We start from the raw sequence: 288358 nt of genomic DNA on the forward strand, positions 1-288358 counted from the left end.
CTCACATGGTGCGTCTGATATCATACTTAAGTATTCTGACCTTTTTTTCCATTTTCGGACACGTCGATTTTGGGCCATTTTTTTAAGTTTGAGAAAAAAAAATCTGACGAAATAGACCTTTTTTCGAGCCTTCAAAACGCGACATTTTATGCATTTTTGTAACAATCTTTTGCGCTCACATGGTGCGTCTGATATCATACTTAAGTATTCCGATCTTTTTTTCCATTTTCGGACAAGTCGATTTTGGGCCATTTTTTAAAGTTTGAGAAAAAAAAATCGGTCAAAATAGACCTTTTTTCGAGCCTTCAAAAAACGACATTTTACGCATTTTCGTAACAATCTTTTGCGCTCACATGGTGCGTCTGATATAATACTTAAGTATTCCGATCTTTTTTTCCATTTTCGGACACGTCGATTTTGGGCCATTTTTTAAAGTTTGAGAAAAAAAATTAGATCGAAATATACCTTTTTTCGAGCCTTCAAAAAACTACATTTTAAGCATTTTCGTAACAATCTTTTGCGCTCACATGGTGCGTCTGATATCATACTTAAGTATTTGAACCTTTTTTCCCATTTTCAGACATGTCGATTTTGGGCCATTTTTTTAAGTTTGAGAAAAAAAACGGTTGAAATAGACCTTTTTTCGAGCCTTCAAAAAACGACATTTTACGCATTTTCGTAAAGATCTTTTGCGCTCACATGGTGCGTCTGATATCATACTTAAGTATTCCGACCTTTTTTCCCATTTTCGGACACGTCGATTTTGGGCCATTTTTTAAAGTTTGAGAATAAAAAAAAACGGTCGAATTGGACCTTTTTTCGAGCCTTCAAAAAACTAAATTTTACGCATTTTCGTAACAATCTTTTGCGCTCACATGGTGCGTCTGATATCATACTTAAGTATTCCGACCTTTTTTTCCATTTTCGGACACGTTCGATTTTGGGCCATTTTTTAAAGTTTGAGAAAAAAAATCGGTCGAAATAGCCTTTTTTTCGAGCCTTCAAAAACGACATTTTAAGCATTTTCGTAACAATCTTTTGCGCTTACATGGTGCGTCTGATATCATACTTAAGTATTCTGACTTTTTTCCCATTTTCGGACACGTTGATTTTGGGTCATTTTTTAAGGTTTGAGTCAAAAAAATCGGTCAAATTGGACCTTTTTTCGAGCCTTCAAAAAACTACATTTTACGCATTTTCGTAACAATCTTTTGCGCTCACATGGTGCATCTGATATCATACTTAAGTATTCCGACCTTTTTTTCCATTTTCAAACACGTCGATTTTGGGCCATTTTTTTAAGTTTGAGAAAAAAAAATCGGTCGAAATAGACCTTTTTTCGAGCCTTCAAAAAACGACATTTTACGCATTTTCGTAACAATCTTTTGCGCTCACATGGTGCGTCTGATATCGTACTTAAGTATTCCGACCTTTTTTTCCATTTTTGGACACGTCGATTTCGGGCCATTTTTTAAATTTTGAGAAAAAAAAAACGGTCGAAATAGACCTTTTTTCGAGCCTTCAAAAAACGACATTTTAAGCATTTTCGTAACAATCTTTTGCGCTCACATGGTGCGTCTGATATCATACTTAAGTATTCCGACCTTTTTTTCCATTTTTGGACACGTCGATTTTGGGCCATTTTTTAAATTTTGAGAAAAAAAATCGGTCGAAATAGACCTTTTTTCGAGCCTTCAAAAAACTACATTTTATGCATTTTCGTAACGATCTTTTGCGCTCACATGGTGCGTCTGATATCATACTTAAGTATTCCGACCTTTTTTTCCATTTTCGGACACGTCGATTTTGGGCCATTTTTTAAAGTTTGAGAAAAAAAATCGGTTGAAATAGACCTTTTTTCGAGCCTTCAAAAACGACATTTTAAGCATTTTCGTAACAATCTTTTGCGCACACATGGTGCGTCTGATATCATACTTAAGTATTCCGACCTTTTTTTCCATTTTCGGACACGTCGATTTTGGGCCATTTTTTAAAGTTTGAGAAAAAAAATCGGTTGAAATAGACCTTTTTTCGAGCCATCAAAAAACAACATTTTACGCATTTTCGTAACAATCTTTTGTGCTCACATGGTGCGTCTGATATCATACTTAAGTATTCCGACCTTTTTTTCCATTTTCGGACACGTCGATTTTGGGCCATTTTTTAAAGTTTGAGAAAAAAAAATCGGTCGAAATAGACCTTTTTTCGAGCCTTCAAAAAACGACATTTTAAGCATTTTCGTAACAATCTTTTGCGCTCACATGGTGCGTCTGATATCATACTTAAGTATTCCGACCTTTTTTTCCATTTTCGGACATGTCGATTTTGGGCAATTTTTTTGAGTTTGAGAAAAAAAAATCGGTAGAAGTAGACCTTTTTTCGAGCCTTCAAAAAACGAAATTTTACGCATTTTCGTAACAATCTTTTGCGCTCACATGGTGCGTCTGATATCATACTTAAGTATTCCGACCTTTTTTTCCATTTTCGGATACGTCGATTTTTGGCCATTTTTTAGAGTTTGAGAAAAAAAAATTGGTTGAAGTAGACCTTTTTTCGAGCCTTCAAAAAACGCCATTTTACGCATTTTCGTAACAATCTTTTGCGCTCACATGGTGCGTCTGATATCATACTTAAGTATTCCGACCTTTTTTTCCGTTTTCGGACACGTCGATTTTTGGGCAGTTTTTAAAGTTTGAGAAAAAAAAATCGGTCGAAATAGACCTTTTTTCGAGCCTTCAAAAACGACATTTTAAGCATTTTCGTAACAATCTTTTGCGCTCACATGGTGCGTCTGATATCATACTTAAGTATTCCGACCTTTTTTTCCATTTTCGGACACGTCGATTTTGGGCCATTTTTTAAAGTTTGAGAAAAAAAAATCGGTCGAAATAGACCTTTTTCGAGCCTTCAAAAAACGACATTTTAAGCATTTTCGTAACAATCTTTTGCGCTCACATGGTGCGTCTGATATCATACTTAAGTATTCCGACCTTTTTTTCCATTTTCGGATACGTCGATTTTTGGCCATTTTTTAGAGTTTGAGAAAAAAAAATCGGTTGAAGAAGACCTTTTTTCGAGCCTTCAAAAAACGCCATTTTACGCATTTTCGTAACAATCTTTTGCGCTCACATGGTGCGTCTGATATCATACTTAAGTATTCCAACCTTTTTTTCCATTTTCGGACATGTCAATTTTGGGCCATATTTTAAAGTTTGAGAAAAAAAATCAGTCGAAATAGACCTTTTTTCGAGCCTTCAAAAAACGACATTTTACGCGTTTTCGTAACAATCTTTTGCGCTCACATGGTGCGTCTGATATCATACTTAAGTATTCCGATCTTTTTTTCCATTTTCGGACACGTCGATTTTGGGCCATTTTTTAAAGTTTGAGAAAAAAAAATCGGTCAAAATAGACCTTTTTTCGAGCCTTCAAAAAACGACATTTTACGCATTTTCGTAACAATCTTTTGCGCTCACATGGTGCGTCTGATATAATACTTAAGTATTCCGATCTTCTTTTCCATTTTCGGACACGTCGATTTTGGGCCATTTTTTAAAGTTTGAGAAAAAAAATTAGATCGAAATATACCTTTTTTCGAGCCTTCAAAAAACTACATTTTAAGCATTTTCGTAACAATCTTTTGTGCTCACATGGTGCGTCTGATATCATACTTAAGTATTCCGACCTTTATTTCCATTTTCGGACACGTCGATTTTGGGCCATATTTTAAAGTTTGATAAAAAAAATCGGTCGAAATAGACCTTTTTTCGAGCCTTCAAAAAACGACATTTTAAGCATTTTCGTAACAATCTTTTGTGCTCACATGGTGCGTCTGATATCATACTTAAGTATTCCGACCTTTTTTTCCATTTTCGGCCACGTCAATTTTGGGCCATATTTTAAAGTTTGATAAAAAAAATCAGTCGGAATAGACCTTTTTTCGAGCCTTCAAAAAACGACATTTTACGCGTTTTCGTAACAATCTTTTGCGCTCACATGGTGCGTCTGATATCATACTTAAGTATTCCGACCTTTTTTTTCACATTTTCGGACACGTCGATTTTGGGCCATTTTTTAAAGTTTAAGAAAAAAAATCGGTCGAAATAGACCTTTTTTCGAGCCTTCAAAAAACGACATTTTCAGCATTTTCGTAACAATCTTTTGCGCTCACATGATGCGTCTGATATCATACTTAAGTATTCCGACCTTTTTTTCCATTTTCGGACATGTCGATTTTGGGCCATTTTTTAAAGTTTGAGAAAAAAAAATCGGTCAAAATAGACCTTTTTTCGAGCCTTCAAAAAACGACATTTTACGCATTTTCGTAACAATCTTTTGCGCTCACATGGTGCGTCTGATATCATACTTAAGTATTCCGACCTTTTTTTCCGTTTTCGGACACGTCGATTTTGGGCCATATTTTAAAGTTTGATAAAAAAAATCGGTCGAAATAGACCTTTTTTCGAGCCTTCAAAAAACGACATTTTAAGCATTTTCGTAACAATCTTTTGTGCTCACATGGTGCGTCTGATATCATACTTAAGTATTCCGACCTTTTTTTCCATTTTCGGACACGTCAATTTTGGGCCATATTTTAAAGTTTGATAAAAAAAATCAGTCGAAATAGACCTTTTTTCGAGCCTTCAAAAAACAACATTTTACGCGTTTTCGTAACAATCTTTTGCGCTCACATGGTGCGTCTGATATCATACTTAAGTATTCAGACCTTTTTTTTCACATTTTCGGACACGTCGATTTTGGGCCATTTTTTAAAGTTTAAGAAAAAAAATCGGTCGAAATAGACCTTTTTTCGAGCCTTCAAAAAACGACATTTTCAGCATTTTCGTAACAATCTTTTGCGCTCACATGATGCGTCTGATATCATACTTAAGTATTCCGACCTTTTTTTCCATTTTCGGACATGTCGATTTTGGGCCATTTTTTAAAGTTTGAGAAAAAAAAATCGGTCAAAATAGACCTTTTTTCGAGCCTTCAAAAAACGACATTTTACGCATTTTCGTAACAATCTTTTGCGCTCACATGGTGCGTCTGATATCATACTTAAGTATTCCGACCTTTTTTTCCGTTTTCGGACACGTCGATTTTGGGCCATTTTTTAAAGTTTGAGAAAAAAAAATCGGTCGAAATAAACCTTTTTTCGAGCCTTCAAAAAACGACATTTTACGCATTTTCGTAACAATCTTTTGCGCTCATATGGTGCGTCTGATATCATACTTAAGTATTCCGACCTTTTTTTCCGTTTTCGGACACGTCGATTTTGGGCCATTTTTTAAAGTTTGAGAAAAAAAAATCGGTCGAAATAGACCTTTTTTCGAGCCTTCAAAAACGACATTTTAAGCATTTTCGTAACAATCTTTTGCGCTCACATGGTGCGTCTGATATCATACTTAAGTATTCTGACCTTTTTTTCCATTTTCGGACACGTCGATTTTGGGCCATTTTTTTAAGTTTGAGAAAAAAAAATCTGTCGAAATAGACCTTTTTTCGAGCCTTCAAAAAACGACATTTTATGCATTTTCGTAACAATCTTTTGCGCTCACATGGTGCGTCTGATATCATACTTAAGTATTCCGATCTTTTTTTCCATTTTCGGACAAGTCGATTTTGGGCCATTTTTTAAAGTTTGAGAAAAAAAAATCGGTCAAAATAGACCTTTTTTCGAGCCTTCAAAAAACGACATTTTACGCATTTTCGTAACAATCTATTGCGCTCACATGGTGCGTCTGATATAATACTTAAGTATTCCGATCTTTTTTTCCATTTTCGGACACGTCGATTTTGGGCCATTTTTTAAAGTTTGAGCAAAAATAATTAGATCGAAATATACCTTTTTTCGAGCCTTCAAAAAACTACATTTTAAGCATTTTCGTAACAATCTTTTGTGCTCACATGGTGTGTCTGATATCATACTTAAGTATTCCGACCTTTATTTCCATTTTCGGACACGTCGATTTTGGGCCATTTTTTAAAGTTTGAGAAAAAAAATTAGATCGAAATAGACCTTTTTTCGAGCCTTCAAAAAACGACATTTTACGCATTTTCGTAACAATCTTTTTCGCTCACATGGTGCGTCTGATATCATACTTAAGTATTCCGACCTTTATTTCCATTTTCGGACACGTCGATTTTGGGCCATTTTTTAAAGTTTGATAAAAAAAATCGGTCGAAATAGACCTTTTTTCGAGCCTTCAAAAAACGACATTTTACGCATTTTCGTAACAATCTTTTTCGCTCACATGGTGCGTCTGATATCATACTTAAGTATTCCGACCTTTTTTTCTTCCCATTTTCGGACACGTCGATTTTGGGCCATTTTTTAAAGTTTGAGAAAAAAAAATCGGTCAAAATAGACCTTTTTTCGAGCCTTCAAAAACGACATTTTAAGCATTTTCGTAACAATCTTTTGCGCTCATATGGTGCGTCTGATATCATACTTAAGTATTCCGACCTTTTTTTCCGTTTTCGGACACGTCGATTTTGGGCCATTTTTTAAAGTTTGAGAAAAAAAAATCGGTCGAAATAGACCTTTTTTCGAGCCTTCAAAAACGACATTTTAAGCATTTTCGTAACAATCTTTTGCGCTCACATGGTGCGTCTGATATCATACTTAAGTATTCTGACCTTTTTTTCCATTTTCGGACACGTCGATTTTGGGCCATTTTTTTAAGTTTGAGAAAAAAAAATCTGACGAAATAGACCTTTTTTCGAGCCTTCAAAAAACGACATTTTACGCATTTTCGTAACAATCTTTTGCGCTCACATGGTGCGTCTGATATAATACTTAAGTATTCCGATCTTTTTTTCCATTTTCGGACACGTCGATTTTGGGCCATTTTTTAAAGTTTGAGAAAAAAAATTAGATCGAAATAGACCTTTTTTCGAGCCTTCAAAAAACGACATTTTACGCATTTTCGTAACAATCTTTTGCGCTCACATGGTGCGTCTGATATAATACTTAAGTATTCCGATCTTTTTTTCCATTTTCGGACACGTCGATTTTGGGCCATTTTTTAAAGTTTGAGAAAAAAAATTAGATCGAAATAGACCTTTTTTCGAGCCTTCAAAAAACGACATTTTACGCATTTTCGTAACAATCTTTTTCGCTCACATGGTGCGTCTGATATCATACTTAAGTATTCCGACCTTTTTTTCTTCCCATTTTCGGACACGTCGATTTTGGGCCATTTTTTAAAGTTTGAGAAAAAAAAATCGGTCAAAATAGACCTTTTTTCGAGCCTTCAAAAACGACATTTTAAGCATTTTCGTAACAATCTTTTGCGCTCATATGGTGCGTCTGATATCATACTTAAGTATTCCGACCTTTTTTTCCGTTTTCGGACACGTCGATTTTGGGCCATTTTTTAAAGTTTGAGAAAAAAAAATCGGTCGAAATAGACCTTTTTTCGAGCCTTCAAAAAACGACATTTTACGCATTTTCGTAACAATCTTTTTCGCTCACATGGTGCGTCTGATATCATACTTAAGTATTCCGACCTTTTTTTCTTCCCATTTTCGGACACGTCGATTTTGGGCCATTTTTTAAAGTTTGAGAAAAAAAAATCGGTCAAAATAGACCTTTTTTCGAGCCTTCAAAAACGACATTTTAAGCATTTTCGTAACAATCTTTTGCGCTCATATGGTGCGTCTGATATCATACTTAAGTATTCCGACCTTTTTTTCCGTTTTCGGACACGTCGATTTTGGGCCATTTTTTAAAGTTTGAGAAAAAAAAATCGGTCGAAATAGACCTTTTTTCGAGCCTTCAAAAACGACATTTTATGCATTTTCGTAACAATCTTTTGCGCTCACATGGTGCGTCTGATATCATACTTAAGTATTCTGACCTTTTTTTCCATTTTCGGACACGTCGATTTTGGGCCATTTTTTTAAGTTTGAGAAAAAAAAATCTGACGAAATAGACCTTTTTTCGAGCCTTCAAAAAACGACATTTTATGCATTTTCGTAACAATCTTTTGCGCTCACATGGTGCGTCTGATATCATACTTAAGTATTCCGATCTTTTTTTCCATTTTCGGACAAGTCGATTTTGGGCCATTTTTTAAAGTTTGAGAAAAAAAAATCGGTCAAAATAGACCTTTTTTCGAGCCTTCAAAAAACGACATTTTACGCATTTTCGTAACAATCTTTTGCGCTCACATGGTGCGTCTGATATAATACTTAAGTATTCCGATCTTTTTTTCCATTTTCGGACACGTCGATTTTGGGCCATTTTTTAAAGTTTGAGAAAAAAAATTAGATCGAAATATACCTTTTTTCGAGCCTTCAAAAAACTACATTTTAAGCATTTTCGTAACAATCTTTTGCGCTCACATGGTGCGTCTGATATCATACTTAAGTATTCCGACCTTTATTTCCATTTTCGGACACGTCGATTTTGGGCCATATTTTAAAGTTTGATAAAAAAAATCGGTCGAAATAGACCTTTTTTCGAGCCTTCAAAAAACTACATTTTAAGCATTTTCGTAACAATCTTTTTCGCTCACATGGTGCGTCTGATATCATACTTAAGTATTCCGACTTTTTTTTCCATTTTCGGACACGTCGATTTCGGGCCATTTTTTTAAGTTTGAGAAAAAAAAATCGGTCGAAATAGACCTTTTTTTTTTAGTCTTCAAAAAACGACATTTTACGCATTTTCGTAACAATCTTTTGCGCTCACATGGTGCGTCTGATATCATACTTAAGTATTCCGACCTTTTTTTCCATTTTCGGACACGTCGATTTTGCGCGATTTTTTAAAGTTTGAGAAAAAAAAAAACTGTCGAAATAGACCTTTTTTTTCGAGCCTTCAAAAAACGACATTTTACGCATTTTCGTAACAATCTTTTGCGCTCACATGGTGCGTCTGATATCATACTTAAGTATTCCGACCTTTTTTTCCATTTTCGGACACGTCGATTTTGGGTGATTTTTTAAAGTTTGAGAAAAAAAAATCGGTCGAAATAGACCTTTTTTCGAGCCTTCAAAAAACGACATTTTACGCATTTGGGAAACAATTTTTTGTAAAAAATGGCCAAAAATCGACGTGTCCGAAAATGGAAAAAAAGTTCGGAATACTTAAGCATGATATCAGACGCACCATGTGAGCACAAAAAATTGTTGCCCAAATGTGTAAAATGTCGTTTTTTGAAGGCTCGAAAAGGTATTATTCGAACTATTTTAAATACAAAAATTAAAATAAAGGAAAAAATGTCATTAATTAATTAATTTGCTATCATCCATAAACTCCCCTTGGCAGAGGTATGTTTGTTCCATCTTCTCTTGTTTGTATTTTTTAACATTTAACAGCTTATTTTATTGTCTAACCTTTTTCTAACCTCATCACTGAACTCAAGTGTATTGTTTGATGTTACGATTCAAATATTTATACTAACTTTCAATGTCATCTATACTGAGGCATAGAAATGTCACTAAAACAAAAATGAAACGTACAGACACTGAGACTCATTCGTTTCTGGCTCCCCCGCTGGTGGAATAGTGTAACTGCAACATTTTCCTGGAAACTGCAGAGTCTCCGTCGCCACAGAAAGGATCTTGTTCTGGTCTTTTTTCTTTTTCCTGTAAGCTTGAAAAAGTCTTCTCTGTTCTTGAAAAGGAATGCAATTGCCATCTCCAACCTGGAAAAGACGTTTGTGGAAAATACTTCATGAAATATGCAGCTGAATTTTAGCAGCTTTTGATTGAGGAAAATATGTTTCCCTTCCTAATACCAAACAAACTGCTTTGCTATTCTATTTCCATAGGAGGCGCTGCTGCTCTCCCACTAGATGTCGCTAGTCCTAACAATCATTTACCTGTCTGTTGAATGGCAGAAGGTCATGGCTGACGTTGAGCAACCTTTCCGCGCGAGAGGTTGTCATGAATCCTCCGACGTTGCTGCTCGCACACATTTTGCAGAATCACATTTCCTCAGCGAATCATATCAGAGTCTCTCACGTCTCACCGTGTTGCGCAACACGTGGCAGCGTTTCAGCAAAGTTCAACAGTGAGTCAACAAAAGATGATTTATCCCCTCTGTTGCCACAAAATGTTCAAACAGATATGAAGCTAGAAAAAACTGCGGAGCGAGTAGCTGCGAAACCGGCTCATGATTTCGTATGTGCCGGAAAGGTCGAAGGTCACGGAGATCCGGTGTCTTGTCGAGTCACGCGGTGGGCGGCGGGAACATTAGCTTGGATTCCTGAGGTCGCACGTGGCTCTTTAGCATAACAAGTGAGCAGCGGGGGAACGTTGAACATACATAACTAGGCGATTACTTCCTCCTGTGTGCTGCATCCAATAATCCTTCGCCCGGCGCACAAGCATGTGTATTGTTGTTGCTCTAATATCTCCATCTAATCCTGGCTCTCACCAGAGCTGCTGGCCTTTGCTGTGCAGCCACGACCACCTCCCTCCTACTGCCCCCCTGCACCCCCTAGATATGGCCCCTGCTGTGCAGCACTGTGCCTGGCCTCGACCTTTAGCTACATACCAGAACACATAGCAGCCGGGACAAAGGGCAAACGCACACGACACATAAACACTCGTCCAGTTCATCACCCACATCCTTATGCAAACGTGTCCTACATGACAGGAAACGCTGGAGATAATCAACCAGACAGTTATCAATGTTTATTATCATTCTCATTTCCTTTAAAGAGTCACACGGAAATTATGCTTTTTCGGAATATATATTTTTTTCATCAAACTTGACTGTGCAGATAATATGAATAAAAAAGTTAAATTAGCGTATTTTCTACACTATAAGGTGTTAAAAGCCTTTAATTTTCTATTTCTATTTTCTAATTTTCTTGCTAACACTTACATGACTCTGCGCCGACTGAGCCGTGGGCGGGATTACGTCATTGCGTGATCACGGGTGGGATTATTGACGTCACATCATGGCGGACGGCTATGGAGTTAGATTACTGCCACCGGTTTGAGCGAGTGTGTCTTGGTTGTTGTACACTCAAAACCACCCTGCTGGCCGCTCAACCAGTCATTCACCTGCGTTCAACATGTCATACACGCGTGCTCTAGCTGTCATACACGCGCTCAACTTCACTGCTGCGTGCTGCGCTAGTGGATGCATAACGCAACCCCAGTCAAACGTTTGACTGTATCCTTTATTCTATGCGCTTTATAATCTGGTGCGCCTAATAGTGCGGAAAATACGGTACTTCTGAGTTTGATATAGTCGACACTCGGACTGCTTTGAAACCACGGACCATAACTCGTCATTCCATCATTGATCAATCAGGATTAATAGTGTAGATTTCTGCAACAGACTGGCGTCCTGTCCAGGGTGTCCCCTGCCTCTAACCCCAAAGAAACTGGGATATCAGTATAGATCAGATATATACACCAACACATTTACAATCATGTACGAACACACGCATGCATGCACACACACAAAAACACGTATGCAAATGCACACACACACGCACTTGAAAATATGACCCATGCAAGTACGCCAAAAAACACACACATATGGGCATGGACAAGCCTGAACACACACACCTACACACGCAAACACATGAACTCATGCATGGTTGTACATGTACTGTATATACATGTATATTTTATCCAGTGATGGTCTGATGAAGCTTTGTGAAGCAGTGCGTTGGTGTTTAGAGGTAAGTAGGGGGCGCCATTTGTTAAAAAATGATGTGATGTTTCAACAGATGTTCAAAACAAAGGTAAACAGTGCAGAGACCGCCATCTAGTGGTCTCTGACAATATTGTGACTGCTTCATGAAGCTTCATCAGACCATCACTAAAATAATGTCACAGAAGTGAAGAGCAGAAAGCTGCTTCTTCATCCAGGTAAGACTCAGAGTGGAACACCTCCTTGTCCATTGATAGACAGTTGAGTCGTCCCTTATGTTCCTAACATCCATCGAGCTTGGTTCCTGGTTAGAACCTGAAGTTTGAAGTTATTGGAAAGGAAATAAAAAGAAAACTTCAGAACAGATGAAGAAGAAAAAATACACAATTTCAACAGTTATTTTCAACATTTTGGAGACATTAGTTGTGGACTTATTCAACTTCTAATGGTGACAGAGTGGTCTCTGGTGTCAGCAGTAATTGACTGTATTGTTTTGATGAGACGCGGCAGAAACAGGCAAATCCTCCCGAGACCCTGCTGTGAGCTAATTGACCTAATAGATCCAGGCAGTCTGTTTGAGCGTAATCCTCCTTTTACTTTCAAGCATAACAACTGAACCTCTCCTGTCACAACGACTCACACGTCCATTGTTTTGTTGAAACATTCGATCATTGACCTGTGGCAGCCTTACCTGCTGACCTTTGACTTTTCATATCCAAACCAGGACAAAAACATAATTTTAAGGGAGATAAGTCAAGCCTTAAAAGACCTTTTGTAACTCGCAAAAGATCCAGTAAATCCTATCAAACTTTGCGGGAACTTGGCTCCTGCAAGGATTTCAGTAACGTCATCTGCTTTCTGTGATATCACTTGAACAAACAGGGTCTTTGTAATAGCTTGTCAGTGGCATGGGGTGGTAAGTAATAAAAGTATGTAATTTCGTACCAAGGGCTTTGAAAATACATGGTTTAGAAATGTTTTATTTTTATGTAATATTTTAAAAGAATTTGTTAGCTTTTTGCAAATGAAGAAAACTTTATTATTATTTCTATTATTGTCTTGTCAGTACTTTCTGTACAACTAAACTTTTTTTTTATATTTATATTATAAGTTTAGTATTTCAATGAATACAATTATGGTTGATTTTTATTTATTTATTATTAATGATTATTATTTAGTAATATTACAAGGACTCTCGCACTTAATGTACTGTATGTAGTTATTTGTACATGGATTTATTGTCAACATTATTTTTATTTCTTAATTGAAAAACATTATATGTATTAGCAAGAGCATATGTTTAGTAATAAAATGTATAAAATAATGGATATAATCTTTTAAAACATATTCTGTATTTTTATATGTCAGGTGCTATTTCGACATAGGATTTTCAGTACAAAGAGGACATTTCTACGTTGTTTTTTTTATTTAAAAATACGACAGGTTTGTTGATAAAATCAATGAAACGTTGGTTAGAACATATTTTAAATATTATTATTTTATATGTCGACGTAGGATTTTCAATACATAGAGAGATTGAAATGAAAACATTCACTGTTTTTAATGATTCGATTAGTCGTATGTCAGTTTCTTATTGATGAAGGACTCACGATACAAGGATAAATTGTTAAAGTTAATATTTCCAAGATAATATCCATATTGAAATATTAGCAGAATACGAATCCCAGAAACCTGATTGGTGCAGAGGAGATGTGGTGGGCGGGGCCAAAGCTCTCCCGAGGTGAGATTGAAGTGCAGCTAATGGAGAGTGACGGGATCAACCCGAGTACTTCCCCCAACAAGCTGCTGTAATTAGTCCGGTGTCCGGGTCGGAGGATTAAAGCATCCGTCCGACCTCGGCCGACAGGCTCGAGAGCGAGAAGTGAAGCTATTATGGTAAATATTGTGTCGCGCAGCAGGCGTGTGTTTCAGAAGCTCAGTGATGCAGTTGTTACTGTTTGGACTGACGTTCACCTCCCGTGTCTCTGCAGTGAGCGATGAGAGTCGTGTGGTGAATTCTCAACTCTTTAAACGCTTGTTGATTCTTGTTCATGATGGATGTTGGAACTGCTGCCTCACTGTTCCGCTCGCCTCGGAGCAGGGCGTGAATAATGCATGTCTTCGCAGTCGTACAGTAGCGCAGGCTTCCCTCCGCATGATGGAACACAAACCCGCTGAACCTGCTCCTCCGAGACAGCACGACCAGGGAGGACGACTCCTTCAAAGACAATGTCATTTCCTGCCGGAGCGAAAATCCTCCGCGACATGAAAATGTTTGATTGAGAAGCCGCTGAAGAGATGGAGATGTAATCAGGACCATGTGGCCTCCGTCTTTTCATTTCTCTGTCGATTCAAGCTGTCTGTTCACCCCGTCGCTCTGAATTCACAAGCTGAATACTCCCCACTTTCTCCATCCATCCATCTGTCTACCCATCCATCCGACTGTCTATCCATCTATCAGCCCCACTATTATCTCCAGCCATCAATTTACATTTTCTTTCTTATGTCTGTCTTATCTGTCTCTCAAGCAGTTCATCTATTCATCCATCCGCCAACACCATTTTCTTCATCCATCCATTCTTGTTATTTTTCCCCTTTCTATACATCCACTCTTCCATCCATCCATCCATCCATCCATCCATCCATCCATCCATCCATCCATCCATCCATCCATCCATCCATCCATCCATCCATCCATCCATCCATCCATCCATCCATCCATCCATCCATCCATCCATCCATCCATCCATCCATCCATCCATCCATCCATCCATCCATCCATCCATCCATCCATCCATCCATCCATCCATCCATCCATCCATCCATCCATCCATCCATCCATCCATCCATCCATCCATCCATCCATCCATCCATCCATCCATCCATCCATCCATCCACCCACCCACCCATCCATCCATTATCCATCATCCATCATCCATCATCCATCATCCATCCACCTACCCATATATCCATCCATCCATCCATCTATCCATCCTTGCAAGTATTCCCTTTTTAACCATTATGAATCCACCTTTTCATCTGTCCATCCACAATTATGCCGATCCATCATCCATCTTTCCACCCAAATTTTTTTTTCCATCTATCCATCATTTTTGATAAGTCAATCATGAATACATGCAAGTCCTTATTGTTATTTATTCACACATTCATTTTTCCATCCATCCATCTGTTTATTTCCTTCTAACCACCTTTTAGCCATCCACACTTTCATCTGTCCTTCAACCATTTTCACTATCCACCATCCATCCGTCCGTCCGTCCATCCATCCATCCATCCATCCATCCATCCATCCATCCGTCCGTCCGTCCGTCCATCCATCCATCCATCCATCCATCCATCCATCCATCCATCCATCCATCCATCCATCCATCCATCCATCCATCCATCCATCCATCCATCCATCCATCCATCCATCCATCCAACTATCTATTGTTTAAAATCCTGTTGCTCCATGTATGAATATGTGTACCTATCTACATATACATGAATCCAACGGTCTTTCGTTCCATCCATCCATCAATCATGAGGTTGAAGGATAAAGCTGTCTGATATATGAAATCATTTGGCAGTAATGATTGATGAGAGTTGCTCAATTTAACTCAAAAATACAAAGTTTGTAAGACATAATCACGCTAAACCTCGACCGAAACCTTAAGAGTTATTCTGCTTCGCTCACTCTCTGCCTCTCACTCTGTCATGAGATTAAGTTGTCAGGTTACATTGAACTCTCTCTGGCCTCAAACCCAGACAAAACCTTCTTAAGGTGTACCTCCAGATATTTATAACTCTTCAGTTTAAAGCTGATGCTCTTTGTTCTTCCTTTTAACTTGGAATGCACACCTGTTTGTCTGCCGCTGCCACCAGGCAAGATTGTTGTGTCACTAAAGGTCAAACTTTTCTAATACATTACATTCCTCCCCTGAAGAAACTGAAGTTCACTCACACTGCACATCTTTCTCACTTTCTCTTTCTTTCGCCTCACGGCCCTTCTCTGTGTAACTCGTGTCTATTTGTGGGAGCTCACCGCCGGCCAACTTTCAGCTACACAGTCCCTCCGAGACAGGATGAGTTCTGCCTTAAGTACCTTGTGAGTAGGCGTAAAACACTTTGTGTAATCTTAAAATCCTGGTGGTTGGTTTTTCTGTCAAATGTGGGGTCTATTTGTGACACTTCTTTCAACGTGAAACACCATTGGAGTCTTTTTTGAGACCTTAGCTTTAGGATGATCCTGTTCAATTCTTGTATTTTACACGTCGAACTCCTTGTATAATTCTTATCTACTTGACTTTATTATTTAAACTCTCATGGTGCTCCGCCAATAAAATAACCCTTTCTTTGTATGGCTCATAGAGGACCCCATACTTACCACTACCACTTTTTTTCATCGTAACAACCAACAACTAGAAATAGTACACCCACAACAAACTATTTCTCGGGCAAATTACAATCCACAAATTTCACTAAGCTCTATCTGAGCGAAGAAAAACTGATGACATTTTGGCTCACAATACACAGTTAATTCATTCATTTTTAAAAGCTCTAAAATGAGTTCAGGACACTTTCCAACACATCATTTAGCTAAAAAAAAAAAATCTGTTGGAAAATTTGACAATTTTCAAGATTATGTCACTTCCTAGGATGGTTCATGAACCATAGTTTAAATAGTGGCCAATATACAATAGATCAGGCGTCACCAACGTGGTGTCCCGGGAACAAGGAAGCCCTTGACCTGCTCAAAACATATTTTTCATATACAGTATCTTGTAAAATGTTGACATCGACTATGGACTAAAGTTCAGCCATTCATCAGTCATGAAAGTAATGATGAGAATCACGTTTATTAATGATGATCTTTTTAATATCAATAAAACAGTTTGTTATATCCGTACGTTGGACACTTACTGTACGTCAGAAACTTCAAACATTGGACATTTTCCGTAAGTTCGACACTTTCTGTACATCTGACACACGACATAGGTCGGACACTTTATACATCAGACATTTTCCACAAGACAGACACTTTATTTTCTATAATTGGTATACTTTCCGTTCACATGACACTTACACCATACGTGCGAGTTTTTTCAGACACTTTCAGAACAGACATTTTCTCAACGTCTGACACTTTCGGTACATCGGACACTTACTGTACATCGGACATTTTTCATGAGTCGAACACTTACGGTATGTCAGGCACTTATCGTACATCATTCATTTTCTATATTTAGTATACTTTCCATTCGTCTGACACTTTCTGTCATTGCATGCTTTGTCGGACAATATCCGAAAAGACATTTTCTGTACGTCTGCCGCTTTCTGTACATTGGACACTTAACATACATCGGACATTTACCGTACATTAGAGACTTACCATACATCGGACACTTAATGTACTTCGGGCACTTCATACATATGATATTTCCGTAACACTTTTTGTACGTCCAGGATTTGTCGGACACTTTCCGAAAAGATATCTTCTGTACGTCTGACATTTTCTGTACATCTGATACTGACTGTACATTGGACATTTACTGTACACTAGAGACTTACTATATGTCGGACACTTACCGTACATCGTACATTTACCGTACATTGGACATTTACCGTATATTAAAAATACATTTTACGTACGTCTTACACTTTCTGTACCTACACTGGAACAGCAGAAAATGCTAAACAGTCCAGAATCGAATTGTCCTGCTGACGAAGTGTTGAGCTCTTGTTTAATTAACTAGAGTCAAAGGTTGATTTTAGATCAAATCTGTTTTCCTAATTGGACACGGTCTGTTTCACGCGGTTCAATAATATGCGCATCATGTTTGACTTCAGTTTTATTTATTATTAAATCCCACTAAAATATTTTTTTTTAGGAAAAAAAAAAACTCCAGCGACTACAAAATGAACAAGCTTCTAAATTATTCAACTGTGTGTGATCTTTTCTCCTTGGCAGCTCCTCGGGGTCTTTACCTGGAAGAGTCTCTTGGTGTGAAGCTGAGAATTTCTCAGTCATATCTTCATATTCAGAAAGTGTTGCCTCAGCGGCAACTTTAATCAGAGCGCTGTGTTCCGTCAGGCGATTGTTCTTATGGGACCTCATTAAAACAAATATTAATGAACAGTTCAGAATTTGGCTGCAAGTGGGCACACACTTCATCTCCTTATATATACTTTCACGCTCGTCAAATTTGCTATCAGCATGAAAGAGTCAAATACCATTTTAACAAAGGAACAAGATAATAAAATATTGATAACCATCAAAAAAACAAAACACCAGATTGCTTTTTTATTATACTTTGATTAACTTTAATTTTTCTTTTTCTTTGAATTCCTTTTTATTTATCGTATTAAATTGCAGTGGCTTGACTTCCTCTCTAAAGCGATCGTGTGTTTCTGTGTCAGCACACGTACTGTAAGACACTTTTCACTGGTGGGCCAAAGGTCAGAGTGGATTGCGGCAGCTCACTGCTACAGGCTGCGGTTGCGTCACCGGCGGTATTGAGTCAGGTGCACTCCCAAGGATCCGACTGCCAGCTGCCGTCGAGGCAGGGATAATCTGTCTAAGAGGCTTTCACATGATTTCACCCACCGGGAAGAATTTAGCAGAGGTTTGAAAAAACCTCTCCAGACCTGGCCTTGAGACGTCTTCAAGATTAAAAATAAAGGACTGTAGCAGACAAAACACCAGACAAGGCTTTTATTTTGGAGTTCGTTGACCGACACATTAGTGAACGGAAATTTTTTAAGTGACCACTTAAACACTCTTTGGTCTTAACAGCGCAATAATCATGATGTCATAATACATCATAGCTTAATGTTTCATCAGTATCTTCAGTGATTTATCTTTTCTATTTGTTTTACAAGCCAAAAAAGTCTATCAAACTTTATTTCTGTTGAGATAAAAGATATAATAACTTTTCAAAGTATACAAAGTAAAATCAGTCAAAATAAACAATGACAATAGAAGACACAATTTTATTTTTTATTTTAAAACTTTAAAATGACAGTTGACAATTCATTTTAATTACAGAAATATATTCATAAAGATGAATTTAATGCTTTGATACAATGTTAGTGGAAAGTGACCGCAAAAAAAATTAAGATTAAAAACTTTTCCCAATTCATTGGTACGGACGATTTAAAGTCATTCATTTGAGTTGCCAATTTTCCTAACATTTTTTAAACAGGTTGTACTGAGAGCTAACAGTTAGCTCAAGTAGTTTGTTTATTGTTTTTTTATTGCTGGTTAAAAATGTAAGGATATGCTAGTTATGCACAAATTCACTACTACGTAGTGAAAGCACACGTCCAGTTTCAATAAAATACCTTCGTCTCCACGAGTGCCCTTGAGCCAAACACTCCGAGTCTTTCTTTAAACATTTTACTGAAGAGTTCTCCGAGCAGGCAAAGGAAATAAAACACCTGATTTGATTTTAAATGTGCGATTAGAGGTGAAGAAACACCTCCTCACTACTGAAAAAAAGAAAGGTGATACAAAGACAAGTTCTTAAAATATAACATCTTTTACGACTTCTAGACGACATCTTATCATGAACAGTTGGCCAGGGAGACGGAAGGAAGTTTAAGTTGACTTTTTTTCTGGGATTTCAGTTCATTTACCAGTGGTTGCAGGTCAAAGCTGATGTCTTTACATGCTGTGCTGAGATGTGACTGACATTTTCCAAAGGGCGCCGGCAACTCTATCCCTGGTGGAAAAACTCTACTAGTCTCGTACGTCACTGCACATCTGACCTTTGACATTAACTGGCTTGGTTTGAAATTGAACATATAAAAAAAACTGGTTAAATTCCACACAGTAAAATTATGTTTGCAGGATTACATGAACACGAAAATGCGGTTATTTCTGTTCCTCCGCCTGAATCTCTCCTGCGTTCACAGAGTTCACCCGGCCAGCCAATAGCGGAGCTTCTCGCCCGCTGAGATGTTTGTGCTTTTAAAAGAAGTCAGAGCAGATGCCTGGGTGAGGATGATGAAATGAGCGTGAGACATTTTAGTTGGCTTTCTCGAACAGATGTCTTCACACATCCGAGCATGAAAGAAGCAGGTATAACCAATTATGACGCTCGTAATTAGATCAAACAGCTTGTTTCACATGTTCGGTACGAAGAAAATTAACCCAAAAATACCACTCAGAGAAAAATCTGAGAATCTGAATATGAGTTGTAAAATACAATTGTTATAATGATTATGTTTAGTGGCAAGAATGAATCAGAAAGACCTCCCTTAGCAAAAAGTAGTGAACTTAAAGTTAACTTATATACTTAGGTACAAGTGTAAAAATAGTAAGGATATTAAGGTATATTTACTTGTAGTGTACTCAAAGTATAAAGGGATACTTCTTACGATTAAATTGGAACAATTACAGAAGTATGCTGTCCAAGTATACTCATCTCTATAATATCAGTGTACTAGGTACACACTCTCTGTACTACCACTGACTAGGTACATACTGTATGCTAAAGACATATTTTGGGAAAATGCACTTTATTTTAAAAGACTCACGAGAGACCTGAACCGGCAACCTTTAGTTTCTCAGGCATATTCTCTGATACAATCTGATTGCTATTGCCAAACCCTATGGGAACTTGATCAATAAAAAAATACAACTCAAATGTTTGTATTTTTGTGTGTATATCTTTAATGAACACACATACTCTTTGCTATCAACCTGAACACTCCAGTGCTCTCACTCAAATTGAATACTTCTCAAAGTGCACTGGCGGTTAGTATGCATCAGGATAGTGTACGTACTAACTACTACGCAAATTCTCTACAGATAGTTTGTCTGTGCGATTTGTGACAAAGCTCAGCTCTACTTGAACATGTGGATGTATAGTACTAGTAATACTTCAAATCAAATGTGTGTATCTAACAATAAAATCAAAACTCTGCCACTCATCACCAGCTCCCATAATTTTTTGCTTATTTCTGGATTTACCACAATATTACAATTCTATAAAAAAGTAGCACACTGTTCTTGAAAAAGGTTTCATAAAGTATACTTGAGTACAAATATACACCAGTGTACTATTTTGAAGTATAGTATGTCGGAACTAAACTTCAAGTAGAGCAGTTCAATTTTAATATAAGTATACTTATAGAACACTTAAATATACTTGTTTTTTTGAACTTCAAATATACTACATCATTTTTAAGAAACAACATGGACATACTTGGAAATACTTCTACTTGCTAAGGGTCAGTACAGGATTGAATTTTAATGCAGGCTCTGTGACAGGATGGTCCTAAAAAATCCACCCGCAGGCTCTTGAGAGAGCCTTTGACGGGTTTAGTTTGATGTGTTCAATGTGAAGAGGTTATTGATTTTGTTCTGTGGGAATGTCTGTTATTGTTTGGCAAAGCTTTGAAATCGGAGAGTCCCAATGTTGCATCAATTCCAGCCGCTTGATCGCCTGAAAAAAAGAAAGAAATTTTATCAAACACAACTTAAGACACTTTACTCGTTAAAGTGCAACGTTAAAAGAGGCTGATATTGTTTAAAATATAGTTTTTTTTATTGTTTTATAGACACCAGTATTTACTTGGGTACTGTTTTGTAGAAGATTTATAACCAATCAGGTGTGTTGTGGTCATTGACTGATGTGGTCAATACAAGTCCACAGTCTCTCTTTTCAAGTTTCATCCCATTTTTTTATAATTGCCTCAATTTTAGATAGAAACTAAAATAAATGCTTAAAAAATAACCATATTTAAATAGCATCAATATTAGCAGTTCATGGAGTGAATTATGTATCCTGTTGACAGTGATATAGGTTAGACCTTTTAAATAATATTGGTGTATTCATTTTTTAGTAACATAACATTCATTAGCACACAAATAAATGCTTTTTTAATTTTTCAATTCATCAATTTATTTAGACTCTGTTATTAGTCGAGATCGTCTGAAGATGAAAGGTTAATAGCAATTTTCTCTAGAGTTCCTCCTGAAGGGAGTGAAAATGAGTCTCTAAAAACCAGCCATAATATTGAAAATATTGGTCTTATTTAGTTTAGAGTTCTTTTTCAACTCTCAGTGGACAGTGTGCACAGACATACTGAGTGGCAACTGTGGGTTTATCCATCAATTATTGGCAGCATATTGTTGGTAATCCCAAAAGGAAGTCTGTTTGGATCCTCTTTCCTTGGCCAACAGTCGAGATTGAGCGAGAGCGCAGGAGTCGCTCGCGTTGAAATGTGCCAACAGTAATGATCAATGTTGCTTCCGTGCATGCCAAGAATGACACAATTCATTTTAGATTATTATGTTATGTTCTATCAAGTTTTAAGAATTAAGGATTTCATACATTACTTTTCCGACACTACCAACCTTCTCACCCACACAAGTGCTACAACTTTTATTTCCTGAGGCAACGTCCTAAACTCAAACTGCAGTTTTATTATTCATATTCTAAAATGGGTGAGTGTTGACTCACAGCTGCGAGATCATCTTACACCTTAAGAAGATTTTTTTTTTTCTGTTGACACCATGTAGGACCAAACTCCCTACTGGATATATCTGTGTGTAATGGTTTTGTGTATAAGCCGCCCGACAATACAGGTAATTTATAGCCATGAGCTCCCTCATGTTCACCTTAAGACAATATTTAACTGCAACTGCTTGGAATTAAATATTGACGGCAAAATAAATAAATAAAACAAAGGTACATTTGTTTAAACACGCCTGTTGCCACCTGTTGCGATTAAAGTGGTTTGGAACCATTTAGTTATTACACTTGAATTTAAAATGTTCAAAAAGAACATCAAGCATCAAAATTCTTGTTAATTTTTTACCACAAGAACATGTTAACTTGTGGTTCTAGTTTTGAAATCACCAACCTTTTTACTGTGAACAAGTCCAAGAGCGCTGAGTGACACAAAGGTCTACCATCAGTTTGGTTTACACCTCTCAAGTAACTTGATATAATTATGGATGATAAATGATGTTCAGCTAATAACGGTAATCACATGATTCAACAATAATACCAATGTGGCAATATGAACAAATTCAAACATAATAGGATGTTTATTGTATGAAAAAACGTTTTTCTAACAGGCCTATTTGCAACTCCTTTTGTATCCGGTGACACGTGTTCTAACGTGACTCCATTAACGTTATTTGTTGCACTTTTTTTTTTTTTTACAGTCGTTATCATTTAAAACAGAAGCACATTTTCTTAGGGGCCACGTTTTAAACAGTGACTTTGCCGTCAATCAAAAATTAAAGGAGCAAAAGGTAGGAAATCCTTTTTTCTTTTTTTTTTTTTTAAATGCTCACAACATTTACAAAAGCAGTGGTCAAAAGTCTTATAACAAAAATATTATATACAGTAATTATAGATTTCATACATACACTTTTTTGCTTTTAATATTTGTGGATCCAGATCAACATCTTTTGAATGGAAATGGAAAAAAGGGCAAGGAGATAATTTAAACTTTTGGTTTTATTCAATGAAGTTGTTCAAATAAGATGGAAAAAAGTGAGGCATGAACTGATGTCATTCTCAGTTGCGTCGCAGCTGCTTCCTCAAGACCAGCTGTGGTGGCACACTTTCTTCTCCTGCACACCTAGAACACCGGCTGACACGCACAGGTGCAGCTCACAGGTGACAGAGCTGCATCTGTACTGGGATAAGAAGGGGGGAAAAAAAACATTAAATATGAATGGAAAAAAAGCTCAGACATCCTTCAAACCGATGCATTGATCCGACTGCAGAGCTTTTCCTTAGAGCTTCATGCATCCTGCAATCTCTTAATGCACTCACAGTCCAATTCCCTGCAAGCGGATCAGACAAGTCATTGACCCGTGACACAACTACACAAACACACACAAGGTCGCGGCCTAAAATGTACTCTTATGGTGCATTAATGCAGGGTGCTGGCACTTCCGTCTGAAGAGGATGTACGGGAGAAGCGGTGGATAAATCCTGCGTCACTCCTCTGATGTGCTCCTCGAGGAAAAGGGTTTTCCAGAAGACGGGCAGACAAGACGATAAAGAGATTGGGACACAGACAATGACCTGTGAGCCAGAGAATGCAAAAAAAAAAAAAAAAGGTGATGTACTGCAGACAGGAAGGAGTCCGCCCAGATCTTGGCCCCGACTGTGGCGTTACGAGACGGCAACACAGACCATGTGTGCAGAGACGCATAAGCTGGTGCATCTGGTTTTGTTAAAATCCTAGAACATTCCTTCCCCCGGTCTGACTCTGGCTGGCAGCTATTATAGGGACATGTTTGCACTCATATCCTGGTCTGGGCACTGCACTCTCTTGAAGTCAGATTTATGGGCGCTGAGGGTCACAGGCGAGACGTCCCTCTGCACATTAATAGGTTTGCTCTTCTGCAGGACACTCCGGATTGTTGCACTCGTGACAGACAAGTCGAGGAGAAGCATGTGAAAGACATGGACAACAAACCACAAAAAAATCCTAACAAATTCATAACAAACCCTGTTCATGTTAAAACCATGTAGAAAACAACTGAATATTTGTGTCAATCATTTCTCTATGAATTAACCATAAGTTAAAGTACTTCACATTAACCATTTGTCACTTTAAATGCAATTGACTATGTCAACGAAAAAAGTTGTTTTTCACTTGCATTTCTAAGCTAACATTGAACAGATGAAATACATTTTTCACAAGAACATGGTGTAATATCAGCAGAGAGAATAGTTTTACTAATTTGTGGAACATTTAATCCAGACAGAAGAAGTAAAAACTGAGCTAGCTTGTTTGTAGCTAATGCTAACTTTTTGCTGCAGGTCACCTTAACTCCTAACTAATTTTTAGTTTAGCTTAGACCTTCGGGTAAATTTTAGAAAAACAGGAATGTGAACAGCACACGAAAACTTAAAAAATAAAAGTTTAAATAAAAGTTGAACAGACCCAACTGCAGCAATTGAGCGCCAATTAGCATTAGCTAATAAACAAACACAGAGCTAGGTCAAACTGCATTATTTTTAGCTAAATATGTATTGATTAAACTACACAAATAGGTCTTAAAATACAATTAAAAGTGAAAGTACCATTTCGTACCGGCCTAATATTTTGTTTTATAATTAGAACGGGTGTTTATTTTGTAATCCCCCTTAGTCACTTGAATGTTTATATTGCATTGTACAGTTACAAGTGTGTTACTTAAGTGGAACAAAGTTCAGCCAAGGGGGTGAAAATCACATATGTCATCAGACCAGGAAGTGACAGATGCTTGGAAAATGATCCGACTGACAAAGATGGTCAGATGTTAATACCAATTTTAAATGTGTGCTAGAAAGTTTCCTTCAATCACTCAGATCAAGTTTTGTTCAGGGTGCAGCGTCATCACGTAGGAAGAACCTGGACCTAAATAGTAGGGTGGACTACGCACTGGTACTACACCGGTAATAATAAATCAGGAATAAGCATTAGCATTCCATACAAATATATGCCAAGATAAAGTATGCTAATCAGCTTTAGACACCAATTATATTTAGTTGAACAACGTGCTAGCTAGGATCAGTGCGGAAATTGATCGCCCAGGGTCACGAAGCAAGGCTTTTGTTACATGATACAGCAAGTGTCATGGTGCAAATCTCAACACATGAACATGCCGCATAAGTAACTGAGGTTTCGGTCGGTGACAGGCGGTGATGAATGGTTAACAGACACTTTTACAATCTCCCTCGGTCTTTTTCCCTCACGCACACGAGCCGCCAGTGCAGGAAAGAGCCGACCACAACAGTTCTTCAGCTGGCAGCTTTAGTCAGTACATGAGCACATAAAGCTTGCCAGTGAAGAACTGCTGTGGGTCAGCCAGCAAAATGCCGTCGGCCATCTTTGTGTCGTCGACGCCGTCCTTTTGTCGAGTCTCCTGAAAGTTGTTAGTCATCTTCATCCATGGATGTTGACACGGTGTCAATTAAGTTGTTCAAGTTAATGATATTATAAGAGGTTTTCTTTCCTGTTTCATACAATTGTGAATTGTTTCCACCCAGGTCCACTCTTTCTGGCAGAAACCTCAAAAGAACCCAACTTAAAGTTAGTAATAAAAACACAGTGGTTCAATAAGACCTTATTTAGTTATTCAAACTTCAGTAAGTATTTTTTGAGCTATTTTAATCATCACTTTCATTTATTAATGTAATGGTTCATTGTGCGAGTATTTTGTACCTTAAAATAAAACTGACAATACGTTTCTCGTCGTTCCAGCAGTCTTTCTGCGTAGAAAACTTATCTTGGATTGAAGTTACGTTTGACTTGAGAAAGGAAGGATGGAACAAGAGGAGAAATGAACAAGGAAGTTAGTGACTTCAACAAAATCAATATTTGCTGAATTATCATTTGATGGGAGAAGTAGTTGACGGTACTCTCACGCTCCGAGGATGGGCGTGGTCTAGTGCAAATGTCTTTTCTGTCGTAACACCGCTTAAGCCATTTCTTAACATGTCATTACAGCTTAAAATCTGAATTTATCTGGAGCCACTGAAAGCAACACAAAGTATACATGTTTAAACACAGCAAGGGCAGATCTTTTAAAGCTAGAAAAAGATTCCAGAGGGAGGAAAAATACTTTACAGCATTCTTTTGACATTACATGGGAATGCTGTGGTTAACAGCAGTTTTATGGGTGTTACGTGTGTGTGTGTGTGTGTTTGCATAAACAAACAAGCAGCGATTCCGTGTCATAGAGAGCATTTTCTTTCATCAGTCATGCCTACTGTTGGAGCATTCCACTGTTTTAGTCCATAATTGAACACACCAGTCATGCTAGCGTACGAGTGGCCTCCGGTTACAAAACTAGCTGACGATAGAACACAGCTCTTGCGCCACACGACCGTTGTGCAACAGTGAATATTGAACTTGCCAGCAAGTATGTTGTTGTTCACCTTGACAAACCGCAGCGTTTACATGATGTCCTCCCTCTTAGACAGATTAATCCCTTCAGAAAAATGGTGAAGCCAGTGTTTAACCTTCAAAACAACCAAAAACAAGAGAGAGGGAATTTTGGAAAGTGAAAAGAATCCCCTCTAGATGTTACATCTCATGTCAATGTGCGGATGGATACTACTGATCAGTAGGCCCGGGTCCTGGCGTCTGGTCAGCTGGCTGGACTTGAACAGTTGCAGTGGCCCTGAAAAGTCTCTCCCTCGCAGCATATTCTCCCACAGTTCAAGGACAGGACTTTGGGCGAACCGGCTCCGAGCACCAGCGCGAACCCAGCAACCCCTGGAAACTCAACGAACCCCTCGCTGCTCTGAGCAACAGCAGAAAGCTCTGGACTGCACACTCCCTCTTCCTCAATGTCCAACTGTGACGGAGCGATGACTGGAAATGTGGTCTTGTTCCGATTCTATGTGGATCCATCCGACACTGGAGAGGTGTCCCGGAGAGAAGGAATTTCTCTTGTATTTGTCGAGTAAATGTGTGAAGAGACATCTGATCGCCCCTCTGGCTGTCAGAAGTTTTTTGAAAGAAACCAATTTACGCTGAAGAGGAAATAACAACCGTAGTGAGCCACGGAGTCGGCAAATGAAAAAAAGAAGACTTGAAAGGACGGGAGAAAAACTAATATGTGACTTCAGTATTTCTAATCTGATTTTATGGGTGAGAAATAAACAAAAAACGTTCTCAGACTTGATTCAAAATGGCCGATAAGGCTGCAGCACATGAAGAAAACATCCCAAATCTGATTAGGTGTTTTATTGGAACACAAGTCATACAAAATGACTTGAGTTGGCGGTATGTCTTTGGAAGTACTAAATAAAGAACAAACTCTAGTTCACCTTATAATTGGATTCAAGCTTCACCTTGCAACACCAACCACCTCATTACTCTAGTGTTAACCATTGATACACATCATGAAACAGCTGATCACTATTCTCATGATACAATTCGAGTTAATCGGCTCACGGTGCAATAATTGTCCGTCACACTTGCATAATCTCCATGCCAATTTTAGTGAAAACTCGAAATAATAGAACTCAAAGTGAAAATATGTCCAAACATCAGCTGTAAAAACCAGCTGGAGCCGGCTGGATCCTATCCTCTCGTCCTCAGTCATCGTTGGGATCTCAATGGACTCCATTGTTCCTTTGGCAACGGAGAAGAAAATGACTGCTTGTCTCAAATTTATTTGCAACTCCAAAATGAAGAATTGCTGGGATTCGTGCATGTTAATTGTAAATAAATAAAAAAAATATTTAAAAAAAAAACATTACTACATCTATTGAAAAATAAACCATAAGAGAACCATGATGAAAGTAAAAAATACGGATATACTGTATATACATACACACATAACCTCCACAACTCTATATGCATTTATGAGAGAGAGAACACAAGGGATACCACAAACACATTTATCTCCGGGTCACCTTGACCCCGAGATAACAAGATGGTTAAGACCGTCTCTTGATTGGGTTGAGGTCGAATCTATTGGTCAACCAACTCAACATAACTTAAACATCCTGATTCCGAAGCCGCGGAGCAAGTCAAACCGTATCCTTAACGTCTTGTAAATGTAATTACAGCCCATGCCATTTCGTAACCACGTCCCTTCTCAGCTCATGCTACGTTAAACTCAACACACGTCCATGCACACGGCAGCCATCCCAGAGAGTAGAACACGGTGTACCAGAGGAGTGATTTATTACACAGGGCTGATGATTCCCAGGACAATTACAAGCAACACAAGCAACAGGCTGCAAATGGCCGCAGCTCGTGCGTACGCACAGAGACACACATGAGCGCGAGATTGAGTTGCGCAGCTCATTATCTAGATATGGACAATCTACACTTCCTGATGTGGCGCAGGCATGTGCTGGGTCAGAAGATTTGAGTCACACTGACCTTTTGAACCAACAGATTAATAAAGGTTGAGTTGGGAGTATTATTGATATCATTTTAAAAGACACTTACAATGTTATTTACTAGAAAACAAATGTATAAAAGTATATTAAGCAACAAAAAGATATTAAATAAAAATGTCTCATCTCCTTCAAAAAAAGTTAACTGCGTAAATATGTTAAAAGCTATATAGAAATAAACCAAAATAGATGAATTAAAAACCTAACATTTAATTTGATTTTTTTTTTTTCAAAAAGGACAAGTTGTCTTTGAGCCACTGTGAGTATCTGGATAAAGCATCCAATACAAACCATAAAAAATGCTTTTTGTTTCTTTATTTCAAAACAATTCAATTTTTTTTCCCTCACCAAGACGTGAAATAAATATTTGTTCTCTTGAAAACTAGAAGCTCCTCCACAAGTTCAAAACGGATGTTGGCAAAGAAGTGAATGTCTGACCAGTAATGGATACTTTCATTTGATATAATTTCCCTCTAATTGCCGAATGATGACTGAGGAGAGCCCAAACGTTGAAAGATGGAATAAATCTAAGAATAGGTCCCAATGGTAACATATCTAAGAGAGACAAAACAACAACAAAAAAGGAATGTCCTGTGGATCATTCCAAAGATGCCACTTCATGTCAGAGTTTTTCCATGAGGAGGACAACACAGTATGTTTTCCATAAGAGGAGGATAATCTTAGGTTATGTGTTGAGAGGATAAGAAAAGATTTGCCTCCGAGCACCTTATCTGTCCGTCAGTGGCAACTATAATAACCATTTCACGCAAGTCCTCATCTCTCTGGTATTGCTGCTATCCTAAATATTTTGTCTTACATACCACAGGCCTGGCAGACTAATGTTAGCTTCATAATGACATCCTTATGACACGCCCCGGAATAATTACCTCTGCACCGGCCAAGTTCACTTCCAGTTTCTGACACCGTATTAACATACTAAACACATTTATTTAAGAGGCAAGCTTCCCTTATATCATAGTTGTTACATCTAGATAACGCACTCATGCCTTTCACGAATGCATCATGTTAGCCTGCAACATAAACTCTCGAGCTAATACAATCATAAACGCAGCATGTTAACACCGAGCCTACGAGGGTTCCTATAGCGCAGCATTTATAAAGACAAGATGGAATCAGCCACGTGAAAGTTACACGATGCAATTCCTTCCGTCAGCACAAACGCTCAGCTGACTGGAGCGACGTGCGAAGCGTACAACATCTGTGCTCATCCAAATTAGACACGTGAGCGGCTGCCATGTGTCGTGTCATGTGAAGGCTGCGGCTGTCAGTCAAACCAGACGATCATTTTTAATTACAGGTACTGAACAGGTGACGGCTGAGAAGACGCCTCTCAAGGTGAGAGGAACCCCAGCGTCTCTGCGCCTCCAAATAAGCACCAGAGTTTAAGCAGAAAGAAAATTAAATTCATTTTCACTGCACACAATGTTCCCTTAAGGTTATTTACAGACACATTGAATCAGTCATTGCAAAGCAAATTAAATATGAATTAAAGTTACATGTTTCAGGTTTTATTCCTTCATTTTTTAAGGAAAGTATTCCGTTAATTGTGATCCAAACTCAATACCACGATGGTATTAAAGATATAATATTACACGTTATTATCATGCGTTTATCCATCATTATTGAGTAATAGGAAGTAAGGGAAAGCAGGGTTCCTTATGAGTAAAATGAAATACTTTTACTTCTTTTTAAATGGTCTTAAAAAAAAATCATCTGAAATTGAAAAAAAAAAGAAAAAAAGAGACAATATTATTACATAGTTTTAGAGAGAATTTTACCCAAATGTTTAATTTAACATAAAATAAGAATAACTTTTTAGACAGAGCAAAATGTTTCTTCGACTTCCATCATGCAGATTTAAAAACTTGGTTGAGCAGTCAATTATTATTTATTTTACACACATTGTTCCAAATATAAAATCGTAATCTTAATCATGTTTTCAAATTGTTAAGGGTTTTGAAAAATGTGTTTTGGCCATTTGAATGGCATTTTTGAGGTTCCACTGGTAACCTGGGCTGGCATTTAAGAAAAAAAAAAAGGCGAAGCAAATGAAACCCATTAATCGAAGCTGTAACTTTCTTTCACAGCCAGAAAGCACATTGCTTCCACTCTTCATTCTCACGGGTGTTCCCTGGACCAAACTTCAAACTCAATATATATAATGATGACTCAATTACTGGACCCTGAGAGATGGAAAAAAAGTGTGTCCAAGACAAAAACAAATCTAATATGCGTTTTATGTCCAGTGTGAAGAAAGTGCATTACTTTAGTTTAAGTCTGGAGAAAATTTTGTTAAAGCAGTGAAGGTGTCAGCGTGAAGTCAAAAACAGTAAAGTATCAAATCAAAAAATGTTGTTCAGATGTTGATGAGGACACTAGCAGCATGGTGATTGCTAAATCCAAAGCACAGAGATAACGTAATTATAGTTTTATTGAGGGACAGCCGTCGTCCATTTGTCACCCACCACCCCTGAGGCCAACGGTCCCCCTTTCATCAGGTCTGCACTCAATCATACGTCGACAACCAACTCCCTTGATGCCAAGGCCACAACAAATTGGTTTCAAGTCGGCAACCGATCGATATATTTGCTTGAGCTTTCCACGGAGAGGCCTTATGTCCGTGCATACAAGAAGAAAATCATCGTCTGCCCAATCGTCACCAACAAGAATAGGAGTCAACCGATGTTTTTTAGATAATTCAATTAAATCCATAGGTGCCAAGTTATGTTTACCTTAATATTAACAATTGATTAACAAAGACACCGGTTATGGGTGGAAGTCAAACAGGAACATCTTTTAGCACATTGTATTTGATCAAATCTGCCATTTTTTTTTTACCAAAAAAGCAACCGTTTAGCAAAACAGAAACACATGCTTCAAGTGTTTCACTCAAGTACCTCATTTTTTAATTTTTTTTACGGAAAACGAATGTCTTATAGCGCAATGGTCGGTTTTTTCTTTGTTTTGAAGTGGCCATTTCTTTGTAACCATTTAAATATAGTGAATCCACCAAGTTATAAGTAACTGATCAGATCAAATGTTGACTGGTTTATTGTTAATGTTTCACGGGGGTATAAAAGGAAAGAAATTAGTAGGAAATGCTGTTAAGCAAACCCTAAATTCTAACGTGGCAAAATACTTGTGAGACGCTTCATGAAACAGCTTATGAGGCATCATGATACAGTGTCAGGCCACTAGATGTCACTCTCTGTTTGAAAAATTATGCCAGGTTTCATTTAATTAGTAGATCAGACCCAAAGATTATAAAGACATTGTATCATTAAACCTTCAACGGTTTCATGAGGCCTCATCAAACCATTACTACCAGTTCTATCCAATAATAACAGTATTATTCAGAAAGATGTGAATGCATGCACACACCCTGGACTTTATTACAGCCATGATTGGTGGAATTAGATTGCGACGATGACTTGCTAACAACAGTAAAAATGTCCGTGCACAATAGCGCACAGACCTGAATTTCATAGAACACGATGAATCATTTTTCCTATTCCCGTTTTCATAGATGGCGTCTCCCTGCCCTGAACACGTTCACACCTTCCTCCACAGACCGACCTCTCAGATGCTACATCACTGTTTAATTACATCCCATCAGTTTCTACACTTTTCCATCATCCCCTGTGATCCACCTTCTCTTTCAACCCTCGCTTTATCCAGCTCCACCTTCTCCATCTTCAGGTCAGTCGGTTCAGCAAAGCCCAGCTACATTCCAGAGATGCCTGCTACATATGGTCCACATTCCAACCAGTCTGCAGAGAGGCCCACCGCTCCTCACCACCGGCCCCTTCAGGGACCGAACCTGGAGCAGAATGTGCCGCAGAGCTGCTTCAGTCTTAAAATAATATTAATGTACAGTAGCTCCCGTTCAGATCAGCTGATGCAAGCATGTGACCAACTCTCACAATGCCTCATACATAAGGAGGCGCGTGTTGCTTCATCGAGTTGTTGAATTTATAGGGAAAGAAATCCACATAGAGGACATTTAAATCATCTTGATTTTGCTCGTCAAGCCACTGTGCAAGAGATATTTTGAGAAATTTAATTAAAAATATAATTCTTTAATGTTTTTTGACCAACCAACAACGACAGTAAACGACTAGTTCAAATGAAATCAAGGTAAAACTCCTGTATTATTAGATTTTCTTCTTATCTGTTGGTATATTTTCCTTTCATTTCTGCTCATCAAATTATTGTTTTTTTAACAAGGCCTGAAAGACTATTACTGTTATATTCTTCACCACAAAAACAGAATTTTTACTCATTTAGAATGTTTTAACTTCAGACTTTCCTTATTAACATTTATTAAATAAAAAAAGAATTTCATGGAAATAAAACTAAAAGATAAAAAAGAAAGTAGAGTTAATAATGCTATAGATTATGTTTGGCATCAATTTTGAGTTATTAATTCAATAAACCTTCATGATCATCTCTCGAGTGCTTATCTCTAGCACCCCTCTATCAAGATGAATTGAAAATATGCTTTAGTGAGTAATGAGTGACTTTGCTGGAATCAGTTAAGTACGGTGACAGCTGTTCAAATTTACCAAATGTACATTTATGCAACCATACAGTTGTCAAACCGGCATGTTTCCTTCCCGGTTGTCATGTCGAAATGCTTCGCCAGATTCAATATTGTGCTTAAAAGTGAGTGACACGTCAGGTCCTTTACTTGACGGTCTCCAAACAGAATAGTTGGTGTTGGATAACTAGGTCACCTATTGAAAAAAAAACAACAAACCTGGCAGATATCAGTCGGCGGACACACACATGCTAACACAAAAGTAGATACATCCGTCCAAAGCATAATTCCGAGCAGGATTATTGAAACAGACTGAAGGAATTTGAAGAAATTCACCAATCTGTGATGATTTACTTCAGCCTTGGTTTGAAAAAATGCATGCAGCAAACAGTGTGTTAACCGTTTGTGTAATAGAAAGTCAGCAAATATAGGATATCGGTAGTCCCAGCAGAAATCCCTAAAGACCTTCCAGGGTGTGGTCATGCAAAATGTGCAACCTCACTGCAGCTGCCGCATTTCCACCCCGGATCCTTTAGAGCCTTTGATTGGCTGTCAGCAAGAGTCAAGGTTCACCCCTGTCATGGTGCATCAGATCACTCCGGCGGGTCCGACATTCCCGTGGTGTGACTCAGCAAATGACACGGCGTCATTGGAATATCCCGACTAGTAGGAAAGGGAGTCTGAACCATTTGCATAAACATGAAGAAAAGTCACAATCAAATCACAGGTGGCAGGAACGCCCGTCTATCTCTCTCCCTGTTGCTCGCCCTCCACGTGTCCACCCCCCCCCCGCCTGTGTCTTGGGAGTGGCGTCATGTACGTCGGACGCCGTTATTAAATCACATCTAACCGTGCAGAGATAACCACTCCGCAGACCCACCGCTCACTGGTCATTACGATGTGGTTGAACAATCAAAGCCCACGTTGAAATGGCGGTGAGACGGAGATGCATGGAAATGTAGCCTCGCTCTGAGAGGACAGAGAGTGCTGAACAATTTGTTACAGCGAGTCCAGAGGTGAACAACCACCTGAACGTCCAGTTAAGATGTACTCGACATTAATCTGATTTTCCCTCGAGCTGTGTGGAAATTAAACATCTTTATAGGTCATTAATAGTCTCTAAATTTGACGATAAGGTTATCGTTTTAGGACATTTACATTGGGAGTATTTATTCCAAGTTATATTATAAAGAAAATGGGGGAAAAGTTCCTTTAATATCAGATTTTTATTAAAATACAATAACGTATTTTATGATTTAAGCTTGATTTTATGACTTTATTTTATACTTTTTACTACTTTACATTTTCTTGAAGGTCCCTAACAATCCGACACCATACATAATGTTCCTTAACTTGCCCACCACTGGATTAGTAATTTCTGCTCTTTATAAATGATATCCATGACCGGTCAGAGTTTAACACAAATAACCATTTTAGGGAGTAAGCGAGAAGGAAGACTTGGTATTAATCAAAGACTGTCGGAGGAGACAGAGGGCTCAAGTTTCAACCTGAGCACGGAATAAATTGACATGTCAAGTTGATGGATCATGAGGCTTGACCTCTTGTGAATCATAAATGAATGAAGTGGGAAAAAAAAGAAAAAAGAATTCTAAACCTCCGCCCAAGTAGAAAAGATTCTCGTCCGGTGACTTCCTGGATCCTTGACACCACAAATCGTGATCATCAGTTCCTCATTATGATCAACTTAATATATTCATTACCTTTAAATGTTATAATAAGCAGACAAGATTACCTCCTTGGCTGAGGTGATTAAGCCAAAGATTGTAAAAATAGGAACAAATTAAGGAAGCTCAGGATGTAAATTAATAAAAAAGAATGATTTAAAACATGCCATCACTAGAATGTGCCATTGAAAAATTGTACAAAGGGTTCAAATCCTAACCCTGAGCCAAGTATTTGACGTGTCTATCACAAATGAAGAACTCAAAGCAAATGAGAGTTGGTTCAACCATGCATCGCACCTGGTGCTCCGACCCATCTGCACCAGACATATGTGAAAAGGTGGGAAATCTACTTGTTGCTAAACAGAACAAGTGGGCTTGGCCCACGGCATCGGCCCGTTCCAACTGACTCATAACCCGAGTACGCACCGTCCCCACCAAAGAATTTCAGTTTCTGAGAAAGCATTTGACAAACTTCCCTGGAATAGAGGTTGCATAAATATGAAGAAAAAAAAAACTGGTTGCACAATTTACTAGATTAAATAGTAGCTGGTAGTGAAGTCAGTTTCAAACCTTCAACAGGTCAACCTCGTCTGGAGCCGGACATGGAAGGCTGCTCCTGGTCCCATCACGTAGCACCTGGAGGAAAAAAGGAACAGCATAAGACAAGCTTGAGAGGGGAAGTGAATGACGCTGAGGGAAAGGGGGGGGGGGGAGGGAGGGGGTGGTAACTCCTCACATCCATGTTGCGCTGCAAAGGGTGGGGCCTTAAGGAATTCACTCTATCTGCTTTTCCTCTTTTACTTAAGCTTATCTTAATGAGTCTGAGCAGGGTCACTTTGGCTGGGCACTCAATTAAGGCTGGAGTTCAAGTTGGCCCAAGTAGGTCCCTTGGACTCCATATACAGACAGACAAGTACAGTCAAATGTTTTTTTTATTATTATTATAAATTATAAGTTAAAACCAGACGTCAATTTAATTATTTATTTTTTAAAACACGTGCATGCGAGGCCTTTAGAAACTTTAAAACTTACTTGGGTTTATGGGGATCCACTCGTGCTGGAAGATGGATCACGTCCCTGGAGCTCGGTTGGGATACGAGGACGGTCCCTGTGGACTGTCGCCCCCCCTCCCTCCCCTCACACCCACCCACGCCCTATTCGGTCGGCTACTGTCAACTTGCCACGTCCGTTTTATCCCCCCCTTTAAAAAAAAAAAAAGAAAAAAGAAAAGAGAGAACGCAGCTCGCAGTTAAGAACCAGTAAGAATCTCATTAGATAATAAAGGATCTTAAAAAAAAAGGTGTCCGCATCCAGATGGTGAGGTTATGTAATATTTAATGAACCGGATGTAAAAAAAAAAAAAGCTGTCGATCCTGGACCAGAACGTCACGAATGGAAGTGTGGGAGAGAATCTCAAACGCAAAGACGCCCGTACAGAGAAGCCACACCTTAACTCTCACACTCTCTCTCGACGCTTCAACTTCTGTCCATCTCAAGTCTTTCTAAATACGAGAGAGGGAAGAGGGGAAGAAGAAGAAGAAAAAAAAGAAGACGACGGAGAGTCCGCTCGTTCGGGTCCCACCCTGCGCGGCCAACAACCCGCTGCTCCGGTCCCCCTCCCCGGTCTCTCCCTCTCTCTCCGGTCCAACAACTCATCTCTTCAAACCGGCTTCTCACTCCGATCAGCTGGCAGGACTGTGACGTCAACGTCCACAACCGGCCAATCAGAGGCGAACCGGAAAAGGATCCTGGCTAACGCCCACCAGATTCACGTGTAACGAGCGTGGTGGTGGACCAATGAGAGACGAGTGTTCCGCGAGGAAATAAGGCGGAGCTTGTGTTTGGTGACCAATAGGAGCTCGTCCGCCCAGGGGAGTCTCTATGCTTTGACCTATAAGAAGTTTTTTTTTTGGTAAAATGTGATAAACTAATTTCTTTATTACAGCTACGAATCACAATTTGAAATAACTCAAAGGGTCTTATTGCATGTACATCTTTAATTTACACAAAATGTCTGCGGTAATAAATAAATAGGATAATGATTTATAAAAATAAATGTTTGTCTTTATTATTTTTTATACTGTCAATAAAACCTGGTTAAATGTGTGTGTGTGTGTGTGTATAGTGGGTTTCCTTTTAGACAGGATTTCATAGTGATGACAGTCAATAATAAAATGAATATAATGGATTTAAATGAAATAAAATAAAATACATTTAATAAAAAAGAGAAATTAATTAAATGGGGCATAAGCTTAGATTAAATACTACTCCTACTACTACTACTACTACTACTATTACTACTTCTACTACTACTACTACTACTACTACTACTACTACTATTACTACTACTACTCATTGTAGCTTATTTCCTTTTTGGATAATGCTGAGATCTTCACATAAACTATAGGTGGGAGGTGAGGACACAAGTGTTGGATTTTTTAGGTGTTAGGCTGCAGAACGTTTTTTAGTTTAATACAAAAAAGGATGACAGAATAGAACAAATGATATATTATTAATATTTATAAGGTAAGTAAGTAAGTAATTTATATTTGTAGAGTGCTTTTCCAGACCAGGATCACAAAGCGTTTAAACAATCAAAACAATACCCAATAAAATATATACTTTAAAAGATTAAGACACATAAGACAAACACAGGAAGGTTTGATATTTGCTATGGTTATGTTAATTATTAAATATATACAGTATATATATATTTCTCCAATTAAAGCCAATAATGGTAACCATCAGACATGATTGAAATAATAATAAAAAATAAATTAATAAATGGAAAAATATGTTCTTGGTGGCACCTGGTTACATGAATCTGCTGGTTTATTACATTGTAAAGCTCTGTTGACACTACTATCTGAAAGGCTTGTTTTGAAGGTATCACACAAGACAGAAAAGCTATTCACTATAAAATTACCCATATACTTAGGTAACGGTGCTCATAACAAATACTACTTCTAATATAAAGTAACTTTTGCAACATATACATAAGGTTAAGGAACAACATTTCCCCACACATTGTTCAAAATCTGCAGTTATTCACCATTCTTTACATCTATAGAATGCAGGAAGTCGATCCTTCCTCCTCCCACAGCTGTTGTATAGTTCTGACCCACATCACAAGGCACTGTTTCCTCCAGTTATGTACTGAAATGTTGCTCCTTTGTCGGGCCTTGATTTGAACTCATATCTGGTTACACTATTGACATCTGAGATTGTGTTACAAGCCGGTTCTTTGGTCTATAGATCAGAGGAAGCTATTTTGGAAGTATCAAAAATCGTCAACACAAGAAAATGGATTAGTTGGGCCTGTACAAAGCAATATAGATAGACATAGATAACTGTTATTTGTAGCATGTGTAGATGTGTCATGATATATTATATAGAGCACACATAAAAACATCAGATCCTCTTCTGAGGCACTCACAGGGTTAACCAGTCTTTACGCTCTGCTTCTACTGTGACGCACTAAGATGAATCAGTGGAAATATCACAGCTACTTCCTGTTTCTTTCATAACATGTCACACTCAAACAGCACTGTGCTTTACATTATCCTCCAGTCTCGTCTCTTTTTCTCTGTCTTTCCTAAAAATCTATCACTTTAAAAAAAAAAATCACCTGGAAATCTAAACATAGTCTTCACCCATTATTATGTCACTCTGACACACCTCAGCATTACAAAAGACATCATGGAAAACTAACAAATGTGAGGCTGAGAAACTGTCATGTGGGGCAACAAGTGGCAAACATTAAAACAGATGGAAAGATCAAGCTTCCAAGAATGAAAAGACATTATCCACATCAGACTCATGCTTCCTGTTAGACAGAGTTAGGTAAATATTCATTATGTTCGGCCCACGACTTCAACTGTTAAAGGATTCTTGCCTCCTGTGTGAGTTTGACCAACATACACCTTTGTGACTATGTCTTTTCTAATGGTGCAATACGGTAGCATTCATTTGAAATAAAAATATGTAAACATTTGGTTTGTTAACTGTTTACATATCTGGATACTAACGTCACTAGAAGCCCAACAAGATGAGAACAAACGTATCATTTGTACTTTTCATTTTGCCTTCATGTGTACATTGTACACAAATGATTACTGTGAAGTTTCTGCATTAATATACTGTAGTATATTAAAGAACGTATATTTAGGCATTATAGCAATAGGTTTGTTTGTTTAGATTAAGGACCATTAACAACTTCAGCTTTCTCAGAAAAAAAAAATCAAAACGCTCATCATGACAATGACCCATTTTCAAGTTATTACTTTATAAATTTCTCCCGTGTCTGAAACCTCATCGAACAAGAGGTTACAAGAGTTTTATACAAACAGACACATACTGATGAGTACAATAGAGGTCTAAGATCAATTTAAGACACACTTAAATCTACACATTAGTTTCACTTCAATGGTTAAAGCTCATAAGCTATTACTTATCACTTCTTCTAACTATACTATAAAGATATAGGAGAAGTACTTTAAATGTAATGAGTTCAAAAGGTGAATATGTGTTCAGGCTCTAAAGTATTTTTTGGTACAATGTTCAATTAGATTAAAACTTTATCTATCAGTCACATGGATGTGAAGCCAGAGACTGTCACTTTAAGGAAGTCCTCTTATGAGACTACAACTGGTGAGCGGAGCTGGCAGCCAACCACTGGGAGTGCTGTGTGGAGGCCGAGGCCAATAAGGAGCCCTGCTGGGTGGAGGTTACAAAAGCAGCCTGAACCCAATGAATCAGCAAATTTGGTTGAGTGCGTGATGACACTTTAAAGGTCCAACAGGATGTCACGCAAATGAAACTTTATGGCTTCATGCATGCCGTGGAGATTGTTAAATCCAAGAAGCTACAGAAGTTGAAATAATTGGGACTCTGGGTTTTCGTCCTTCTTCTCCGTTCTGCTTCGTCATGTGACCAACATCACCCTTGTACAGAGATTTACAGCTGCTAATGAGTTGGCACTTTCATCCCTCTTATAGATCGAGCAGACCTATATTAGGAACAGTTCGGCCTCTGTTTCGTCCTCGCCTCGCTGCTGAAACACAAATCTGCAGTCTGAAGAGGTCACGAGTGGAAACTTCCATTAGCCCACAGAAGGAAAACTCTCTCAAGTGTTGTTCTGGTCAGGCCTGGACAATGCAGAGAAGCTCTGGTTGGCAATGCTGCGTCATCTACCCTATCTCACTTTTTTATTAACCAGATTATACATTACTTTTATTTTTATTTTGGGGTTGGAGAAATAAACCACATGAGGCTGCTTGACAGTATTCCCACTGTACATTTCTTGCAAAATAATCTTGTGTTAATGGCAGATCAACCAATATTTGTAAAGTTGAATCAGCATTTATAGACTTAATGAATCAATGCCCTAAGGTATTGGTTTGAATTATTAAAAAAATGTTGGTTTAGATAACTTCAGGCAAGAATTTGACTTGAGTTCTCTCTCATAATGGTTTGACCTCTTCTTAGAACCCAAGTTGCTCTGAAAATATTATTGTTGAACTTACAGAATTTCTTCTAAAAACCGTAATGTTTTTCGAAATATATTATAGTGAGAAAAACCCACAATAAAGGTATATTTATTGTAACATCCACTAACTAATAATCAATCGATGAATACAGTCTCTACAAAACTTTAAACCAGCACCAGCTCGCAAGGCCTAAAAATGATGGAATTCCATAATTGGGAATGACATCAAAGCCGAGTTCCCAGCGTTCCAGCTACCAAAGTCTGAAGTTGGTAGACAAGATGACAAGAACAAACAGTTTTTGTTTATTATAATCATTATTATTATAAAAGTTCTCATCTTGTTTGCTGAAGGACAATCTAAAGTTATTTAATTAATTAATCCAGATTGTAATATATTATATAAACAATGTCAACAGTGTGTCATGATATAAACTAGGTTATTGGTCAGCTGTTGAAGGTTAAAAGCAAAACAAAAATTCTAGTAGAATAGCTTCCCATTCCAGGAAATAATTGCAAGTATTGAAAATAGTGACATCGAGCGACCAATAAGGATTTTTCATTTTAGCTCATATTTGAGAAAATATAGAATTAAACATTACAATTTCACTCATTTTCTAATCACCCTCATGTTGACCACGGATTGGGATTATTCAGTAATTTGTTTTAGTTTTTAGAGTTATAGGCAAAAATGTACGTTTATTTTAATGTAGCGACAACGCACGTTGTCTGTGATCAAGAGGTAGCCTTTTCTTCATCCATGTTCCTCTACAGCTAACTCAAAATCTTTCCACAGTTTTATTTCCAGGTCAAAACAGGATATTTAATTTTGGACCTCTGAAACTATCTGTTCCTATCATATTATCAACATAAACATTAATTTCCATTGATTTGAGGCAACCATCCAGTAGGCTACATAAAAGACATAAAAGGACTGAGCCGGCCAGATTTGGCCTCCGGCCCTTGAGTTTGAGACGTGTATTCTTCAGTTTCACTCGCCTCTTAAACTAAAGTTGTTCCAGGAACACTTCCCTCACAGTCATTTCCTCTTTTTCTTCCTTTCCAAATATATTTTCCAATACATTTATGAACTCTTTTTTTTAATGGTAAATAAAAACAACCTTGTACTTACTTCCATGTAGCTCTTACATAATTCCCCTACTGGTTACCACCCTTCCCTGCAGCGGAAAGGGAACTCTGATCCCTGTGCATGTGAAGACGAAGAGGACACGCGTTGCACAGATTCCCAGAGTGCAGCGTTTCCACAAGGTTTATCTAGGTTGCCACATGCGGGGTCAAAGGTCACTGATATGATTAGCTGCCGGCGGAAAAGGGAACATATAATCCCGCGTGACCTCCGCTTTCTTTTGATGCGTTCTTTGTCTTATGCTTAGATGCGAGAGAAAAGTAACACGCAGCTCTGAGTCAAATTAAAAGTCCACAGCAAGGAATGCTGAGGCTAATTGGTGGCGATGGGCCAGCAGAGCTGTGGCTGCCCAGAGTGGTGACATCACCCTCGCAGCCAGACTTTGAGGAAAAGGCGTCTCGGTGGCAAGTGGAGTGGACAGGGAAGCACTTCCTTCACCAGCTATCACACCGCCAGGCTTCTTCACACCACTCTTCATATTCACTTGTAGGTCAAATCATATGTAGTGCTGGAACGGTGCGGGTCTTTGATTGATCAATAAACTGTAATCTAAAGTCCCGGTCAGGACTGTAGGCGGGATTCCAGTCTACTGGAACATGTGACATAGTTGGACGGTGTTGACCTACATTTTTTTTTTTTCTGTCTATTCCAAGTGCCCCGCTCTTCCACCCTATCCATCTCTTCTTCACACGACATCCTCTTTAAAGAGGCAGTGCAGGCTGGCCGAGCCGGGCCTGGGTTATGTGTTCAGACACGCTCCCACCACAGGTAATGAAAGACGTATATTAGTAATAGTCGGTGTCTGGATCCAAGCGGTGATTTGTGTAAATAGCAAAGGTGGATCCACCGATGCTTTTTTTTTTACGTGTGTGTTACAGCCATTAACAGAAGATCTGCCTGTCACCAATAGAAACATGTTATTTTCCTATAACATTTCACGTTCAAAAAGTACTTTTTATATATTTATTATTTAAATGATACATTTAACTTGTAGTTAAGTCAAAGGAGAAAGCATGGTCCAGCCAGCACTTCACAAACATCCTCGAATGGTTTCATTTTCAATTCTCCACTAGCGTAAATCATCAAACTCTTTTCCTGCCGAGTCATTTCACTTGTTGTTTCAGAGGTGACAACAAAGACAGATACGCACAGGACAAGTATAACCTGTGGACCAAAGACGATTTGTAATAATTGCAGAATGTTGGAGATTTAATCCTGTGCGTAGGCGCCATGTTTGTGATTTGTAATGTAGTAATTCCACCGTAAATGACTTACTGTATTATCACCTAACGCAGGCGTCAGGTGATAATACTAGTCCAGTGCGAATCTGCATATTGTAATGGCGCCCTTTTCCATCTTGCCGCATATATGTTACCTTTCTCTTTCAGTAATTACGTGCCTTATTAGATATGTTGGGGACCATAGATTGGAACATTCATTCGTATCGGTCCTCGACCCATACAGATTTTCAATTGAATTTCTCATCTCGAGTCCAGTGCCTAATTTTGGATTGCTTACGTTTCGGAGCGCGAGGTACAATGGGAGTGCCGTCATCTTGTCATTGCCTGAAGTACAAGCAGATGTGACTCCATATCCGGCCGTCAGTAAAACAGACTATTTTAAAGACGTGGCTTATCTCGTGCGAATGTACCTAAAGTAACACAGAGGTGGGGGTTAACTTACCAATCACCAAAGATCCAAAAGTAAAACTAATCCTGTCAAATAGGGCTCAAGGCAACAATCCGGACACGACCGCCATGATAGTAGCGTGAAAGCAACACATTTGTCTGTGTCGTGCAGTGACCACCACAACTTCTCATGTTTCACCTATTAGGTCTAGACAGGATATCCTAAAATAACGACAAACCTCCTCAACAACAAGGTAAAAGAGGTTGTTCACTACCAGCTTTGTTTAAAAAAGAGCTTGGCAAAGTACGGCCTAGGTTCTGTGTGTTCTTTTTGTTGATCTTTTTTTTGATCTTTTGATTTTTATTTTCATATATTTATCGCTTTCGCTCCCATTTTGCATTTGTTTAAAAGCTTAATCATTTAACGGTTATAAAAAAATTAAAATAATCAACAGAACTTTTCTTTGCCCCAGTTGTCTCTACGCTTCAAGAGCCCTTAGACTGAGTGAGAGAACATAATGTGGCCCCTCGGGAAAATGTCTTTGCCCACGCCTGGCTTAGATCCATCTTGGCAACCCAATGCCAAAAAAACTAAACCATCACCCTCAACCACACACACATATCTGAACAACTACTCAGAATTGAGGAGCTTCAGGCCGACAGCAAGGTTTGTGAAGATGGATTGATGGACTATATCTTAAAGGAGGGGTAGGTGATCTTGGAAAAATGTTTGACTCGCTAATTAAAGTGAAACTAAGTAGACTACAATGGACTCCAGTTGGTAACAGAGCAACCAACTAAGGAGTTGACGTAAATGTATTTTATTTATCTCAAGATATTCGTATCTTATGATATTCATACCTCATGATATTCATATAAATATAATGTACGTAGAGCGTCTTATTCTAATTTAGGAATGACTCATGAAGAGATCACTTACAGCTAAGGCATGAATGGTATTATTTTCAGCTGAGACCTCTTATCAGAATCCTTAAAGCAAAGCAACTTTTCGTTCACATTATTCGACATAGGGTAACGAATTAACTTTATTGATGAGCAGTTAACAGGCCATGGTTCAGATGGATGGGAATGCCTGTTACATGGACCTGATCCTGTGGTCATCCTGTGCGATGGAGGCGGTACTTTAAGTCATTCTGGATCTTCTTCGGATTCTTGTCTCTTAATCATTAACTTGGTGATGGGTTAATTAAATAATATTAAAAAAATACATCTATAAATGTACAGTCACACATGCATACATTCAAAGGGTAGACGAAGTGATAATATTTGTTCTTTCTGTGCTTTTATTAAATATTATTATTATAACTTGCGCCAATGGCTCACGCCGTACAGATTATTAAAAAAAACCAACCGGACCTAGAAACAGACTTGGTCTAGTGTTTGGTAGCTAAAAAGTAATCTGTTGACCAAAACCAAGAGGTAACAACAACAGTCAGATTGAAGCTATATAGAAAAAAGAAAATACATGAATAATTCTCAAACTATATATATATATATATATATATATATATATATATATATATATATATATTGCTGTATACTCTCTCAATATATAAGTGCATTTGTGTAAGGTTAGCCAGGATGGCAGCCGAAGAGCGACTGAGGTAAACCTTTAGCTGGTTTTCTATCATATTGACCTGTCTGACCCTGCATTAGTGTAAGCTGATTACCTCGCAGCAGGTGTTCTATCAAAGTATTTGTTTTGCGCGAAACATTCTCCACACAGGTGCTTGTGATTCCTGCGGATCAGTTTCCTTCTCCTTTCTCTAGTTTTAAACAGACCACAGCCCAATGAAATGTTTCATTTGTGTGGCTAAACCATGCCAAGGTCTGCTCTTTTCGTCTCGCTGTGACTGACACTGAGTCGTATTTGCACAGCAGCCTTTGAGCAAACAAATGAATTGAGATGTTTTTTTTTTGCTTAGCAAAGCAAATCTTGAATGATATTTTCGTTCTTCAGAGAGGAAAAGCGACTCGTCAGAATGTATATCCTGCTTCTATCGATAGACAACAAGCATCCGCACAAGAAGAAATGTAACACAGAGAAACAATGTAATGGATAGCTCTCTGATATATTGATCACCATGCAAGCATTTTCCGAGGCTGCTTTGTAGCTATAGACTCCTGGATCTGGACACAAGCAAACCAGGCCCTGGAGTTGAGTCCTATTGGAGAGTTTTGGATCTTGGAGAGAAAATGACAAGTCCTAATTCCAAATTCTCATCTTTTAGCCAATTTATTTTGTAATTAGAATTATGGCTTTGATACATAAAAAAAGAAGATCTGATTATCTTATTTACACTATATATATTTTTTTACACACGTTCAATTTCTTCTCTCTTTTCTCGGTTCTTTTTGGCTCTTAGAGTTTCAGGGAGAAGGTTCTGTAGCTGGTAATGATGCCGATCTTATCTTCCATCAGTGAGCTTTGACGTCATTGGCCAGTGGACTGACGCAAGAAAAGTAAATGTATCACAAAATCTAGGAACAGTAACAGTCTAGTTTAAGTGACACGAACAGCTAAAAGCAACATCATGGGCATGGTGGCAGACATATATATATTTTGAAGGATCTCTAAAAAAATGAAACTAAAAATGTGTACTTTAAAAGGTAAACTTGAAGTGAAGGTTTACCCAATACAGTGATCCCTGGCTATAACACGGTTCGCTTATTGCGGCCTTGCTGTTTTATGGATTTTCGCGTAATTTTGCATGCTTTTTTTTTACAGCATACAGTATGAACTCACATTGTGTTCTGCATCCTGATTGGCTAAGGGAGTACAGAATGCGTTCGGCTAGCCAGATTTACATAAATGCTAAATTGCTAGTGTGACTGTTAGTTTGTTTTCAGCCAAGTTTTAAGCTTTTAAGACGTTACAATTGAGTGGCACCAGGACAAAGAGGCACCGTCAATAAATCAATAAATTAAATTAAATAATTTGGGCTTGAAAACAGGTTTTGATCTTTGGTTTCATTAACTAATATTGTACTTTTTTTTTTTTTTTAATCTGTGAAATTTTGAACTTTGAGAGTGTTTAAATAAGAGAGAACTGTGAGAAAAGTGTATTAAAGTGTGTGGTTAGTGGTTTTATCGCCTCGCAATCGAGGGACCACTGTATTAGAACTTAAATCATTTCCTACTCGCCATCATGTTGACTAATTGTTAGGATTACTTTTTAAATTAAAGACAAAAATGTAAGTTAATTATAACGTAGAAATTGGAGCTCAGTTGCTGCCATCTTTATCTTCAAAATGATGCGCCTAAAAACATCCTTCGTCCTGCTTGTTATACACTAGATGTTACTCTCAGTTTGAAAATGATGCCAGACTTCATTGAATTAGTAGATCACACCCCTAAATTATAAAGCAGATAGTGCCATCTAGTGGCCTTTTAAAATCAAGACACTGTATCATGATACATCATCAGCTGTGTCATGAAGCCTCATATACAAATCACTACTAAATACACTGTATTAACAAGTTTTCAGAATCTACAGTAAATATATAAATAATAATAATAAAAACACATATTAACAGTAGTTCCACAGAACCAAAACTAAATATCATTGAACCATGTCAGGAGTGTTTCCTAACAGTCTTGTTGTTGAAAAAAACACTTGCAGCTGCTTATTATGTAAGAAGGAGAGGAGGACATAAATGGTGAAGCTGATTTAAACTCGTAGAATATGACAAACAACCAAAAAAGGGAGGGAACACAGAGAGCCACACACACAGAGGGTCCTTGAGAGATAACTCGAATGTTAGGCCACGCTGTACGAGACTGCTGTGCAGTGGATGATGAGGGCAGGAGGGACGCCTGTTGCTTTTCCTGTAGCCCACCCGCTGTTCTCTGGACCTCCAGCGCTGCTGCTCTGTCAGGCCGCACGTTGCACGGCACAAGACCAGGGAGGCTGCTCAAAGCATGTGAATCATAAGAGACCTGAGAGGACGTTTTTAAAAACGACTTACATAAGAAGGAAAAGCCAAGGTTTTTGGAAAAGGCATTTGATGCTGATAGATCAATCTACTTTAATCTTAAATGGATCATTTGATTTATATTTGACATGTACCTAAATATAGTGTTAACAAATACTATTATTGTAAATGTTTATGAAAAATAAATCAAAAGTGTTAAAAAGAGAGGATAAGAATTATGACTAAAGGTCATATTTAGAAGATAAAAAACAACAAATCTTAATTTTTAATAAACATATACATAAATATATATATATATATATATATATATAGTCAAGTGTTTGAAAATATAGAAAACAAACAATGGCTGATTGAAAACACTTTGCAGCTAAATGTGAACAAAACTGACACTCTGGTGATTTCTCCTGATGATAAGGTTCCAGGGTTGAGTCAATACTTGGGTGACTTAGGTCAGTCTGTCAAACTGAGCCTGAGAAACCTGGGTGTTGTATTTGAGAAAGTCATGTCTTTAGTTCAACACTGCAGAAAACTGACCAGAAACTATTTCCTTTAACTGAGAAAAATCTCTAAACTTAGGAAAATGATGTCACAGCATGATCTGGAGTTTATAATCCATGCGTTTGTGACTCCTCGTTTGGGCCTTGTAATAGATTATTTTCATGTCTTAACAAGAAGGATCTGTCTCGCCTGCAATTGATGGAAAACTCTGCAGCAAGAATTCTGACCCGCTCTAGTAGAAGAACTCACATTTCTCTGATCCTTAAAACTCTTCACTGTCAACCTGTAAACTAGTGGAAAAATGTTCTTATATAAAAGTCGGTCCACAAATATAACGCCCACGTCAAACCAGTCAGTAGTGCAAAAAAGGTCAAAGGACCTTTGCGTTAACCCTTGTGTTATCTCAGGGTCAAGGTGAAACAGCGGCCGAAAACAAATGTGTTTGTGGTATCCTTTGGGGTTTTTTATCGTTCAGGTCACCTTGACCCTGAGACAACCCAAGGGTTAAGTCACTGTTAGTGATGGCTTTGAGGCTTTACAATACATTTTTCTTAAAAAAACTTACAGCAGCGTCTATTTTTTTTTAAAGACAAACTGTTGTGGGTCAAATAAATCAATTACGTTTGCATGATCTCTTGCACATGCGCAGGCCTCATATGGGCATAAAGCTCTTGTATCTATAAAGTGCTAAAGCACTCGCGTAACAATTTAATAACAAATCTGATGTACGATTGATGATCTTTCTCCTGTTGTGAAGCCACTGATGAGGTAACAACCTTATAATAATGATTATTCTAACACTTTGTTCGACACAGGTGCAGGAAATGCTCTTGTCTGTGTCGCTGCTTATGCTGTTTGGAATTTGTGCAGAGACCAACAAAGCTTCCTGTCATGTTGCATTAGAGCGACCAGCTGACTCCTACTTAGCCTGCAGGGAAGGTGGTAACCCACCCGAGATAGAACAACACACAGAACACGCAAATACCAGCAGTCATCCATCTCCATCATGACATGTTGAGTGTAACTCTAGTGCAACAAAGCAATCTTGTCTGCAAATCCACCACATATTCCTGCAACGCTTCATCTTTTTTCTCCTCTCAGGATCCATGAGAATGAACTCAGCCAACCCGAATGTTGCCTACACTGCGGTGCACCGGCCCTCGCAACCAGAGAGTGACCACACCCTGTATGTAATGTGACAGTTGAGGAATTTGCTGAAGGCAAGACACGAATATCTGAGCCCAGTTGAAGATACTTGTGCTCACTCGCCGCGAGAGTGGCAGGAAAATTGTGTTGAAGATTATTTTTAAAAGGTACATTAGACGTTCCTTTGCTCTTCAGAATGAACATTTGACAGTTGAGAAGATCATCTGATAGTTCCTTTATATAGGTCACTCGATGAAATTGGTGCCTTTTGTGTGTCTGGTCTATTTCATGAGCTCTTAGATATATTCATTTTTTTAAAATACAAAATGTTTAATACTATGAATCAAATTCATTAATGCCCTTGTAAATATAAATCTACACTTAACAGATATTTTCACTTAATAAATGGACAATTTCTTCATTTATGGAAAGTCCCACGTTAAATTAGAAGCTAAAATGATCTTGTTTTTTCATGGTTGTACTGTTTTAGTGTGCATTGCTGTTTTAAATGTATATCTAAGTACCTGAAAGGCACAAAGGCTCCTTGTAATACAACTCTTTTTTTAAACATTACATTATACATTTTACATATTCTCTATTTTTAGTTATTTATTAAAGCGTTGCCTTTGATACCACAGTGTATATAAATCAAAGGCAAAAACGTTTAAACAAATGTATATACAGTATACTGTATATATACACAGTATTTAATACTTTATTTACTAGTTAAAATGCAGGCAAGCTTGTGACCGGCTCTCAAATTAATCACACATCTGATGCACTGACAATAAAAGTAAGAAGGGAAGACACACATGTGACAAAACGAATCAATTCACACTTCCTAGAAACATTGACTACGAGAGATTCTTTGGATCCTCTGGCTCACCACGACCAGAGAGCTTTCATGATCCAGGGATATTTTGGGTAACTGGACTTTGCTGCTACTCTGAATGAAGCTCAAAGAGTTGAGGTTTTTCTCTGCACCACTGTTCCATGACACAGCCTGGCTGAAAAATTCTTAAAAGTTCCTTTTTGTGAAAGTTTTGTTTGCTCTTTTTGGAAATGAGTTTGCTTCCTCTCAGTCAGTTAGCTGACAAACTAGTTCTTTGGTTATATTTACACTGGAAGAGAAACACTGCTGTTGTTGTTTGCTGAAGCCCACGATTATTCTTATTTATTCAGTTTGATTCGATGTATTTACCTTATCAGCATTTTTTCTTTAAACAAACATCATCACTAAATACATGCAGACCATCTATTTTAATTCCCGTTGTTATCCAGTGATTTCATATCGGAAGCCAACATTGATCTCCTAGATTCTATTTCCTACATTTAAGATACCTGAGGGAATATTTGACATTTATCTACGATGACTCACAGGACTGGGGCGGAATTCTTTACACGCTCTTTTGTGCCGCCGGTGATCGGACTAACTGTGTGTGACAACCTTCACTTCACAAGTTTTTTAGGGAGGTTTTCCAGGCAAGACATCACGTTGACAAATTTAGATTTCTCCGGTGAGTCATTTGGGATAAATCTGTATTTTTTCTGGTCTTTATGTCAAATTAAAAACAAGAAAAGTATGCACCAGTGATATGTTGATGAGGCCTCATGAAAACCTTGAAAGACCACTAGATGGCACTCTCAGTTTGAAAATGATTAATTAAAATACTCGGTCAGAGACGAAGACTATAAATCAGAGTGAGCCATCTAGTGGCCTTTCAAAGTAAAGACACTGTATCATGATACATCATCAGCTGTTTCATGAGGTCTCATCCACCCATCACTAGTGTGAACTCATAGATTACATACCTCTGCCAAGGAGTTTAAATCCTGTGATTACAAGGCTCTAGCATTCTTGTCTAGCAACAGTAAAACAACTATTAATGAACAAGTGCTTTACTTTCCCAATTAACATTTTCCCTTGTTTTGCTTAAAATGATAGTTATTCACTCTACAAAAAAATGTTGCTATATTTGTATGTGCATGAATTTCTGTATGTACCTCCAAAACAGACTGGAATTACTCTGAAAATAATCCCAAACCTTGGTCGACATGAGGGCGAGTAGAAAATGAGTAAAATTCGAATGTTGGGTGAACTATCACTATAACAAAGTAGGCAGTATGGCAGTGGGAGAAGCCATACAAGTCAGCAATGTATCCTTCAAATCATTCCTGGATCCAGATGGATAAGAAGAACACAATCTTAATGTCATACTCTGCTGCTTCTATTCTCAACATGAAAGTATAGTTGAAACGTCCAGGAGTTCAGGAGTTAAAAGAGAAATCAGCAAAACGACTTCCATTAGTAAATGAACACGAACGCTCCACATAAAAATGAGAATTTCAAACAGTCATACAATAAGTGTGACTGTAGTGACTCAGCAGATATGTTTAGCCACCGAATGAAATCAACGCTCCTTAGGCAAGAGCACTCATTTTATTGCAGGTGCCAAATAAACAGAATCCGAGCCAGAAGCAGAAACTGCTGCATCACTGTGTCAGAGGCCCTGGAGGAGCCAGTGAGGAAAACTTGTTGAGGCTTCCATCTAGTGGAGAAGCTGCTGCTGCTGCTGCTGACGATGAGGAGGAGGATGAGGAGGAGGAGGGGATGGTCACCATGGTGACGATTAATAGCATGCTTGGCTAATTTAGAAGTAAAGTAGGTCATGCGATAGAGAAAAATGCACTATTTTGAAACTAGGTCAAGAATTGTGAGGCATTTGAGGCTGTTCCTGCATAATAGAAGAGTGTGGATTCATGGTTTATATACAGTAGATGTGTATTTATTTGACAATGTCCTTTGATCTCTTCACTCAAATTACCTTAAAACAATGAAGCTATGCTTCATAATCTGAGCATCATCATAATAAGCAGCATTTAACATATGTCTATATTTGTACAAATAACCCAAGTACAAATGTATTAATGCTTGTTTCTAATGATCACTGAGAAAATTCAAGTTTCACCAAAAGCCAATTCTGGCGAAACATTCGTATTTTCATGAATTAAATGATGTACTCACAACGTTGACTTGTCCAACCTACTAATTCAATGTGTCAACGGATGTCATTCGCCATACCGGCCACTAGAGCGCGATCTTTTGATGCTCAGTAATCATATTGTATTTATATAGCAATTCAATTCAATTTTATTTAAAGTGTGATATCATCATCATTATCATATCAGCTCAGATAGCAACTTTCAGATATTCATTATCACAAGGTGTTTTACATAAAACAGTGAATGTAACAATGGCACAGTACATTAAAAACGGCACAATAGTAAGAAAAACAATACATATTAAATAATAATAGAATACAAGATACATTCCATTTAGTTAATAAAATAGCACATCAGAGTTAAGATAAGTAAAATGATTAAAAGAAAGTAAAAAAAAATCGTTGATGAATCAGGTTGAGTTTTAAATGACATAAACGCCTATAAAAAAAAAATCTGTTTTCTAACTTTGATCTACTCGGTCAGGCTCATGTTATTGAAAATCATTATGGTGGATACTGGAAAAGATTTTGGTTCAAATTAAATACTGAAAGTATTAATTTGTTTAACTTATGCTTTTGTCTTGACCTTTTAAAGTTTTTAAATTGGTATGTATTTTAACTGTGTATTGTTTTGTCGTTTTAACGCTTTGTGACCCTGGTCTGTGAAAGGAACTTTACAAATATTACTTACTTACCTTATATTCAATGAGTCAATGTCATTTATAAACCGTACACCCACATTTTAATCATTAGTTTTGCTCAACTTTACTAGGTTTGGACCATTTTTTACTTTAAAATTATCTTCGTGTTGTTTTGCAATTCCATTTAAAGTCAAAAGATGGCGACATCGGTATATGATACATTTCAACCGGATTTACGCTTTAAAATCCGGTTGATTTGTTATTATGACTTTAACTTTAACTTTTAAAACCTACATAAAAACCTTCTCAAAATAAATATACCTTAAGCTTATCTTGTTTGTTGCCTTGTGATAATCAAGAAAAAAGGTAAACGGAGATAATTAAAAACGGTATAAATATATACATACATTTTTTGATGACTATCATTCATTTCAAAATATTAATAACATTCTACCTGTGGATCAAGTTACCATGGTGCATGATGTTTGCTGATGATATGGAGATTTGTAGGACAGTTAGCAGGAGAAAAAGGCGAATAAAAAACAAAAGTCAGTAGAATCAAGACAGAATACAAGTAAACACTTTTTAAAGTATTGTTTTTTTGTGTACGTTTATTAAGAAATCATAAGAAAGAGAGGCAAAGACATCAACTGATGTATAACTGTGGACCCATTTTTTTGTGTTAATTTTACCAGCACATCCAGTAGTGTCTCACAAATGTCACCTCTACTCACATCACCTACGGTACTGTTTGTTTACAAAGGTGCAAATTTATGTTGACAATGTCGACTCTGCTGTCAGAAGAGATAAAACTCTGTGGGCGGAAAGAAAACACGGTGAACATCCAGGGACAAAGGTGACACAGATAAGCTAAAATAAGAAACATTTCTGACTTACTCTCGTCATACAATTTAAAGGGGTAATTCACCCAAAATTCAAACTTCACCAATTTTCTACTCACCCTCATGTTGACTAAGGGTTGGGATGTGAGTAATCCATTCCTTTTTAGAGTTAGAGACAAAAATGTTTGTTCATTTTAATGTAGCGACTGCTACAAACATTTAACAACTTAAAATATAAACTTATTGAAGTTTTTCGCTAAATTAAAAATGAACAAACATTTTTGTCTATAACTCTAAAAAGGAACAGATTACTCTGACAATAATTCCAACCCTTAGTCGACATGAGGGTGAGTAGAAAATCAGTGAAGTTTGAATTTTGTGTGATCTATCTGTCTTATATATTTAATTTATTCAATTCATTACATAAAACTCGGGGTGCAGGAGGCTAAAGAACTAAAGAAGTGTCTTATGAGTAAGTTTTGTCAACAAAATCAGTTCATACAACATTATCATCACAAACACAAATGTTCATATATCGTTCACAACAAGTAAAACACAAGTTAAAAAGGGCAACACCACAGTTCAAATGTGAGGAATAGGAAAGTATAGAAAAAAAAATCATGTTTTATTTGAGTTGTTTTTTGTGATTCAGGGTTAGGCCAGTGGGCCACATCCTACATGTCCCAGAATGCACTGCAAACATGGACAAATGTTTTATTCCTGAAAATAAATGTTATGTTGTTTTGCTGTCAAAGGGCCTGATGTGGACCTTGTGAGAACATATACATGTAAATGCATATTTAATTTATATATGTCACTCTGACACACACACATTCTTGTTTGTCTTGTTTTTAGAAAAGGAAAATGTAAGACAAATATTCTTTTTACAACCAATAATTGTGTATATGTCATTGAAAGGGTTTTTTATTACGGAACAAAAACACATGGTAATAAAAATATATATTTCTCCTTCATAATGTCATTATGAATTCACTTCACAGTACCTTGAACACATTGATAGTTAACTTAAAAAGCCATTGGACAAACTCATAATATTTATTTTTGTTTTGACGTTGAATGTATGTAAAACAGTTCTTTAATTTTCGTGCAAGAACCCCTGAAGCGGAAAACGACAACCCTCAGAAGTGCTGCTCTGAAATGACTGTCTGACCTACTTTCTCAGCTTTTGTTTTTTTTTGCCGCTCTCAGCATTTAAATCTTAAATCCCACAGTGAATAAGGAGCTCTTTGATGGAGGTCCCTCATCTGGTGTAGGACCTCTGCCAGTTGTAAATGGCGTGAATGTTATGGGAACACACTGGCATCCTCTTGCATGTACTGACACTGCGGTGCCGGAACACTCTCCCCCCAGCTCCTCCTCCCAGTCCTCTCCTCCTCATCGCCAGCTGTTTGGATCTTTCTTCTGCTGCGAAGAAGTCTGTTGTGGCCCTGAAGAACTCCAGGACGGCCCGGTGGCTCCACCTGACCTCCCGGTGGATCCGCACGCCGTTCGGCGCGCCCACAGGTGCGGCGGTGGTGACGTCGGGGCGGGTGGAAAACCCACAGTGCCCACCACGGTCTGTGAGTAGGAGGAAAAAATGGGGGTTGTTCTCGAAGAGTTCCATCGGTACCGTTGACTGGGTTTCCCCTCGGATCGGGTCGTCCCGAGCGCAGATGTTCAGGACCGGAATAGCGACTTCATCCACGTCTCTTAGAGGCTCGTTGCGTTCCCAGTACGAATCCCAGGTCGTGGAAGAGCAGCCGGCGTGGCAAAACAGCGCCTCCTCCAGGCCCCGCAAGGAACAGCTGCTGAACAGTTTCTCGGCGTTGATGGTCTCTCCGAGGACCGTCTGGTACCTTGTCGGATCAAAGAGATGCGTCAGGACACGAACAAAACATCCAGAGATCATCAGAGGATCGATTCGGGGCTCATGGCTTTCATATTCCCCAATGCGATTGATTGACCAACCTTCACCTGAGTCACAGCATCCCTTCAAAATCGATGACCATCAGAGCCAAGCAGCGGTTGCCACAGCAACCAGCTTTCTAAATGGCTTCTGTCAATCCGTCGGTAATTTTATTTACTCCTTCTTAAAACAGACCCGAGACTGCAACTCAGTCTGGAATTCTCAACAAAATGGATTTGTGAGTTCATGATCGTTCAAATCAATTGCAGAGAAAGAACAAACATTTGTCTTTTACAGGAGCGGCATCTTTCCTGCAGCCCCAGTGCTTCATAGGTTGGAACTGGAAAATAATTTGGGGGTTTGTTCGAGTAAAGAACATGAAATCTTTCACTTTCATTAATTACTTTTAATGTCTTACAGCAACAATTTACAAAATGTTCTATCTTTGAATTACCTCTGCCAGGGAGGTTATGTTTAGTCTGTGCGTATGTGACTCTCTGTCAGCAAAACAAATCACACGTTTCTTCACATGTTTTCTATTGAGATAAGGAACAGATGATCGAATTGGTCGTTCTGGAGTCTGGAGACATCTGGATTCAGGACGTTTTTGAAGTTTTGATCGTTCTCATTCATGACTTCTACAAGCTGATGGATACCCTTGAACAGGCTCAACAAAGACAATCAAATCTCCACAATAAAACAATTTCCATGGAGCTACGTTGACATTATATGTTCATTCAACGTTGTTATAAAGTTGCAGAAGTAACATCAGGGGTTTGAAATAAAGTTAAAGTGAGGATTTTGTTTGCATGACCTAATAAAATTCTTAAATCATGAAATTTGCATTTATTTAATTGAATTCTGTGTAACAAAGTCATATGAATGTCTCCTTCGCAGAGGTATTTGTTAAATTGTATTAGTTTCACTTTTAATTGAATTAATTAAATTTCCTATGATTAAATTGATGTTATTCTTGAATTATTAGCACAAATCCTTTAAAAACTCATCCTATGCCGTTTCATGATGCTATGATTCTAATGCTAATGGCTAGCTAGAGGCTAAAAACAAACACAGCAACTCATCTTGAGAGACAGGAGACGCCTGATTCTTTTCATCACATCGCCAGCAGGATGAACTATTGAGATGTGCCGTGCACGTTTCTCTGTGATCCAATTATGTCAGCCGCGAAGCCAAGGGGCGCGATGAAGCTTCAAATCTTTGTGATATCGAGCTCAGCCGGGAAAGAAGCACCAGGGTGCTGCTCTTCGCAAACAATATCAAACTCTCGCTCAATCCAGGAGCTGCTCTTTGAAATGCAGGAACAAATGCTGCAACCTTTAGTGCACCTTTGTATGTACAAATTGGATTTAGATTAACATTTATTCATATAAAAATTAACACATTAAAAAAGGAACATAAACCTAATGTAATTTCCATAAACTTTTGAAAAATAAATCAAATTTGTTAAAAAAAAATCTGTGAAAATCTAAACTACTTTTGCGTTTTAAGAGAATAATGTTTCTTCTTAGTGAATATTTTTGCTTTGAACCATATTTCATTATTATTTATTAACAACTTCTATCTCAATAGTACTTTTATGAATTTCTCTCTACAGCAGTGGTGGAATTTTTTTATTTCCTCAGGGGCCACATTTTATACAGTGACTGTTGTGAGGGAGTTTGAAGCCTAAATATTTTGGAAAAACTCGGAAAAATGTACCAAGAAGTTTAATAAAGTTCAAGATCAAGCTAAATATTCTAAAAAATGTTATGTAAAGAAAAAAATCTGATTCTATTATTGTTTATTGATTATTCCCTTAACCCTTATGTTATCCCTAGGTCAAAGCGACCCCATGAACCGAAAACACACACCTTTTCAGGCAATAAAACAAGGGTTTTAATTTGTTTGAAAGGTAATAAATACTTGTGAAATGGAGAACAAAGTTCCTAAAACAAAAATCCCTTTAGTTCATATTAGGAGTTGAACTTGTAAAAAATTGTAAATGAAAAAGATTTTATGTGACATGACGTCCTGGGGGCCACATAAATACAGTCAAAGCATGTGGGCTGCACTTTTCCCAGGTCTGCTCTACAGACACAGTTGATTTTATAGGTAGTTTTTTCTGCTGGATAGTTGTGTAGTAGCCCAACAAACATAACAAAATGTTTTATCAATAAATGTAATATTAACCCAGAAGCTAAAGAATGCAAAGAACTTTGATTTAGTTGTTCTTCCTGGATTGGTTCCTCGCTCACCTGTTGAGACTCATCTTCTGGTACAGCACCAGCATCCACTGCAGAGGCCAGCCCAGCCCATTCTCGAACCAGCTCTGGCAGCGGAACACGGGCGACAGGCAGACGGCCGCCGTCACGTCGCTGGACGATCCGCACTCGCCCAGATACGACAGCAGGAGGCCCGACCCCGTGCCCTCGCTCACGGCGTACAGCTTCCCCGCGGGCTGGCGGTAGCGGATGTAGCGCACGGCCTCTCGTAGATCCGAGGGGTCCCCGAACTGCTGCAGTTTGACGGTGGTCAGCGGGGTGCCGTTGTGACTGCGGCGGTTAAAGACGACGGGGAGGTAGCCGTGAGAGAGCGCCGTGTGACACAACTGCAGGAGGGAGAAGAAAACATCTTAGACGGGAGCAGAACAATGTTTCTGTTGAACATTCGGATCGTTAAAAGGACCAGAGGCTACTGGACTGTGACAATGTCTCCTTTTAGAATGTTCCACTTCAATCTATGCCAGCTGTTTCTTGCACACCTCCACACACATGGTGCCACTTTACCTTGTATGGAAAAACAATCAAGCAACTAATAGAGGAGTGAGAGCCGAGGAACTGCAACCTTCCACTCACTGAAGGCCTCCTCGAGTGTGGAGTAACGAAGAGGTCGGTTGTTCATGGTCTGTTTCGATAAACTCATTGAAACTAGTTTTATTATTAAATTGCAACTAATGTGTTGATTTAAGTGTGTCTTAAATAGATCTTGTTCCTCTATTGTACTCATCAGTATGTGTCTGTTTGTACAAAACTCTCTTCTCATTTAAATATTTACATTAGAAAATGTGCTTAAGCCCCGCCCACTGAAAACACTTTCTTTTCTAGAGATTAAATCTTGTTTACCATAACCATCCGCACTCCGCTGTGATTGGTCAAACATCAATGTTTGTCACCGTATGTCATCAACCCTGGAAGTCTTTACCTCGAAAGGGTTCATTGTATAAACAAGGTGGCGCGTAATTCGCTGCTGGAGGAGAAGTGAAGCCTATTATAACGTCATCATGGAATCAGCTCTCGTAACCTCTCGTTTGCTAAGATTTCAGACGGAGGAGAACTTTATAAAGTAATAGGTTCAAAACATTGTCATGATGAGAGACTTACTGAGTCTTTGAGAGGAAGATTCAACATTTAAAACATGTCAATCAGGAAAGTAAGAGTTTACATTAATTGCCTTTTAAAGCAAAAATACATAACATATATTTCACAATGTAACTGTTTCTGGATGACTCGCCCAGAGAATCTGTGAGTGTCATGTGACCACCAAACAGCATTGCTGCTAAAAAGTACTTTTTGAAGAAATGTCGTAAAAAAATAGACTTTTTGAAGAAGCCAGCAAGATAAAATAAAAAATCTGACACAAAAAGGAAACATTATCTTGTTGTATTAACAAATGAGGAAATGGATAAACAAAGAATTTACGACAAAGAAGTAATTCTGACAGGAACCAGAAACTGACTGTTAAAATCAACTTGTTAAGGCAGATCTAAACCATCGTGGTCACGATTATAAACTCACAGAACTGCTCAAACCTAATTTCCATTTATCTTTGTTGCAATACAACAGATCTCTTATTCACAGTGGATTTGCAAGGCTTTTATCCATCATAGTATTAACGATGAATGAATTATTAAGAAAGTAATAAAGATTTTTTTAGCTTTTCATGTACACATTGTGGTTTGTGATCAAATTTTATCTCTGGATTTTCTAAACTTCGTACAGTCGATGGAATGTCAACAGAGAGTTGAATAACAAGATCATTGTGGAAACAAGTAATTATTTAACTTGAAATTATATTCTTTTTTCTCTCTTAATTTTCAGTATTAACGCAAAAAAAAACAACCTGCAAAAAAGGGTTAGGGTTATTCAAGGGTTTATCAGTGAAAGTCTGAATAGAAAACAGCAAAAATGAAAGTTGTATGTAAGATACATATATTAACTTATTTTGACTTCTGACTACTGAAGGAAGGTAATGGTAAAAAATTACTACTTAGACAAATTCTGAACACTCTAATCTGGCTTGTATAAAATGACTCTCTCTGAAGGAGAAATTCCAGTTTAATTAATGCAATTAAACTAAGTCTGTTTATTCCTTATTGTCTAAACAAGGTTGTACCAGGACTTAAGTCAACCACTCAAACCTATGGACACTTCAGTGTGTGAAGGAAACCAATGGAAGCCAATTAAAAAAGTACAAACTCCCCCAAGAAAGAAACCAGATTTTCTCAAAACCCAAAGTTGACCTATGACTCACCCTATGCTGCTCTAATATCACAAGCTAAAAAAAACTGTATGTGAGTTTTTAAAAACGTTAGAAACCACCCCAAAGATTACTGAAGATCTGCTCTTTTTCTTGCTCTTCTGACAGCTCAGTGACAAATTCCTGTTGCCACCATTCCACACTCAGACATTTGCTCTCCCATGCAAGCCACAAACACATCAGTATGAATTCTCACACTGTCAATCAAAACCCTGTGGAAGCCAGACTGAAGAATCTTAGCCTCATTATTTCTATTATCGAACATAAATGAAAGCCTGAATACACTGAAGTAACAGATTCATTGTTGACAGTGTTAACAATGAACTGTAATAACCAATGACAGAGTTGATATAACAGTGGAAGACAAACTAAAAACATGGCAGTGGAATTATATTTTTGGCAGGTTTATGTTTCATAAACAGCCAATTTTGAGCTACTTAAAGCAAGTTTGTAAACATAATGGATTATTGTGGAATAACAGGGAGCCTAAAGGATTTATTACAATGGAATAAAACTCATGTGACACAAGCGAATCAACAAAAAGATAGATACTCATATGTAGAAAAGTCAAAGTCAAAAATGTTCTTGATTTAGTTAAAGAAACGGGACTACTTGTAATCAGTTGGCAGCGAAGTTTAACTCAAAATCTTTCAGATAAATCTGAAAATACATCTTCAATAAGAGTTGCCTAAAAGCTAGTCTTAGTTTGAAGTTCCCAGCATGAAACTACTTACAACTGAGTAACATCTGATCAAATATTTAAGAGAAAGAGAATTATAAATTAATGACATCCTAATATAGGCTTTTTAAAAACAGAAGAGCCTCATGCGTTCATCGTTTCAAACAGAATTGCACGACATCATCACAAATGAGGTGAAGTTAAAACTCCCCACATGTGAAAAAACAAAGGGATCGACAGGTGCAGGAGGCTGTGGCGCCGGAGAGCTCGGATGAGCTGCCGGGCTCTTCCCGGAGCTGCTCCAGTCAAGTGACACTTTGTAATGCTTCACTCAATTAGAGCAGTCAGAGCTTTGAAAGATCCCGGCATCTGCTCTTTTCTCTGCTTTTCATTGGAACGCAGCTCTCAGGGATTTGAGCTCCAGATGCATTCAGATGCATGTGCTTGTTTTTTTATATGCCATGTTTTAATTAGAGGATAATTTTCTGGGAGATGTTGTAAACCTTGCTTACGTCTCATTTGCTTATCATTAGGGTCAACAGTGAGGACACCCTGGACAGCTGGCTGTCACTAACCAACACAGTCAACCATTCAAACAACACTGAATGTTGTGAAATGAGGGATTGAGGAAAAAGGCAAGCAGGAACATAATAACGCAGTCTTGGCGGAGAGATAAAAACAACTGAGCAGAAACACGTTTGTGGAGAGAGGGAAATGACTCACTCAAACATTTGAACTTTGACTTTGCAAGTGTGACGACTGCGGTTGTGCTGCTTATGACTCAAATATCAGGCAGACTCGTACTGTAATTTGTTGTTCATAAACTGTGTCATGAAGTTGTACAAGTAAGTTTAAGCTTGACCTATTAAAGCATGTCTCGTCTAGAAAACTATGAAAATGACTGTTTCCAGTCTGACATACTTTCTTTCTGACAGAGCAAGAAAGTGCAAAAAATTCTGCCACAGTATTCATTTTAAGAACTGAACTAATATAGTTTATCTGTTAGTTGATGTAATTAAAAATACATTTTTATTGTCATATTATCTGTGAAGGTTTACCCATGAAACCATTCTATCAATGAGAAAGCACTGTGGTTGTTCTAAAGAAGCTACTGTGTTTTTTTGATGGTATATCAAACATGTCAAAAGATATTTAAAAGAAATAAAAACATTTAAACAAAGCATTGTGAATTGCAAAATCCATGTTTGAATCCTATTACTATAATGCATGTTTAGTAAAGGTTTTGTTTTGTATTACAATAAAAATGTGATTTTTCAGCAAAAACGCTTTTGGATTACTATAGTCTCTTTTAAATGACAAGGTCTCAGGCAAGAACGTTACAAGATGTTTTTTCTTTTTGTAGTTAGATGGGCCCCTTCATGTTAAAAAAACGAGTGTTAAATGTTGATTTTTTTTCTGACTTTAACATGAAATAACAGAACTGCTAAGCTAGCTAGCTTAGCTATGATAACATGACAAATAAAGGGGTGGGGGGCATCTTTTCTCAGGTTTACTTCTACACATATTTGTTATAAATTTGATTTATAATTAGTTGTTTAATGTTTTTGTATTTTTGTGAGGTTTCACTGTGAATTTGGGCCATTTTATGTGGTATTCTCTATTGAAAATCGCTTCAATCTTAACTTGATGCTACATAAATGATAACAATTCATCAGATGATCTCTATTGTTTAACCATTTGACATTGAACATAAATAGAGTTCCTTATTTTTATTTTTCAATAAATTAAGTGTCACAGAATATCATGTCAGAGGGCTGCAATTGGCCCCCATTCCAGAAGTTTGAAACCCCTGATCTAAAGAGATATTTGCGACCCTTACACTTTGTATCTTTGGTATTTTTAGACCATAATAAGTATGATTCTGTTAATCTCCAATTAAAAATATATATATTATAATTTACAATATCAAACTAAGGAATTAAAAAATAACAGGAAAACGAACATGTTTTTGTCATAAATTGAATACATAGCAGGAACAAAACCGGTTTCGTAGGATTCAAAATGTCATAAAAATAATCTTTAAAAATTACCTCTTGCACATTTCTTGTGATCTTCCCAAAAGAGTTGGGGATGATGAGCAGGACGGGACTGGTGGAGTGACTCGAGGTCCTGCGTCGCTTCTGGAAGGACGGGACTGCCCAGTCCAGGGCCACCAGCCCATCATCGCTCAGCTGCAGGTGGTCCCTCACGAACTGGACCGGGCTGTCGTGGGGCCACAGCGCCTCGTAGAGACTCTGCAGGGTCGCGCTGGATCTCCACGACCACCCCACGCACGGGTGGAAGTGGGAGAAGGTCCTGCAGTGCTTGAGCAGGTAGTTGGCCAGAGCCGACGGTTTACAGACCAGATCCGCGCACATCTTCTCCTGCTTCTCCTCGCACGTTCCGGGGATGTTCAGCTCCTCTCGCCCGAGGAAAAGTTTGGATCCCGGCCAGATCACGACCACCAGGGTCACGATGAACACAGCCACCAGGCATTCCAGCATCGGTGCAGTGTTCTGAGCGATGGTGACGCATTAAAACGATCCAAAAATATAAAATATTTGCGTGGACTCTTCTTCGTGTTGAGTCCCGCGTCAGGGCGCACCGGTCCACTTCACGGGTCTTCCTCAGCGCCGCACCGAGGGACTCCCATTACACTGAAATATTTCCCCCTCATTTCCTCCACGTCTTTCCAAAAACTCTCGCAGCTCAAGACCGGTTCGTGCACAGAACAGCTGTGATCTGCAGAGCGTCTTTGTCACGCCCCCACAGAGTCCTGCCCCCCCTTTGAGCCGAACCTCCTGGAGGATGATGAAGCAGCACCGTCCTCCCCCCAAAAAAACCGTTTTAGCTTTCCATTTTTTTTTTTTTTTCATTTTCATAGATGCAAGGTTTACTTGTATTTTAGGCAAACCCTGCATCCTTTCACTGCAGATCAATGTCAAACTCCAAAGTCGGGGTCCACAATTGGTCCACCAAGTCATTATAAGTGGACCAAAAAAGAAACTTGGTCCTAGATGTCAACCATTCAACCCAAAATAAGTCAAAATTCCGTTTTAATTATTGTGTGGGCTTCTTCCCACAGCCCAAATATCTTGATTGACTAGTCAAAATGATCCATATGTGTGAGTGTTTTTTGTCTTTGTGTTCAATTCAATTTTCAATTCAATTTTATTTAAAGTGTCTTTTCATAACAAAGTTATCTCAAGACACTATACAGTTGAAGTAAGACTATAGTTGATAGCAGGGCCGGGTCTAGACAGGCATGTATGAGGGGGCAGCCACAAATCTTGAGGGGGTATTGTGCTGTTACTTACTTACTTACATGAAAGTTTGAGGGGGCACAACATTTATTTGAGGGGGCCAGGCCCCCTCTTGCCCCTGCCTAGACCCGGCCCTGGTTGATAGTCTGAAAAACAGATCCCAGCAATTCAACAAAGAGCAAGAAGCGAAACACTGTGCAGTGAGCTATGGCGAGGAAAAACTTCCTTTTAGAAGGCAGAAACCTCGAGCGGAACCGGACTCATTGTTGACGGCCTCCTGCTTTGACCGGCTGGGAGGAAGGATGGGGGGGGGACAGATGGATAAGGAGAAGAGTGAGGGAGGATATAGTGAGAAAAAAAAAGAGGAGAGTGTAGGAGAGTCCATGGAGGTGCTGGAGAGAACTCGGGATCTGATGGCGTGGTGAAGATCCTGGATCAGCAGCAGCTCTGGAGGTGGAGCCCTGGGGCTCCGGGAAAGAAATAAAAAGGTGTGGATGAATGTAATGCAGAAAAGAAGGATATACAGAGCTCGGCGTCTAAAACTCCTCCAGCATTCTCAGCCTATAGCAGCTAAGATAAACAGTTAAGTTAGTCATAGGCTTTATCGAAAAGTAAGGTTTTAAGATTGTTTTTAAACATAGATAGTTCCCTGAGCCAGGAGACCTTTTCCAAGATAAGTCCAGCTGCAGACCTGTTTTCTCAGTCCTCTCCTGCTTTCTCAAGCCCCTACTTTGTAGACAAGTTATCAGTCCTTATTCCTTCTCGTGTGAAGCAGACACCGAAGTCTTCTCAGGGGGTCCGCAGGCAAATTATGGGGGACATTGAGTGACTGTAGGTGGCGCAGCGATAAATTGGTTTCTCACAGATCTGACCTACATAGAGAAACCATTGAAACTCAACAAATGTGTGTAATCATGAGTAACAAACAGCCTTGATTTGTACTTTAAGGGTGATTTGGTGAAGATCTTGACCCCCTGCTGATGTCGGCTCGGAGGGTTTACTTTACTTCTGTGTTCAGTTTAAGTTTCCTGCTTGTTGTGTATGTTTTTCGTTGACAAACAATTTAAACAAAATCTTTCTCAGTTTTTGAGGGAGTTATATCTTATGTGTGTGTTACGTGAGTGAAAATATAAAATCACGTTATAAAATCAAGCTAAATAAGTTTAATTACTATTTATTATTATTAGTTAATTTTTACTAAAAGTTCTTGTCGTACAAATATTTTTTTACATTCACCCAAACCTTTTTTAATGGCAATAAAAACTTAAAAGCGCGGGCTAGAGTCCTTAAACAAACGCCGCACTAACAACTTTCTACATGATCTTTGACCTCATGAGGGCTACGTGAATACAGTCAAAGGGTTGCACTTTTCCCAGGTCTGGTTTATATTATCATGGCATTGAAGCAGATCCAGATGTGTTGTAGGTGTTAGACCTGTTTGTTGTCACGATATGTTGTTCGTGGGGGTTGTGCTCTGCTTTAATACAATATAGTAATTTTCTGCATCACTTACTATTTAACACTTTTTGTCAAATTTATATGTATGAAAGAAAATTTTATAAAAAAACGTTTATGTTTAGAACTTTAATTAGTCATTGAGGACTATACTAATATATATAGTCTATATATATATATATATATATTGATCTTTTCTATCTGTTGACCCTTTAGTCTTTAATAAAAAGAGGTTCTCCATCCATCCTGCTATTTCTTTTATTTTCCCCGACTTATCCAAGGTCAGGTTAAAGGGAAAATGCCCAGACTTCCTTTCTCCTGGGAATCTCCTCTGCTTCATCTCGTAGAACATCAATGCACTCCAAGGTCAATGGTCAGACATAGTCTCTCTAAACTGACCCTGATCTTCCCAAGGCCCTTTTCCCAGTTACAGTAGATATGCCTGTGTGTCACTAGTCACTAAGGTTGTGTATTTGCAAGAATCTGATGGTGCGATACTGTAGGAACAAGGATATATTTGTAGTATTGTCGAGTACTTGACTCTGGTTTTGCAGAATTTACAGACCACATGACTCTTGATGAAGTCGTAACTGCTTTCATTTGTTTTGAAACCAAAATATTTCTTAACTCCAGCTAAAAAAGTGGCTGGAGGGTGGTCTCGCAGGATCATACTGTTCCTTAACGGCAGAGGACGTAATGACTTCTGCCATCTAGTGGCCGGAAGATGAATTGCAACACAAAAATGAATAAACTGCTGTGAATATTTTAATTTAACTGTTTTAATTTACATGCACTTAATTCACAAAACAAAATGATATTTGAAGGCAAAAGAATAATTGTGGAAAAAAAAAATGTTTAAAAGAAATCCATAAAGTGCTGTTGAATATCCATACAATAAAGTGGGAAATAAAATGTATATATCTGTGTATCAATATTTTGTCACACCCCTATTAGCCAACAAAACGTTCTATTTGTAGCCTCTCACTTATTACCTAGCTCCTCAACTCTCCTCTAAGAGAAACTTGTGGTCGAAGGTACTTATTCCTTCTCGTGTGAAGCAGACAAATGAGTGTCTTCTCAGGGGGTCTGCAGGCAAATTATGGGGAACATTGAGTGACAGTATCGAGACAAAACTTACTTTAGTGATTAAATCATATAACATAACACCGGGACAGACGAGGATCTGTGATGTAGAAAACATCCTCATAATGTGTTATGATGAGGTTAGTTTTCATCACTTCTGTCTGTCTTGGCCAGAAGCAAAAAAAATCCAATAAAAGAAAAATCTAATTTAAGTATAAATGTGAGGTCGTAAAGGTGATGAAGACATGTTGGACCAGCAGTGACAGTCGGGTTCAAACTGAGGAATAGAATCAGAAAAAAACCATTTGCTGTTTGTTTTAAGAGGCAGAATTTTGATTCCTTAGATCAGGTCAGAATTAAACTTTAAAATTGATCATATAGACATATTTCTTGAATACATTTTTACATACGGTTTTTACCTTCAATATTCAATATTATACCAAATAAAACTCATGAAACTACTGAATTTTCCGTTTCTAATTTTTATCTTTGTTACTAAGAATGCACTGAAAGGAAAATCTGAAGACACTGAAAACCGGAAGTCATAAATCATAAACAATCTCATAGTCAACGTAACCCACACTATGATTTGTATACAAGCCCATAATGCACTGGTCCGCTGAAAGATTTGTAAAAATTTCCAATTGTAAAACATTTCCTGCCATAAAAATGAAGTCCATTTATGTATATTTTAACATTTATGTGTAGTAACTAAAAGTGCAACAGCTGAAAGATAAACTAAGCAGTCAAGCTGGTCTTCTGTCTGAAATGTGAGAATGTATTGAGGGATTTTACTTTAAAATGAAAAGTGAATAAATATACATTTTTCAAATATGAAGAACTAACAATTTATAATTAAATATATTATTATACATAAATAATTAAAAATAACCAATATTCTCTATTTGTGTTTGTTCATAGAAGTCAATAGCAATCAGTGTTTTGTATTTGGTTACAAGATATCCTATGTAAAAAAAAGCCATTATGTTTCTTCCAGTGTTTCCATCACATGATGGACATAACCAGTTTTACGTCATCGGAACATTCTGTTTCCATCGTGTTCTTTTGGCTGAAGAATTCCAGTGGCTGAAATGTGCATTGCAAGTTGCATCCCTCTTTGTTACTATTTTCTATGGCTCTCTATTCAAGTCTTCAGATTTTAAAATTTGGTAAGAGACTGAAATATCGTGGATATGGACTCTCTCTTGTAAACAAGGTGAGGACGTAGTTCATTCAGCAGAGACTCAAAGTAGAACTTCTCTTTTATGAAGATAAACCAGTTGAGAATTTGGCTCTTTGCCTTTTTAGGAAGCCTACTGGACGCCTCTCTTGGTAGGTTCTTCCAACTGGGTAGAGTCCTTGGGGCAGACCCAAGGCACATAGGAGAGATCTTTGGATAAGTAAAGACATTAAGCTGGTTTGCTGTTACAGTCAACAGTCAAATGGAGTGCTGCTAGGCAACACTCTTGGCATCAGCTCTGCCCATGTGAGCCCATCTGAAGGAAAACTTGGCTAAATATTTCAGAAACACGATCACAGGCAAAAATGAAAATAACCTTTGTAATTAATGAGCCTGGAGACGGAGGAGCAGCAGAAGGAGGAGATCAAGACGGAAAGGTCAGTGTGGTGTCAAGCGAAAATTTCGGACGCTTCTCAGCGAGCCTCTGGGAAAGTTTGTGGTTTCAAGCGAAAGCAAACCTTGTATGAGGGTAAACATTCATCAACACATGTGATTGATGTGTATCTGAATGATAAGCAGTGATGCTGACGTAAACCACATGTTGACGATGTTCGTCATTAGTGATAGTTTACAGGCCAGCAGGTGAAACCTGTAACTGTGTCACTGGTTTCCTCTCTCTCTCGTGACGAAGTTATCTATTGTTTTTCAGGGCTGTGGTTAGAGCAGCAACGTGCACATGTCGATACGCGACCACTTCCTCTAATGTGCTGCTTCTGGTCGACTGATATTTCCTCTGCTCGGTGACATCTTCATCGGGGACATGAAAGCAGAACATTTTTGAGCTCCAGTGACCACAACTCTGCATAACAGAATCACTTCCTGATCAAAAGCATGAGGTGACATTCTACAAAACATGACACATTTCTGCTTCGAATTTAAAAGACACCCACATTACATTTAATCTTTTTATGAAAACAAAACGTTTTTTAAACTTTCATTGTCATTTTTGTGCGATAGGTTGTAAGAAAGTATGATCCTATACATCATGTGTAACAAGACCCTGTTATATATTGTGTTGGAACTCGTCTGCTTGAGACCTTGGCTCCTGCAACTGCTTGTGTGATGTCATTAAATGTCATCAGTTTTCTTTAAGAGCCTGAAAGTGTAGTTAGTTCTAGTAAAACGTCAATTCAATACAATTGTATTTGAAGTGTCGAATCAACATTGAGTGAATCACAAGTTGGGTAAGAATCCATTTTTATATAAGAAATATACTTATTTTATACGTCTTTCATCTTTTAAGTTCTTAAGCATATGAAATATATGTAACTAACAAATCCTATTTTAATATAAAAACTTCAACAAAATTACATCAAATTGTGTTGGAACACCTGCTTTAAACCTTGGCTCCTGCAAGAGGTTTGAGTGATGTCATTATTTTCTTTAACAGCCAGTAAACCAAAATAAATTAATAAAAGCTCAGGATGTACATGAATCATTTTATAAAATATACTATTTGAAATCGTCCTCACCAAAACAAACTGTAATTTATATTATATATATATTTTTTGTTTTAAAAAGGTTAAAAAAGAAGGAAGAAACATAATTCATATGTTGTCACACATGTGCACAAAGACCTATCAAAGGGTCACCTTGACCCAGAGATAATACAAGAGTTAAATAGCAAGAAAGAAACCTAAATAAACTAGTAAAAAAATGGACAGGTATGAGACATTTTAAGAAATCTAGTATTTACCAAACAAAAAAGTCAGAAAAAAGGATATCTTTTACACATTCTTGCTTCACCCTTGTATTATCTCCGGGTCAAAGTGACCCGAAGCATGAAAACAAATGTGTTTGTGGTCTCCCTTCTGTCGTCAAGGTGGACGTTCTACACCACTGCATATCTATTTATGGAATGGAACTTGCTTGCTTGAGACCTTGGCTCCTGCAAGGGTTTGATGGATGTCATAATGCAATCAGTTTTCTTTAACAGTCGGAACACATGAAACTGGTAAAACGATGGATCATTTTATATAAAATATATATATATATATATATATATATATGTTCATTTTAAAATGTATAAAATATCGGTAATAAAAACTAAATGATCAATGTTTTTGGAAAAATTTCAAATAAAAAATAAACTTGTACTTTGTGTTTTAATTCAATATAAATAATGGTTTTGCTTTTGTTTTTAAACCTTTTAATAGGTTTAGCAGCTAAACATATAGACCAGACCATCCGGTATCCTAGACAGGAAATTCAGGAAAAAAAGGGTGTTGCGTGACTATAATTAAATGTAATTAAAATCGAATTAAGAACAGACAAAACAGACGATCGAGATCTGAAGCAGGAAACAGAAGTGACACTAATGGCAAGAGAAGGAAGAGAAGCTTTTTCAGTTCTGGACAGTTCTTCCTCTCTGCTGCTGGATCCTACTTCTCTACCTTCACTCAGATCTGTTTATCATTCCTAGCATAGCTTCATCTCAGCCTGGGCATCATGATTGCTTTCATCACGGCATCCAATTTCACACATGAACACACCTGAGATGTGATTAGAACGGATCAACTTCACATTCATTTTCTCCACTTTCGTCAAAACAAAGCGATCATGACCGATTTGCTCGTGGCTGCCAGGTCGTGATGCGCTCGTGCAGAATGTGGGTCAAAAGTTAACTATTGCAATGTTTTCTCAATAAAACCAAAACCTGACGTTGTCACTTTGTTGTTGTTTTCAGGGAGCGCAACAAGATACAGAAGGTCACGGCTAATATTTGACTAGCACGAAAGGCTATTTGCTTATCACTGTGTCCTCTTTAGAAAGTGGAACAATTAACTGTTCAATCCGGTTTGTTTACGCTGGAGTTCGTCCAATTACTGAGAGCTCTGTGTTGATTCCTCACTGTTTTGTTTCTCTCTTTCACCCACGGTTCGTCCCGTTCAACCACAGAGATGAACCCTGACACAGTCAACCACCTGTTTTTTCTCCTTTCTCAGTGGGTGAACAAACAAAAATGGAAGATAAACTGTGGCAGTCATGAACTCTATGCTTTGATGGTTCGAGAGGTTGAAGCAGAAATGCTTGGCTCGAGGGTTTCAAACTAGGCCTTTGATCACGTTTGACAGGGACGGTGTGGAAGTAAACGTGTGGCATCAGACTTTGAATATAAATTCATAAGCATCAAAATCAAACTGTGAATTTGAAAAAAACATTACATTTCTACCACAGTTTTTCAATGCATGAATTCAGTGTAAAACTAAATGTGTAAAAAATTCAGTGTAAAAAATTTTAGTGTGAAAACCTGGGCAACGAAGGAGAAGCAATCAGACCCTGTAGTAACGTTATACATTCATTTTTTAACATTTAAACTTTGAACATAACATTACATAATAGTTTTTCTAATATATTTTCATACACATATTTTTACACATATAATTTTGAGCTGAATTCATTGATGTGTTGAGAAATAAAAATGGAGAGAATAAAGCAACAGTATATGAAATTTGATTTGTTCTTTTTTTCAAATTCAAAGCATTATTTTAAAAATTCAGTGATAATAGTAATATATATATTCAAAGTCTAATGGCAAACATCATTCATGTTTTCTGCTTATCAGTTCTTTAAAATTGTGTAAAAATACCATGATTAAATCTACAAGTCGTTTTTTGTACTGTCATGTGAAAAAACTGTCTTGTGAGCTATAAAATGCATGTTTTTATTTAATTTTAAATAGAATATGGACAATTTCTCTATAGAATTGGTATCTCAGATGTTAATATAAAAATATATATTATATACTGTATATTGTCTTTTGTTTTATTACATACAAATATATCCTTTGTATCATAGGTTTTTATTTTATTAAAAAAAAAGTATAATTTACAGTAATGTTTAAAAATCATAATTAATTCCCCACATCACTCTTACATGTGCAGGCTTTTTTTAAAATACACTGTTTCTGTGTGACATCAGAGGCAGCACTTGGCAAACCCATGCAGGAGCCAAGGTCTAAAGTACACTAGGTTTTAAGTAACTACCCAGCAGTAACAGTTATTAGTAGGGGTGTGTATCAACAAGAATCTAGTGATACAATATGAATCACAATACAGGGGATATAATACGATATATTGTGATACTGTAGTAACAAGGATATATTTGTAGTATTGTCGAGTACTTGACTCTGGTGTTGCAGAATTTACAGACCACATGACTTTTGACAAAGTTGTAACTTGATCCATTTATTTTGAATCCAAATAATTATTGGATTTTTCCTAAAAGCATATCTTTTTTGGGTAATGGGTGGAAATGCAGTAAATCATGAACCCGTGTGAATGTTTTTATCCAGCATTTCCCTCCTCTGTGTCCCCCTGGCCTCGCACTGGGACGTAAAACCTTGTTTACTGTGGATCCATGTATTATTCAAAGCAGCCAGATATCTGAGCAAACAGCGAGCCGTGATAACAACATGATGGAAGGAACCAAATATAGCAGCGAGGAAGACGAGAAGCGAGTTCATGTTCGAACGTCAGAGAAAGTAGAATTTCCTCCCGGGGCGTTGCCGCCCAAAATCAGAAGTGATGTTGTCCCAGTGTTTACCGTCCTGCAGACAGTTGAACAATGATGACGGTTTAACATGGGATCCAAAAATAAAGGCAATGACATCAGCACTGAATAACAGGAAGGAAATTCAAGCTAAGAACGAATGTTGACCTTCTAAATCCACAGTGGAACAGAACAAAGGCAGCGTTTAAATGAGAATTCACACCGGGCCAACAATATGGACCTGATACTATCGAACCTATTATGCTTTAGAGTAACTGAATAAAATGTCATTTAAACAAATGAGCTTTTCTTTAGAGATCCAATCTGTGCCACATGTCTTCGTTCATTCGCCAGGAAAGTCATTTGATGAATCTGCCAAAGGGAAACAATTTCTGAGTAATTTAATTGTAGATAACATTTTCGTCTTGAGCTCAGCGTCGTTGTATATTCTCGGATAATCGAGCAGAATTGGATTATCTTAAAAGATGCGACAGAGTTGTTATACACGGAAAAAGTGATCGTCTTTTCGACCTTAAATGATCCCAGAGCCTTGAATTCAAACCATGACTATGTCAATTTTCCTTCCTCACATGCTTTTATGTAGTTACCCTGTCATTATGCTTCGCTTAACAATATCCTACAGCTGTCCCCATGACAACATCCATTGAAGCCAAGTCCGTCCGACAAACTTCAGTACATTTGTGGAAATAATACCAAATTCATATTTTTGTCATGATGTCAACGATAATGAGTTCCACCAAATATATTTCTCATTTGTCCATCAATGGGATTTGAGCTTAAAGTGACAGTTCACCCGTAATTCAAACTTCACAAATTTTCTACTCACCACCAAAAATGTTTGTTCATTTTAATGTAGCGACGAGAGCGAATTTGTCTTTGCCCTCATCGTCGTCCAAAAAGACAAATTTAAAAAATCCAAATACCTCCTTGTTGTTCGTCTGGAACATCCATCTTGTATTGAAGCCTCGACATGAGGAATTGTTCCAAAAAATGAAACAATTAAAATAAACTATACGCTTTATTATAGCAATAGGCTAACATGCTACAAGCACAGGAAATATCGCGAGAGCTTCCAGTGTCTACTGTCTACACTGGGCATAAACATTTACGCACAAAATTTTACTCATGGTGCAAATAAATTAAAAAAATGCTGCTAAAAAGATCACAAGGATTCACCCCTCATGGATATATATAGTCCCACCAACAGTAATAAAACTGACTGCATTACCAATCAAACTTAAAACTTGTGTAAAGTTTGCACAAACAAAAAAATGATCACAAATACTACAAAATATCTTAAATAAATGGCATAAATGCTAACATTTCAACTTGATAAAATAATGTTGACAACATAACATTAATAGTTAGGCAAATTTTCATTCATTTTTTTCAGCCCTAGTTTAGAAGCCCCATAATGCACTACAATAGTCAAACCTTTCCCAATGGTAATTTATTGTGCATTTCTGATTTAAATTCTTCTATCTTCATCGTGTAGAAGTTCAATCTACTCATATTACAAGATTTTTAATTAGAGGTGAAAATGAAGTTAAATCTGCATAACGTTGACATACTTTCTGACTTTGACGATGGAAGAACATGTTCTGAGGTTGGCATTAAGACAGGAAGAAGGATGAAACACAAGAAGTCACGCAGGAGTCACTATGAAAGGCTTGAGGGGAGCAAATGTCACAGATCTGAGCTCCAAGACTTAATAAAAAACGAGCGTTGAAGTGATGAGTTGGCAGGTAGGAATCCCACTGTTAGGCAGGATCATGGTGGAGGAACTGGAGTATGTTTGTTTTTCTTGGACTCGAAGAACATTTATTCACCTGCAGACAAGCTACACTGTCGCGCACGTTCAGCATTTGAAAATAACTTGCTCCATAAATACACACAGGGAAACGTTATCTTCAGATTATGTGGTTTATTTAACTCAAGGGAGGCATATCAACATTTAAACAAACTAAAAATACACAAGTGGTTTAAAACTAGTATCAACATGTGATACGCTGCTAAGATCGTCTTGGTTTTTTCATGACTTAAGAAAGTCTGGTGCTCGAGAAACTTCTAACAAGAGTTTATTTCACGTCAAGGATGTGCATCAATTTACCTTTTTTTAAACTCAGCACTTATATAAATCATGTTTGCACAGTTCTTGATGTACACTTTAACTTTTGTAATCCATTATTGGATGAATCATTTTGTCTTAAAGGCGTTTGAAATATTTATTATAAACTACATCATGTACATACTACGACTGAGTATTAGGGCCACTCAAAAATAAATAACAATTTCTTTTTTCTATGAGATTAAAGTCGTAGGAAAATACTTCATTACTAGGTTAAAGTCGTGGGAAAATACTTTATTACAAGATTAAAGTTGTAAGGAAAATACTTTATTGCGAGATTAAAGTTTGATCAAAATACTTTATTTGGAGATTTAAGTCGTAGAAAAATACTTTATTATGAGATTAAAGTTGTAGGAAAATACTTTATTACGAGATTAAAGTTGTAGGAAAATAATTAATTACGAGATTAAAGTTGTAGGAAAATACTTTATTACGAGTTTAAAGTTGTAGGAAAATAATTAATTACGAGATTAAAGTTGTAGGAAAATAATTTTTTACAAGACTAAAGTCATAGAAAAATACTTTTTTACGAGATTTAAGTGTTAGAAAAATACTTTATTTCAAGAATTAAGTCTTTAAAAGATACTTTATTACAAGATTAAAATTGTAAGGAAAATAATTTATTATGAGATTAAAGTCATAGGAAAATACTTTATTACGAGATTTAAGTTGTAGAAAAATACTTTATTATGAGATTAAAGTTTTAGGAAAATACTTTATTACGAGATTAAAGTTGTAGGAAAATAATTAATTACGAGATTAAAGTTGTAGGAAAATACTTTATTACGAGTTTAAAGTTGTAGGAAAATAATTAATTACGAGATTAAAGTTGTAGGAAAATATTTTTTTACGAGACTTAAGTCATAGAAAAATACTTTTTTACGAGATTTAAGTGTTAGAAAAATACTTTATTTCAAGAATTAAGTCTTTAAAAGATACTTTATTACAAGATTAAAATTGTAAGGAAAATAATTTATTATGAGATTAAAGTCATAGGAAAATACTTAATTACGAGATTTAAGTTGTAGAAAAATACTTTATTATGAGATTAAACTTTTAGGAAAATACTTTATTACGAGAATAAAGTCGTAGGAAAATACTTTTTTTATGAGATTAAAGTTGTAGCAAAATACTTTATTACAAGATGAAATTTGTAGGAAAATACTTTATCACGAGATTTAAGTCATCTAAAAAACTGCGGACCAACTCCACTGCAATCTCGTCGTATGGCCTTGATGAGCAACACAAACATGATTTTTGGCATTTTAATTATCAACTTAAAAAAAAATTAAGTTAAAGAAAAAAAAACATTTTATATCTACTTAGACTCTTCTGGTTAAATACAACTTTACAGCATATTTTTGTTTACACAACCGTGTAGATGATGGGATGCTTGAATATTTTTGAGGAAATGTTTTAGTTTTATATCATTCACATTCACTGTCTTTCTTCTTCGCTGATACATTTTTTTCATCAGTATAGGCAATTATTTCTAAAAAAAACAACTTTAGTTTTAGAAAAAAATATGACAGACCATGTGTGCTAAGAATGACTGGAAAAATATATCATTATAAAAAAGTAAAATAAAATATGTCTAAAGATATAACTATATTTATAAATAAATGTGTAAAAAAAACCACAAAAAAACACATCAAAACAAGTTAATAAATTACCTTTTGCTATTTCTGCGTTTATATTCACATCTGTTTATTTAGACTTTTATTTATTTGTACAATTAATCAAAAATGAATGCCAGCAAAAGGTCTAAATGAGTAACAACAGAAAATAAAAAAGTGGGAATGAATAAAAAAAACCTCTGAATGTATACATAAATTAATAAATATCGAAATAAAGAAAATACATAAACAATGAAATGTAAAAATAAAGAAAAGTTAAAATGTCATGTCTTATATCATAATTTTATTTTGAAACTTGTTTTGCATATCCTTTCTGTTTCCTGAGCTCCACAGCGTCTCTAACCTAATAACCAGCTCTCCTGCAGCAACAGGCGTCAGATTATAATCGCCACTCCCTAGTGTACATTCTCTATTCTCTCACTGTGAATTACATTTTTTCTTGTTCTTATTATGTTTGTCCTTCTTGTGCCAGAGACTACAGTTTGTCGTTTTATCCAGCTTGTGTGTTTTTTCTAATCACCGCTCTCTTGTTTTTTCAGGCACCTTGAGTTTTGTGACTTGTGGTGCGCTTTTAGTTTCCCTTGGACTGTGACATGGAGACTTGAACTTTGTTTTGTGTTTATATTAACTATTGTGATTAAACCCATTTTGATTCTTTACGTTTTTTGTCTGTTGTTTAGTTGTTGGCATCAGCACTTCTTCCACTTGGGTCCATTTCTTGTCCAAACCTCATGTAAAATGTACAAATAAATGTAAATATTAAAAAAAAAAAATAGCACCGTTTTTAACAAAAATATAAAGGGTACATTTTGATTTTGGAAATTTATATATTTATTCACACGTGTTTATATATTGAGTTCTCTATAAAAATAAAATATATTTCCCAATGTTGTAACAGGACTATAGCAGGACTATGGATCTGGGCACTCTTGGGTCAGTTGCGAGGATTTCACTGAACCACGGCGCTACTCTGATTCCAGGAAACACAAGACTCATGTTGTTTATTCTCCTGTTTGGCAGACACTGTCATGAATAATGGCCACTAACAAGTGTAGTGTTGCTGCTGAATGAATTCAAAAATAGATTCTTGTTTATCCTAATTGTTGTATTAGGACCTGAAAGGTGGACGTATCTGTTTCACCATGACACTCAGAACATCTGTTTGCTGATGTAATTTATGTTTTTTAACTTGAATATTTCTCCAGATCAAAAGTGTAAGAGCTAAATGTGACCCAGGTTCCTTGAGTTTGACATCCCTGCTAAGTTAACTCTACGATTGTTACTGTGTAATTCCTATATGCCACGAGATCATAGATCACACAAGCTGTTTATTTAAAATACCTTCAAACAACCGTTTCCCTAAACGATGATCTTGCTACAGAGAAATGTTTAGGTTCTGCTTTGTCGACGAGTGAGACACACGGAGAGGTCGCTCTGCTTTTATCTTAAACATTCACTGGATCATTTCCCCCTTTTTTCAACCCAAAGAGAAAAACCTGCACTGGCTTTGACCTGGATTCAAGCTCAACTGTTATTGCTGCTGGACGACAGATCAGGTCCAGAGTCAAGAATACTTGAATCACGTGAAGGAGTCTTGAAGGTCTGACCTGGACTCAACAATCTGTTCAAGGACACTTGTGCACAATCATGACCTTCATCAGACATGATGGAAACATATTCACTAGAGCAACATCAACCTTCGCCAACGTCAACAGATAAAAACGCTTAAACTCTAGTAGTGCATTATGGGACTTATAAAGTAGAAGTCGAAGTTGAAGTATTAAAAAAAAAACAATGACAATATAATAAAGTTAGATTCAATTTGATTCAGGAAGCTACACACTAGCTATGTGTTTATGAGACAACATGAAAACACTGCTGAGGTATCATGATACAGTGTCTACAGTGTCCAAGGATATGGACAAGTAATCATAGAATTGACACCTCACATGTTAATATAAAGAAAGTGCAAGATGACACAATCTAAATATAAAGATAGAGAACATAGATCAAGTGGTGTTTCAAAATGAAGATACTGTATCATGATACTTCATCAGCTGTTTCATGAAGCCTTTTTACTGCAATTTAGGGACCTAGTCAGATCAAAGGTCCAAATTAAAAGGGTTAAAATTACAGAAAAATTATACTTTTAATGAAAAAAAGATCAATTTTAAAACATTTATTGTCTACCATTTCACAAATTAAAACCATTACATATTTTGTTTACAACTGCTGTATACAAACAAAAATGTGCATGATTTTATTTATATTATAAGACCAGAAACTGTTTCCTTCAACTGAGAAAAATCTCTAAATTTAGGAAAATGATGTAACAACACGATCTGGAGTTTATAATCCATGTGTCTTCTCGTTTTGACTATTGTAACAGTTTATTTTGGTGTCTAAACAAGAAGGATCTGTCTCGCGTGCAGTTGATGCAAAACTCTGCAGCGAGAATTCTGACCTCACATTTCTCCGATCCTTAAAACTCTTCACTGGCTTCAAATTTCTTTCAGGATCAACCTTAAAATTCTGGTTCTTACTTTCAAAACTATTCATGGTCAGGCTCCTCCTTACATCAGTGATCTGATCCAGCCTTACACCCCAGCTCGGGGTCTGAGGTCTGTGGATCAGAATCTACTGATGGTTCCTGAACACGGTTCAGGACCAGAGAGAGAAATCCTTCCAGGCTGTTGCTCCTAAGCTTTGGAACGATCTTCCTCTCCCTCTGTGTTTGATGATCTACTGACTCCTTCAAGAAACCTCTAAAGACATTTTTATTTGTGCAGACTCTTTCCTGATTTTCTTGGACTCCTGTGTTTGTCTTATTTGTCTTGGCCTTTTAAAGTATATATTTTAGCTGTGTATTGTTTTTGATAGTTAAAGCGCTTTGTGACCCTGGTCTAGAAAGGTGCTTTACAATTAACCTTTACTTTACTTACTAACTTTACATACTCACTATAAGAGGAATAGAACCAAAACTGACTGCGTTTATGACCTAGACCTGAGATTTAAAATACAGAATATGGTTGAACAAATGATGCATCCATGAGCAGCTGTTTTCTTCCAGACTATGCGTCAAATGCTCATTATTTCACGTCTCTAAGTGCAGAACTTTACCAATGAACCAACCGCTGACTCAACAAAACCTGTTCCAGCAGGTCGTTGAAGCATCGTAGTGGTGAAGTTAATGAGGTGGAAAAAAAGCTATACGTGCTCGAACCTCCGTCAGTAAAAGCACCAGTGGTCAGTCGTCCACACATCCTGCCGCTTGATAAGACCCCCGTGAAGCCAGAGACCGACGGCCCACCGTCATGTCAGACGTAAAGGCTGAAGGAAGGAGTGGAGAGTGAGAAGATGGATCATTGATCATCGTCCTTGCAAGCATCTGTTGATAAATGATGACGCTAACGTTAGCATTTTGTTCATTAAAATGAAACTAAATCAGAGCATCATCCTGAATATATACTTATTTCTTAACAAATATAAAGTTTTTTATTAATGTTTTAATCATTATAATGTTTACTTTATGTTATTGTTTTTTTCATTTTATTTTTATTTCTTATTATTATTATGAATGTTTGTACTTTAGTCCTGGTATAGTATAATGTAATATAATGCATGTTAAATCGTATAATTGTTTGGATTGTTTCTAATATTTATTACAGATTTCATACAATAGATTTCTCCCCAAAGGAACAGTTTTTTCTGCCTTGCTTTACTCCTTTTTCACGAACCATGATGGCCGAGCATGTTCAGAAATGTGTATTTCACCATCAGGGTTCAGCATCTCAAGTGGGGTTTGCCCTTAATTACACAGAGATTAACCTTATTATCATCACTGGCATAGAATTTAAAAAGTGAAGCAGAGCCTCAAAAGCAGAGTGTTATACAGACAGAAGACACAAAGAATATTGAATAAAATCCTTGTTAAATATATAGCTAGAGTAATATTATTTGTAATTTACATTAAAATGTTTTTCAAAAGAAACTCTGTTCTAAATCAAGTAAAAAACATTATGTGAATTAAAAACAAAACAAAGCTAAAGAAACAGTTACCCTTTTCTTTGGTAACATCTTTGTCAATAACTTTATTTAAACAACCATAACAAAATAAATTGTCACTCTTAATTTTCCTCTTTATCCAAAAATGTATTTAAAATAACGTATACAAGTAAAACAAGTATCTAGGAACGCAAAAAGAAAAATTATCATAATGCAATAATAATAATTGTTTAAAAGAGGAATACATGATGACAGTCATCCTGAACACTGTCATCAGTGAGCCGAGAAGAAGATGGAGCACGAATGCTTCTCCCATGATGCAACACTAATAGACTCAAGGACTCATTCATTCCTTGTGATATTAGTTTGTTTAATTCTGAGTTTGGGAGCAAGAGCAGAGTGAAAAGATGATATTCCATGTATATAAGATTGTGTCATCTTGCACTTTCTTTTTATTTCTCTTTGTTCTTGTTCTTGTTTCATGAACCTATCGTCCGTGTTGCTGTGTGCTGGATCAATAAAGTTTATCCATCTGTCTACATCAGTATCTCATCGTGAATTTGACATAAATAAATATTTTCTTTATTCTTTTAGCTTTAACTTCTACAATTAACCTGATAACTTTTAATACAATAAGTGGTTGAATAATAGACAATGGTGTGATGAAACAGATGAATCTTTAACAATGTAAACGCTACATTAATATAAATAATTATAATTATTATAAAAGAAAATCGGTTGCAACATTGTCACAAACTTAATACTTGAATTGATCTGTTGTCTTTTAGTTTTTCGGTAAATAAACTAGCCGTCAATTTGCAGCGAAGGTCGGTTGAAAACAAAGGAGATACTAATTCTGAAGTCCCTTTAATGGTGTTTGTCAAGGCAGGGGAGGGCAAAGGTAAAGCAAAGCAGAGCACTTTGCTGTGCTATCAGGATGCTGCTGCAGCTTTAAGTGGCTAAATGAGGGAAGGTAGAACTTAATCAGCGTCCCTGAGTGGAAGACAGCCGAGCTGAGGGACTCCAGGGAGCTGAACTGCATCTTTAGTCTCTGCCTGAAATGACAGATAAAAGATGGTGGAGCAATTACAGCGACGGTTTTCATCCATACAACCATGAGCTGCTTGTCATGAGAGTGTTTGAATTCATAGGAACCGGGACGCGGAGGGATTTGGGGGGATTGATCAGACACACAATCGGAGGAGGTTAATGGAATGGAAAGCAATTAGTTGCCATGGCAACATTTGTCACTCACACCACCGCTTAATAGGGACGAGTGGGGAAAGTGAAAAGAAACTGTTTGAATAACCATAATATTCCACGGCTTAAATATTATAATACTAATAATAACGGTACATTAAATCATTTCAACTGACTTTGGGGCTGACTCCTATACATGTTCTGAGTAGATATGAATGTTTTACGTGTATTATTTGACAATCAAATAACTTGAACTTGATTTATTTATATTCAAATTATAGATCCTTAGAGTGTACACCAAATAAAAAGCGGAATTATAATACCAAACATTATTGCGTAAAAGCTGCCTGGTCTGGAAAAGCGCAATATAAATAAATATTACTTACTTACTTACTTACAGTGGAAGCATTTTGGATCTCTACTGACCCCCTGTGGACGTAAAGCATCCCTGCCATTGCTCTATATGTATGTAGTTAACGCAGCGTAATTTCAAACGTCCATGTGATTTTTATTTTATTTTATTTTAAATTATTTTGGTACCAACTGATTTCTTAAAATCATCGAATCATGCAAATAAAAAAGGACATAAATTAACATTCCCTCTTTTAATTTAAAGATTTGCATATTGATTGACCCGTTCTGTATCTCCTTATTTACTTTTCTGTTTATCTAATTCATTGTTTATTTATTAATGATTATTATCGCGCCTAAAACTGTTTTCTGGTGCCAGTTTTCACCACAAGAGGTCACCGCTGTCAATTCAAACCATCATGTCAACCAACCATTGGTGAAGACTTTCAGTCTCACGTGCGTTGACGTCACTCAACATTTCCCTCACTTTACATTTTAATCATCATCCAATTGTATGCAAAGCTGCCTGCTTGAGACCTCGGCTCCAATAAGGAATCAAGTCCTTTGCTGTCTTTAATGTCATTTAAAGAAACAGTGTCATTGCAATAACCAGTTCATGTGAGCTTCACAGGGTGGAAAGCAAAAATGATGCATCATATAAGGACTTGAAAAAGCATAATAAATAAATATAAATAACATTGGGACAAGAATACAGATTGCAAAATTAATAAAATAATAAATAAGAATAGGAAATAAGGACTATACATATTACAGAATAAAATAATAAATTATATGAATACATGAAAAATATATGAATAAATTACAATAAAATAAAAAATATATCACCATATAATGGCATATACTGTACTAAAAATACATTATGTAATATTCATCATCCGGACTACAGACTTATAAATGGAGTAAATATATGTGTTTATATGAATCATACATTTGACAACAGTCTGGAGAAGGACCCACAGTGATTAGAACCTCCAATGAAACAACATCTTCTCGACTCAAGAGAGCTCTGGTCCATTAAACTCAGCTGTAGATGCAAATAAGATCAGCATAAATGGTAATAACACAGGCTGTAATTGGCTGCAGTACACAGGCGTTGCTCTGTCATGCATGCCTTCATGTTGTGGCTTGAAAACATTCACTCACATATGCATGACTAGCATGTAGATCCACATGAGAGGCCGCTCTCATGTGAGGACGGATGTTCATGCACGAGAACGCAGGAGGACCCTCGGTGCATCAGCAGTCTGACATGTGAGAATTTACCGAGGCTTGTACTCCCGATACAAGGACACGATATACTGGTACACAACACAGACGCATCGAGGGAGACGCGGAGGTTTGTTTGTCAATAATTGCCCTGTGGCACCCAAGCATGAGTCCATCCTCACAAGCAGGCCAAACGCTCACGATGTCACACATGATTTGAACGACGCGGTCGATACGTTTCTGCCTGCAGGGCTGCTGTTAGCTGTCCATCAACCGCATGGTTGGCCTTTTCTTTGACTCAAGGGGACCTCAAATTTCAAATCATCTAACTGTCACTCACCTGCTCTTAATCCTCTCTGCTGTGCTCAATGTACACGCAAATAAATAGAAGCACTCGTGCTTTTCTTAGTGACACCCTTTTGTACTCGGAGTGAGTCGCTGTACATCTGAGCCATTCAAAATCTGATACACAAATATTTATCATGAAAATTCTTTGAATTAAAAAATGAATAAATATTTATGCATTTATACATTATACTAAACTATTATGTTATGTAGTGTTTTGTAGTGTTATGTTATGTTGTTATGTTATGTTGTTATGTTGTCATGTTATGTAGTGTTGTGTTGTGTTGTGTAATACATTATATTGCATTATATTATATTATATAACATTATATTGCATTATATTATATTATATTTTATTTTTATATATATATTTCAATAATAAAGTCTTACAGCTTTTATTCGATTTTTATGCATTTAAGAAAGTGTTATTTAAAGTAAAATGTTATGGGGGAAAAATGTATAAAATATAATAATAATAATAATAATAATTAATCCAACTAGTTAATCTACAAACACCTCATTGTAAGAAAATATGATAAAAATACAATGCATTACAGTAATCCGGAGGATGTTTTACATGATGATACGTTACATTTTTAGGATAATTATACATTTTTATTATAATAACAAGAATAATTAAGTGTATACTAAATTCCCCATAATAGTAAATGTATATATTTTTTTAAATAAACTAATAAAGGCTATATATATACAGATTTATGTCACTTATAGTGATATACTTTTTGTCTGCCTGATGATGTCATCACAGCAGATTCAATAGAAGCCCACTGAAGTCTCCATTTACGCACATTACTGGATGGATCCTTCCCGTCCAATCAGAAACAGCCTCTCGGGGTGTTTCCTTTTACTGCAGTAGGAGCAGAGATGACGTGAGCAGACACAAACGACTGAAAGGGAAAAAGTAATGTTGCAAAGTGTTGGTGAGACAAAGGGGGGGGGATCAGAGCGCCCGCCACAGAGACGTGATTTTGTTAACTGTACCACAAAGAGGAGAGCAGAGTCACTCCGGAGCAGCCAATCAGCTGCTGAGAAATCAGGCCACTTATGACATCAATGCAGGCATAGAATAAGAGTTCCTGCGTGAGGGAGACCGCCGATGAAGAAGTGGAGCGAGGGGAGCGTAGTGATACTTGCAGACCTTCAGCATCCTGTTTAAGATCTGTTTAGATAAATGTATTATATAAATATTTAGAAAAGAGTGGAAGATTCAGGTTATCAGCAGCACTCCAGAGGTGGTTTGATGTGACAGAAGTGAAGTGTAGAAAAAACAATTAATCTAAAAATGACTACGGAAAGAAAAGATTCCAGCTGAATAAAATAAAATGTATGGGTTTTAAACAGTTAAACAAGCTAAAATTGACAGAGAAATTTGGAATTGAAAATAAAAAGAGGCTGTTTAAATAAAAATGTTATATAGATGGTTTTTCCTCCTTAAGTAGGTTACATCCAATAATGCCTTTTTTTCAATGCCAATTTACAGATATTTTAAGGCCATACGAACGATGATTACTGCAGGAAGGAAAATGTGACGAATGTAGAGGTTTTTGTTTTTCCTTCTCATATGTTCCTTCGTAAATGAAACATGATTTGTTCCCTATTTTCAAGGTGTCATGAACGCAGAAGGTCGCTTCACTCCACGCATGACTTCTCCATGTCAGCTTCTTAAGTAAGACAGAATAAAGTAATCCCATAATAATACACCATGTTGCCGTTAAGTTTGTTTATTCCGTTTGACAGCCACACACTAGACTTTCAGTTTGTTACAGACTGGTCTTGGTTATCTCGACCAGTCGCACCCGACTCTAAATATGTGTTCTATTGATTATACGGAGTCTGAAAGGTGCTTGATTTTGAAAAAATAAGGTATTTCCTCTGACATAACATTGGTCTGTGACTCTTGACACATCAAGACGCTCATAGATCTTGAGGATAAAAGTATGTGCGATGACTGATGGTGCGTAACAAACCGTTCAGTGTGTCACTTCCTGACAAAAACATAGATGCACAAAATAAAAGCCAGGCAAAGATTTCACCTCCATCAGAAATTGATTATTGATTAACGGAGCTTGTACAAATGTCTCGCGTTTATTGTGGAGCGGCGAGGACAATTCCCCCAGCAGGCCTAAGCCCCCTTTAACGACCCCTGAGCCGGAGAAATGTATGCAGACCCCTTCAAGCGGGAGGCCGTGCACATACATCATTCATGAATATTGATGGATGTAGGTGGTACACAGAGCTGCAAGATTATACGTTAAAAATGTCGTTGCACAATGCAATCTGCTGGCCGACTGCCACTCAGTATTCATCATTGATGTAGTCACGAGGGCTGAGTGTGGGGGTGAGAGAAGGGAGAGGGTGTTCCAAAACATAGAGTTATCTATCGCAAAACGTATAGAAATCACTGCTGTCTTTTTAAAGGGATGTGGTCAAAGTCTCACAAGAATAAACATTTACTTCTTATAGATACAGGAAATGGAAATATTCACACACGTCTTGGAAATGTCTCGAGGATTGTGGAATTCTGGAGCCAGCACGACTGTGAGAGAAAGCATGGATGTTATTTCTCATGTGTTTCTATGGCCAATGGATGAAAAAAACACTCCAGCAGTTCATTTCCAAACCATATTAGGATTTTCAGCCAATACTCCCACATTTAAAGTCATTCTTGTTGGGTTGAGTGTGCAGGACGCTTTTCAAGTGGTGTGGCAACATCTGAGCCTGGAGACAACTTATTATCAACCCTTAAACAATGTTGAATGACAAGGAAAACATTGTTGATGGTACAGTTTTTTGTGCCATTTTTTTTTTCAGTGTTGTCTTTTTCTAGCTCCATTTTCTACATTTCTCCTGTGAAATCTATTCATTGCATATTCAACAGTCAGCCAAAAAGACAAAGAACCCTAATACTATAGTTTACATTAACTGAAATACTCTTTTTTTTTTTTATTCCTTATAAACGATAAACCTTATGTATTAATCCAGGTTTGCTTACTGTCTCTAAATCAGTAAGTTAGTACTGTTCCGCAAGGTTCTGTAGTATTACTCCACGAGGTTCTTTAGTATTACTCAACGAAGCTCTGTAGTATTACTACGCGAGGTTCTGTAGTATTACTCCGCAAGGGTCTGTAGTATTACTCTGCGAGGGTCTGTAGTATTACTCTGCGAGGCTCTGTAGTATTACCTTGCAAGGTTCTGTAGTATTACTCCACGAAGTTCTTTAGTATTACTCAACGAGGTTCTTTAGTATTACTCAACGAAGCTCTGTAATATTACTACGCGAGGTTCTGTAGTATTACTCCGCAAGGGTCTGTAGTATTACTCTGCGAGGCTCTGTAGTATTACCTTGCAAGGTTCTTTAGTATTACTCCACGAGGCTCTGTAGTATTTATTAGCAAGGTTCTGTAGTATTACTCCGCAAGGCTCTGTAGTATTACTCCACAAGGCTATGTAGTATTACTCTGCGAGGTTCTGTAGTATAACTTCGTGGAGGTCGAGTAGTATTACTCTGCGAGGCTCTGTAGTATTACCTTCCGAGGTTCTGTAGTATTACTCCGCAAGTCTCTATAAAAGTACTCTACGAGGCTCCATAGTATATCTCTGTGTAGCTTCGCAGTTTTACTCTGCAAGACTCTGTATCATTACTCCATGCAGCTCTGTACCATTACTCCGTAAGGCTCGGTATCATTACTCCGTAAGGCTCCGTAGTATTATTCGGAGAGGCTTACTAGTTTTACATCGTGAGTCACCGTAGTTTTACTCTAGGAGACTCCTATCATTTCTCAGCAAGGCTCCACAGTATTAATAGTCCATACTAAGGATTAATACATTTTATAGAATGAAAAATACGGTAAATTACAGATCATAAGCTTTTATCCGAAGCGACCTAGAGAAGTGCATCATGGACGTTCAAACCGAGAACAACATTTCACCAACGTCATCCAGCTAAACAGTCCAGTAATACAACAAAATATTTGTCTTAGTTTCTTTCGTACACAATGTTGTGTTACAATGTTGCTTAAATAGTTCAAGTTAGTTAACACAATTCTGTAAAAGAATTTGAACTAAGGTCAAAAACATCTAGTGAATAATCGTGTGGCTGAAGGTTATTTCGACTTCCTCCTTGGTAACTGTAAACAAAAGAGCACTAGCATGTGAACGGACCATCCGTGCTCAGTATCTCCTGCCAAAATAGAGATTTACCAGAGCTCATTGTTTCGCCGTATGAATTCCCCTGTTCTCGAGCTCACGTGGGGAAACAGATTGAGAAATGAAACAGTATTTCAATGGATTCATTAACAAAACAGTGTAAAGAAAATACCAGATACCGTGTGTGTCGCCAAGAGCTGCTTCTGTTCGAATGATTCTCTTCCAAGATGTTGTGTTTCTTCACGACAAGATTTCTCAGAACCCAAACCAACTTAGTGTCATTCGCCTTCAGAAATATCCTTAATAACTTATTTTTTTAGGGATATCAGGTTTTTTTTAAATAAATAATAATAAATACAATGAAGTTAAATAAATAATACATCGTTATTCACTTCTTCCACTCGAAGTTACCAAGATTAGCATTTTTTAAGGAAACATTTTGTTTCCAGAACAGATGAAAATATTGATAGGTTGATTATTCATTATAATTCACGAGTTTCCTTATGAATATTTTGGTTTTGTCTCATCAAGGCTCATGTTTATGTCAAAATATATGAGTAGTTTAAAGACGAGCCAAGTCAGGGTTCGTTTTTCCACAACGTATTCATATTATATGCAGACGGTCGTTTCTTTCGATCGTGGACGAGTGTGGTACCGACGTGTATTTGTTCAGGGAAAGTGGGATTTATAAAGTGAAGCGAGACCAGTGGCCCTTCATTGTGAACGAGTGTGTTCCCAGTGGATTGGACTGGTTTGTAGTTAAGCTGAGCAAACATGGAACTGGGGTCAACCAGATGGAGCTGCAGTGAGGATGAGGAGAGCAGATAAACTGAACAAAGAATGGACGTTTCTTTTCCTTATCTTATGTTGGTGAAAGCATCGTGTGTTGTTCATCGTATTATTGTTGGCCAACTCTTCTATATGATGCAACGGAAATGATAAGTATTTTTGGAAAGATTGATTTATGGCTCACTCTAGCGTTGAAACGATGCAACTCTATTGTCTTGACATCTGTGTGTTTCATTGCCAAATACCGCACTAGTGAACATTTTCAAAGATTTTCATTATCGCTTTTTATCTTTTTGGTAAATTCAAAAAGCCTCAGACCTTCACATAAAAAAAAAAAATGGTGGTCACCAGAACACTTACTTTCCCGGTGGAAAAATACTTCAAACTACTACATTCTGTGTCAAATAATAAACACTTCTGTCTGGTTTGTTCAAAACTAAATTCTATTTCAGACATCATTAACCCCATCACTGCCAATCAGATTTTAAACCCATCATGACCTTGAAATCAATACGATTCCAGTGACAAACACCAGATCTTCCTGTGTTCTCAATCAAATCCAATATGCTGTTATGGTGTCATTAACGTGTTATTAGTCAGCTTTGATTAATAGCTCTAATTGCAAATGCTTGACTGGGAAAATGATTCCAAAGCCTTGTGTGTCGCCTCCGGATAATATAAAACTGCTGCGAGGGATCATTAACAAAACATGTGATTTCACATTTATATGAGCTCCATGTGGTGAATGCCATGAAAGAAAAAAAGATCACGTTAGGACTCATAAGATGTGCAGGGGTAAGATAAATATGTTTTTGAACATCAATATGTTCTGCTTCAATGATGTAAAAACAAAGATAGTTGATGTGTAACATTTTCATCTCTTCATGGTATCTTTAAACAAAACACATCATGTTCCTCCAAAATTCTTTTCGTCCATTTCAGTTAGACTTTGGTCGCTTCGGTTAAATATAAGTACATCTTTTATTAAGACTACAAAGAAAAAAAACTTGTGAAAGTCCAGCTGATTGGACGAGCCCTCAGAAAGTACGAAAATTAACCAAATGGGACGCTTTTCTTCTGTTGTATGGTTTTCTCATTGAGCTGTTAATGGAAGTATTTCATTTCCGTTTTAAAGATTTTAGATTAACTTTGGATCAGAGTAAGTTAAGGTCATGAAAAAGTGTATTGATAATTATGTTTGGTACAAATGCATTGTATATTTAAAAAACATTCTCAATATATTTATGAATACATGTCTTTTTTTTGCACTATTTTAGTAGGTCGATCATTTTGACGTTTTAAAAGTAGGTCACATGATGAACTCTTGCTTGAAACTATCATGGCAGGTCTTACTTCCATTTTTCTTTAAATCCTTTTTTCCTTGGAGCTATTCCACCCTGTGCTCACTCACCTCTTCGCCTCCCTCAATCCCTATACTGCTTAAACCAACTAAAAATCACTTCATCATCTGCACACATCAATAATGTTAAGAATGCTTGAAGTGGGACTTTCTTTTTCATGTAACGTTTTTGTCTTGAAGTTTAGACACAATTCAGTGGTAGTAGAAGTACTCGAGGTGTCACTCTGATATACATAATACTTACTTATTTTGGTCAAATTTCAGCAGATTCTTTTGGCAAATGTCCACTGTCGATTGTCAAGACATGACTGAACTGTGATATTGTGCCCAAATGCACTTGTCAGATTACACTGACCCACGTTATGTAATCCAGGCCTGATAAAAACACTTTCACGATGTTACATCATACACAAATGACTAATAGAGAGGAAGCAAGGGACTTCAAACCGTTGGTTGGTTCATGATAAAAGCTCACACTTTTATCGCCGGACCATTATATCAAACTTGATACAATTTTTAACTATTATTTTAATAATCTAGGGCGATACACATAATCTGAAAAAATACCCTTTTTAGGGCATGCATTCCTATTAATATTATCAAATTATGTGAGACCTATGGTGGAGATTTAATCTGGAAATGACTGTAGCTAGCGGTCGTCGACTAGCTAAAGCAAAGTATATAATTCAGTTTAAATTTTAGTTTCAACTTTGCAATACAGCCTAATATATATATATATAATATATAAATAAATCTTTTGTTCTGCAATATTTTACTTGATATTTTTTCCACAAATTTTTAAGTTATCATTCTTCCACCCCGTTTTAAGTTATAAATGGGAGAACAAAATTAAAATTCCTAAAAAAAAAGTTAAACATATACATATATATATATATATATATATATATAAAGTATAACTCAAAACAGGGTGAAAGAAAATTAACATTCGAAACAGGGAGGAAACAAATAACTTAAAACAGGATGGGAAAAATGACTACTCCAGATAGTATAGGAAATATTTAAACTTAAAAAAGGGTAGGAAAAATGACTACTCCAGATAGGATAGAAAGTATTTTAACTTAAAACAGGGTAGGAAAATGACTACTCCAGATAGGATGGGAAATATTTGAACTTAAAACAGGGTGGGATAAAATGTTATCTTGGAACTGGGCGGAAACAAATTATGACTCAATACTTGTCAGGAAAGAAATTGAACTTGAACTAGGGTGAAAAAAATAGTATAAATTAAAAGAGGGTAGCAATGAATACAACTCAAAACAGGGCAGAAATTTACTTTAAAACAATAAGTGAATAACACATCTATACTCTTGCTGAATGAACAGTTTTAAGCTATGTTTGTCAATGGAAAGATTAAAGGACACAGGAAGGTTATAGCGATGCATGATTGGGGAATCAGTGGCACCGAAAATGGACAGTGTCCAGTGGGAGGGCAGGGAAACAGAGAGAGGGAGAGAGAGAGGGAGAGAAGGAGGGAGAGAGGGAGAGAGAGAGGGGATGAATGGCCTGAATGTGTGAATCGCCAGCGGTTGCTTTTTTGGTTCACTGCTTGTGAAAAGAGGGCAGCCCATCAGTGGAAGTTGTGAACCCGCCGAATTAAAGGAAAACCCTCCACAAGTCCATCCAAGCCTTCTGTTGTGGACACACACCCCGTGAATGAAGTCTTTTGTCGGGCACTGACAACAACAATGTGGCACGCACTGGGGTTGACGTGAGGCGATGTGAGCGGAGGGTGACTGACAGATGGCCCTGGAGGCGGACGGGAGGCTCATCATCCCCGGGCGTCGGTAGCGCGCGGCGGCAGCAGCAGCGGCAGCAGCGGCGGCGGCGGTGTCACCCCTGCGCGCCGGGACACGCAGCTCCAGTCGTGGTCCAGCCCCACTCCAGATCCCTCCTCGCGTTACTCTCGCTCTGCTGCCTGAGCGAGGACGACATCCTCGGATCTCTTCGCTCGGTGACTCGTTTCGCGTCGGATCCTGCGCGTCGTTCTCCCCCCCCCTGTCTCGTCGTATATGTGCCTTCCTGGTCCTTCCCTCGCGTCGCGGCTTTTGTTTCGGCGTCTCTCGCTGCTGCTGCTGCTCCTGGTCCAGGGAGTGTCCTCCGTCCTCGCCTCCTCCTGCGGGACCGCCGTCTCTCCGCGCAGGGTCCGGGGGGCCAGCTGGAGACCCTCCACCCGGCCTACCTGCTGGGTCTGCTTGCGCGGTATGCTGACCGGCTCCTGCCGGCCCCAGGGACCAGCGGGACGGGGTGCTGTGGCTCTGTGACCGGGGCTCAGGAGGAGGACATCCCTGTCTTCAAGAGGAGACGGCGGTCCAGCTCCATAGCGGCCTCGGAGATGATGGCTCACAGCAACAGCAAGTCCCACCGCAGGACTTCGCTGCCCTGCATTCCGCGGGACCAGGTAAGAGCAACTTCCACGCGCCATCCATCCCATCATGTCCCGTTAGGTTTCGCCGTGAAGAGGGCCCCGAGTTAGATCTGAGAACCGGCGCATCTCAGTCATCAAAGGTCATCCAACATGAGGACAAACTACTTTTTGTATTTATTTATGAGATGAATTCATTCATATTCATATTTAACAATACAATTATGCTTTTTCTTAAATGTCCTTGGCAAGACATGTTTATTGTGGGGATGCTTAAGTGAGGAATGTTTTGTGAAGTATTTGTGACTCATTTTTATTCATTGTTTATTATTCATAAATGTTTGTAAAGATATCTCCAATTCAAATACGGTGTTGCATTTTTTGAAGTACATCTAGTCTGGGAATTTTTTTTTTAGCTCGTATGAGTTCATGCTTTTGTTCATCGTTGCAAGACAAGTAATATCTGGCAGTTTACCTTTTTGAAAATATTTTTTAAACGTCTGTTGTTTTCAAAAATGTCACCAGTGATAAAAAGAGAATGAGAAAAGACAATCAGGGTCAGGCCTGTGTTGAGGTATACGTTGTCCAACAACAATATTTCACATAGTTGTGTTGGACCTGATATAGCCAAAAAAGAAATACCTGTATATCTCAATATATGTGAGTTTTTTACTCTGCTTTTATCCCTTTTTGCCAGCGTTAATATCCATTAGTTTCTTTTCTATTTAGTTTTTTTGTTTACATACCTTCAACAGTGACAAAGAAAAGACTTCATAACAACTCTGAAATAAATATGCAAAAGTGAGATAAAATATTGTACATACTTACAATGACATAACTTTTACATCTGGCCGTTTATTATTCACTTTCTCCGCCAATTGAGACATCACAAGTGTGACTTGTGTAATGGTACTTGGAATTGTTCCTAAACTGAAATAAAAATTGTGAACCAGTCAAGCTATCCTGGGATTGTTTTTAGTTTTTCTATCTGTGCATTTTCTTTACACATAGTAATTATTGTTAGAACCAGAGTAATAGTAGACAAATATCCATATATCTCAATATTGTGAGTTTAATCTATCAGTAAATAGAAAAAAGGCAAGATGGAAATTACTTTTTTTTTCTTTTTACTTCATAGCATTTTAAGAACTCTGAAATGAATATGCAAAGGTGAGATAGTATTTTGTAGATCCTTACAATAACAACCTTTTAACTCTGGCTGTATGGTGTTCACTTTTTCCTCCTATTAACATGTGTGAGTCGCTAACGATCGATGTCTAACCAAATAAAAATTACTTTCCAACTTTAATTTTCCAACTAATTATCTAACTAAAAAAAACACTGTACAACCAGCTCGCCAAAAGTGCTCATTCCCTCTCAGTGAACCCATCTTTCTCTCGTCTCATGTTTCCGTTATTTTTCATGAAAGAACATCGTTGAAAATCCTTTTTACTGGGTTAGCTAGAATTGAATGCTGTGTTAACATTTATTACATGTAAGAAAATTAAATCATCTAGGCAGAGAAAAGGGTTAACCACTGAATGGACAGAGACAAATGTATCAATGTAGGAAAAAGTTGTGTAATGCCGTCATCCACTACTATTTAGAAGTCTGAATTTTATTCCGGGTCCCATGAGTGAAATCTGGAACCATCATTCATGTCAAGATTTATGACTCGGCTAGAGGTCGAGGGACCAATTTGGATATTGAATAATATCTGATGTTAATTATAAAACAGCAAGTTCATGATTTTATCATCAACATAAAGTGAAATTTTCTGAGGAATGACAGATTTATTGATGCTGTATTTGTTAGTGAAACATTTTTTTTATCCCTGTAACACGTCAGTAATGATGCAACTGAAATACAAACGAGTCTGATGACGCACGACTGTCGTTACTCCTGGCTCACGGTGTTGAGTTTAAATGGGTCGCCTCGTAACAACCTCATTCAAAAAAGAATCTGATAAAAGTCAACACAAGTGAAAACATTTAGAATGAACTGAAAACTCAAACCACGGACTATAACTGCGACGATACACAGAAAGTTTTGACAACGTTTTCATAACTCTCAGTAACGGTTTATCTTTGGCCCTGCGGCTTTCTATGTGGATTGATTAAAGTCATCAATAACTAAATGAAACTGAGACTATTTTTAATGTTTGTGGGTTTGAATCCTGGACCTCATAACTTTCCGAGTTCTGGTTCAACAATCAGGCTGCGATTTGTTATTACTGTGTATTCCAAGAAACAAATTCTCATTACTTTTTTTGTCAATATATATATATATATATATATATATATATATATATATATATATATATATATATATAAAATAACCCAATTAAAAATGATTAAGTTGTACTATTCATATCCTTAGAGGTCCTAATTACAATATAAGCATATGTGGATTCACCAAATGGCTAATGGGTATCCAGTGAACTGGGTCTGACTTGACCCGGTTGTCATGTGCAGGGTTGGGATGGCTGATAAGACAGTAATGATGCACTTAACATACCGTTCTGATAGGCCTCTATAAAAGTAACATCTAAATCCAGTGCAACTGATCTAATGTACCAAACCAGGCTCACAACACTAGACACATATTCAGCCTACTCTGAAAGCTAACTCAATCATACAACGTGCTAAAATATTTTAAAAAGTCATGGGCTGGACAAAATTTATATAAACCCATCTTCACCCATCAAATTGTTTTCCTTGAACATCAGTTTTATTCAGTTTGGAAGAATCATTATTGACCTCCATAATTTCTTATCCTAATCACTTGCATCTTTTTAGGTCACTATATCAAAATAAACATTACTGTTCCTGGCGATGGACCAGTGTCCCGTGCCAAAACCTACCCAAACCTTACGAAAGAACCTCATGTTGCAAAAGGAAAATAAAATGACCAATTACCTAAAAAAGTACCTTTAATGTCAGAGAGTAAGTCTATCCTTCATGCTTGTGATACAAATGATACATTTGAGTAACGTTATCCAATAAGATTAGATGAAAAGGTTTTCTTTATATGGAAGTTCATTGTTTAAATTACACAAAACACAGAATGATCAGGAGCCTTAGTTATATATAAAACGGTATTAACAAAACAAGGAATGACATAACTTTGAGCTAATTCAGTTAAGCTTGTTTTTTTGACTGTCATTGATTTGCTTTTTCATATTTTGCACCTATTGTTGAGGCATCAAGAAGCAATATTTCGACCAGTGTAAATAAAGCTTGAATTTAAGAACAGTTTTCCATCTCTGAGATATTGTGTGTGTCTCCAGTAATGATGTCTAGTAAAGTAGGACAGTGCCTGTCAGCCTATCCATGTGCCCCCCCATCCTACCCACCCCCCACACATGTGCCAACCTTCACTTCCTGTGTCCATCAGTGAGCATGGGCGGCCCATAACTCCACTGTCACCAGCTCAGTACGGATGCTCCTTTAGTCCATTTTCCATGTCCGTGCTGACCGCCTCATAACCCCTTAAAAGCTTCTGAGACGCCCGCGTTGTTGAAGGACGTGATCGGTGCGATCGTTCATTCATCGGCTGATGTTACAGAGCATCTGTAATCTGTTGCAAATGGAAACTCACGGGTGAACATTTTCCGGCGCGAGCCGAGGAACATTTTTTCAGCTCCGTAAGACAGAATGAGAACAGCAGAGAGGGATTCCAAGGCGCTATGAATGAGGAGGATTTTTCTTTGTCAATGGTTCAGTGAGCTGACTTGGCGCTTGAAGCACATCTCTGTTTTTTTTTTTTTATCCAGCCTGAGCGGCTCACGTCCAAAAATAGAGCTGATTTCTTCCATCGAACACGTGTGTTTCTGTCTTTTGCTTTTATCAATAGACGTATTTTGGCGTGTGCGCGAGATCATAATGTCGTGTGAGTCACATTAAACTGTCTGCATCGCCGTGCTGAGGCGACATGACGGGGGTTCTTGGAGTATTTCCTGCTCGTCGTGATATAACCTGAGTCAGTAGTTTTTACTTTGTTTCTCCTTCTTTGGTTTTGGTTATTTTAGAGCTTTTGGAGAATTTTCTCTGATTAATCACATGGAAAGGACAAGCGTTCATTCATAACTGTCCAGTGATTTAACTTCGTCTATAATCTTGTCAAGGACTAATCCGTCTGAATCTCAAACCATTTAAGTACATTCAGCACAATAGGATCTATGGGTATAATAATAATAAAGAGATAATAAAAAGAAAACTGAATCCCAGGATTAATGCATGTTAAAAACGACGACATTTAATCAGGAGTACACATTTAATGTAACTTTACCAGTTTCAACTTTTGCTACAGGGTTCTCGCCGACATGATCGCAGAAAAATATTACTTCTAACGCTCAGTTTCGCCGGATTGCAATAGAATATAGACTTAAATCAATAATAAATCCAACCTCCTTTTACACACAACAGTTAATGAATACTTCCGTGTACATACTGATACGGCAAGACGCGTCACCATAGCAACCGAGCCTAGCAAGCTGCGCCGCACTGCTAACAGACAGACGGAGATGTAAACGACAACAAGACATAGAAGTACAAATGTCAAGTCCACCTCTTGTTCAGGTTCCAAAGGACACAAGGACAACTCAATTGTTCCACTCAATCACTTTTATTTTTCTTTCGGCTTCTCAGTAATTAGGTTGTAAACCTTTAAAGACAGATAAACAAAAAACATTTTAATTATCTATTCTAAATTCATTTTAAATTAACTTAAACATTCAAACATCTTAAATTCATTTAAACATTGGAATATTTTAAATTCATTAAAACATCTTAATCAAATATTTTAAATGAATTAACAAGCACTACATTTAATTTCATGATTTTTCCAAAACTTTTTAGTAAAGCTCTGATATTTAATTTGTACTATTATTTTTAATCTTTTACCTTTAATTTTCCAAACTCAAATGAAATGTTATTTTAGCAAGACCCATTAATCACAAAATCAATATATTAAAGGCTACAATGTGTTCCTTAACTAATATTTACCGCAGTTAAACATAAATTTGAACATCTCGGAAGCATTTCAAACAGAATGAAAGTAAATAAAACATTTCACAGACCATTGGCGTCTTTGGACTGAACCCATTGTTGTGAACTTGGAGCGTCTTCTCTCTCTGACTGACTGAGAACCTCCATGACTTCACAGGTGCTCCACATTAGTGCCAATGACTGAAGCAGCTGGTTTGCTGCTGCTGGTGCACTCTGGGAAGTGTGGTTCTTTGACACTGATGCTGAGATTCAGCTGAACAACAAATAACTGATCACTTTACAGAACGTGACACATGCATTATCACGGCGATTAAAACACCGTTCATAAAAGGGAAAACAAAAGGAAAATGTGGCCCCTACGCTGAACAGCGCTGGGGAGAACCCTGCAGTATGAAAAATGTAGTACTATTTTAACTAAAACCATGGACACTGAAGAGTCGTGTGTAATAGATATCATGTTGCTCGGGGATTGACTTAAACCAGATATGTCCAATCCTTTTAGCAAGAAGGACACATTTGATGATGAGAAAACTAGCAGTGTCTATTACATCACTCAGTTGAACAAGAAATGGCAATTTTTTCATTTACCTTTACTATTAAAGTGCTTTGTACTGCACTTTGTCATCCCTTGCACTTTGTTCTTTGTTTGCACTTTATTTTTTTCTGTTTTTTATGAAACGTGCTGTACCTTCCATTGTCTGTTGTAAACTGGAAACCCAATTTCCAGAAGATCTAAAAAAATGGGATTAACAAAGTCAGTCTAAGTGTCTATCACATCATTCAGTTAAAAAGGAAATGACTAACTTTTTCTCAAGGAAGTAGCATCAACACTTGGCAGCTTCACCTTCTTGTGATTTAAATTGACTTGTGATCTTGTTTTGTCTTTAAAAAGGTTGTAGTTTGGAAAAACCAAATCTGCTCAGGGGCCAATGGGTCTGACTTTGGACATGTCTGAGTTAAACAGTCAATGTGTTTCGTGCTTATCTTTACCAGCATACCAAATTGAGATCACCTTAAACGCTATCATGATTATGTCACCATAGCAACTAAACCTAAACTGCAATTACTCACAATGTTGCAGGAATTGGTTCACAATTCACCCTCGGAATAGAGATTCTTCCTTTGGTGTATTTACGTTTTTTAGGTCGAGGATGTGTGTGTCTAGACACTCTTCAAATAATGCATCTGAATGCCTCTCTGATTTACCAACTTCAATAACTAGGGATGGGTACGAATACTATTAACCATAACGGCACTGGTTTCACCAGCACGGTAGTAATTACTCTTAAAGGCAATGGTGCCTTGTTTAACATACAAACATTCAACTTGTGTTTGAACATATAAACCATAGTCGTGAAAGTGAAGTGGCGCTTACTCTTCCCACAAACATATGCACAATTCAGCCCCAAAACTCAACTCACAGAACACAAAAGGAAAAAGTGGATTACTATTAATACTTTAAGCACCATTTCAGGCACCATTTTGGACTTCTTAAAGCTCCAGTATTGGAAGTTTTTTATTTAACATTAGTATGTTTTCCTTACTCTAATGTTATAAATCAAAAAAAAGTAAAAATCAAAGTTTGATTTTTAAACGCTGTAGCACCGGTATTTGATAAAACTTATACAATATCCACCCCAATGTGCAAGAATCTTTCAAAAACTAAATTATTTCTAGTCAAGAAAAAGATCGTCTGGATATGGAATCATCAATAAATGTAAAAATATCAGTTAGAATCTTAATGAATAACATCGCTTTTTTGTTTCTTGTGCCTTAGATGTAATCTATTTTAGTCTTCTGTTTTAACTCATTTCTGTTTGAAAGAGGTGAGAATTTATTTTTGAATAAGTCTAAAACATTAGGTGTACTAAAACCATTCCCTGGGTATTCAGAAGTAAACTTTAGGATATTTTCATTCCCTTCAACTTGCTGGTGCAATTTGGAAGTTACAGTGTTAAATGAGACTTTTGCTCATAGGCTATGGCTTGCATTGTAACCCAATCTTTTTTGTATATCTTAAAACCAAAGACATCACTGACTGAGTTTCACCAGAATTCCAATGCGGTCGTGGAACCACAGTGTCCCTCATGAAAGTCCGTAATCACAGAAATAACCTGGTACAGTTTTGGTGGCTTCGCTTCAGCTGAACCTACCGAACCATTTCCCAAATGTTAATTTGTGTGTAATGCGCTTCATCAGGCGTCCTGCTATGACATCCACAGTGGATCAGTATCCAGGGAACACCAAGTTAGAGGACACCGTGTACTAATAGAGCGACTCCATTACCCACTCGTCACTGGGATGTCAGGAACAAAACTGATGAGAAATTGAACTTTAAAATACACAGGCACGCGTTACAAAAAAACTTCGAGTTGACCTGATGCTGAGGACATGGTGTCCTTTTGTTGTCCATTTTCTCTTTTAATCTGCCAGAGAAGCTCACATGGACGCTGATAAAGTTTAAAGCAACAGAAACCAAGAGTTCTCACTTATCAATGTTCTTGACCAAACATTTTAACTTGCTTTAAATATGGTTTTATTATTATTAAAGATGGTAACTTTCTGACACCACTGCGCTTAGTCAGCCCTTCGTGACAACGTCATCCTTTCACCAGAACCGGAAACTGTTTTGTCGTGTAAAAAGAGCGTTTTATTTTGTAGGTCGCACTCAACAATGACCTAGAAATAGACAAGACGAAAAAGGAAGTAGAGTTTTCACAAATAAAGATACTAATAATGACTTAAGAAGTAAGTCCTATTCAAATTTAATTATTCTGATATTTACATTAATACGTATGATTGAGTCTATATATATAATATATATAATATTTAAGATTAAAGTGTAACTAAAGAGGTAAAATATTTGCAAAAAATATGATTAAAAAAATTTAAATAATCAAAATTCCTTAAAGGGCAACTAATTTGAAAATAAATATTTAAAATAAAAACTCCTTGATTTTCTTTCAGTTTGACTGGAAATTTTCCTACACGCAGAATGGAAAAATAAGTTCTGTATTGAAGGATAAGCATTAACACTTTATTATTATTGTCGTGTGTGTCATTATTTATAGTTTATAATGGAGACCCCAGGCCGCATAACATCAGTTTAAGGGCCACAAATGGCCCCTGTCCTGGCTTCCAATAATGTTTTTCTTCCTGCATTTTTAATCCTGACACGAGCGTGCAGAGTTTTACATACAGTAATTTCATACTGTATATGATCGAGCTCCCTAAGTGCAGTTCTACCTGAGCGAAATGGGGGTTTTCGACCAGCTCAGGTTGTGCAGTATTCATGAACAGGCTGCCGCAGCCGCCAAGCAGCTACAGGACTCTGTCGAGCTAAAAATCGTCATCCTCTCTTCTCACTGCGATGGTTTCCATGCTATTTTGGATAGCTTTCAGAGGGTCTGCGGGTCCACTTCTACTATAAAATACGAAGAATCTTCAAATATTAAGGTGTGTATGAGCAGTTTGGTTGTAACTACGGACACTTTATTTTAGTCTATATAGTTGATTTTTCTTGTGAATTCTATTCTAAACCGCTATTCTTTGTATTAAAAATGAGTTTTTATGAGGCTCTCACACAAGTCACGATACCGTCACAACGATGACTGCCTTGTTTGTGTGAGGAATATTAAATGATTGTATGATCTCATCCCATACATCAAGGACAGGCTCACTCTATTTGAGACTAGACCCACATTCTCCCTGTGACGCACACGCATTTCCAGAGAGACACTCAACCAGTTTCCGTAGCTATATCCGTTTGTGACGTCAGGCCTTATTAATGTGAGATAATTAAAAATCATGACGTGGAATTCAACCTATTTTTATCCGGCGGATCAATTAAATGCGATGTGACATAGGACCTGATGGAACCCTAGCTTCCAACAACAACAACAACAACAAAAACATTTTCTTGTGTGTCAGGATTTCTACTGTTTCTACTTATACTGTATTTTACTTCATGTCAACTGTTTGATATGAAACCTTTTAACTTTTATTTTAAAAAACAAATACATTTATTTTCAACATTGCATATAAATTGCCACCCACCTCTCAGTTATATTTTCCATGGTGCTTTGCCGCCCAGCCAACCCCCAATTACAGCTGATGGTCACTTTGACATAGCAACATGTACGTTTAATTTTAATGCATCATTTGAGTGACCAAAGACATCTTGGGAGTTTTTGTTTTGGTACCATTAGTAAGGTGGGTGCCGTATTTAGTGCCTTTGATTATCTGCTGTTCAAACAAATAGTAAGTAAGTAAGTAAGTCATTTTTATTTGTATAGGGCTTTTCCAGACCAGGGTCACAAAACGCTTAAACAATCAAAACAATATTCAATAAAGTATATACTTTAAAGATCAAGATAAAACTGATAACACAACAGGAGTTCCAGAAAATCAAGAAAAAAGCCTGAACAAATAAAAACGTCTTAAGATGTTTCTTGAAGGAGTCAGTAGATCCATCAAGCGCAAAGAGAGAGGAAAATGTCCCTTTTAAACCATTAAAGTTCATGTAGAATGTCCAAACATGCTCAAAATAGAGCATCTCTCATCCCTAATTGTGGCTCAAGAAGTGAAAAGGATTATCAGAATGTCAATATAAATGGAGGGAATTTACCTTACTGGGGCCGTACATGGTATTTTTGTCTGAAAATGATGCATGAAATGTCGAGTGGTTTATAATTTCCTCAACATTTAGCTGATGAGTTGTGGTTCTGAATTAAGATAAGGGTTGTCTTAAATACCAAAGCGTTAAAATTCAACAAAAAATATGCAGGTTGGTAGCAGCAGATAGACGTACTGGCACTTACACGTTTCAAAGAAGCTGTGATCCTCCACAATGACTTCGTATCATGAGACACAAGAGTGACAAACACAATTTCATCCGTCAGTTTTTGTTTTCACAAAGACGCTCTTCATTTGCATGTTGATCAAAATGTGTGTGTGTGTGCATGTGTGTGAGACAACATACTTTCAACTGCACACGACAATTGCGGTTTTGTATTCATGTATGCCAGCGAGATTACACACCTTCACGTTTCATCTACACCGAGGGAGAAAAGCATCTGCCTTGATGCTTGAAGACGTCCAGTGCATGTCAAGCTGACAGGGAATCAGAATGTAAATCACTTCTAAGACGATTTGCTGTATTTTTATACAAACATTTTTCATAGAAGCGTAGGGACAAAAATGTAAAACATTTCCCCGTTGAACAATCCTAACTCCTACGTCACATTAAGGGCTTAAAAGATGAAAATAAAATAATAATATTAGTACAAATAACGTAAATAATAGTTAAACGTTCACACATGTTTATAGTAAAACAAATTGTCAATACAGTAACAATAAAGTAGAACACACACCTATAGTGGAATAATGGAATTGATTGACCTTAAAATAAAATGTACAATTCTAATAATAATGTGATAATTAAAAATACTAAATTCAATTTAAAAGGGCAACACAAAAATAAACTAAAATTCTAATTTTATATAGATTAAAAAACTACTCCATACAAAAAACAGTTGATAGTGTTAATGTCTTATAAAATGCTGGCTGGGCGGCAAAGCTCTATGGAAGATGTTACTGAAAGGTTGCGAAATTATTAAATGTTGTTAAATACAAGTTATACAGTCTCATATCAACATTTTACATGAAGTAAACAATAGAAGTAGTAACAACACAGCAGACAAAGGCTTGGGTTTCATGAGGTTATATGTCAGAACCCATTAAACATACTGCAAATCAAATATTTCCAATTTTAAAATCACATTTTTTTCTGCTTCGTAATCAGAAAAGGAACTGTCAAACGATCATTATAGTTTGCCCATGAAACAAAATAAAATAAGAGTGAAAGTGAGTAAAGGAAATAAGCTTTTGTCTCCAGCAGCAGCAGCTAAATGTGGGAGTGTTTGAGGGAAGGGGGTGAACTCGCTTATAGGAGACTGCATGCCAGAGAAAGAAGGGAAGGAGGGAGGGATGGGAGGAATGGTGTTGGATGGTGTTGAAAGATTTGCTGGGTTGAGTGAGGAAAAAACGTGGGGAAATAGATGGATAGTCTGTTGCCGAACACAGTGGAGGTGTTGGCGGCGAGAGAACAAGTATCTGCTCTTGGTTCGAATCCCAAACATCTCTAAAAAACGAGACGAGTGATCGACGCTTCCATGTGTAGTGGTTATGTCACCGTGGCGCCTCGCCATCGGAGAACAAGGAAGGCAGCAGAAAAAGAGCCAAAATAAGTCGCCAGAACTCCTCGCGAATCATTTTTAACCCAGCCCGGCCGCCACTGTACACACGTGCTCACACATTCACACCCCCAGACCCATATATAGAGGCTTCCCTGCTGGCTTTCCACATGAGGTTTAGCAGCTCCGGACAAGGATGGCCTTGTTTCTCCACTCAATGGTGTGTTTTAGCTCCAAAATATGCTCGGTGGATCGGCGGGGGTGGGTCAGTGGCATGATAGGTTGCCTTCGCTTAGTCAGGGGGCGAGACTTCCACATGCTGAGTGACGGCCAATCAAAAAAAAAAAAAGCAACAAACATTATCATATTGAGAAACTTGACATCACACCGTTTAAAAGTTGTTTCCGACCTGCGTATTAGTCGTTGAAAGAAACATTATTGGATGCTGTTTACAGAGGTTATTTGTCTTGTCTTTCTGTTAGAAAGGTAACTCATGTATTTCAATGGAACTTCATGGAACTGTTAATAGTATTCTCTGAATTCATTTGGATTTAGGAAGGATTTGATGACATCATAACTCCTTGACTCAAGTGTTTCACGGCATCTTAAAAGATTTTTCATCTGCAGTTGCAAACACTCACACGGTGTAAAAGATTCCATTAAAATTGAAGGAACTTCCAAATGATGTCAACAGAGTAGTGATGTGTTGATGAGGCCTCATGAAACAGTTGAGGTATCATGATACAGTGTTAATTTAAATAGATGTCCCTCTCAGTTTGAAAATGATCCCAGGTTTCATTGAATTAGTAGATCAGAGCAAAAGGTTATAAAAAAGAGAGCGCTGTCTCGTGATCTTTTAAATATAGACACTGTATCGTGATACCTCATCAACTTTTTCATGAAGCTTCATCCACAACGTAACAGAATGTATCAGTAAATGCAGTTTTAGAAATATATTTTAGTGGCTTTGGTTCTTTTGTAAAAGGCACAACTCAAAAGATTATTCATTTTATTTTACGACATTTTCAGCATTGATTATTTTGGTGATTCTGGTTGTTTTCTGTAGTAAGATCTGGATTTTGGACAAGCAGTAAGAAATAAATAAGTAAGTAAAGGATATTTGTAAAGCGCCTTTCTAGACCAAGGTCACAAAGCACTTAAACAATCAAAAACAATACACAGTTAAAATATACTTTAAAAGATCAAGACAACATAAGACAAACACAGGAGTCCCATAAAATCAGGAAAAAGCCTGAACAAATCAGAATGTCTTAAGATGTTTCTTGAAGGAGTCAGTAGATCATCAAACACAGAGGGAGATGATGATCGTTCTAAAGCTTAGGAGCAAAAGCCTGGAAGTATTTCTCTCCTCTGGTCCTGAAGGGTGTTCAGGAACCATTAGTAGATTCTGATCCACAGACCTCAGAGCTGGGGTGTAAGGCTGGATCAGATCACTGATGTAAGGAGGAACCTGACCATGAATAGTTCTGAAAGTAAGAACCTTAATTTTAAAATTGATCCTGAAAGAAATTGGCAGCCAGTGAAGAGTTTTAAGGATCGGAGAAATGTGAGTTCTTCTACTAGAGCGGGTCAGATTTCTCGCTGCAGAGTTGTGTATTAACTGCGGGCGAGACAGATCCTTCTTGTTTAGACACCAAAATAAACTATTACAATAATCTATCGGAGAAATGTGAGTTCTTCTACTAGAGTAGGTCAGAATTTTCGCTACAGAGTTTTGTATTAACTGCAGGTGAGACAGCTCCTTCTTTTTTAGACACTAAGGTGTACCTCCTCTGTTTTCTAGTTCATTAACTGCAATTTAGTTACACATAAATCAGTCTGGTTACAACATCTGGTCGTATGACACAATAAAGAGCTTTTTATATGATGAAATAAACTCTGATTTTTAACCCAAAGGTGAGGTTTGTGACTAATAACGGTTTGAATCTAAAACCATTGCTCTTGACATGAAGGAAATACAACATCGAAACATTAGCATCAATCCTCATATGCATGTAAACTTAGATTTTGTCACATTAAGAATGACTTAAATAGACACTTGTTTACGTGGAAACTATCCCGAGTGTTTCCGAAAACTAGACAGTTCGTACAGTGAAATGGGAAACAGGAAGAATCAGCTGCTCCAAGAGGTGATGGAATGGAAAAGACTCAAGCTAGCACGACCTTAAATGCATTTTAGGTTGTACAACTTTATAGTTTTAAAAGTTTGCTTAACAAGCAGTTTGAGAAGACGACACACACACACACACACACACATGCCTGAGATAGTGGGCTACAGTTATGGGGCACACACATGCTCCGTGATTAATGGATGATGCAGACTCTCCAGTTTTTGGGCCTGGTTTTACTACATCCATGCATCATTGAGTGTATGATCACATACAGGTGTGCTTGTGTGTGTGCGTGTGCACGTACCTCACGCACACACATATCCAGAGAGGTGCTCGGTCAACAGTCTGCCTTGTGTGTTTGTCTTGGACGCCTCCAGCTCGCCTGTGGATTACCCAATCAGATAATTCGGGGCATAATTGCATCACATGCATCTGGGAGTGTTTTTCCCTTCCATTATCCTTCATAATGTCCACATTCATGTGACACTCCCAGATGCTGCAGACACACACCGATGACGTGCGAGCGGCAGCTCATTACCAGCCATCGTCTGCTCCAAGATTCAAACACATCATGTGATAATTGTGACTTTACATACATAAACATAGGTTGCTTGTACCGTGTACTCTGGGTAGTTTTTATGAATATTTTCTTTAAAGAAGAGAAAGAAGTGAAGTTGTTTTCTCTACTTTTTTTTCTAGCAAATTAACTTAATATTCAGAATTTGTTTAAATGATTTATGATTTCTATAAATTGACCATCTTTAAGATTCTGTATTGAACGACTTTATATTTATTAAAAGTGTCCTTATTAATATAAGATTAAACGAGTAAAAGATGAAACCTCATTGGAGTCAACTTTGTCCTGGAGGATGTTTTTTAAATTGAATTGTAAGTCATTTTTAATACTATTTAACTTAACTAAATGTAAAATGTTTCTCATGTTACTACTTATGGTCCCCTTCCATACAATCACCACAACAAGTGTTTTATATATATACCTGTGTATGTGCACACAACCTACAAGTTGCTTTTTATTTTTATTTTAAATTTTCTAAAAATTGCATAAAGGTGTGCATAATTTACACAAAAGAAAATAACTGTCTTCCAAAAATAAAAACCAAACATTTTTTTACGATTATAAAATAAATACAACATTATTTTAAATAATGTGAGTTTCAAATATGAACGTTAGCTTTAATAGCATGGTTTTCTGGAAGTAAAGTTCTTTATAACATATATGATGCCCAACTTTGTGGTTGTTGCTAATGCGTGCAACCACACTCAGTTTAATGAGTTTTTGCAAAATGTTATTTAATTTTTTAATATAAAAATAAACTATTTTTTGTAAAGTTTGCCCTGAATGGTCAATGAATTTTCAAATGCCTCTGGTCATGAACTTTTGCAATATTGATTCTCGATTCTCCACCAGTGAATCATGATTGGATTGTGTAATAATATAAATAAATAAAATTAGATGAATAAAATACAATACATTAAAATAAATCAACCATCCATCCATCCATCCATCTATCTATCTATTTATCCGTCCGTCCTGTTACTAATGAATAACGTATAAAAGATAGAATGACAAAAAAAAGAAACATTATATCTAATTAAATAATATTAATGTCTGTTCTCAGTCAGTAAGTGGTGATAACGTTCTCTAATGCTAATTTACAACGAGTATTTTTACAGAAAAAAATCATTATTCATGTTCTAGTTGAACACAGTGATAGACAGTTTGATTTTCTTCATATCGACTGATATGTTTGTGATTGTGGTTCAACGGCTGTATTTTATTGGCGGGATAAATGCAGGTTGGAATTCTCTGCTAATTTTTGATAAGCGCTTGCAAGTGGCAGTAGAAAAACACCCAGAGATTTCCTTTCCCAGGGTTATTTAGTAAAACTATATTTTTCCTGGTATCATTCTTTGTCCAACATGTCCTCCGTGTCTCTCCGAGAGCCCGGATCACCTCGCCAAGTTAAGGCAACAACAATTCAGACGCCAAAATTGATGAATGTGTTTTTGGTCCTTCTTTTGTTTTTTTGTTGTGTCCTTCTCTCAGTACTCTGTCTTCTTTTTCATCTTTTTTCATGCCTGTCCCTCCCTCTCTTTTTTGCTCCCACTCACCCGATTTCCTCTGTCCAACATTCACAGGACAAACGCCAAAGGCAGCATTAATGTGTCCTCAGCTGCCATCACTCACTCTGTTACGTAAGACACTGCTGATATGTGTGTGTTTATGAGTGTGTGTGTGTAGTGTGTGTGTTGTGATTTGCCCTGGCTTCAGTCCTAATATGCCTTCTCTGAATTTACAAACATTCAAGCATAGCTGAACTGGAGTCCAAATATGTATGAACCGCAAATTCAGGGGCTCTGACCCTTTGTTCTGTTATGGCTTCAATCTTATTACAATAATTGTTGAGTTTGTGCGCTTGTTTGTGTGTGTGCAGGTTTGTTTCTCCGTCAGAAAGATTACACACTCACTGAGATGGAACAGCATTGAAGGGATTTTTAGGATATATTACGGGCCATGTCACCCTCACTGATCCGGCCGGTCCACACAGAGAAGAAGCCACCTTATACCGAGACCTGTGGGTCAGTTGCGTATTTGTATGTATAAAAATGACATTATTTTTTGGTGTAGAAAAATTATGATTGTTTTTCTTCTACATTGTTTTTGTGAAGAAATATGCCACATAGAGGCGTCAACTGTGAATTATATTATTCAGAACAATTGTAGATTTTTCCCTTAAATAACTCTAAAGCGATTTTTTTTCATGTCTAAACAAAATCCTTAATCTGCCTTAATTGTTCCAGTTCAATGATTGACAGTTGAAATCAAACAAATCAGAGGGATTGGTTTGCGTTCTAATCCAGAATCCAACATTTTTTGACATATATTTGTATATACAAACCATAAAATAACAGTTTTTAAAGGGCAACTCATTTGAAAACCCAACTCTCCTGACTCACCCACATGTTTCAAATGTTGATTATGATGATGTTTTGAACTGATTACTTTATAAAGTCTGAAATCTCAGCGATCAAGAGGTTACAAGAGTGGAGTAGATGACCTAATAATGGACGTCACTCCTCCTCCAGCCAGTTGTAACCAGCCACGCTTTTGTTATACTACGAGTCCCTTAGAGGTTGAGACTTCTGGGATCGATGACACATAGTGACAAACCTTGATGCTTGACCAATAACAGCCGAGTGGGTGTGGTTATTGTAAAGGGGATTCCATTTTAGTGGGCGTGGCTTAGGGTCATTTTCTAATGTAAATATTTCAATGAAAAGAGAGTTTTGTACAAACAGACACATACTGATGATACAATAGAGGAACACAATCTATTTAAGACACACTTAAATCAACACTTTATTTTAACTTTAAGTTCAAAAGCTGATCAAAGCAGGAGGCAACAAAGAGGTCAAGCAGGGTGAACCCTCCAGCAGGACAGATGAGCAGCACACCAGGGAGCCAGTGGAAGGAGGTCAGTCAGATAGTAGGGATTACATTTTTAGTAACAGTGTTTTGTCTAGAATAGAAGCCTGTCTGATGCCATGTGTGGTAGTAAAGTGCATGGGGAGGAAACACCAGATCAGGGAGCGATAATACAAGAATGACAGTTACACTGTTCTCCAAATGAAGAGCTGAGCAAAATGTGTCACTGATGAGACTTTTATTCACAGACAAAAAATACAAATTAATAAATATCTTTGTAACTGGAAACTCCTCCTGAACGCAACTTGAAACTTCCTGTCACTTATTCATTGTTTATTTTTAAATAAATATATTAACAAACAACATTATTCATTAAACTATGGTCTTATTTTATCCAGACTGGGCCCAGGCTGAGCAGTTTTTCTGCAACAACATACTTTAAATCGAATTTGAATCAAAATTGTGTGGATTTTTCTTGTTTTGAGACCCTCGCTTTAACTGGAGTTGAAAAGAAAACAAACTCTTTTTTTTGGTCGGCTGAAATTAGTTTGATTATAGTTGAACATTATAGTGGGAAATGGTTTAAATTCAGCTCATTTTTTTTAAATAATTTGAATTATTCAGTTAAATAGTTGTTTGTTTATTGTTCAATATAGTTGAAAATTGTTTGATTACAACTAAAAATGGTAAAAAATATAGCTGAAAATTGTTTTATTACAGTTAAAATTGGTTTAATTATAGTTGAAAATTGTTTGATTATGGTTGAAAATTGTTTGATTACAACTAAAAATGGTAAGATTATAGCTGAAAATTGTTTTATTAAAGATAACATTTGTTTAATTATAGTTGAAAATTGTTTGATTATCGTTAAACATGGTTTGATTACAGTTTAAAATAGTTTGATTATAGTTCAAAACTGTTTAATTACAGTTAAAAATTGTTTTATTATTGTTGAAAATTGTTTAATTCCAGTAAAAACGGTTTGATTTTAGTTTAAAAAAATCTGTTTGATTACAGTTAAAATGGTTTGATTATCTTTGAAAATTGTTTAATTACAGTTAAAAACTGTTTGATTTTAGTTAAAAACAGTTTGATTACAGTTAAAAACTGTTTGATTTTATTTATAAAACTGTTTGATTATAGTTAAAAATGATTTGATTATCTTTGAAAATTGTTTATTTACAGTTAAAAACTGTTTGACTTTAGTTAGAAACAGTTTGATTACAGTTAAAAAATGTTTGATTTTAGTTAAAAACAGTTTGATTACAGTTAAAAACTGTTTGATTTTATTTATAAAACTGTTTGATTATAGTTAAAAATGATTTGATTATCTTTGAAAATTGTTTATTTACAGTTAAAAACTGTTTGACTTTAGTTAGAAACAGTTTGATTACAGTTAAAAAATGTTTGATTTTAGGTAAAAAATTGTTTGATTATAGTTGAAAATTGTTTGATTACAGTTGAAAACCGTTTGATATTGGTTCAAAATATTAACTATAACTATAATCAAAAAATGTTTGATTATAGTTAAAAAATTGTTTGATTATAGTTGAAAATTGTTTGATTATAGTTAAAAATTGTTTGATTATAGTTAAAAAATGTTTGATTATAGTTAAAAAATTGTTTGATTATAGTTGAAAAATGTTTGATTACAGTTAAAAAATTGTTTGATTATAGTTGAAAATTGTTTGATTATAGTTGAAAATTATTTGATTATAGTTAAAAAATGTTTGATTATAGTTAAAAAATTGTTTGATTATAGTTGAAAATTGTTTGATTACAGTTGAAAACCGTTTGATATTGGTTCAAAAATTGTTTGATTATAGTTTAAAAATGTTTGATTATAGTTAAAAAATTGTTTGATTATAGTTGAAAATTGTTTGATTATAGTTGAAAATTGTTTGATTATAGGTAAAAAATTGTTTGATTATAGTTAAAAAATGTTTGATTATAGTTGAAAATTGTTTGATTATAGTTAAAAATTGTTTGATTATAGTTGACAATTGTTTGATTATAGTTAAAAATTGTTTGATTATAGTTAAAAATTGTTTGATTATAGTTGAAAATGTATACAAACCGAGAAGGTGATTCCATGTGTAGGTTTGTATGACACAGTATTGAAAGTAGCCGTGTCCTGAGAACATGTCACATAAGGAAAACAAAATCCCCATTTGCACCTTGCACACCAGAAATCGGTCCAGACTTGACATGTTTCCAGTTCTTGCACCAGGTGTAGAGCAGAGTTTATTTGGGGTCAGGTCTGGATATTTAGAAATAATTGGATAAGTTCTAAATATGGCGCTCTGTTTTCTCTCAGCTCCAGGAAAAGCATGGTGGAGTGGCGTTAGATTCTCATCTGAAGAGTGGGCAGAAGAGTTGGCCCTGGGCTGTGATGTGTGTACAGGATGTGAGACACATAAACAATGTCCCATGTACGACCGACAATGGCTGCTTGTACACACACACACACACACACACACGGTCACATGCTTGTGGCTAGTTTTTGGCTCCTTTAAGCTTCATTCAGAGGTCGCTTATGTCAACGTGTTCCCGTTCATTCAGCTTCTCTTCTCTGACGTTTTGCTCTGTTTTAACACTGAATTAAATTGTGTGTCTTTATTCAATTAAGGATGTTGTTGTTTTCAACATGCTTAGTGTGTTTGTTTTGGCCTGAAGACAAGGATACTCAGAAGAGACACTTTCTATCAACGGCCGAGTTCTACGCCGGTTGTGAAGTTGATTCTCATGACACGAGCACAACACAAGGGTCAGTAAACAAGCAGACTGTTTATGTTTGTGATGAAGGCTGTTTGTGTTCCTGTCACAACATTCAACTTTCATCACTTCACTTCATGGCACCACAAGAACACGACGTTTCTCCATCAGTTCTTACATAAAAGAATGAAGAAATATGTCTTTATCGAGGCTCAGAATTCAGTCTTTTGATTGTACTAATATGAGGTCAAAGTAAAACTATGACGTTCAAACGTATTAATATACTTAAAAAGACAAAACCTGAATTATTACCAATTAAACATATTAAACTCATAATTTATATATTTTTTTCCTTGTTAAAATCAACCCTACAGCAAACTGAAATTCTGTGCCTATTAAGGTGTTGTACCATCATTCTGTTATGACTTATTTTGAGTTTATTTAAATAAAATGTAATAATAGCCAAATAAAAATAGGTTTTTAATCCATTTTTATCTATATAGTAACAAGTATTTAGTACCACATGAAGCCCCAGTCATGATATTGTAAAAAAAACAAAAAACATTTTTATTATTTTTATTGTAAAAAAAATTGCGAGACTGTCATTTTTGAAAAAACTTTTCTCCCTTTGACTGGTTTTCAAAAGGTCACAATTGGAAATTGTTATTGTTCACGTAGTTAAAACAGTGTCGTTCATTTTGAAAGACCACTAGATGTCACTCTCATTTTGGAAAATAAAGACAGGTTTCACTGAATTAAAAGATTGGAACCAAAGATTATAAAGCAGAGAGTGACATCTAGTGGTCTTTAAAAATGAAAGACACTGTATCATGATACCTTATCAGCTGTTTCATGAAAAACATCCCTATAACAAAATGCAAAACGTAAGAATTAAAGATAGACATTCTGGACCATTTCTTTTCGGAAGAGTCAGGATGAACCAATCTCAAGTCATGGTGCCATAAAAGCTCATTTGAGTGGTTATATATGCAGCTGCAAATGGAAGAACAATGTCAGGGCACTAACAATGTTCCCGGGGGAAGTAGCCTGAAATGCCAACACCCGGAAACGTCTTTGTCGATCAGCCAAATCTGACAGACAGAGGTTTGGTGGCGGCAGCAGTGACGCAGTCTTGAGGTAGTAAAAGTGGAGAAGTCGGAGCTGGCGCCAGCCCGCTGACAAAGTACAACGAACGTGGAGCAGAAGCACTTTGCTCTGGAGTCGTGGGAGACAGCAAGGGGAAATATATATATATATATATATATATATATATATATATATATATATATGGTTTCTACAAACACAAGCCATGATAAACTCGGTCAATACTCTCCAAACACACGTTACACATGAAGCAGCGACTGTAGTTTTCTGACAGATGCATGAGTTCATCTACTTGACAGTACATGCGAGGGCTTAGTCATGCAACTCCACTGCGACGCCTGACGCACGCACACACACACTCTGCCCTCCGGCTAAGTTGGTGGCGGCCGCGAGCAAAAATCTGATGATAGAAATACATATAAAATAAACATTAGATTAAAAAAAAAAAAAAGAGGCAAAAATCGTTAACCTTACCTGACATTACTGTGTCTTTTTTGACCTTTGATATATTTGCATAAATACTTCATATAAGAAGGCTTTTGAACCCCCCCCCTCAGCTCTCCTGAGTACATTGAATTATTTAAGGCTTCTGTAAACAAGCCTTCCATGACTAACTGGTGTTTGGTTCACTCCGCCAATTGACTGATGTCATCATTTTGAGTGATGTCATCTGCTGTCTGTGATGTCACTTAAAGACTATCTTTTTATCAGCCAAAACATGTCATAAAATATGAAGGACATAATAGTAAATGAGTTTTTAATAAAAAAAAATGGTAACATTTTGAATGGGCATGTATTGTGCTAATTCTTTATGGGTGTCATGAAACGTTAACAAAGGACACCCAGCAGCAGAAGACCTTTTTTTTTTTTTTTTTTTTTAGATAAGGTACAACAACACAAAACATGTAACTAAGAAATCTCCACAAGATGGCAACATAGTCCTATCTCAGAGTCCAAATCATAAATGATCCAAATAACTGAAAAGAGTAGTAAGTAATTATTATTTGTAAAGTGCCTTTTCTAGACCAGGTTCACAAAGTGCTTTAACAATCAAAAACAATACACAGTTAAAATATATACTTTGAAAGGCCAAGACACATAAGACAAACACAGGAGTCTCAGAAAATTAGGGAAAAGCCTGCAAAAATAAAAACGTTTTGAAGGAGTCAGTAGATCCTTTAAACGCCGGGAGAGGAAGTTCGTTCCAAAGCTTAGGGGCTGGAAGGATTTCTCTCCTCTGGTCTAGAAGTGTGTTCAGGAACCATCAGTAGATTCTGATCCACAGACCTCAGAGCCCGAGCTGGGGTGTAAGGCTGGATCAGATCACTGATGTAAGGAGGAGTCTGACCATGAATAGATCTGAAAGTAAGAACCAGAATTTATGAATTGATCCTGAAAGACACTGGCAGCCAGTGAAGAGTTTTAAGAATCGTGGAAATGTGAGTTCTTCTACTAGAGCAGGTCAGAATTCTCGCTGCAAAGTTTTGTATTAACTGCGGGAGAGACGGATCCTTCTTGTTTAGACACGAAAGTTAACTGTTACAATAGTCTAAAGGAGAAGACACAAACGCATGGATTATTATGTCCAGATCGTGTTATGACATCATTTTCCTGAGTTTAGAGTTTTTTCTCAGTTGAAGGAAACACAACCAATTTGCTTACGTTGCAGACGAATAGGGTTTGATTGGCATCTGTGTTCGCCCCACTAACAAACACAATCTGCTGGACTGAGTGACGCGGTAATGAGATCAACCAGCGGTGACCGCCGCGGTCTGGTTTCATGGCGGCATTGACACGCCTCCTGATGTGCTTATATGGAGCAATTAGCATCAACGATAATTCCATTATAGTGATGACGACGGTGCGACTCCGATCCACGTTTGAGTGGATGAGTCATCACGGCTAGGTATCAGTCCAGGATTTTCCTATCTCGTCATGGATCCCTCGCTCAGACTGGTGCTGAGCGGACGTTGAGTCAGTGAGGACCAGATTATCTTCCACTGAATCATGAATGAAACTATATTGATATTTCAGTTTTCCTTTTTTTTTTCATAAATTTGCAAAAATTTCTTTATTTCTATTTAAAAAAATTAACATTTATTGTCAGTAGGGTTGTAAGAAAATATTTATATAACGGTATACCGCAATATTTTTTATTCCTGATACTATATCGATATTCAATATCACTATACAGCACGATATTTAAAAAAATATATGTTTTTATTCCTTTTTTTTACCTTTTAAATAACAATGTATTTGGATTCAAAATAATTTGATGGTTATAATTCAATAGTGTGTGTATAAAAAAGTGATTTGATGTCTTATTTACAATTAACACTCAAATATTCACTGCGTTTATTCATTTATGTGGTGCAATTAAACCTCTGGCCACTAGTTGGCAACATTTCTCCATGCCAAAGTAAATGGCAGCAATGACTGAAAAAGAAAAAGCTAGAAAAGGTTTGGATTCTTTTAAACAAACAATATATCGTTGTGTCTACAGTATCGCAATATATCATATCGTCACAAACGTATCGTTGCACACATATCGTGATACGTATCGTAACACGTATCGTATAGCCAGATTCTACCCAATACACAGTCCTGTCTGTCAGTATTGTAAAAACAACAAAATAGAATGGACTTAAAAATACAAATAAAATAAGAGTAATAAAATAAAATGCCATAAGTGACTCTTACGTTAAGTGAGTGTATACAAATGAAATAACTGAAGAGTTCAATATCGGTATCATCTTTTTTTGAACCCTAAAGATCCAGGGTGTAGATCACAGCAGCATTTCTGTCTATTCAGTCCACAGTGGCAGTGATGCGTTCGTGGTCTTTGCAAAGTCTGCATTAATTATTATAGAAAGAAGCGTTCAGGTCGTTTACAGTCACCAGCATGGACACGTTCACATAAACATTCATCAGTGCATTAATTTTAGTTTAATTTATTGATGATAATCTATAAAATAGGTCAGAGTCTGAACTGGAAAAACAATGGCAGTGAAACCTGACTGTTCTCAACTAAATAATGTGATAATATACAATGAATAATTCAACACAGGAAACATGTATTTTGGAAACACATCATCACTCCTGGACTTCTTGTCTTTTTTTTTTCTTCTCTGTACGTGAGCGAGTGTCTGTGACGGACGGACATGTTTCTTCGCCTTTATCCTTTTTCTACGTCTGCTGGGATCTGGTACAAGCAGTTGCGGACCGGTGGGGGTTAAGAGCTTGTTTCACGCCGCTCAGGTTTTTTGAGTCATGATTAACAGCGCGTGTGAGTCGACACACTTGTGCAGTGTGTGTGAGGAGTGAGTTCAATGTGTTCATTATGATGCTTGAATCTGTTTACCAACTTTGCAATGATGCATTTGCCTGAATCTGGGTCACATTTATCGCAAAACGGAGGATGAGAAACACCACTCTCTGATACAATGGTTGTGTCAATGATGGGTTTAAATGGTGGAAAAAAGACAAATTGTAGATTGTATTGGTTGATGTGAGAGTGTGTGAAGCTTCACTGTGACGCTAATCAGATTAAATCATCCTCCTCCTGCTGACTTATTAATAAAGCCGTGGTATTTCTTCAGTCTTGTAAGACTCAAATAAATATACTTCCTTCAAAAAAATATTTCAACCGTGAGAAAAAGCAGGTCAATCACATTTTTTTTTGTTGGGTGGCTGAAGAGGAGAATAGCTAGTTTTCTATCATTTCTTGAATCTGTTCATTTCTCTGTCTCCAGATGACGTGTCAGACTGAATGGGACTACAAAAGAGTGCTGAGCAGATCACAGGTGAGTGACGCACGAGAACAACATCCACGACCCATTTGAAGCTTGTAAGAAAAACAAAAGTCGAATCAACAATTGTGAAGAAACAGAGTTGCTTCATAACAAGTCATCACAAAAAAACATTTTTGTTCATTGATCTGTACACACTAATTACCCTCACAAATAAAATGACTTTTTTATGTATATGTCTGGGGTGTAAGAATATATACAGTTCCCACCCAATATTCAACAGCACTGATTTTTTTTAAATTTACAATTAACATGCAATTTACAGCCTTTGTTCATTTTTGTGTTGCAATTATAAATAGTCACTATGTCCTCTGCAAGTAAATTAACAATGAGATCCTGGCGATGACTGAGGACGAGAGGATACAGTCGACTCCAGCAGCTTTTAAAGCTGATGTTTGGCCATATTTTGGTTTAAAAACCAATAAAAGCAGTTACGACTTCATCAAGAGTCATATGGTCTGTAAATTCTGCAACACCAGAGTCAAGAAATCAAAGAAATAATTCTGGCCTGCTCTAGTAGAAGAACTCACATTTCGCCGATCCTTAAAACTCTTCACTGGCTGCCACTTTCTTTCAGGATCAATTTTAAAATTCTGGTTCTTACTTTCAGATCTATTCATGGTCAGACTCCTCCTTACATCATTGATCTTATCCGGCCTTACACCCCAGCTCAGACTCTGATTGTTTAAGCGCTTTGTGACCCTGGTCTGAGAAAGGAGCTTTACAAATAATAATTACTTACTCAATTACTTTTTTAGTTCTTTAAAAAAAGATTAGCTGCTATTGCTTTACAGCAAACACAGTAAGTAAATATTAAGATTAATTTTAAAAACTGCTAAAATAAACAGTCGATTTCAAGAAAGTGTTGTAACTGTGTAATCTAGATTAAAAACGATTGATGTGAAGGGATAAGAAATAGTGAGTGACTGATTTGATATTACTCCTTACACACATATTGTCATTATGGATTATTTATAAAACGATGACAACATTTTAAAGACATTAACAAGAAGCATAACTATGTGTGTGTCGTTGTGATTGACAGAACTGGTGTTCAGTCATAGGTTACGTGTCCTTGTTTCAGCCAGACAGTAACGATCCGGTAACACTGGGCCTTAGATAATGTGTCTGTTGGATCAGAACATATCTGACATCCCCAAATGAATCACACTTTTTCAGACTCTTTGAACTGGGAAATGTTTGATTTTTTTTAAATGGACACACAGCTCCTGAGGTGTGTGACTGTGGTGCTCTGAACACGGTGTTCCGAAACATCTCTTCGGTTTCCATCAGTCACTGCAGACGAGTCCCTGTAGGTTTCTGTTCTCATGAGTTGTGTGCATAATGTTTAAAAATATTTTCTTGACAATATTTTGTGTTTATTTTGAGTGAGGAAGTCAAGGTACAAGCAGAGAAGTTAGTGAGTGCGGCGCACAACATGTATGAGGACAGTGAGACAGCTGAAGGTTGACAGAGGGTTTCATCAGGGTTGAGCTTTTATCTTGTTACCTTGCTAAAGGACAGACAAGGTAAGGCAGGATTATCTATGGACCATGATGTTTCTTGATGATATAGGGATCTCTAGTGGCCAAAAGATGCAGATTAAAAAGAAGCCAAAGGGTTGGTATAATGGGACATCTTTGACAAAGGAGGAGAAACTGGAGTCGGACAGTTGGAAGACAAATTCAGTGAGGAGAAGAACCTAAGCTGACTTGTTTAATGGTGAATCTCAGAAGGACTGGAAGAAGAAGAGTAATACCGTTAAATTAATTTGCAATAATTCTTAAAAGAAAAACACTGTAGGTTTTAATGAGTAATTTGAAAATACATAATATATATATATATATATATATTTTTTTTTTAATGAAATTGTGAGGAAAAGATTGCCTTCTATTTATAGTTATGATATAGTTATATTTTTAGTTATTTATATATTTAAAAAAGATGAATATTATCCAAAAAATAAATCGGTAAGGTAATATCCATAATATTTTAAAGCAAACTATTTTTCAAAAATATTCCGTAAACAAGTTGATTTGCATTTGAAGTTGAAGTACTACAATAAAGTTTTTTACTCACAACGTTTTTTTTTTTTACATTTTTTGTGAATTTGTAGGTGATTTTTCTTTCAAATAAACATCTTACATTGATTTTTGATTATGGTTACAATTGCAAATAATTAAAATATATCTTATAGATATTTTTTCCTGCTAATTATTTAATAATATATCAGTGAAAAAAAACTGAATCTTATTAATGTGCTACATGGGAATAATCAGAAAAAAATAATAATAATTTTGTACAAAATGACAAAAAGCATTTTCTGAAAGTAAAAAAAAAATACAAAAATAAATCTAAACAATTTGACATATGTAAAATATATATATATATATATATATATATTTTTTTCATTTTGTATCTGAATTATGAAAGAATAACACAAAATAACGTGAGAAATAAATATATTTTTTAATTGAATGCAACAATATTTTAAGAGAAAACCAGAAAGTATTATAATAAACAAAATCAATGACCATGAATGACCATTCTGTAAAAACCTTCCTAAATCAAATAAGGGGAAACAAAAAAAAGTTGACTTTAGACATTTTAAAATGACATTGTTAGGATAAGATTTCCTTCTAATTAAAAGATACTTATTTATATATTAAAAAAAAGACGGATAGTATCCGAAAATGAAATGGAAAGAAAAAATTGATAATATTTTCAAGAAAACTATGTCAATTTTTGAAAATATTCCGTCAACATGTTGTCTTCACATTCAAGTTGATGTATTCCAGTGATTTAATTTTTTGTATTTGAAGTTTATTTGTTATTTTTAGCAGGAGGTGTGGTTACAAGTCATACAAGTCACTAACGATTCTGTCAAAACCTTCCCTGAATCCAACCAAATTTTAAACATATTTTCTTAACATTTCTTGAAAATGTAACTTAAATTAAAACTTATTTTAGTTTACTTTTAAACGAGACTAACCTTCAAATAAAAAATAAAAATCACTTTTTAATACTTGCGTGAAGATGTTATTTAAATGTTTTTCTTTGTTAAGTGCTGTTGTTGCTGCAACACTAGAAATCAAAATCAATGTCTTCCTCCATTGGCTGATCTAAAGAGTTCCTTTCTGATAAAAGCCAATGCTTGGTTGTCATGCATCGCCTGCGCTCACAGCAAACATTCGAAGAGTAGTGGGTGTAGTAAAAGTGGCAACTGAGGACCCAACAACTAGTTAATGGTTCATGGCAATTTCACTTTGATCTTTGCCCCGGTGTAACGTAGCAACCAGTTATTTTCAATAAAAAGTGATTCCTACTTGTCTCTCCATCACTGGACCATGAGTTGGAACCGGGGCGGGGGGGCGGGCGGTCGGGTGGGGGGGGGGGGGAGTGGAAGGGGGAGGATCCATGAGGCAGCAAAGACAGCAAAAGCTGAGGAGAGGAGCGTCTAAAGGCTGCATTACTGCACTGTGCTGGATTTTCTTCTGTATCTATATGAAGACGAGGACCTGGCATGTGTTCCAAACCCACGACCACCATGCAGAGGAGACACTCGGCAAGTGTCCTGGGCAGCCATCGGGACAACTTACGTCCCGTCAGACAGGTTCAGTATTGTTTTCTCTCCAGACTTGGTGAGCTAGTTGCTGTCTGTTCTGTGTTTCCCCCCTTAAAAAAAAAAGTCATCAGTTTAATCGGTTAAGAGTTAACTAGGACAACTGGAAGTCTAAATTAAGATGTGGTTTTTAGGTCAATTACGCAGGAGAACGAGCGTGTTTGGACTGCTGATGTGGGAGTCGCTGTCAAAACTGTGCTCGACTATTTCATGGTGACTTGGAGCAACTATTACCATTTAATAAAGTTATTTATAATAAATCAACTGACCTGTGGGACCCATTGTTGGCGACTGGAGCTGCCTTTCATGTTACAGATAAAAGCCCAAACTCAGATGAAATGTCATAGTTTCAGAGGAGAAGAAGAGGAGGATGAGCTCAGCTGGCCTGCTACACTGAGCTGCTCCCGTTTTCACTTGACTGGGTTTGTCCTGCCCGTGGACTTGCCTCCCCTCTTCCACAGTCTCCATCACTCGTTCTCTTTATCTCCCCGTTCTCTTGCCATCTGCCTTTTATGCCCGATATGCCTGCGCATCTCCCGACCATCTCTCAGGAGGAGGCTGGGGGAAGGGGCTGGCATCTGAAAGCTGGAATAGCAGATATGGAACATTAAGGGATGGACACTGTCCGCTGGGACGTTTCCCTTGGCTGTCCTTCTTTTTGTTTCAGTCCAGATTTAATTTGAGCTTACCGTGACATAAATCTGAACATTTGTCTTTATTTGATTTCTTTACAATTTAATAGATGTTCTTTCGAGTTGGTCACATGTGCAGCATTATTTTTGTGGACAAAAGTTATTAACTGCCAATATGCATCATAAGCTGTGGTAGTTTTACTCATCATGTCACATAGGTAATGCTCACCCATACGATTGTACTTAAATTGTGCAGTGTTATCACTTCAATATACTTGCATTTTTTTTTTTATTATTAGTTTAATTTTTAACGAAAAGTGTTTCAAATACAGGACACAAATTCTTAATTTCCTTAATTAACAATGAAGGGATCAAATACACTTTTTTCAAAGTAATAGTGAAGAAAAGGACACAAAAAATATATATATATTTTTCATAGTTTATGAATTACATTAAAAAATCCAAACCGTAATACATAATGTGACACTAAGCTGTGGAGAGAATATAGGAGAGAATAAATATTCTTAATAATATATTCAATACGTTATTATTATTTAGAACCAGCTACCTCTAATAATGTCTTTCACTCACAGCATTTGACATCAACGTAACATTGATTTTTGATCACGTTTATATTGCATTGAATAGAAATTTTAATTGCTAATTATTTAAGCAAAAAGTACCTGAATCTTATTTATCTGCAAATTATTAATATATTTATTATTATGGGAATAATCTGGAATTAAAAAAAAAAATGAACCAAAAAATCTCAAACAGCATTTTCTACATTTGAAAAACATAAGAAAAACTAATCAAAACAATTTGACAAAAAAATGATATATTTGATATTTTTTACCTGAATGACGAGTCAAAGAATACCACAAAATAATGCGAGAAACACATTGATTTTGAATAAATAAATACAATATACGAGAGAAAAAATCTAAAACATAATTTGAAGAAAGTAGAGATCTGACTATAAAACAAGATCATTGTCATCAAGTGTATGTTGTTAGAACGACATTTAGTTTAAAAGTAATAGAAAAGTTTAATGTGATAAGAGTTGACTACGATCTAAATATTATTGTTAAAGGCAACATTTAACTGATGTTTTTATTCTGTTCCGTCCAGACTGTGTGTGTCCGAGTGATAACCTACATGAACGATCTTGATTGTGTCATTTGTGAATTTATTTCTGATTGACAGCTGCTTTCACACGCTGTCTCTCAATAGGGGATATATAATGATTTTCTACTGCTAAACCACTCAGTCTCCACAGCTCTATTTCATAGACTAATTGCTGGAAGAAAAACCTCATAATAACTTGATTTGATTTGTTACTTTTACCATCAGGTGTCAGAACATTTAAAGAAAACACAATAGATAAATATATAGATATTTATAGATAGAAAACTAGATAACAGGTGAAGGGCCACACAAAAGAAAAACATAATGATAATGAAATATAAATAATATGAATATATGTATATTTAAGAAAGATATATGTACATGTATGTAACATATTACTTAATTTAGAAAAATACATGACACATTCTCGTCTGGACTTTTGCAACAGTTTGTTTTCAAGTCTTAACAAGAATGAGCTGTCTTGCCTGAAGTTGATACAAAACTCTGCAGCGAGAATTCTGACCTGCTCTAGTAGAAGAACTCACATTTCTCCGATCCTTAAATCTCTTCACAGGCTTTCAGTTTTTTTCAGGATCAACTTTTAAACTCTGGTTCTTACTTTCAGATCTATTCATGGTCAGACTCCTCCTTACATCAGTGATCTTATCCAGCCTTACACCCCAGCTCGGGCTCTGAGGTCTGTGGATCAGAATCTACTGAGAAATCCTTCCAGACTGTTGCTCCTAAGCTTTGGAACGATCTTCCTCTCCCTCTGTGTCTGATGGAGTGTACTGACACTGTTCTTCGTGCAGGCTTTTCCTTGATTTTCTGAGACTCCTGTGTTTGTATCTGTGTTATCTTGAACTTTTAAGTATATATTTTATTGGATATTGTTTTGATTGTTTCAGCGCTTTGTGACCCTGGTCTGGAAAAGCGCATTACAAATATAAATTACTTACTTACTTACTTACTTACTTACTTAGCTGTTCATTGTTTCAAAATACATTCTGGGACCAATTATATTACTGTATAAATAAGAATATGTAAAGCTTCTCAGTGATCAAGTAATTACTTTTGTTGTTATTAAACATGGTTTGAGTAATTCCAAGAACGTAAAAAAAACAACATATAACATCATTTAAAAAAAACAAAACATAGTTGAATTAATAACCGCTTGAATTATAGGTGCTTTACTAATAAAAATAACTTACCTACTATATATACTGTATATACAGTACCCACCCCCATGATAATAGAAATAATGATGATAATCAATTCAATTTTAAAGATATTACAATTTCAACTACTTTCGGCAATTGTTAAACCCATAATCCGCCTGAATTTACTCTTCATTTCAATAAGAGTTTTATGGGTATTTTTATACCTGAGCATTTTTTTTTCCACCAGTAATAAATAAAATAATAACAGGATTATTGAGGCGGTAAATTGAAGGACATGTTACCACCATATTTATATTTCTAGCTCTAGATTAAAGCTAATTTACAGTTCATTTTTGTGTATTTATATAATGCTTGATCATATGATAATTTACAGCCACTTTAATGAAGTCTACTACGAAAATAGAGTAAAAAAAACTGTCATGCATTAACCTTATAATGCCCTAAATATCCGAACAGTCCGATGTAAACAAGCACATGGTCAGGTTCATGGTTTCTGTGTCCGCCGTGCTCCCTGACATTAGCTGAACAGTCTATTACGGCCAGGTAATGGCTAAATGTCACAATAGCAGGATGTCATAAAGCTCTGGAGTGCTCTAATGGGCTTTGTTCAGGTTGAGGTGACACACACACACACTTGCTCTCGCACAGACACACACAAACACAGCCCACGTGCTCCTTCCTTCCAGGAAACTGTCTCCTCAAAACACCCGATGGATTCGCTGATCACATGACAGCCCTGATCTCTGACATGTTAGGGTCATCGCTGCCGCTTGTTTTAGGGGGAGAAGGATGAGGTAACACTCAAGGAGACATGTGTGTGTACTATAGCTTAACTCAAATAAGAAATGAATGTCTTTAAATGCAGGAATATTTAACTGGGATATAGGTTATGAGACTTTGCCTGAAGAAAACATATTCTTCACTTCCTCAAAATCCTCAAACGTCATGGCCGATATTTGTGTTTGCTATATATCTTGTTCTTCATTTAAGACACGAGGTCCTGAGACGAAAACCAAACTCATAACAAAAATAGAAAACTCTCCGCCAAAGAAAGGTAACGATCAGGCTGTAGTTCACTTCATTCTACATTTTCCTTTTATCTATGCTACTCTTGACAGTTTATAAAATACATAATCCATTAACTATTAAAAAATCTCATTGTTCGACCTTGATATTGATACATATAGTTTAATAAATTTAGATACAAATATTTTACATCTGTAAACAAAAAAAAAAAATTTTTTTCCAGCTGGTGATTTGCAGTCTTTGTAATGATCAACGCTTGTAAATCATTTTTAATAGTGCAAGACCCTTGTTTTGCTTGAGACCTTGGCTCCTACAGGGCTTGAGTGATTTTATCAGCTTCCTGTGACGTCAGTTAAAGAAACATTTTAAGAGAGCGATTTGAATCAAGATGGCGCCTCAGATACTTGGTGCTGGGATTTGTTTTTCAATAGCTTTATTCATTTATGTATAAATACTTTTTCCTGTGAGTCTTATTGAAGAGATTATAAAATATATAAGAGAGCATAAAAAATACTGCCTAAAAAAGTGAGACAATACATTTCAGCTATCGTTAATGTTACATATTACGACGTATTATTATTACATCTTAAATAAATGTTGTGCATGATGACTGTATCTTAACAAAAGACTATTTTATCTGAAAAAAATAAAATTTGAAGCTCATTGTCTGCACCCGGATAAAGTATCGTAATTAATCGTAAAATTTAAAAGAAATGAAGAAACTAAAACAATCACATGGTTTTCGTTGTTCTTACATCTCTATTAACAAAAGTTAAGTTGTCATTTGTAGTTCCATTTGATTTCCATCTTGATGTGCAGGGCATTCTGGGATACGACTTACTGCTAAGGGATGTCCCGCAGAATCTCAAAAATAGTGATGGTCTGATGAAGCTTCATGAAGCAGTGTCATGTTGATAAGAGGTCAGTAGGTGGCGCCATCAGTTTAAAAATAATGTGATCTTTCATTAGAGCGGTTGTTCAAAACAAAGGAAAATAGTGCAGAGACCGCCATCTTGTGGACTATAATTATGACACTGCTTCATGAAGCTTCATCCAGAGCTCTTACAATGGACGGCAAACAACTGGCACCAATTTCGTAAAATGACCCACATGTTTTCTTTAAGCAACACCCTTGTGGTTGACACTCAGGTGTAGCAGCTGTTGTGTCAGGACCGCTGGCGACGACAAACTCAACTACACTATAACTTACCGATAGAACTGGGGCATCCAAATCTAGACTACCTTTTGCAAGCTAGTACTTTTCCACGGCCGTTACGCAAGAACGATGTTCAAAGCGGCTCCGTCCCAGTGATGCATCGTTGCCTAGTGCGGCCATGTGTTCTACTTTCAGGGCACGATCGTGCGAAGATACTTCGGAAACCAGGCTGAGAATGAAGTGTAGTCAACAAACCCGTTGAGCAGAGGAAGTGCTTGTGTGATGTTGGTGTTTATGATTGCGGGGATTTATTGCCGCGGTCAAACACTGTCGTAGTGTTTGTGTGATTGTTTCACCGTGTGATGTGTGTTTCTACGTGTGTCCTGATGTGTACGTAAATTGATTAGTAGTTTAAGAGTAGCTGATTAGCACATGCTGACATTAAGGGAGGAATCCATTACTGACAAGAGACATGATTGACCTTTGATGGATCATCCTTTGAGCCTCGCAGTCAATATATGGAATCGCGGACTACATTTAAGCAAGAGAAGGAAGGATTTTATTTATCTTTAATTACGTCGACTAGTTGAGCAGATCGAAGGATAACAGATCTCTTTGAACATTTGTCTTTATTTTGCTCTTTGAATGGTTTTTGATTTTAATCAACATTATTAAATTAAAAAATAAAGACTTTTTTTTTTCGTAAATTTGTCAAAATAGTTGTCAATTTTCATTATTTTATTTCAAATAACTTTCTGAATTTCAGGCTAAGTACATTTGTAACAGGTAAACACACAATCCCAGTATGATTATTACAATTAAAAACGAAACATTAAATAACTCAATAAAATAAAGATGATAATAACAATAACGTATCCTTACCTTCCCACCCACAGTCCGTCAATATGCGCCATCATATGCAGATCTTTCAAGGCACCATTGTTGAAATAATGAAAATAATTCATGGATAACTTGCTATAATAATAATAATAAGACAAACAACAGGTTAAATCTGATTGCTAGGCTCAAACAGACATAAAATAACTTTTTTAGAAAAGAGGGACAGGTCAAAAAACCAAGTTTTCTTCAGTTTTTTGGGGCAATTTTTATGTCTTTATGTCATTTAGTTATAATTAAAGCAACAATATTTTACATTTTGATCTCATTATTTATTTATTTTCTGTAATGACTGGTTTAACTTTAAAATGTCTATCAGTAGATCTCCAGTTATTATTTTAACAACGCTCTTCCTCAGTCTGTGAGTGTGAACGTGACCACACTTTAGTGACAGTGTTTTATATGAATAATGAGAGACTTTTTTGTTTTTTAATTAAAAGGAAGATAAAACAAAAACTGCAACAAGAACAGTCTTTTTTTATATTTTGTAAACAAATCACGCCTTGCTTTGTTTATACAATGAGTCACTTTGAGGTGGAGACTTCCTAGATTAATGACATGCAATGCCGAACCTCAATGCTTGACCAATCACAGCAGAGTGGGTGTGGTTATGGTAAACGAGAATTCATCATCAGAAAAACGAAAACTGAAAAAGTGTTTTCAGTGGGCGGAGCTTAAGCACATTTTCTAATGTAACTATTTCAATTAAAAGAGACTTTTGTACAAACAAACATACTGATGACACGATAGAGGTCCAAGATCTATTTAAGACACACTTAAATCAACACTTGAGTTGCCCTTTAACTATGGACATGGACTTTCAGCCGTCTAGGATTTGTTTTAAATCATGGATTTCCCTCCGATTCATAGCATCATAACTCCTATTTGTGTTTCTCATGTCAGTCGTCAGGTACCAGTGTGGTGGTGGACATCTCTGTGATGGGCGAAGCACATGGTCTGATCTCCGACCTGCTGGCGGATCCCTCGTTGCCCCCGAAGACCAGTAGCTCCCTCAAGGCCGTCAGCAGTCTCCTCAGCACCCAGATCAGTTTCCAACCCTTACACCGGCCCCGGATCCTGGCGGACCCTCACGCCTGCTCCGACTCGGAGGACGTGTCCGAGAAGACCGACAGACTGGCCATCCCGAAGGTGAGTGGCTTCCTGTCGCTGATTGAAGCTTTGAGCTCCGACTCCAGAGAGGTTTTGCCCGGTGATCATTGAAGTGATTAAATGCTTCTTTTGAGCCTGATGGATCAGCAGGAGGGAGGAAGTATGCTCTGAAGACGGCATCATGCTGCAGCTCAGTGACGCTCCGGGGCGGCTTTGTTCTCTTTTGGATTAGGAAAAACCTGGGGCAAAATTCACTTTCATATGATGAGGAACAATTTACAATATAATGGTCAGGTTTGATATCCTGCTCATGAAGGAATGACATCAAGAAACTACACAAAGTGTTAAGCTATTTAATCATTCCAACCATTTTTAAGGGGTTAACAGTTTTTTAATCATAACTGTATTTTTTAAATATGTTGTCTATGTTTTTCCCAGTTCCATGGGCTCAATATAAAGCTCGATCTAAGCTCAATCTATCAAAACAAACAATTTGATGTCATTTTCGTCAGCATATACTCTAGCGTTGATCTAATTTACTCCCGAAACTGCATTACCAAACCTAAATAGTGTTTCAGTTGCTAAATGCAGTATGAAAATTGAAAATGATTGATTGAACCAAGACGCTCATTTCCTTCGGCGCTAAGATAAATTCTCTTCTTTACGGAAGTGAAACTAACTTCAAAAGCAGAGGAGAAGAAAACATCCATGTTCTTCTTTTAATGATTTATTTTTATTTTGTTTTTTTTTAATGATGCATGCATTTGGTTTAAGCACTTTTCGCTCTAAACTATATACTTGAGCTTGTTTGTAAGTATTTGGTGATATTTAGGTCACAGGGAGAAATAGCACAACTATCAAAGAAATAAAGTTAGCCTCAGGGTCAAGCTAACAGTTCAAAGCTAGGAAAAAGATTATTTTTTATTTTTAGAATGAAGGAATTCAGTTGTAGTAAATTAGGGGGTTCTAAATAAATTCACAATTACGTATTTGTTCAAAGCAGGACAAGTAAGAAAAGAGCAAGGATTTGAATGTAGAAACCTAAAACATAGTTAGCAAAATCATTAGCTTATCATCAGCTGTAAAATGTTTAAAACGATCGTTCAACCAAATTTTTCACTCATTTTAACTCATTCTCATGTCGACTAAGTTTCGGGATTATTTTCAGAGTTGTCTGTTCCTTTTATAGTAAAAGTAAAATGTATTTTGTGCCTATATTAAAGTTGGTTTGTCAGTGCGTATGCACAAGATTTCCGCTGATGGCATAGTAGCTTACAATTAAATAAAAAAAACACTTTATAATATATATTGTTTTTTTATTCTACGGAACAATGCCTTATGTCGAGGCCTCAAAACAAAGACCAGCATTAAAGTCGAGCAGTATGGAGGTATTCGGATGTTTTTAAGGTGTGTATTTTTGGACGGGGACGAAAACATCTAAGCTCTAGTCGCTACATTAAAATTGAGTTTTTTTCTATAACTCTAAAATAATACCGATTACTTTGAAAAGAATCCCAACACTTATTCGACATGAGGGTGAGTATAAAATGAGTACAATTTGGATATGAACTTACACTTCAAGGTACAACTCCATTACCTCTCTGACTGTTCATTATTTCTTCAAAACTTTAAAGGTAAACTGTACTTTGGATTGATGAATTTTGTTTCAAGTTGCTTTTTCATTTTTTATGGACTTGGGTGAGTTGTAGATGACTAACAGATCAGATCAGCCTGATAAAGCCTTGCAGGTGCAAAAACTTCTACTAACCCCTGATAAAGAACATCAAAATTAACACCAAAAGTATGTTAATTTATCTAAATTTGAATTATAAATGTACAAATAGATAAATGAATAGGCTAAATTCAAAATGTGTGTTTATTGGTCCATTTATCCTCAACTACTCATTACGACAAAGCACAGAGTAAATAGGGCAACGCATAAGACATCGCAGGGAACACAAGTAAAATGATGACACAAAAACTCACATCTGTGTAGAGCAGGGATATCTTAATCATTCAGGACCACATATTATTAAACAACAGAAAACATATTTTACACTGTCATCGACTGCCAATACTGGAGGCCAGTTTCACCTTCACTTTGAACATTAGACACAATTTCCTCCTCTATTTTATAACAGCCCAGTAAACCTCACAGTTTCCACCCCGAGGTACCAAAAAGTTCTGCACACATTTTTTTGGTGCAATTAATTAGTATTGAATTCTATTTTGAGCCAACTTCGGCCTCTTTGACCTTGAGTTTCACACAAGTGGTTTAGAGTCATCAATAAACCCAAGTATGCTTTTGTGGCCTTCAAATTAGTTGTACATGTTTGGCTAACAGTCATTCAAATAAACAATGTTTAATCTTTATCATTATGTTGGGAACCTCCGGTTTTAAATGGTTTGCTTTTCAATAAACAGAAACGCAAGATAATACTGCACTCTAGTGGTGAAGTTGTTGAAATGCGTTGTATGTGCTCTTGTGATCTTGCTCACGTTGATTTATAAAATAAGAATTCCATTTTAAATGTTAGTCTAAAATACATATTTGACAGTTGAACTATTTATGCTTCATCAAAAGGTCTGGTTTTAATCAATACGTTTCTTTTAATACATGGATTTTAGTATTTATTTTAACTCAGGTCACTTCTTACACTGGCATTATGATTATCTTTTTTTTTTCAGTTGATTGTTTTAGTTTTATCAAACTTTTGGCAGTAGATGAGACCTGGGCAATGAGTTCAGAGATCAGATAGAAACTAAAAAAAATCATTTTGAATGTATTTATGTATTCATTAATATTCTCTAAATATGATTACAGGGTTTTGGTTCTAGGTTTTGTCAATGTATTGCCCCTAAAAAAGTGAATATAAAAACATATTTGGAAAAAGTGCTCTTATAACAGATTTAAAAAAAACCTAACTGTAATTTAAAATACAATAAAATAATAGTTCAACATATTTATCCAGCTTTTCTAACCATTTTAACTATGTCTGATTTCTTCCAAATCTCTGGTCTAAAAGCATAAAAGGGTTCATCAATGACTTCAAATTGCACTGGTGACCAACAACCCTGTTTTTATCTGCTATTTCAGAGACTGAGACGGAGTCTTCCCCCGGGGCTTCTGAGGAGGATCTCATCCACCTGGACCACCACCACGTCGGCAACAGGCCTGCCCACCATCGAGCCGGGCCCTCTTCACAGAGATCTCTCCGCCAGCATCAAACACGCCACGGACAGGTAAGCGTTCAAATACACGGATGATTACGATCAAACGACTGATGTGGTTGTCGTCACATTACTTTCAGTGAATCATGGAACAACTCAATAATGCTGACCATCTCCAAGAGACGCTCGATGTCCGCCTCCTGCGCCGCCTCCATCACCAACCACCTCTATAGTAAACCACTCACAAGGCTAAGTGAGTTTTAAAACCTTCAAAGAAACGACTCTATCTGTCAATTGAAACAACGTTTTGTTCCAGGCTTCCCTGCACCCAGTATATCACCTCGTGGCTCTTCATCTCCATCACCTCCAACCCAGGAAACCCCGGTCGCCAGCCCGACCGTCAACACGTGCTCGGTGCAGCTTCCCGAGTTGGTCGAGGCAGGGTCTGATCGGACCTCTGGCTCTGTGGCCCCCAAGATACACCACAGGGCGTTAACGCACAGTCAGAGTGCGCCGAGCTCGACGACCCCTCACTGGCGGCCGCCGTCGCTTTGCAGCAGGTGAGGAACGAGTTTGTAAATAAGTCTCAGAAGAAACTAGAACATGAAGAACTTAATAAAACAATGGATTGATGAGGTTCCATTGTTAATAAAATCATTATGAAGTTCATAAAGACGTTGAAGAAATGAAAAAAAAAATCATTAAAAGGGGGGAAAGTTAAATAAAAGTAGATAGAAATGAATAGAAATGGGTTGTTTTTTTTAGATATTTTCATCTGGTTTTTGCAGCATTCGAATCTTCCACAACTAAACTAGAATTAAATGTACTGTCATGAATCATTTAATAGGGAGACCCAGGAGCAGAAGACAATAGGGATGCAGGCGGGGAAATTTACAACAAAAAAAAGTAACAATTTCTCAAGCAACAGATCCAAAGAGTCCCTTTCTCCCAACAATAAGTCCAAACAAACGTGTACAGGAAATGCTGAAAAGTACGACGATATAAAACGAGCTGACGCCGGTCTGTAGAAAATCCTGCGTTCAAATAAGGCAGGACTGATTGTGTATTTGACGATATCAGGGCGACTCCTGACAGTGTTTGGCAGAGACGCATGGCGATCAAACAGAGGAAGGAAAAGGGCAAAGCAGGAAGTAACCAGACAAAATAAGATACATCAGGAAGTGATTGTGACATTTTCTTTATTAAAAAAGTAAAAAAAAGTAAGGTAAGAACAAATCCAGACTTTTTTTTGTAAGATCTGGATTATTTCAATGGTTATTTCCAAATTACCCTCATTTTGGTGCTTTTTAAAAATAAAAATAAAACGTATAAATAACAAAGCTCTTTTAAGAATGAATTGCGTAGTAAATTTGTTTTGTCTTTAGCTGCGGAAGGCCGTACACCAATCGACTGAACCACCAGGTCGAATCTGCTGACAAAGTCGACCGAATTCCTCACCCAGGTAATGAACAGAGGTCTACTGAGCACACACTTGACAGCTTGATGGAGCTGTTAAGAGGACATTAACGTTTCATCTGATGGTCTCCAGACGAGCGGGCGGTGGCGTCCTCAGACTACGACAGCACCTACGACAGCACCTACGAGACCAACCACAGTGACAGCAGCGACTTTGCACAGAACGAGGAGGAGGGAGACGGCGGCAAGAAGCCGCCTGAGACCAGGGACGTTTGCAGCGACTTCCCGGCCGAGGGAATCGTTCTGCACCCGCTCCTGCTATCACCCGAGGTGAGCCGGCGCACAGATGGTTTCCTCGATCATTATCCGACACACAATTAAAGCTCTTGTTTCTCAACGAATCAACATTGTTGTTGCACATTTTTAAATTGTTATAAATACCAAAACACAGTGAGATTTTACACAAATAGCATATGTCAAAATGTCAAGGTCCAGGGGTCAGATTCTGGCAAGTAATTTCAGATTAGATTGGATTAGATAACATTAGATAGGCTTTATTAATCCCTCTGGAGATCTTTTTCGGGAAATTAGGCTTCCGGCTCACAGCAGACAATACGGAAGTTTCATAAAAGCAAGAAAAAGAACAAAGTGCAAGTAAAAAGAACAACGTTCAAAGAGATAACATCATAAGAAGTACATGGATTAAAGGATAAAAAAAAAAATCCCAATGAATGGTAGCCTGAAAATCAAAGTGGATTAAGTAAGTAAGTAAGTAAGTAATTTTTATTTGTATAGCGCTTTTCCAGACCAGGGTCACAAAGCGCTTAAACAATCAAAACAATATTCAATAAAGTATATACTTTAAAGGGCAAGATAAAACTGATAACACAACAGGAGTTCAAGAAAATCAAGGAAAAGCCTGAACAAATAAAAACGTCTTAAGATGTTTCTTAAAGGACTTTGATTTCATGAACTATAAAGAAGCCAGTGGTTACACCAAGTTACATAAATTATCTTTGTTAACAATTATAAATAAACTTCTAGTCAGTTATGGGCCATCAGTGAAATCATACTTATTTTAACCTAAACGAATCCACCTCATCAGACACCAATGCTGGAGAATCATACAGAATCACACATACACATCACATCAACCTTAATATAGACGATTAAAGCAACACATTTTTAGAGCAAATCAATCAATACGCTCATGTTCATTATTAAAATAAGGAAACTAAGACCACGGATCAATTTTTCAAATCTTTTTAAGAGATTACAACAAGTTCGTCCAATAAAATGAAAATTGTAGAGGATCAGAAATGATTGTAAAATATATATTTTAAATAAATGAGCTTCTTGTTCATTTATTAAAATTGTTTCTTTATATTCTACCTTTTGCCATCTTTTCTAGGACAAGCCAAACCTCGACGCAGAGTCTCCGGTCCTGATATCGGGACTGGAGCCCCTGATGGGTCAGCTCAACAACTGGAACTTTCCCATTTTCAGTCTTGTGGAGAAGACGCACGGAAAAACAGGCTGCATCCTCAGCCAGGTACAGTCCAAGTAACCTCAGTTACACTTGTACAAACAGACTTGACTAACAAATGAAGAGTAACATTAGAGACAGGATTGTAAAAATAAGACTGTTAATAATAATTTTAAAATAATTACTCGCATCCCAGATACTATCTTCTTTTATCATCTAGGTTTCCTACAAGCTATTTGAAGACACTGGCTTATTTGGGACCTTCAAGATTCCGGTCCAGGAGTTCATGAACTACTTCCACGCCTTGGAGAACGGATATAGAGATATTCCATGTAAGACGGTGACTGTAGTACACTGATGAACCGCTGGAGGGAGGTGTAACCTTATCGTAGTGAACATGTGAATACATGTATGGTTGAGCAACAAACCTACTTACAAACCCTAACCTCGTTTCTGAAAACAATATAGACTCAAACGTTGACTCGTATATAAGAGTAGACAATGAATGACAATGCTAAAAATTAATTTAAGACGATTTAAAACTGGTCAGAAAGAAACACAATTCGCCAAACAAAGAAAAGAAAGTTTCACTATTTACGAAAGATTCACAACGCATAGGCAACATGTTATGATCATCCTAAAATATAAGTCTTAATATGGAACTCTTGAACAAGAATGCATGTATCAGTCTCAGAAAAAACTTCTAGAAATATAATTGTGTTATCCGCGATGATTCCAAAGCAGGCATGACCAATAAAAATCTTGTTGCATTTCAGCGACACATAAACAAGCTTATAATAATTACACGTTAATATGATATGATAATAAATGTTTATTGGTGTCAGTAATTGATTTAAAATCTATCTATAATGAATTAATGGCTTCTTCCATATGCCCTCCTATTTGAAACTCTACTTGTTTTTCAGACCACAACAGAATCCATGCCACTGATGTGTTGCATGCTGTTTGGTATCTGACCACACAACCAGTTCCAGGGCTGCCTAGGCTGATGAGAGAGAATGGTATACACACTGGTGAGCATCTCTCCAAAGTTCTTTATTCTTATCAACACACAAGTTAAACAGGCACATACCAGAAATGACAAATTAATTAAATCAAAGTTTGTGTTTGTCATTAGATTCAAACGGCATCACGCCTGGTGCTACAGGTTTTTTAACATCCAAGATGACCCCGGCGGCGGAGGACGGTTTCGGCACCTTGTCTGGTCTAATTCCTGGCCTGGAGCTCATGGCCTTGTATGTAGCCGCTGCCATGCATGATTATGACCACCCCGGCAGAACCAACGCCTTCTTAGTAGCAACCAGCGCTCCACAGGTAAAAACACACAAAAATGAATTTTGATGCAAAAATGTATTGTTTTTTGTACATTTTAATTTTTTATTAACGATTTGATTTGGAATTCTATGTTGCTTTTAAGTTGAATTGCAGTATCAAGAAATGGCTGATGAGGTATCATGATTTAGTTTTTTTTCTGTTTCAGTTGTCACTTAATGTATTATCTGCTTGAATATTAGCCTTTCAAGTACTTCACGTCCTCAAAAGGGGTGGATCGATGCTCTCTTATCACAATAGAAAAATGTGCTTGTGATCTAGTCCTGTGTTGATGAAGCTTCATGAAACAGCTGATGAGGTATCATGATACAGTGGCTTCATTTTGGAAGACCACTGCTTTATAGTATTTGACTATGATCTTTCAAAGAAACCTGCCATCATTTTCAAACTGAGAGTGCCATCTAGCGGTTTGTTAAAATGAAGACACTGTATCATGATACATCATGATACATCATCAGCTGTTTCATGAAGCCTCATCAACCTGATCACTTTCGCGAACTAAACCAGCTGGAAGAACACCTGAATTCTGTTTATACTATATTGCACTATTTTTTTACATGTTCACTATATGTTGTGTTTTTTAACGGTTGCCAAGCAACGGAATTTTGTTGCCAGTTTCACTGCGGTGTTTTTCTGTGCAATGAAAATCTAAAGTCTCTTTTCTGGCCTTTATATAAACATGAATAGACATGGGAGACAGTGCTGCGTTGTTTGTAGGACAGAGGGTTGAACCCCCTTATTTTTGATTGTGTGTTCACAATAACACACACCTGTGTCTACATGTCTGGCTGAATAAATAGTTACTCCTGTTACAACTTGGTCAATCAGATAGCAGGCCCTAAATATATTGAGTGAAAGTACTGAAAGTACCAACTAAGCCACACATAACATTTTGAGTACTTTATTGAAAAAAATATATTTATTAGTTACACAAAGTAAGACATTAAAAGACCTTTTAATGGGGGATCTAATAGCATATCTAGCAGAGAGATATTTTTTAGAAAAAGTATTTTTCCACTATTGGACTGCTGACTGGATTCTAGCGATATATTAAAAGGAACATGGAACACAAGATGGTATTTGAGGTTTCACTTCCTCACGAAGGAACAGAGGAAATTACATGAAGTCTAATCTTGAATATCTTTACGGTTTCTTCTCGCAAGGCTCTTCTGTACAATGACCGCTCTGTCTTGGAAAACCATCACGCAGCCTCAGCATGGAACCTCTTCATGTCACGCCCCGAGTTCAACTTCCTGATAAACCTTGAACACGTGGAGTTTAAGCGTTTCCGCTTCCTTGTCATCGAGGCCATCTTAGCCACCGACCTGAAAAAACATTTCGACTTCCTCGCCGAGTTCAATGCAAAGGTGACCTGAATGAAAGGTTAATACAGCACGGATGTTAAAGTGGTGATTCATAAACCATGTTGCACTCGCAGGTGGGCGATGACGGGGTGAACGGAATCGACTGGAGCAATGAAAATGACAGATTATTAGTATGTCAGATGTGCATTAAGCTAGCTGACGTCAACGGGCCGCTGAAATGCAAAGAGCTTCACTTGCAGTGGACAGAAGGGATCGTCAACGAGTTCTACGAACAGGTACTAAAACCTCCAGATGTTGTTTGAGTATGTGTGCGTCAGTGGTCACAGCTTGTTTTATTATCCAGGCCTTTTCAGTGTAAGTGTCAATCATGTGGTCTTCATTTATCAAGTCTTTAAGGATTCTTTGTCAGGGATGTGAGAAAATATTGATATATCACAATATTTTTTTCAGTATAATAATCATTATTCATTTATGCTTAGTATTCCAAAAAAAGTTGGTGTAGCATAAAATAATTTGATTTTAAAATTTAGAATTAACTTGAAAAAATAACCAGCGTTTGTTCATTTTTGTGTTGCAATTAAACTTATGGCCACTAGATGGCAGTCATCACAGCCTCCGTTGCTTCAATGAAGGCCGTATCTGAATCTGAAAATTAGGACATTGTATCATGATACCTCATCAGTTGTTGCATGAAGCCCATCATTACTAGCTAGCAATGTAGTGTCGATATATACAATGAAATCCCGCAAGATCCCGGCAATTACTGAGGACCAGAGTATACAGCTTTTAAAGCTAGAGTTTGGGCATATTTTGTTTCAAACAAATGAAAGCAGTTACGACAGTCATGTGGTCTGTAAATTGTGCCACACCAGCGTCAAGTACTCGACTACAAATATATCCTTTCTTCTAAATTATACCAATATATTGTATGTTTCATCTGTATCTTGATATGTATCGTACCACCAGAATCTTGATAATACACACACTTAAAATGTATTAAGAAAAAAATTAAATAACAAATAATTTATGCTGGCAACTTTCATGTTTTTTATTAAAAACCATAAAAAGCTCAGTCAGTGGTGGAAATAAAAGCAGATTTTGTACAATTACTTGATTATTTAAAAACAACAAACAGATCTTTGATAAGAGAGAGTTACAGAGAATGTGTTTGTTAACTATCGTTTATTCAGGTTGATCAGTCGTAGATGACGTTCAATCCTCTAACCTTTAGAGTGCAGTGTTTATTTCAAATGTCTTATAAAATGTATATACAATCCCGTAAACAATGAGCGAGGAGAATTCTGAGGCTAAGAGAACAAGCAAGGTGAACGTATATATATCCTTCCTGTTCCTCCATCTACCTATTAACAAAGAAACGACGCATGAGTGCTGCCAGGCAACAGATCAGGACAGATCTACACACACACACACACACACACGTGACGAGGTGGAGGCGTACAAAACACACGTTCTATATGACCATTAGAGTACTGACGCCAGCCTGGCTCCATGTGACCATGGAAACCCTTGCCTTGTGAGTGCCTTTTACTGGTAAACAATCACAGGATGATCGGAAACAACATCCAATTCTCTTTCTTTTAGACCAATTAAATAATGTTCAACACAAACACACAATCCGGTCAACAGCTCGTTTCTTGTCACGGAAAACTGTGTGTGACGTATTTATTCATCGGGTCTGAAAGCTTTGACAGTAACTCATGCTTTCATCTTCCACATATGACAAACTACAGTAACACTCTTGAGCCCTTGAAGTAGAATAACATCATATAGCCAAATATTTCATGCTGGTGAAACACCAAACACATACACTACAACTCCCATTATGCAATGCAAAAGCTCATATATGGTTAAAAATCATGATAATATGATAAAATACATTTAGTTTAGTTTAATTAATGTTTTAGGCAGAGCTTAGAGTGAATGACAATCATGGTCAGAGTTGGAGTCTTCAGTGGGCGGGGCTTAAGCACATTTTCTAATGTCAATATTTCAATGAAAAGAGTTTTTTTTTTACAAACAAACACATACTACTGTACAAAAGAGGTCCAAGATCTTTTTAAGACACACCTAAATCAACACTTTAGTTTATCTTTAAGGTTTTGTCAGTGAATGTGAAAGGTTTAGGTTTTGATAAATGCATTAAAAAAAAAAATCACAAATTATATTTGCTTAAAAATGTGTTGTATGTCAATAAAATCAAATATATTTATAATATTTATAGCAACATTTGTTTTATTGCCATTTGTGTATTTTTGGGTGAAAGTCAAGTTGTAGTCACGTCTGCACGTTTGTCCCCCAGGGAGATGAGGAGTCGAGTCTGGGTCTTCCCATCAGTCCTTTCATGGATCGATCGGGTCCACAGCTCGCCAAACTGCAGGAGTCCTTCATCACTCACATCGTCGGACCCCTGTGCTCCTCCTACGACTCAGCCGCTCTCATGCCGGGCGTCTGGGTCGACAACCCGGAAGACTTGTCGGACCCCTGCCAGCTTAAAGAAGAAGAGGAAGAGGAAGAAATGCCTGAAGATGATGCGTCGACAGGTTCTGATTCTTCACGTAAGTGAATGTTTAAAGTTCAACTGTGTCACACCTCACGTTAATTTCATATTTTATACTATTTCTACATTCATTTATTTCTGATATGCAAAAGAAACAACACATTCTGTTCGTGATTTAGAGCTAAGCAAATCTGTGTAAGCCGTGTTTTTTTTTACAGTGCATCCCATTTGTTTTCTCTTTCATTTAAAAATAAATATATACTTAAATTCCTTCAAAGACATAAGGCACAACACCCCACCATTGGGGTAACCTACATTTGCAGAGTTGTGTATTTGTTTAGAAAATGGCATATTACATGTACAAAAAAAAACATTTCTATTGTAATTAAACATACTTATTTTTACCTTAACATCTGGGACACGTGATTTAAGGGAAATGTTCTAGGAAATGTATTAAAAAAGCAAACTAATACGATCTAACGTTGTGTCTATAAAGGCAGAATGAATTAAACGATACAATTATAGTACAAATAATTATCTATAATTGGATTTTGATCATCTGATCAACTTAAAAAAAAAAGATATAATTTCTGCTGAAAGTTTGTTAGTCACATTGAGGACATTGCAGGGTGTAGTACTTCACATTCACACTAGCGGCAGAGTTCGAGATTATAGCGGATTGCCTTGGAGGGGGGCAAACACGCTCCAAATCTCTAAAAAGTAACTTTCGTGGACATTGCTGATTCTTCAGGAACCTTGATCAGAAAGAAAAATCCCCAATTTTAGGTTAAGTAAACATGCTCACTTAAAAACGCATAATTATTTCCATGTAATAAAATAAGTAATATATATTAAGTAATCGTAGGGACATTTCTTTTTCTGCGAAATATTTCTAAATGTCTCTAAGATGTTTCTGCAAGGAGTCAGTAGATCCATCAAACACAGAGGGAGAGGAAGATCGTTCCAAAGCGTAGGAGCAACAGCATGGAAGGATTGTGGATTCTGATCCACAGACCTCAGAACCCGAGCTGGTGTGTAAGGCTGGATCAGATCACTGATGTAAGGAGTCTGACCATGAATAGCTCTGAACCAGAATTTTAAAATTGATCCTGAAAGAAACTGGCAGCCAAAACTGAAAAGTTTTAAGGATCGGAGTAATGTGAGTTCTTCTACTAGAGCTGGTCTGAATTCTTGCTGCAGAGTTTTTTGTTAACTGCAGGCGAGACAGCTCCTTCTTGTTTAGACACGAAAATAAACTGTTACAATAGTCTAAACAAAAAGACACAAACCCATGGATTACCAGCCCCAGTTTGTGTTGTGACATCATTTTCCGAAGTTTAGAGATTTTCCTCAGTTGAAGGAAACAGTTTCTGGTCAGTTTTCTGCAGTGTTGTGTATATATATATATTCTTTTCTTTTTTCCTTTTTTTTTTAAACTAATTATATATATATTCTTCGTAATAACACAATATATTTTCTCATTCTACAGAGAGGCAACAAACACACAACGAGATCCGGAGGAAGGTTTTGTGCCAGATCACACAGCATCTTCTGGAAAACCACGAAATGTGGAAAAGAGTCATCGCTGCTGAAGTCCAGGAGAACTCCCAGGCCGACGAACTCAACTGCCTCAGCAGCAGCACCGACCCAATCACAGCCATCCACGAGGAGGAGGAGGAGACGACGAGCAAAGAGGAAGACTTGTCCGAAGAGGTGCAAGAGAGCGAAGAGGAGAAAATGCTGCTGCAGCCGGAAACTTGAGGGCGAGACGGCGGACGGCCTCACTCTCTTTACCTCTTCTCAAACCAGGAATCTGATCTTTGTTTAAAAAAATGTTGCTTTCTTAAGTGAACTCTTGATATGGTAGCCAGCGCATCACTTTGACACAACACTGTAGAAGATGTTTTGGGTATTATGTGCCTAACAAAAACAGGGTAGAGGACAGGAAGTGACTCAAGAGTCAAACAAAGTGTGGGAAAAAAAAGAAGATTTTTGTGGCCCTTTCCTCACCAAAATGTCTATGCTGCCATGTGACCACAGTTCATTTCGAATCCACCTCATCCATCGTCACGGTTGTTCCCAACTCTTCCTGTAGAAGCCGCCACCTGAGAACGAGAATGTGTACAAACAATTTGTGTGTGAAGACAATAGGATGAATTCCAGGAAGTTAGATGTGAGGGTTTGTCTGTGTGGATGTTAGGAGACGAGATGAAAAACTGTAGCTACTCACGGGAATCTGTGAACCGACGCTCGCACAAACTTCTCATTCTATACTCGGAAGTTCCACAAAGAACCCCGCGGCTCCCAAAGCTTTATTCCAGCGCACACAAGAAAGGTTTTTTCACAATACGTCGATTGTCCCGAGTCGCATGTTCTCTTCCCTCAAAGTCATCAACGCCCACATATATTAAGACCAGAGTAGCTATTATTGAACATGTTATGACAACAATCGACAGCATCTAAAGTTGCTTTTGTTACATTTGAATCCAGGTTATTTCTAGGAAATCCTTTTTTTATTTTCACTCATCGAGAACAAGTCATTTTTAAGCCAATTTAACATTGTTCTTTATCATAAAAAAAATGTTTGTTATTAGAAATTGTAGGTCTGTAATTTAATTCGAGATTTTTTTTATTTCCTTCAAAATATACAAAGATACAAAATGTCACTGTTGACTAGCTGCTTCTGTTTAAAATTTCTTTAAAAAAAAGGAAGATTTTCTTATCTGTTGTTTTACAGGGTGATAAAGTTTAATAGACCAAATATAATGACCCAAAAGAGCAAATAAATATTTTTAGTCAAGCGTTCTAGGTGATCTGTTTTCTCTGATGTCAGTTAAAGAAACAGTGTCCTTGGTTTAGCCCCAATATGTGATGATGTCACAGGATATTATTTAAGAAAAACTGCAATTTTTTTTACCTTTTACAGTCACAGATTGGACTGTTTTAAAGTTAATTGATGTGATATCGGTTTGGATGAGAATATCAATCCAACCATATCAGGCTTTTTGTTTCAACATTTATTTATTATAAATCATAAGATTTATTGGCTCTTATGCGTTAACAGAGTGGACACTGCTGAACCTAGATCTGTTTCCACTGGAACAGTCTGAAAAAAATTAAAGCCTGACTCAGACACAGCAATCAACATGAAAAATCTTAAATCGAACGTCTCTTACTCTGCCACACTTTGGATCAGCTGATGCAGAAACATTTATTTTTAAAAAACTTCATTTCACGTCCTCGTTCCCTTTATTTGATTAATCCACATGAAACCTTGTGGCACATCGTGTCCTTTGTCTTATTGCTCAACGTAACAAGATTAAAACACAGACAGAGATAAAAAACTTCCTGTACACATTTTAATCTCATTTAAACAGACAAACAACTCGACAGGGATCTCGGTAGAGGAAATATGCAATGAGTAGATGAAGAAGAAGTATTTTATTTCACCTCATTCACAAAAAAACAAAGCATATTTTTTTAGTGGGAGAATATGGCTGTTCTTTTTGGTAGTTTACGAAGCAGAGATGCACAGATTATTATTTCTGCAAAGACACAAAACACCCATGATTCAGGACAATATGTTGACATCTACAGTACATCTGCTCACACAAAGCTTTCATTGCTAATGTCAAGCAGATGTTTTCAAGCTGAAGAAACATAGCAATCAAATGTACTAAATCAAAATGTTTAGTATGAGACAGGTCAGGAAGTATTCGTAAACAAGCCATGCAGGACCCACTCGTTCTCTTCGTAAACATGTGTCGGGCTGGACCTTCCTATCGTGTGGTGGCTCGTATGCTCTTTGTTTCAAAGTTTCCTCTGTGATCCCAGTTTCCTCCCGCAGTCCAAAACCTTCATGTTATATATGACTCTACATTGTCAACAGGCTCATCAGAAGCATAACGTCCAGCGACTCCGGCCAATTAAATCCTCTCTTTCGTGTAAACAGAGAACTTCTGTGGCCCGTGTTTGCTTCCTGACCATATGCTGATGTGTTCCCACGCCTGAGTTCTTTCCTTTTTTAATTACTTTAAATGTAGATACTCAGAGATATGAGCTCACACTTAACTCATTTGTGCTTCACATTGTGTTGCATGTTGACACTGTAGGCATGAGTGGCATATCTTTGGAGCGCTTGGTAACATCGAGGGCAGATTGCACCGTCGCATGTTTTCTTGTATATTTAGACACCAAATATGACACTTTATTTATTTAAAATGACAATTTAAACTCTTTTTTTCATTATTTTTGCTTTATAAAATAGACATTTTATTTTGAAAAATGGGGCAACTTATTAAAAAATGAAAAAAAGGGAAACACTGTATTCTATCTCAGCTTAATCAATTTTCTAGTTCAGCTAATCGTTGTCCTTGAAATACACCATCCTGGTCGTCCTCCATGTCAACCTTGTAGCTGACATCTCGATTCTTCCATCAACCTGACACATCACAATGTTTAAAACATGTCAGAACAAATGTATACTATTGTGTGTAAAGCCCAGTCAAATAATAATCAATTATTTTTGCATTAATGTTTAAAAGGGCAACTAATGTGAAAATCCAACACATGTTTCAAATGTTGAAGTCTTCCTCTCCAAGATGCAGTAAGTCCTTCATTATGACAATGTTTTGAAGTTATTTCTTTAAAAAGTTCTCCCCCGTCCATTAAAGTCCATTATGACATAATAATGGTCTTCACTCCTCCTCCAGTCAGCTGTAAAAACACCTCGCTTTGTTTACACAACAAGTCCCTTGGAGGTGGAGACTTCCAGTATTGATGAAACTCGAAAAGTGAAAAACGTACACAGCAGAGTGGGCGTGGTTATGGTAAACAAGATTTCCTCTCCAGATAGATAAAGTGTTTTTTCAGTGAGCGGGGCTTGAGCAATTTAAATATTTAAATAAAATAGATTTTTGTACAAACAGACACATAACGATGATACAATAAAGGTCCGAGATCTATTTAAGATACACTTAAATCAACACATTAGTTGCCCTTTAAAAAAACAGAATTCCTTGAATTATTATGCAAACTTCAGGAAAAATGCGTAATTCTGAGTGGTTTTATTTTCATACTCAAATTGATTATATCAGAGTCTGAGAATATAATCTTCAAATGTACCAGAAACATCATGGGTTTGATTTTACTCCAAAAGCAAATTTGGAAGCTTAAGTAGCATTTTTTATTTTTCACGATTTTCATCACAGTTGCACTTTCCTCGGTTGTACATTGATGCCTAAAGTCATTCGCCACAATGGTGCAGGGTCTTCAACTCGGCAGTCAGGGGTCCTCCGGAGGTGAAGGGAAATGTGCAAACCAAAGACACTTGTGGAACTATTTGAGATTTGCACCAAATGAGCCCTAAACTATGTTGTCAGTTCCTTCCAGTAACGGTTATCGACATATTTACACTTTTCTTAGTACTAGAGCCGCAGGTGAGGTCACAGTCTGTTATGAGTTTTGCCGCTGCCTTGCCAAAAGGCAGCAGTAGCAGTACAATGGGGCTGAGCTAATGTTTGATTCTCAGCCTGACGCCTGTGTTTTATTCTTTTGAAGTTTTGCACCAAAAACATTCCTTTTTGTACGGAGTGTTGTTTCAGCTGCTGTTGAGCGGGAGGGGCAGAACTTCTGTGCCATAACATTCTCACATGTATGTAAGTATGTATGTATGTAAACACCAGCTCCACGCTTCTTTCATCATTGTTTCTTTTCACACAGAGGAAACCAAAAGAAACTTTTTTTCAAATTGTTTATCTCAAATGCAAGACAAACAAAAAAAAAAAAACTGGGACGTTCCGCTTCTACATCCGGCACTTCACAAGACTGGACTCGCAATTTTTTCTCTTTTGCACTTAACACATGTAGCAATACCTGCAGGATTGGGAAGACGTGTGATTCACTAGTATTTGTGGAATAATACATTTTATTTCTCGTGTGAATTTGTATAAAAAAAAAAAATATACAATTATATATAAACTGTACAAATTAAAAAAAAAAAAAAAAAAGTATATTATATCCAAAAAACTTTTAGAAAATATTTATTTTTACTGTTTTGTAATTTAGACACAATACTGTAGCTTCTCTATTGCCAGAACTGCTGGAAGTGCCTCTCGAAAATGTACGACTATACACTATATTCAGTAGGAGCTGTCACTAGGAGAGCGGTGTCGATGTTGTCGTGTGCATATTGTCAAATATAAGATTTATCAAAGCGGCTCCTGTCTCCTTTTCTTACCTCAGCAGAGTTCCATCTGTCCGTGTGTCTCTTGAAAGACATTTGAATTAGATCTACAGGAAGTGTTGATTGTAGTGAAGAGTCGATGAGGCTTTATGAAACAGCTGCTGAGGTATCATGATACAGTATCTGCATTTTTAAAGACCACTAGATGTCACTCTCAGTCTTAAAAGTTGCCAGGTGTCATTGAATTAGTAGATCAGAGTTAAAGATGATCAAGTACAGTGCGCCATCTAGTGGCTTTTCAAAATAAAGACACTGTATTATGATACCTCATCAGCTGTTTCATGAAGCCTCGTCAACACATCACTAGTTTGTGACTCTCTGTTCTTCAGAAAGAAGGTATACCGTTTGCACCGCTCTTCATGTGTGTTGTGCAAGCCGGTCCTGGAACACTGCTGCCATCTGCTGTTGAACAATGTCAAATGTTAAAAAGGGTATCAAAGTATGTCAATAAATTAGACATAGAGCAGGGTTGCTTACAAAAGTAAGCTTAATATGAAATCAAACTGGGAATTAAAAAGGTTATATTAAAGGGAAATATGGTATTTTCTTATTGAAATATAATCAATATACCGTAGATTAAGACCACCACACTTATTAAGGTCTTACCCAGGTCTTATGTGGAGCAATAATATTCCGGGCCACAAATTAGCATTTATTTATATAAGGTATTATTCTTTGGTACAGGGGTCTCAACTGTGGGCCATTTGGAGCCGATGAAATAGTATTCTGGGGAACTTTCTTTTGATCTCGGCGTTGTATGAATGAGGGCTCGGCAAGAACTTCATCTTTGACGATTTCAGATTGTTATTGTGATAAAGATCACCAAAAGAAAATACAGTTAAGATAAAACCTATTTCTAAAAATAAAAAATATGAAACAAAGTTAGACAAAAATGGACTAATATTCACTCTGAAAACCTACAGAAATATAAATGTAAATGTAATTGGTTTGGGTAAAGTTGTCCGAAAATATGTTTAAAAAACAAGAATGTTCCTCTGGTTGTTACGTTTGATAGCCATGTTGGAACACATGTGGTGCAGCAAGTTAAGAAGCTAACACATGCAGCTCACACGCACACATATTCCTGTGAATTCCAGTCAAACATACAGTACTCAGCGAGAATTCTGACCGGCTCTAGTAGAAGAACTCACATTTCCCCGATTTTTAAAACTCTTCACTGGCTGCCAGTTTCTTTCAGGATCAATTTTAAAATTCTGGTTCTTATATTTAGATCTATTCATGGTCAGGCTCCTCCTTACATCAGTGATCTGATCCAGCCTTACACCCCAGCTCGGGCTCTGAGGTCTGTGGATCAGAATCTACTGATGGTTCCTGAACATGCATCAGGACCAGAGGAGAGAAATCCTTCCAGAATGTTGCTCCTAAGCTTTGGAACGATCTTCATCTCCCTCTGTGTTTGATGATCTACTGACTCCTTGAAGAAACATCTTAAGACGTTTTTATTTGTTCAGGCTTTTCCCTGATTTTCTAGGACTCCTGTGTTTGTCTTATGTGTCTTGGCCTTTTAAAGTATTTATTTTTTACTGTTTATTGTTTTTGATTGTGGTTTGTGACACTGGTCTAGAAAGGTAATTTACAAATAAACTTCACTTACTTACTTACTAACATCTTTGCCATCGACCATATTTTATTGTCAGATTTTATTTAATTTTTTGCATTTGTTGCACAAATAAATGAACTATGCTAATGGTTACATGACATATGTAAGTAAGCTGTATTTGTAAAGCGCATCCTCAGGCACATTTCTTGTTTGTTTTCTTGGATGTTTCACGCTCCGTCCATTCAAAAATAACCTCTTATGTGTAAATAACATTGTAAATAGAAAGGCGACCGGATCTGTAGTGCACCGTTCGTGCTAATCCGTATCCCATCATCAAAAAAACAATACACAGAGTTACACAGTTTGGTTGACTGTTTAAAATATGTGTGTAAACTATGAACATATGACCAAAGTGCACATTACATCTATTGTCGGTATTTAACCAGCATGTAATGTCGTTCTTCTCAGCTGCTGGGAAAAGACTAAATCTTTTAAAGTGCTTAACGCGGCTGTAAGACTCACATTGTCGATCATGAGATCTGAGCAAAATAGTGCGTTTGTCATTTCTATCTAAACTAGAGCATAGATGCTTCATATTGATCGTGGACCTCCATGGCAACAGTGGCGCAGCGACCAGGTTCTAATTCAACTATTTGTGGCAGAATCTCCCTCCACGACTGCTCAGATGGGCTTTACGGAGCAATGTGGGAATTCTTGACATTCACCCACGTGACAAACCAACCGGCTTTTCTGTTCCAAGCACTTGTGACGGAACAAGTGAGGTCCAGAACCAATCACCTCAGGAAGTGACAATTGCACCTGAAAGCTAATATTTAAATGATTTTCTAGAAAAGTTTATAATTTGACATTAAGCGAATGGTTACATTCCGAGATGTTCTACAGTTCCGCAAGAATTTAAGAAGGTTTTAAAGAAACATGTGTGGCTTCTAACTAGGGCTGTGTATTGGCAAGAATCCGAAAGAAACTTTGTTTTAAAGTCATAATGAGTCCAGACATGAGCTTTCAAAGCTGCTGGAGCTCAGTCATTGCGGCCATTTCGCAGATTTTCTTGATACTTTGACACGGAGGAAATGTGACCTACTAGTGGCCAGAGGTTTCATTGCACCACACAAATGAATAAACACTGGGAATATTTAAGTGTTAATTGTAAAATAAAATATTGAATGATTGTACTCTACACACATACTATTGAAATGTAAACCATAAATTGAACTAAAATAAAATGTTATTTGAAAGATAAAAAGCTTTTTTTTTTTTTTTAGTGCTATTGAATATCGATACTGTAGTTGGAATGAAAACATTGCAATATACATCGTTATAGTATTTTCTTGTACCACTACTTCAAGCCATCACTGATGATATTAGAAACACATTTTTTTATTTATATATTGCTATTATCAGGGGAAGGTTCCAACAATTAGGAATTATATTAAATACATATGCACGAAATTAAACATGAAAAAGTAACATCTTAGCCATGAATACAAATTTAACTATTTACAAATGGTAGATTACAAATTGAAAAATGTGCGGAAAAAGGAACCCTGAAAAAACTTTATAAAAACGACTTGTCTGATTGCAACTACGGCTAAGCTAACATTGCTCATGATCTCGTTGAAAACATTCATACTGTGGCAAAAGTAAGATTTAAATTCTACCTTTGCTTATTAAGTGAATACAGCACTTTCTTTTTGCCGTCCAAAATGAAGATGTTAGGCCGGTTCAATGATAAAAAAAAAACAAGTGACTAGTATTTCACCAAAGACATGTTGAAGAAAAAGATAACAAAAGATGTTTAGATAAAAATGAAGTGACAATAGTGAGGCTGGAACAAGTTGTTCTTCCTGCAGGCTGACTTGGCTGTAATACTAAGGAGAGAGTGTGACCGACTGTGGTGCCTCTACAGAGAAATATAAAGGATCTAACTGTACTGTAACGCTTGCTGTTGTTTCAAGACCAAAATAAATACACCTAGAAACAGATGATCGAGATCGGGAGAGGCTTTGATTTAAGGTTAATAAAAAGTGTCACGTTAGAGTTTCATGTAACCTCATGTAAGTGACATTTGATACTGCTGAGGAACTGCTCGAGGCAACAGCACACACCATAAGTCTCCCTCAGCATCCAATGGAGGCATGAACTAGTTCACCTCCTCGCTGGAGGAACTGGATCTGACAAAAACTTCAACGTCACATGGTTGGAAAACAAAATCATAGATACATAAAAAGTGACCAACAACAACAAAACTTTGTTTAATGGGCAAAAAAAAAGTACACTAACAACTAAGCCCACAATACAAATCACGCACCACAAAAAGGCTTGACCAATATTTTGAAAGTGGGGTAGATACTCTTCAAAACATTGTGAATATTGCAGAGCTGACGTGTTACGCTTTGAGTGTGACAGTCATGCAATTTTTAGTTAGTTTTTGGCATCACTTCACACAACACACAGACATCGAGTCATCGTGATTTAATATTTTTACACAACAGAAGTAGGAAATATTTACTTTATATATATATATATACAAATTAAGAGCATTGAACCACAACATATGCCTTGTAATCTTTTGCTATCACACTCATACTTTGTACTGTTTGTTATTAGTTAATTTATTTATGTTATTATTCATTATCTTGTGCCATATTTATTGATTGTTTAAAACAAATTTAGATTGAATATGTTCCATTTAAGATGGCAAGTTTAAGAAGCCAAATAATAAAATATAAAACTTGGATGTAGAATTGTATAGAATAAAAAATCAAAACATCACATTTCAACTGCGACTCATACAGTATATGTCAAAGATGACAGGTTTATGACGCTATAAATCAATAATTATTCCAAGTTACGATCAATGACCGACATAGATCTCTTGTAGAAAATGTAGACTACTATCCCGCAAAATATCTTAACATTTCAACATAGACTTTTGGATGAATTAATTAAAATGAATAAATAAATCATATTTTAGTAATATGACGTTGACAAAGATGACCGTGAATATCAAGGTAAAAAACACTTTTTTTTTTCTTTTTTTTTGCTGAAACTTCGCATCCCTGATATTTTGTGTCAGTGTATTTAATTATTTGGCTCCAATTAGGGGCTTAAATGAGAATTATTTAGATACTTTAACTATAACGTTACAACAATTTTGCTGAAAGTTGTCAGGAAATAAGATCTGACATAAGGCATTGTCAATCATCTTAGAACTGGTGAAGAGAAAATAAAAAAGGATCATAAAATGAACATCCTTCACCTTAGATTGTAAAAGATCTTGGTATTTGCAGTCATATTTAAATAAGCTTTTTTTCTTTTTGTTTTACCTTCTAACTCGTTGAATGCAGGCTAAAACTTCCGAGATGCCGGATCTTATTTCAATATTAACTAATGCTTTGGAATTTTATTTTGAATTGGACTAAAAATATGTTTAAACTGTCATCGTCCTCCACACCATCACAAACATTTAAGCACCAAACTCTCAAACATATTAACACAATATATTTTTATTAAAGGAGGGGTAGGTGATCATGGGAAGTCTAACCCCATAAATAGAGTTGAACATCAAATCTTTTCCATTAGTTTTGTTTACTCATACTTTTTTATTCCTCGTGTTACTTTTTCTTTGTGTCAGAAACTGTTAATATTTGGCCACAATTAAAGGAGGTTTTGAGAAGAAAGAAAATGGAGTGAGACGAAGGAGGAGGAGGAGGAGGAGGAGAAAGCGACGGGAGGAGGGAGGTGAGGGAGGAGGTAACTGCAGTCACAGACCCGCACAGACACAGCGGACACTTCACACATCATCCGACTGGACGTGTCCAAGTGGCGGAGATACATCTCTCAGCCTTTTTCCCTCCGTTGATCTGTGGAGAAAGTGGAAAACCTGGAGATGAACAGAGAAGAATCTTCTCGTCTTCATCATCCTCGATTCTCTGCGTAGGTCATGAGAAGTTTGACCGGCGCAGGCTGAGGAGGCTGACCGCTGCAGACGATCCATCCCCGGAGTTCCCTGGACACGGAGGTCGGTGCGTTTTTTTTTTCTTTTCTTTTCTGTTGGACATTGTGTTCCTCGTTCACACTCCTAAATCCATCCTCGGTAAATCAGATCAGGAATCGTAACTCGAGCTCATTTCTTAAAGCGATTAAACAGTTTATGCGCAGATATTCCATTTATTTTCACAGCTTTAAAGTAATTTACAGCAATTTAACTCATGTGTATTTAGTTATGATGAACCGTAAGATAAACATTTTTGATCATAACCATGTGCTATAAATATATATATATATATATATATATATATATATATATATATATATATATATAATCATTTAAGCAGCAAAGTGTAAAAGTGAAAATCCATATCCTTATCCCAAACTGAAAAATTTAGAAGTAATAGTAAATACGAATAAATATAAATTAAATGAAGTAAATATAATAGTAAAAATAATCTCTTCAACCAATAAATGCTATTTAAAGTGCAACTAACTCTCATCATGACCATGTTTTTATCTTATTACTTTATAAAGTTCTCCCCCCGTCTGAAATCTCGGCGAACAAGAGGTTACGAAAGGAGAGTCCATCATAACGAATTAATGGTTTCACTCCTCCTCCAACCACCTGTAATCACACCCACTTTGTTTATACAAAAAGTCCCTTGGAGGTGGAGACTTCTGGCATTGATGACCCGTGGTGACAAATTGGAGGAATTGGGGAATTAAATTTTGTGTCCTTCCTTGTTAAATGTGAAGGAAAGCTACATAATGAACTAGTTGTTATTTTACTAAACAAATAATGTCAGTGAAAGAAAAAAACATATTTAATTGTATTAGCATTAGAGTCCACAGCAGGGCAGGAACATTACATTTCCTAAGGGGATCCCCTGCATCCCCATTATTTCATACAAATAAAAATGTGTATTTGATAGACTTTATTAAAAAAATTGCAAATGTGTATTAAAAATTTGTGTAATTTCTGAGGAGTAAAAAAATGTAAAATAGTTGCTGTTGATATTTTGCATATGATAATAATAATCTCTATTTATATAGCGCCTTTCTAGACCAGGGTCACAAAGCGCTTTGACAGCCATTCACACATACTGATGGGAGTAGGCTGCACCACATGGCGCCGAATCTGCCATCAGGCGCAATCAGGGTAAAGTGTCTTGCTCAGGGACACAACAACACAAGCTTGTCTGGAGCTGGGATTGAACCTGCAACCTTTTTGGACTGCAGGCAACCACTCTACCATCTGAGCTATGACGCCCCATATATCAATGAGCCAAAACCTGGCAACCAAAGATTTAACCTCCAGAAAAATTAAGCATTTCTAGTGGGCGGGGCTTAAGCACATTTTCCAAGGTAAATATTTAAATGAAAAGAGAGTTTTGTACAAACAGACACATACTGATGAGTACAATAGAGGTCCAACATATATTTAAAACACTCTTAAATCAACAAATTAGTTGCACTTTAACCGTTAAATTCAAGTTAAATTAAACAAAAAATCTTTTAACCCCATTTAATTAATTCAGTTGAAAAGTATTTCATAATGTGAAATAAGAAATGATGCGTTTGTACATATTTTATCAGGGATTCAAACTGTTGGTTCTAGAGTGAGTGTCGTGGCACGTCTTCAACATACTGCATTGTGTTAGTTTTCACACAGTCATCACTGTCAGTCATTCCTGTGCGTCACCTAATGTGCGAGTCCATGTCGGATAAACTATGCCTTCATCGAAATGTCTGCAGTAATAACAGACTACGACATGTCAAACCACTGACAGATTTTCTTTCACAGGTCAGTGACCTTTTACAGCTAAGTTTTTGTGAAGGGCAGAGAATAATTAAAACTCTAGGTTTGGACGAGGCTTCAAAGAAAAAAATATCACAGGATTTTCAAGGATTTTCTTCTTTTTTTTGGAGCTGTGAAAATCTCATGTTGATAAACAGAGTGGATCACAGTGAGATCTTCTCAGGCCTGTGGGAAATGTTTGGTTTGCCAAATAAAATGTATAATAATAAATCAATTTTATTTGAAGGCATCTGTCTGGACAGTCAAGGTCATCCTAGGTGTACATGTTAAACTGTAAAGAACATTGACATATTATTGAAACATCATCAGAAGAAAATATCAGTTTTAATTTAATTAAATAAAACCAATGTCATCATTATAATTTACCATATTTAGTTTTTACTCGTCAAAAACAAGGAAGAAATAATGAATGAATCAATAAACAGGAATACAGATGATAAAATTCAGTTAAAATAAAAGTCAAAGCTACGATAGTAACGTTGAAATCATATTTGATTAAATATTTAGAATATTAAGGTACAATATAATGGAAGAGTTGTATTTATTACAATTTCATTTGTTAACATATAAGTGCATGGATTGAGAATATCATCAACCAGAGTTAAAGGAGGTTACAGAATAATTTAAAAAAAAGTATATTTATAGTAGTAACAATAATCAAACGGTACCATTACACCATCACTAAAACAGCCAGTAAAAGCATTTTCATTTCAAATGTTTACTCTGAGACTTTGTTGAGATTGATTCAAATCTCATTATCACTTTGTTTCAGTCACAGTCTCGTGCACTGAAAGGACTCTTGCTAACCGATCGGCGTTACGAGCGAGCGCTCTACACACCTTCATAATGAGCTCTGGGCTGCTTTCAACCAGCGAATCAGCACAAAGCACACCCTGAAGCTTAGCAACAGAGCATTTCACATACACTTGAGTGAAGTTAAATAATGGAACCGGCGTGCTGAAAATAATGTTCGTAATGGTCAAGCATATGCAGACGATAAGGATTATATACCTCCTTGTTATGAAGACCCTAAGATAACATCTTTACATAGGAGGTCGTTCCGAGCTGCCAGATAAATATTTATTACTACATTACGCAGCTTAGATTATTGCATGATGTTCGCCGTTTAACCAGGTATGGATCCGACCAATACTGCTTTGATGCTTAGAATAATGTTTGGACACAGAGGACAAAATCAAGGTGAAGGTAAAAGGGTGAGATCTGATAACCTGTTAACCCAGAGGAGGTTAAACAAGTCACTCGACGGCCACTCTTCCAAAACAGACACGATACACTTCATTTGCGACATTCAAACCAAAAAGGTTTTCTTGACGGTAGTTAGCACTGTTTTCAAATAGCTAAGCTAGCAAGAATATTTGGTCTAAAACATTCTTAACTTAACATTACAGTTGAAAGAGTTCGTGCCAACTTTATTTTCTACTCACCCTCATACCCAGTGAGACTTTTGATTATTATCAGAATAATCTGTTCCTTTTTAGAGTTATAGAAAAAAAGATTTGTTTATTTTAATGTCGCGACTGAAGCTCAGTTGTCTTCGTCTTCATCTTCGTCCAAAAAGACATCAAAATGCCTCCATTGTTCTACTCCCCCCTATCTCGACTAAAGGTTGAGATTATTTGCAGAGTAATCTCTTATTTTTTTAGAGATATGGACAAAAAGGTCAATGTTAATGTATTAATGGAGCTCGTCAAGTCTTCATCTTCGTCCAAAAAGACAAACTTAAAAACATCTAAATACCTCGAAACTGCTCGTCTGTAACGTTCATCTTTTATTGAAGCCTCGCCTTGAGGAAATGTTCGGAAAAACTTAAGCAAGTCTATATTTTAAGATTGTTTGTAGCATAAGTTATCAGTCTCTCAACTACTGCCTGATGTCTTTCCTCATTGAAACACATTACAAGTGTTAGTTGGCAAGATTAAGGCTACTAGCCTAGTAGCTTCTGCTAAAAACAAGCTTAAAACATAGACTTGTTTAAGTTTCCCGGAACAATTCCTCTTGTCGAGGCTTCAATAAAAGATGATCGTTACAGACGAGAAGTATGGAGGTATTTAGATGTTTTTAAGTTTGCCTTTTTGGACGAAGATAAAGACTGGATGAGTTCCATTAATACATTAACATTGAACTTTTTGTCCATAACTCTAAAAAAGAACAGATTACTATGCAAGTAATCTCAACCCTAAGTCGACATAGGGGTGAGTAGAAAATGGGTTAATTTTGAGCGAACTAACCCTTTACTGTTAAATTTACTGGGTGGTATGTAACAATGAACTTCAAATACATGTTAAGGAACTATAATTCATTTATTGTACCATTTAAATAAACATCGAAACATTTTATTAATATGGAAAAAAGCTCCAGTTTTATAAAATGCCTGTTAAGGTCATTTTGAAGACAGACTCGTGAAGATAAAATAAAAAACAAAAACACGTGCCGACATTTCACACTCTATTCCCATAATTCTCCTTAAATCAGCAGTTCCTTGGAAAGAGCATTAGAACATTAAATTTAACCTTGTCCAAATTAATGCGTTTTCCTCTGAAACCAATCCTGATTTGTACTTTACTTTGATGTCTTTCAGTAAAACGTTTTTCTAAGAAGAATTTCCTGCACCTCTGACTCACACCAGTGTTCCTGAAGCAACAATTGGACTAATACCCTGAATATGGGTCAAATCTGTCTCTGACCACACACCAGTTTTTACAGAGACGTCTGTTAGAAAACAATCCAATTTTAAAAGGAGTTAATTCAGTCCAGTAAAGGAGAATTTTGTTATATTACTTGTTATAGAATATTGAAAAATTGAATCTTTAAAGGTTGGATTTAAACATGTTTTTATTCATGAACAAAAACAAATTGTCAGTTCCACTGGGAAACAACAGCGTTCCATTTCAACAGTTCATGTTCACTCAAACCACCTTAAACCTGAATGTTATGATCACCAATCATGACTGTCAGACTTTTGCTTAAACCCAGACGAGGTTCATCGGAAAGTAAAAGTTTAGAATGTCAGACGTCTTCTCTGAAAGAAGAGTAGCAGCTAGAGTGAAAAGAATAATGTCGGTCTAGAGCAAGGGTGGCAAATGACATGTCTTCAGGGGCACCATGATATACTATGACTGTTATAAGGGGCCGTCAAAAAAAGAAGGGACAATCTTCTATTCACAATGTGAAATATCATTGTATCATATTGTGAGAATCACTTACATTTGATCTATTTACTTATATTTCATTAAACATTGTTCAGTGACAATACAATTATTTCTGATTTCTTATGTAGGCTGCAGTATTATTCTGATTGTAAATTATTTAATTGAAAATATATATTTTATTTACCCTTTTGTTGTCTCTGGGTCAAGGTGAACGACATCCCTGGCTTCCAGATGGAGGTCGTTCACCTTGACCCAGAGATAACACAAGGGTTAAAAAACTCTAAAGGGAAAAAAGGCATATTTTATTCATTCACTCCAAAATGAAATGCATCAAAAAGTAATTATTTCGTGGCCACGACTTAAATATATTTATAATATTTGTTTTTTAACCATGTCATGTCCAGGGCTCCATAGTTTTGAGACTGTTAAAGATAAGAGTTCACTTATAATATTTCCTATATAATAGTTTTTAGACTTAAACCTCAGAAAGTTAGCACCACTCAAGTCACCAGGAAGGAAGGAAACGCTTCATTATATTGCAACACCTGTGTAAAGTTCACCTCACCACTTCAGATGTGAGAGAAAAGTCATTGGAACAGACAGCAGGCTTTAAACATGAACAGAGAACAGTTCATCATCGAGGCTCACTCCGACATCCATCCACACATAAATACAAGACGAATTACAAATATAAAGGAATCTGATGAAAAATCCGGAATAAGGATTGTAGAAAATAAGAGCTTCTTCTATTAAAAGTATTATGACTGCACTTCTTTTTTACTTAAAACGTCAGAAAGTGATGTGGAATTACTGACACAGTGGATAATTGCAGTTATTTCTTCCTGGAAAAAAGTGTCTCGAATAATAATAATTTCACATTTTGAATGTCAAGTGTTGAAGGGTTGAAAGATGTACAACTCTGATTCTTCTTTTTGGATTATTTAAAAATGTGGGTCAGTCATTGCTTGAATCTTGCACGCTTCATTTGGTCACGTTGACGGCTCTCTCTCAAGGAACTGTTCTGTCTGGTCTCTTTGGACTGGAGGAATGGAAAGTAATGGAAGAGTAAAGTTGTTGTTCTTTGTTTGTAATTATTAATACTTTCATTCAATAACTTGTTTGTTTAGTTAGTTCAAATATTGTTGTATTAAATAAAAACAGTCAATGCATCGTCTGTTTCCAAAAGTAAAAATACAATGAAATGAATCATGTCAGAATAAAAAAAATGCTTATTGAATAAAATGTTAAAATTGAAGGTAAAATATAAGTGTAAACAAACTAAAAAATTCACAAAACCAAACAAAAATCTACGTTACATTTTGATATGCTTTGACGGACAAAATCTGCCCCAGTTTAAACCAATCTTTTTTAACCAAATGTATTTATTTTTAATAAAAGCAGCAATTTAACAAGGCGTCGCCTCCGGGGGAAAACACAAGGGATACCTCAAACACTTTTGTTTTGGACCTCCCGGTCACCGTGACCCAGAGACAACACAAAGGTTAAACACCATGTGAAGCCAAAAATCGTTGTAATCTGTACAAATGTTATGTAACACGACATATATCTTTTCACAAAACTTTATCTACACAACAGAGTTTTCGAGCATTTCCTGCCGCGTCACAATAGTTTCCTCTGATGTTTATTTTTTCAGAAAACATGTTTTGAAGTTGTTAGCATGTACGCCAAGCAGCCTTCGGGGCATAGAAGTCGGTCGGACGACATTTTTGTTCACATGATTCCTGCTGAAAGTGGAGTATAGTAGGAACATTGTTAACATAGTTGGTAGCTCGAGTGATTTACGTGCGTCCGGCTCACATTTGACAACGATTTACATCTTGATGGAGATAAAGAGTGTAACATGCATGCAAGTGTGTGAAAAACTCTGCCCTCAGATATGCCTCTTCGTGTGTTTGCATGCGAGCCATGGGCTCTGCAGGCATGTTTCTGTCTTGTGCTGAGAATAAGAAGTGGGTCACATGCTTGAATTATCCATTTGCAGGGTTGCATGCATCATTGCATTACGTGGCAGTCCACTCCGTAGGAGACCAGGCGGCACTTCTAGAAGATGGGAGACAGATCGGAACCAAGTCACGCGCAGGAGAATGGACGAAGCAGACCCGCGGCCGGAGGATCGACCTCGGCTTGCTCCACCCTTAAAGTAGGTTTCGAAAAAAACGGTTTCTCCAGAAGCTCCTACTGCCCCCCCCCCCCCCCTCTTAACTTTCTATCCGTCTGGGTCTGTGTGCGAGAGGTCACATGCTCACTCAGTAAGAACATGTAAGACTTTAGTGTCGCACACCAACACGTGCTCGATGTAATACAGATAATGTCGTTCTTTTTTTCATTTTTCAAGCTGAAAAAGTTTATCCTGAAATTAAAAAAAAAAACAAATTGAAAATTCCCCTCACTAAAAAGACAACCAGAAGCCAAGGGTTTTTTCCTGGGGCAATCTATTTTTTATTTCTTTATTTGGCAAAACATGAGGTTTTTGCTTGATTTAATTGAGGGACAGTTGAGTCAACCGCTTTCCACGCTTTGATATGATACAGAGAGGGTTGTGTATTCGCGGATGATGGTTTCATTGCACCGGAGTCGACTATGATTCAGTCAAAGGATTGAAGGAAATAGAGCTTCAGTGACTTCCTTAACGAGAACGTTGACAAGGATCCCTTCAGTCAACATTTGGTCTTGGTCATAATTATGACAACAGTCTTCTGTATTACTTTAAAAAATAAAAAAAAGCTAGTAGCACACAGCGGTGCTCTTATATCAAGTCCATGTACTAGTGACATCAATTTTAGCATCAGCAAGGACCAGTATATAAATTTAAAAAAATCTTGTCCCACTTAATCTTGTTCCACTGTCAGTGTTAGTTGTTGTTAGTTGTGAGTTACACATTCCTCCAGGAAAATAGAATGTGTAAGAAGAATGATGGTTTTTTTTCAGTTTAATAATGGTAAAAAAAAATGCATAAAAGATCTGGTTTTTCTTCCAGGAGTTTACACTTAGTGTAACCTATTTACCCACATACAGCAAGACAAGCTTGTTGAATTGGACGGAGATTTTATTCTTCTCCTTTTTCAAAGTTCTTATCATCTGCTTGTGTCACTCAATCACTTCCTGTTAAAGAGTAAGACTAATGTGTTGATTAAGTGGGTCTTAAATAGAATAGGACCTATTAAATCATCAGTATGTGTCTGTTTGTACAAAATTCTTTGCATTGAAATATTTACATTAGAAAATGTACTTAAGCCCCGCCCTCTGAAAACACTTAGTTCATCTCGAGATGAAGTCAAGTTTATTATAACCACACCCACTCTGCTGTGATCGTCAGGCATCGAGGTTTGTCGCCACGCGTCAGCAACCAAGGAAGTCTCCGTCTCCAAGGGACTCAGTTTATAAACAAAGCGGGATGTGATTACAGCTGGCTGGAGGAGGAGTGAAGACCATTATTATGTCATAATGGACTTCGCTCTTGTAACCTCTTGTTTGCTGAGATTTCAGACGGGGAAGAACTTTAAAAAGTAATAAGTTCAAAACATGGTCATGATGAGGGACTTGAGTGCATCTTGGAGAGAAAGACTTTAACATTTGAAACATGTGAGTCAGTAGAGTTGGGTTTTCACATTATTGCCATTTAAGAGTTTTTTCTAATTAAAAAATGATATCACAAAGTTAGGCAACACATAAAAAGGTAATTGTAATGGCTACTAAATCTTAGTTTCATTTTTTTGATAGTACAGATGGAATAAACTGACAGTGTATAATATATAAAGTAATTTAAGAGAACTTCTTTTGTTTCCTGAGCTTTACTTCAGTTGCATATTTTACAGGTGCTTCAACCGTTACCTTACCCTCCATTTGATGGATATTGTCTTTACTTTATTTCTGCTACATTTCTAAACATTCTGCTTCATTCTGTCATTCTTTGAGAGAGAAGTCTGACTGAAGCTCCCAATGGAAATGAACAAGGCACTCTTTGAAGCCACAATTTTAGCACATCAGATACTCTTTGGAAATGTTTTAACAGATGTTTTTAATCTCCTGTGTGCATCAATGAAAGAAGCTACTTTCGACATCTCATATTTAAGCAATTGAATGGATGTCGCAACATGTCAAGATGTCTTCACCACTAGTTCTCATCTCCTTTCCCTTCTTCTGATGCTTTTCTTCTCTTCCAGATGTTCCTGGTGGCTTTGTCCTTCGCCTATTTCGCAAAAGCTCTCTCAGGAAGTTACATGAAGAGCACAATAACTCAGCTTGAGAGACGCTTCGACATCCCCAGTTACCTCATCGGCGTCATTGATGGAAGCTTTGAGATCGGTCAGTCTGACTTCCACTCGCTCTGTCTTTATTCTGTTCAGGTCATCTTGTTCCCAGCGTTCTATTGTTGTTCCTTAGTTATTATTATTATTTTTTTAGAATCCCTTATTAGTCCCGCGAGGGGAAATTCGGTAGTGCTTTTTACAGCCATTCACACATACTGACGGGAGTAGTAGTAGCTGCACACTTGCGCCAAGTCTACCATCAGGAGCAATCAGGGTAAAGTGTCTTGCTCAGGGACACAATGACACAAGCTTGTCTGGAGCTGGGATTGAACCTGCAACCTTTTGGACTGCAGGCAACCACTCTACCATCTGAGCTATGACGCCCCAGTTATTGTTGAGAAAGAATGAACGGTGCACCAACACACATTCCATGAGGAATGCATTTGGGTTTTTAGAACCGTCCTCTCGACAGGAACCTTTTGGGTAAATTTTCACAGGCGAGGGAGGCTAAAAAGTACACACACATGGACTTTCTGTCTATCAATAAATTAGATATTCAAACATATAATCGTGTCACAAAATCCAGATTTTTTTTTCTATTTTTTAAGAGAAAAAGACAAACAATAACGACATGCAATTAAAAACAAATTACCATCATAATATTAAAATATATAAAAAAAAGATAATCAAAGCAAAACCCATCAAAAACAATAAAATAATAATAATGATAAGAAGAAGATAGTTGTTAACTTAATTTTATCAAGCTTGAAGAAGGACGTCGTGTAATTGGCAAAATCTCGACATATTTTCTTTAGTTAAGTAAAGCGTTATTAACAACATACTTTCTCTGTTTTTACAATGAGTTCTATTATTTTTGTATCAAGTCCTCTTGAATGGCCTTCGAGTCGCTCACTTTACCACCAAGTACGAATCGTTCCAGTCTTAAATAAAGATTATACATCAGCACAAAATGTTCACCATTTCTAACGAAAAGTGCAGTGGTTTGCGGTACAAATTACTTATGTTAAATCCGTACGCCATGTTGGAACACAAATTCCAAAATCCCCTGAGCTTGGCGACCTCAGTTCCTGTCTGAAGGATATTCCAGTGAAGACATTCATTCATGCCCACAACACGACTTCCGACTCAAACCGGACCGCGACACAAGAGATACAAAAATCACACGAGAACCATGAAATGTGATTTGAGGAAACTGTGGCTAGACGGAAGAACTGGTACTTCCTACTTGTTTGTCTGGAGAGGTGGTGAACCTGCCGCACTCGAGTCTCAATACTTACGACTCAGCCACTTGGATTCGCCCCAAAACGAAGCCCATTCAGCTCATTCATTCAGTGTCCGGTGCTGGTCCTGTTCCTGGCAGGGTCTCGGGACGCTGGAGAGAATCCTGGGTGACGTGAGGTGAGGCAGGTCCCCAAAAATCGATGGGCTCAAAGAAACAGAAGCTGAAGATGCCAACATCCACTTCCACAGGCCAACCATCAGCAGCCTAAACACACATCTGGTTAAAAAAAAAAACAACTTTTTATTTAATTTTTATGAACCCATTATGATATTTACAAGAACTAGAAAGCACTGATATGGTCATACCTCTGCCAAGGAGCTAAATTCTCACTACATTATTTAAACAATTATAGGACAACCAGTTAAAGACATCCACAAAAATGGTGTTGACTCACCACGAAAATCTAGGTTCATGAACCAGGACTCGAACCATATGGAAGTATCACTGGCATCAGAATATGAAATGACCGAATTAAACATTTATTCATGTTTTATTTATTGAATTATTGCATTAAACAATAAATATATTGAAAGGTTGACTTTGTTTTTTTTATTTTAAAAGAAGAAAAAATGCATTTTCTAGTATGGTATTCTATTTCCATTTCTAAATCCGAGACAAAAGTTAATGCGTCGCATGATTGGCTGAAAGTTTCCATCACGCTGGCGCTGTAGTCGTTAGTTTTGTGCAAATTGTTCTTTTTATGAATGATTCAATTGATTAAGTTCTTTTCTACAATAAAGCCTCCAACCTCTGCTGTCCAACCTGTCGAGGCTGAGCACCAGGGGTTCTCCAACCTTTCCTCCCTCCATTTCCTGTGAAGTGTTCACTCTCTCATGAGGCTTAGGTAGCAGGCTTTCTATAGGACTGTTGTCAGGGCAACCGCGAGGCAGAAACATGCTGCAGGGAGGGGGGGGGGGGGCTTGTAGGACCCAGAATAGAGGAAAAAAAGATAATTAGATACAAGAATTCTTTTTTTTTGATGATTTGTGCAATGCAAACCCAGCAGAAGTGTGTATGCATACATTTCCACTTATTAGCAGCCTCTTAGTTTGGCTTCTTTTTTTTTAAAGAAAATATTGATCAAATATGCAGATTAAATTAAAGTATTTTTCAGCGTGCAATTGATTTGTTACTAAATTTAAATGTTAGAAAAATGCATTTATTCATGCATTTTTCATCTACACATGTCCAAGTCTTTTGTTTGCCGTCATCTCCAAGGTTTACAATATATATCAATAGATTAACCACTTTATACTAGGAATGATGTTGGAAAAAAATAATAGTAAAATAATATTAATTATATATATATATTATTATTGTAACAAGATTGTGTCTCTCCGTCTGTGTGGGATCAAAATAATTAAAAACTGATATTAGCAGGTTTTAATTTAAAGGTATTTTAATGGCTGACTCGCTCATGTGTTTTAAATGTTCAATCTTCCTCTCCAACATGCAGAAAGTCTCTCATCATGACCATGTTTGGAAGTTGTTACTATAAAGTTTGTCTGAAATCTTGGCGAACAAGAGGTTACGAGAGTGGATTCCATTAGGGTCTTCAGTCCTCCTCCAGCTAACTGTAATCACTCCCAGCTTTGTTTATACAATAAGTCCGATGGAGGTTGAGACTTCCGGGATTGATGACGAACGATGAAAAACCTTAATGCTTGACCAATCACAGCGGCGTGGTTATGGTAAACAAGATTTAATCTTCAAAAAAAAAAAAAAAGTGTTTTCAGTAAGAGTGGCTTAAGCACATTTTCTAATGTAAATATTTCAATGAAGAGAGTTTTGTACAAACGCATACTGATGAGTCACTTTACCAAAAAAACAAGTCTTTTGAAATACTTTTTTCTCCACTCAGCCACTTTGATAGAAGCGTTTGACGGCACTTGAATTAGTGTTCCTTGAATGGTTTAGTTAATCAGGGGTGAGAACAAGAACTCTCCAGTTTAATTAAATAGTACAAGTGATTTTCTTACAGATTTCATCTCAACTTCAAAAATAATTAAATCAAAACGGACAACTTATTTCGATATTGTAGCATTGCAGTTACATTATTTAGAGCGTATACAAGGAATAATGAAGCAGTAACCTTTGCATGCATGTTACTCTTTTATGAATCCATGTTCTTTGACTTATCTTTGACCATCGTTTGCATATCTCGAGGGTGAGCCAAGCGTGACAAACAGCATCCGTTCCATTCTAAACATTTGACTCGAGTGATCTCTGTCTGCAGGTAACTTGCTGGTGATAGCATTCGTGAGTTACTTTGGCGCGAAGCTCCACCGACCAAAAATCATCGCGGTGGGTTGTGTGCTCATGTCGATCGGCACCTTCATCATCGCCCTGCCTCACTTTGTCATCGGACGGTGAGTAAAAAAGGATTCGAAAATCACTTTAAACAGATGTAAAGCTTTTGTTTTTTTCCGAAAGTGAACCTTCATTAATTAGATATATCGATTCCATTTTGTCCAAACAATCGAAATTATATTAATTTTATGTTTTCTCTCTGGGCGGCCCGATACAAATGCATCATTTATGTATTTGACGCCAACACGGTGGCTATATATATATATATATATATATATATATATATATATATGCTTTTACTCTACTGTCACAGATCACTCTTTTCAGTTTCTTTAGTAAACTTCACATTTTTGAAAGTTTGAGGACGTAAAGTTTCGCCGCATTAATTCCCGCTATTGACATTTTAATTTTACTTCAGTTTTTTTAATTTTTTAATTTAGTTTTGAATTATTTTTGTTAGAGTATTTGTGTGTGATAATTTCGTGGAAAGTATCTCTATAGTTCTGGTGCACGGGACATGTTAATAGTTTTAAAATAATTTAGTTTATTCTGTACGATGTATGTCAGAGTATAATTAAAATGTATTTTTAATTTTTATCCAAACAATGAGCATCATATAAATTATTCTACATGTAATATATTTTTCATCAGCCGTCACTGGTTGATGGTAGTGATGGGTTCATGAAACAGTTGATGAGGTATCATGATACAATTGTTTTTAATTTGAAAGGCCACTAGATGGCAGCTCCTGTTTTATAATCTTTGGCTGGGAGTGGCCTTTCAAATAAAAACTCTATCATGAAACCTTATCAGCTGTTTCATGAGGCTACATTAAACGATGGCTAGTTGATGGGGTTTCATGAAACAGCTAATGATTAAATTAGTGAGAGCGATTATAGTACAGAAGGTTCCGTCTCTTAAAATGAAGACACTGCATCATCAAAACACTTTAGCCGTTTCATGAACCACAATGAGCTGTATCGTGAAACCTAATCAACAAACAGGACTGTTTCAGTAAAGATGATTTATCGTCCAATCATTGTTGAAAAAACGGAGTTCTCGGCAGATATTTAGCGCTAGGGAAAAGTGGATGAAGCCTCATGAAACAGCAGATGAGGCATCATGACAGTATCTTCAGATGTCACTTTGTTCCTTATAATATTTTTCTCTGATCTACTAAGTCAATAAAATCTGGCATTATTTTCAAACTTATCTTGTGGTCTTTCAAAATGAAGACACTGTATCATGATACATCATCATCTGTTAATGATGCCTCATCAATCCATCACTAGTTGACGCTATAAATAACATCTTAAATAGCGATAGCCAAGTCTACAACATATATTATGATGTGGAAAATGCTTTGTGGAGATTATGTTCCAGTTCAACGATATAAAAGAGTGAAAACAGCGGAATCTAAAATAAACAATAAAGTTAAGCTGATTGATGGTAATAACTGTCATTATAGTAATTCATGTGAATTGTGTGTATGGATGATATATGCATGTATATGTATAATTATGTCAACTGTTTTGTAATTCTGCGCAGTTATGAATATGAGACAACAATGAGGTGGGATGTTAATTCAACCCTCAACCCCTCTCCATGTAAAGTGGGTTCAACAGGAGACGCCACGCTAAACAATCAACCTGAAGTGCCATCCAGAGGTAAAGCCAGACGACACACACGAGAAATAAACCAGCTATTTTTGACGCCATGACCGGAGACTGATAGAAGTGTCGCTCCAGGCTGCGAGGGGGATTCCCATCTGTCACTGTGGCTCTATGTGCTGCTGGGAAATGTCCTGCGCGGGATCGGCGAGACGCCGGTCCAGCCTCTCGGGATTTCTTACATCGACGATTTCGCCAGTGAAGAAAACGCTGCACTCTACGTTGGTGAGGACAGACAAAACTCAATGTATTTGTGGCTTCTTTCCTCACTTCTTGCCTGAAGTGTGTAATATTTTAATTGCACTTAGAGTCTGGGAGCAGCATTTAGTCATCTATGATTAAAATTCATGTATTACTTTACAGACACAGCAGGAGGTCATTTAGTGCTGAGCTCGGAGCGATAATTAGACGGTGTAATACTGTCAGTATTCCTTATTATCAATGTGTGCTGTTATGTTGAAGAACAGCTTGAGCTTATTTAACTTACAAGTTATGAGGAGCAGTTTTCAAAGAGAAAATAAGCTATAAGTGATAGTAGCAATTGGTTTTCAAGACTTAAGATAATACCAAATTAATAAATTACAATAAATTACGTCAGGTTAGGAATATGACTTAACACTTTAACTTAAACAAGGAATAGAAATCAGTAATATAATTTTTACTCTTTAAGGAGAGAGTAGAACAGAGTTTACATGTCTGTCTGAAGCACAGAGCTGTTAGTTTGCCGTTTTACCTTTTTTGCAGTTTCACAAGCCGTTAATCATTTTACTTCAAAGGTTTCAACCAAACAAAAACTTGAATGGTTTATTATCGCTCAAGGTCAGGGTTCACTCCTTCAAAGATTGTACCTGGATAGATATGTTTATTACCTACATTTCACTCCTACACAATCAGATATAAATACAATAAATGACAGAATATTATTATATTTTGTTAAGTAAGTTTGTCTTTAGTTCAGGAATTTCCCACCAAATTACAATAAAGTGGCATATGAAAAATTAAAGAATTACAACAAAAAGTATAATTTGAAATGTAACACTTTCAGAATCTTTTAATTTCTTTAGTTTGTTTAGCTCCTAAATGCAATGCTCAAGTCGACCTTTTGTTCAGGTTCCAAAGGACACCTCAATTGTTCCACTCAATATATTTAATTTTTTCTTTCTGCTAAACCTTTAAAGACAGACAAACAAACAAAAAACATTTAAACTATCCATTTAAATTAAACATTTTTAATGAATTTTAACTGAATTTAAAAATTTTAAATTCATTTAAACATTCGAATATTTTAATTCATTTAAACATTTAAATCAAATATTTTAAATTAATTAATAAGCACTAAATCTAATTTCATGATTTTTTCAAAACTTTTTAGTAAAGCTCTGATATTTAAATGTTGTACTATTCTTTTGAATTTTTTTACCTTTAATTTTCCAAACTCAAATGAAGTTATTTTAGCAAAACCCATTAATCACAAAATCAATATAGTAAAGGCTGCAATGTGTTCTTTAACTAGTATTTACCGCAGTTAAAGATCAATTTGAACATCTCGGAAGCATTTCAAACACCACAAAAGTTAATAAAACATTTCACCGACCATTGGCGTCTTAGGTTTGAACCCATTGTTGTGAACTTGGAGCGTCTTCTCTCTCTGACTGACTGAGAACCTCCATGACTTCACAGGTGCTCCACATTAGTGCCAATGACTGAAGCAGCTTGTTTGCTGCTGCTGGTGCACTCTGGGAAGTGTGGTTCTTTGACACTGATTCTGAGATTCAGCTGAACGGCAATTGGAGTGACAATTTTAAAAACGTTATTGAAAATAGGCCAATTAAAACTAACAATTTAGCATATTTAGCTTTAATTAATATTTCATGACATAATAACACTTTCCTTCTCCACAACAGCCCCATTGTTTTGAGATGAAGAACTGAGATACTTTGCCACAATACCAGGGAGATAAAAAGCAGTAACTGACATTACAAGAGGCTTTATCTCTATTTGTATTTCAATTGTGTGAAGGAGATTGAACAACATTGCTCTTAAAACTTTTCTGACCAACTATATTCATTAAAATCAAATTCACAGCCTAATAGAAAAGGTCACATATACAAAATATAAGGTCAACAATTAATATAGAGATAAATGTAGATTGAAATAAAAGTCACATTGGTTTTTTCACCTTCATAATGTGAGCTGCTTTCTTTCCACTGAACAAGTATAACTAACGTTGTTTTTTTTAAACTTTTTGAAGAAGAGGTTATAAGAATTATGAAAAATAGTTGGTTAATTGTCGAGTCTGAAGCTCAAACCCTCCATACACTAACTTAAATCTGGACTGATGGTTGGTGCTATTAAGTTTTGTTTCTAATTTCTCTTTTAATTTTTCTTTCTTGACCCATGTACAGTTGATACGCAAAAAACATTTTTACCAACTTTGTGTTTTCCAGGCTGCGTGCAGACGATTTCAGTCATCGGGCCGGTGTTCGGTTACCTGCTGGGCTCTCTGTGTGCCAAGATCTATGTGGATATTGGCTTTGTGAAAATGGGTGAGTAACATTATACTGCAACAGTTTGTTAATATGTATTTCACAAGAAAATGGGTGGAAAAGTTGTGATTTAATGTGATTACATTTTGAGGATGAATTACTTTTCTAGTTAAACATAAAATAACTGTGAAAAAATGTGGCTGCTATTAACTTAAATTTGTTGAATACAGAGTCTTTGAAGCGTGTCTTCTACATCTTAAGGAGAATACTCGCCGCCCCGATTGAAACAATCATGTTTTTGACATAGTTCTGGACTTTCATAACTTTTGCCACAAGCTTAATGTGTGACTTGTTGACCTCTCGTTGATCTCAAGTGTGTTACCGAAGACCTCTCAGTGTTGAATAAGCCTAAGTCGGGCCACGATGTCAAGCTCGGCCCACTTAGAGCTCCCTGTCATAAGCTACACGATCAGCTGGTTGGTCAGCTGATTCCTCTTTTGTCCTTTTTTTTGCTGATTGTAATGAGAAGGAACATTTAACCTTTGTCACCATAGAGAAGAAACAAGAGGGATTTGTAGCACTGCAGGATCAACTTTTGACACTTAAGTCATTCAAATTAAATATAATGGACTTATGCTTGAAATGAACAAGCTATGCTTGTCAAATAAATGAAAAAATGAACTTCAAATGGGAAAAGCGATGACTGTAAATTAATTACGTGCATGAATGTTGGTACAAACACTGTCAAAATAAGTGTAAAAACACCCTTGATAAAGTAAAAAGTGTAACGGTGGCAGTGTCCTGCCTCTGAGCTGTAAGAGACCATTCATACTCATAATTGTTGGGCTGTTTCGTGAAACTAAGATGTTATCAGACACCAAAGCCACAGAGATGACAATCTGGACCTGCCCGAGCAGGTGGTCCATCAATAACCTAATGAGAAGACCCACTAACAATCAGCAAGAGTGCAGCAGAGGAAGATGGAGTCCTCACAAAGATTAAGCTTTACTGAACCTTTGCTCAGGTCAAATAAAACACTGGCTTCTAATCCATTATAAAGATGTTTATACTCTCTTTTTGTGTGGCTGTAACACTAATAATGCTCACCGTTAACAAACACATTATTTGTGTAAAATTCTTGACTTTGGCTTAAATCTAAAATTAAGAAAATGATGCCCATGAAAAGGACATTTAATTTATTATCCAAAATTGGACATGTGCCGTAAGAACAAGCGCGTCTTTGTATTATGAGGCTATGTCATGATGCTAAATTTACCCTTTCAAAAAACAAACAGGAAATGAAATGCAGAATGATATCCTGTTTTGGCTTTTTTAAATAAAAAATATTGACGAGTTTATGCGGACGTATGTGAATTTTGGTCCAATCGTAGACACAAACGTTGAAGATTCAAAATGTATGTGTGTCTCCTTCTAATGCTAATGCTAGCTAGCTAATTCTCATCTGATTCTTATGTCCCTCGCAGAGACCATCACCATCACTCCAGCAGACTCCCGCTGGGTGGGGGCCTGGTGGCTGGGCTACCTCATCGCTGGGGTCATCACCCTGTTTGCTGCTATTCCCTTTTGGTTCCTGCCTCGCTCTATACCGAACGCCTCTGCACCGAGCGCAGGAACTCCTTGCGCAAAAGAACCTTCACTGAAGCACAAGTATTCAGCAGACGAAAACACAAGTTTCATAGAGATGGCCAAAGGTGGGTGCGAAACGTTGAGGGCTGATGTTCACGTCGTATTGTTTTTCAAACCGACAACATTTGGTCAGGCCAAGCAAGATTGGAGTATCTGGAATATTATCGATCCCTTTGTCTGTTTTTGCTAATTCACTTAAGATTTTTGGTTGTTTTAACGACTCCTTGTAAGACATCGTGAAGGTTGATATGAATTCTTTCTCTTTATAGACTTCATTCCGACCTTGAAGACCTTGCTCGGACACCCGGTGTATCTCATCTACTTGAGCGTGACAATCATTCAGCTGAACTCGCTCATCGGTATGGTGACCTACAAGCCCAAGTACATCGAGCAGCACTTCAGGCAGTCGGCGTCAAAGGCAAACTTTCTGATGGGTATGAAACCTGGATCTTGTCCAGCCTGCTGATGAGCTCGAGATTTACTAAATTACTCTGGTTAACCTTTGTGATAGCTCAGGGTCAAGGTGACCTAAAAGGCCCAGAAACAAATGTGCTTGTAATCTCCCTTGTGTTGTCCCTAGGTCAAGGTGCACGACCTCTCTGGCTTCTATAAAAACATATACAGTGGTGGACTGCATCAGAGACAACACAAGGGATACCAAAAACACATACGTTTTGGGGCCTTCGGGTCACCTTGACCCTAGGATAACAAAAGGGTTAATAGAGTAGTAAACTTTACCAAAAAACAACCTTGATGTGTCAGAAATCACAGGCTAATGTTACTTTAGAGAAAACCCAGCCTTGATTTAAGATAACACACATTTCAGACAACAATAATCAAAAATAAATCTATATAGATACAATAAGTGTATAGGGTACGGAAATTCTATGGGCTGCAAGACGCTACGTGATGACATCACATCCTGCAGTTGCGAAAGGATTTTATTAAGCGTTTAATGATCGCATGAAGTTTTCAAATGATGATGAATGAATTGCTATGAAAAATATATATACATTTTCTGAGGTGCATACTTGTCTACAAGGAATTATGTGCGATGATTAATAAAAAGCAAAAGCCCACACAGCCAATCATTAAAGGGCAACTAATATATAAAACCCAACTCCACTGACTCCCTTACACGTCAAATGTTGAATTCTTCTTCTCCAAGATGCACTAAGTCTATTACGTTATTACTTTATAAAGTTCTCCGCCATCTGAAATTTCAGCAAACAAGAGGTTACGAGAGCGGAGTCCATTATGATGTAATGATGGCTTCACTCCTGATCCAGCCAGCTGTAATCATTCACTTTGTTTATACAACGAGTCCCTTGGAGATGGAGACTTCTGGGATTAATGACGTGCGGTGATAAACTTCTATGCTTGACCAATCAAAGCAGAGTGTGTGTGGTTATGTTAAACAAGATTTCATCTCCAGAAAAAAATAGAAGTGTTTTTATTGGGCAGGGAAAAGATAAAATAGTAGAACAGTCAGCTAACAAATATATAAGCAGAGTTGTGTAAAAGTCTTAATAGATCACTCTTCGTTCCTCAGGTACAGGCTGTGATTACGAAAAGTCCTTTCTATTTTTATCTTCTCACATTTGGAAATGCTACAGGGTTGAAGAATATCCAGGATTAGAACATTATAAACCAATAAAACCTTGCTTATAAAATCCACAGGAAGGCAATGCTAAGACTTTAAAATCTGTGTCATAATGTCCGTCTTTCCAGTCTCTGTTGACAAGCAGAGTACTAGAGAAGGTGAAGATGGTAAATGTTCTCCCTGTGGCACCAAAGAAGACGTTCAAGAGGTGATAAAAGCGTTGATAAGTGTCTACGCATTGGCTCGAGAGAGAGAGAAAAAATACCCTGCAGCATTGAGAAAACGTGTGACCTTCCCTGCATAAGAGATTAATGGGATTCTAGCAAAAGATGAAAGTATCTACATACATGTGGCTGCTGCCAGAGAAAGACCCGGCCGCATGGGCCACAGATGAAAGAGAATCTAATATCAGGATTAAGATTAAAGGACGGATATCTAACTGTGATGTCGGCTGAGATTATTGGTCAGTGGATTCAAGTTGTACTGGGTAGGAACGTTGGTCTGATATGTTTTAAGACGTTTGATTCCTATTCTCTCTTTTCCAGGTGTTATCAACATCCCAGCTGTAGCGCTGGGCATGTTTTCGGGGGGTCTGCTGATGAAACGACTGAAGCTGAACATCATGGGTGCGGCGAGGTTCGCTTTCGGGACGTCCCTCATCGGTTATGTCCTCTCGCTGATGTTCTTCGCCCTGAGCTGTGAAAATGCAAAGGTGGCAGGAGTTACGCTGTCATATGACAGGTGAGAAAACCAATAAAACATTTATAAAAAGAAGAGATTTGAGTAGTAAAAAGTTTAAAAAAACATTTCAACGCCAAGCAAGTCATGCATAGTTGAAAATGTTTTGTTAAAATCCTAAATCTTGAAAAAAAAAGGTTTATCGGATCAATGTCAATTGGGGTTGGGGGTCTTAATCTCTCAACCCCTCAGGATTATATTTTGTGGGCTGCAACCCAGTAGCATATCATGGTGTGGGTGGTGCAGAAGTAACCCCTGTAGCAGGCAGTACCACTCGGACCAGTATCAGCTGACTGAGTCACATGATGTTAAAAAACACAATCAAAGGGAACTAAACCAAACAAATAAAAATAAAAAATGGCACTTTTGCTTACAGTGCAACACAAACAAAATACATGAACCAAATACCAAAAAAAATAGAAATAGGCATAAAAGGCAGCACCCAGAAAGTGAAGCATTTTTAGCCTTTTAGACCTGCATTGCATGCTGGGAAGCTCAGTTTTCAAGAAATAATTTCATTAAATTAAACTATGTGGAGCTTAATTCTTTATAAAATGACATTAACTAAAACTTGATCAATTCAAATTCCCACAAAAGTCTCACATATGATGAACAGGCTGTTCTCATTCAGTCAAACCCAATTATTTACTGAAATACAGGATTTCTGGAAAGACAAAACCATCTTTCCCTCTTCTTTCTTTCAATCTGGTGGTTGTTGCTGTCTTGGTTTGATGTTCCAGTTAAAGTACCTGTTGATGTATCTATATGTTTGGATTAAAGAATCACGTTTTTTCTTTTTTGGTTTGTTTTTTCGTGACAGTATTGAGGACATTTCTCACGACACACATTCGGTGTTGAGTGGCTGCAACAAAGGCTGCTCCTGTTTGTCCAACAGCTGGGACCCGGTGTGTGGAGAGAACGGGATCATGTATGTTTCTCCCTGCCTGGCTGGCTGCTCCTCGTCGGCTGGATCAGGGAAAAACCAGGTAAGGTTTCATCCGTCTACTACCATGAATCTTCGTAAGATTGTGATTCTCTGCTTGTTCTACCACTGTGTTAGTTGGTACTTCAACTTCCAACAACCTCCTAGTGACCTTCTGTGACACATATCTGGGCTTCTTTTCTTCAGACCCTAATATTGTCATGCTGTCAGGAGGTGGACTAAATGATGAACCATGTTCAAAGCAAAGGCAACTTTCAAGTGACTATTTTGGATGTTATGGAATTGAAGGATCATCAGCGATCAAACTCATTCAGGACCTTAAGAGTTTTCCATTGGTAAAGAAAGTTTAGAGATGCTTTCTACAGTATGTGAAGTATTACAATCTCTCTAAACCAGCCATGTTTAGTATTCCCATACAACTTTCACAAACCAGGATTCTAGTCGGTTAAAGTTCACCCAAAATTCTAATTTCACCTCTGACTCTTATGTCGACAAAGGGTTGTGATTACTTTCAGAGTAATCTGTTCCTTTTTAGAGTTAAAGTAAAAACATGTATGTTCATTTTAATGTAGAAATATTTCTCAGGGTATCTTCAGCTTCATCTTCATCTTCGTCCAAAAGACACACTTAAAAACATACAAGACATACGTCTGTAATGTCTGTCTTGTATTGAAGTTTCGACACCAGGAATAAGAGAAAAAACACTTAAATAATTCTGTATATTAGTTTGTTTGAAACAGAAGTTAAACCGTCTGTCAGCTCCAGCTACAAGTTTGTCCTAATTTAAACACATTGTATGTGTCAGCGTCACATGCGCAAGGTTTAGGCTGCTAGCCTATTAGCATCTGTTAAAAATAAACTTAAAATATAGACTAATTTAAGTTTTTTCCACAACAATTTCTCATGTCGTGGCTTCAATACAAGATGGATCTTACGGACGAGCTGTACAGAGGTATTTGGATGTTTTGGTCTTATCTATTTGGACAAAGATGAAGACGAAGACAACAAGCTCGGAACCTAAATTAAAATAAACAAACATTTCCACCTATAACTCTAAAATCATCAGATCATTCTGAAAATACCCATTAGATGACATGAGGGTGAGTAGAAAACATGTGAAATTTGGGTGCAATAACTCTTAGGTAGGTAGAAAAGGTGATTAACCATTTTCTTCTCGTCCCCATTTTGGTAGGAGTGCGTCTTCTATTCATTTTGTTTTTAATTCACTGGACTTAGAAATTAACATCTATATTCACTGGTCAATCATGGCCTGTGACATCATGGCCCTGCTCAGTAAAAAGCGCCATCAGTCTCCCTGTTGGTCTCAGACAAAAGACCATAATCAGCCAAGTTAAAAAACACTCCATTAACTCTTGGACTTGGACAAAGTGCAACCAAGGGTTCCATTGCGGCCGGTTGACTGTATTCATGTGGCCCTCATAAATCTGGGTAAAACAGATCATGTAGAAAATGTTATAATCTTCATTATTCGTCTGTATTGCTATTTGGCAAAACAATTTACTATGTTATTATTATTATCTTATATTATTATATTTTGTCATTTATAAAATAAATGGCTTAAAATAAATGAATGAATATAATCTTTTATATTTAATGAGCATTTATTAACCCCCCATAAAAGTAGAAAAATCAAAAAATTTAGTTAAAAATATTTGTAAAAAACTAAACAAAACAATCTTATATGTCTACATGTTTAATATGTTTGAGCTTAAAGGCAACATTTCTCAAAATTGAACTTTTTCCCCCACAAAATAAGCCCGATATGAAACAATTAAATTTCAAAAATTGGTCATTAAATTTCCTCAGGGGCCACATTTTATACAGAGACTTTTGTAAGGGGCCATCAAGCAAAAATAGGAGCGAAAAGTCTAAATATAATGGGATCCCTCTAAAAAAAAAAAAAAGATTTAATATTTATTTCTTATTCTGATACAAAAGCCCTTTATTAATTATTAATTATTTTTATTATTTAATTACACACAAAAAACAACCTGGTCTAGAGACCATAGACAGTGTCACTGCATGTGTCAATGTCCCTCCAGGTCTTCTCCAACTGTAGCTGTGTGGGTCCCAGTGGCAACTTCACAGCCAGGGCTGGTCAATGCAACGACAAGGACGACTGTGACAGAATGTTTCCCTACTTTCTGGCTCTCTCCGTCATCACTTCCTTCATCATCTCTCTTGGAGGAACGCCCGGCTACATGCTCCTCATCAGGTCGGACTACTTTTTTTTTTTCCCCATTGCATTGCTTCGACTGGGCCAACTTGAATTCTAATAAGCTGCTGCAGAGAACATACTGTACGTGCTCTAGTAGCCCCGTGAAAGACGAGTAAAAAGACTTTGATGACGATGATGTTCGACATACTGACAGACGTTAATGACATATGTAACACACACATAGCACCATCTTCCAGAGAAACTTTTATTCTTGCCTTTGAATCACCGCATTTTATAAGAGGACACTGTCTGAGATGGAGGAGGCTTAAAAATGAGACTAGCCTGTTTAAACAGTCACAAGTTCAACATGATACACATCTAAGAGAGAGGATCTCCTAAAGCTCCGTCAGCTGATCTCTCTGGAATGTTCCTGACTCTTTACGTGTCCCTTCAAAGTCTTCCTCGAGTCAATCCTTGACAACTAAAACAACCAGTGTTGCATTAAAAGGAGACATTTCCCCACAATTGCAAGTTATAAAACAATTACATCATTGTGTTGGTTATATTACTCTGATGACATTCTCATTGTATATTAAGCTTTTATCAACTCTTGTTTTAAATATACAACTAATGATGGATTGATGAGGTTTCGTGACACATCGTCATCATCTTCAGAGCTAAGAAGACGGCGCTCCAAGTTTTAAAAATCCAATAATTATAGAGCAGAGAGTTCCATTATCTTGAAGATGAGGACACCGTTTCATGAAAACTGAACTTCTGTTTCATGAGGACGCATCAGCTACTTTATTTTATCTATTTTCCTGAACCATGGTTAGCCATTTCGTGAACCACCGCCGGCCGTTTCGTGAACCACCGTCGGCCGTTTCGTGAACCACCGTCGGACGTTTCGTGAACCACCGTCGGTTGTTTATTGACCACCGTCGGCCGTTTCGTGAAACATCGTCGGCTGTTTCGTGAAACATCGTCGGCTGTTTCGTGGAACATCTTCAGCCGGTTCGTGAAACATCGCCTGCCGTTTCGTGAAACATCGTCGGCCGTTTCCTGAACTGTCGTTGGCTTTCGTGAACTATAGTTAGCCGTTTCGTGAACTATCGTTGGCTTTCGTGAACTATCGTTGGCTTTCGTGAACTATCGTTGGCTTTCGTGAACTATCGTTGGCTTTCGTGAACTATAGTTAGCCGTTTCGTGAACTATCGTTGGCTTTCGTGAACTATCGTTGGCTTTCGTGAACTATAGTTAGCCGCTTGCGTGAACCATCTTCAGCTGTTTCGTGAACTATCGTTGGCCGTTCCGTAAAACATCGTCAGCCGTTTCGTGAACTATCGTTGGCTTTCGTGAACTATAGTTAAGGTAAGGTAAAACTTTATTGAGTTTAGTTAGCCATTTCGTGAACCATCTTCGGCCGTTTCGTGAACCACCGTCGGCCGTTTCGTGAACCACCGTCGGCCGTTTCGTGAACCACCGTTGGACGTTTCGTGAACCACCGTCGGCTGTTTATTGACCACCGTCGGCCGTTTCGTGAAACATCGTCGGCTGTTTCGTGAAACATCTTCAGCCGTTTCGTGGAACATCTTCAGCCGTTTCGTGAAACATCGCCTGCCGTTTCGTGAAACATCGTCGGCCGTTTCCTGAACTGTCGTTGGCTTTCGTGAACTATAGTTAGCCGTTTCGTGAACTATCGTTGGCTTTCGTGAACTATTGTTGGCTTTCGTGAACTATAGTTAGCCGCTTGCGTGAACCATCTTCAGCTGTTTCGTGAACTATCGTCGGCCGTTCCGTAAAACATCGTCAGCCGTTTCGTGAACTATCGTTGGCTTTCGTGAACTATAGTTAAGGTAAGGTAAAACTTTATTGAGTTTAGTTAGCCATTTCGTGAACCATCTTCGGCCGTTTCGTGAACCACCGTCGGCTGTTTCGTGAACCACCGTTGGACGTTTCGTGAACCACCGTCGGCCGTTTCTTGACCACCGTCGGCCGTTTCTTGACCACCGTCTGCCGATTCGTGAAACATCGTCGGCCATTTCGTGAACCATCGTCGGCTGTTTCGTGAAACATCGCCGGCCGTTCCATGAAGCATCGTCGGTTGTTCCGTGAAACATCGTCGGCTGTTTCGTGAAACATCGCCGGCCGTTCCATGAAGCATCGTCGGTTGTTCCGTGAAACAACGTCGGCCGTTTCGTGAAACATCGCCTGCCGTTTCGTGAAACATCGTCGGCCGTTTCCTGAACTATCGTTGGCTTTCGTGAACTAAAGTTAGCCGTTTCGTGAACTATCGTTGGCTTTCGTGAACTATCGTTGGCTTTCGTGAACTATAGTTAGCCGTTTGCGTGAACCATTTTCAGCTGTTTCGTGAACTATCGTCGGCCGTTCCGTAAAACATCGTCAGCCGTTTCGTGAACTATCGTTGGCTTTCGTGAACTATAGTTAAGGTAAGGTAAAACTTTATTGAGTTTAGTTAGCCGTTTGTGAACCTTTGTCAGCCGTTTCGTGAAACATCGTCGGCCATTTCATGAAACATCGCCTGCCGTTTCGCGTAACATCGTCTGCCGATTCGTGAACCCTTGTCAGCCGTTTCGTGAACTATCGTCGGCCGTTCCGTGAAACATTGTCAGCCGTTTTGTGAAAGACCATCAGCTGTTTCATGGGAGATCATCAGCCATTTCGTAAAACCTCAACAGTGGTTACGTGAAACATCGTCAGCCAATTTGTGAGACATTGTCAGCTGTTTCATGAAATATTGTGAGCTGTGCTGTGAATTATCAATTGCTATAAATCATGATTTTAAGGCAAACTAAAAAACAAGTCAATGCTGAATACACTTATATGCACAACATAAAATATGAAGCAGGAAGACGTATAAATATGTTGCTGTCTTTCATGTAGATGCATCAAACCACAGCTGAAGTCTTTTGCTTTGGGGTTCCACGCACTCGCGACCCGAACTCTTGGTAAGTCTATACGTTTATTCAAAAAATGTTTCACGCCAGGCAGTTGTAATCTGTTGAATATGAAACTTATATATGGATGTATAAGTGTCTGCATGTGCTGTTCTGCAGCTGGGATTCCAGCCCCCATATATTTTGGAGCCATTATCGACACCACATGTCTGAAGTGGGGCCAGAAGAGATGTGGAGGTTTGGGAGCGTGTCGGATTTACAACACCACCGCATACAGGTCGGAATTCTAACCTATATATATACGCTTTGTAACATAGTTCCTTTATGGTTTATATTTCAATAAAGTGTGCATGAAATAAAATAATTCCATTTTGAAATGTACAGTTAAATATTCACAGCGTTTGTTTTTTGTGTGGCAATTTAACTTCTGGCCATTAGGTGGCAGCAATCATTACATCCTCAGCACCTAAAGGAAAAATAAAATATAGACACACATGTATACAATACTATTGATATTCAACAGTATTTTTATATATATATATATATATATATATATATATATATAATTTTGTTGATAGTTCTTTGGTGGATTATTTTTCAATAAAGTGTCCATAAAATAAATGTAAAAGTAACACACATATATTTACGGTGTTTGTTCATTTTTGTGTGGCGGATTCACTTCTGGCCACTAGGTGGCAGCAGTCATTACATCCTCAGCAGCTAGAGGAATAATAAAATCCCACGAGATCTCGGAGACAGAGGACGAGAGGATACAGAGTCTCCAGCAGATTTTAAAGCTGATGTTTGGACATATTTCGGTTTCAAAACAAATGAAAGCAGTTACGACTGCGTCAAGAGTCATGTGGTCTGTAAATTCTGCAACACAACAAGTACAAGTACTCGATAATACATATCAATACAATACAAATAAATATCAGCAGATTCTTGCACATCTGTAATTTCAACGGGAGAAAAAAAACGTTTTTTAAAGCTGATTTTCAAAGAAAACATTGTGATTTAAATGATCCTTACACCCCTGAGATAACCAAGATGGATAATCAGACCTAAGGTTCTGACCAGTGCTTCGTCTCGTTCCTCAGGATAGCGTACCTGGGTCTGACGCTGAGCCTCCGCACCGTGTCCTTCGTCATCTGCATCCCTGGATTCGTCCTGCTGAGCCGGCAGCTGAGAGAGGAGGAACGTAACGCTCGCCACGGAGCGCTGGCCAACGGTGGCACGGAGCTAGAAGCCCTTCGGAAGGAAGAGTTTGTCATCTCAAACTTTGACCCTCTACAGACGACGGACAAAGACAGGGAGACGAGACTGTAACAAACACGCGAACAAATATGCTAACAACAAAAAAAACAACAACAAAACATGCAGATTTGCAGGGAATCACGTTTGTATCTGATAATCTCACTTTGAAGAATAGTTTCTATATTTTTACTACTTCACCTGTGGAGGCGTTGACATGAATTTGATAGAGCTGAATGTACATGCTGTTATTTTTCTTCACTGAGATAAGAATATTTTTGAATATCGAGTGTAAACTTTGTACAGACTACTGCAGAAACACTCAACACACCAGCACATAATTAGCTGCCTTTTTTTGTCATATTTTTTGTCACTTTATTCTTTTTCTTTTTAGGAATCACTGACCTTAAACTTTTTTTAAAAAAAGTGGCCTTAACATTTAGATTGATTTACAGTGCACAGAAGCTGTGTGATTTCACACAAAGTTGCTATGATGTTTAAGCTACAGATTTAAAAATAATAATTTTGTATTTTATTAGTTACTGTCAGTGAATGAAGCTAATATCATGTTGATTCATTAAAAAAAAGTATGATCCTATACATTTACAGACGTATAATAAGTGATAGAGTATAGAGGGCAGACCTCTGCCAAGCAGCTCGCTTTCACCCAATAGACATTTTAGTAATATTATCCACCGCTTAATCTACATTTTCCTGAGAATTATAGTTAAATTTGCAAATTGCATAACTTTCATTACCTTCCTTTGTAGAGGTAAAAAAAAGACGAAATTATGTCTTGGCAAGGTCAGGTACATCAGGCGCACGGCTATGCTAGCAATTGTGCAATATCAGAAAAACATCGGGAAAATACAAGGTAAACTATTTAAAAAGCACTTGTTTAAAGATCGCTTAAAGTATAAAAAGGACCGATAGGATCCTTATTTGCACATGAATGTCAATTTAAATAATAATTTAAGATTCAAGTTAATTTGCGTGACAGTGCACTGAAATCAATCTCACTTTTTTATCTCTGAACCCGGGTTGTTCTACACTTTGTATTTTTTGATGTAAAATGTGTGATCATTATTCTGCTTTAAAGCCCAAACTGGGACGTGGTGCACGAACCTCCTGTCGCTGCATAGGAGGGGGGACACTCTGGACAGCTCGTCTGTCCATCACAGAGCACGTAATGTTATCAACGACTTCGATTACCTCGACATTTTTGGCCACACGAGCCGCCGAAAGTTCCTCGTGCTGCGACACCAGCAGCACCAACCACTTCAACACTGTGCCGACTACTGTTGCAATAACAACTAATGTGAGACATGAGACGACAGTAGCATGTTGTTAGCATGTAATGTGTGTCTGTTTGAGACACGCTAAAAAATTGCCTTTTTATGTTCAGACAGAACTTCAAATTGATTGTTCCATCAACGGGATCGATCTCATGCACAGAAAGGAGGAAGAAAAACGTGTTGAATGTTCAGAGGTTGACCAGAATTTGCCTTTAGTTCTACAAACACTAACTGTTGCGACTGCTTTAATAGTTGTAGTGCACTACGGGACTTTAAGTCCGAGTTGTGGGAAATGCTTTTCACTAGAAGGTTATTATTAAAAGACATTATCAAATCATTTCGCTTTGGCTCAAAACTGAATTACTGTGCCTTACACGAGGCCTTAGTAGAAAGTTGGTTCAGTTAAGAAACGTGTATCTGTAGCAAAAATAATGCTTTGTCGCAACATGACGGGCCAGTTTATGTAAACGTTAAAAAAAAAAGAAGTGGCCTTCTGACCATGTTGATATTGGAAACATTTCCTGACAATCATTATTTCTCTTTATAAATGTGAACATTTTTATTTCTTTTGTGAGAGACATTTGTATCATGTTTTTAAGTTTCGTTTGGATGTTAAAGTTTGAGAAAAAGACGAAGGAAGCCGCACTGGAAGAAAAAGAACCGTCAATAATTCTCTTTATGTAATGTATTTTATCGCATTTGATACATTTGACTGTAAATTGGAATGGATCTGTTTTTTTGAATGTGCTAGAAAAATAAAAATGTTAAACATTCTATCAATTTCGTCTACTGGTTCATTAAGGAGTGAAAAAAAAGCGAATTCTGGAAATTGTACATGTTTAATATATAAAAATAAACACAATAAACCCAAACGTACAAGGATATAAAGTGAATTCATTTGGTTTCATTTTGGTTCATATATAAAATATATGGTTTCCATATTAATTCTTCAGGTTTAACCCACTGCCACAGTCACAGTAAAACAAGAAGAAATAAGACTTTTTTTGTGAAGTGCAAGTGAGCAGATGTTTCTCAGACTGTTTGAGTTCAGTCCGTGTTCGTGATGAAATTAAAACAAGAGCAAAATAATAGTTAAACTACATTCTATGCAGTGACAAACCTTCACGCCATGTGCACACACGTGGAACAACAATAATCCTAATCCGCTTTTTTGTTTCCATCGTCGTGAAGATTCTGTGAAGAGATATTCAGAATTAAACATTTTCAAAATTTACTAAATGAAACAAGTGAATTTGTGATTAAACACCAGATTTAACAGAGGATTATAAAGTCGGAAATTCACCTGCAAAGCCTGATGTTCCTCGAGCAGCCTGTCGTACTCTCTGGAAAGTCCGTCCATCTGCTTCTTCATCATTTCTCGCTCTGACTCGGACGTCTTCAGGGCTGACGGGGCGACAGATTTTGAACTAAAAGACGACTGGCAACTGGTATATAAAAAAATTTAAAAAATCAAGTAACACACAAACCTTCTACTGATTTCCTGAGCTCCTCTTGAAGTTTCTCCGCTTCTCCTCGGAGCAGCTCGATGCCTTCAGCTGTTGCCTTGTCACCCTTTCCTTCCATCAGAGTCTGAGAAGAACGGAAGTAGGTTCAGTGTACTCGTTCTCCCACCAGGTGGCACTCTCTGCTCTATAGCATATGACTTGTAACTTTATTCTTAAACACACACGTGGTAAAGGTGCAGCCCAGGGGCCACCTGTGGCCCTTTGACTGTATTTATGTCGCCCTAATGAAGTCTTTTGGGCGACATACAGTACATGCAGTCCTAATAATGATAGAATCTAACACATTTATTTTGCATTTATAGCCGACTCCTTTAAGAAACATCTTAAGACGTTTCTATTTGTTCAGGCTTTTCCTTGATTTTCTCGAACTCCTGTGTTGTTCTCAGTATTATCTTGATCTTTAAAGTATATACTTTTTTGAGTATTGTTTTGATTGTTTAAGCGCTTTGTGACCCTGGTCTGGAAAAGCGCTATATAAATAAATATTACTTACTTACTTATTCATTACTCGTTTCTAAATTTGATTTTGAAGGTTTTTGTTTTAAGAGTTTTGACTTCCGCTTTTGTAAGTAAGTAAGTAAGTAATATTTATTTATATAGCGCTTTTCGAGACCAGGGTCACAAAGCGCTTTAACAATCAAAACAATACTCAAAACAGTACATACTTCAAAGATCAAGACAACACCGAGAACTGAATTATATATATTTAAAGAAATTAAAGTTGTATAAAACACAATACGATTATAATTTCAGCATATTTAGCTTGATTTTATACTACTTTATTTTTTGCTTGATGGCATCTTGCAACAGTCGCCCCTGAGGACATGTAATTGCCCAACATTTATTAAAAAAAAGTCTTATATCTTTGGAAATTAACAGTCGGAGTAATGACATGAAGTGACAGCTCTGATAGAAACAGTCCACTCAATATACTAAACGTAATTAATGCATGTTTGAATTTGTTTTTAGAAGTCTTTATCCCTTTTATTTTAACAAACGCCTAATACTTTTTCTTGGACAGAGGCTTGTGAAATCACTATGTAAGCCCAGCAGGGGGCAGTATAACACAAAGCGATTTCAATCTGTCATTCGATCTAAATGTATTTTCTCGTCTCGTCATCACAAACCTTTTTCAGCAGCTCGTTATCCTCCTTGTACTTATTGGCAGCGACGTTCGCTTTGTCAGCCTGATCCTGAAGCGCCGTGGTCGTGGTGGACGCCGACGCCAGCTGATTGATCAAGGTGACCACTCGCTTCACGACCCTGAAACGGGAACACATCATTGGCGAGACCGCTGGAGAGAAGATCGAGTGTGTGTGTGTGTGTGTGTGTGTGTGTGTGTGTGTGTGTGTGTGTGTGTGTGTGTTGTGCTGACTCACAGCCAGAGGAAAACAGCGAATCCAGAGATGTAAAGGTTCCGCTGAGCTCGGAAAAGCTTCATGTGCAAGTGGTCGTGCATGTTGGGCAACAGCTTGGCGTTGGAACCGACATCCTTGGACGAGTATTTCCTCACCTCTCGGACTGCGTCTAAAACACACGACAACGGTTCAGATTCGAAAGGTTGTGAAGGCGGAGAAACACTTGTTTCACCTACCGAGGAAGAGAACGATGAGGATGATGATGATGGCGAGGAAGGCTTTGTTCCAGAACTTTGCCAGGTTGCTCCAAATCCGAAATCCAAAGATCTTCTGCCATCTGGTATCAAGAGAGATGTTGAATATTTACTCTCAGTCAGTAACTTCTTAAAGAAATAAACATTCCATTTAAACTATTTTGCTAAGAGATGAATTCAATCTTTTATATATATTTACTAGGTTTTGTAAACTCACCTCTTAGCAGATACAAATGGTATACAAAGAATGAGAAGAACTGCAATCTCCATGTAGAGGAAGATCGCCACTACTGTCCATTGAAGACCCATTTTATTCACTTTGTTTCCTCAAATCTGCAAAAAAAAACAACAGTTTTTTTAATGTTCTTAATGGATATTTTCACTTTACTAATACAAACATGGAACATAGGCAGGTTTATTGGCATCGATACTGTAGTAATAAGGATACATTTTTTGTATTGCTCAAGTACTTGAGTTACAGAATTTAAAGACCAAATGACTCTCAATGAAGTCGCAACTCCTTTAATTTACTCTGAAAACAAAATATGTCCAAACATCAGCTTTTTAAAGCTGCTGGAGACGACTGTATCCTCTCGTCCTCAGTCATTAGCTGCGGAGGATGCAATTATACCGGCTGGAAGTGTTATCGCGACACAAAAATGAACAAACACAACGAATATTTACATGTTATAATGGTATAATAAATAATATTGAATTGTTTTATTTTATGCAAACTTTATTGAAATACAAACCATATAAAAAACTATGAACCAAAAAGATTTGGTACTGTTAAATATTGATACAGCGTTGTGGAAATGTTTATTTTTTTTTAATATAAAAATGTATTTCCACTCTTTAGAAGTACATTTTTCAAGCAGTCTGTTGACCTTATGGAAAAAAAAAAGTTTGTTAAGCTTGTAGCTGTCAATCAAATAGATTCTCATCCATATGATCTGTCGGTCAAGAGATCAATTCTTTCTTCTAGTTGAAAAACAGGAGTGTCCTCACCATGAATCAGCCTGTAGTTATTCAGTACACAATTCACACACTTTAGCACAGTGAGAGAGGGTGTGACTGTTGATTCAACTGCTTTCAAAGGTACTTTTGATTAATAATAACAATATTATGAGCTTGAAAAGAACATTTTAACAAACTGTACTTATCTAACTATGTTACTGAGTCTTCAATCACATCAACAACGATGATTCAATAATGTATAATACAATGTATACTTACTAACATAACAATAACTTTTAAGTTTAATAGAAATAAGTTTAAACGAGTGTTTATTTGAAAAGATAATGCATCAGTCGTTGGTGGGATTTCCTCGTGTTTTCTCAAATATTTCATCAGCAATATTGAAATAAATCTGTTTTAGATGAAGATTTTGTCAATAATCTTCATTATTATGATGAATAAATAATGAAATAATCAAACATGAAGCGAACACATCGTCGTCCTATAAACATAGACCACATACTGTCAAGACTTTTTAAGGATTTCAGGTGAAGCTACTGAGAACAACTTATCCTGAAACGTACCTTCTCGAGCAGAAAATCTTCTACATTGAAGTGAAAATGTGTTGAAAAAAGAAAAGTTCTTCGCTTATCCTACTTCCTGATTCAACGATGCTGGCAAGAGTTGGCCACCACCACGACTTCCACATCCTGCCTTCAAAATAAAGTTAACGTCTACTTTTTTTTATTTCACTTTCTCCAAATCACAGACTTAAATCATTTATATTTAATCGTATTACTAGTATAATTAATACGCCATTTATAAAATCTAAAAATAATTCGTTTATGTCCCTGATAATAAACGCACTTCCGGTTTACTTTTTGTTTGTTATTCCAATGCTTATTGAAAATCCAACCGTGACAAAATTCTAGTTGTTTTCAGCATTGTATATATCAGAAGGTCATACAAGCGCAATTGTAAGTATAAAAAAACAATCCCAGTTTATTTAATCAATTCTGTGAGTGTCTTATGTCCTCTCATGTAATTCCCTCAGGGGCCACAGTGGCTGTGGTGAGGGGCCATCAAGCAAAAATAAAAAAAAGTTACAAGTATAATATCAGGTTTTAAAGTCTAGCTGAACATGCTAAAAAATGTTATTTCATTGTATTTTAGACCACTTAAACCTAAAACAAAATCACTCTGACCCGCTCAAGTAGAAGAACTCACATTTCTCCGATCCTTAAAACTCTTCACTGGCTTCCAGTTTCTTTCAGGATCAACTTTAAAATTCTGGTTCTTACTTTCAGATCTATTCATGGTCAGGCTCCTCCTTACATCACTGATCTGATCCAGCCTTACACCCCAGCTCAGGCTCTGTGGATCAGAATCTACCGATGGTTCCTGAACATACTTCAGGACCAGAGGAGAGAAATCCTTCCAGGCTGTTGCTCCTAAGCTTTGGAATGATCTTCCTCTCCCTTTGTGTTTGATGACCTACTGACTCCTTCAAGAAACATCTTAAGACATTTCTATTTGTTCAGACTTTTCCTTGATTTTCTGGAACTCCTGTTGTGTTATCAGTTTTATCTTGACCTTTAAAGTATATACTTTATTGAATATTGTTTTGATTGTTTAAGCGCTTTGTGACCCTGGTCTAGAAAAGCGCTATACAAATAAAAATGACTTACTTACTTACTATATTCATATTCAGAGCCCAGTAATGATAGAAATGAATACAAAAATAAAATGGTTATTTTCTACATGAACTTTGACCTCATGGGGGCCACATGAATACAGTCAAAGGGCCTCACTTTAACCAGGTCTGAAATAGAGTGATGTTCTAAAGCTACAGTGCAAATTCTATTGAAGATGTTTTGAGGTGAAACATTAATCATATTATTTAAAAAATAACTTTATTAACATAGCAAAGTAAATAACCACAATAAAATCACATGGAACGTGGCACAGTTAAGACATCAGCAATTCATAATCTGTTATTTGGTTAAAAAAAACATTAAAATTTCAATCCAGACTTCATCAGACTTCTTTTTCAAGGCCTCGATGACCTTCTACTGGTTCACACGCCGATCCATAGGTTGTCTCCAGGTAGTCAATGACCGCCGAGACGCTGGAGAGAGAATTGAAGACCTTCTTCTCGGGCTGTGAGCTGACCCGCTCCAGCATGTACATGAGGTGGTTGTGGAAGCATGTGAACGGCGTTCCGTGCTCCAGAGCTATATCCACCCAGTCCCACACACACTCCAGAGGGGTCTCTTCGTGGCCTGCGAACATCGCGGGGTTGGCGAGCAGACCTCGAGCAGCCATCACACCTGGAGTACAAACACATCATGATTGACAACTTTGTGATGATGAAAAGTTCTCAAGGTTAAAGCATTTCCTTTGGACAATTAAGTCAAACTTTTGACCCCAATTGATTGTTGAATTAAGAATTTTAATTGCAGTTTATAAGATATAAAATGAAAGTACATTCTTAGGTGTGGTAAACTTAAATGCTTTTTCAATGAAATAAGAACTTTTATTATTTACAAATTTGATAGTTTCGTAGCAATAAAGTACTTTTCAATGTAGCCAAAAACCTTAAAAAAAACACAATGAACCATGTTACCTAAATACTAAAGTGTTTTTTTTTTTTACTGTATTTTTAATGATTAATGTATTTTTGTTGTTGTTTCAGGGTTCTTACAACTTAAGGCAAGTTAAATCCAAAACTGGTTAAGAGTTCTTTCGATACCATTTTAAATTAAATTAAAAACCAAGTTGACAAAAACAAAAACAAAAAAAACCCAATTAATTATTGATGAAAGTATGATTTAAAAATAATTTCACGAAATACACATTATCTGCCATTGCTTTCAGCTAATGAGAACATTTCTAAATATTTTTTAGAATATATTTTTACAAATATATTGAGATCGGAAATTAACATAAAAGCTTACTCATCATTTTAATATTTTCAGTAATTAAAAAAATGTGATTAAGACATTTTAATGCCAATTAAGGCCTTATTATTATTTTTTTTTTTCATGAACCTAAAGACTATTAAGACGTTTTAAACCAGTGTTATTTCTGGGTCAAGTTGACCCGGATGCCCAAAAACAAATGTGTTTGTGGTATCCCTTGTGTTGTCTCTGGGTCAATGACCTCCACCGCTGCATATGTATTTTTGGTATTTTTTTCTGGACTTCAGCTCCCCCTGAGATAAGACAAGGGTTAAGAAACAAAGCAATCCTGTTTTAAATAATGAATCTCCAACATTTAAATCTGGTTTATACAAAACCAACAACTCCGTAATACTTTTGCAAAGAGAAACTTACCATCGACACCGGTCAGCTGGTGGATGGACTCCACATCTCTGAGGTACTTGATGTCACCATTTGCAATGACAGGTATGGACACGCTGTCTTTAATGGTTTTGATGGCGTCGTAGTGAACGGGTTGGTGGCGCTCGTCTGCTGTGCGCCCGTGAACCGTGATCCACGAAACACCCGCAGACTCCACCTTTTGGCACAAGTCAACCGTCTGCCTTAGATCCTTGTGAATTCTGCACGAGAATAGATTTTAAAAATACATTTAAATTGACTAAAAATCCATTTTACTACCTGATTTTGATGGAAGCTGTGTAGTTTGGATTGTCCACCTGGTTTCGTACAAGTCGGACCATGTCACGAACCAGTTCAGGCTTCTTTATAAGACACGCTCCGTAGCCTTCTGACATGGCCCATCTGTAGCATGAACAAAACCACAGTCACTCCATCATAAAACCATATGGACGCCATAAATCTTGCGGATTCATCTTATCTGACTGCATTAGTAAATAGAACCCTTTCAAACCTGACGACAAGGTGACATTAAGAACAAGTCCTTACCTTTGTGGACAGCCACAGTTTAAGTCTACGCCAGTTGAAAAAGGTGCGACCAGACAAGCAGCATCAGCAAGAGTCTGAGCGTCACCGGCAGCAAATTGCACGATGAGTGGAGTGTCACCTGGAACGATAGACTCAATTTTAATAAATACATGTGACGGAAAAAACTAAATTTAAAGATGGATCGAACTGTACTTGAACAGCACTGTAATGAATTATTTTCAAATATATATGAAAAAAAAAATAGATATACATTTTGGCTTACCAATTACGGTTAAAATTTCAATAAAGTGAGTATGAAGTAAATTATTCAAGTTTTTCATTTTCAATTCACATGCAAATATACACAGCCCTTGTTCAATTTTTTGCTGCAATTAAACTTCTGGTCGCTAGTAGCAGCACTCATTAAGTCCTCTGACGCTAAAATAGCAATGAAATCCTGCGGTTTCCCAGCAAGGACTGAGGACGAGAGGATACAGTCTACTCCAGCAGCTTTTAAAGCTGATGTTTGGACCTAGTTTGGTTTCAAAACAAACAAAAGCAGTTATTATATCATAAAGAGTCATGAGGTCTGTACCTGGATTGTGCTTAAAATCACATGTGATCACATATAATATGAAGTAGAACAATCACTGCCAATATGAAGTAATTTACTCTTTTCCTAAACAAGTAAAGGACTGCGATCAAGCAAGCCATCATCCTGCCGCAACTCAAAAAAGCTTTAGTAAAGGTGTTATGGAAGGATCCACAAAGGCATTACATAATTAAAGTGTTGAAATATGATGTGTTATTTACCTATACAACTTAAAAAAAAATACATTTGCATTATTGTATTTATTGTAAAAGTATCAGTAGGTTTGGATCTAAAACAGTTTTTTTTTTACATTTTTGGTTGAGAAATGTATTGTCCAGTTAGTTCCTGTGATAATTATTAATACATTTTGAATACTATCAATATTGCGCAATATAATTTAATTCATATAATAACACTTTAAAAGGTTACAGAAATCTGACTATATTCTCATGTTCAGAGGGTCTACTACTACATTATTCCTGTTGAAATATGGAGTTATTGACATCCAAGTACAGTGCATTGATGTCACGTTTAATATTCCACAATATATTTTTAATTTATATCACAAAAACCTAATAGTTGACAATAATGTGACTTTATGTTTATGTTCAGAAGCTCTACAACTCTTTAGTGTGGAAATATACAGTACATTTATTGGCATCCAGGTTCAGTGTATTGATTATGGTATGTGTGTTTTTGCCTCTTTCTGGATATCGACAGTGATCAATCTCCGCGTTTCACGTTTGAGAAATATCTGGCGGATCTATATTCACCGTTCAATTAGTTTACGTCACCACTATTGATTAATACGATGATGATGATGATGTAGCACACACGTCATAGTTTATGTAGAATATAGAAACTTTCAGATTGATCAAGTATACGTGACAACATTTTCTATTTTTTCACTTGACAAAACTCTCTCGCAAAACATCTTAGATGAGTAAAATATTCTTTAGGACCCCCATTATATTATAAATAGTATATTTAACTGCGAGTCTTCCAAATAGCTTTTAAATTGATAGATTCGTTCTGAAGAAAACGTTCACGTTTGTTTTGTGTGTGTATGTATATATATACGCATGTATATTTATATAAGTGTATATATATATACACTAAAGTACAAGTTGTTTAAATATACAGTATAAATATTTAAACAACCGTTTGTTGAATCTGGGCTATTAACTTGTTATTTCTATGCATATTTTTAGAGCCATTTTTTTTCTACTTGAATGTTAATTGATTGATTAAAAATGATTTACATCATTATTACCTAATGACAAAATCATTTGTTTAGTAAGCTTTCCAATGATACCAACCTTTTTAAAAATTGAGTAAATATTGAGCAAGTTATGACATTTTAAAAGTCAGGTTCAACAAAAAGGTCACAGCTAAAATATTGACACCCATTGACTTAGTATTGAGGAGGTTGAGCAGAAATTAGTGCATTTATAATAGTCCATAACTTGCTTAATATTTATCACAGGAAAATGAAACATATAGCATTGGAATCTTATTTAAAAGACCTTCTATATGTTTCATAAAAATCAATTCATATTTAAGTTAATAAATCATTTTACACACATTATTGATGGCATCAATAAAGAAGTACACAAAAGTACTCACTGTGGCTGGTGGTAAATTCTGAGTCTCTGGCTTTCTCGGATCGAACGAAGTCCGCAGCGACGATCATGGGAGTGAAGCAAACATCGCACTTGTACTTCCTCACCAGAGACCTGAAGGCCAGCCTGAGCAGAAGAACATCATGTTGAGCAGCGACACAAAAGTCCTGGACGTGAGGCTTCAACTTACTTTGAGTAACGAACCATTGGAGCACAAACCGTCAGAACCTTCCCCTTCTCGAACATCTCCATGATGCTGCTCATATATGTGGATCCGTTCAAACATACACGTGTTTACTCTTTAAATAAACGCGTGACAGAGAGAAATCCATGTTTAACACATGTTTAATGTTGCTGTTTTCATCACGCTTCTTCTCTCTCAGCGGGGTCACCACCAGAGGAGCAAGAACAGCAGCGCCCCCTCTCGCCTGGGAGTGTCACCTACAAGCCGAAATAATGAAGCATAACAACAACATAAAGCGAATTTATTAACAGCAGACTAGACTACATCTCTGGATTAAGCTGGTTTATGGTGTAAATTGGAGCAAAAATGGAAGCGGAAAAACAAACCCCGAGGTCAGAGATTGAGTTTATGATGGAGAAACAGTTTTTCTATCAAAATACCTCAGAGGCAGAAACATCATTTGTGGAGGAAGATTGTTGCTGCAGAACTAGATTAGTCAACACTGTCACTGGACAACCCAGAGCATATGGGAGGAACAACTAATTGTTGGCTTTTATATCAGAGGTGGGAAACTACATTACCTCAGGGGCCACATTATATTAAGGGACTGTCAAGCCAACATAAAGAATGAACAAAACCTTAAAATAGAGAAAGAGAAAAGAAAAATGTCACTATGCCACAGCATGTTATAACAAAGCTAAATATAATTTAAATAAAAAATAAATAAAAAAGTATATATGATATTACTTATGATTAATGATTACTCATAAACACAAAAGTAAAAATAAAAGTCCTACAACGACAACAAAAAACATGTTATGGTTTTGCTGAATAATAATAATAAATATTATTAAATATATCCACACTTTGTACTCTTAATGGCTGCATAAATACAGTGTATGCATGATGTCAAAATACTACTATAAAACTGACCATTTATGCTTCTGATGGCTAACATTTTTTATCAAAACTCTTCTTTTAAATTGTAATTGTTTAAAAACCTTTTTTCTTCTAATTTCTTCATTTTATGTTCTATTTGGTTGTAATTGGTTTCATGTAATATTTAAAAATGTTTATAAAAATAAATACACAATATAATTTATGGCATAATAGCCTCATGTAATCGTTTGTATTTTTAAATTGTAAAAACAAGTATTTCAATAAATAAACAAAACATTAAACTATATAAAAACTAATTAAGCTTATTTTAGAACGTGCCTTTATTTGTTTTACATTATTTTCCATATGCTTTAAGAATGGTCATCACTCATTTGTGTACAACTCAGTGTGTGTTGGAAAATGATGAGGATCAGCAACTCTTTGCACTTTGAATTTGAGTCCTTAAAAAAAACAAGCAAAAGTAATGGAAATTATGGTGAAACTGCATGAAAATGGATCGTCGGGTGTAGAGGTGTATCCCACCATTCATTCGTTAGATGTAGAAGGGAAAAGATGTCTTTCTCGTCGGTTGCTGCAGCAACTCATCTTCAGGCCATAACAAAGCTCAGCAAAAACATTTTAATGTAAATCTCCACCTACATAGTTGACATTTGGTTTTAACGCTCAAAATATATGCAACTGTAATGTCTCTTGTCGACCACTGAGGGGCGCTCGAGCACCTGAAGAGAGAGTAAATCTTGGGAGAAATAAAGCATTTCGATTCTACACACAGAAGACTAGTTGTATACATCCACTCTATAGTCAAGGATCACTGAGCACATATGGGCCTCCACTGTCATATCTGTAACCATGGCAACGGGCCTCCCTACCAAAGAAGCAGTGATGAATATATTAAAACATGGGTTAATAAGACAACATGTAGTCTTAAGATCAATTTATTCCAAACACATTTCAGTTCAAAGCAGAAGTGTTGAACAATTCAGCGAGAATCATTTCATTGTTACACTCGCTGATAAAAACCTTGAACTAAAACAACAGAAAACAATAAATACAAGTGAAATATCAACGGTAGCAGTGGAATGCAGCTGGTAAGCTTCACTATTGGCGAGTGATGTCACACAAACACGACTCTCGGCGTCTGATCGTCGTAGACGGTGCAGGAAGAGCAAACACAAGTGAAGAATAAAAATGTCTAACGTGAGTGTCCAACAACATTTTCAGTTTAAAGTCAGATCTATAGTCACCTGCCTTTTAGAGGGAGCGAATCATTTAAAACCTCAATTTAATAATCAGATTAAAATGAAGTTCACGGACACATTGAATTACAGCAGGTCAGTGCGAGAGCCTGGATTCACCACCGTTTTGCTCACTGAGCTAGCTTCCTGACGCCGGTCGCCTCCAGCTCCACGCTGGAGAGGAAGCGTCGCGCCCGCCGCTCGCCGTGGTAGCTCAGCTCGGTGGCGAACACGGAGCTGGTCCTCTTGGGGTACACGATGGTGGTGCTCTTGAAGCCATCGGGCCGGTGGCGCGGCTCAAAGTCCAGCTGCGTCTTGTAGCGGCGCCAGGTGCTCTGGGACAAGGCGGTGATGGTCTGCCGGCAGTGTTCCAGACCGTGACCCCACGGCTGGAGGGTCACGTGCTGAATGAAGTGGCGGTCCGAGTCGTAGTGCACGGAGGAGGTGTATCTGTGGAGGGGGCACACATCGTTGAGAGACACATCAAGCTCGAACAACTTCTGCTGAGACTTCCCTTCATCCCACAAACATCTCCGTCATGATCCTCATCATCTGGATGTAATGTTCCTGACACTTGCGTGTTTGCAGCTGCGTGTATTCGTTAATAAAGGCAATTCAATTTGCCATCATCTGTCGCTAGTTTGCCTGCAGGCCTTCACAGGCAGTTCTGCAGCCCTGAAGCATAACATGGATGTCGATTAGACTGATGCGTCAATCAAAGTATAGCTGTCCTTTGATTGGCTAATCAGAGCGCACCCTAGCTACTGCAACAAACTTGTTGCTAGCTGAACCGACAATGGCTGAAGGAGATGAAATTAACTCAGATTTATCAACGCAGCCATTTTTAAGAAAATTTTGGCATCGTTAAAGTCATATCAACTCCGAGGCGAGTCCGTCACAAGCGGTCAAAGGATTTGTCTGTCAATTTAAGTTTGTGAACTACATCAGAAAATGCCATTTCCCTAAAGAATGTTGTTTTTTTTACGAGGTTATTAGTGATGCTTTTGTGAGCGTTGCAGCTGTAGCTACAGTGGAAAGAGACTTGGATTTCGTTTCCTCACTGAAGGCATTTATCCGGGACGCACGAGTGTCTGTCTGTGACGCAACAGCTCTTTCTACTGCCTTTCTGCATAATAGTTTCTTTAAACCGTCAATATGGAACTCTGGGAGGAATAATTGACGACACGGATGGCACGGATTCTTGCTCGTGGACCATTGATACAATCTCAATGTAGCCGATGATTGAATGCGGGCTGCGGTTGTTCCTCTGGGTTTTATCTTTTGTGTTGTCTTTACCAACTTTCTATTCTGATTGAACATTCTCAAGCCAATCTGTTCAACATTTAAAAGGAACACTTTTCATGTCTAATTAACCACTGTGATTTAGATTTTTTTTTATTTTGTCGTTTTCTCTATTAATAAGAGGAAGATAGTTAGTTTAAGATGGCTATTTTAAAACTGGGAAGATGTAAGAAAATTAATGTTCAATTAATGGCTGCATAATGAGACAATTCTTCTTCCTTTTAACTTAACTACTTCTGTGAAAAAAGATTAAATGTCTTTTTAATTGCTCAATGGAGAACATGCATCTCTTTATTGGATAGATGAGTAAAAGGACTCAAATTAACACATAGCGACAAAAATGAAAGATGCAAAGCATCCGGAAAAAACGCCTGGATAAATAAATAATTTAGAAAACAACAATTAAAAAGATAGATGTATTAATAGTTAGTAATAAGCAAGTAAGTAATAGTTATTTGTGAAGTGAATTGTCACACAGCGCTTTAACAATCAAAACGACACATTTAAAAATACATACAAATTAAAAAACTCTAAAAAGGCCAACATGACAGAGAAAAACACAGGAGTCCCAGAAAATCAGGGAAAAGTCTGAACAAATAAAAATGTCTTAAGATGTTTCTTGAAGGAGTCAGTAGATCATCAAACACAGAGGGAGAGGAAGTTTGTTCCAAAGCTTAGGAGCAACAGCCTGGAAGGATTTCTCTCCTCTTGTCCTGAACCGTGTTCATGAACCATCAGTAGATTCTGATCCACAGACCTCAGAGCCTGAGCTGGGGTGTAAGGCTGGATCAGATCACTGATGTAAGGAGGAGTCTGACCATGAATAGTTCTGAAAGAACCAGAATTAAAAAAATGATCTTGAAAGAAACCGGCAGCCAGTGAAGAGTTTTAAGGATCGGAGAAATGTAAGTTCTCCTACTAGAGCATCTCTCTCTCGCTGCAGAGGTTTGTATTAACAGCAAGCGAGACAGCTTCTTCTTGTTTCGACACGAAAATAAACCGTTACAATAGTCTAAACGAGAAGACACAAACGCATGGATTATAAGCTCGAGATCGTGTTTGACACAATTTTCCTAAATGTAGAGACTTTTCTCAGTTACAGGAAAGTTTTTGGTCAGTTATTTTGCAGTGTTGTAACTGCCATAAATAAATGGAAAAACATAAGTGTAAAATTTGCCAACAAAAAGTGCATGTCAAGCATGAGTTGTGGAACCTTATTGCAGAAAGAACAAAGGACGTCTTAAACTTCTGTTCTGCAGTGCATGGAGAGGAGCCACGTGCTCTTGTGTTCCTTGTTCCATTATTGACGTTGCCTGAACAGCCAATTACCCGATTGGTAAAAACAAAACGTTGAAGAAGATCACATGACCCCCCTTGGCAGAGGTAATGACCGACACGATTGGGGCGTACGCCCAGTAGGTGGCGCTCTGTCTAATCAAAGAATGATCTTAAGTGAAGATGAGGAGACTGCATCATGAAGAACTTGTTCCCTTTTCCATGTCCAGCTCGAGGAAGCAGAAGTTGCGTCGCAGGAAACGATCCCGTTACCAGACCTAGTCATATTTTTGGCAGCGATAATTACAACTGGCGTGTGCAGCTCGGGCTTCGGCGTTCAACGGCAGTAAACAAGATTAGTCCTCGACAAAATGAAAACATTAGCCATTTTTCAAGTGTGTCTGATCGATAGCGGCTGGAAGCGCAGCCAATTATCCAGCTTTTGTTCTTTATAGTCGGAAATAATTAGGTGAGAAAAGATTATAACCATCGGAATATTGAGCAATTTAGAAGCGACTATCTTGGTCGCTGGTGCTGATATAAACATGCCACTTAATTATGGAATCATTACTTGGTTCCGTTAATCATCATGAAAAACGAGAGCAAAACCCAAGAAGCACAATCTGGTCGACTGGCTCAGTCTTTGCTTGTAAAGTCCCAGAATCCGAGCTCACCTTATCTCCTTCGGTGGCAGCGGATCGAGAGATATTCCCTCCCCGTAAGACGACGGCTGCAGCTGAGCAGATGAAGGTGTTGTGACCTGTGAAAACACAGACATCCCTTTCAAACCTTGCGTGAGCCGACGAGGATTTTTGCTTATTTCACGCTCAATCGATCCGACTTGTATCACACATCCTCGCGAGCACAAACCTACTTCCAGCACCAAACCCTAGTTTGTTATGAACAACGCGAGATGAAAAGTGATCGTCTTCACACGTGGAGTTGAGGTGTGCAGTCAGTACAGGAGACGCAGAAACCCTGGCGTTATCTCAGGGTCAAGGTGACCCGAAGGCCTGACAACAAATGCGTTTGTAGTATCCCTTGAGCCGGATCTCAAAGATTGAAATATTAAAATCAAAAACTGCCCATGGCCAGGATTTTTGACTTTCTGTTATTGGATCTGCATCAACAAACTGGATGTTGAAAAACAAATTGTCGTTTTTTAAATTATTAACCCTTGTGTCATCTCAGGGTCAATGTGACCCAAAGGGCTAAAAAGGGTTTGTTTGAGACCTGCAAGTTAAATAATCCGTATTGGTTTTTGCCACCTTTTAAGTTGGTCTTCCATGATTTTCATTCCATGGTCATGTCATGAGCCAATGTTTCGTCATGTATCCATGGATCGCTGAACTGAAAGTATGGTTTAAGCAGACTTCGGTGTTCTCGGCACAGAATCTTCCGACGCTCATTCCAGAGCATCTTTGGAACTCCATTAGCTTCTGTGTGGAAGGAACAACTCCTTGGTAACCTGCACATGAGGGTCCAACGCACTGAAGCCCACTTTCAAGCCGGCAAAAACCAAGACAAACTACCGGGTCTCATGAGGGAACAAACAAAATGATAAATTCAAAAACTGGCCTGGCAAGTATTTCAACTTCCTTTTATTTGATCTGTAGTACAATGAGGATATTGAAAAACAATAACATTTGTATTCATTAATTCAAAAAAACAAATTGTGAAAAGATTTAATGTGACTCTTGACCGTTTTATCTTATATTCCATCCTCAAAATAAACCTGAAACAGAAATTCAAAATGATTTAATTTATGTTTTTTCATTTAAACTGAAAGGAATGGTTTATTATTATCATTATTATTCTCGTCTGATCGCCTTTAGCACAGAGGCCTAGACATTTCTCCTCTAAACTACATAATCCAGCTCTTCCTATGTGGCCCCCCGAGATGTTCCCGAGCCAGGTAACAGACATAGTCTCTACATGTCCCATCTAACCTGAGGTTTTGATGTAATGTGGCTCCTCAGTAAAGTAACTTTAAGGCTTCAGAGAAGATCACTATGTGACTGCACAGTATTTGACATGTCACTGTAGCTTCCTTGTGTGATTTGTTGCTCATCATTTGCAAATGAAACTTGACGTTTATTTTGCATCAGTTCTTTTTCTTCTTTAACCAAACAGAGCAGGAGAATCTAGACTAGAATGCACGTTGTTTCACAATGTTTTCCTTTGAGACCATTTTTTTTTTTTACAAGCCGTTTACAGCTCTTCTTAAATTGGAACAACTTTGTGCAATCCCCACATATCCAGACGAAAACTATTCCTAATCTGGATTATTAATGTCACAAAGAGATTTTGTTTTTGCTGTCGTTTATCCGTCTGTTAGCAAATAAAGTAAAAAAAGTTTCAGAAAAATATTGATAATGGATCAGGAAATCTGAAGTCCAATCCAAAACTAAGGTTTTGAAAGAGTTGTCATTCATCTGTGAGGCTTCTCGTCTGCTCACTAGCAACAAATAACGTTAAACATGAATTCATAGAATACAGTTGTTTAACTAAAATTAGGAAAATTGTTTCACTGTTGTCATTTAAAATTGTTATGAGGTATTAATGTTGGAATATCACAAATCTAAGACTGATGATACCATCTTAACCACTAGGATACAATCAAACACCTCCTAATCCCATTACAGCAAAGCCCTTCTGGTAGTTATCAAACGAAACATCTTTATTCTCGATGACCAGGGGTCACCAACGTGGTTAAATTGTTTGATCTCGTGTTTCCTTTCTTGATGCTCCGTTGACAATTATTGAAGAGTCAATAACTAACTCTTGGAGTAGCTTGCGTTTACAAAAAGTTGGTGACACCTGTTTCAAAAAGGTATTAAATTATTGCCAACATAATGGATGCATCTCAGAAATGAATTTACCAAAATGTTTGGACTATACGGAGATTGTTCACCATATAAGCCTGTATTGTATGTATTCATTCTGATTTTACTTAGTCACCTTGAACCGACTTTAAGCGTCACTAGGCGCACTGCTAGTAACCGTAGTATTACTCCATCATGCTTTATAGTAATACGCCTCACGGAGTAATACTACGAAGCCACACTATATTTATTTTCCATTTCCAACATTTTAAACCCTGTATCATTACAATAAAAATGCATGTATGAATAACAGTGTTGTTTTTATACATTTTACGAAGAATAAAAACGGTAAACAATTGCGGATTTTTCTTAATCGTTACCCGAGAAACTGTACACATGTGGGCGCCGACACGCCTATACATACATGGGGTCAGGTCAGTTGAGCTCCTTGGCAGATGTATCCAATGTTGGACGATGAGCTTTCCAGTGTGTCCACTTTTTTTCCATTGATTCACTTTTGGTGTTCAGCGAAACTAGTTCTCTTTTTAAAGTTCTTATGAGGGTTTAATGTCTATTTTAGTGAAAATATTCAATAGAATTTAAACGATTTTTTTGAGTTTAGTTCGTGTTCTGATCTCATTGATGAAGATGAATTGATCTATATCGATCCGATCAGTCATCTTTCATTCAAAACATGTTTTACTTTCACCGCGAGTTACAGTTAAACAAAGTTTTTCTCACCGTCACTCTTCGCCCCTCATCCTCCGACACTGGACTGACGCCGCGGGCTTTGTCGGCGGGACACACCGGCATCCAGGCGCTCGGACTGGGGCTCGGAGGTAACCCCGAGTCCGGACTGTCCAGTCCGCGCTCGACCCTGCAGCTCATGTCCAGCGACTCCTCCTCGCACAGGTTCAACCTGCCGACCATGTCGAGAGTTGAACGTTGCAAAAAAAAAAAGTCCAGAGAGAAAAGAGGAAGTTTTTTTTTCTTCGAGAAAGCGCTTCCTCTTGTGCTAAACTCTTCCCGGACCAGCGTGCACAGCTGCCGGCGGACTCTCTCAATCACCTGGGCTCCAGTCAAGCGCACACAAAAATAAAAGTTCCGCTGTGTTGAACAGATAAATACATGTCACGAGAATGAAGACGCTTTCTTTCAGGTTTGTTGGAGTTTTTCAACTTTTTTTTCCCAGGAGGAAGCTTTTAAATCAACCCTGACAGAAAACCACGCCCCCTGGAACTTTTCCTGGATTCTGATTGGCTGGCGCTCAAACTAGACCATCGTCCGAAAAGCGACATTTAATAACAAATAAATAAATATATAAATTAATAAATAAATCACTTCTGAACCTCTTGTGGTCAACTATAAATTTTAAAAATATAATAATTTTTGCATGTTTTCAAATATAATTTTTTTAAATGAATTCCAGGTTTCAACACCTACAACCTTTTTGTGTTTTTTCTCTTACACGTACAAACATATTCAGATGTATGAATCTTTGAATACACACAAACAAAAGCACTTTTCCTTTGTTTTTTCACTTTCCAAGCTCTTTTTTACATATTTAAATCATATTTAAATGAACCAGAGTCTGTGGTTTTTCTGTCCACGATCAGAAAAAAAACTAATGAAAACATGAATTTAAACTGGATTAACAGTATATATTATATAGAATTTCTTTATATTACGCGCAAAAATATATATCTTAATTAACTTTTGTTTTTAGTTTTTCTTGTATTCATATTTAATAAAGTTACAGTATATCCTTAATACTTCTATTTTTCCAATTTAAAAGCACTTCTTGAAAGCATCAGAGAATAAAGAAACACATTTTAAAAGCAAGTGTAAAGGTATATGTTACATGAAATAAACATTTTGGTTTTTAGGCTAATAAAATGTTTTTTTTTGTAAATATATTCTAAGTCTTTTGCAGTTCCAAACCTGAAAATACAGTCAAGTTAAACAGGGGATTATTATTTGATATTAACTTAATTTGGAAGAGGATCTTAACATTTGAAAGTTGGAGACGTAGACAAAGGGAGGCAAAGAAAAAAAACAAATACGAGTTGATAAATATTTTTTGTTAAAAGATCTGCACATACAGAGAAGACAACATTAAATAAGCATCAAATCGGAGGTTAATCATGGTTCATCCCTAAAAAAAAAAGGGATTAGACGCCCAAATTATGACAGAAAACTACTCTCAAAAATATTACAGCAGTTAATCCTTCAAACACATTTCTTGATCAGCAAAATAAATTCACACACCTGAAGCTGAATATTCATGTCAGTTGAACTGAAATAAAAAGGTGTCATTTCTCTTAAGAGCTGATGATTTAATAACATTCTTCGACACATACAGTTCTAATTGATTACACCCCTAAACTTGATAAGTGATCAGTCTTTATAAATAGTATCCATCATCGTAGTTATGAGGTTTTATACTGACAAATATTTCCTACATGACTGTCAACAGAATCCATGTTTCCAAATCCTCTTAATTCATGTTACATTATACAGTTTGTGATGTAATATGTACATGTTATTCATGACAGAAACACACATGATTTATGGATCCTTCCGTGATTGGTCGAAGTCGTAGAAACACCCGACACTGATGCCACATGTCGGCACTAATGGCTGGCGGAGAAAAATGCAAATTTCAAGTCTCCGAATCAAAACAGGCGAGACGAGGCATTGGTCGTCCTTTTATACTTTAGAATCCGTCAACTTTAATTAGGCAGCCTGGAATCATTCGTTTTCCCGGAGAGAGGCCACCAGACGCAGGATTGAGTTAACGGCTTGATATTCCCTCATTTTGTGTGAGCCGACGTCTCCGGGCACAGGAATCAGTGTCGGGGCAACAAATTGCGGCTAATAATGCAAGACGACGCGGGAAAGACGAAGCAGCGCCGAAAGGTTCCTGGTATATCGAGTCTCTGCTCATAGTCTCTTGATGAGCTTCTCTAGTCGGCGTATGCGGGACGACTCCTGCTCCGGGGTGGGTGTGCTGAAGGACAGTGAGGGGCCGCCGTCGGCCCCTGAGGGAGGCGTGGGCAATCTCTGTCTGAAGAGCTCCAGCATGCTGCTCTGCTCACTGCGCTTCAAACCCTGTGAGGGGAGTTCATGGGTTCGTTATCAGCCGTGACAGAATCCGAAAAAAACACATGGCTTATTCACCCTCTCACTGACAGTTGCTACGTCACTCATTCACTCACTCAGTCTCTTAGCTACTCCATTACTTGCACTATCAATCATCCCCGTAAGGCTCTTAACCCCTGGTCCGGGGGACATTTATTACCAGGCCGCACAGAGGAATCACGGTCAATTTATTATTACCGACTAAAAGGTGATTCATTTAAAAGAAGAAAATTGATTTTCTCTGAAATAACATAAGCGTGTGACAATAGAAAATGAGTATATTTCTTCTGAACACAAACATCGTCACACATTGACACACACACATACAGAACACCATCGTCAGCATACAATCGAACATGCATAGATGCAAATACACAAGACTCTTGTTGTAACCAGTCCAGAGCTCTCGCCGACTCTAGTTTCTTTGTCTAGTTTTCTTGTCTGCCGTAAGGCATGTTCAAAGTAAATTTGGCCAACAGTCAATAATTATAAAACCTGGCTGGTACTATGAATAAAAACACATTAAACTTTGTCCAAAATAAAGTGGAATTGAGCTTGTAAATGTGTTTCCATTGTCAAATGTTCAGTATAATTATGGGCATAAATCATGTCCACAATGTCTGTATAAATGTCTTTGTATTTTCCCCCAAAAAATCTACTGAACCTAAAACAAAGCACCAAAATCTGTGTTGCTTATCAGTTTGGTTTCACTTGTTTACGTCGCTGAGTAGCATAGATACAGAGATGGGATGGATTATTTAGTTTAGTGTTTAAGTGTCATTCATTTGTAACATTATTTTACTGTTTAATAGAAAAAAAGATTTACAAATCTCATGTTGTTCCTTTTTGACAAGATCAAGTTATACTTCACTATTGTTGCAAGAATATTTTCAAACCTATGATTCACAGGCCATTTATGGCCGGTTTAATGATATTCTGTGGCCCGTCGCTTGATAAGTTTATTTTTGTCCAACGTCGTATGAAGTCAGAACGGGTGCACAAGTCCCACAGTAATCCAGAAAGTATGCATGCATAATTGAAGACTTGTAGTGGTAATAAAACAAAAACTGACTATATTTTCTAAGTGTACGACTACAAATGACTAAACACGACCTCTTGAATCTGCAGGTGTGAGTCACAGATTTGTTTTACACAACAATCACCGCTAAGGTGGGTGTATATATTCCACAACACTCGTAGCATTGAGATTTGTACCCGTACTTCAAATGCGTACTCATGTTACTGGTATGTGGGACTTATGCACCCAATCTGACTTCATAATGTCAGCTGGTTAAGGAATAGAAAGCATAACAAATATAACTTATGTAAAGTATACTTTGTCAAACATATTTAGAAAGAATGGTCCACGGTCCTAGCAAAACACACAGAAATTACCCAAAACATTGTTTGAATTTTGATCGACATCTTGTTAATCAAAGATGTGCAGGAAAAAAAATAACGGGAAGCTCTAGACAACTTGTAACGAGATTTAAGTTCGCTAATGTATAGTTTTAAACTTCTGTATTCATGTTCATTTGTTTTGAAAGTTACGGATTTGTGCTTTTTATTGAGCTTATTTACATTTAAATGACATTCATTTGGTTAAAAATATCAGCTAGAACAGTAGATCAGCATGCGTTTCTCTCAACCTGACTCAGAAGAAAGTGCAATTCATCTTCCACTACATTCCATGTCTCAGCATGACAGTCGAATTCTCAACTCTCTCGCTTCTCTTTAACTTGCTGTGTGGCAGCGAGCTGAGATACCACATCCTGCTCACAAATGATAACCCACGGCAGTTTGTGAGTCGGACTTGTGCGAGCAGCCCATTAAGGGAAGTTGCCGCTCTGCTATTACTGCACGTAACCTCCTGTAAAATCCTTAATGCCTTCTTGTTGTTACATTTCTGGACGCGGAAGTACAATCGAAGAAATGAGGTGTGGAGGGACTGGTGTTTTGGAATCCGCCATCTTCAATTATGTTTTGCAAGATTAAATCCATGTTTGCAACCAAAAAAACATTCCCGTTAGCAAACCAACCTTCATGTCCAGGACCTTCTGGAAGGTCTCATGGTTCCCATCAGCCAGGAGCTTGATGTAGTTATCCACAAATACCACGGGCGGTTCATGCGGGGCCATCACCACCTGTGGAAAAAGCAGTAATGTTAGCATCAGCCCGGCTTTCTGTGAGCCATCGCGGCTGACCCCGGAGATCTCTAAGCGATCCCATATGTGGTGGCCACGGCTCAAATGAGCCGCAGGAGGGGTCTTGAACTGACAGAGCCAATAGATTTCACTGCAACCAAATGTAAGAGTACGTCTCTATATTAAGCTGCCTCTCTCTGCAGGTTGCTTTCCTGTTACGCATCAATTATTCCACGGATGACTGAGCAAGAATCAGCCTTACCGGTAATTATTTGGGGAGAATAATGAGCGCAGATCACCGGCAGCAGTTTGAAGGTGCTGCAGACGCGACCTGCTGCTGGAGGATTATGTTATGATTTGTCTTTAACGGTTACTAAAACAGCATCAGCGACTTCCAAGTCAATAATCTTCTCAATGAGGGAAGATTTGCTGCAGGAATGGAAAGACTCTGGGACGGACGAGATTAGAGGTGTAAGGATTTCAGCCATTTTCAAAACCTTTGATGCTATTTTTAGGTCAACGCCACCCAGTAAGTCTTTTACAAAGACACTGAAGCACACGCAGGAGCCAAGGTCTCAAGCCAGCCAGTTCAGACACAATTTTAAAAAGCTTTTCCATACCACCTTGTGAACTAAGGTAAAATAAATTTATAAATTATATATTTTTTAAAGTGATGGAAATGAATGAAATACCTGCTAGCTTAAAGACATTTTGAGGTTATATTTACCATCCCGGAACACCAGGTGTTTTTGAATATTTCGAAGACTAAAATACAGGTGAACAATCTTAAAATGTGTAATATCAAAAATTAAATAAGATCAAAAATGAGTTTTTTTTTAAAAAACAATGTTTTTATATTTGGATGCTTATTGTTCATTATTCAAGGAACTTTGGTCACAACAAAATTATGTTATTGATAGGTTTGTGAGAATATATAAACACATATACATCACAATACTTTTTTCACAATAATGCATCGATATTCAACAGCACTGAATTTATTTTGCATTTAAATCATATTTTCATTGTTCATTTATCTTTACCATTTTAATAAAGTTTGGTAAAATAAAAGTCATTTTTTATTTTCAATTATTATGCAAGTATTGATGGTGTTTGTTCATATTTGTGTTGCAATTAAACTCACGGCCGCTAGATGGCAGCAGTCATTACGTCCTCCTTAGCTAAAGGAACAATGAAATCTAGCAATTTTCCATCGAGGACTGAGGACAAGAGGATACAGGTGACTCTTGCAGCTTTTAAGGCTGATGTTTCGATATATTTTGGTTTTTAAAAGAAATAAAAGGAAGTATGTCTTTAACAAGAGTCATGTGATCTGTAAATTCTGAAACACAAGGGTTGAGTTCTCGACAATACTGCAAATACATCCTTGTTACTACAGTATTGCAATATATCGCAATATATTATATTGTTGTCCCTGATATGTATTGTTGCTAATACACAGCCCTATTTATTGATACAGCTTAATGCGTAATGAAAATAAAATGTTTGAAAAATGAAATGTCACAACAGATGCATTAATCATTTTTAAATAAAACTTAAATATATAACTGTTCAGCACCAGAGAACTGAGCAGCAGCACAAATTGTGTGAGACCTTTTGCTTCTCTCCAGTGACTTACAAAGCAATTGTCCTGGAGCCAGGCCAAAAGAAAGTCCTGCGGGGACCTTGTAAAAATGTTAGAGGCGAGTTTAAGAATGAAAACAGGCATAAAACGGAGAGAGGGAGGGCAGGGGTTTTCACGGCCCACATGTGAATGAACACGACAGCAGCAGAGAGCTAGAAAAAGGTGTGAGAAAAATGTTTAGCCGCGGCAGGTCGGGTTTGAGAAAATTCTATTTCCAGCGCACTTTCAACACGAACGCATGAAACGATTTGTTCACAAAATGTTACAACAGCGACAACACAACCGTTCTGGGATCAGATCTAACCATCCAAGGGCCCGACCTGTCCGACGATGGCTGCTTGTTAACAACGAATGAATAAAAACACAATTATTTACTACATTCAGTGTTTTCTGGTCTGGAAAATGCTAATTGTTTCAATATCTTTTCCGAACATAAAAGACAGCTGTTTACCTATAAACCGTTCCAAACATTCCTCCAGACACCAACATGGCCTGATCATGGGAGAAGAAATGGTGCTGCCCCCCCCCCACCCCCCAAAAGAAATTCACTGCAGTTCTTCTAAATCACTTTCTTTTAACCCTTTAGAAACAAGTTGGCAGCTCAATGTTCTCGTACGCAAGTGCCAGACGTGAATGTGCTTTCAACAGTACAATTTTAAAAGCAGAGAGAAAGTAAGAAGAAATACAATATTTTTCTCGTTTTGTTTTTAAATATATTTAGAAATTCCAACGTTTCAATTGTGAAGTCTACAAAACTCATCATACAGTGTTTTTCACATATATTGTAACTGAAAGACTTAAATATTTAAGTCTGAAAACTTACAGTGCTGATCCAGGTTTGCTTTTGAATATTGTATAATATTACATTATTTGTTAATCTTACTTAAAATATATTTGGAACACTTGTCAAATCTTTCGTCTACCTCTACGAAATTAACTTTTATTACTCTTTGCTACTATACTTCATGAAACAACCAGTTGTGTTTTTATTTAATTTAAACTGGTAATTCCTTGATGAGGCCTCATGAAACATCTGATGAGGTATCATGATACAGTGTCCTTATTTTGTAAGACCATAACGCTCTCAGTTTGAAAATGATGCATGGTTTAAATGAATTAGTAGATAAAAGTCAAAGATCATAAAGGAGAGTGACATCTAGTGGCCTTAAAAATGAAGACACAGTATCATGATACCTCATCAGCTGTTTCATGAAGCCTCATCAACCCAACACTATAACTATTAATACTTAATGTTTTTATGTTCAGGACACATGCAGCTCGTTGTCGGATTATTTTGAAAAAAAGGGTATAAAAACTCAAAACATATCTACAAATTTATGTAGCTTCACCTCCGACATTTTAAAGTAATAATTACAAGGTCCCAAAAAGATGATTGAATAGTGCTGAAAAACACTTTGGAAATTAAAGCACAATGAATGATTTTTTTCACGAGTGCCAAGAATAACCTCTTAAAAAACCATGGTTGCCGATGACGCCGTCACGTCTTTTCCCTAATCTCAACAAGAGCTCCAACAATGCGAGCGCTCCAGTTTCACAATGCGCTGCACTTGTTGTGGTTATGAAAGAGCAGATTTAATTTCAAGTCAGAACTCAAGAGTGTAACTTGAAACTTTTCAAGCAACCTAACTGGATTTATAAAAGAATGAAGACTAAAAAGAAGTTCAACGGTAATGGAGGCAACTAACCACAAAGATCCCTGGATGTTCTGTTAATGGATTAAAAGATGCCTCTTCTACATAACCCTGTAATTTTCTTATTATCCGAGCTCTTGAGTTATTAAAGACTAACGATGTCATATTTGGTGTCTCATACTTTCAAATCGTCATTGAACTTAATGTCCTACATTGATAAGAGCTTTTTTTTATTCCAGTGAGATTTTGACCATTTAATTAACGTTTAAATGGAAAAGAAGAACCACTTTTTTTTCTTTTTTTTAAATTATCCCTTTATATGTATATTTCTAAGTGGCTTTCAACGGTGTCTGCTTCGCAAGAAAGGCCAGGCTCCATCAGGGCCCATCGTTCTGTGCAAATAACATCAAGACAGTGGAACCACAAAGTGTTCAGGAAGGAAAGAACTCCAGGGAGTCCACACAAAGCCAAGAGACAGACTGGTATGCGCTGTGTGTGTGAACACTTCTTTACACTCCCAGGGTAGTTAATTAGGGTGGGCCTTATTTGTGGCAGTCACATAACATTATTCTCAAAGGTCCCATTAGGTTTTTGACTTCCATGGCCAACACACGTGATAGACTGCTCCTATGAACGGACACATGGCTACGTACAAATGCTTATTTACACCTTTAGAGGCTTTAGATCAGGCTTCTACTGCTTGAAAGTAAGAAAGTGAGTTGATTTGCTCTTTTCACATGGAACAAAAGGATGGACATTCAGACAAAAAGCAAGGTAATAAGCTGATGTAAGGAAGTAACAGACACAATCAGAAAACTCACTTTACTGCCATTTTAAATAAAATAAGCTTGCCGATATAGCTACAAAAACACTAAAAGCGAAGCATTTGTAGAGACAATAAACCCCCACAAATCTGCCACTTGTACTTGGTAAACTTTCTTTGTGTACCATCTTAGCGCCGGAGTCTGTGGAGAATATGCATCTTCCAAGTGCTGTATAATGTCAATAAACTTTGAAGAGACTCTTCAGTGTTAAAGTTAAATTCTTCCCCCCAAAAAAAGATCAGGGAACCTCAAGCAAACAGGTGACTTATCTAAGGTTTCAAACCTTAAAAGGCCAACATATGAATGAAATGTCGGCTGTTAAAGCGTCTGTTACACATGTTCAATCGCACAAGTGGACCATTAAGAAGGTCCACTTTGATACTGTGTTTAAGTTCAGCTTTCACTTGTTTAGAATTTGAAGGGTTGCTTCAACTCATGTCAATCAGTCAGTGCCGCAGCACAGGGTTGAGGTTATAAGTGGAGAGTAAACTGTTTAGAGGAACCTTTCGGCCCTACACATGAGTGTTTTTCCAACTCACCATTAGAAATGTAGAACTGAAGGAGAATTAACTCATGTGGTTCTGCATCCCTGGATTTTCTTATTACATTTAAACTTTTCACCAACATGATGCTGTTTTTTCACCCTGTAGTTACAATTATTAACACTTATCAAACGTAGTGCAGTGATATTACAACATTTTACCATTTTTTGGTTAAAAAAAAGGCAAGAATTTCAACAAAAACACTTGTATAGCAGCTACCAAATAAAACCAGAAGGTTTAAGTCGGCAAATAAAGTGTGAATGATTTAACTTTGCATCAAATTTCGACACAAATTCATAGTATTAAAGATAACTATATTAATCATGTTGAACGTAAAATATAATGACCATTTCCGAGACTGCATGGTGTCAATTAAGTTGAAAATGTACCTTCATTAATGACATAAAATGCCAGAGTAAAGGTGAAAGGTGCTGAAAAGTGGGAGGTTATTACATCAAATTATGATGGTTTGCCATGACCAAAAATAACCAAAAATGCCATGATTTTACAAGGATAATGTGCTTCAGGGAACTGATGTCCAGCTAGATTTGGTGCGAGGATGGGATAAGTGCAACAACACCTGACGAACTCACTATTTTATGTTAATTTTTTTGTTCCGATAACTCAAAATTAAATATTATTAACAAGAGGGTTCATCATTGAACATAATAAAGGTCTTTCCACAGCTTAAGGCAAGTCAAATTAAATTATTTAACACTTTTTAATTGCATTTTTTAAATTGAACTCAAAAATATACCAAAACTGAAAAAAGAAAAGTGTAAAAGTTTAGGGACAAGTTCAACTGAAGATGAAGAAGAGGACGTTTTTAGTCCAATGGAGATTTTGGGTTTAAAAAAAAGTCTTGCACAAAGTAGGCTGTGCCTCGCAATTGTAGTCTAGTGGCGATTTAAGCCGTGACGAAACACACTTCCTATGTTGCCCCAAGCAAACGTCTCTTTCTGAAGTTGCTACATAAACCGCGTTATCGACATGCATCTGCTGTGAGAATCCTGAGTGCAACCGTGTCACGTTTTGTTAGTTCACTATTGTAAAATTATTTAAAAATACATAAATGTTAAAATATTTAATTGATGCAAAAACGCCTAATTTAAAGATTCATGACTGTACTGCCTTTAAGACTTTACCCTGCTATGATTAACAGGCCACTAAACCAGCGACAAAAATTATTACTAGTGATGGGCTGATGAAGCTTCATGAAACAGTGTCATATTTTTCAGACATCAGTAGATGGCGCCGTTTGTTTAAAAACGATGTGATCTTTCACTATAACAGTTGCTCAAAACAAAGGAAAATAGTGCAGAGACCGCCATCTAGTGGACTCTGACAATAATGACACTGCTTCGTGAAGCTTCAGCAGCTACGGACCAAATTACACAACTTTTGTTTCATCCATCTCTTAAGCCGACTAAACCAACAACAGCTAATATTTTAATAATATTTAAGCGCTCTTAAAAAGTGTTGTTTTGAAGTGGCTTGTTAAAAAGAAAAGGTCAAAAGGTCAACCTCACCTTCAGTATCATCTCTGCTCTGGTCATCCCCTTCACGACTATCTTAGTGTAGCTGGCAGGCGCCTTACGAAGCACCTGGGAACCGATGGAAGGCAAATCTAGCAGCACCGTCTTGAGCGAGTGGGTGTCCAAAAGAAGCTAATCGGAATAAAAGCAAAGCAAGAATTACAAATCAACGCTGAATCGGATTTAATTCTCCTCAACTTACCTGCTCCGCCCCCACCATACTGATAGGCTTGCAGCGGAAAAGGTGATTGATGAATTTTGGGATGAAAGCACTGAAAAGCAGAAAAAATTAACTTAGAAAGTATTGAAGAAAAACGTGTAAAGGTTGTGCGTTCACTTACTTTGTGAATTTAATACAGAACTGCGTGAAGTATTTGCGCGTAGAGGCCAGGTTGTCTCGGATGATCGGCACGTTTTGTTTGATGTGCATGATGATGGACGTGACGTAAGGACTCTGGTCACCCACGTGCTCGACGCTCTGCCACGGCATCTGAGAGCGTTGAGGGAACAAGACACAATTTGTGTCGTGGATGGCGTTTCGATTCCAACATGATTTATTCAACTGCATTTCTTGGTCTACATCTATAGTCGTAGTTATCCTTGTCATACCTTGCTCATTGCTGTCAGCGCAGGATCACACGCAGCATCGAGATCTTGGACCAGGAGCTGGATACTGTTTGAGATTACACTGGACAGGGAGATTCAAATGAAAAATCTGAAATAATACTTGAGTAAAAAGATAGTGACAGACATAAATATCACCTACGTGCTGAACGTGTCCATTTCCCCTGTTAAATTGATTCTCTCCACCAGAACTTTATCTACTTTCTCCTTCAGTTTCTCCTCCAGCTGAAGAACCACGATATGAAAAAAAGAGGTTCCATTACTATTTCATTACACCGAGCAGGAAAAAGAAATGACTGTGTTGAATTTAAAACATCTGAATAATTGAATGGAATCCAATTTAAAGTCCATCCATCTATCCTAGAGTTCTAACTAGAGATTTTAATGACTTTTTTAGAGACAGAGAGATGCATATATCTAGCCTTCAAATAAATTCTGAATTCTGTTCATAATCATACATTCCATCTTTATTCAACTAAAATAACTGCAACTTTCTGTCCTATAGTTCACCCTTTACTTCTTAAAACATAAATCCACAAGTAAAAATGTGGTAAAGTCACACAGCACAACACTTTTGTGAGACACTGAAAGGATTATAGAACCTGTTGTGTTGTAGCCAGACAGTACTCTGCGGTGCTCAGGATGCTGCAAATAAGACACAGTTCATCAACTGTAAACTTGGCTACTTCGGAGACCTCCTTTTCTTTCAGCAGGCTACTGATGGTGAGTCCCCCGCTGGTACTAGTCGACCTAAACAGAGGAAAACACGTATATTAGAGAGATATAGGGCCACTTTGGTCAACAATGAGTAACACAGGAGGAGGAAAAATATATATTTCTGATAACCTATCGCACAAGGGGGCCAAACAAAATATATATTTAACAGGAAGTACTGCAATATTGTGTTTTTATTCTTGGAGGCTCAATATGTTAATCATGATAACATCAAAAACGTTCTTTTTACTTCAATTTCAGTTCAATCCTTATAGAACTCTCAACAATTTTTGAGATAAATAATATATTTATAAACGTTATCTTACCTTAAACTCCTAAAAGGTCAAAATATCAACAATTAATTGACTTTGATATAAAATGACTTCTGGCCTTATAGTATTGACTTTTCAATCAACAGTATTTGTTAACTTTACTTACGTGTTTACAATTCAACAAATTACTTTCCTTTTTTTATAGACTACGTACGACCAAAACATTTTTATTTTTTACTTTTTTCTTTAGGTGTTTTTAAAATAAAATGATGAACATCACATTCTTCTACCATGTTAAAATGTAATTAATTCATTTAAAAAAAATGCAATTTGACTTTATTTTATTAACTGAAACAACAAGAATTTGGGGTTAAATTGTACGGCGGAGTGGTAAGAGGAAGGAAGAATAACAATAGCAATACTTGTGTGCGAGGAATACAATTCCCCCGTATAATACAAGTTATCCCAAACGCCAACAAAACATAACCTTGACCATGAAAATTCAATACGAGGAAAAACGATTCAAATCACTCTTACTTAGGGAGGTTGCCGGAAAGGATCTTCCAAGCATACTCTCGGAGGAATTTTTGAAAAATGGTTGTGAGGGCAATCATGGGCTCGCCGGTGCTCAGCTGGGAGCACTGCACCATGCACTTCTTGTAGTACACGAACAGGTCGGCGCAGCTTGGAAGGACCGCTCCGCCTTCCTCCGTGCCCGCCTTGGGTGGGCCCTGGGCACGGAAGTCAGCCACGAACCGGTCGATGAGTTCCCCCAAGTTCCTGAGGAAACAAACCGTTTCACACGTACTGTAAGATCATACATCACTGGTTCAGGCTGAAAAGGAAACATGGTTTCTTGAAGGCAACATCTGGCACTTCTAGTGGAGCGTTCCTCTCTTCAGTGGTTTCTAAAAGAAACATCCAAGGGTGTCCAAGCAAAAGGAAGCAGTGAATATGTCCATTAATAGAGGCGAGATGGTGAAACTATTTAGGACTACTACAAGACTTATTAAGTCATTTTAAATACTATTAAATTCACCACCAACTCTACCAAAATTGGAAACTGACACATCAATTCCACAGGTTTAGGCACATTTTGCCAAAATGTTGATTTGTCCATAAGACAACACACTCTGATGTCAATTAAGGCCTTATTTTTGGATTTATAATTGAATGCTTTTTAACCATTGTTTTATCTTAGGGTCAAGGTGACCCGGTGGCCAGAAAGCAAATGCATTTGTGGTATCCCTTTGTGTTGTCTCTGGGTCAAGGTGAACGACCTCCACCACTGCATATGCATTTCTGGAAGCCAGAGATGTCAGTGACCCAGAAACTTTTCTGAGACTCCTGTGTTGTTCTCTGTGTTATCTTGATCTTTTAAGTATATATTTTATTGAGTTTTGTTTTGATTGTTTAAGCGCTTTGTGACCCTGGTCTGGAAAAGCGCTCTACAAATGTAATTTACTTACTTACAATACAAGGGATACCACAAACACATTTGCTTTAGGGTCACCTTGACCCTGAGATAAGACAAGGATTAAGACCTGAGCTGTGAAAACCATGCCATTATTGGGTTAAATAGGTGTTTGTTAGCTGTAGAGTTCTAGTCTACATGTTAGTTGTTTTTCCTTAAACTGACGAGGAAAATGCAATATTTATTTTAAAATGGCGACATTTCTGGCAACAGAAAAACATGCATCAAGTCAGTAAATTATGTGAAATTGTTTGTAAACCACTCAGGGTTCAAAGGACGCTCTGCAGGCAGCCAATTGACTTAACAAGAAAACATCCACGCAGTCGTGCTGATAGTAAAAAATGTTCCTGCCCGACTGAATCTCGGAGCCAAACCAGGAACAAGCAAGCTACTGTTTCCAACCTACTGGGAACAAGGTGATCTGGGATTTGCCTGTTTGAGGCTTTTGAACTGAACAGAAAAGGGGGGGAGAATAGGTTGGTTGTGTTCCTAAACTATAGAAGGCCATTTAATGCCCCAGAAATCCAAAAGACAAAGGAAGCATGTGAGCTCCAAACTCCTAAAACTGGCCTCTGTTTCTGGAGCAATCAGCAGTGACTGGGGGGAGGGGAGAGGTCAATGTGGGACATAGTCAATGAACAAGTATTAAAAAAAAGTGTTGAGAGGACAAAAAGGGACAACAATCAAATGTATAGAAAAAGTGGAGTTTTCAAATAACGAGGGGAATATTTAGGTAACAATGAAAAGGGCAGACTTGCAGCTACAGCACTTATTCAACCACTCAGGGTGATCTTAAAGCGTTTGTGGTCGAGCAGCTAATGGGAAACATTGCTGCCACACTGGAGTCAGACGTCGGCGTAGAGATGGAAAGACAGGCAGAGGAACAGAATTAAAGGTGGAGGGGGATCTGATTGTTCAGGCTTGCAATGGAAAAAAGCAACGTGTGCCAACCGAACAAATAACCTGGTCTTTGTGTTTCAACACAATTACGTGTGCGTGGCAGACCGTGTGCGTGTGTTGCTTACTTGTCTTGAGATTCGATGTAGACGTATAGATGTGGCTCAAAGCACTTGGACACGATGCCATGGAAAGGGTTGTCTGGAGCTTTGGGTTTCCTGGGCTTTAAATATGGAAAAATGGAAAAGCAAATTGGTTTTAATCACAGGTTTCCAAACAAGTTCACTTTGAATCTACACAAAATGCTCGACTATTCGAAACTGTTATGATGAACACTTCAATAATGTAGACAACCTTAAGGAAATATAATACGGGAGAAAATTAGCGTGAGAGTTTAGATTTACAATCCAACCTTGGTCATATCTTCATCCTTCTCTGATCCCATACCCTCGCCCGGTTCCTCTTCCAGAAAGGGGTTTGTAGGTTCAAGTGGGCTTTCGGGCCTTTTCTGCTGCTGTGACCAGCAAAAAAAAGGTTAGATTTACAAAATTTGTTTATTACAACAATCACTGATTGTGTTACTAAATGCAACGTTCTGCTGTAAAACAAAAATTCACTGTGTGAAGTTAAAACATCTTCAATAACTTGACCTACATTTACAGGCTCAACCATTTCTCACTTTACACCCTTTAACATTAGTTACATGAAAACCAAGCAAAGTGAAATATTTGTAATAAATGTATACATTTTCTTTAGAAATGTTACATTCCATAAACAATACAGCCTAACACTAATACGGCATGTTCCTCAAAGCTCATCATATCTTTTTTTATCACCACAGGTAAATGAATAAAAGTTTGAATGTTGAAATATAGTCATCATCTATTGCATTTTATTGAAAATACATGTTTTGTGAAATTTTAATATATTCTATGATGCGTTCACTTACTCCAGGAACATCCGTCAAAGTGCATCCAGAGAACCGCTTGGCCAGCAGGCCCTCGAAGTTCGTCGTCCTTTGAATGGCAAAGAGAAGAAGCTTCACTTCGATCTCCTTCGCTCTTGTTCGCATCACCTTGGCCAGCTCAACCCTGAGGAAAACACAAGAGCGATCAATATTGGTTATTCGTTGCATGTTTGTCTGCATGTATTTGAAGGTGAACAGGAAGAGTATTTGGAAGGAACACTGACCCAGATTCATGGCCTATATTCCTGCACTGACTGTTGCACCCCACAGAATACAGGAAACAAACAATGCAGAATGTAACCGAGTCATGTCAGTGCGAGTTCACTACCCATCTGGGGCATCCTCGTCAATTGAAGGTTACCCAAACTAAAAATGTCACGCTGAGTCCTTCCTGCAAACTTTATATGTGAAGTTTGACCTAATTTCAGTCTGTCCAATGCTTCCCGTGCAAATTTAAATTATTGTATAAAAGTTATTTAGGATTTTAAGTAACATTTTATGAGGTTTTCACGCAGTAGTCACAGTTTTTGGAAGTGTTTTTGCAACCTTAAATGAATAAAATTAATAAATCAATAGTCTGTCAATTTAAAAAATATTTTTTATATTTATTTAAATATATGTAGGTTTATTATATTTACTTTGCAAACAATAGATCAGAATAATAATAATACTATTTGTAATTTATTTGATTATTACTATAACTAATATTACTACAAATATATTAATAAAAGACACATTATTTGTGTACTACTTTCACGATTAATAAAAATGATGTCCACGTAATAGATTTCCTTTTTTTCAATTATCGAATACAGTACTATAATAATAATAATCTTAATTATAAAGCAGGTTTCAGACATTAAAAAAACAGTCATTTAAAAATGGCATTGAAATTAAAAACAGCACAATAGTGAACAATATGGAACAATATAAATTCTATATACATAATAAAAAAAACATTAAGATAAAACAGTAAAAGTATAAACCCATTGATGAATTGGGTAAAACGTATTTTCTGGCTAAATGACATCATGCTTTATTTTTCATCAGAATATAACTTAAGACTAACATGTTTTCTCAGTTAATTCATTTAATTTGACCAAAATAATGAACGTTTTACATTGTTTATATTTTATCATAAAATGTTAAACCTTTTTCAATAAAATATGCTTGTTTTTAAATAATATAGCAACTTAATTTTATCAAGTTAAGAAACGTAGTTGTGTGTTTTGTGTTGCCGTTTTTTCCAACATTATACACCAGATTTCTCAGATAAATCAAATCATTTGGCTAAATATCCCAGTGGACACTTTTTGATTTTTATCCTGATGAGGGCAGACACAGTTCAAGCTTCTTTTGTGGCCTTTTAGAAAACCAATGGTCTGTGCTGTACCTGGTAATGTTGCAGAACTCCACTGCGATGCGCTCCGTCATGCACCACTCTGCAGGAAACATCCGGCCATATTTTTCTTCATATTCCACAAGTTGTCGTTTGATCCAAGCATAGCGACGGTCAATTTTGTCCAACCAGGCAACCTAAGAAAAATATTTTTTTTACTTTCAACATACTCGACTGTGCAAAGATAAAAGTCTAACTCACATCTTGATTCTCCTGGAAGAGCACCAGGTACTCGGAGAGATGTTGTCTTAGAAACTTTTTGATGATCTCTTGCTTAATACGTGGGTCCAGAACATTTGCCACCAGACAGGCGTCTCTCAACACATTACTAGGACCACCTGGTCTCTGGAAGAATGGATTTGAACATGTTGACAAAATGGAAGCAAAAATACACGATTAAAATTTGAAAAATGGGAAATAAATTCCTACCTTTGTGCCTTGAGAAGGAAAGGCTTCTTCAAAATCTGCCAGAATTTGAGTTCCTAACTCACTCTGAGCTGCCTTGACTCTAGACACAGAATGACACATTTCAGAAGTTACTTTATTATTTATAAACACACAATATATGCTCCTAATTGCCAGATTTTAACATGAGAAGATCTAAGTTTTAATCAGTGACAAAAAAAACAAACACCTTCCAGGCATGTGTCTGATGGAATAAACAGATTTAGAAGGAAGTCAATATGTAGGTAAACTGGAAGCAGGACAAGAAAACCCAAAGGGAATAAGATAAGACAGAAACGTGTTTGTAAAATAAGTTCCGTTTGCTACTCGGGAGAGAACAGATGTCTCGGAGCGCCTTCATTTTAAGAAGGTGAGGTTAACCTAGGACATCACCCAGAGCTATGACAATCACCCAGAATAAACGAGTGTATCACAGACAGATGCCAAGTCAGTTGGCAGACTTTATACCAAAATTTACTTGCTTATTATCCATTTAGCCAATTACCTTTTCTCAAAGCCAAAATCACAGACAGGGCAGAGTCTCGTTTTTGATACAACAGCATCAATTAAAAACAGAAAAGTTTTGTCTAAAAAGTGACTCATCTCAGTAGGAGAGAGACAGATGGATGCATTGCATCCAACTCGTTCTGTGAACTGTGTGGGGATCACATCCCTCAAAACCACACTCTCAGTGGCAGATGCAAAACATCAGAGGCTGATGAGAAACTAGCTCATCAAATACAATCAATCATTGTTCAATCAAGTTCCATTGGAAACGGTGACAGTGGAGCCGTTCCCTGCTTTATATGACTTTTCCTAACAGTAAATGACTTCCTCTAAAATAGAGGACAACGTCTCTGATGGGAAAATGTTGAATAAAAGTACTTTTATTAAATTTACCCAACCACATATAACAGTATTGTAATTGTATTAATGCTGGTATTGTTTGTCTGCCTTGTGGTGAGAATAGAATTTGGGGAGTGGAGAGGACTCCATGCCAGGAACTGGACTCTGAACGCCACCTCTGACCTTAAGTGTAATAAACTTGTGGAGCAGCTTGTGGGAATGGGCTGGTGATATAACAGCAACCTGAACGGTTTGTGCCTCAGAAAGGATTGAGACACACAGCTGGAAACACTGGTCCTTTCTCTTGTAATGACAATTAAAATGCGTCTTTGAGCCAGGATTTGCTCACTGTTCAAGATCAGTTTACAGCATTTGTAGCAACCTGCAAAGCATCTACACTTTTTAGCAAAAAGAAAGAAGGGATGAAAAAAAAGTGCTTAATATGGTAGAGAAAACAAGGACGAAAAAGTTGTTAACTTTAAACAAACAATGTAATTTGTAATATATAATATTTTATATACATTTAAATTGAATGGATATATTTTATGAATCAGAAAATAACTATGGGTCGAAGGTATGGAAAAAACTAATTTTCTATGGCAAAATAGAAATGAAAGATTAGGAATTTGAAGATGTATAAAGAATTGAACATAATATATAGTCAGATTGCTGTCAAAATATTCATGGGTGGATAAACGTTTTTATCCATCCCTGATGTTTTTGTTTTTCTATTAAGTGAATTGTGAAATCCCATTTTTAAATTGTATCCCACGGTTTAGCAAAGGTTTCTAGTTTCAACTCCCTGAAGGGAATCAACATAATTAGCACTTTCTATTACAGTCTCAGTTAAAACTAATTGTTTGCATCCTGCTGCTCAGCATTTACATCTTGACCCCCCCTCTCCCCCCCCCACATCCCACCTCCAACCACCCTCTCCACCACTTTCCCTCCTGATGCAACGTCACTTCTTCCGTGCAGCTGTCATTTGGTATGAATGTTGCCTGCCACACCTCGGTTAAACCAGAACAGAAGGTCAGACTCTCGGGGTTTGATGGGATCACTGCTTCTTTGAACTCGAACATTAAACTGATCAATGGCTGCTCGACCTGGATCTGTTGTTGATGGAAAATATATAATCCGCCTGATCTGTGAGAAACACTCTGACTATCCTGCATCAGATGATATTGAGAAAGTTGAGTTTGGCCCAGAACAAGCAAACAGTGTAATGTTTTTTCACATATTGTCTAACGCCGATGTCACACGCAACAACACAATCTGGAATATGTGCTCGGTTGGATGTACTTTCCACAGAGATGAGCCGAGCGCAGTCGCAAACACACCCGTCGAAAGACTCACAATGGAAGAAATACTGGCTCAGACGCCTTCTATTCAATGGCTTTTCCTTCCTGCATGCAGCTGAGGCATTTACTTTTGTCTAGAAACTATGCGTGCATACAGGATACAATGTGCACATGATTTTCGCAATGTTCCCCTTTTGGAAGACTTTAAGATGAGGCATTTCAGCTTTAAACGACTAATCTGCTTCCTGAAAACTTAACATCAGCAAGTAGACTTTAAAAAACAGATAATTGATGAGCAAAACTTGCATATCGACGATTCACTCACCGCTCAGAAAGTTGTCTTATCTGAGGTATTCCCATGTACTTGTGGAAGTGCTCCAGCACGTTGACCACCCCCTGCAGGAGATTGGCCACCTCACCATATTGCCTCTTTCGGGTCATTGCTCTGGAGAATAAATGGAGACATCAACCCGTCATACTAGGTTGTGAATTATTATTAAAAAATAAATACATTATCCACAATGAACCACAATGAAGAATCTCATAATTAATAGTTTTACTTTTGATTTAAAAAATGACCGTAAATTCAAGTTTCAGCAGCAAAAACAGAAAAACAATAGAAAAATAAATACATTTCTACAGTAGAAAATAACTTGTAATTCCAAAAATAAATATGAAAAATATCATTTATAAATACTGTGTATATAAAGAACGGTACGATTATTTTATCTATTAATTAATTGTGATACTGTAGGATCGGGAATATATTTGTAATATTTCCAGACACATGACTCTTGACGCAACTCCTGTTAAAAGCTGTATGAGTCAACCGTATCCTCTTGTCCTCAGTCATTGCCGGGATCTCGCAGGACTTTAGCTGCGTAGGACTAGAGGCCGGAAGTTTAACTGCACATCGAGCCGTAAATAATTGCTTGTTAATTGTAAATTAAAAAGAGACACACACTTTTTTGGAAATATAATCAGTAAATAACAATAACAAAAAATACAATTATATTTGAATGCTGTTTAATGTTGATACAAAAAAAAAGATATATTTTTAAATAGAGATATTTTTTCACACCCATAAATACAGACATACATTTACATGTATACCAGATAAAAAAAATCATTATTGAGCAGTTTCTGTTGTATAAATTAAATCGTTTCATTAATATTAAAACTTCTCCTCATAAAAAAACGATTAAATTAGATCTGTGGAACAGTTATTGGTGAGACGTTTTTGTCGTTGAAAAACACATCATCGTAAAAATGATCATACCTCAACTATACTATTGAGCAGCAGATCATGCTTGGTCTTACTAATACTCACTCTAAAGAGTCCACACCTCCTGCTAACATATGCAGGTGGTTCAGCGTGGTAATGGACGTGGTGAGGTGCCGCTTAGCGTGGTCCAGCTGTTTTATGTCCCTCGTAATCTCCTTGACCTTTGTAAATGTTTAAAGAAGTGAGAGAAATTCAAGACAAATTGGGAAATTAACGTGGCTTGTTAAAATTGCTCCCATTTGGCCGTTTCCCTCTCACCATTTGTTCAGACTTCTCCGCCTTGTCTTTTATGTCTTTAATTTTTCCAAATAGCTGCTGTATGGCCACCTGGGCTTCTTCCAGTGCCTGTGTGAACCGAACACAACGTTATGACATTAACCCCTCACCAAATAAAAATACAGTTTAAACATTTAACTACCAACCCTGTGGTTTAATGAGCTCGATACTTAATTACATTCAAATCTCAAAAATATTAATTAAAAATAATGACACAACACAATGGGAATCCAATAGCTGTAGTTACATAGATATGCTTGTTTTAATTGTCTTACACACACCATAGAAATTACACGGCGGTGATGCACGGTTATAAGTAATTAACTGCCATACAGTCCAAATTAGATTAATAGAACGTGAATGTCATTAAGCTCACAGCAGAAATGTATCCAGTTTAAATTGGTTTGCTCCGGTACGTTTATTGTTTTGACCTCAGCTATCCCCGTTTTTGTAGGTTAGACGTACATTTGTTAATTGTCTCGCCTGCTTGAACGTTTTAAAATAGGTTCCATCAAAGTACCATTTGAAGAAAGAACATATGAAAAAGGCGCGAGTGAAGCTGCTCCTGCACCTCCGAGTTAAACACACTTCTTTAGTTAAAGGCTTAGTCAACATTCCCAAAAAAGACACTTAAGGCCTCTTGAGGAACAACGTTGTGTTTATAAATGAGGTTGATTTCCAGTCACCGTTACTGAGAGTGCCGTTTAAAGGAAAGTTGTAGTTACAATCTTTTTATAAATGACTGACTTTTTCTACTAAGGTGGACTGAATGCAGTGAAACTTTAATGAGTTTAATTTCAACTGAACTCAATTCTTAACTCATTCAATCTACCGTTTTAGTACTTCAATTTAATGTGCGTTTGTTCTACTTGCAGTCAAGCGTCGGATTTTAGTTTCCACTGAAAGAATCAAGTTAATCGTTTGCATTTTAATGATAATACTTTAACATTTTTTTTAATGCTCCAATTGTTTCACACCTCCTTAATCTCGTTGTATATGTTGCAATGACAATGAACGACAACAAATTAAATTTACTTTGGAAAGTTTGGATCCAACAATCAACACTCAACAATAAAAACAACAAAAAAAACAACAACTATAGTTTAGCTAAAGGTCGCAGGTAAACATTTACTTTGCAAGGTGACTGACCACCGTGTTACCTTAGGGTCAATGTGACCCAAAGGTTTAAAAACGAATACATATGCAGTGGCGGAAGTCATTCACCGTGACCCAGAGACAACACAAGTGATACTAAAAACATGTTTCGGGCCTTCGGGTCACCTTGACCCAGAGATAACACAAGTGATACTAAAAACTAAAACGTTTTCGGGCCTTCAGGTCACCTTGACACCGAGATAACACAATGGTTAAATGGAATATTATGAATAAAACAACAGTTCTTTTAGTGAAGTGACTTCTGGAATAACTGGATGCATGTATAAAATATTCTAGTCAAATATTTTATATACATTAGGAACAAAAATGAATTTGTAAAAGCTCTCTTTACATAGGTTTCCCATAGGGGGTCTTGAGCAGAACGCATGCATCCATAGAGACCAGACTCAGCTGCATCAATCTGGTTTCCTAGTAATCATTTCCTGCATTTAGCCTGAAGGAAAGTGGAGCGACCATTGCCCAGCAGGCGCCTCCTCGCCCAAGATCTTATCTGCGTTCGTACCCGAAGCATATCCTCAGAAAAGGCAATAAGAGGCATGTGTTCCTCCGCCAAGATGGTTTTGTAAAGAACGGGAATCCTCTGGAGACGCAGTTAATTCTCTGTACTTACAGAAAATCACTCCTCAGGACACTCCATATGCAAAATGGCTTTTCTGAATACACGCCAGGTAGCATGAAAGCGATCAAGCCAACATCGTTGTTTAAAGATGCTGACATGGCTTTGGCACGACAGGGCTCCTTTAAGAATAACAGACTTAAGTGATCCAGCGACAGAGAAGCTGTTGAACACTTTACAAGGCATCACTTTCAGCTCAAAAAGTGTAACGTCGACCCTGAGAAGAAACAAGCGTGCCGACGCTTCTTGTCGTCTTATTATAAATGGAAAAGAACACCACTTCTGTGACGTTGTTAAGCTTTAGAGCCTCACATAAACAATACCAGTCAACACATTTGAATATATTTTGACTTAATGAAATGGTTGGTCTGAAAAAAAAGTCACAAAATAATTGGGTACAGAGTGTTCATGCCGACCCAGATTTTAAAAACACATAAATGCAGCGAGCAGAATGTTCTAAATACTACAAAGAGCTAATGAGACGATAAAAAGAATGAAAGAAACAGATCGGGAAAAGACAAAACTCTTTGAAGATAAAAGCCTGGAATCTAAAACAGGCTGGGATCTGATTATTCTGCTGACATCTGCATTAAATGTTGGAATTAGGCTAATTCTACAGGAGGACCCGCCCAACAATTTCTATTAACGCTCCTCTGATCCAGTGACTTCAAGAGAAGAGGTCTGCGGATGTTCTTGGGCATCTATACAAATCAGTGTGCGTCTCTATGTGTTTGCACGTGTTCCACTCGAATAGCGTTCATTCAAACGATGAGATTGTGTGGCAGCAACAACGAAATAAACACAAATCACATGAATAATTTAACATTTATCTCAAGCTTTTAGGGGAATATTTAATCATGTTTGCAGGACAGTAACTGGACTGGAAACTTCAGGAAGAAAATAGGATTAGTGCTTCAATGTGTCTGAACACACACAATAGACGGGAATTAGTCGCTTAATTAATCATTGTCAAAAAATAAATACATATTTTCATTAGCGTAGCATTTTAGGATTGTAATTTGACTGTAAAACAAATAAGCGACACAAAAGAACAACGACAGATTATCCCGTCAGTAATTCAATATTATTGGAGATGATGTTTTTTTTGCCAATTCATTTTAATATATTAAATTCATGTCGACCAATTGATTTTCTGTGAGAACTTCATGGAAGGTTTTGTGAGCCATCGGACTTTAGATATAAATCCCTGAATTTTTACAGCATCAAAATCAACTATGAATCTGAAAAAAACATTTTTCATGACAAATTACGTGTAACTTCAATGTGTAAAAATATTCAATGTAAAAAAGAAAATCAATGAAAATGGAAAAAAAATGTAGTATTAGAAATTCGATGTGCATTATGTCAAGTAATATCTTTTATTCGATGTGACGGACAGCATGATGTCGCAGCGTAATGTCCTTCTCTTTGGTTCCCGAATTATAACAATGAATTTCTTTTCCAACAAATTTCTTACACTGAATATTATTTTACATTTATAGTTTATTCTACATTGACTTTTTGCACTGAAATTTGATAGTTTTTTCAAATTCAAAGTCTTATTATGATGCTTTAAAAATTCAGTGTTAGGAATTTATATTCAAAGTTTGACGGCACACATTTAATTCCATAGCACTTCACCTTCCTCTGGATGCTCCATTATAAGAACCAATCGCTTTTACCAATCACATACAATTGAATGGGTTTTTTCTTAATGTTTTAATTTGCTTTTACTATCCCAATATTGCTACTTAATGACCTGTGTGCAGACATACAAGGGTTTTGGTATATTTGTTTGACTAAATTTCTAGTTCAAGGAGCATCACATTGATGATTGATCAATCAATCGATCGATCGGTTCTGTTTCTTCTCAGGCCTCAACTTCATTTATGAAGCATTTTATTGGTATCAGCGGTGTGCAGACAGGTGTAAACAAACATCCTTAAATCTTCTGCTTTTACAACCGCCTTTAATGAAAACTGACAATGTGAACAGCTGGTGGTGCAGGAGAGACACTTACTGGAGGCACCAAGCTATTCATCCCAATATTCTGCAGATGCTGCCTCAATGTTACTCAAACAATTATGATTTAATTAAATTAATTAACTAAGATTTTTGCTTGCTACCAAAAAAGTCCCTGATTTTTAAATATATTTTTTATGATTTATCTACTCAGTAGTGTAATTATAATTATTTTTAGACCGTTTCATTTGATTTAGTTTTTCTTCTACCATCAGTATTTCCAAATTTACCATCTAGATTCCATCTCTGTATTTAACACAACGTAAAGGCTACCTTGACCTTCATCTGAAACGCACCTTTGAAGAAGCTTTTAAACTTTTAAAATGGAAGAATCTTCTTTGATGTCGGACCGCTTCAGACTTAAGCTGAGGTCCACAGGCTGCAGGGAAGGATTGGCGAGGGAACCAGGGAATTAAACCCCTGCTGATATTGTATTGATCTTGTTCCAAAGGAACACGAGGTGAGACGGAAATAGACGGTTAGATATCCTGTGTATATGTTAAGAATCGAAAAACATGGGTCGTGAAGTCCTTTAAGTGGTTCGCGCTGCAGATTTTCCTTAGCTGGTTTAGAAAATATGATTTTTTGAAAATTGTTACCACTTTAAGGGGAAACAACAAATGTATGCACATTTACAAAGTCATCATGTACATTCATTTCAAAGCCATGTGGGAGAGAAAAATGATTACATTTTTGCTGCATAAGAAACCATTTATAATTCATTATTGAGATGCAAACACAGAGGGAAGCTCAACATATGCTTCAATTCCTTCACTGGCTAAATCCCTACGCAATAATTAAAATATTTTTTCATAATTTAAAATTATGCTGGTAACGTATGTCGCTCCATTCAAAGCAAATTGTATAAATGAGTAAATGGATCTTGGATTTTGCACGCTGCTCATTCGTCTTAATCACACCCCTTTTTCGTTCCCACGTTTCTCCCTCTGGAAATGTTCGCTTGTGGCTTTGGGAAAAAACAAACCATATTATTGTGTACGAGCCAAGAATGCTGCCAGTCTACTAAGTTTTCAAGTGTTTCCACATAGTGAACAGAAGCTAAATGGGAAGGACGGGACCACAGGGCCAGACGCTCGACACAAACACACACCTCCTGTCAGAACACACATCAGGTGTCACTTTACACCACTAGCATTTGAGGAGAGACACGAGTCTGGATTTAATCAGCAGACCTTTTTTTTTTTTCCTGTTTTGTAGCAAGAGAGGGAAACAACTCTAAGTTAATAAAATATACAGGAATATTTTCCTCTGGCATGGTTTCCATAATGGGGGGCATTCTGAGCTGTGAGGACCAATCTGAGTCATTCTGTCCTTTTCCACGAATATAGCACAGCAAGAGGAGAGAACAGATGAGGTTCACTAACATGTTTTTCTGGATTGTGTCATTTTCTTTTTTTTTTTTCAGGAAAGGAAATTGCTGTAAAAAAAAAAAAGCAACCTTATCAGGAATAACAGTTGCTTTCTTTAATAATATGGCAGTGTCACACAAAAATAAATAAATTGAGAACGACCTTGTTTTGTACCCTTTTTTTTCGGAGTGGAGTAAAACAACAACCCATTCTTCATTAGTGCAGTTAATCTTACCTGTCTGCCATCTTGGCCCACATTGGTCTGTCCTCTCACCACCGTTCTGATATCATCATCCAGGCGCCTTAAAAAATATAAACCATCACAGAAAATTATTTTTCTTTTAAAAAGAAAAAAAAAGCTTTGTGTGATGTGTAATACGGTTCAACGTTTCACTGACTCCTACTCACCTTATTTTTAGACGAATCTTGTTCACCACATCATCAATATTTGCCAATGACTGAGAAGAGAAAGAAATATTGACTTTTTCTTGGACAGTGACCTACAGTTACAGTGCCACCTAATGGCGATGCAAAGTACACAAATACAGGCTCTTCTACAGAATATATTTGTTCACTTTCCAGCTAAAGCATCGGCTTACTTGTACACATCTTATTCCTTATTTTCATAATGATGATATAAAGAAGATGACTCATTTTCCCTTTTCACTTTTAATCATTTATTTGTGCACAATATCTCTTTTATTTACTCTCCTGACTCAGAAACGTAATGGGTCAACTGTCAGTATGTTAATCCAAACATGTTTTACAATTATTATTATTATTATGTGAAGTCTATCATGTTTTAAACCCAAAGAGAAAAAGAAACACTTGTGTACCTGCTCTGTGGGGAACAAGGTGTTGATGTATTCCACTGCATTAAAATCCCCTCTGTCCAGGGGGTCTTGACTAGGAAACACCTACATGTTAAAACACAGGTTTTAAACCACACATTATGACCCTTTTTTTCCAACATGAAACAAAATAGTTGAATTAAAACAGTCACATAAAAGCTAACATACAGACCAGCTGTTCCTGAATTCAAAACATGTTAATAACGATAAATGGAAAGGAGAAATGGGAGTAAAAAAGTAATGTAGGATTATAGTCACAAAACAATAATAAAACTGGACACGCCTGGAGATTATAACATATACTAGTTTATTCACAATAACAAAGGTTGTGTTGAGTACAGCTAGCCTCGGTGGCTAGCTAGCAGACTAGCATCGGTGTCTAGAAAAACGCATTTATTCACCTGCTCTATCGCCTGCTGCACCTCCGGGGTCAGCTGCATAATCGCCTCCAAATCCTCGGCAAACTCGAACTCTTCATCCTCCATCATCATCAGAATAATGTCACACAACTGTCCAGCATTCCACTTCCTGGAAAAGGAGGCTAGTGAGAGACAGCTGGTCACGTGACAGAAGCCGCGTTCAATGCAGTCGGAAATATGTCAACCATTATTGGGTTCAGTGTATAACGAAATTAACAAAACATTTTAAACAATTCATTCAGTTGTAAATATTTTAAATAAAGACGAGCATGTGTGAAGGAAATCAAGCAGTAACATCTTAAGTATTATTAGTAATTTTCAATATATTTAATTAACAATGAGAATTTGATTTTATCAACAAATTCAGTACCATTATGTAACATTACTAACAAATGAACATATACGAAAATTAACATAAATTCAAGTATGAAGTCAATATTCTGTTCGGTGAAAAAGTATAAACAAGAGATGCTAACTGTTCTTTTCCTTACTCCCTTTTAATCTCTGTAAATATATTGTCTGATCAGCTGTTTGATAACAGTTGTACATTGTTTATTTAAGTGAAAATAGTTTGAAAACAGATTAAAACTGTTTACGTTACATTTTGTTGAATGAATACATATGAACATGTTTGATGTTAATAAAAATGGTATGATTGTACCTATACAATCATGAATCAATCAATGAATAAAACTATAGGTGTAATTTGTTAAATATGAATGATTGCAAAGGGTGTAAGAAAAAATAGATTCATCAGTATATTGTGATATTTCGTTCATGACACTAAAACGACATTTAACAGCACTGTATCGATTTTGAATCTTTATTTTTTATTTTTTTGGTTTTCAAATTCTATTTTATTTTGTACCATAGTTTATGTATATACAGGTCATGGTTTATATTACAATATATTTATTGTGAAATAGAATAATTCTCTTTTTGAATTTACAATTAACATGGAATATTCACACCGTTTATGAAATCCTATCAGATCCCTGCGATAACTAAGGATGAGAGGATACATTCGATTCCAGCAGCTTTTAAAAGTTGATGTTTGGACATATTTTGGTTTCAAAACAAAGGAAAGCAGTCATGACTTTATCAAGAGTCATGTGGTCTGTAAATTCTGCATCATCACAGTCAAGTACTCGACAATACTACAAAAATATTCCTTGTTTTTACCGCAATTTATGGCAATATATCGTATTGTCGGCCCTGTATCCTGATACGAATCGTATCACCAGATTCTTGATAATACACGCACCTAATGCTTGTCTAAAACTGACTACTGAACCTATATGATTGTAGATGATTGTACATGTGTGATGACCATTATTACACAGAGTTTACGACTGTTTACTGAAACTGATGTTAAGAACAAGAAATTGCAAAAAAATGTGTCAAGATGTATGAGCCATCTCTTATTTAATAATAAATAACGTGATCCTGAGTGGGGGAAAGAGATATATGAGTGAAATATTTACAAGACAGACTGTCTTCCAGTGCTGACCAGGTTGAAAAGATAAAAAGCATAAATAATGCAAAACCCCAATTTTTAAGAGCACTACAGAGATAGACACACGCTGTGACAAAACCACGCCACGCTTGTTTAAGGTGGTATGAGTATATATTATTAAAATGTCATGTGTTTGTCACAGTAAAATTTGGAATAAGACCAAGAATCTCGCTTTGATTTAACAAGACAAACATTTCAAGAGCTCTTCTAACTGTAGCTTAACAGAAACAAAAATTGAACTGATACGTCCGAACATTTGTTGTTCACTCAGATTTCAATTTATTTGGAAGAACCAAAAGAAACATGTTTTATGAAATATGTATCTATAACACGAGCATGACAGAAATACATTTTTATTTCAGTTCAATTTTTGCTGCCTATGCTTGATAAAGATGGAGAAATCCAACATTTTTATGACCTAATTTAAAGTTGGAAATAAAAATGGCAAGCTTCTCTCGTGAGAAAGGAGCAGCATAGTTATAATACTACAGAAAATGAGCCGAAGACTTACACTCACTCCTAATAAAGCTGTAATTATCAGCTCGTGATTTGAAGATAATAAACTACGCTGCGATGTCTAATAATGAGGCGAGATCTCTGCCTGAAAGATCTCTCGTCGAATGTATTTTTCACAGCAATTTACAGCACCGCTGGGAGCCGAAGATCACACAAATCAGCCATTCAAGACTGATGTTTGTGCTCGAGTCGTACAAAGCTGCCCCTGATCCTCCGACAGCTGAGACCACTTTCACGATCCGTGCCCAGAGGCGAGACCCCCAGCATCACCCTGCATCTCGACGAGGCACCACCACCAATTTTTTAATGTTACAGCTGATACGCTATCATGTAAAATAAAGAAACACTAACTACAGGGAAATAAATGGCAACAGAGGGCAATCATTTTTTATTATTAAATTAATTATTTTTCATTTTACTTTACATGATTTGGTTCCAAACGAAAGTTTTTCCGTCCATTGGAGGAGAAAGATGATTATTAAGGGTGATATGAAAGGAAGTGACAAGCAGCTTCAAATAGATCCATTAGCAGTGTGGTTTGAGTTTTGAAAACAGCTGCATAGCAGCAAAAAAAAAAAAAAAAAACCCTCAGTAGGCAAAGGTCCAACGCTGGCACAACTAAACACACTGGTGGAGTTTTCCTCTGTATTCAGGAAGCTCTCACACCAGCCTTGCCTCAGCACTGATCAACAAAACACGAACGAGCCATATGTGCACTTAATCTTCTCCCACCGCTGCTATTTCTGCACGTCTTAGTTGCTCTCGTCCCCGATGATGAAGCTTGCGAACGTCCTCCAAGTACAAAAGCGAAAAGGTAGCTGTGGACAGAAGTGCAGCGTGACACCTGTTGCTCAAGAGCTTATAAAAGAAGAGATTGCCCGATGTGTCAAATTTAAATTTTTAAACCATTTAGTACGGTATGTATGGCGTAGTGTGAAAAACTCCCTCGGGCGGTTTTATATACATCATAAATATAATGTTATGAGAGCACAACATCATATACAAAACAAAATTTACAGAGTATAATCAGCGCCGTCGCAATATTGGATAGTTTCATTGAAGAAGAGTTTATTTTGCTTTTAATCATTGAATTTTTTAAAGCATTATGATTTGATTTTATTTATAATTTAATTCAATATTTTTTATATTGAAATGTCATTTTCTTTATGATATGCATGAATTAAACAATGAAACGAAGATTTTTTTTTTTCTATTACATTTATTAATAATTAGTTTAAAAATGTCTATATTTTTTAAAATTCATTCATTTTTTAAGAGTACCAAGCTGTTTGATCGAGCTGTCAGCCAATCATTATAGCAGATATTGTCGCGGGGCACTATTATAAATTTAAACAAATTAATTTAACAAATTAATTTAATACATTTAAACAATCAATAAAGTTTTACCTTTACCTTATAGCGACATTCTTATATTGAATTTAATAGGTTATGAATTTTAAAAAATGTTAAAATGATTCGACATTTCCTAAAAACAAAATTTAACAGTTAAAAACACCATTTTATTAAAAAAAAAATTTCTAAAATGAGCTGTTAAATTCAACCATTCAGTGTTGAGATGGCACTGATATATTGATACTTATAAATCAACATCCTTTTATATAATGTTATATTATTATTATTTTTTCAGGTTGAGCCATGTCATTCCCCCCAAACAGAATTGCAATATTTGGAATGTGAATAGTTACACTTCTATGAATTCAACAGCTAGCTAGACATTTGTCGAAACTCTTCCTGGAGTTTCTGTTGCATGTCATCACAGAAATCTTCAAGTTGTAGCTTCTCATCTGTTTTTAAAGCCTAAACAAGTAGCAAACGGTAAAGTTTCATTTCCAATCGTTTTCTCTGGATATGACAAACCCTCAGCCGAGGAATCTGGATTTTTTTCAAACCTGTTCTCCTTACAGACTTCTTTGGGCTTAGAGTTTCTCACGAACATGCTCAACCTCCGTCTCAGATGTCGATAATGGTCTACCAAGTACTTTAGCCCCATCATTATCTTACCCTTTAAAAGTTTGTTACCAAGTCCAAATGTGTTTTCTGGTTGTTTTTCCAGATTTTCAGGGCTTGGCCGACTGTGTACGAACATTTTTCCAAGAACCAAACTGACTTCTCTTGGCACGGCTCAACCTGAAAATCCTGATCCGTTTCTGTGTTATTTGAGATTATTTCCACAAGAATTGCCAAATAAATATTTAAAAATGCATGAAGCTAATGATTGAGAGAACAACCAATATCAAATTTAGTGAATTTCTGGAAAGAAAAGCTATTAAACGCTGTCTCATTTATGAAAGCTCGGAGCACTTTTGCATGTAGAAACTCTTATCTTTATTTTGTACGTCCTGAATGCAGGAGCATCATCATCCGTGATCCCAGGATACGTAAGACGCTTTATTTATCTCGTTCTTATTCATTTATTTGCTCCTTCTCTCGCTATTATCACGGGTGAGATAAAAATATCTTTGTTATTTGCCGGAGGCGGTAAATAAGTTTTCCAAAATAAATCCAAGCTGTCCTTTTCAATTTTAAATCCACCGGGCATCCCAGGCAATTTGTCAGTTAAAATTACACATGGATTTAAATGTCAAGGATTAACAACCAGGAAAGACTTAAAGAGCATGTCACTCACCTTATTTACTTCCAGCCATTGTGGATTAGGAACCTGATTGGTCTTGACGCATATTAAAAAACCTCACCTAAAAATCTGTTTGATTTGAAAGTCTATATAAAGTCTTGTTATTATCCAAGTCGCAGGTGAATTAAAAGCTAATTGCAGAAATGGACTATGATGTAATTCCACAGATTAAAAGCATCATTATTGTTACACCTGAATTAAACATGACAGCGACGTCCAAATATACATCATGAGGCATTACCAAGACACATGTATCGCAGAGCACATGCTTATGTACATGTGCCAACCTGTCGTGTAGAGACCCGAGGCCATGCCGCGTTTGGGCCGGTGTATAGAAATGATCACCCTTCATTAAGGGATGTTAACAAACTGCTGCGGGGGACTGTTTATTAATCCTCAAGAGTGAACAGATGCATGGACGCAACACACACAAGTGCATCTCAATTTTACGCTCGCAGAGCAACACAAAACTTAATCTGCCAATTTCCCGCTTCGAAAATACTTCACGGAAATACACCATAAAATCTAAAGGCATTTGACGTGATTATTATGTATTTTTATTTTTCACAGTAAAAAACGTGTACATCTTATTTTTTTGTTAATTTCATCATTGTAACATTTATTTTTATTAAAAGATAATGAAAACACATAACAGGTCTATAGAGGTTAATAGTTACATATATGCTTAAAAACTAAATAAGGTGAGTTAAATAAAAAGCATTTTAAAATCCCAATTTTAAACATAACAGAGTTTAATTAAATGTTTGAAATGTTGAAGTCTGAAGATGCAGTAAGTACCTCATTATGACCATATTTTGAAAGTTTTTACTTCATAAAGTTGTCCTCCTACTAAAATCTCGGCAAACCAAGATTACGAGAGCGTCCATTATGACGTAACAATGGTCTTCACTCCTCCTCCAGCCAGCTTTTATCACGCCCCACTTTGTTTATTCAACAAGTCCCTAGGAGGTGGAGACTTCCAGAATTGATGACGCTTGGTGACAAACCTCGATGCTTGACCAATTACAGCAGAGTGGGCTAGATTTCATCTACAGAAAAGTGTTTTCAGTGGGCAGGGCTTAAACACATTTTCTAATGTAAATATGTCAATGAAAAGATAGTTTTGTACAAACAGACATATACTGATGAGTACAATAGAGTCCAAGATCAATTTAAGACACACTTATATGAACACATTAGTTTCCTCTTAACATGGTTTTATCTGTATTAAATCTCTCTCTTATAGACTAGAAATCATTCAACAGATCCTAAGTCCATATCTGCCTTAAACCAAGTCAAATTTAAACCTTTTCAACGATTCATGAAAGTAATTACTTGCTTCAAAAGTATGTTCGGACACTTTTCCTCACCCTTTAAGTACAAAATTGTATTCTCTCTGCAAGATCATCGTATTTTTCTCCATTTCTTTTTCTCCTCTCATTTGTCAAGCCTTTGTCGACCTCTTTCCATTTCTGTCTTCCCTTTCTCGTGGTATTAATGTGAGGTATAGCTTCATGTGGCGGTTACTTCCATGTTCCCAGGATGGATCATAAAAAATTGAAACGATTGTGTGGAGAACAGGACAGAACAGGACAATGCATCATGTGTGAAGAAAGAGTGGAAGAAGATGAGGAAATGAAAAAGGAGTTTTGTACGTAGATACCATTTTATAAATGTACTTTTTTTTTATCATTTTGATGTGATGATCCTACATCAAGATTAATACACTGGAGAAAAAACATAAAATGCACTCCTTTTTGATTGATAATTCATAATAAATAGTAGCTTAATTAATACTGCACATCAGAGCAGTGACTTGTATTTACGCCTATGACATAATAAGCACGACTTGTGAATTGCTTATTTTTCTCCCAACTGCATTTTCTTTTTCAATTCCATTTCATTTCAAGCTGTGGAATGTTTAGGTGGCTGCACCTCATCTCGTCTTTTTCTGTGATTACTCTCTAAATATTGATCAATACATTAGAGCAGAGTAATTAGAAGCCATCTATTTCGTCTGCAAGATAAATCTTCCCCCGCAGTCAGTGTATTGACATGCAGGAACGCCGATGTGCTGGCAAAATGCACGTCACCGGGAGGATTTGTCAGATCTCAAAGGCGATCTGTCTCTGGAAACCGGGGGGGTGACTTGTCAATCTGTAACCACTTTTGACATGTTTCATCAACACATTGCGACCTATAAACCTTCTTTCGGTTCCAGCAAAGTGCCGGGGAAGAAACCCGGCAGAGTTAATGAAATTCTAGAACCTTAATAAGGTGATATGCAACATCAGTTTTAATTAGCCGCCCTCCTTGAGCATTCTTAGCAGGTTAAGAGGAAGGATGCCAGCAGCCATCTTTGTTTATTGAAAAAAGAGCACATTTAGAATGGATCGAATTTAAAAAAAAAAAAACTATTGCCTTCTTTGTGTGAAATCTTGCCTGTGTGAGATTAAGTGCTTCTCTCCTCCCTCCCTGTTCAAATTACAAATACCCAAACTAGTACATACAATAGAAATGCTGTGAATTAGAGACAAACAATGAGAGTTATCACATGATTTAGGCAAGATAAAATCTACGTCACATTTAAAAGAGAGATTTTTCTAGATGTTTTCAAAAATGTTGGCGGTTTTAACGATGGTCTTCATTACATAATTTTGTCTGGACGACTTGTTGGGAGAGTCCATAAGTATCACATGACTACCAAACTCCTTTAGAGCAATGACTCAAACACAGTCATTTAATATAATTGAAGAACTTTTGCTGAGTAAAACATGTGAACAAAGAAAACAATGATTCAGAGAATTTACAGCATTTCAGTTGCACAATTCCGACACTAGAGGTAGCCAGAAACACTTTTTTAAATCCTACAGATTGGGTTTATAAGGTTTTCAGTTGATTTTAATTTTACTAGGTAAAAATGGGAAAAAAAACAATGAAGTCCATGATGAAAATGAAGGAAGAAGAGAACATGAAGAACAGTGATCCCCATCCTTTTTCACACCGCAAACTGGGTTTATGTTGGCATTATTTTCACGGATCGGCCTACAGATAAAAAAAATAATAATAAAAAGGCACTGCCTGCAAAAACCTTTAAAGTGCAACTCATTTGAAAAATCCAACATTTCAGACTCACTCACATGTTTCAAAAGTTGAAGTCTTCCTCTCCAAGATGCAGTAAGTGTCTCATCATGACCATGTTTTGAAATGATTACTTGATTCTCCTCCGTCTGAAATCCCAGCGAACAAGAGGTTATGAGAGCGAAGCCCGTTATGATGTAGAAATGTTCTTCACTCCCCCTCGAGCCAGTTGTAATCACGCCCCCGCTTTGTTTATACAAAGTGTCCCTTGGAGGTGGAGACTTCCTGGATTGATGACGCTGCGTGAAGAACCTTGAAGCTTGACCAATCACAGCAGAGTAGGCGTGGTTTTGGTAAGTAAGATTTCATCTTAAAAATGAAAAAAAGTGTTTTCAGTGTAAGCAATAGAGTAACACAATCTATTTAAGACACACTTAAATCAACACATTAGTTGCCCTTTAAGTGCATAAACATACATCTCACCATAACACTGAGTCAACAAGAGCCATAGGCTTGTTTCTCTACAACAAGATATAGAGTTTGTGTCTCAATCTTTTTCACTCCTTTATTTTTGAGTAAACTTGACCGAAATAGGTATCTTGACATTTTGCTAGTCATATGCTAATATGACTTTGGACAAAATCCTTCCTAATGAAGAACATAGGTGGATGAATAGGAAATAGGTCTATGTTGTTATGCCCAAGAAGAACAAATAAAGAAGGATTTTAACTATAAACATATGCTACCAAAATCCTTATCTTGTGGCTACAAAATAGATACATTTCCATCCTTTCTCCACTGTTCTGGTACTCTATTTAAAAGCCAGCTTCTCATTCTTCGAGTGCCTTCTAAGAGAGACCCACCAGGTCATTTGATGTTTCCCACCAGACCTGGCAGACTGTCGAGGAGATTCAGCAAGCAGAAGCCCTGTTATCTCGACCTTAAACATGGCATATGACCCAACCTCACCTGCTTCTGTCAGCACTATGCCAGTGGGCATAAGTCTCAGATATGATAGGGATTTGGGTCATGTAGGGCCAAATAAAAGTGTTATGAGTCGGCCGGCATCCAAGACCTTACAGTAATTCAACACTCTCACTGCTAAAATTAAAAATGACTTCTCTAAAACAACCGTTTGACTTTCCTATCAAATTTTGATTAACAAAACGCCTTCTGTTCCACAATAAATAAATATCTAGTGTTGTTCAGTTACACCTTTTTCTGTCGTACACCATGTGCTGGTGAGTGTTAATTCAAACCACAGGAAAAGAGAAAAAAAACAACATGTTAACTCGCATGTTAAAGTGCAAATGGATCTTATTAAGAATAATATTTCCTCTTTGAAGATAATCATTTGCCTTGACCATTAGGATGATGGGTGTTTAAAACATGTTTTGTGGCCTGTTGATTGTTCCTTTTTCACTGTGATATCCTACATCTAATCAGCAAGTGATGTAAATAGGAAGCCACTTTAATTTAATTGACAATGTCTCTTCTCCCGGTTTTCTCATTTGTACCTTATTTGGAATGAAATTGTGAAACATTGAAGAATTTGTTCTCATTTATCTTCTTTGTTTTGACATGCTGGAAACAAAAAGCAAAAGGGAACAATATATCTGGAGAGAATCCTGCATTATAAATTACTAGATTTTTGCAGGGAAGCAAATAATCCACCACAAGAGCAATATTCAAAAACATCAGCATGCATGCCGATAATGGGCTTCATTGACTCAGGTTATAAGGTCAGAGTGTTAATTGAGCTATTCTGCATTTTAATTAGATTAAACGACTTATTTAAACAAACACGTACAACAAGAATTCACTTCTGCAAAAGTCTTATATTTTACCAGAAATACACTGGATACAAGAAACAGAAGCCAATTTTGTTTTTTATTACAAATGTAAAGACACCGTGAAAGCAGAGTTAAAGAGACAGAAGATAATGAGGTAAAAGGAACCGCGAGGGAGTAGACAGAGGACTCATAAACTCACATATTTGTTCATCTCCCTAAAGTAAAATACTTTTCTGTGGAGTTGTGATGAGTTTTTAAAATAAATTATATCTTTACTCTCAGCAGTCGCTTGTTAAGTATTCATTTTGGAAAACTGTTCTTTTTCTATATATCCATGTTGACTTACCTTATCTGGGGGGGTTTTCTAATCTTTTCTATTAACCTTATCAGCTTTCCACTATTTATCGGAATTCCATTTTGAGAGTTTTGTCTAGTGAGTTCCAACCATGACGCTTCTATCATTTGCAATGCCACTGAATAATGACTTTTCTTCTCTGTGATGAATTGATGTTGGAAATGTTACATAAAAAAAATTCAATCTATTTTTGTGTCTGTCCCTATTGGCATTTTCTCTTTTTAGTATGGTGTGTAGATTGTTATAGTCTGTATTTTCATAAATGTTGTTTTTATAGTAAGGGAAAAGGCCTGCACAAATAAAAATGTCTTAAGATGTTTACTTGAAGGAGTCAGTAGACTCCATCAAACAGATCACTGATGTAAGGAGGAGTCTGACCATGAATAGATCTGAAAGTAAGAACCAAAATTTGAAAATTGATCTTCACAGAAACCGGCAGTCAGTGAAGAGTTTTAAGGATTGGGCAAATGTGAGTTCTTCTACTAGAGCGGGTCCATACCGTCACTTGTCTTTTTTAGTATTCTTTTATCTTTCTTTTAAGACTTTTCACCACTTCAATTCATTTATAAAACATTTCTCTGTTTGAATCGAACCCAAAAAGCATTTACATGCACTTGCGAAAGGGTACGAAAGTTCCAAGGGAGAGTGGTTAAGACAGACATAGAAGGGTTCCAGCTGGGAATCTGACAAGAAAAGGGTAAATAAGTGTCAACGTGGGACAGGTCATGGCTGGACTGTCAGCATGTGGGCCAGATAATTGCCGGAGTGAGTGATACCCGCTCTTTGTATCACACACACACAAACACTAGAAATAGAAGTGCTCCATCTAACTTTTATCCATTTTATAAGATCATTCAATAATTTAAATCAAATATATTGAGACGATGCAGTGCTGGACGTCAGCGCTGGCATCATGGCAAGGATGACCCCATGGGAATCTTCTGGATGGTGGTAGATGTCAGAGAAAATAAAATAAAAATGTGCGGACATAAATAAAAAATACAGTTCCATGTTCCAGATCGAGTTCTAACCCAGACCTGGGCGAAGTAAGTAAGTAAGTAAGTAATATTTGTATAGTGCTTTTCTAGAACATGGTCAAAAAGCGCTTAAACAATCAATTCAAGTTAATAGTCAAAAAACAATCAATAGAAGTGAACAAGAGCCACATGTGGACCTTTGACTGTATTCTATATAGTCACGCGGGCCTCATCAAGTAACTTGATTTTTCTTCTGATCCTGAATAAAATTTGAGTTACTATTCAAACATATTTAAGGTAAGGTAAGGTAAGGTAAAACTTTATTGATCCCTCAGGAGGTCTCCTTTGGGAAATTGTTAAATTGTTTAGAAAGTCCTTTAAGATTACATTTTTCTTTTAATAAAGAGATAATGTTTATAGAGAAAAAAACACTTTCCTACACTTTACATTCATCATACTTTGGTTTCTTGTTCCTTTCCTTATACTTATGACCCTCACATCAATCACAGTATATAAGGTGGCCCACTGAGGGAATTACCCACCCCTGTTCTTACCAATAGTTTTGTCAATGGTGTAGGCAGGAGTTAGAATGGTAGGAGGAAGAATTCCTGCGTGCCCAATTTAAAGCGTAAAGTGCAGCCTTGGGTTAAGTTGACAAATGCAAATATTTTATTTAAGAAAGCCTAGTATATGTTTAAAATCCGCTGTAAGCCAGCAGACCTATCTGCAGGCTATTCTGCTGACTGTAAGTCAGTCGGACAACATAAGTGCAGTCGGTGTAAACAAGAGCTAATTTGGTCACGCGTCTTAAGCTCTTTGTGTATTCTTGGCTAAGAAGAGAACAACACCAACACGCTTGGTAGGAAGGTTAGTGGAGGACTGACACACCTGTGTAACCTGACAATTAGAAACATAAATAGCTTTCAAGTTGGCTCGAGCTTGGAAACATCGTCGCTAACGTTACTGCACTGGTAGATTATTCTGCAGTCAAAAATATGCTATAACTATAAATGTTTCTATCAAACAGGACATGTCCTTGCTAAGGAATCAATGACAAAATCTGTATTGTGATTTTCACCCTATAACATTTCCATATGATTGTTTTGTCTATATTGCAAGATATATTTGTTTGCATCATTTATGTTATTAATACCAGGTAGTGTTCTGCAATTTGTTCAAGCAACAAACACAATACAAAAAGGACTACGTGAGTAGGCCTAGCATTAGCAGATCCATACAGTTAACCAGTAAAACCACCAATATTGAATATATTCCTTGTCACATTGTCAAACCTAAAAATGTCATTCAAATCGGTTTTTCAGTTGCTTTGCCAACAGACGGACATTGGTTTTTATCTTTGGTGGTGATTCGTTGGTACAGAAAAAAATGACAAAGTGGAGAAGCATTTTAGCAAAAAGACCCCTAAAAAGGAGCTGAAAACCTCACTTTAGAAACAGCAATACTTGAGTGAGCACATAAAAAAGAGCACCGGTGTGTTGTATTAGCGACGTCCCTCCCTGTCAAGAAGACAAATACGGAACATAAAATGAGTTTAATTGAGAAAGCGTATCTCCTCATTTTGTATACAGGGTAGTTATGTGAGTGTAAATTAAAATAAGTAGTTTTCTGGCTTCAACATGAAAATAGCTTTCTGTAGATAAAAGCACAGCATATACAGCTGTTTACTTTACACAACCTTTCACATAAAGACAATTTAGAGTTTTAAAAAATCATCACATATGTCCAATGATAAGATGGTATATATAGTTTCAGTAAAACAGAAAAAAGGGCTTGGTATGACCTTAAAATAATGAATTATCTTCTTTCTCATTTGTGTCAGTTTACTTTGCAGTGCATTCATCATGTAAAACCTGAAGCATCTCATCCTGAAACCGTTTCTAATCCCAGGTGTGGTCACATTCAAACATCCAACTGGTCGATTCACTGATTGATTTTGAACTTTAAATGCCAGCCCTCAATGTGTCTTCGCTTGAACTGTGTGTAGAAACAATCGCACTGCTATCTATCAATCTATCTGTCCGTCCGTCAAGCCACCGGTGCTAAAAAAGGAGTAAATATCGGTCCTCCTTAATACTTAGTATCAAAAAACATAGGATTGATTATGGAAAAGTAGAGAATTAATAGCAAATGATGGGATTTTCTGCTCATATATGAGACTAACCATTGTTCGCATCTCGGTATAACAGCAAAAAACAAAAAACATTTGCTGGGTATTTAATTAAAAGCAACTCAACATGTCACCTAGACACATTTCTGGTGCTTTAATGAATGTTCTAGTTTACATAAATAGAAAGCTCATGAAAATCTCATTAAGAGAAACGCAATTGTCGCGGAGGAAATGTCTCAGAATGTTTTTGTTTTTAATGTGGGCATGTGGGGAATATCTACGTGTGCAGAAGGTCAATTTAGATGCCAATAAATACAGCAACACTAACATATGTGCATAACACACGGTTACAAAAATGATGCCCAAGAGATTTTTACTTTTAGTTCTGGCATTCGACAGCATCGTCCATCCCTTTCCTGTTCATGGGAAAACCTTAAATGATCTCAAGAGGTGTTTAATGATCCATAAAGGTGGAAAACATTTGGGCTGAGACACTTATGAAGGTATATATTTATAGCTGCAGTAAGTGAGACAACATAGTTTTAACATGACTTATTCATTGAATAATTGGTGATGTTTTATGAATATTTTTATTAAAGGATCGGATCGACTTACATGAAAATAAATATACTCCTGGCTGAGATTTGCACGTGATAAATTCTGCCACCTACTGAGATTCAAGAAATCTAATTCTAAAAGATTTCTGGTTACACTTTTCGATGTATATTTCCAACAAAACCCGACATACATTCTTCACACCCTGAAGGCCTTGCATGTTCACACGCACTGGGAAGATTTGTGTTGTCAGCATGACAAGTACAGCAGCAAATCTCTACAAACCCTCCCAAATACCCAGGAAGTGACAAAGCTCAAGATGACTGCATCAAAAGTTGTCTTATCGAGTCAAAGGTGCTCACATTTTGGAAAGGACACGGCGTCAGACAGAGGACAACTTCTCCTCCCATAAGTTCTCAATTTGGCTGACTTCCCTACCCCCTTGTCCATCATGGACTTCAATTTCCGGGGCACCACCATCACTCAAGACCTCAAGTGGGAGCCAAGAGGATGTGCTTCCAGTGGCAGCTGAAGAAACCCAAACAAAATCCTAATTGATGGAACTATTTAATGAAAATGGCAATAAAAACAATTCTGATTCAAATTCTGATTCTGATTTTAAATGGGAACATTACCTAACGTATATCAATGAGGCCGAGTTAAAATCAAACAGAAATCTCTTGGGAAACTTGTTCTATACATGTAACTAGCTGTGCTAATCGCTGCAACGAACCCATCGATAAAGTGATGAAGATGTAACTGTGAAAAATTGCCTGCCAATCATCCTGGAAGCTGAAATCCCCCTCAAGGACACTGGGACATCACATCAACACTAGAATCACTGGAGCAGTGTCCCTCAGGGGAGTTACAACAGGCTACCATCTCCTCTCTGGCCAGGAAGCTAACACGTCTCCAGAGTCTCGTGGAAACCCCGCATCCCATAACCAAGGGTCAATATGACATCTCTCCCAAACGTGAGCCTTCACCAATTCCCTCCCATCAACACAAATTGATTGTGTGCAACAGAGCAGCCAAGCGAATCTCAGAGGCGCACCACTGATGGGAGTACTGGTGCCAGCAGTGTTTAGCTGCTGACTGGTCGGGCACCAAGTTTAAATGCCTCAGTAGCTCTCACTGGAACGTCTACAGCAACCATTTCCCTACTTATCAAAATTGAAATTGAGTTTCGCTACATTATTTGAACATTTGTTCATTTGCAGTGATCATATTGCATTACCTTTGCAGATGTTACTACTCTGCGAAAAAAAAATATGCATGTTTAACAGTCTTACAAGAACAATTTTGAAGTCCTCTATGTGGATCTTCAGGGGCCCCCCAACCATAAACCAGGTGTGGTGGCGAGAGGTGTGGTTTCATCAACTAACTGTTAAATAGTTAGAGCAGCAGAGCAATATGTGGGTCAATATAGAAGCAAGAAAGATCCGACACCACGGACTGTAACCATGAAGCTTAGAAAAAGCTAAGTTACTGAGCTTAGAATTTCATTACTCACTTTTCAAAAGCCCTTTAGTTGTAATTGAGCTTACAAAAGAAAATAAATTGGTGCTCATTGAGAACATTGTGACAAATACCATTATGTATTTACTAGATACAGTCTAATGCAATTATTCACTTGCTAAACATGTGCTGTTTATATTATTTCTTTGTTTTTAGCTTCATAATGTCTAAGACGTTTGCATATTAAAAGTAGTCTTTAGATGTATTAACTTTATGAAAATAAGTTAAAACAAATCAAATGTTTTTTTTACTACTTAGATGTCTTGTTTTATGATGTATAAAATAGTAAAATATATGATTTTCTTTTAATGTTAGCCATATATTCAGAACATCACACTTAACTTTCTCAATTATTCACTGTAAATGCTGATGACGGCTAAAACCTGGAACGCTCTTTAGCAGCTAAATGTCATTTTGTCCAGCTTGTGTTTATCTTTTTTCGAGCTCTGGATACAAACGTGCAAAGGTATTGGTAAACAAATTAAAGTTCCAATGCCTAAAGGGAGAAAGAAATGAGAAACTGAACGATCATTTAGCTCAAGGTTGAACTCTTAGCCGAAGCAAGTCAGTGATGTGGGCAGATGAGACCTCGCAAATGTGTCAAATGGCAAATTCCTTTTATAAAATCCCTACTTTATTTGAAATGTGAGCCCAAACCCAATCGCTGGTCGTTAAAGTGGATGGTGACACGCCGAGCCATTAGCAGTCTGTTAGAACATTACTGTTGCTACATTCGTAATGTGGTGCACCTTAAATTCTTCTTGGCTTTTTAATCACAAGATCCCATAATGAGCCATTTGTTTCCTGTTATTGTTTGTTTAAATATTGAGCATATGCAGCAACCGGCGCATTAGCATAGTGCAGATGTTCTGCGCGGCGTCTTTGGTAACTATCTTTAATTAATGTGTAGAATCAACTGCACTAAGGAAGAATTAGAAGTAGAAATTTACTTCACTGCTCAAGGTCATGTCCCATTATCTCGTCTAATGAGGCCACAGTTTAGCCTTCAAATCCTGGTATGGACTCAACCAGTAAATTTTCCTAATAAATACACTGTTGTTGGGTTCTTGCTCCGCTAATGGGAGGTTTATGAGATTTCATTGTGGCAATCAAAATGTGCTGAATGTTTCCCTTATAAATGAGCGTGTAAATAAATGATGAATAACATTATAGTCCTATAAAATATGCATTCATTGAATCCAATATCTTTTGATTTATTTGTAACAAGTGAGGAGTGGCGTTCGATACAAATTGACTTGAGAACGGACCTCCGACGTGGGAAAAATAAACAGTCGAAAAAACTGCGAAGTGCATATTATAAAAGTTGTGTCACTCGTCCTCCAATTTTTCCAACAAAAACACAAGCAATAACAACTTTTGAAAGTCTCAACGCAGAGATTAGTTATTGGCTCAGTTTGTCCGACTTCATTGACATCTCTATGCAGAAGCTAAATAACAAAGGATTATTCTCAGCACGCAAACAGAACGTGGAAATCGACAGATGCGGAGTCCGTGCCGTGGATAGTACTTATCCAGGCTGTGTTAGCAGCAAATACCAATTACTATTTCATAGAATTGGTGGAACTTGGATACCAGTCCCCGTATTTACAGCCAACTACGTGCACTTTTCTGTCAATCTTTCTGCTTAAATGTTCTCTCATCAAGTTCTGCAATTGTAGAGGGAGGACAATTTGATGACTTTAAATTGTTGTTTCCGCTATTAACAATTTGGCAAAACTTATTTCACCCAAGTCCTTTTTTTATTTGCGCATTTTCTGACTATTTCTTAGCTGATGTGGGACATTTGTCAAACTGAAATGAAAAGTTAATCTCCAGAAATAACATAAAGTGTTTTAAGTGGGCGTGGCTTAAACAAATTTTCCAATGTAATTATTTTAATGAAAAGAGAGTTTTGTACCAACAGACTTATACTGATGATGCAATAGAGGTCCAAGATCTATTTAAGACACACTTAAATCAACACATTAGTTGCTCTTTAAGTAAAGTTGAGCAGCAAATTTTCAGAGTGAATACGTAATTCAAGTCTGAATTTCCACTGACTTAGGATTTCCGGTCTCCTGTTGGAACTGTCAGGACTGCTAACTTAAGCCCACCGTCAGCTTTTGGATAAGTAATATTCTCTGCGTTAGCTTTTAGCCTCAATCATATTCCCTCTGCCTGCCACTCATATACCATATACCACTTTACTTTGATGTTTCCCTGCTTCACTTTTCCATTCAGTCCTTTATTGTCATCTACTTAGTTTCCTCTCTGTGTTTTTCCAGCCCCTTATGCTTCATTCTAATATGCTCCTCCTCGAAACATTCTGGTAAATCTACTTCTAATAAAACTTTCCCCTAAAGGCTCATGAGATCCTGTATAGCTTGTTGATAACCATCTTCCTCTTTCATCTTCTTACCATTGTATAGAGAAATCATTTGTACTTGGAGGCAAACAGTGAAGCTTATGAAAACAAGGAAATAAAACCGTGTTAAAGCTCTGAGAAAATGAACATGTATAGTGTAAATCCAACTGGAAATAATGTCATGTTTGACAGTGAAATGGGTTTAGAAATGTGAGTACAAAAGAAGAGGAGTCAATCATTAAATCATGAACATAATATGTATCAGGCGATGACATTTGAACACAAAACGTTTAGACAGAGAAGGCACATCATCTGACACTGAATCTGAATCTTCAGCGTTCATTACCACCTTTATCCTCAAAGCAACACCTCTATGCAACGCCTGCAACTGCTGCCTTAGTCATTTTGTTATTTATTTATTTTTGACGTGTGAACCGCACATGAAAAAAAGAAATGACAATTATCTAATTCTGCACAAACAACATTTCCTCATACAAATTGAATTAGTGATTTATTATTGTTTTTAAATTATATATTTTTGTTATGATTTTTGTTTGCTTGAGACAAAAAGAGAACAATTATAATTTCATACATGACAAAACATAACAGATGTAAACACATCTGACCGGCACTTGCGACACGGAGGGGTAGGGTAAAGATGGAGGGGTAGGGATAGTTTTGGGACGTTGATTCTGATTAAGGAAGAATTCAAGCAAAAAAAGCTGAATGTATTCTAAAAGACAAACAAGACAATAAACATTTCTTAAACATTTGTAAAGAAGGGCATATACAAAACGCTCAACTCACAAAAAAACAAGAAAGAATTTGCCTAGAGAATCTGTAAATAATGATTTTGGCTGAATAGAGTTTTAAAAAAAAATTCAGAAAACAAAAACAACACATTTTTGCAATCCAGATGAATATTGTAAAGAAAAGTGTATGTGGCCTAGTTGCTAGTTCATCAAATACTGTCATGCAAGCAATACAAGTCAAATTCATTAAATACAAATCATACAATGTGATTTTCTGGATTTATGTGTGATATTCTGTCTCAAAAAGCTAGATGGAAGCAAAATTGTATGTCATAAATATATGAAAAAAGTGTTTAAGAAAAGCTGATTATTCGTTTTAAAATAAATTAAATAAGTAAAACACAAAAATGTAAAAGCATGACTATAAGATCAACTTTTTTTCTGTAAAATAATTATAGTGAAATCCATTTTTGTTGCGATTTGTTGCACTTTCAGGCGAGTCTTTTGTTTTATGGATAACGTGAAAAGGTGCAGAGAAAATAACTTTTAATAGGAGGAGATGTAAATGAATTAAGGAACTAAGAAACGCTTTTATGATGTGATAATATTTGTTGGATTATTGTTTCCAGCTGCAGCGGGGACAGTCAGGGGTGAATAGCCTTGGAAGAGGCTAATGTTGTTGTAAATAATAAAGAGTATTACCTATTTTATTTAGAATTATATATTTAAGAAACACTATAGTATAAAGTGTTCCACTTTGACCCTAAAATGGGCATAATAAGGAAATCCATCTTTCAATTGCAAATCTTCAAACATGATTATAATTATTAAATATATAGATTTACATTTATTGTCTTAGAATATATTCAGATTCTTAGTCAGGCCCAATTGTGGGAAATACTGATGTTAATATTTGAACTTACTATTCAAACATTTCATCAAACACTTGTGTGAGAGTTTCAGCTGACCTTTTCTCAACAAGCCAAATATATATTAATATCAGATACACAACCTGGACCCTTAATCTACTGTGACTGGTTAAAAAGGGTTTATTATAGGAGACTGATGTGATGATAATGGTACATTTTTGCACTCAGTCCAAGTCCTGGCTGGATTTTGAGCCCCTGGTTTTGTGGTGAGAGCATCCAGACTGGATAATGAAAATGTTGAACTTCAGAAGCAGGTTTTGGGGGAAGGTTGTACTTTCTCAGTTGGGGCAGGAAGTAAATTCTCTACAGGGCCGCAGAGGTGATGCCATCTATGTCGGGGGTCCAGTAGATGATGCTGCCCTGAAATTTGAAAGCAGGGGAGCACCAGAGGGGGGCAACCATCTGAAGTCTACTCTCATCTCCAGTGCCTTCAGCATGTTGAGCTCCACATACTGTGGTTCTGACCATCCGAGGTTGTAAAAACAGAGTCATCCGCAAGCATTGAAGGTACCTACAACAGAGGGTCAGCCTTCAAACTGAATACATTTATAAGTCTTTTACTTTTTTGCTTCTGTTGGCAGGTTGTCTTTTTAAAAAATCTTTTTTGTGTGTGTTGCTTTTCTTGTGTCTCTCGTATTGCACTTGTTCTTCTATGTATTAACTTATAGCCCTTTATAGAGATCTGCTGTTTTATTAGACTTTTTTTATTAAGTGACTTTTTTTTCTTATTTATCAATCTTTTCACCATCAAAAACAATAACAAAAAACTCCACTTTAGGGCTGAGATTTATTTTTAAGATGTGATTAAAAATAGACTTATGTGATGAATTGATATGATAATTATCTAATTAATTAATTGATTAATAATAACTACTTTGATAATTGATCAAACATCTCCATAATAAAACCCCTTGACAGCACAAAGAAGTAAATATAAAGAATGAGAGTAAATAATCTACACATCACATGTGTGGGTAAGAAAGTTTAATTTTTATTCCTTTACTGAAACCTCATTTGGCCTGCATGAAAAGTATAGAACGATATATCGCAGTATTTTAAGTCCCTGTATCCATATTCAAGATATATATTATAATTTAAATGTATTTTATATTTTATATTTCCATAGTGGGTGTATAAAAACAAACATTCAATGTTTTATTTGACATAATACACTCAAATATTTACTGCGTTTATTCATTTGTATGGTGCAACTAAACCTCTTACCTCTAGTTGGCAACATTCATTTCCGCCGCGTCAGCAACAACAAAACTGGCGAAATGGCAGTAATGACTGAAAATTATACACCAGGCTCCAGCAGTTTTTAAAGATGATATTTGGACTCATTTTGGAATCAAAATAAAGTTGAAAGTTGAAAAATTAAACCTACCAATACTGGAAATTGCATGTGGATCCAGGTTTGTTTGAGACTGGTAAAGCATTGTTCATATGAGTTTACGTTTCCTGTTAATATTTTGAAAAACAATTTTCTACAAGCACTTTCACATTTGATAAGAGAAAGTATTTGCTCATTTCTTTGTTGTAAAAGTCAGAAAAAGTGTTCTATCTTTAAAATAAACAATATACTGTTGTTCCTACAGTATCGCAGTATATGGCAATATATTGTATGGTCACGCATGTATCGTGATACATACCTGTATGGTATCGCCAGATTCTTGCCACACCCACAGACCTATTTGTGGCCCTTTTTTCCACAATTAAAAATAATAAACATACTAACAAATGAAACAAAATATTAGATTTTTAACCAAATTGTATCTTTTTATGTCAACAAGGCTTGGTTAAGTGTTAGGAAGAGATAGTTTAAAGATGGTGGGGTGTTTGTGTGGTTTTATAGAATGATGAAAAGGATAAATCAAAGTTTGCACAGTCGCAGAAAAATCGAACAAAAGGTTATACAGTAAAGAACGCACATCTATGCACATTATGAATCCGTTTTTTTCCTTGTCAAAGGTCCAGTCCGCACACTCATATGAATGACGCCAGCTAATGCTTTTTCTATGCTCTCGGAAAATGAAAGAGAGAAATTTAAAAAGAGGAAAAGACTAAATCTACTTAAGGCACAATGGAACAGAATCCATTCATCATTTCTCTGATCTTCACAGCTACAGTCAGCATTCCTTTTTTTAACTGTAATCTCCACTGACGTCAAATCAGCAACCTCCAAAGATGTCAGTGGATATAACGACAAAACAGTTGAATATTATCCAATAATGATTTATTCAGGGCGGCAAATAAGTGATAATTGATCACAACAATCGATGGTTCAACTTCAGAATTGATTGATCATTTGGCAGATTTCAGTTTGAGAAACTGCTTCACTTCTTCAGCATATGTGATTGTACAGCTGCAGTGACCCAATTCTTTCTCAGGGATCCTTAAAAAAAAGAACCTTCTTTCTTAAACGTGGAGCTCAATTTGGAGACAGTGCATGCTGAGAATAGGAGACAAATGCATCTGAACATGGAGCTCTGTGTCACAGTGCAGTAAATTTCAAAGCATTATCTTTGACAAGCTCCACCTCATCATGTTAGAACCTCTTTAGCCAAGATTGAAATGTAGCGACACATTTGCTGTGCTCGACAATACCACACAACCTCCCTGCCATAAAAAATAAGCACGCGTATACAAAGAATAATCAGTCAGCTCACCTTGGAGGGATCAAGATTTTTACACCATCAGCTCAAGCTCAACTTCCAGCTAACTTCGCTTTTCATAACAATCAAGATTGATTTGAGGGCATTTTCCCCCATATAGTCTAATACTAGGTCTCTGTGTGTCCCCCTGATATTATGGGTTAGGTCAACCAACATTCCAATTTTACTCATTTTCTACTCATCGACGGGCGCTCATCGTCTTCTTCCTTTCAATACAACGCACTTAAAAACATCCAAATACCTCCTTGGTGCTCGTCTGTAATGTCCACCTTGTATTGACGCCTCGACATGAGGAATTGTTCCTTACAAATTTAAAAAAGTCTATATGTTAAGCCTTTTTGGGCAGAAGCTGCTAGGCCATCTTTGTAAACCTAGTGAGCTTAAAATGATCCAAAGCAAGAAAGAGTCTCGCCTGCAGTAAATACAAAACTCTGCAGCGAGAATTCTGGCTTGCTCTAGTAGGAGGACTCACATTTAACTGATCCTGTGCCTTGGCTGCCAGTTTCCTCGCATTTCCAAATCATTTTTTTTAAATTATTGTTTGGGACAACAGGGCAAAGATAATGTTTTCTAAGTTAAGTTTAGCTTTAAACGAGTCATTTGATGTCTTATAGACTCCAGAACTATAATATAGATTTTCTTAAGAATTGGCTCAAAGACTACTAACATTTCAGTAAAGGTTTTAGGCTAGGGATGCAACGCAATCTGGTTAAGGGAAAGGGGGAACAAGGAGGGGCAGAAATCCCCCATTGGTATTCAAACATGTCCAATTATAATCAACAACATGCATTAAACACAAAATAAAGGTTATTTCTAGAATATCAGCCCCCTCTACCAATTGTTAGATGTCTTTTTAAGTAATTAAAAAAGAAGATCTTGTTTTCTGTAGGTTTACTTGCCGTGTATTTCAGCTAGTACCATAATAGATAATCTGTATTCCATGGATAGCAATTATAATATTGTAACATTTATTCTAATCAATAGATGAGTTCCATCAACCCAAAACAAGGTTTGCCTAATGAAAGTTGTTGATTTATTACATTTTAATCAAAATATCACTCATGTATGATGAGAAGCTCACAGTCAGGCTCCATCTCCAACATTCTTAATAGTCCTTTGGATAATTCCGTGCCCCTCTTATCATGTTGTAATTAGACACTAGAATTACATCAAGCGTAGGAATGATGAACTCAACATTATTTCCATAAAAATGAATAATTATTTAAACATACAACTTTATTAGTCTTTTGATTGGATGTACATTTTCTAGTTTTAATTCCAACCCACTTGAGTTCTTCAGAACCCAAATGAAAAATGCAAAAACAAGCTAAGCTGCAAAATGAAAAAGAATGTGTCAAAGAAACAACAAAGGCATTTTAATTCAAGGCTTTCACCTGAACACAAAAGGCTGGCTTTTTTCTGCTCCTAAATTAATTAGACTTCGATCGAATATTCAGCGCTAGATAACAGTAAAGGAAGCATTAGCTCTATATCGCTGATATCTAAACGTTTCTGCTGATTTGCTACAACATCAAACTCAATAGCAGTAGATTTGGTAGCAAAGCTGTTGTAGCTTGTATCGTCAGGAATTAATCCAAATGTCCTGCTTCATGAGTTTACTGAGAAGCAAAGAGGCCAAAAGACATCCTTGTTTCACGCCAGAATGTATTGTGGAGAAGAGAAGAGTTCCCTTTTCAGGCCAAATTAGTTTAGTGGAGAGCCAGATTGGACTCCTCTAAATGTGGAGCACTACAATGCTATCTTTAATCTATTGCATACAAAGACATATTGATTCATCGCAACTCAGGACCTCCAATCTGAACTATAGTTCTCTAAATCAGTGTAAGTAAGTAAGTAAGTAAGTAAGTAAGTAAGTAATATATATTTATATAGCGCTTTTCGAGACCAGGGTCACAAAGCAAGTAATATTTATTTATATAGCGCTAGTGTTGAAGTTTTGTTTTACATAATGTTTCCTGTATGATGGATAACGTAAATGCTAAATCCTAAAAAAAATATACATCTTGTATATTGGGATTTTGGGAAGACGAATGGATGAGCATTCAGTAATTTAATCAAACAAGATGGTAAGCAAGAAGGAGTGGTCTCGCCTGCAGTTAATACACAACTTTACAGTGAGAATTTGGACCTGCTCTAGTAGGAGGACTCACTTTCAACTGATCCTGTGCATTGGCTGCCAGTCTCCTCCAGAATCAATCTTGAAATTCAGATTTTAACCTTAATGACCTTCTAAAGTTTTCAAAAAATCTTTATTTTTAACTATGTATTGTTATGTTGTTTAAGTTCTTTGTGACCGAGTCTGCAAACTGCACTTTACAAATAAAAATTACTTACTTACTTACTTTAATTTTTGGTGCAACTGGGAAAAGAAAGTCAAGCCTAACTGCTAACAAGTCATTTAAACAGGTTTTCCATCATGTTCAGATAAAATGCTTCGTAGGAAATCGTACGAACATACTATATCTCAAATGTGTATAAATTACTGCATGACAATGGCTGTCCTAATTGTAACCTGTTAGACAGGGGTATTATTATGAGGGGGCTTCTTTTATCAATATATAAGCATACTACTTTGGGTTAGTATGAATACTCTCACATTGAAATTAATAATGACAATGTAACATGATAAAATATATTGATTGATTAATTGATTAATTAAAGCAGATTAATTAGTTTCTTTAAACACACGTTTACATTTATTTTTCAATCAATGCTTTTTTAATATTCTACTTATATACTCCCACACATATGTACTCCAAATGATAACACTCCTGTGATTCCATATGAAATAACAGTATATATATATATAAATATATAAATACATTTTAAAATAAAGCAGTACCTGTGAGCGAAGCTTGGCCTTCACAGTTACATCTCAACCAAACTTTTCTTTGTCTGTGACTATAAAATAATGCCTTGAATACACCAATTTACATCTCAGAGTGTTTTTTATTGTTCAGTCAGAAGTGTTACTTTCTCACTTTTCACGGGCTGTGACAACGGAAATAATAACAATAAAGCACTAGGTGCTGTGAATCCATTACTGTGATTCATTGAGCAAACCCAACATGAGCAACAACGTTCATGTATCTTACCTGCTAAGGTGTCAAAGAAAGTGTTATTTATGTTTCGCTAAATGTGGCACCATGGTTTGCTTCCAAGTCATCGGTATGGGTACAAAATAATCTTTTGAAAATCTTTACAAACTACATTTACAATCACGCCCTGATGTTCGCGGCCATTAATAATGATTTATGAGGTGATGCTGATGGCTAATGGTTGTGTGCTTTGCTGTGGTAAGCTTCACAGCCGGAGGATCAATCAACAACTTTTAAGATTTGAAGCCAGACATTTAGTATGATTTACTAAAAAGACAGCAGTTACTGTACGACTGCATGTGTTCCAGAGGTGTTTATTTGTCATCCGGCTATGAGGCACTGGTCTTTAATCAGAAGAGAGAAATATGGCTACAAATAACTATTTGTCAAGTGACCTTGTTCGTCAGGCTGTTTTTTTAGCTGTGAGGTGCACTTTATAATTATGATTGATGTTGGTCAATGTTTGTCAACAGATTATTATAAGAGCCATAACAAGTATTTGGCATCTATACGCACTTTTTCATTTGATTTATGTGTTTTTGGAAGACGGGGTATGGTTCAACAAATTGTATAGTGCTGACTATTAGGGCTCTCTCAGGATCGTCTTCCATCAAGTCTCGTCCATTTGCTGGTGTGCGTTCAGCGCAGGAAAAATCACTCTAAAATGGATTTCCTCTACTCTCCATCACATAGCATTAGCATATTCGCGAGGGTCGATACAATTGGCATGCTATCAGGTATTTGTGCTGTTCAATGAATTAGCAGATTTATGGATAATCAATTCATGGAAAAAAGACGAGTTTATCTTCTTAAAGTGGATTAACACACACATTCTGTCACCAAAACAAAAGCAATTACAGTACCAGGATGTAGTGCTTGCTGTATCAACTGGTCTGGATATTATCCAAAACCTTTTCATGTCTTAATAAAAGTAAAAAGATTTTTATGTCATAATGCTGACCTGAGAGAATGGAGTGTTGCGGGGCAGACATGCAATTAAAAACAGAAGTTAATTGGTAGAAACAAAACACTACTTTTAAATATGTTTTTATTCTACAATAATACAGAGTAAATCAGGCAAAAAAACCATGAAAAAAACATTCAACATGCCAAATATTATAGAGCGCAGTGCCATCTAGTGGTCTCTCAAAATGAAGACACTGTATTATGGAACCTCGTCAGTAGTGATGCGCTGATGAAGCTTAACAAAGCAGTGTCGTGTTGTTTAGAGGTCAATAGGTGGTGCCATCAGTTTAATAATGATGTGATGTTTCATCAGAATCATTGTACAAAACAAAGGAGGATAGATGCAGAGACCGCCATCTAGTGGACTCTGACAATAATGACACTGCTTAATAAAGCTTCATCAGACCATCACTAATCATCAGCTGTTTCATGAGGCCTGTTTCATCGCTCTTTTTTTTACTGCAGTTCATAGAAAGGGCTTCTTCAAGAACAATATTCTAACAACATAGTTTAAGTAGAACATGAAGGTGAGGGAATTGTACCTGTAAGTCTTAAACATGTCGTAAACAGTTTGTTAGACAGCTTTGTTTTCTACATCTATGTATTAGTCCATTTCTATGCCCATGTCGAATGTGAATGTTTTTTTTTAATACAATGTACACTGCTCTATGTACATATGAAAACAAAAAATGGTGGATACATTCTTGTAAATAATTTAGAGCATTATCCCAAAGCTCTGCTCCATAAATAAAAAAAATCTAAAATCTTTCACCTTCATAAGAAAAGGTTAAGGTTCGCAACCCACTGTAAATGGATCTCTGACTGGGGCCAGCAGTCGGGATTTACCGGTTTAGTCCACATTATTCCGCAATAATACATTTTCAGAAAGACAAGCAAACTCCTGTTTAATATTTGACAAATATATATATGTTCCTGGACTTCCATATCAAATTATGAAGCTATTGAAAATACAGTTTAAAGCGAATAGAAAATGAAAATATATAATGCCACTTAAGACTGTTGGGGCCTTAAAAAGCTCCTTCAGTCAGAGACTAATGCACCCTAAGTGCAGGATCGAGCGAATCCTGCATGTCCTTCGTCCCATCTGCTGTCCTTTTGTACAACAATATTGTAAAAAACAAATAATTGTGTTGTACTATTAGTGTTGTATAGGCTGTTGTGGTTTGCACTTCTTTTATGTACGTTTTTTTAATTTTTTTTACAATATTGTCATTTATCTATTTTATTATTATTATTATGTCTTATTGAATCTGTGTGTAAATGAATTAAATTAATAAAGCAATCTTATTTTATCTTCTCTTTCATCATTAAATAATAATATTGAAAACCAAGCCTGTATTTTTGTCTTTCTTTCTCACTTTATATAATGTGATGGCTAATTCTGGTCAAATGTTAAACCAGGTTTTGATCAGACGGGTCTGAGAACACTATTCTAATCTACTGGAATTACACTGAGACCTGTCGGGGATCCACTCCTTCAGAAGGCTACTGACCAGTATATACCACTTTTGTTCTCCACCTCCATAGCTGCTGCACGGTCCAGGACCTCCTCCACAACAATGTCAACGGATCAAGATTCTCTCTCCATGTACCTGGACTCTCCTACTTATACTCTTGTCTCTTCTCTCACGGTATCCTCCCTTTTTTCCATCCCTCTGTCCAGCCCTCCTGCCCCCGGCCACTCCACCCTCACAGCCGGTCACAGCAGGAGGCCATCAACAATGAGGCTGGTTCTGCTCGAGGTTTCTGCCTTGAAAAGGCCGTTTTTTTTCTCGCTACTGTCTCACTTTGATTTACTCATTGTTGAGTTGCTAGGATATGTTTTTCTTTCCTCCTATATAGTCTCACTTAAACTGTTGACCGTCTTTAGATAACCTTGTTGTTATATGACACTTTATTTTAAATGGTTTTCAATAGATTGAGGTGCACATTTTAGAAAGACTTTCATTTCCCAGCATTTTGCAGACTTTCATTTCCCAGCTGCATCTTCCGGCATCATCGAGATGTCCTCAAAACATAAACAACCAAAAATTTGCTTTTTTGAAATGGTATATTTTCACGAAGCCTACAATCTGAAAGCTTTTCACCCCAGGAATTGGATCGTGTCTGGTCGAAGGGTGTTTGTGATTTTATTCAAACCAAGCAGTGAAATCACATACAGGATGTAAGAACTCATAGAAAATCACAAAGATTTGTCACCTTGATCGTCTGCACTGGTTTCAGAGGAGCTTTTGTCCATCCAATCAGAGATGCTCTGAACTCTCGAGCTATCTCAACAGCCACCTTGGATAACAAAGGCAATAAAGTAAAGAGAAAAAAGGAAATGATGCAAAAAATGTAGTTCAACTTGAGTGGAGAAATGTATGCCCTTGATTTTTCCATGTAGAAGCGGATTAGCACTTTGAAAATCCAAATGACACGAGAAGCTGTAGGATCTAAGAAATACAATGGTGCAATCAGCCCTCAAAAGCCGGTCTCATGTGTTTAGCTTAATCTTTACCATAACCCCCTTCAAGTGGCTATTATGAACCGCACATTAGCTCAGCATATTTGCCTGCTTAAAGTACCAGCAGAACCCCACTTAGCCAAGACCAATACATACCACCACAGAGCAAAGCTCTCCTCCGTTTCATTAATATCTGCACCATCATCTCATTCCGACATGCCCCAGAGCGATGCAATCTGCGCTCCTCAACACGATCTCTTGAATGTTTAACAGTGAGGTTTCTCAGATCCGTGTTTGAAGAGTCTCACTGACACACATTCTTAACTGCACCACTTCCAGTTGTGAAGATAATCCGAGCAGCACCTGTCAGCGGGTAGACATGATGTTTGAATAGTAGACGAGATTTTTCACTGAATCCTTCCTGCATGTCGTAGTTCTAATTTTATTAAATGCTTCTGCTTTTATGTGAATTTACTGTTGCAATTTTTTCATATACCTGTCTGGGTTTCCTCCCCTGATTTACAAAATAAAATCCAATATATATAACACATTTACCAGCCTAATAAACAGCATATGTATACAATAAAGGAGAATAGTGAGGGTCTAATAACAACTAATCCCCATGAGTCTCTAGACAATGAGCCCCGTTCATTTAGGGTCCCTTTAATATACTGTAAATGTAGCATCACTATTAAACTGACTACCAACAAGTCACTCTGTGACTTCTCTTGTACCTTCAAACGGTTAGGACATGTTGGAAAATCATATTTTTGCCAACATCCCATCTGAGAAATCTTTTTAATAAATACTACTGTTCAATATCTCCAAAAACAGACCAAAAAAGGATCTCAAATATGCACCAACCTCCCGCTTCCATGCTTTTATTTTTTTTAAACACACATCACTGAAAAAAATAGCATTTCTAATTTAGCTTTATATTTATTTATATTTTTTAGATATTTTACATTTAAGACGATTTATGATAATGGGAAATTATGATTTTAGTCCACATTAAATATAAAGGAGTCTTCAAATACAACTGTACCCAAACTGCTTTTGTTTTGTTTGTGGGATCCGCTGTTCATCCAGAGTGCTAGCATAAATCCATCTAATTCCATTGAGTTATCTGGCTGACAGACAGATTACAACCTTGTTGATGGAAGTGCATATAAATCAGAGAGCAGAGAACTCCTACACAATTGCAAATGTGTTTTATATATATATATACTGTATATATATATATATAAACATACCGCTTGAAATGTTGTCCATTGCAATGACTTTAAAGTGATAGTTCACCCAAAATTCTAACTTAATTTATTTTCTACTCACCCTCATGTTGACTAAAGCACAGGTCCTCTACCTTATTTGCACCGTGGACTGGTTTAATGTGAGAATTATATTCACTGACCCACCTTTATATAAAAACATTTTCCACTAGTATATAATCAAGTAAACTTGACTGGTACGTGCGGATTGACGTGACAGGAGTGTTAATGTTACCCCTGAAAAAACCTCTGAACAGACGAGCACCGTGGAGGTATTTGGCAGTTTTTAAGTGTCTCAATTTTCACAATCTGCAACCTTAAAATGGAAATTAAGTTCTGCCTATAACTCTTAAAAGGTACAGATTACTCTGAAAATAATCCCAACTCTTAGTTGACATGAGGGTGAGTTTAAATCGTGGATAAACTATCACATTAATGGGGAACAAGGTTGCAGTGTCATTGCAGAACACACTAGCACAACAATAAATATGATGTTTATTATTATTATTATTATAACACAAATTACTGCAAAAGTGAGCATAGTATAATGTCTCGTTCACTTGAAATATGATAGTTTCTGGGGAAAACTGGGATAGTAATGCAGAGCACTACCAGAATTTAATTGCCACAAAAAAACAGCTATTTTGTCGTTGAAGGTGAATATGACTAGCAGGAGTCGAGGGGTCTAATGGAGATCTGTTAGAGTTGCTTTCTAGCAGCAGTTAAATAATCCATTAAATCTTTTTTTTTTAAGTACGAAACAGATGAATCTGTGTGAAAAGAAATGAAGTGCAACCACAACAAGGACATTGCTGATCATATTCCTGAGGTATGGGACACAAGCTGCACAACTTAGTACGTAAAGTCGAGGTTGTGGTTTGAAGGCATGGCTTGAAAAAGGGAAGATGGATATGGTCATTCACTTATGATAGGGAGGTAGGCTCAAGTGTTCCTTATGCCACTGACTCACCAAGCCAAAAGGCCCCGAACCACTTAGTGGTTGTTTGTTGTTCGGCCATCAGAGCCCACATGGTTCCTCCTCAGAACTTAACACCTTCAATGCGAGTAAATGACCCAAACATTATTTTCAGTTTTAGGATAAAAATACATTCCGTGGGCAATTATTTGTAAAGACCTTTTATTGTTTGGCAGCACGGTTCTGTAGAGTAAGAGAAACAATGATTAATTGTCAACTATGAATTGCCTGTTGGTGTGAGTGTTTGCATGAGTAGCTGGGATAGACTCCAGCCTGCAGCCATCCCATCAAGAAACAAGTGGATATAAATGCATATCTATTGAAATATTCTTGAACTCTTGCCTTCTTAAACCATCAAAGGAAGTATAATATCTCTCATATTTGAAGTAGATAATAGGTCTGACAACCAGGGGGGCCATAATAAGTATGAATGTGTGTCTTTCATTTATTCATTTTCAACCTCTTTATCCCTTATGTGGGTTGTTGGAAGGGGCAGGAGGCTACCCCCAGTTTCATAGGTGGAGGGACGGGGGTCACAAAGACACACAACCATTCACACACACACTCATACAGACAAGTTCCCAATCAACCTCTGTATGTTTTTGTTGTTGTGTGTCTTTTTTTGTAATGCAGTACTCAATTATATAGACGAAAGAGAAAGAATAAATAAATAACATTGGGAAAAAAATGGATAAAATGAGTGGCTTGGTGGAGGTCTGAGCTCTCATGAGTGCTTTTTTTAATAATGAATGTATACATAACGAACATTTTTATCAACTGTAAACTGGACTTACTGAATATGCAACAAATTGTGTTTTAATTTGTTTTGCCGTTATGTATTAATGCGCTCTGCACGGTAGCCTTGTGTAGTTCCTTTAAATAAAATGTATTATTATTATTATTAACTCTGTCTCGCTAACCCATCGCTCCTAAGACCTCTCAGGTAATCTTAGAACTAAAAGAAACAAAAGAAAAGCTTTACATCATGAAAATAATACATTATATAAAAGAATAAGTCATGATCAAAGATCTTGGTTATGGCTTCTCTTTCGTTCCTTTTTTTAATCCTCCCAGTTTAAAAGCCTTTAAAAATTAAATGTGTGAAGAAAAAAGTGTTATCTGACATTTAAAATTATAGCTGTTTGCCTAAATTGACTAAGAAAAAGTGTTTCTTCTAAAATGGAAAGTTATTTCGCTTTTAAAAATCTTATTTGACACATTTCTATTAAATACATGAAAAATATTCAAATAATTTCCAGTAAAAAATGTTCTACCTTTTTCAATGTCACACAAGAAATGTTGAACCAATTCAACCGTCGATATTATTGTAGATAAATTGTCAAAAACATGCCTTAGGTTGATAAATGGAAGCAAAATAAGAAGAAAATAGTTTCTTAGTTATACCAACCTACATTTCCGTTAAAGTTCCACCAACTCTAAATTGATTCTCACAGGCAGCTGAATCCAATTGCGACTGACATTGAACCAGAGGCGATGTTTATTCCTGACAGGTCGCGAGTCAGCGTGTCTGTCGCCACGTGGTGAAACAGACACAGACGGACAAGCGTTTACACGCGCGTTCACACCTGTGGGCAAGGTTGAGGAGAGAATGGACTTCTTGCTGGTTCTGTTTTTTCCACCTTCAAACTTCAATAATGTTTGTTTTTTCTTCCTCGTGGTGCCTTCATGGACACCACTTAAGTATCATGATCTATATTGATTCGAATAAAACGCTAAAGCTGTCTGTGGCCTTTTTTTAGAATGGTAGCTATTTCTTCTTATCTTGTAACATCAACTGAAAATTGATATTTTAGAAAAACTCGGAGTCTTATCACATGTCTTTATATAATTAACCATGTGTGCAACAAAATGATTCTTCTGTCTGCTGCAGGGGCATTTATAAAACAGTATGTGCAGCTCGCGATGCTTTTGTAGCTTCCAGATGAATCTCTCTTTGAAGTTGAGGTCTAAAGGTTTGTTTGAAGCCTGTCGTCAGCATAGACACACCTTCAAGTTTGCGCTGTAATGTAAATTTTAATGACCAACCCACTTGAAGAGCCAACTCAAGCTGTTATATGCATATGGAAAAAAGAAGCATTAGTATTCGACAAAGCCACTGATGTTCTACGCCGTCATAGCGCTCACTGGTGTAGAACGTCCATACCTTTCCACTCATTATTCACAATGTTTAGTGAAAAAATGTTTATTCTCCCTACAATGCTGTCAAGTTTGTCTCGTTCCATTTCTGTCGACATCGTGAGATAATCCCAGACAATTATATCCTCGAGTTTATATAGCGTGATCAAAAACTATTGACTGATTTCAAACCTGACACGAACACAAGCTGTCAGACTTTTGTTAGCTATTCTTCTTGTGGATGGATGGACCCGAAAGATGGAGAAGACGACAGAATCAACAAGGTTCGAGTTGGTTCTTTATCTAACAGATCAGCGGTCTCTAAGTTACGGGATCATTGCCTAAACATCATCGTTGGTGTTTTAGGTTCAAGATACTTTATTGACCTTTACAGTGGGCAGTCCCTCTTAGCCGTTTCTTCCCCGAAGTTACATGATTTCTCCACAATCGACCGTTATCTCTATTTATGTCAGCAGTCCAGATGTTTTCCACTCCCAATGTCCCAAACATGTAACAAAACAGGAAGTTCTGGCTCGCACCTTTACCTTGATCTAATGGAACATTCCTGGTCAACAGGCTCTTTTTTGCTGACTCATTAGTTCTCTGTCTTTTGACCCTGTGTACATACTCTTAGGAAGTAAACCAGCTGAATCCCCTACATTGTCGGCTACGTCAAATATTAAGCAGCATCCCGATTCAACCCTCAAAAAACTGTCTGTAGGAGAGACAATCTTCTCTAGATTCTCTGTACATTTACAAGTTGTATCATAACAGAGAGATGCAATGGAAACACCTCATACAAGCTTTTTATTAAGTAAAACTATCAATTATATTTACCCAATTTTCAATGGGAATAAAAGAGCTTGGAGAGAGAGGTTGGCTTTATGGTTAGGTTGGGTTGTTTCAAGGAAGATGATTCGTGATGGGAAAAGAGAAAGAGAACATTCTGCTTGTAAACCACTGAACTTTGCAGAATGACCTTCCAAACATGGACCAGGTGATTCTGCACTTTTGTCAAGAGTAACACATGATCGCAGCAAAATAAGTCCTGAAGAAACATCCTGATGAAACTTTGTTTTTATACAAAACTAGAGCAAGCTCTCCATCATTCTATGTGCACATTAATGGAGCTGCTGAGATGAGTTCACTGAGTGGGAGTGAGACGGGGAGACATTTTAAAGCTGCTTAATTTTATATACGGTTAGAAAAGTTTAGAAAGGACAAAACTAATTCCAGCTGTATTCATGGGACTTTTTTTTTTTTTTTTTTTTTTACATGTTTTTACATGAAAAAAAACACCTGGATATTAAACAAATGAATAAGAAGGAAAATATGTATAAAAGCGGAACTTGAGTTTTTTTTGTCATTTTATATATGTGTAATGGTTTAACATTTAAATGTATGACCTCAGATTGCCTTTTAATGGGTTCTTGCCATGCTATACTTTTAAAAAGGTTTCCATCAAAAAAATAAGTTAAAATAATATGAAAATTATAGGTTTTAATGTTAAAAAGCTTAATGGAATGAGCGGTGAATACTTCTTAATCATACAACTATCAAACGCGAAGCGCATGAGAAGTCAGGCGGAGAACAAAAACTGAAGGAGATTAAAAAACATGAACAGTAGGCACTGACACTAGGAGGAGAAAAAACATAATAAAAGAGAAAAGATAATCCATAGAGAGAGAAATTATGAAGGTACATACCAGGGAATGACAATAATAATCTGGTGTGTGGAATTGAGGAAATTGAAAAGTGGGATCAAAAAAGTTTCAAAATAAAATCATTAGACATGACAAAAAATGGTTATAGTTTAGCACTTTTGGGACTTTATATAAACTTTATATAAATCTTCCTGCCAGTTACATGTCAACTTATTTCTCCTGCTTTTCATTTGATTAAATCTGCTTTTTTTTACATAATCAACTACTTATGATTCCAGCAACATAACTGAAAGGATTTATGGTATTGGTTAAAGTATGTCATCGACTCTTTTCCCAACTGCTCTGTATCTTGTCACTTGGATGGAAGTACAGATGGTTAGCAGTAAGGCTGAACATAAGCAATTAGCAGCATCATCTACCTCACTATCTCAATAACTCAGTTTTCTCGCCGGGATCCCCATCACTGATTCGGAAATTGTCCTTTGTGTTGAGCCCACTCTGTCATCTCCAGAGAGTTGCTTCCCCTGTCTCTTCAAGTTTCCACTCCACTGCCTCTTCCTCAATTCCCTCTCCTCTCATTCATGTTCTTCTTACTTCCTGTCTTTGGCGTTCATTCCTTATTTTCCATTTTTCTTCTCCTTTTTTAATCTCTCAAGTTTACATTTGGAGCTGTAGTCTAGTGCTCAGCAGTCATCACGCATCTCATCCCTCTATTACCTTGTCGGTTCCTGCAGACAATCACCTGCCTACAAATGAGCAGCGCGAGGATGGAGAAGTTCAGCAGCCGTGGTTTATTGATATGGGTCATGAGAGGACAAGATACCAGATTTACCAAATAGGAGAAGCACTAGTTGTCCTCAAAATAGTTCACAGGAACAAATACAGGTATAATGATTAACGATTTAGTACGAATAAAATCTGAAAAACCACACTTGAAACACAGTTTAATCAAAATGTAATATTAGATTGGAAATTCAAATACAATTACAAAAGCATGGCTCAAAGGCAGAATCAATTCACTGATATTTTTATTCAGAAATATGATCAGATAATCTTCACCTGTTGTGGTCCACAAAATATTGAAATAAAAAGGAAACTGAATTAATTAGTGAATCAAACTTCCTTTTGATGATATTTTTAGTATGTGTTTATGTATCCTTTAATTATCTGGAAGCTTTCGGGCACACACAGAGAAACAAAGTGTGTTTAAGAAATTGTATATTTCAGAAAAGATTGGATTGGAACCAGGATCCTAATTTAAATTTGGCATTCAAAGACATGTTTCTTTCTCCTGTAATAAGAATTCCCTCACGCAGTCAGATACAACGCATTTCAAAGAGACTTTGCCTTTTTGTAAATTACCAGCAAATGTGTGTACCTTCATAATCTACTCATTCTATTTAATGCACCACTGGGAGCGTCATTAGTTTGGGATTAGCAACCCAGATGTCGGCAATAAAACAAGCCCGTACACCTCAGAAGAAACGGGGCTTGTTTCTGCATTACACCAATGACTTGCTGAGCGACGTCGGGACACTCCATGTAATTGACCTTCACTCACAGCTTAATGAAATCACTGGAAGACGCTGTCACATATTTCACACGTTGCAAACCTTTAGCCTACTTTCTTGTGAAAGTTTTCGGCGGAGACAGAAACATAATCGATATTTTCGACTACACAGGTATCAAGGCATTGTTTGTATTAAAGGTCAGCTTCGTCATGAAGGCTCAATATGCGACCAAGTCCTTTTAAGAGTTTTTTTTAAGTAATGAATTCTTCAAAAGGAACTACACTCATAGGTCAGTGCCTGCCGCTATGTTTGAGTCGATGAAACCAGAGAAACGTTCCACTTCTTTTTTGGTCTATTAAGACGTGTGTCAAGAGTCATTTTATTCGGCCAGATGGTTGTCTAACAATCAATGTAGATTCATTTTTCATGTTGATATGGTGACTGAAAGTTGTGTTTAAGATAAGTTAAGGGAGTAGAAGTAAAGGTGGATGTGAGGAATCGGGTTGAACTTGAAGAACACAAATAGAGTGCTAAATGATTACGGCCCCTTGTGTGATTGAGTTTGACACCCCTGCTCTAAGACGATTCCTATTTTTAAGAAATTTATAGTAACTCTATAAAGTATTTATAGTAAGTCACATTTAACTTATATATTTCACATAGTTTAACATTATATATATACAAATATAAAGAATGATTTAATTCATATTATCACTTAAATTAATACTAATTCATATGTTGACCATAAATCCATTTAAGATGACTTTCATTTTTATCTTTAAAGAAAAATGGCTACAATTTCTTAAATTTGTTGATAGTTTTTTTTTTTTTAAACATTTTAGGTTTATTTTTCAATTTAACTTTAAAACATTTAGATTATAATCTTCAAAAGTGTGATTGCGTGGGAGAACTTGCCTCAGAATTACTACTGTTAGCAATGTGAGCTAAGCTAGCAGGTGTCAGTTTAACAACTACATATCTTTGTATAACAGTTGAACTAAAATCCTTTTGGCGTTAGAGCTTTTCAGTAATTTATGGTAAGATTATTCATTTGAGGAAATCTTTAGCACCACCAATTAATTAAAGGAATTTAATATTATTGCATCCACTTCTGCACACTTCTTTCAATGTATTAGAAAAAGGTTGACCTTTGACCATTTCAACTCACCCCATCTGTACCAAGTTTATACGTCAATAATCACTCCCCTGTTGAACAAAGTAATGCTAATAGAACCATTCAGGCACAGTGTAATTGCAACAATTCACCCAACAAAGGTCTATCAAAATAATGATACTCGATAGAGGAGAATTATTGGATTTCGACGGACGTTTCAATAACAGACGAGTCTTTGTTCTGGGCAATCCTTCCAATGCCAATGAGCCTCATTTACAATGGATTACTGCTGTCAGAAAAGGAATCACCTTAAGGTAAACAGCTTGTTATTAAGAAAGGACTATGTGGCACTAAAGGGTTTCACAACCTTTCTTTTTTGGTTTCTAGCCTCAGTTAAAGCTTTGATTTTTGGACTATAAATCTTCATCTTTATGGTGCCATTTCTTAAGGTCAAACCAGAAGCTTACTTCAACATTTACCATTGATTGACCTGGTTTTTGAGCATCACGCCGGAGATAGAGATTTAAACCCCCGGTCAATTGGTGGGAAAGTATTGGAAGGAGAAACCGTTTTATAATGTGAAGGCAACGTCAGTCAAAGTGACAGCGAGAGTTCATAATCAATACAACGCGGCAGTACAACAGATGAAAGCGGTGATACAACATGAACAATGTTTTATATTCACAAGGGTTTCAGGAGATCTTTAAATAGCTCATTAACGAACCGCTTGTCCTTTCACTACATCCGTGAGGCTAATAGCATTCCTTCATGTAATCTTTTTTTTTCCGTTTGTGTTTTTTAAATTCTTGAAACACACTTGATTCCTTTGTGTCTCTATTTCATTTGTACAAGTTGGTAAACAAACATCAAAGATTTGTTGTGAAGCCCAATGGCACATTAAGCGTTTGTTTGAGGTGGTTTTAGAAACAAGACGACACTCACAACTAGGAATTAGAAAACACATCTTTATTTTATTTTTTTCCTACTCAAACGTCTAAGTGAAATACTTGAATCCCTTTAATTTACGCACTATTTTAACCAAGGGTTTAAATTAATTATTGTTTTCAAATTTCTCAAAATAACACAAAATTATAAAAAGCAATAGTGTTGCAATTCACAACATTTTGCTATTGGGAAACGATTAGATGATTAAATGCTGTTGGGGTTCAGGATTTAGGTTTAGATCCCCAAATGATTCCTCCCAATTCATAAGAAAAAAAAATCACAATATGAGTGTGAGGTAGTTTCTTAGTGAAGATCTTCTGTTTTCACTTTCCCACAAGTGTAGCTAAAAGACGTTTGTGTTTTTTTAATTCTTGAAATACACTTGATTCCTTTGTGTCTCTATTTCATTTGTACAAGTTGGTAAACAAACATCAAATATTTGTTGTGAAGCCCAATGGCACATTAAGCGTTTGTTTGAGGTGGTTTTAGAAACAAGACGACACACAACTAGGAATTAGAAAACACATCTTTATTTTATATTTTTCCTACTCAAACGTCTAAGTGAAATACTTGAATCCCATGTTGTTCATGTTTAAGTCCCTTTAATTTACGCACTATTTTAACCAAGGGTCTAAATTAATTATTGTTTAAGTTCTCATTAAGTTCTCAAAATAACACAAAATTATGAAAAGCAATAGTGTTGCAATTCACAAAATTTTGCTATTGGGAAACGATTAGATGATTAAATGCTGTTGGGGTTCAGGATTTAGGTTTAGATCTGCAAATGATTCCTCCCAATTATTAAGAAAAAATAAATCACAATATGAGTGTGAGGTAGTTTCTTAGTGAAGAGCTTCTGTTTTCACTTTCCCACAAGTGTAGCTAAAAAACATTTTTGAACATTATTTTTGTGTTTGAAATGATTGATTCAATATTGAAAAGATAAAACAAAAAACTGAAACAACCAGACCCTTTTTATTTATTGAAAATGCACATTCAGAAGATTGGAAACATCGACACAAAAATTAAAAAACATTGTAGTGTTACTGTCCACTAGGGGGAGACATAAAGACTATTCAAAATCGTACAGATTGGTGCTTTTAATAAAGTAGATCTTTAGGGCGCATAAAAAGATGATGAATTAAATTAAAAAAATTGATTAAAATTGCCCTATATTACTTATTTGTCTGGGCGTATACATTTATTTTAGTGCATTAATAAATTAATACCAACAGTTGCATCAACACAACTCGAAGCAGCTTCGATATTTAATTGTGCTGACAGTCGACCCAGGTCTTAATCATTGAACGATATAAACGTCCACCGAGCGGCAGTGCAGGTAATGAAGCTTGAAGTGTGCCGCGAGTGCATCCAATCATCGTTAATTAATTTCATTAAGTTTTCATTTTGATGTGGAATCATAACCGGTATCCTTTGGCCATCGTTTACTTTCAGGAACCTGTGAGCAGGGTATACAAAATAAGGAAATTGTAAAATGTGTTTTGAGTGAATTTGATTTTGTACGAAACTACATGTATAAGTACTGTATAACACCCACAACCCTTGTTAACTGGGACTAAAAAGAAAAAAATGTATTAATCAGATGTCTATTTTGTTCATACTCTTTAATGTGTTAAGTCTGATCAAGAAAGGAAATGAACCCCTCGGGCCTGATGTACTAAGGGGTTTTACGCACATAAAAAGTGCTTAGCAACCTTTCCAGGTCAAAGTCCATATGAAAAGAGCGGTAGGTCGCGTACGCCCGAATCAGCTGGTTTAACCATTTGGCGGCACTCAGTGGCCATGTTGACAGTTATATTAACGATCAATATTGATCACAAATTAAAAGAGTAAAGGTAAAAGGTAAAGGTAAAACCTTATTGATTAGTTAACTTATTCAAGTTCAAGTTCTTTTATTGTCAAATATGCATGTATCGAGACATACAGCATGAATGAAATTGTGGACCTCTCTGACCCCCGATGCAAAACATGAATACGGTTGAAATGACATTAATTTAGACATTCAAGAAAATAAATAAAAATAAATAACCAACAAAATACCATAAAAAGTACCTCCTTTATTAAACTTATTAATATGTTCTCATTCACCAAATGAATGATCTGTATTTATTAAGACAACATTGATCATTTTATAATGAATACTTTAATCCGCTATTTTACGCTATTCAGAAAAAAAAGAAGATATTATGAGCGTGTTTACAACGTTTAATCGAAGTGAATCTGCAGAATGAAAGCAGCTGAAGCCGTGATCACGTGATCGGAGCGATCTCTTTAAAAAACACAGCCATATAAATACACTTTCACAAGATTTGTTCATTTGTACACAAAATCAAGGACTCTGCTCAATTTAAATGTTATTTAAAAATGTAAATGAGGGTCAAACAAGTCTGAGATTAATTCTAGGTTGATTGGGATGTACGGAGGAAAAGTGCCTAAATTCTTGTCACGCACAGATTCATACATCTGAATAGTTTTGTGCTGCGTCATCTTCTGGATTTAATATTTAGTAAAAGATTCTTAGTACATGAGGGCCCTGATCCTTGTCCGTGTCAGTTTCTCAAAAATAAAAAATAAAGCTAAATGGATTCTGTTCCTGTGAACTCAAGATGGCCCCGTGGAACAACACCAGAGTCGATATACGAAACAGTTCAAGGTTAGGTGCAGGTGCTGCTCCTGATAGGAATGAAGAAATGAAGTCAGAAACTTCGAGTGAGACCGAATATTGCACCAAACCAAACTGTTGTTTACTGTTTAATTGCATTTGAATGAGGAGACATGCAGACCATCCTACAGATTTATGCATTGATGCAACTGACAATCCACTTTTTTCAAATGCTCACCTCAAGCCGACATTTAAAAAAAAAAAAAAATCTTTCAGTGTCCTGTTAATAACCTCTTTCAGTATGCAGAGATGCATCTCACCGAATAGCAACACATTAGAAATGAAAGTGTGGACAGAGAAGGAGGAAGAGTTAGGTAACAAGAAGCTGAGTGACGAAATCTTGAGCTCAAGATCATTGATATTTGATGAAAGTATGATGAAGTTGTCTGTCTTTGTGTGCCCTGCGACAGACTGGTGTCCTGTCCAGGATGTCCCCGGCCTCTCGCCCTATGATACTGGGATAGGCTCCAGTCTCCCCGCTACCCCGACCCCGGGATAGACCGGTAGACAGTGAATGAATGAATGATGGAAGTTGCGCCTCGACAAATATTCACGGCTTTGCATACAAGTAGCTCTGGACACATTTATTACTTGTCTTTGTGTCTTTTGTTTTGTATAAATCTAGTTTTTCACAGGCTACATCTTTTTTGTCTCTCTTCTATTTATTATTAATACTACGTCTAAAACAATTTTTGACAATAATGGAGGTTTATTATTGTAATAATGTTTATTCCCTTGGTTAAATGAGTGGTAGAGAGAGGCAGTGGAATAATGGGAATTTCTTTTTTAACATGTATACATGCTTTATCTCCAATAAAAAGAGAAAAAAAGGACCAATGGCATTTTTGTTTAAAAAAAAAAGTTTTTTTCAATGACAGAGTTATCCATACATTTATTTATAGCCTATTTGGGGGAGTTGGCCACATCTTCTCTGCCTAAAACTTACAATTGGAGCAGCAGAATTCAGGTCAGTGCAGAAAGAATGACGTCCAATTGTGAGAATATACTATGGAACTCAAAATGCCCCGGGAACTTCTAAATTGTTTGTGGCATTTCCAGTACAGAATGGAAGTAATAGACAGAAACCAATGTGCGAGTAACACGTGGTGGTCAACACATACCCACGGCAAAGACCCAACCATAAAAATAGTGATCAAAACACAATCACAGATGAACAGGAATAAAGATTCTGTGATAAGTTCCGAGTGTGTTCTATTATTTGTGAAGCTTGGAAAGACAGAGCCGGGAGCGGCAAAGAAGGAAGTCACACAAATAAACTTCACATAAACAAAAGTGTAGGGTGCAGTGCATGATGAAAATGATCCTGGTTACTTTGTAAAAGCACTTTAAAACAGTACAGCAAGACTTTTGGTTGTTACCTTGATACCGTGATCAATTTCCCTCAAGATCAAAGCATGCGGGGAAAAAAAAAAAAAGATCTGACCTAAGCCGATGTTGTCGGAGCTCAATTTCATGGTTGAGGGCTACATCGCAACATGTATGGCTTAAATTTTGTCAAAGGTACTTTGTCCTGCTGCTGCCTGCTTCAGCAGTGTGGATTTGCAGTGCAGACGACCGCTGGGCCATTAGCACAGCCGGCCATTTCATTTCCTCGGTGACTGCTTCCATCTGAATTGTAGGAAGGTGAAGTGTTTTCTGTCAAAAGTAATCTTTCTAGCGTGCGGGAATTGGCACTTTCTTCTCCTTCATGCAGTAGCAATGCCGTACTTTCAGAGTCTCTGACTGTTTTCAATCATCAAACAGAGCATGCATCAATATCAGATGACCGGTTTTGTTTACCATAATGATGACACGCCGTGACTTACGGACACTTAAATTGCTCCAACGTGAAATTGACTGTGTATCCTCCCTAGTGCTGTCAGTCAAATGCCATGTTTACCTTTGTCAGGTCACATCAATATTAAGCTGTCAATAATCCCCTGTCCCTTTTGGCATTAACTTTGACCTACGGTGCTCCACGGTTAGAAAAGAGTTTAATCGGTGCATAGCACATGATACGAGTTGTTGTCTCTGAGGTCTATTACAGGTACAGTTGTTTTTTTGTTTTTTTACCCTGAGGGTTGTTTTTCACCTTAACAGTGGTTAGGGCTGCAGAGTAAACTACTGGCAGTGTTGTGCCTGGATGTGTTCATTGAATGATAGTTTTGGATGAACCTGAGCTGACTGTGGTATATTTTACCCCGATGACTGTTACGGTGAACGCCTTTCTTCTGGTGTCTGTGAATGTCACACTCTCTCAGTTCATTTTCATACAATAGGTTTCCAGATCCCTACAGAGACTTACATGCAAAAGCCAGGCCAACACTGTATAATAGCATCAAAAGACGCTCAGGCAACACAACCGTTTACGTAGTCGAATAGCAACAAGGATGAGTTCTCTTATCATTAAGTTTAAGATCAATGGATGAAAAACCCTGTAAGGAAATGACAACTTTACTCTAATCAATCATCTAGATTTAACACACATTTCAAATAGTCACTTGATTAACTGATAATATTTCATATTTAATTATTATTAAATAATCCTATTCTTGCATTGCATTCACTTAAACTAAACTCAGGTTCACAATTCACAGGCCGAGGTTTCAGAGACCTTGCACACACAGAAAGATTAAACAATCCCAGATTCCAAGAAGTCAGTGTGAACCTGTTTGAGAATTCACACTGAAGGACACAAGTCGCTGGGAACAGACAGATTCTAGAAAACAACAACCTTGGGTAAGTTTCCACTACGATCACGTGCGACGGCCATCTTAGAATCAAGTGTTTACAGTTACTGACCAATCCTAAATTCACATTTGACTAAAGGCGTTAACCTGAATATTCTACTATAAAGATCCACCATTTTGTCTGATCTTTGCGTTCTGGCATTCGAAGACGTCTGCGATAGATCTCTCTGCTTGCTAGCGCCCGTGTTCACGTAAGTTTGTCTCTGACTTTTGCATAATTTACTAAACGAGCATTTTTCTTAAACTCATCCATGTGTCTGTCCTTCATTCCACTACCACGTACGAGGCTGGGGAGGGGTCGGTTCATCGGAACACAAAATCTATAATATTTCTGTGAAGATGTTGTCTGCTAACTTTCAAAAATAAATGATGCACGTCAGGACCACGAACGTATATCACTGCTGCTGTGGACTGATTAGACAGAAAAGCTGCCTTGATGAAAACCTGGTTTCGAAATGAAATGTTTGGATCATGAACTCTACAGTTTTCATTTTTATTACATTTTACGCTATTTCATTAATCTCATATTAATAACATTTATTGAATTAATTCTCTTATATACTGTTTTCCACAACTCCACATAACATTCCAGTATTGTTTTCACAATACTGACAATAAACACTTCTGAATCTGATAAGACAACGAAATCTGACATGAATGTGTATGTAAAACTTATAAAACACTTGTTTTCTGTGGTTATATTTGAGCTGTGGCAATCATTTTTAACATTTTGTATCATGCAAAAGAGCTCTTAGCAAAGTATAAAGAAAGAAGAACTATGAACTGGTTCATTTTTGGAGGAGTGAACTTTTAAACATTTTAGATTATGAACTGAATGAGTTCATTTAAAAACATATGCATTGACGTTTTGAGGTGAGAAGGGCAGCAGAGCCAAAGCAAACCAAAGCACGCATTCAGGGGAAATGTATATAAATATAGTCGTCTAAGTTTATACATTTCTATTATTTTCATGGTTTACATGTAAATTATCTAATGTGTGATGAATAAGATAAATACAGATTTTAACTGAACATTATAATTCTAATTTGTAGCTACTAGCTTACTGCCAATATGTTGCAAAACTTTATTGTAAAACACATGAGGGTCAAATGGGCTATTTAACCCTTGTGTTATCTCAGGGTCAAGGTGACCCGAAAACAAACGTTATTGTTTTACCCTTTGTCTTGTTTCTTGGTCAAGGTGAACGACCTCAACACATCCTTGTCAACACAAGGGATACCACAAACATATTTCTTGTGTTACTTTTCTTTGATCTATGTTCTTTATACTTACATTTTAGTCATATGTATTTTTGATTTTTTTTTTGTTCTTGTTTTTATAAACCTATTGTCTGTGTTGCTGTGAACCGGAAAACAATTTTAATAAAACTGTGATTAATAAAGTGTATCTATATATCTTACTATCTTTTTGTCTTTGGGCCTCTTGGTCACCTTGACCCTAAGATAACACAAGGGTTAAAGAAAATCAACTGCAGCTATCATGTTCTTATTCAAATAAAACTCTTGCATCAAAAAGGAAACCTTCAAATATCGTCACATGACTCATGACCTAACCGTCATATTTCGGACAATAATAACTGGGCTCCTGGTACCTGAGTGTTCACTGGTTCTCCAGCGTCAAATTACTTTCTGTCACCTCTCAAGCAACAGCTCGGAAAAAGGCAATCCTACTGGTGCAATTGTCAGGTTGTCAGGGCTGTCGAATGTGATGACACTAAATCCTGCAGTTGCGAACAGATTTTTAGGAGATTTTTTTTTTTTTTTATGAGTGAACAGAACTTCCGATAAAGGAATTACCAGCACCAATCAGCCAATCAGGAAGCGTCGTCAGACCAGGAAGTGAGAATCAGACTGAAGCTTGACAAAGATCATTTCTTAACATAATGAGTATATTTGTGATACAAGGTTCCATTAAATCGCTCATTTTAAGTCTCATTCACTCCGAAAAACATCTATTCTTACTTTATTCGCAATAATACAAAAATCTATTTCAGAGTTGGAATAAAATGGTAATTATTGGATGAATCAGCAAAGTCATTTCATCTTCCTGCGGAAAGAAAGAACATGTTGAATTAAAAAGCCAGAACTTATTTCACTCGTAATGGGATCAAGGATCAGAAGAACTTATCTGGAGTACGAAAACAACCAAAAGATCATGAGTAAACAAGAATCTTTTTATTCTTTTGGTTTAAAAGATGTTCTTAATTCTTTGTTGGAAAGTTGACAGGATCAGCATTGGGTCACAAATATTTATTGCAGCGCTGAAGTCATTGGAAAACAACTACATTTTTAATTCAATGTAAGAAATTAGTAAACAGCAACAGAACCATTAATTTTCAGCAGACAAAACAAACTGCATTAGGAATGAAAAGATAAACGATGCGGTTGGTTATGTTTGCTTTATTACTTTTTTTAAGCTGGACAACAGACTCATTTGCAGACGCTGCATATTGTTCTATCCATGTTACTGATGGAGAATCTGCAATGCAAATAAGAACCTGCTTTGATCTAGACAGGTAAGATTTATCACTCTGATAATGATGAATAAACATGTTTGTCGCAGCATCAACAAATGAAAAATAAAGCAACACATTTTTTAAGATGATGGGAAACAAAACAAATACGAGCGTTTTATGACTTTAAGATAAACAACGTTCACCTTCACTACAAAAGGACGCCTCAAAACTAGTTTTCTGTTTCCCTACAAATGTTTTGAAAGCGTCGTTAAATAATAACCGTATTTGACTGATAGCATAGATGTTTTTAATGTATTCATTTATAAATATCAATTACCATCGGACGTACTTTTGCAGAATACTAATGAGTAAATGAATAAAAGCAATTGTTCATTCTGTAATAAATTGAATCTATCATTCCTGATGCCATTCCTGGATGTTTAGGAGTAAGAATTCAAAATGGTATATATATCTATATCTATATATATATAGATATAGATATATATAAACAACTGAATAATTCATACCAAACATGTTCAACTGGTTAAAGGAAACCAGAAAAACACTTTTTTACTTCTTCTGATATATAGATAGATACAGTATATCTATCTATATATCTATATTATAAAATACTCAAATCATAGCAACATTTAATAGTAGTTCAGGGATGCGAAATTACATTATTCTCAGCGGCCACATTTTATACTGTCACTGTTGTAAGGGGCCATTAACCCAAAAGAAATAAGGGACAGTTTTTAATGTGATGGTAAAATGTAATGCAAAATAATAAAAATGACACTTCAAAATAAGCTTAAGCTGTAATGTTGTTGATTATTATATAATATAAAGATCCTTAACCCTTGTGTTAACAGGTTCAAGGTGACCCAAAGGCCTGAAAACAAATGTAATTGTGGTATCCTTTGTCTCTTGGTGAAGGTGAACGACCTCCCTGGCTTCCATAAATACACATGCAGTGGTAGTGGTTCACCTTGAACCAGAGACAACACAAGGGTTAGGAAAAATAAAAGCTTTTTCTTTCCATTATTATTTTATCAGCAACACACAATGCAAAGACATCATATAATAAACATTAAAAAAAACACATTTTATCTAATATTTTCATTAAAATTAAAAAATACATTTTTAAACATGTTATAGAGACAGCATGTTTTTAAAAGTATTTCCAGAAAAAAGAAAATATACAAGACAAAAAAGAGGGAAATAGGTCCTTAATCGAAGATTTTTAATTATTTAATTTCAGTTAAATAATAACGGGAAAGCTTACGTATGTTTATCAAACTTACTAAACCACATATATTAATATTCCCTAATTGATTTTATTTCTTATGACTGCTGGTGTGAGAAAAGGAAAACAATAAACACCACCTCGACCTTGAGGATAAAAATCCATCCAAGCTGGTTTTTAGTGGAAAACTTTGGAGTAAGAAAATGGACGGCTTGTGAAACTGCAACAAAGATATAACTCTGACCAAACAGAGTGTCAGAAAGAATTTACCCGATAACAGATATTCTTTCTTTCTCCTTGCAAGTAAACTGATTAAGACTTTAAACTATTTGAGTTTCAGCCCCAAGTGTGTCTTTGCGTGCCCTGTGACAGATTGACATCCTGTCCAGGGTGTCCCCTGCCTCTCGCCCCAAAGAAGCTGGGATAGACTTCAGCCTCCTGCAACCCCCTATATGGGATAAAGCAGTAGAAAATGAATGAATGAATGAAAGGTGTCAGATCTTACTAAGACCGGAGGACATCTTTGATATATAATGGATATTATTATAGTATTTATTTGGAATAATGTATTAGTTCAAAGCTTAAAAAAGAAAAGAAATACAATCTGTGTCAGAACAAAATGTCATCGACGCGTTGGCTCCGACAGACCAGAAGCCCATTCATTCTCCGTGTTCTTCTCACATCATTTGATTTACATGTGTAATCTATGCTGCTGTCAATCAAAAGGCTCTGTCATCAAGAGAAGAAAGACGATCCTTGTCTTCCCAAAAATCCCACTTCTTTTGCATGCACACATACTTGAAGAGGTCACTGCCGTCAGGGCTGGTAAGGTGCCAGTGTCACTTCCACCTGGATGAAGACCCTCTGGCGCCTCCCAGGAAAACACTGACCAAAGCATCACGCTGCCGCCATCTGCTCTCCTTCCAACCAGCTGATAATAATGGCCCACTTTGTGTTGTGATTCGTGTAATTCGCCGCGTACTTCGTAGTTTCACACGAGCAAACGTTATTCGTGTCCACGCAAGCATACATGGTTCCATATCATCCACTGATCGAGCACAGCCTTGTGAAATGTCACATGTGTAAAAAATAAAAAAAAGGTCTCAACCCAAACATTTCCAGCAGCATGAACCTTCATGAGCATTTGCATTTGCATTGTGCAGTGACCACGAGGGGTCCCGCTGACATTTGTTTGCCCGGTTGGTTTTGAGACCTTCGACGACAGGTCATTTAGCAATAAAACAACAACAACAACTTGTGGCTGATTCATAGGATCCTCGCAACAACAACATAAGGTAAGAGAATGAAAATATGTTGATCCCATCAGATAACACTGTCTCCACAAAAGATGGATCCACTTAGCTTATTTCAATCTTATTTCAATCTTTTTTTGTCTGTGCCTGCCAAATATGTTTTATAACTCCAGCCAGCTCTAAATGAAGAGTAAATTGAACAGCCATTAGAAAATGAGCACCTCTGCAATCTAAAACAGCTTTTAAGGCTATGAACACAGACGAGCAAAGTTTTGTAGATGGACAATGAAGAAATTCTGGAAATCTTTGCTAGTAGGACAGTGTTTCCCAATAAGACCCAATATCAACCCTTGATGACAAGCAATGGCCCAAATAAAGATATTCACATGTATTTATTATTTTCTATATGCTAACAAAAAACTAACAAAAACCCAACTCTTCTGACTCTCTTGCATGTTTCAAATGTTGAAATCTTTCTCTCAAAGATGCAGTAAGTCTCTCATCATGACCATGTTTTGAAATTAAAAATAAAATTCTCAACCTTTGTTAATCTGACCATTATGACATATAATAATGGCTTCACTCTTCCTCCAGCCAGCTGTAATCACAGCCCGCTTTGTTTATACAACAGGTCCCTTGGAGGTGGAGACTTCCAGGATTCATTTACGGGCTATGACAAACCTCGATGCTTGACCAATCACAGCATGTGTGGTTATGGTAAACATTATTTTTCTCAGCGTTTTCAGAGAGTTTTGTACAAACAGACACATACTGATGACACACAGTACAATAGAGGTACAAGATCTGTTTAAGACACACCTAAATCAATACATTAGGATTTAAGATTTAAATTTAAGACAAAATGTGCAGTTTACACTTGACATATAAGAGAAAACAACATTTTACCTAACCTTAAAAATGTTGCTTTAAATAAAGATTGTGTCATGGAGGCAACGATATACATTTTGATAAACAATATTTCATTTTCAGGCTCAAATGTCTTGTGCTGTCACTGCAGAAAAGGGCTCTTTTTTTTTTTTTTTACACATCATTCCTGTAAGTCGAGGACAAGTAAGATAACTTTATTATGTTTGTAGATTACTTGAAAAGGAAGACGCCCCTATCCACTAGCGCCTTTATTGGAACTCATGTAACAATAGGATGTTAAAGTCCTTGATTGAGTGGATGATATTGGTCTGGTGGCTTCTGTCTCTTAAACCTTCCCTGGATTTATAAAAAATCTGAAGTAGCCTCTTTGAAAAGAAATGATGAACATTGTGATAAATAACTACCCTTACTGGAGCACACTGGACAAAGAAAAATACCTGCAGACCCTGGAGTCACCGAAGAAAAGCTCCTTGATAAATAATAGCTTCTTTCTCTTTCATCAGGCATTTCCTTCAATGCCACCTTGAAGGTACGATCGGCAAACCTCCTGCTGGGGAAGCGGCTTTCCTCTCACTCCGAGAGCAGAACAGACAGGATCAGAGTCTCCTGGTCGGATCACACTGTTCCCACTTTTTTTCTGGTTCTAGGAGTCATTTAAAAAACGGAGCATCTGGTGCCACAACACAACAATTGCTCTGGAAACCACATGGTCCAAGAAAACTACTACTGTCCAGACAGGAGTAGTTGAGAGCAGAAATGAAAAAAAGTACATTCAAACACATTTCACACGTCACACAAAAGACATTCCCATTTTAAGAAAAAGTCTGACGGCCAAACAAACGAAAGAGGGGGAAAAAAAGGTGTCGTCTTGGCAACTACAAAATTTCTAAAATCTACTCCTGTTTTAAAGTAGTTGTACCTTGTCACATGTCTTTCAAAATTGTTTTGTCGTTGCCATTGGCAACGTGGTGACCATGAAAAGAGTGACATCCCAATTTCCAATGAAATCTTTTTTTTTTACACAGAAGTTTGTTGTTTGACTCTTTTCAATTTCTTTTCTCACCATTCTTCACATCATCTATCAGTGTTTAATCGCAGGTAACATGACGACGCCTTGAAACGTGATGAATGGCTCTTTAACTTTAAAGACGTGTTGCCCTTGAGCGTGCACACTCAGTTTGAGTTATGCGTTTCTAAGGATCAGTGAATATCACCTTTTTTCAACTATATATAAAAGGAAAATCTTAATATAAAGCTAACCCATTTTTTTCTTAAAAAACATAAATTATAGTGAAGTTTCTTTAAACCCACAAATCAACGTAAAAGGTATGTTTCTGGTTTAATCGAAATGTCTCTACCGTTATATATCCTCTCGCTGCTGACGGTACCCAGCGTGTTCATGTAGCTGCAGCAAAGGATCATGGGATTAATGACATGGCCTCCTGCATAAACAAACTCCACCACTGCGTTGATGAATCCATGGACTTTTCACCTGCATTTATAATTTTTCTGGGAGGATAAGGAAGCATGTGGTGTGAGGGACAGCGACACGTATTCACCTCGAAGACTGCTATGAATCATGGGATTAATATGAACCATGCTCAGCTGTATCCTTCTCTACTGGAGTGTAGATTAACAGCGTCATGGAAGTTAACGTCATGTTTCTCCCAATCAGTGAAAAAAACATTTTAAATGTAATGGACTTAAATAAAAAGATCACTGGGATTTATGGAAAATATTAATGGATTCTCAATTGGAAAGTTGATGTTCAGGTGAGATGTGCGACCATTTAAAATATACATAACAAGTATCTCATCCTTTGAATGACTGGGACTTGTATGATCGAATATTGACAGAGAGAACATTTATGTTTAGAAAGATCTTTGCGTTTCTGGAAAGTATTACCGATTTATGTTCAAACAAATAAAATAAACAAGATATCATGCTGAAAACTTACAGGCCATTAAATGCAACATTGAAAATAATTTACAACCCCTGCTCGTCGTTGTAAGGCTAATCTTTGTTTTTTTTTGTGTGTTTTTTGTCAAGCTGAGACTCAAGACAGGACTTAAAATTAAAGCAATCTAATCTATTCATCTGCAAGTTTATTTATTTTACCTGAACTCTGTTAAGCAACATTCTTAAATAAATATAAACCACAATCTTAGTGACTGTTAGGTATAGAAAATGGAACCAAACACAAAACAGGCTGATGCAAATGACTTGAATATAACAAAGATTTTCGCTCACTAGGGAGGGGGAACAAGATAGCAATAAAATAAAGTACTCTGGCATGTTGGCATAACTTTATAACAAAAATTGCACCAAAGAGAAGAAAGACAAAAGCTACAAACAAAATGAATCTGTCAAATCTATGAAAGTTAAGAGACAAAAGAGTAATTAAACTGAAGGCAAACAAAAGGGCTGTAACAAAAACTTCGCTCTACAGAAAAAGTTTACGAACAAAAAGTCACTCACTTGGGGTGGATCGATGAACACATTCCACCCTTAACAGACGCCATCTTAGTGACGTACTGTAGATGACGGTAAAAGGAAGATACGTCACTGACAGCACATCATCGGAGCTGATACTAGTAAATGTCTCAAGAAAACACTAATTTTACCACAAAACAACACAACAACAATTTTAACAAAATGAAACACATCTCTATAACTTGTTTAGATCAGCGAAAAGCGCTGTCAAGTGTATGCAATAGTGTTCCAACTGCGGGTCGCAATCAGCGTTAAAAAGTAGTAGAAGAAGAAGCTGTCCCAAATCACTCACATCTCTGGTTTATAGTACACATTAAGCACGTACTTGGCCAGTGCGCACATTTTCGACGGATAGTACTGTCTCAAATCAAACACTGTCGCTACACACTTTTTCTACTACTTTTTAATGCTGATACTTGACAGCGCTTTACACCCATCGAAACAAGTTATTAAGTTGCGTTTCATTGTGTTATTATTGTTGTTAAGTTGGAAAATGCGTGTTTTCTCGAGACATTTCCGCCGTTATCTGCTCTGAAGACGCTTCGTCAGTGACGTAGCTTCCGTTTAGCGTCATCTAAGATGGCGGTAGCTGATGGTGGAAAGTGTCCATCGGTCGGTACTTAATTTTCTGGCCATTTGAATGCTCATTGCGCACTACATTTTAACCTGGAGTATTGCAACAGTTTATAGCTTATGTCTACAGCTGTCTCGCCTGCAGTTGATTCAGAACTCTGCAGCGAGAATTCTGACCCGCTCAAGTAGAAGAACTCACATTTCTCCGATCCTTAAAACTCTTCACTGGCTGACAGTTTCTTTCAGGATCAACTTTAAAATTCTGGTTCTTACCTTCAGATCTATTCATGGTCAGGCTCCTCCTTACATCACTGATCTGATCCAGCCTTACACCCCAGCTCGGGCTCTGAGGTCTGTGGATCAGAATCTACTGATGGTTCCTCGCACACGGTTCAGGACCAGAGGAGATAAATCCTTCCAGGCTGTTGCTCCTAAGCTTTGGAATGATCTTCCTCTCTGATTGCGCTTGATGGATCTACTGACTCCTTTAAGAAACATCTTAAGACGTTTTTATTTGTTCAGGCTTTTCCTTGATTTTCTGGAACTCCTGTTGTATTATCAGTTTTATCTTGACCTTTAAAGTATATACTTTATTGAATATTGTTTTGATTGTTTGAGCGCTTTGTCACCCTGGTCTGGAAAAGCGCTATACAAATAAAAATGACTTACTTACTTACTATTATTGTTGATTTTGGAACTGACTTTTAATCCATCCCCTTGACCTGTTTTAACTCTACTGTAGCACTTTAAGGTCAGGTGCACTATAAATAAAATCTATTATTATTAATATTTAGAATATATTCTACTGGTTGATAATACGAAAAAGTGTGCGACGATGATTACCAAAAAATAATCTTCCAATTGAGCAGCTAAAGCAGGTATGGTTTTCACAAACAATACATTTAAAAAATAAGGTTAAGGTTAAAAAAGATCTTGGTTAAATCTGATATTTATAGTTTCTAGTTCCAGTCCGTGGTGTCAGATTGTCTTTATTCATACGCTGATAAAGTTAACCTATATATTGTTGTTTGAATATTCCAGATCAGTTACCCTGGTCTTGAAAAGCGCTATACAAATAAAAATGACTTACTTACTTACTTACACTGCTCATTAGGAAGCAATTGTGCACTTAAGTGTAAGTGCTAAAGGACACAATTTGGTACACAGACAGTATTTGATTTGAGACAGTACTACCCTGTCGAAATTTGAGCACTGCGCAAGTAAGTGTAATGTCTAACAGTGTACTGTAAAGCAGTGATTTGAGCCACAGCACAGGAAAACACGAGGACAAGCAAGTGACATTTTTTTCTGTCATCCTATTTTGCCTCTCAGAATTTTTTCTTAAGTAAGGAGCCATCACGAGTACACAAACTATACTAATTCACCTCCATGACGATGTAAACGACTTCCTGATGAAATATTTAATGGCTCTGAGCTTGTTTGTGAGTCACTTGAGCGTGACTCTTTTCTCTCCTTTACACAACAACACAGCAGTTTAAGCACGATCATCCATCGCAACCGACACGTTAACTGCACCACCGCAAAAGTAATAAAAAGTAAAGTAAAATACGGATGTGACACTTATCTTGCTAATCATAGTTTATATAACCGTGTACTCCTGTTACACGGGGGGAGATCAGACCGGATCAAACGATGTGCTCTCACCCATAAGCAGGTCATGTAAGGAAGCCGTTTGTCACGATAATAGTCTACAGTAAGTGCGTTTATGGTTAGAGGGTAATGACACTGAAATAGACGTGTATCTCATTTGAGTAAACATACAGGACTAGTTTACTCACATACAGTGTATTTTTCCCCAGACATGACAGAACTTCATAATAACACAGTACACAGTAAGTTGAGTTAAAAAGATTCCTTTGGCGCTTTAAAACATATTTTCAAGAGGAAAAAAAACTTGTTGGCTGATTGTTGGTTTTTTGGTACATTTGCTTAAATAAATAAATAAAATTAAATGATTTGAATTGATATGACAAATCAATTAGTGATATATGATGATATTAAAAATATATTTAAATATGTATAAAATATCATAAAACATGAAAGACCTGCATGTCACCCCTGGGACAGTTTTTGGCCAGGTTTGTACTCTGGGAAAAAATAAATGTAACCAGGTTTCAATGTGAAGCAACTCTTTCAAATTCAATAAACAGCCTGCTGGCAGCAAACCACAAAAAAATTTGAAAAATGTTGTCTGCTTACAATAACAATGTCCTCTGGCTAAGATCTCACTCGGGAGCTTTTGTGTGCAGCTTGCACGCTTGAATATTGCAACTAAATTTTCTCACAATTCTCAAGACGCATTACTTCAAACCTCCTATTCTTTGGACCACACTGAGTGAGTTTACATGTTCTGCCTATTAAATCCAATGCACCATATACCGCACCTGTGTTGTGCCAGCTGGTCTATAACAATGCAAGTAATGCCTCATATTTGCAACCACACTCCCTGCTGTCTTCCTTACATATATCTTTTTACTTAAAATAAATCACCATAATTCTGATTATCCACAGTGGGCTGTCGGAGAGGAATTTGAATCCTTAATCCTTCCAAAACCTATGTGTTCATTTCTGCAAAAAACATGTTCTTATTAGTCTGTTGAATGATTTTTTGAGATGCTTGAGGGAATTATTTGGCAGAATATGTCTGATATGTGGAGGCAGATCATTTATTTTTTTGTTTTTAATTTGGAACAAAAGTGCTTCAATCAAATAGAAAATGTTTACTCTATACTCTTCTATACACCAAGGATGTGATGTGATCATCAATTCTGCAGGCTATATAGATAAACCAGATGCAGGAAAATAACATTGGATTGAAAAATATGGGTGAAAATGATCTTTATTGTACAACTAGCTGAAATACCTGGCTGGCAAGGGTGAGTTAGGTACCTATTCATTTAGTAGGGGTATTCAAAAACATGGGGGACAATAGAGATTATCGAATTGACAAATACAAATGTCAAAAGAGAAACACATATTTGAAAATTAAATAACTTATGTGAAAGGGAGAGAGATGATGGGTTATGGGGCTTACAGTTGCCTAAAGGAGCTGGTGTGGAAATCCCATTTTATTTTATTATGTATTAAATCTGTTATAAATTCCATTTAATTAGAATTTATTTGAATTTTACCAGGGGTCTTCTGTTCCCCTTTGTGCCCCCTAACAACAAAAAGAATATCTCTTACTTGGCTTCTAATACATATGGGTTCAATTTCATCTAAATTTTATGTATTTTATTTTTCATGGTGGACTTGTGTTAACTTTTCCTTGACCTAGTTGAGTTGCCCTCCCCACTAAAATCTTCACTGACTGAACATCTGAACGTATGCTAGTGATCAAACTATTTTATTCAAGCAGTTTGAGAGTCTTTAAGACAAAAAAGTGTGGATAAACAACCAAATCATTTCCACCATCCACCAATTGCCTTTTCTAAACCGACCTCTAAGGCTTACGCTCGATCTTGTCTGCCAGCGGAAGTTACGCAAAGGCATGAAGACATTCTCAAACACAGCTGTTCTGCACTCACTGTTAAGCAAACGTTCTGGATTATAAACTGGTTTCACTCGACTTTGCGAATGCCTCTTAGGTGTGTGACAATGGACCTTTTACACACGACCAGAAATATCATGTTTTAATGTTCTTAAAATGAAGTATTATACAATTCGAAAAAAGCTCATTCAGACCCTCAAAAGAGGAAGCAATAGCAGGAGAACTTGGAAACGTGGAGACCTTTACCCGAGCGGAAACAGATAACTAATCACAGCTGGTTGATTATGGTTTCACTGAATAACATGAGGATATGAACGCTGGGCGATAATTTAAAGATTCTCTCATGACATCTCATCAGCTGTTCCATGTTCTTGTCCGTGTGACAGGTATGTTATCACCATCATCTTCCCTTTATAAAGTTTGATAAATTATTACTCTTAAGTTCCACAAAACCTTCTCTGTTCACTTCAACCGTTTTCAAAAGTTTACGCTTTTGGCGTTTGTTTTTAGTGGAGAAATGGTTATTTTGTGTGTATATTTGCTGCTATATTACGTATTTTGCCATCATCACATTTTGTTTTATCATCCTCAACTTATAAGAAGGAAAAAAATCACTCAGTCATTCTTATTTCTCTGTATTTTTACTAATATACATTTTTTTTCACTTTACAATACGTCCATTTTCCTGTCAGAACAGTTGGGGGGGCTGAAAAATAAATCTTTTTTAATTCACCAAAATTCGAATACATACTTACGTTAAAAAAAACAACAAAAATATTATTTTGAACCATTCATTTATCCAAAAATAAGTTGAAAAATAACTTCACCCGCACTTTAAAATCTGCCGGACACAAATACAGAGACTGCTTTATATATAGACTCGACTTAACATTTTACAACATTGCGTTCAAAATATATTGCTTTAGATCAGTATAAAAAGAGCCGATGTCCACTAAAAAAGCTGAAGTGTAGCAGGGGAAGATCTTAAATACACATAGTGACAGGTGCAGCAATAAAGAATGGTCACGTAAAACTGGAGGAAATCGATTCTTTTTTTCTCCGAGAAGAGTTGAGCAGTGAGAACAGAAGACTGATGAGAGAGGAAATGAATCAAGATTGATCCTCAAGAGTTCAGATGTTTTCTGCAAGTGCTGTGAGAAGATGTCTGAAAGATCAAGCTGCATACTTGCTTGACAGAATCAGAAAATCTAAATATTTATTTCTATTATCAGTGCAAGATTCCACCAATAAGAAATTTGTTTTGGTAGGATTGTGCAATGATAAACATGAAATAGACTCTTTAACATAAATAAAAATACAGTTTGATGCAGAATGTATTATTCAATCATTAACACAACAAGAGAGAGGAAGTTCGTTGCATAGCTTGGTAGCAACAGGCTGGAAGAATTTCTCTCCTCTGGCCAGGAAATTTCAGGAACCATCAGTAGATTCTGATCCACAGACCTCAGAGCACGAGCTGGGGTGTAAGGCTGGATCAGATCACTGATGTAAGGAAGAGCCTGACCATGAATAGCTCTGAAAGTAAGAACCAGACTTTAAAAATTGATCCTGAAAGAAACTGGTAGCTAGAGACATGCAGGGTTTTAAGTAAGTAAGTAAGTAAGTAATTTTTATTTGTATAGCGCTTTTCCAGACCAGGGTCACAAAGCGCTTTAACAATCAAAACAATACTCAAAACAGTACATACTTCAAAGATCAAGACAACATCGAGAACAACACAGGAGTTCGAGAAATTCAAGGAAAAGCCTGAACAAATAGAAACGTCTTAAGATGTATCTTAAAGGAGTCAGTAGACTCCATCAAGCGCAAAGAGAGAGGAAGATTGTTCCAAAGCTTAGGAGCAACAGTCTGGAAGGATTTCTCTCCTCTGGTCCTGAACCGTGTGCGTGGAACCATTAGTAGATTCTGATCCACAGACCTCAGAGCCCGAGCTGGGGTGTAAGGCTGGATCAGATCACTGATGTAAGGAGGAGCCTGACCATGAATAGATCTGAAAGTAAGAACCAGATTTTTAAAGTTGATCCTGAAAGAAACTGGAAGCCAGTGAAGAGTTTTAATCTGTAAGTTCTCCTACTAGAGCAGCTCTCGCAGCAGAGTTTTGTATTAACTGTCATTACGTATGTCAGCTAATAGTAGGTCATTCAATTTTAAGCAATCGCAAGGTAGGTAAAAAGAGTGTGAAGACTTTGTAGCCTTAATACTGTAAAACATTAACAATTAACTAGATCACTTCTCCAAACATTTATTTACGTCATATTTATTTACCATGAATATAATTCTATCAAATCTGAGAACTTATTCACAATAAAGAATATTATTGATTTTTTTTTTTGGCAGTTTGATATTGCTTAAATATTTTACTGTATATATCGTGGCAATAGTTTAATTGAGTTCTAATTATAATATAAACTTTTCTAATTTCATGGGTGTACTTGTTTTAGATGCTCTACAATACATATTACCTGCGTTGAACACGGTCCTGTAGTTTGGCAGGAGATGTGTTAAAATCAAGCTTTAGGTTGTTATTTAAATTCAATAATCCATAAAGCTTGTGTTATCTCATTGTCAAGGTGACTCAAAGGCCTGAAAACAAATGTGATTTGTTGTACGACCTCCCTGGCTTCCATGAATACATATGCAGATACAGCTAATATTTAAAAGGAAATCATAAATGTCCAATTTACATGGAATCTATACATATTTAATACATATTGGATAGGGATGACTTCAGTAACCTGCAATCAGCAACACCCGTTTAGCAGGTGAATCTATTTTTCCAATTCATTTCTAAAGAAGAACATTCTTTCAATACACCATTCACAGCTCACAAAGTACAAGCACATCAATGCCGACTATTTTAAAGAAGCAGATTCTTTTCAACTATTCTTCAAAATCAATTCCCTTTTTCTAGTGGACCAAAGTTTTGCCGTATCTAAACTACAAACCAGGACTGATATCAAAATGAAGTCATGACCAGTGGGCTTTTTGTTACATTTCCAATTGCATTGAAGCACAAAACATGTAGATATAATTTAAAAAAAACACAGTGTACATAAAAAAAAAAAATCACATTTGATCCCTCACAGTTTTTGTAAGATTGACTACTTTAAAGAACAGTCCAAGGTCAACCAGGACAAGAATGTAGACTATAATGAAGCTGTAAAAGGCTACAATAGCATTTTAAAAAAAGCTTGATCAGAAGAAGACAACTGTGATTGTGATAATTATAATGAAATGTAAAAAAAAAAAGACCTTTTAAAGTGATTGGAAGAAGGTGATAATAACTCCAGAAATTGAGATTATCTGTAAAAAGGAGGGATCCAAAATTCCTCTACAGACGTGTGTAACCGGATAACCATCCACAGAAAATTGAAGTTATGTTCCCATCAAATACTTTTTTCACTTGAAACCTTCCAAAATAATGGTTTTAGACCAATTGAAAGTATAGAGCATTTCTCGTTTTGGTGAGTGGTTGAACTAACAAAAAGAGTAAGAGATCAAATACTCGTTTCCTCCACTGTAAATTAGTTGTGTTCTCTCTCCATTTGTCATATTATTTTTGCTGCACTGCAGCTGCTGGCTGATGATCACAGCAGTCATCTGTTGAAAAAACAGTTGTGAATTCTGTCCTCATTATTGTTGCATTAGCACAACTCCATTTAAATTCCATCAGACAGGTTTACACCCTCGCTTTTTTGGCGGTGAACAACATACACTACCGGATGTTTATGAATGTGGTGAGGGGTTTTTAGGAAATGACCTATATCACAGCACTGTTCTCTTCCAGGAATACAATATAAATGTCACCTGTCGCTGTTGAAAAATATCAAGCATATAGTCAATAATCAAGTAAACATTTGATGTATAATATATCAGAAATCACCTCAAGGTCTTTCCAGGTGAAATTACTTTGGCCCGGTTTTGCTCCAGAAGGAATTTGCTTGTTTGGAACAAGGGTCGGCTCTTTAATGAGGATATAATGTGGGCATTACATCTCTGTGATCTTGATGCCCGGCTTTCCTTGTAATGAATCCCGGGACTAACTCTTGACACAACTGAGCGTTCAACAATTTATGTTCAAACGAATAAAACATTAAAGCGGAAATAATGTGTTGATTTGAGCGTCTCTAAAATAGATCTAAGTCACTCTATTGTCCACTAGATAAAAAACAATGGGTTTTTCTGGAGATTAAATCTTGTTTACCATAACCGCATCCACTCTGCTGTGATTGTTCAAACACTGATGTTTGTCCCTGAAGTCTTCACCTCCAAGAGGTTCATTGTGTAAACAAAGCAGGGTGAGATTACAGGTGGCTGGAGAAACACGCAAAATAAAAATGAGGAAGAAGGCAAAAAGAGAAATCACAATAGTTAAGTAAGTGAAACAAAAGGACAGAAAAAAGCTAAATAAAGCAAAAACTACATGGTTGTTGGAACAACTGGATGGAAGTGGAGAACACAATAGAGGAGGAAATTAACTTAAAAATTTAAAAGAATAAAGGTTCGGACAATCTGACACCACGGACTGGAACCAAGTTGTGGGTGTTATGACTTTTTCTATTTTCATTTGAATGTTTATTTCAATACTTGAAAAAAAAATTGTAACCAAGTATTTCTCTTTTTCATACTCATCTAGATAACCTTGCTCAAGGCCCAATAGCAAATAATGTGGCAACTGAGGAAACTTAATTGCCCACCCACTACATTTGGCAAATCTAGGCATGTCCAAAATCTGGCCCAGGAACCATTTATGTCCCTTGATTAGATTTTAATCTTATCTTGTATTTGTGGAACTGCGACGCTAATACAGTAATTATAAAAAAAACTGTTTCTGATAACTCCTGACCATGTTTTAATCTCAGCTTTATCTATTTGAAATGGTTAGAAAAATGCCAGGTAGAGTCGTCGTGATTATGCAACATGGCCTTGTGTTGAAAATGCTCTCTAGAGTTTTGTGTTTGATCTCCAATGATAGTTAAACAACTCTTTAAAGTTGTAAACATAGTTTACCCACGGGAGTCGTTTTACAGCTTGATCTTCAAAAAGGCTTTTGTGCAAAAATGTAGTCGAGTAGAAGGATAGTGCATGTAAAAAAAAAAAGATCAGACAGGTTCAGAGAAGACCAAGAGGTTCTTTTGGAAAAAGAATCAACGTCTCTAGAGTTTTGTGTTTCATCCATAATGATCGTTTCATGGCGCACAGACAATGAGCGAAGGAGGAAGCGGAATACTGATAAGAAAGAAAGAAACACCTGACGGCATCAGGGAGGGAGTGATAGTTAGAAACAACAGAGGAACGAGAGGAAAAGAAAACAGATTAATCCCTCTACCCTTCTGTTCAAGATACACCGCTCCCAGGTACACTTTAATTCAACGTCTCTGGACTCTTTGGTCTTCCTTTCTTTTATTCCTCTCCTCTATTGTCGCCGCTCGATCTCAGCTCCTTGGCTTGATAGACGATGTAATTAGCAGGAAGTGTATAAAGATCTTACCTGAGAGCCTCAGTGCATGCGCGAGGGTTTGATCCTATGTAATTAGAAAGGATTACGATGTTTATCACATCGCTGGTGTTAATTTTACACTCTGAAACCCACAATCTCGTCCTCCATATTTCTGACAGGTTTTTTTTTTTTTTTATAGAGCTGCAGTGACAAGTCTTCGCCAACACACAAATGCCTAATTAGTCCCACATTAGATCATAATATATGTATATATATATGAGGGAGAAATTAAGCTTATTTATAACGGTTAGCGTTTTTTTTTTCTTAAACTACTTGTAATTAGTATGTGGGTCAGACTTAAGTCTTAGGTGGTGATGAAACTGTGTCCACATTTTGAAAGGCATTGAATTAGGCTGGCTCTGTGGTTGGCATGAAGCTGGACTCACTGGTGACAGTTCTATAGAGGAGATCACTGAACAAACTACTGTCCATCATGGATGATGACAGTCATCCTCTGAACACTGTCATCAGTGAACAGAGAAGCGTGTTCCAAAACTTGTGTATGATTTCTAACTTGTCTTTGTTGTGATATCTTGGACCTCTAGTTTACTCATCAGTATGTGTCCGTTTGTATAAAACTATTTTTCATTGAAATATTCACATTAAAAAATGTTAAGCCCTGCTCCCTGAAAACACTTTTTTCTGGAGAATAAATCTTGTTTACCAATCCGTGATGAGTACAGGGTTTGTCCCAGAAGTCTTCATCTCCAAGAGACTTGTTGTATAAACAAAGAGGGGCGAGATTACAGCTGGCTGAAGATACACAAGAAAGAAAAATGAGAAAAAAAGGAAAAAAGAGAAAGCGAGTAGTGAAACAAAAGGATAGAAAAAGGTAAGATGAAGCAAAAACTACATCGTTGTTGAAAAAACTGAATTACTGTGGAGGACACAATAAGAGAAAACTAACGCACCAAAAATCACACTCAGGGATCAAGGAAAAATGTAAGAGAATTAAGGTTCGGATGGATTTAAGATCGGAAACGCTTACATACTCATAAAACCTGTCTCCCTAGTGTTTCCCAGTGGACTACAGACTAGTGTTCATTTAGCTGGTGAGGTTAGGGAAAATATTAAAACACAATTTTCATTATGAAATCATTATAATGACTGTACTACAGAGAAAACACTTGTAAATCCCAAGTTTAATATTCTGAGAAAACTTTGATTTTTCTCAAACCAGAATCAAATCCCAAAACTCAGATTGAACAAATAACTCACCTGCTGGCCTTAAAGTGTGACTCGTAATCACAGCTTAACATGTCTGTCTGTCCACATCGGAATATGTTTTTCTCGTTGCTCATTATGTTACTGTTGTTGTTTGCAAGAGTTTCACATGTGTTTACGACCCCCTTTTTAAACTCTGGGGGATAATAAACTGGATAGGATAAGATTTGTTGAAACACTGCTTACTCTAGTCCATACATAAG

At 36.9% G+C, this 288358-nt stretch overlaps 7 protein-coding genes across 8 annotated transcripts; 2 read left to right on the forward strand and 5 right to left on the reverse strand.

Moving 5' to 3' along the window:
• Nucleotides 1–52862: 52862 nt before the first annotated feature.
• abhd15a (abhydrolase domain containing 15a) lies at nt 52863–62935 on the reverse strand. Its single transcript, XM_087796145.1, has 3 exons — nt 62276–62935; nt 57265–57617; nt 52863–54959 (listed from the first exon to the last, which is right to left on the reverse strand). The coding sequence occupies exons 1-3, from the start codon at nt 62726–62728 to the stop codon at nt 54365–54367; spliced, it is 1401 nt and encodes a 466-aa protein (XP_087652271.1). The 5' UTR covers nt 62729–62935; the 3' UTR covers nt 52863–54364.
• Nucleotides 62936–67592: 4657 nt separating this feature from the next.
• On the forward strand, nt 67593–144012 carry LOC148075751 (cGMP-inhibited 3',5'-cyclic phosphodiesterase 3A-like). Its single transcript, XM_087794929.1, has 18 exons — nt 67593–67642; nt 87457–87642; nt 90748–91405; nt 115724–115774; nt 126326–126571; nt 129630–129775; nt 129844–129956; nt 130020–130263; nt 131089–131165; nt 131253–131449; nt 132531–132671; nt 132826–132937; nt 133532–133639; nt 133744–133940; nt 135122–135325; nt 135397–135558; nt 137604–137859; nt 139291–144012. Exons 1-18 carry the CDS (start codon nt 67593–67595, stop codon nt 139560–139562), a joined length of 3420 nt encoding a protein of 1139 aa, XP_087651055.1. The 3' UTR covers nt 139563–144012.
• Nucleotides 144013–149393: 5381 nt separating this feature from the next.
• LOC148075752 (solute carrier organic anion transporter family member 1C1-like) lies at nt 149394–179893 on the forward strand. Of its 2 annotated transcripts, none has more exons than XM_087795509.1 (15): nt 149394–149652; nt 156612–156770; nt 158794–158935; nt 162420–162552; nt 164042–164160; nt 164242–164388; nt 166611–166709; nt 168134–168361; nt 168566–168730; nt 170445–170640; nt 171458–171623; nt 173644–173816; nt 176664–176728; nt 176837–176954; nt 177778–179893. In XM_087795509.1, the coding sequence occupies exons 2-15, from the start codon at nt 156678–156680 to the stop codon at nt 178004–178006; spliced, it is 2073 nt and encodes a 690-aa protein (XP_087651635.1). In that variant the 5' UTR covers nt 149394–149652; nt 156612–156677; the 3' UTR covers nt 178007–179893. The 2 variants fall into 2 exon arrangements, with proteins under 2 accessions (XP_087651635.1, XP_087651633.1); XM_087795507.1 differs by having other exon boundaries at nt 149394–149648.
• A 219-nt stretch (nt 179894–180112) lies between these two features.
• Nucleotides 180113–184027, reverse strand: bcap29 (B cell receptor associated protein 29). Its single transcript, XM_087795510.1, has 8 exons — nt 183906–184027; nt 182582–182697; nt 182347–182447; nt 182132–182279; nt 181880–182015; nt 180714–180816; nt 180530–180630; nt 180113–180420 (listed from the first exon to the last, which is right to left on the reverse strand). The coding sequence occupies exons 2-8, from the start codon at nt 182671–182673 to the stop codon at nt 180385–180387; spliced, it is 717 nt and encodes a 238-aa protein (XP_087651636.1). The 5' UTR covers nt 182674–182697; nt 183906–184027; the 3' UTR covers nt 180113–180384.
• Nucleotides 184028–185223: 1196 nt separating this feature from the next.
• Nucleotides 185224–189773, reverse strand: dus4l (dihydrouridine synthase 4-like (S. cerevisiae)). Its single transcript, XM_087795663.1, has 6 exons — nt 189592–189773; nt 189406–189527; nt 187209–187326; nt 186942–187064; nt 186657–186883; nt 185224–185651 (listed from the first exon to the last, which is right to left on the reverse strand). Exons 1-6 carry the CDS (start codon nt 189663–189665, stop codon nt 185359–185361), a joined length of 957 nt encoding a protein of 318 aa, XP_087651789.1. The 5' UTR covers nt 189666–189773; the 3' UTR covers nt 185224–185358.
• Nucleotides 189774–191404: 1631 nt separating this feature from the next.
• Nucleotides 191405–198282, reverse strand: rflnb (refilin B). The gene is made up of 3 exons (XM_087795671.1): nt 197864–198282; nt 194972–195057; nt 191405–192170 (listed from the first exon to the last, which is right to left on the reverse strand). The coding sequence occupies exons 1-3, from the start codon at nt 198050–198052 to the stop codon at nt 191852–191854; spliced, it is 594 nt and encodes a 197-aa protein (XP_087651797.1). The 5' UTR covers nt 198053–198282; the 3' UTR covers nt 191405–191851.
• A 1263-nt stretch (nt 198283–199545) lies between these two features.
• On the reverse strand, nt 199546–225670 carry vps53 (VPS53 subunit of GARP complex). The gene is made up of 22 exons (XM_087796286.1): nt 225541–225670; nt 225125–225205; nt 224697–224746; nt 224524–224590; nt 219087–219173; nt 218874–218989; nt 217869–217988; nt 215382–215460; nt 215154–215297; nt 214947–215089; nt 213536–213677; nt 212999–213100; nt 212715–212809; nt 210753–210995; nt 209832–209979; nt 209372–209454; nt 209215–209293; nt 208947–209095; nt 208808–208877; nt 208600–208737; nt 202303–202407; nt 199546–200233 (listed from the first exon to the last, which is right to left on the reverse strand). Exons 1-22 carry the CDS (start codon nt 225628–225630, stop codon nt 200066–200068), a joined length of 2499 nt encoding a protein of 832 aa, XP_087652412.1. The 5' UTR covers nt 225631–225670; the 3' UTR covers nt 199546–200065.
• Nucleotides 225671–288358: the final 62688 nt, after the last annotated feature.

The sequence above is a fragment of the Callionymus lyra genome, chromosome 7 (genome assembly GCF_982586985.1).
Source record: "Callionymus lyra chromosome 7, fCalLyr1.hap1.1, whole genome shotgun sequence".
In the NCBI taxonomy this organism is placed as follows: domain Eukaryota; kingdom Metazoa; phylum Chordata; class Actinopteri; order Syngnathiformes; family Callionymidae; genus Callionymus; species Callionymus lyra.

Bases quoted from the DNA above. Each gene is read 5' to 3' on its own strand.
- abhd15a (XM_087796145.1), bottom strand. From the start codon at position 62,728: ATGCTGGAATGCCTGGTGGCTGTGTTCATCGTGACCCTGGTGGTCGTG. The intron at 57,618-62,275 runs GTAATTTTTAAA...TCCCTCCTGCAG, and splicing joins TCACAAGAAATGTGCAAGAG to TTGTGTCACACGGCGCTCTC. The intron at 54,960-57,264 runs GTGAGCGAGGAA...TGATCCGACAAG, and splicing joins CAGAAGATGAGTCTCAACAG to GTACCAGACGGTCCTCGGAG.
- LOC148075751 (XM_087794929.1), top strand. From the start codon at position 67,593: ATGAGCCTGGAGACGGAGGAGCAGCAGAAGGAGGAGATCAAGACGGAA. The intron at 133,941-135,121 runs GTAAAAACACAC...TCTTCTCGCAAG, and splicing joins TAGCAACCAGCGCTCCACAG to GCTCTTCTGTACAATGACCG. The intron at 135,326-135,396 runs GTGACCTGAATG...TTGCACTCGCAG, and splicing joins TCGCCGAGTTCAATGCAAAG to GTGGGCGATGACGGGGTGAA.
- LOC148075752 (XM_087795509.1), top strand. From the start codon at position 156,678: ATGGGAGACAGATCGGAACCAAGTCACGCGCAGGAGAATGGACGAAGC. The intron at 162,553-164,041 runs GTGAGTAAAAAA...AATTCTGCGCAG, and splicing joins CCTCACTTTGTCATCGGACG to TTATGAATATGAGACAACAA. The intron at 176,729-176,836 runs GTAAGTCTATAC...GCTGTTCTGCAG, and splicing joins ACTCGCGACCCGAACTCTTG to CTGGGATTCCAGCCCCCATA.
- bcap29 (XM_087795510.1), bottom strand. From the start codon at position 182,673: ATGGGTCTTCAATGGACAGTAGTGGCGATCTTCCTCTACATGGAGATT. The intron at 180,817-181,879 runs GTTTGTGATGAC...CGTTCTTCTCAG, and splicing joins ATAACGAGCTGCTGAAAAAG to ACTCTGATGGAAGGAAAGGG. The intron at 180,631-180,713 runs GTTTGTGTGTTA...TCGCCCCGTCAG, and splicing joins GCTCAGGAAATCAGTAGAAG to CCCTGAAGACGTCCGAGTCA.
- dus4l (XM_087795663.1), bottom strand. From the start codon at position 189,665: ATGAGCAGCATCATGGAGATGTTCGAGAAGGGGAAGGTTCTGACGGTT. The intron at 187,065-187,208 runs GTAAGGACTTGT...TTCATGCTACAG, and splicing joins AACTGTGGCTGTCCACAAAG to ATGGGCCATGTCAGAAGGCT. The intron at 186,884-186,941 runs GTAGTAAAATGG...ATTCTCGTGCAG, and splicing joins ACAGCTTCCATCAAAATCAG to AATTCACAAGGATCTAAGGC.
- rflnb (XM_087795671.1), bottom strand. From the start codon at position 198,052: ATGGTCGGCAGGTTGAACCTGTGCGAGGAGGAGTCGCTGGACATGAGC. The intron at 195,058-197,863 runs GTGAGAAAAACT...GTGTTTTCACAG, and splicing joins ATGAGGGGCGAAGAGTGACG to GTCACAACACCTTCATCTGC. The intron at 192,171-194,971 runs GTGAGCTCGGAT...CCCCCTCCACAG, and splicing joins CTGCCACCGAAGGAGATAAG to ATACACCTCCTCCGTGCACT.
- vps53 (XM_087796286.1), bottom strand. From the start codon at position 225,630: ATGATGATGGAGGATGAAGAGTTCGAGTTTGCCGAGGATTTGGAGGCG. The intron at 219,174-224,523 runs GTAAGATTAACT...CGGTTCACACAG, and splicing joins TGGGCCAAGATGGCAGACAG to GCACTGGAAGAAGCCCAGGT. The intron at 208,738-208,807 runs GTAAGTTGAGGA...TATTCCGATTAG, and splicing joins GTATGGTGGGGGCGGAGCAG to CTTCTTTTGGACACCCACTC.